A 270,614-nucleotide genomic window follows, 5' to 3' on the forward strand; every position below is an offset into this window, starting at 1 on the left:
TCTAAAGACTAATTTAGCTGAAATCACTTCCTCTTGATACAGACATACTAATCTGTGCTGACCTGCAGGAATACATTACTGCTCTTCCTCTCTGTCAGGATCTCCCTGCAGACTCCCCGACAGCGAGGCTGCTATTGTCAGGAACTGGCTTTTATCTTTTGCTGATCAGCGGCAAAACAAAGAAAGGAGGTGTGTGTGTGTGTGTGCGTGCGTGCATGTGTGCATGTGTGCATGTGCGTGTGTGTGTGTTTTCAGGAGGCTGGAGTGAAATCAGTCCATCCCTGCCAGTCAGGCCCCCTCTGCTGCCGATCTCTAACTTGGTTAGCTGCCTCTAATTTGGCCCCTGGAGGGCCCTAATGTGGCCCCCGTGGGGGTTTCTGAAAGGGGGCCTGGCAGCTTCTACCACCGCACACTGCACACACACACACACACACACACAAACACACACACACTGCCGCCTCTCCCATCAGCTTCTGTTTCCAATAATCCTGGTGAGTTTTCAGACAGGATGATCCAGGTAAATAGGCCAGTTGTCTGTTTAGAAAACACACATCCTCTCTCTCTCACACACACACATGCACACATGAACCAGATGGAAAATTGTCAACCAGGATGGCACACCGTTGACGCAGATGCTCAGTGACAGTAACACACACAAATGTACACACACGCGTCCCTCGTCACGTTTTGCTGACAGCACAAAGTCACGGAAACAGCTCGATTTGGCCCGCGCCGCACTGCGCCATACGGATAACAGTTATAAAGGCTCATTAAAAACATGTAGTGGGAGATGGATTAGTTATAGCCTGCTGTTGTGGTGGGCGTGCAGCGTTCAAGATCAGCGGATTTCTATGCGTTTTGTCAGCGTTTGCGCGGCAGTGAATAGATTTTGCGTGGGACAGAGAGATATTTCTGAGGGATATTTTTTCTCCATCCAACATGTCCTGGCACATGTTTTTAGATGCTGGCATCAGTGTGGTGCTCAAAACTATCTTGGTATGTTGGCAATTTTTTAAAGGGAGCAAATCAGTCAGGAGGGGGGAGTCAAAGATGTGAGAGAGGCAACTGTAAGAGTGAGAAGCAGGGTTCCCACAAATTCTCATGGACAAAATTTCAAAACTTTTCCATGACGGAGCCAAAACATAATTTTTTCCCCTTCCCCAATATATTTATTCTTGTTCCACTTGCTCAGCATTTTACAAATATATGATTCAAATTTCAGCATCCCGTGCGATGTGTTCAAGGATTTTCATAAATATATATATATATATATATATATATATGTTAGTGCGTTTTGAGGGCATGTTTTCTTTTAAAAATCTGTGGTAACAAAAGAAAGCCCAGCAATTTAAAGTTGTATGCCCCTCCCCTTGAGTCAAAAGTGCTTACAATCTTTTTTTGACATGCCTCGTTGGCAGACATGAAGGGAAAGACAGAACACAGGGAGAAAATGAAGAAACTTTCGTGATGACCCAATAAACATAAACAAGCCAAAACGCCACACGTCTACGCATATAAAGCTACAGTAATCTCTTCAGTTACAGAATATAAACTGACTGTTATGTTGCATTAACATCTTTAAATAATTACACACAACACATTTTCATGATTTTTCCAAAACTGCTGATGGTTTTTACTAGTTCCATGACTTTTCCAGGCATGGAAAGTGTGATTTTGAAGTTCCATGACTTTTCCAGGTTTTCCATGACTATGGGAACCCTGGAGAAGAGAAAGTAAGTAGGAACAAGTTGCAGTGAGAGGGGGAAGGGGAGAAAAAGTGAAAACAAAGGAGGGAAAGAAGAAAAATATGCTCGGGGTCAGTGAACCTCAGGGTGAGGGATAACAGACAGCAGCCCGGCTGGTGCTCAGCCCGTCCCGTTGGGAGCAACATGAAATAACAGCATGCTGGGCTCTGATTCACGGCCCATCAGTGGCCATTTCCAACACGTCTCCACACAAGGACATACGTCCTGTTTCCACACACATGGGAACATGCACAAACACACATGCCGAGATAGCAGCCCATATACAAAGGAGACGCACACGCAGAGAGCTAATGGGCTGTTATTGAAGACATGCATCACACCACAGCACCTACCGACCACACACACAGCCACACACGCACATCTGCACATTGCTCCCACACACTCCGATGGGATAATGATCTCCCAGCTCTGCAATAACAGCTGATGTATCATTTAGCGAAAAAGCCACAGTGACACGGCAAGGCCACACTGACACAAACACACTCTGGTGGAGAGTTTCAGCTGCTCTCTCCTCGCACTCCACACATGGCTGACCTCATTTTTATCACAACGTCCATGACATTTCTTATGAAGGGATCGCTGTCTCGCTCAATAGACTGCCAATGGCCTTTGTGGCGGTAGAAAGGTCTTTAGTGCGGGTTGATTGACAGGTGTCATTGCCCCACGTAGAGGTACAATGCAGTGGCAGGAGAGTCAGGAGCTGACCTTTAGCCTCCTGCCTCGACCTACATCACCGGCTCCAAAGTTTCTCTCAAGGGAGCAACTTTTCATTTTTCCTGTTATCTGATTCGTGTGGAAGAACTAATCTGATGATATTTAGCCATTTGTTAGCCTCGCTAACTTTTTTTTTTTGCTGTATTGTGTGATCTGCAGTGTCAGGTGTATAAAAAGCTTAAATCTCTTCGCTATATGGATTTTTTGAACTTTTAAGTTGGAAGATTAACTGCTATTGTGCTTTTTTTTTTTTTTTTACATTTTCCTTCATAGTACTACAAGTTGAAATACATTGGTGATCTTTTATACTAATGGGGCCCATACTACTACTACTAGCATTGTCACAGTATGCATTTAGAAACACATATAGCTATGTGCATTAATTCATGAAACAACTGGTGTATTATTTTTAATAAGCATTAAACAATAATATTCAACATGATGTAAATAAATAAAGAAGAGTGTTGCTATTGCCAGTTACAACTGCGATGTAATTTTGCATTTAAATTAAGTGAAATATGTTTATTTCCTAACAAAAATTTATGTCAGCACAGACAAGCAAGGCAATTTCATTGGACCACATGGCTCACCAGCCTGCTTTCAGTCCCAAGCCGTCAAATACTGCAGCTTTGACAGTGCTTTTGATGTAAGATCCTGACGCCAAAAGCCACCTTTCGCATCCACATGATATGCCATTGAATATATCTCGATAACAAATATCTAATTTATTCTCATACACCAGTTTGTTTGTATGATATCCAACTAATTGTAATGATTCATTGATTTGTATCAATAGATGGATTAAATAATAAATGTTTAACATTAAATATTGTGATTTGCATGCATTCCTGAATGGCTATTTTTTTAAGGCGCAATGGCTGCAACCTGAGATATATAGAGTTCAACTTTCGGAATGCAGCAGCGTGCACTGCAGCTAGCAGATATTTCTCCTTTCTTCCTTAAATATTCGGTGGCAAAGTTGATAATTTTACTGCAGAGACAACCTGAGCTTAACATCTGTCCCATGCACTGTGTTTCAGGCCCAGTACACAATGAAGAAACCCCTGGAAGAAGATCAACTCTGTACTCACGATTTCTGGTAAGACGGCTATGAAACGGTGCTGGTTATGGTTTCTTAGCAATCTCAGACGCTACCAAACCTAAAAAAGTGTTACATTTTCCAGGGGGTTAAAGACATGGCATGTGTACAACCCCTTAGGCAAGTTAAGTTAAAAAGGATAGGTTCAGGAAAAGAAACATGGTGATGACATACCTTAAAATAATTCTAATAAGTTCCCCTGGTTTCACTGCGGACACAAACATGTGTCTCCTGGGGGAAAGTTGTGTGTTTGGTGGTATTTCAGGCAATTCGAAACACCTTTGGCCTTTATAGGTCACATGATGCTGTGGCTATGTGCTTGTTTGTAGGAACTGACTTCCTCGGACATGATGCAGCCGCTGCTATTGCATCGCATAACTCTTCAAACCTGAGCGGATTATCCCGAAATTTTGAATCCACAATTCCTCTGTGAAATCATGGACTATCTCCTCCCATAAATCCCTCATACATGGCCGCATTTATTTTCATAGTAACACTTCAGAGTTACACTGAAACTTCCCAAACCACACCTTATCATTGTTTCACCAATGAATCGCTAAATATGCTCTAGTTTTGGAGCCGTTTGGAGAATTTACTGCTGTGAAGCTGACTAAATTTTATGACAGTGTGAGATCCACTCCACTGTATCGCTTGTTCAGAATATGAAATGATAAATGTTGCATAGTGGCCATATGCATCTTACATCTCTGCTGAGTGGAGAGCCCCAACTAAAACTGTGCTGTTATTTTCAAATGCCGGTTATAGAATAAGATTTATGCATCATGCCTCTGCAGGTTCCTAACTGTTAAATATAAGAGATGACAGGAGACAAATGATCGGAGCACATTAACATACCATATGGTTGACGCTTTTAACCAAAGTGCTGTACAGTGCCATCTAAACGTGGGTGGCCCCACTGGGAATCAAAACACTAACAGTGTTAGTGCTATGCTCGGCTCATGACCTCATTGACATTGTTTTATTCTTGTTTATATCCGCACATTTTTAAATCATAGCTGTGACTCTGGTATTGTTTAAAAAAAAAAAAAGAAAAAAAAAGGACATAAATGGTGTGTTTGTGCGAATGAGGATAAAATGTCTTCCTTACATGGTCACATACAGTCACACACATAAAAGTCTCACAGCCCCCGCTTCCCTCTAGTCGCTTGAATCTTTCTCAGTTATGCTGCAATTCAAGCCTTTTGTTTAATAAACAATTTGTCAGTGATGTATCGAACGCCAGCTCTAATTTGATTGTCTGTGTAATGTGTATGGAGGTGGCTGCCTGCTCTCTCTCTCTCTCTCCGTCGTTCCGTCTGCACAACCAGCGGTGATATTCAACCCTTTCTTTCCCCTGCAGGTGTGTGTTTGCCATGTGCAACGTGTATGTGCATTTGTGTGTATACGTGCGCAGGGATGAGAATGGCGGAGCAATCCTTAAGGGTTTGCAATTACATCTAAACGGCATAATCGGACATGATGGATGGCTATTGCCTTTCTACAATGTCTAGACCTCAGCTCCACCAGCGCAACGAGGTTACAGGAGAGTGGGAAATGATGAAGGATTTAATAGTTTTGTTCTGCTTTGCTCCGACCCGACTCTGTTTTTCTCCTGCGTAGCCCCCCTCTGGTGACCTCACCAACATTTTGACATTTTCATTGGAGACAAATCAGCTAGTTTTGTTGGTATAATGGGCTGAATGACTTAGGGATTGTACTTTATTTATCAGAGTAGGTTGGTGGCTGGGGTGTGACTTCATTTAAAAATATATATTTTTTCATATATAATATGTATGACCCTCCACAGAGCTACAAATACTTTTCCTTTAAGCTCCCTAAGTAACTGTGAGAAAATGCATGACCCTCCCTTCAACATAAATAATTGTATTTCAGTGTTTCTGCCTATGATAAATGTAATTTCTGAGATTCTTATAGAGAAAATATGCCTTTAAAAGCCAATTGTGCATTTTGGGGCTCTAAGGGTATAAAGTACCCAAGGAATGAGTACTAAAACCCATATTTAAATTAGAATTTCAGCACCCATTCCCTTGTCTTAAAGTCAATAAGGTTTTTTTTTAAAAAAAAGGTTTTTGGTTAGAAGCCTGAAATAGAGTCTGTGGTTAACACAAGTGTAACCCTTTCAAACCTTTTTAAGTTTTTTTTGTGATTCTCTTGTATGTATTTTTTTAAAAACTTTTTTATGCTATTTTCTAGGTAATTTTCTTGTTACTTTTTATTTTATTTTATTTATTTGTGTATTTATTAATATTTTTTTGCAAATTTACTGCTAATTTCAGTTTTATCAGGTTTCAAAGAGTTAAACATATGTTCCTGATTATACTTACTATTGTTAAGTACTGTTCTGGGGGATCTAAGTGCTTTTTCCACCACTGTAGATAATGAACAGTCCCTAAATCTCTCCATTTAACAGCAAATTGGGGCATTGTTATGAGGGAAATTGTTTCTTATTATTTTGTGCCCTTATCTTATTTTTTAATGTCTGATAGGAAATAGTGCAAGATTTAACTTTGTGTTGCAAGCACAGAAATATTAAACAGACTGATTTGGCCATCAAAAGCTTAAAAAAGACAATGCAGGGCTAAAATGACCCATTGCAAATTTAATTTATTTAAAGTGTTGCATTTGTTTCTGTCAATAGGTGGCACTGTGGGACCAGTAGTTGGCTGCACAGCACATGCCTGGGGAAGAACAAACCACCAGTACAGCCCAGTAAGTACAGGGTGGTAGTTAAGAATGAGGTGTGTTGTTCTGGTTCTTGAAGCTTCTTTATACCTGCTTAGTGCTCTTCAGCACAAAGCCAGAGGAGGCACGGTTTATTCCAGCCACAGCAGCGTTGCAAATGAATGCCTTTAAGTTGCCAAAAGGATCAATTTAGGATGTGAGGTAAGATGTTAAATGGACGGAATAATTGGGAGATTTCAGTCTGGCAATTTCTTGCAAGGTTCGTGGAATCTGTGGCAGACAATTGCATCCTTTGACTCACCAGGTGCTTTAATTGAAATGAGAGAAGTTACAGTACAAGGCTGTGATTATGGATGGGAATCAGTGTAGAAGAAAGTCAGGGATTCTCAGACAGAACTGTCAAATATGGAGGCCCAAATCTGTCATTGTAAAAAAAAAAAAAATAATTAAAATAATAAAGAAAGAAATTTAGAAATAAGATTATAAATTGTCTGATGAATATATGATTTTTTTGATAAATACATTTGACAAACAAACAATTTATTTCTATATTAATTTATTTTTGTATTTAATTATTTCCCAATTCATTATTGACTCTACATTTATTTCTTATTTTATTTATTACCCTATTTATTCATTTACCTATTTGTTTAATTCTATATTTCAGTCACTGTATTTTAATGAGGGGGCCATTGGTTAATCGCCATGAGAGTTGCAGTTCCATTGCACATCCCCTCACTAAATTCTTCCTATCTTATTTCAATTATTTTTTTGAATCATTTATCCATTTACTTTTCATTATGGCATATTTGATCCTCCGTGGTCAGCAAGCCGGGTTGTAAATAAAAAAGGGTATAGCTTTTTCAGCTGTACCTCATAATTACCCAGATGGCCCGCGTGTGTGTGGCAAAAGTGAAAAGCTGCAGCAGGAAAAGCAGCTGGCACACGTGACGCAAAGACAAGAGGTTGTCAGAGGCAGAAACATCTTCCTCACAGAGGCGACAACGAGCGAGGTCAGTGAGGAGCTGTCGCCACTTGGAAGAAGCAACACTCTTCCTTGCGTTCTGTCAAATGAATCTCTGAGTTTGCTTGTTCATCTTGTGACATCACCAAGCTGGCACCCAGCTTTACTCATGAGAGCCTCATTACCCACAACCCCAGCCTACGATGTTGTCATCACCTGAGACGCCACCATTCCTCTCTCTCTCTCTATCTCTCTTTCTTTTTCCATCTCCCTCCTTCTCCTCTCTGTGTTTCTGCTCGGCTGATCAGGCAGGCGAAGCTGTCGCTCGGGAGCATCACACAGATGTTCAGTGAGAGAAAAAAAAAACAAACAACTCAAAAATAGACATGATCCCTGGTAGAAACACACATTTCATGTCCTGGGTGAGGCTGTTGTCACTGCCGATGTGTTAAAACAGAGAGGAGAAAAGATGGAGGCATCTCACTCTCTGTTCAACAGGCCCCTCGTGCAGCTGAGCCCACCTCACATGACACAAAATGAGCCCGAACAAATACATCCTACCATGTTTATCACACTCCTTATTATTATGTCTGTATTTTTCCAGACACGACTTTTCATGCACTTGATTTAGCGGCAATTGCGATGCAATGGCAGTGTGTAGATGGTTAAGAAGGCGGCCTCATTGCCTCAACTGATTGTCGGTTCATTTCTGCCGCTCTGGCAGCTGAGCTCAACAAAAGATGAAGTTGTCCTCAGGCGACTGTGGTGGCCCCTAGCCATGTGCAAAAGCACAGTTGCACACATGCACTTCCATTTCACACTCTTCTCTACCGCCGCTGCTTTGATATTCCTTGTATTCATCTTAATGCAGGAATACTCAACTTGCTTTTGTTGGGGGCCGCTTCTGAAAAATGACAGGAGGCCAGTCGCAGCAACCCCACATATGTTTCTAGGATTTTAGGACGTTACTAGGATCTTAGGACATGTCTTGGATTTTAGCACATTTCTATGATTAAAGGACATTTCTTGTATTTTGGAACATTCCTGGGATTTTAACATGTTTCTAGGATTTTAGAGAATTTATAGAATTTTAGGACATTTCTATGATTTTAGGACATTAGGTGCTTAGCTAGAACCTCTGTTGGGGGTGCAAGCTCTGTTATGATGCTCTTTTATTCACTTTGGCATTTTATGTATACTAAAAGTAAAAAAAAAAACAATTCCCAGTGTGAATCAGTTTATTTTTATCGGGTGTTAGAAAGTGGTTGGGGGCCACCTGGAACCCTATCAGGGGCTGAATTTGGCCCGCGGGCAGTCACTGTAATATCACTGTCTTGAAGGTTCTGTTTGCATTAAAAATCCCTCTTCAGCCATTAAAATGCAAACACCCACGCCAATATGATCATTGAAAACACGGCAGAAACAAACGAGTCTGTGAAATAGCCGCTGGCAGAGAAATCATTCTTGCCCTAATGTCGGCAGCTCACACGTCTGACAGTGAAAAACAGAGAAGAAAAGTACCCTCGCTCCCCCCTCCTCAACTCTCCCTGTGACATTCGGAGAGATATTTACCTTGTAAAGATCTTGACATTTCGCTGCACGCTCTAATAACATCCTGAAATATGAATAAGAGTGCAGAGAGTGGAGAGGAGCCCCGCAGAGCTTTTGTTAACAGGTATTGATTGATACCAAGGGGGAAGGAAGGAAGAGCGGGGGGCCACAGGAGGGGCCACGGGGGAGCCACTCTTTACTGATCGTCTGTTAACCTTGTGAAAAGATCTCACCCACTACCTCAAACCGGCCGGGGGGTGTCCTCGATGGTCATCAGAGAGGCTGTAATTTCCTTATCAAAGCAGAAATCCGGCCTGAAGCGCAATTCACATATTATTCAGAGGATGTTAGACAGCTGGATCGATATTTGGATGGAGCAACTAGCAGCAGTGGTGACGATATTGCTGCGAGACAGGAGCTGAAATCTTGGGAAAAATGGCTGCCATGCTCAGGTCAAGCACTTTAAAGGCTGTTTGATTCTCTAAACAACAAGGGACTCATTACTGTGATACAGAATGGGATTTTTATGCTCATAGACGAACTTTATATTGACATGATGAGACTTGTTATGCAATTATGTGTGGTCTTATTGGCAGCTTTTTTTTTTACTTTGTAGTGATTTGACATACACTATCCTCAAAGCAAACGTAATGGTCATTTTACACAGCAACTGAGCTACATAGACCTGGTTGAGTTTATCTGAGAGCCTCTGAGCCAGGTACTGAAGGCAGCAAACCAGGAGCAGACAGACCTTTGTTTGACTGTAAATTATTTACCACTGCTCATTTGTCATTTTAACTTTGAAATAGACTTGCCATCTTAGTTTTGACAAACTTCTGTAGTTAAAGTTTCTACCTGCTCACTGTTTTTGAAGTTGGTGAGGTTTTTGCCTACAGGCTTACAAGTGAATATTTAGGTTTCCGACTGTAAACTTTGTTAATATTTTAAGCTACAAGGCAGAAAATCATGTCTGCATGCTCGCAGACATTTGACTTTTGAATTTTTTTATCTTCGTCAGAATTTTTGTCTAATATTTAATGTGATCAATCTTGTTTGATATATATATATATATATATATATATATATATATATATATATATATATAAAGAGAGAGAGAGAGAGAGAGAGAGAGATGGGGCTGTGCTGAGTTTGGGAATTTTGTGCTCCTCACTCGAGCTGATGTCGTGATTCAAAACTGCGGTTTGAATTAAGAACGCGTGCCTTCGCTGAAGGGACAAGAAGTTATCAGAAAGCAAACAAACTGTTCACAGCTGTTTCCATGTGTCTCATCCTGCTGATTTTGTGGAAACCAAATATTCAGATTAATAAATATATATAAATATTGGTCTGTTTGTGAAGATAGTAGTTGTAACAGCTAGCACCCCAATATCTTGCATACACTGTGAATCTGGCGTTCTGTGAAAGATGAGTGAAAAATGTAGTTAATTTTAGACCAAGGAAGTCAAACTTTTTTTGGCTTCAAGCACCACTTAGCAACTCTCATAGGACTGAACATTGCTCCACCTCCAAAACTATATCCAGTTCTCTTTATAGATCTATGATCTAGAAGACGCTGAGATTAACAATGCAGGAAATGCAAGGGCATAATGACAGATGATAAGAAGTGATCTTTTGGGAGAATCAACATTCTCCTCAGACATATTATAAACTTACAAAAAATAAGTCTAAAACTAAAATTACAATATAATAATTTGCCATTAACCAAAAATATACTTCAGAGGCCTCAGACATGTCTGAAAACATCACCAAACACGTTGCACGTTGCACACAGCCCTCTTGTAAATACCACAATAAAGTTGCATTCATAGGAACTTGTCTCGTGAGTAAACATGCGAAGGCAGTGAGACTCACTGCAGCCCAACTGTAAGAGCAGATCTTTATGATTGCTGTGATCAAGAGGAACCTCAGGGAATTCAAAATGAGCGTCAACATTACTGCACTTTATTCCAAACCTCCGGGAGCGCAAGATGAACGCATACATTAATGTATTTTATTTTAATGATATGTAATTTGTCGCACACAGTAGCTGCGGCTTATTTCTCCTGCCATGATTCTAAAAAGCAGTTTAAGGTAATTACAAGAGATTGTTTTTAATGGGAGATAAATGGCTTACTACAGGCTGCAGCTGAATCAATACTTTACAGTTTGAAACAGTGCTGCATCATTTGCTGAAATTACCACCATTGATTGGTTGCCATCAGTCATTGTAATTCAATTTTAAATGACTGTAAGGAAAAATGGAAAACTGTCTGGGACATTTCTTTGTTTGACAGTATATTGTTTTTCTTATGAAGGATATTGGCGTGGAGCTACAGGAAAACAAAGCAAATCTCCTCCCTTAAGCGATACAGAATAAACCCAAGTAATGAGCAAGCTTCAATTTTGCTTGATTCACTGTAATATAATGACAATAGTGTTTGTTTTTCCTGCTTTCTTTGATGTCTTGTCAAATTTGATTTGCTACAATGCAGTCGAATGTGTCAAAAACTGCCTTAATGAACAGTTGAGTTGGCTCAACTGAGCAACTTCTGCATAGCTTATTATCTGTCTGGAGCTCTACCATATAGGCAAAAAAACTGTGCGAGTGGGACGGTGGGGTATAAGGTCAAACATCCAAGTCAAACGCTGTGCTAATGAGCTTGAATCATGCCATTGACCACCCACGTGCTGTTGATTCTCAAGCACTTATTGATTTTTTTTGGCTCGGACAAGCTGTTCCTCCTCCGACCACTCCACGACCTTCCATCCTCATCTTTTTTCTTGTTCCTTCTCTTATCTTTTAATGTTTTCTCTGACCTTTTCTTTCTCTATTTCTTTCATCTCTAAACTTTCTCAGACATGACAGGTCTTTGATTTCTCGAGTTCTGCTCTCTCTCAGGGCGTGACTGCCGGAGTTAGAGAGGATATCAGATAACAGAAAAGCTGCTGAATCAGTCCTTTAGCACCAACAGTGTGTTCAATCTTGGATCACCTGGAGGGCAGCTGGACTTACAGCAGGACCGCTGAAGTAATCAGCAAGGACACTGACTGTTCCAGTGGAGCCTCTGGTGCACTCTGACCTCTGATCAAATGCATATTTGTCAAGGGACCATGTGTTCCTTGTTGTCATTGTCACCTTTGATGAGCTGGGTTCAATGAGTCGTGCTGAACTAATTATAGCAAAAGCATATCTAAAACAATGGGCTGAATTTTTGCAGCAGCCAAACCTTAATGCTCTGAAACCTGGAGCAACATCACCTTTCTGCGTGATTTCTTTGAAAAACATGGAAAATAAGGCAATGAGAAACTTGGTAAGAAATGTTCCACATATTGCAAGGAATTTGTAGATTTAAAATTAAAGAAAAAAAAGGTAGGAAATAAGTCTAGGGAAAAAAGAAAAAAATGATGGAGAAACATTTAGAAGTATCATAATTACAGATTTAAAATTATGCGACAGAATTATTGTAATTTCCCTGCTCTTTTTTTTTATTTGTATTTTTGTTTTTCGTTGTTTTTAAGAAAATTTTTGGATTATTTTCTTATAGTTTTTACTAATCTCTAATCTCTCTCTACTAATATCTTTCATTACTCATTGACTTCTTCCCATGTTTTTGAAAGAAATAAAGCCAATTTGCTCAGGTTTCAAAGGGTTAAAGTACCCAAACCTGACACCTAAATATACAGGCTGTTGCAGGTTATTCTCATTCTGAATTCTTAAAATAGCGCTGCTCTGTCAGTGCTTTTGGCAAAAGTGCAGGATGTCAAAAGGCACCTTTCATGTGTGCATCATGGATGTTTCAATAGGATCTGGATACAGCATGGAGGCGTGGCCCCCTTCATTCCTATGAGAGCTAAGTAGCGCATGACGTAAAAAACTGTTTCGGTCCAGAAGTACCCAGATCGTACTCATTATTGGGTCAATGAGGCATGTGGGCGAGAGACTTAAGGAAGCCGAGTGTGCTCGATTGGGTAACTTCCGCTGGCGAAGTGACTGACTCGTGGTTTAGCGCTTTGCTAGCTTGAATGGTCAAATAATTAAATAGTGTCCTTTCAGAGCATGTTGGTTTATGCTTGTTAATGTCATTTTGTTAGTTTTTCATTTAGTAGTGGGTTGTCTGTTACTTTTGATTTGGTCAGCTGTATTTGACAACTTAACCTTCCCTGAATTAGTATGAAAACAATGATTTCCTCAAGAGTGGTGATTCAGAAATGGTGGAGTACAATTCTACAATTCTACAATTTCATTTAGCAGACGCTTTTATCCAAAGCGACGTACAACACAAGCAAGAAGTACTCCCCTAAGTGATGAGGCAGGTATGTTGTTATGCATATTTGAACACGTTCTTAATATCTCGTGCACCAATCAGAGTGCTTGGTCAGAACTGCTTGTTGTATAATTTTAAGTACAGTTTATAATCGATTTATTTCACTTTTGTATGTCTTGTAGTTTAACATTACATGTATTATTTAAATACACTGTAAAAACTAATTCACTTGCTAGTACATAACTTTATAACTTTGTCAACTTACCTATATCATGACGTTACCTGACACTGGGGCTTGTGCATGTGTGTGTGTGTGTGTGTGTGTGTGTGTGTTTGTGTATGTGTGTGTGTGTGTGTGTGCGTGTGTGTGTGTGTGTGTGTGTGTTTGTGTATGTGTGTGTAGGATGAGTGTTTCTGTGACAGCCTGATTTACAGGCCATTGGTGTGTTTAATGGAGCCGATGAAGCAATGATCGCTCATCCAATCCTTTCTCGCCTTCCACCCTTTCTGCTTGGGCCCGATACTAGCAGCCATCTCTTAACATACACACACACACACACACACACACACAAGAACACACACTCGACATTTATGTGATGCAAGAAAGTGGTCACACATATACCCCAAAGTCTACCCACACACACACACACACACACACACACACACACACACAAATCCTGCTTTATAGGGGATAATCCAATGACAGCCAATTTGCTGGAGGGATATACTTTTTTTTATTCCATTCTTTATTTATCCATCGTTTCTGCTTTTACAAGGCAATTTGTTAGGTGGCCAGCTGGAGGAGGAAGTATTAACCTAGACTTCCATTACCATGCCCGTACCCCCCGCCACCCCCCACCCCCCAACCCTCCATCCTCCTCCTACTCTCCCCCATCCTCTGCTTCTTCCCCTCCTGCTCATCCTTTTAAGATTAAGCTGGCCCCCCAAAAAAGGGGGTCCAGTGTAATCATGAAAGTGTCACATTTCAGCTGAGAGAAGAGGAAGCGGTGGCTTCAGGGTCACTCGAAAATTCTCCACTCTTCACTCTGACTTTTATTCTTTCTCTCTTCCACCCACCCATGCTCGCTCCATCCCTGCACCTCCCCCACTTATTTATTTCAATCTGTATCACTCCTTTTGCTCTTGTTACCCCTCGTCTTTCCCTTGATTTTGTCCTCCCTTCCTTTCTACCTTCTTTCCCATCTCTCTCCAGTCTTGTTATGCCTTCACCTCCTCTCCCTCTCTCTCTCTCTCTGACAGTGGTTCAATAAGCAGTGCCTCCAGAGTGGTCTTGCTCAGTCAGTGGCCAATTACCCAGTCACACTGCCTGTCCTCTGGGACGGACAGGATTAGCAGGATCTGTCGTCTGACCAGACACACACACACACTAACACACACACACTCTTGGACACCTGTCACTTAGACATGGACAGACAACCTGTGGGTTCTTTTTTGTCCGTGGTTTAAAAAAAAAAGCTCAGGCTCCACCATCTTTCCCTCCAACAGGCAATTTGACAGGCCAGTGAAGAGAGGCGCAGAGAAGCTGTGGAGAGGAGGAAATGTATGCTGTATCAAATGCATAAAAGCTCAGTACAAGCTCCACCGGTGCAGGTGGTCAGTGTGCGGTGGTAACCAGCAGAGCAATACTGAGGGATCAGACCTCACCTGGAGCAGGTTTTTGCTCAGGGGCAGCTGGCTCAAGGCGAATTTGCAACTTGATGGCAGTGCAGCTGGTGAAAGCAGCAACAGGAACTTAATGTCACTCACTTCTGCTTCCCCCAAGGCTCTGCTTCTTCTTTGTTGTAAGCATTTCCCTTCTGCACAGCCCTTTCATTGTCAGCAATAAGTCTAACATTTTTGATGGGCCACTACAAGATGACAAATAAGCCAGTAATTGATCACTACACATCTAAAAGTGCTAAATCGTTAACCCAACTTGCAAAAAAGTATTATTTCTAACTTACTTTTACATTACGGTTTGGAGGTTGTAGTTCTGTACATTTTGGTGCAGGGAAAATAAAAACATCTACCTTTTATTTTGAAAGACCTACTCGTTAACTAGTGGCTGACTAATGCTGGCATATGTTCACTATGATGTGTTAGTAATGCTACATCATCATGACAAAAGACTCTAACCTGCGTTTTCTCAAATATAAGGTCCATTGAGACAAGTGCAACATATTTATAATAAACTTAATGGTCCATTAGAGCCAGCAGTGCAGTTAAAGCTTTACTTTTTTTTGGTGTAACTATTGTAACTAAAAACTCACATTGTCTTTAGACATGAGAGGGTGTCAAACTCAAAATGTGAATTATCCATAAACACCGAACTGTTTGCATTACTTGACATCATTAGGCAAGAAGGAAGTTGCTTCTGTTTTGGTGAACTGGTCCTTTACAAGTGCTTCATTTTTTCAAAAGAATGACGATCATAGGAGATTCCTGCATAGAAACTCTGTATTGATTTTATCAAAAAGAAGACTGCTTCTTTAAATAATAGCCCCATGCTTTTGTGTTTGATACAATAGCTGAGCTGTTTAGCACAAGGCCATTCTTCATCACAGATACGATCACGTTCCTGTCTCCAGCACAAAGCTTTAGCCAGGACGCATTATTCATACAGCCTCCCAAAAATAACACTTGTGTGATTATTGTAACATTTTGTTTCCAGTGGAGAAGAATTGCCGAGCTCGTCTGTGGCTTAACCTCTTCAACCCACACAGATCCACCTTTGGGTCCGCTAGTGAAGCATGCGGTGTGCGGCCAAGCTTAGTTCAAACCCACTGTACCTCATTTTGAATTCTAGTCAAGATCCTGACGTTTCCAAAGATACCAAACATGTCAGGCTGAATTACAGTGAAATGTGTGTACAATGACACACAAGACGCACACTGCAGAATTTTCCATTTCAGTAACCATGTGCAATGTCTCATGGGTTTTAATATTTCACTAACCTTTTTGTGATATGCAGCACTTACTGAATGTGTTTTTCTAACTTTGAGAGGAAACTGAAGGCTATTTTCTGCCCAGAAAAGCCTGTTAAGCTTGTCCAGACCTTGGCAAGACTGTTTGGCGCTGGAAACGTGGCTAGTGACTTCTCCCTGAGGTCAGAGTCAGATTTGTCCTCTTTGGGCCCGGTCACCTCCATCCTGTGATTACACTGCATTGGTTCCACCTATTCTTTGACTGTCAGCACTTTCTGCAGTGATTGAGGGAGTAAATGATGACAGCAGCATGATGTGGCTTACAGAAGGCAGATGGACATTATGGGATGGGGAGAAAGGCGAAAAGTCCATAAGAAAATGCCTGTTTTCTTGCTGTGCTAACAGTTGGTCATTACTTTGGTCCTGATTGAAATGTATAGCTTTGTCTTTATGAGCATGCTGATGAAAGCATTTAGCTCAAAGCACGGATGTCAAGCTGTTCTCATTCACTATTTGTACGTATTTCTATGAAAATTACTAAACAAAAAAAAGAAAGTACAGCTCCCAATATTTAATCGACTACAAAAGATACTTTTTTAAAATTTAAAAAAAAAAAAGCCTCATGAAGACCCTGTTGAGTTGAAATATTGTATCCAACAGGGTCCTCATTAGGCAAATTTTTATTTATTTATGTGTGTTTTGCCTTATGAAGGCCCTGTTGGGTTGAAACGTTGTATTTCTTGTAGTCAATTAAATATTGGGATCTGTACTCCTGTGTGTGGATATTTATTCTCTTTTAACGTTAATATGTAGTTTTATTCAGGACCTAGCCTCAAAACAGGTTGTATGTGCACACAACTACTCAGCTGAGCTAAGAAAAGTGCTGACCCAAAACCCATGTCTGCTTGAAGGCTGCTATCACATGACCAGTGCCCTGATGGGAGTGAAAAAGAGAGTAATATTGAGAGCAAAAGTACATGTGAGGAGGCATGTTAGGATGGTTGTTGCATCAAACAAAACCATGTAACTTAATGTTAAGTACTTAAAGTGACAACGCCATTTGTGGAGCGACAATATGTGAGATATTAAATGAACCATTGTCAGCTCCGTCTCATTCCAAAGTCATCAAATACTGCTGCCTTGCAGTGATTTCGGGGTAAGATCCTGATGCCAAAAGCCACCTTTTGCAGCTGTGTGATACACTGCTGGAGGGCGTCAGTTGAGAACACGGCCAGACAGAACCAGTTGCAACGTTATGATACGCAATTGGCCAGCCAGACAGCTGGACGGCTGGACAGCAATGCTGGTAATGACTATATGTAAGGAGCAATAGTGTCGTTTTGACAAAGCCCAGACTTTCACCCAGGAGGTTGGTGTTCGCTTCCTGTGTGAATTTGTTTTTTTTTCTGCACCTGACCATGTGCCCTTTTTGCCTAAAACTAGAAATCTGTGTGCCTGTGTTGCCAAATCCTAACCATGTGCCTTTAGTTAGTTAGTTGCCATGTCATTTTGTTTCCTAAACATAACCACAGTAGTGGAGCATCAACAACAGACATAGGAGGATACCTAGAGAGTAATATGAGGGCGCGGAAGTCCACTGACAAAGTGGCAATATGTGACGACTTGTGATGAGAATGTGTTAGCATCTTCATAGGATGTTGCCACTGTGCAGCCTCACTGAGCCACTCACATGGCTGCAGACTTGTTTAAAGTCCTGGCTTTGGCAGTTCTTTCTGTAGGATATCATTAAATTGTTATCACCCGTTTTCTTGTATGTTACAGGATGGACACTCTGCTCAACATGCGTGTAAAGCTGACAGAGCATACGGTAAAACATCATGTTTGTGACTTTGAACCCTAATTGTAAGTTTCTGTATCAAAGACAAAAATATGAAACTGTTCAAGATTTTGCCTCTGCCCTGTCCTCCCAGAATAAAGCAACCAAAATGTCTGAGTCACTCAGCCGCCTTCAAACCCTCAAATTTTTTCTCGTCCCCCTCTCAGAGCGTCCGCTGACACGGTGGGAAATGAGGCTGGAAATGATCTGAGGAAACGCTGGATTCCTCCTTCTGTTTCAAAATCCCTCCGTGGGCCCTTTTGAACTCGCCCCGCATCCAAGGCCGGCTTATCCAGCCACTTCAAAGACGCTTGAGACGGCGTGTTACATCACGGCTGCGGTGACCACTGACGGGCTCCCTGAGTGGGAACAGAAAGGAATGTCCTCTAATCTCGGCCCTGCAGAGACAGGCTTTCAAGGAAGGCCTGGCGGTTTCCCTCTCTGGTTAGGGGGGAAAAAATACTTCCAGCAGGTAAGTGGCACCCCACCTTTTTCGCCTCAAGGATGCTACAGAGAGGTCTTACAAATCCCGGAGGTTCACTTAACTCTGGTGGAGATGTTTGGGGGTTGTGTGTGTGTGTGTGAGGAGCAAGTTTGGGTGGAATTCACTTTTCTTTAGATTTCAAAAACTTGGTGTATTTTCTGTCAAATCATATGTCGCTAGTGTCTGAATTTTATATCCAATTTGACCTTTTGAGTCAAACTGATTTGAAGTTAATCGCACCCACCGCAGGTCTGCAATGGCTGAAAGATATTAAGCAGACAAAAAGATGGGATCAATATTAGCTCTCTCTGCTAATAGGGGATTTAAAGTGTACTTTTAGTGAAGTCCTCACTTTTAAATGACTGTCACCGAGTGAAAAAGGCACAACAGACATAGCTGACAACCTCTCATCTATAATCAGTTTATTGCTCACGAAGTTAAAAAAAAAAAAGCGGTGCTCATAACAGCAGCGAATGGAAGCCAAACAGCCTCAAAATTACTATCATTCGCTACCTCTCCTCCAGAAAGGCTCTTTTTTTGATATTGACTGAATCAAAGAGGCGTCTCTGGGTAATTAAGTAAATTATGGCTCGGCAGAATTGTAGACTTGGTTGAGAAACTACGCTGTATGGATTCCTCTCTAATTACAAAGGAGGGCTGGACAAAAATAGCTTTTCCTTTTCATCCTCAACCTTGGTGTAGTCTCGATGAAGCAGCTGTAAGCCTGGACTTAGCCCTCGCCATCGACCTAAGAACAGAGAGAGAGTCAAGAGTTTATTTCCATGTGTAGCTCCATCCATATTTATACTGGTCCTTGGGAAAGTGTAGTTTGGATTTAGCGAGATAAGAAAAAGAAGATACGAGACGGTATTGTTGAATTAATGGGGATACAGAGGCCTGGGATTACAGGAAACTGATAGTCTCAAGGTAACATCTGGCCTTGACTTTAAGAAGAAAAAACACAGCTGTATTTAGGACTTTAGGAAGTCCCCCCACCAAGCAGCCCCCATCCCTCCATCATGTTGTGAAAAGGAGAAGTGAGTTCTGACAAAAATAAATAAAGACATGTAATCTGGTGTTTATATACACATTTACGGTTGATTTCCTCTGCATGTTTTCTGAAATAAATAAATTGCATATATGCAACAATTAAAACAGTTTCATCCAAAGTACATATGTGATAAACCCTTTGAAACCTGGAGCAACTTCGCTTTTCTTGCGTTACTTTCAGATGCCTTTCACAAGTGTTTAAACCTTTGGATCCTGAGCCCGTTGGTGTGATTTCTTTCCAAAATATTGTAAAAATAAAGGCAATGAGCAACTTGGTAAGAAATGTGTAAAATGATATGAAAGATATAAAGATATTTTAAATTTATAAATAAAATAATTATAAATTTAGTATTTTGGAAAAATAAATCTATTCCCTTGCAATTTGCATAGCACTTCTTGCCAAGTTGCTAATCGCCTTTTTGTACCTTATGTTTTCAAAAGAAAGGAATCCAGTTTGCTCAGGTTTCAAAGGTTTAAGTACGTGTAAAAGTGTCTGAATGCAGTAAAAGAAAAATGTTGTCGCTCCAGGTTTCAAAGGGCAAAAAGTTATAGGCCTATATGATGCAACTGACATGTGACAAAATGAAATGTACCACTACCTTGAATTAAATCACAGTTTTCTATGAGTTTAAACATTGTTGGAAGAGCACAACTCAGCTAAATATATAATATATATAGCTCCTACTTTCTTTGGTTTTTAGACATTTTAATCTGGGAATGTTTTAAACATAACCACAAATTAATTAAGTCAGTACAAATTCACTTTTTAATTGAATCAATGTGTTCATTTGGATTCACTCCATTAGATAAGGTGCTCTGTCTATAAGCCTCTTTGGTATTAAATAATACTTTTACCCAGAAAATGCTGTATTTAGCCCCCCCAAAAAAAAAAAGCAGGGCGCCAATCAACTAGTGCCGTCGCCATAGCAACAGCTCTCCCAAATCAAATGGTGGAGCAGCTAGCAATGTCGCTGCTGCTGGGTGGTGTCTGTCAAAACCACACAGTCATTACCTGTACCCCTCGTCCCTTTGTATCGCAGGCAATCACAGCCTATTCACAATCTGCAGAAGGCAGGGCGCCTTTTCTCTCCCAGAAAGTCATCGAGCTCAGATTTTTGAAAGAAACACAGCATGAAGCTTTCCCCGTGACAAGTTGACTACTTTCTCCTTCTTCCACCTCCTCCTTGTCATTGATCGGGGCGCCTTTCACCGCACCGAGCGCCTCGCCGCTATAGAATCAGGTCCAGTCTGGTCAAGTGAATAACTGCCTGTGTCTCGCAATCATGCTCTGCAGAGAGTCTGCTCCGTAATAACGGCAGAGACACCTTCATCACTGAAATCTTCACTTATGGAGAAAGATTCAAATTGGGGGCATTTAGGTTAAAAAGAGCTTCATCACTCCATACTGAGCGTGCTGAACGGGTACAGGAGTAATTTCTCCACTCCCTGATTCTCCATCTTCCCCCAAAAGTAGCAGTGCAAAAGTTCCAATAATGCATATAACAGGGTGATGGAGCTCAATTTTTCGACTGAGACATTTTCTCTCCGTGTCATTTTTGCCTTGTTGAACTGCTCCTCTCTCTGACACTTATACCCATTTTCTGAGTCCCCGGCACAGCCTGAGCCTCACTAGGTATGATGGGAACATCTTGTGCGTGCTCAAAGCCAGGCTTTTCTCCGACCCAATTCTGCATGCAAATCAAAGTTGGATCAATCTGGGATCGTCTGATGAACTAATTATGCGGTAATTGTTCTGGTCTAGACCACTGAACCATTGTATGAGAGCGGCTCTTTGTGTCTTTCCAGCGCTGATTGAGAATGATAATTGGGTTTTTTGATTGGCAGAGGGGCAATTTTGATCTCTCTTTTCTTCTCTGCCCCTGCACATGTACGCACACACCCTCCTCCCTTCCCATCCAGCCCTCCCTCTTTTCATCCATTGAATGCCGGAGACAAATCTGTCTTGAAACTGTAAGCTTGTACGGAAACCTTTAAACAGGTTACAGAGGGTTAAGTGATGAGGCAGGACGGCTATGCATTTGCAATTAATGCATTTGCATAACTTAATTGAGTGTGTTTGGTTGATGGATTGCCATTAGTTCACCTTTCTCGTGCAATAAGAAGTTGTACACTCTGTCCACCATAGAGGACACGTTGACATGAACAGACACAACACTGCAGCTCACTTTTATTTCTTTTTCTCTATCCTCTTCCCAGCTTGGTCATAATTACCCAGAATCCCCACAACTTGACCGGGGTCACGAAACAGCAACAGCACCCGGCCCTGTCCCTTTGAAGCCAGGTCAGTCAAAACAAATGTCTGACCCTGTCAGAAAGGTAATGATCCCCCCATAATGAGGTGGTGTTATTACAGTAAAGCCAACTTTTTCACTCTTTGACCTTTGAGCTCTGAGGCCACAACCAACGGGACAGTCCCTCCTGCTTGTAATGAAAGCCAGGTTGTTTGCTCATTGCTTTGTTGGGGAACGGGCTAAAAGGCCAAGTTTAAAGGGTCAGTTAACCCAAAAAATAATCATTCCATTCACTGGATCTCTTGTGTTATGTGGGTGTTTCCGTTCTAATTGCAGATCTGCCACCAACCTCATGCAATTTTGTTTCTTGTGCTCAAACAGTGATTTTTCAGTGATTATTCACAGGGGTGGCCATTGGGTGGCACACCAAAACCAAAAGCCATACAACCCATTTTCATTCAGATCCGAGTTCAAGGGACCTCTTTGAAAATGGCCATGCAGGTTCATTAGCCCTGAACTAATTGGTTCAAAAAAGTAAAAAACATACAAACTCAATCAAGAAGTGACTAAAGATGATAATAATTCTGTAACATAATTTCAAATATGTAATTATGATAATTATAAATACAGTTTTCCCGGGCTTTTAAAAATAATTTTCTAAAACTACAGAATTCTTGCGATTTTTGAAATATTTCTTACCAAGTTGCTCATTGTTCATGTTATTGAAAGAAATCACACCAAGTTGCTCAGGGTTCAAAGGTTTAGATATTTGTCAAAGACGTCTGAAATTTGCACAAATAGCACAATGTTACTCCAAGTTGGGGGTGTCACTGTTCTCAAATATTTTGTTGTATAACATTTAGATTCAAACTCATTCACTTTTTACTAGTCAGCTAATTTGATGCCATTACTGTAAACTATTTGCCATTGATACCCAACTTAAGGCCCATGGACCAGATCTTGACCCCAGTAGAGTGTTGGCACCCTGCTGACCTTTTTCTAATTCACAATACAAACAATACAGAGAGCATAAAAAAACATCAAAATAGAGCTTTTGTTGAAGTTATTGCTTTGATGTACATGTTTACATGTATTCTGCTCATGTTCATGTGCTCACGCGTGCAAAAAAGAGAAAAGTAAAAAACAAGAAATTGACCTCAAGAAAGTGCAAAAATTAATAATTAATAAAGCAATTTTCTATAACATTATTTTATATATATAATATTTTATATATAAATATATAACTATAAGAAATATAAATACAGTTTTCTGGACACTTTTGCCTTTTTCAAATAATATCTTAAGAATCTCTCCGCTTCTCATTTTCAAGTTGTTTTTTTGTCATCTTTTACAGTTTTGTTTTGTTTGATATTTTTTGCATTTTTTGGGGGAACATTTCTTGCCAAATTACCATGTTTTCAAAATAAACCAATCAGATGTTCTCAGGTTCCATAGGTATAAATGCTTTTGAAAGGTGTCTTATCAATAGACTGTAAATAAAGATGGACGACGCTATGCTGAAGTGAGGTTAAAATATCCCAGGTACTAGTGTTGCCATCTTGCGAGGGTAATGTCATTGGGAGCCCTACATCTGCGCAGTAACGATATCCGCGGTTGGGGAGTTCCCGCCCAAACATTCGTCTGACCAATAGTGAGCAGCTCCATTGAATGTGAGCACATGGATTGACTGTCACAGCTGTCAATGTTGGCAGAAAAGGCCCCTTATTGTATAATTTAATAACTTATTTAAACAGAACGTATCATGAAAACAAACACTTGAACAAACATCAGGGTGATGAGAACAATCTTCAGAGACAGAAACCATCTTTGGGAAAAATTGAAGAGAGATTGAATAACCTCTGGGGGAGCTGTCATGTCGTTCATCTTTATATACAGTCTATGGTCTGAACGCAGCAAAACAAAACTGATGTTGATCCAGGTTCTAAAGGGTTAAAAGCAGAAACACATTCACTCCAGGATGCAACTCTGGTTATACAGTAGGGGACTGTTATGCCTTCTGTAAATAAAAAGGTTCTCTTGGTCAATTTAACAGGTTGAGCAAGCACAGAAGAAAAGTTCATGAGGCGGAGCCGTGTGGATGAGCCACAGGATGTCAGTCAGATTGAAAAGAATGACATCACTGGGACGTTTACGAGCTGCAGACGGAGAAAAAGGTGCCATTTTAAAGCCATTAAACTATCGAGATATGCACCACTCTGCCCCCTCTCTGCTCTCTCTTTTATTTTCCATGTAAGCACTTAAGTCACATTTGGCCCCCTCCCCACCTCACCTTTCCCAACCATTGCCTCTGCCTTGTTTGCTTTGTGGCAAATGTAGCCCCATAATTGTCCAAATCAATGTTTAGCAGTCTCTCTCGCTGTGATTAGGCGGAAAATGAGGTTATGCGCCAGTTGCCATGGTTTCAAGGCAGCGGATTTCTAAAAAAGATCTCCCGCGAAGCCAGAGACTGGCACGGTATAATGAACTTAAATTAAAGCAACTTTTGTCTCAATGTAGATTTTAATTACCCAGCCACTGTCTCTGACAGAGGGAACGAGGAAGAAAGAGAGTACAGAGAGAACAAGTGAGGGGGTGAAAGAACGGGTGGAAAACAGGGTTTATGTGCCAGAGCGCTAATTTGATCCATTAAGGGATGTGTGTGTGTGAGAGAGTGTGTGATGTGCTACCTACCTAGTGAATATAAAGTCTCATTCTCACCCATCAAGGAGCATGGCGCAAAGGGCGAGAATCGTGTCTTGTTAAACTCCAGGCTTCAGCTGAGAAAAATCTAATTAGTCTAATTAGGCGTGTGCAACAGTCAAAGCTGGAATGGCTTCTCCTTTGTGAGAGGAAGTGAGAAAATATGTTTCTTCCTTTGAAAGAGCGTGAAAATCTTTGCAGACGCATTGATGTTACTGACAAATCTGCATCCTTCCTCTGACTGCGATCACCTGTCGCCTGACCCTCTTAATCTGCTCTGTGATCTTTAATGCAGCTGATGATATAATAACTCCCTCTTGGTTTTTTGCCAATGGAGCTGATCCAAAAGTAGATGATAAAAACAAAACCGTACTCATCTGCATCCAGTTGGCCCTTTAGCTCTTCAACAGCAGCTTCCCTGGAGTGTTTGATAAAAAAAGGATACATGTCGTCAATAAATCCGTGACATTTAACAGAACTCGCACTTGTAGGCTAAAAAATCGCTTCTGCCCAAGAGCCATTACTGAACTCTTTATTGCACCCTCACTGCCACCACCTTCGCATCGTCGTAGCACTGCACATCAAACTACGCATCATGGACTATTATTTATTACTTAAAATGTGCCCCTTTTTATGCTGTTTTTAGTTATTTATTATGAACGTGTACGTGTGTGTGAGTGTGTGTATCGTTTTCGGTACTGCACGGCAGAAATCATTGTACAGTTCTGTTCAATGACTATAAAGCTATTTTATTCTATTCTGTCCTTGTTCTTTTCTATTCTGTTCTACTTGAGGTGACTAAAAATGTCACAAACACACATGTGAGAGCATGTTTAAAACTGGTATTAAAATGTGTTTTAGGGCGCGGGGTTCGAGTCAGGCATGACCCTTTGCTGCATGTCATCCCCTCTCTCTCTCCCCCTTTCACGCTATATCTGTCCGATCAAATAAAGGCATTGAAAACCCCCCAAAAAATATACATTAAAAAAAGCGTTTTTGCTGATCCAATTTCATTTTCACATGATGCATTTTAGAAATCTCAGAAATCTCCAGAGTCACTTGAATTACAAAAACAACAAATTGTGACCACGATGCACATTCTGTTTGTTTTCTGTCTTGCTGTGGACTTTCCAAACATTTTACTTACAATGTGACAACTGTAATCCACAAAATAAAGCCTGATGCATTTTTTTCATATTTATCTGCCTTATCTTACACAGGAAGTCCTTCTGCATAAAAGGTGGAAATCCTACAGTATGTTGGAGGGTTTTGTACGACATCGAGTTGGATGTTTTCAAGTCTACATCGATAAATCATGCAGGGTAAGGTCAGACTTATATTATGAACTCCAGTACATTGATTATAAATTCCAGAAGCAATCAAATAGAACATTTGCCATATATTTATTACATTATTATTATTATTATTATTATTTGTTTCACATTTTATTATTATTTTTAGTAGTAGTAGCAGTAGTAGTAGCAATATAGGTTTTTTTTTTTTTTTTTTTTTAATTATCATATCCCATAGTTTTTTAAATATTAGCCTCTACCAAATGGTTGAGATGGTAGTGGAGATGGTAGTGGTAAAACAAAAAGAGAAAAAAACCCCAATCAAAATAACTTTAATTATTATCAAATTATTGTTACTTTACCAAAAAAATATCAATTTGTTATAGTGGAATTAGTAGTATTACCAGTACTAGTATTATTTTTCACATGATTATCCTAGATATTTACCATGATAGTACTTCAAAAACATCTCAGAGATTATACAGATATATTTGTTTTACATCAAATATATAATGGAGTAACATTTTGAGGATAAAACATTTAATTTACTGCACTGTGGTGGATTTTTATGCAGGGTGTTAATGTCTCTAATTTTGTCGAAATGAAAGTCCTCTGCTACTTTCATATTGTATTGGGTTGTATTTGGATTGTATTTGTAATATTTAGGGAGGCAACATCTCCTGCTTCCCCTGCAAAAATATACACCTCTGATAATGTAGGACACACAGGCCAGGTGAAACTGTGTTAAAAACAGCCTGTAGCCTGTAAATGTGCCCTCTGTGGTTAACTCAGAACACAGTGTGGTACTTCAGACAGGTCAAACACTCAAGTGAACTGAGCTTTGCCCACCGCTGAGCCCTGATTGGTGCTTGGGGTTAACACTGAAGGCTGGGTGTTTCGTGGGTCACATGCTTGAAATGAAACTTCCAACTTCCACTTCACTTCCAAAAAGGCTCTGAAAAAAAAATCAATTGATAGTGATGACAGAAGTGGTTCTGTATCTAATACAATGTAAATTTCTGAGCAGGAAATATAGCACTGTATGTTCATCATGTTTGTTTATACAACTTCCTCTTACATTTACAATTCTGCACACTTATACCTTATACCTTACCTGTACCTTATACAGAAAAAAAGTCCATAAGGAAGTGGACTGCCAGCAGCGCTAGACAAAGATCCCCCCAAGTTGTAGAAGTGCAATAAGCTCCAAAGTACAATATGCATCTGTGTGCGTCCATAGATCGTAGCTGTTTTGCTTTGAATAACTGTGATTATTCCAGACAACAATTCTAGCAACTTTGACAACACTTGTAATTCACAGGCGAGCGCCTTTAGCTATTCGATTTGGAGCTTTTCAGCAGTCGCACACAAAAGAAATGCAATTTTGCAGCATGAATATTATACCTGAGGTCTGAAATGAAATCCTCATGCTGAATGAAAGTCGTATTTTGTGATTGCGAGCACTATCTCTCTTGCTCTACTTGCACTAACACACATAGTATATACACACACTAACACACACACACACACACACACAGTTGCACACTCACGGGTTTTTATGAGTAATCCTTGCTACTGATTCAGGGCCTGTAATTGTAAGCAGCGCAGCAGGAAGTGAAGCAAGTCTCAGCTATTGACCAGCCTCAGTCTCACACTGAGCTAAAACACAGGGGTGGTGGCACTGCCGCTGAGAACATGTCAATTTTGCTCTTTAGAAAAGGGGCACTGCTTGAAGACTGAAAGCAAATCAACACGGCTATCGACCCAGACAAGCCAACCCTGTAAATTGCACTCAAAGAGCTGAACAAAACAACAAAAACCATCACTGGGATTTTATTGATGGCCAACACTTTGGCTTGCATGCCTTACTTCCAGACAAGGGGAAGACTGAAAAGACTCAAAAGAAAGGCTTGATAGACCGTTCAGATGCATACTATATGCAACTTTATAGCAGCGTTTTGCTTAAAGATAACTGTAAACTTTTGTGATTCTGATCAACAACAAACTCTTTAAAGGTCCTGATCACGTATTGCTCAACACCCCGCCAGGTGAAGGCGTGGTAAATAGCATACCACTCTATTCATAGAGGAAGTGACATCATAGACAGCGGTAATGTTGTGCAAACACTGCAGCGACACATTGTTGTCAAACTTGTCTTCTCTCAGGTTGGACAGCAGCTCCTTTCTTCCTGACGTGGGAACAGATACAATCAAATTCGCACTGTGTTTTGTTACAACACGCCGCATTCTCACACTGACATCTTATCACTGTGTTCTTTCACATGCGGAAGACGTATTGAGGCCTTCGTCATGAAGTGCAAAATGCACTCTGTTGTTTTGCAGATACATAAATGGAAGCTGTGCAGAAAGGCAGGAGCCACCTTGAACAAACAGAGGAGCTTCTCTCTGCAGCCCTCCCAGTACATTAGTGTGTGTATTAAGTATGCATGCATGGGTGCTATTTTGTTCAGTGTGTAGGCTACTAGGTCTTTGCACCTGTGCTCTTTTCATTTTAGAACAAAATTAAACAATAGGTCAAAAATAAATAAATTTAACATTATTTTTTTATTGTCCTCTGCAGTTATATTGAAATAATGAAATTGGTTAGATGCATTTTGAAAATTTTGATGATGACAAAATGCATTATGGGATCATTCATGGGAGTTTTTGCTGTGCACAAGATTATTATTATATATAAGATAAGAGCAATTTAAAAAAAAAAATTAAAAGTGCATGGGCCATGATGTAACTGTGCTGTCTCCAGTTCAGTTTTGGCTGTGGACCCTGTCTAATTCCAGTCTGTATCTTTATCACAAAATTCTACAAAAATCACAATAAAAAAGTGCACAGGTGCAGTAAAAATGTGCAGTGTGTTTTTCAATCAGGACTCACCCACACTATCCAAAAATATTTTTTCCAGCCTCTCAACCTGCTGTTTCAAAGAATACATTTAGGCACTGTGGCCACTTCACATGATTTCTGTGTAAGGAAGTCCTCCAAACTTTCCAAATTTCAATCAGCAATCTCTCATCGCTGCTTCTGGAGTGCAAAGTTGCCAAGTGCAGCTATGATGAAGGGAATATTTGAACCACAGGGCGAGTGTTGAAAGTTAATGGTAGTCTATTTACCAACAACTGAGCAAGAGGCTTAACCATATACAGCTGTGGCAGAGTCTGTCATTAACCAACAGTTTGAATGTTTTGGCCCTTTGAAAACTGAGCAGATTCATTTGATTTATTTAAAAAAAAAAGGGAAAAGGCAATGAACAACTAAAAAAGTTATAACCTGGAAAAAATATACAAAAAAATAAATGAATAAATAAACAAAAATGTAAAAAGTACAAGAAAAATACCTAAAAATTAAGTTTTAATGAATAAATAATTATGATAATTATAAATATAGTTTTTGGAGACATTTTGTCCTTGCTTTAAATTTTTTTCAAATCTATCAATTTCTTGGAATTTGCAGAACAGTTCTTGCCAAGTTGATCATTTTCAACTTTTCCCTCCTCATGTTTTCAAAAGAAAGCAAAGGTTTGAATACTCGAAAAAAGTGATGTTGAAGAAAAGTGATGCTGGTCCAGGTTTCAAAGGGTTAAGAACAGGAGCTTAAAAACTTACATCACAGCGATATCTCTCTTTTTTTCCATCTCTCAGGGATTTTTTATAACATTGTATGGAAACACACATGTTCCACTGGTGCAGCCAAACGCTGGCAACAACAGAGTTGCACTGACTGCTGAGTCGGCAGTTGCCATAACCACGCTGAGGGAACATAACCAGCATCATAAACTCCCAGGGGCCCTGCAAACACAGTGTTAAACCAGGTATGAAATTATGTTCTCTCTTAAAAATCAGAGCTGAGGGATTATGAACAAAGTCACTGTAGAATTTACTAATTAGGGATCATCTCATTCTTTCTCCATCCCCATCTCTCAATTTGCTTTCTGTCCTCACACTTTGCTCTCCCACCCCCTCCGTACTCACCTTGCTTTTTGGAAATTAGAGGAGATGAAACAAGAGGCCTTATTGTTCTATCCTGCACATTTCAGGATGAATTACAGTGGCAGTGAAAATAATTGCTTGTCCCAATTATGAATCCATCTGCTGCCGTGGCTTTCTGATTTGATGGGGAGAAAATTCCCGAGAGCAAAAACCAAACAATGCGTGGGAATAAGTCATAGGAGCATGTCAGTGGCCATTAATATCCATAAAGGCAATTTCACAACACACCTAATGACATAAAATGACAGACAATAACTGTGTGGTAATTAGTATGTGTGATGTGAGTAGAGGTGTGATGGTGTGTGAGTGTCTTTAGGGGGATTGGAGTAGAGAAGGAGTTGGGCTGATATTTCTCTGCCAATACATGTGGACAATTTACCTCATCTGACCTATAAAATAATATGACTTCACAGGGGTATGCAGACACACAAAATAAGACATTAAATAATACATTTTAAAATGTATATATATTTACTGTATTAGATAAATTTGACATTCTTTGTAATCTAAAAAAAATGTTTTTCTTTTTTAAATCTTATTTCTAAAACTGAATATAGTTTTATTTACTAATCATTTAAATGTCATACAAGTAAGTACAAGCCCCATTCATAGAATACTGATTTCAGTTTAACTTTACTTTGTTGGTGCTTTCATCTTGTAGCTTCTACTGAAACCTTTAAATCTTCATAGTAACAATAATACTAATAATAGTAATAATACTTAAAAATATATACATTTATTCAGGCTACTATATGTAAGATAAAAAAATAGTTCTTGGTTACTTTAGACATATAATATTTAAGACATATTTGTTAAGTATCTTTCCAATTTGAATATTAAAGAAGTTCATTCCATTCTGTCTATTTATAATTTTTAAAAACCTTTTAAAATATATTTTTATGTCTTAAATTGATTAGAATTTGATTTACTAAGAATTTAATTTTTATGAAAGCAAGTACAAGCCCCATTCGTAGAAAATTGACTCCTATATAAGTCTATTTTGATGGCGTTGCTATCTTGCAGCTTATATTTAAATCTTCATAGTAACAACAATAAATCAAAACAATACATTTATTTCTTGTAAATAGATAATTAGCTTTTGGTTACTTTGTACATATATAATGTCTACAGCAGAGCCCTTTATTCTAGTGCACTAGTCTACAGCATTTAAGACATATTTCTTTCATATTTTCCAAAATAAATAATTAAAAAGGGTATTTTTTTTCTACTTTTACATTTTACATTTTTTATTACTTTTATAATGTCTTTTTTTCTTTCTTTCTTTCTTTTTACAGAGTATTTTTACTATATTTAATAAAATTAAAAATATCTCAACTGTGTTAGAATTAAAACTACATCAAACATACACAACCAAATAACTGTTTTACAGTTATCGAAACATTTTGGACATTGTGACACACACATGTTAATAAACCAATTATGTAGAATAAAGTTTTTCGGACTCGTAGTCGTGGAGTGTCAGTGGGGAATGTAGTTTCCTGGAGTGCCAGAGTCACTGTGATTTCTTCCGGGTTCCTCGCGGAGTTTGTTTTGTTTGGGTGTATCTGCGCACAGCTGACAGAAAGTCACTCTGCGTCTTTAAGCTACTGTTTTGTGACGGTTTTGCAGAAAATAAAATGTCCTTGGGGGTTTTATTTAAGTGTTTCACTCGGTGAAAGCGGACAAGTGACTCCACTGTGATTCCATCCCGACCTGAGACACCTGTTGCTCCAGTTTCGACGGACAGGTGCCACTTTCTCCGGCTCACACACGGAGCAGCTCCGGGTGAGACAGTACCGAAACTTGGACTAACTATTCAGTTATTTTTTAATAAACAATTTTATATTCAGCCGCTATGAAAGTTACGGTAACTTTCGGGGACACGGCGGTGGTGGTTCCCTGTAAAGCTGGATGGACCGTCCGGGATTTAGTCGACCAAGCCACGCGCAGATACCGCAGGATTCTGGAGCAGGTTAGCCCCCTTCATACTTTTACTTATTTATTCATTTTTTCCGGTATTTCCTTAAATAACATGTTAGTTGACGTTTTACACCCGTTTTACAATGGCTTTTCGTTCCACTTATTCTTCATATTTTACAAAATGTAGCCCCCATAACCTGTCCAAGGTGTGTGTCACGTGGCCAATTAGTGCTAAATGTTTAAAAGGTTTAAACTAGCAGATAGCTTAAAGGAGACAAAAGTCGTATTATTAGCAGTGGGGGGTTGTAACATAGTACATTTACTCAAGTACTGTACTTAGGTACATATTTTAGGTACGTTACTCGAGTATTTACTTTTCAGGTCACTTTTACTTCACTACATTTTAAAGGAAAATATTGTTCTTTTTACTCCACTACATTTAACTGACAGTTTTAGTTACTTTACAAATTAACATTTTTGGATACAGATTATGACTAGAGTTTATAAAATATGGTGTTTGTATTGTTATTTTTTCCCCAAAGTTTATACAAGCTCACCTGCAATGAGAAGTCAATCAGTCTATTGATATTTTATTAAAAAAAAACAAAAAAAACAAAAAAAAAAACAAAAAAAATATGGTGCATTAAATTGAATTTAAGCCATATAAACATATTTTTAGTTTGGTTACTTTTTTATTTTGTAAAAACAAAAAAACCCTTAGGAGCAGGATGGATGCAGACATTGTTTTTGTATTGCATTGCAGAGCTGTTAACTCATGTATATACACTGGATTTTTTTTAAATAACTTAATACATTAAGTGTGCCTTGTGCAGCTATATTATTCAGGTATATATTAGTATTGGATCTGGACTTGTTATTGGCAGGTACTCAATATCAAATGACTTGGATTTGGGGCAGAAAATCATGATTGGGACATCCCTGCATAAGACTGAAGGAGCCACTATTGCAAAGTGTTGTTTTCCTGTGACTTGTGTTTTTTCAGTTGTCTCACATAAACACAAAGATATGAAGCCCCAGCTTTTTGCTCCCTGATGTTGCAATCACTTGAACATTAATCATTCTGCTGAACTGACCTTTTATTAATCAGCTGCCGCTTATGTGCATGCTGTCCCGGCGTGATAGGGTGCTGATGTGCATTTCATCTCAGTGAGGATGTGAGTGGCGCTGGCTGTCTACCTGTACAATAGCTCCCTGTTTAAGCCCTGGTATCTCAGTGGGCAGGTGGAAGTTTACTGTTTGATGTCCTCAATGTGGCCGCAGTTGGTGATGTGTGCTGCGGACAGGCGGCTTTGTCCTGTGAGTGATTGGGGATTAGGTTTGGTGACAGGTCCCAGTCTTATCGGTTGGCTTGTCCCCCCCTCAGCCCGCCCACGCGCCCTCCCTCTCGGCAAGGCGAGAAGCTGGCTTGTGGAGATGCGAGGGGCCGCGGAAGCAGGGATGGAAGGGGGTGATTGGGTGGCTGTATGGCTCGATGAATTGCTTCCACTCTGTGAAGGAGCACACAAACACCTGGATAGCCACAAACACACACACACACAGCTCATCTTGCTCAGTGTCCCTGAGCTGTCACGTCTCTGCTCCACTGACAGCCACAGCCATGCCCACTCTGCCCAGCAGTCCCTGTTGATTCTCAGCGAGACACGCCACGGTGCACAAGCTGAAGTAGGCTAAATGCGAGCGTGTGATTAGAATGCACCCAGCCCTTGATTGCTTTACACAGAGCATGTTAATTAGCAGCTAGACGCTGACTCAGCAGTCTCTTAATAGAGGCGGATCATCACGAGGACAGTCCGGCTCCGTCCCTGCCAGATAGGGCCAAATAGATATGACCGGATGAGCTGGCTGCTCCTGCCAGCAGAATCCACTTAGCTCCCACATTAACCGCACATTTCTCCACTCGCCGCTCTCACTGCTGACAGCAGGGACAGTGTCAAAAACCTTGGTTTAATCACTGAGAATGTGTGTTTGTGTGAGCTGGTTTATGCATGGCAAACAGGATTCTGCACAGTCTCGCTGTGCATTGCAGTAATGGCACGTAAAGCTTCTTAATTAGCAGGTTATTTTAATGTGATCTCAGCTGTGACTCTGTACGTGTTCGGCTGCTTTTATATCTATTGTTGTGAAAACAGTTGAGTTAACTTATAAAGCCTCTAACGAACAGCAAACAGAAAATTACAGCTCATTATACAGTGTGATTTGTAAAATATGAGTGTACGTGTTCTCACAGCGGTGATAAAAGACTTTTTTTTACCATCCACACTTTATTCGATCACTGCTATTGTGGCATGTGATGAAGACTGTGGGAGTTGTGCAAAGATTTGCACCTGAGGTGTTAAGATTTATAAGTTAGAGATGATATAATATAGCTTTATTTTAAATTAAATATTAACTTCCATCTGCCATCCAGTTACTTAATAATAAAAAACTAGGCTTGATTTGTTAATTGTTGCCTACTTCTATATAAATCTGTCTCTTCTGGAGCTGAAATTATCAGTTAAAAACTGCATTTCCTGTGGAACATACAAGTGGATGCTGAAAGCTGAAATTAATCCAAAACCATGGCTGAAAATGGAGAAATATCAAAGAAATTGCTGGAAACATCTTAAAATCTTGCAGAAATGGAAGCTGCACTGCATTACCTGAAGAAGCTAAGAGCTGAAATACATTACTAGAAAAGCTGGAAGCTAAACTGTAGTAACATAAAAAGTCAAAAAAATTGAACAGAAGCATAAAAGTCCTTGAAGAGCATAACATTTTGACATTTGAATAGTTTCTGTTGCTGAAAGTAAGCGGAAGTACTAGTCGATTAAAAAATGTACAGAAGTCCTGTGGGTAGTAGTAGTTTGTTATTCGGTGTTTAGTTCATAAAATGCCAAAAAATAGTGAACCTGCTCATCATGACATGACGTGTTTTATCTGTCTGACAGTACAAAACCCATTTTTTTTTAATTAACAGTGTTTTTAAGCAGCAAATTCTTGCATTTTAGACACTGGAACAGAGATGTCAAATGCTAACTGTTTATTGGTTAACTGCAGAGAATATTTTTGACTGGTTATGTATGTCTATAGGTTAATTTTTCTACTCTTCAGTGGACTGTACTGTGTACCATCCGGGTCTGGTGGGAGCTAACCTTTCATAGCACACTGCTCAGGGCTTTACCCAACTCAGAATTTTGCCAGTCGAAACGGATTTGGCAGTTCAGTACGAATATTCGACAGTTCGTTTTGTTTTCCATACAAAGTTTTATAGTCTCAACAGGCTCCGCAGAATGTTCAATGTGACGTCTGCATTCATGTCATATGGTAAACAAGCTGTTGGATCACAAAAGCGCAACAACATTTTTTGCAAGGCACCTGTGGATCTTTAAAAACTCTTAAAAGGCCTAGAATCCATTAATTTTAAAAATAAAGCCTTGATTGGCATTAAAATGTCTTAAAACGATCTTTGAGAAGTCTTAAAAAATGCTTAGACATTGGAGATGGGATTTTTGTGAATCTTTTGTTTTCTTACATTGAATTGCAAAAGCTCAAAATAATGGGTAACTTAAAAAAATAATATTAATAATTCACGGAATGCCTTTTGCATTAACATTTGAAAAATGAAATTAATTTCCCCCTAACCTTACGTTATTGTGCATGTTTTTTCTCTTCAACATTGGCTTCTGTAAAATTGGCCTTAAGTTTCATTCCAAGTGGCATCAAAAAGTCTTTAAAAGCCTTATATAGCCTTAAGCTGTAGGAACCCTGATCCCACAAAAGTCAGACACTGTATCATATTATCTTGCACTGTAAATTCCATATGTTAATGTAAACGACTTGTTCTAAGGTAACAAAAACACAACAATTTTTTTTCAGGTGAATGTAAACTAATGAAAACATAATAAACATTGTTTTTGCCCATAGCTGTCCCAAAATCCTACACACTCCTACTAAATGTGAAAAAAGTTGCTGAGGATGAATTTTGACTCATTCCATCCTTCTCCCTATGAACTAAAATGAAGTAAGTCCACAGTTTCAGGTGTGAAGAGTCTTAATAACAGCTGACTACTCTGTGTTCCTGGATGACTTTATCGGTATTCGACTGTAGCCTGGGGGACCAGCATGTAGACTGTGAGGGTTGTGCGTTCTCAGGGGAAACAGCCAGGTACGGAGCTGTCTCTCTCTGTCTCCTGGTCTGTCTGCTGCAGGTTCAGTTCAGATTACAGCCCCTATACCAACTGTGTCCTGACACCTGACAGAGCACTAAACAACTGGAAACACTTTGCCCTCCGTCTCATGTATGTGGGAGTGAGAGGAGTTGTCCAATGTGGGTTGGTATGTGCGTCAGAGCTCAGCTATGCAAAAGGCATTTTTTAAGTTAAATGTAACTGTTCAAACCTGCTTTTCTCTTCCTCAGGCTGATTGTGTCATTGGATTTTTCGATCTGGCTCCTTGTCAAATGTGTTCAGGGAAAAATAGTTGGCTTTCATCAAACTGCTGAGTTGATATTGTGTTAACTCTATCATTCCCTGAAGGAAAGTACTCCACCCAGTTCAAATAACTGTATAGCTATATAGCAGCACCCTGAGGCTCAGTGCCGGCTCACTGTGTAAATGATGGGCACTGCAGCAGGGCAGGTGCCTGCTGGCAAGTGACTTTAAAGTTGGGCATCCCAGACATCACGACAATAAAAAAGTTTTCAGTTATAGAGACATGAGAGTGCACAAAAATGTTCTTGAAATTGAAAAGCCCACTCAGCCTGCTTTCAATGTGTGCTACTGTTCAGCTTATTCTGGAAAATAAAGTTACAATTTGTAATTATTTTTGTGATTAATCTTAAAAGGAAGAAAAAGCAGCCTTAATAAGCAGTATTTAAAGCAAAAATTAGTTAATAAACAATTATCATTTTGATAGTGCAAATTTTCTACTGTCTACTTTATTAATTCTTGTTATTATTATTATTATTAGTAGAAGTATTTATTTATTTATTTTATTTTTACTTTATTTTTATTTATTTATTTTTATTTGCTATGTCTATTTGTCTATTTTCAATTGTAGTCTATTGTAAAGACCTGACAAAAAACAGGCTTCTTATTTATTATTGCTACTGAAAGGAGATAAATAAACAGCCCTTTGTTTTTCCAAAACAGGACAGGTTAAAAATGTATTGGTTAACTGAAATTATTATTTATCAATCACCTTGTCATACTATTTAGTAGCCAAACACAAGAGTATCCTTTTAAAAAGTATATATTTTTTAAATTTTGTTAAAAAAAGGAAAAAATATAATACTGGCTGTTTATTTTTGCTGCAAAAATGTAGTAATGACCAGGCTTCACCACACATGCCTCACAATGAGTCTGAATTGTTTATAAGTGACGGATTAAAGTTTTAAGAAAAAGATATCAACTGCGTTATACAGTTTTATAGTGTGCAATAAAGCATACATTAAAGCTGCGGATGGGAGTTTCATTGCGACGTCATGCAAAAATCTCACAATAACCCTTGAGCATATAATTCAAGTGGATTTAGAGAGAACAAGATCTCTGTATAAAACACTTAGATTTAGAATACAATGAAATAAAACATTTTGCAAGAATACGGTGCAATTACCTAGTTAATTGCACTGATCAGTGACATTAAAACGCTGCAAAGAAACAACATGTTTATAGGCCAAAAAATACCAAGAACAGTGCAATAAAATAGCTGAACAGGAGGAAGCCCTCACCCAGAAATTCAAAATGTGTGTTTTTTACAAACTTGACATGTTCTGGATTCACTTGTGGGCCATTCAGAATGGACCTGCGACTCACTTTTGGACCGTGACCCACTAGCTGGAAACCCCTGCTCTACAATGTAGGATTTAGGGGGATTCATTGGCAGGAAGGGCATATTATATTCATAACTATATTAACACACAATGTCACTCGCCTATATGATTATTACAATGTTATATTGCGTTATCAAGCCCTGCTAAGGTCAAGTTGTCTCCCTCTCTGGCTTTCTTCGTCCTTCAGAGAGAAAGCTCTCCTCAGCTTTTCTTTCATTCGCACCGATGGATCCAACTTCACGTTCATTAAAGACATTTTGCTTTCGTCACGGCTAAATCCACACCGTGCTCCTGCAGCTGTTTAATTACACATTCTTCTAAGGATCAAAGTGTGAAATAGCACCCCCAACACCACCACAGCCAACCGCCGCAGCCCCGCTGAATTTAGCTTCACTAATCGCCCCAGCGCTTCACCATTCTCAAGTGGTGTCATGTTTGCTCACCAGAGAGGGGGAAGAGGGAGAGATATGGCTTTCAATGGTGGGGGACTTAATGGTGTAATTTGCAGGGAATTTACTCTTCTAACTGTCACGGTGATTCTGCTCCGCTGTTGACTGACTGACTCCCGACTCCTTTTGTTTTTTATGTCATGGGAAGAGTTCATGATACAAAGGGGAATTACAAGGGATTGACAATGAGGGACTTCAGAAGAGTTTTTTTTCCACTCGCCTCTTTCCTCTCTATAGATTACGTTCCCTCTGAAGTGTCATACATTCAGCCTTTTTCATCACGAGGTAGAAGGAGTGTTTTCTCAGGCCTTTGGAGCTCTGGCTGTGGAAACAGAAGCACTAGTATGCCAGGTGTGCTGATGCTCAGCCCGCAGAGGTGACGCTAATTAACACATAGGCATTGTTGTGCTCTAATCCACTGATGTGAATTAATCCTCCCCCTGAAAATCACACTAATACCTCTTATTTCATTAAGGTGTGTGTCTTAATGCTGGTGATGTGATGTCACTGCAAAAGAGCCAATTAACGTGCTTCCCTCCTTTGCTGTCACACACACACACACACTCTCACACACACACACTGTAAACAGTGTCGCTGAGAGGCAGAAGAATGCCGGCAGTGGTTCAGGTTGGACCAGTTTTTCTGGCGAGGTATAAATGCTTTGCGTTCATGTCTTGGCTCCATCTCTGCTCCACTGGTTTCAATGTCTCCGTCCCACATGTGCTGCCTTAGAGTTAACATTTAGCCTACAATATAACATATATTCTGGTTTGAACACTGTAAAATCTCATAACAATTATAATGAAATCCTTTTTAGCATTAACTTCAGGGTTTGCCTGGATTATTAAAAAGTCTAAACAAGGCTTTGAATTCATAAATCTAGAAATATGGCCTTAATTGGTATTAAAATGTAGTAAATCAACCTTTCAAAATTCTTATACATGGCAGGTAGAGCTTTTTTTGAGGTTGCATTTTAAAGTCTTAAAATAATGGATAAGATCTTTTTTTTAAAAAATTTTTAATAATTAACCAAATCCCTCTTCATAAACTCTTAATGATGGGATTTAAAGTAGTGGAATCCCACATACAGTAAGTAAGGAACACAAAATCAGCAATAAAATGTTGCCACTTAATGCCAGATCTAATCACATTTAACTTTCTCAATGGATCAAATATTTTATATTTTATGTTACAATAAACTGACTTTTATTCAGTTTTGGTTATTGTAAAATTGGTTTTAAATTGCAACTGGAGTGGCATAAAAAAGTCTTCAAAAGTATTACATTTAATTTGCTTTAAGCTGTAGGAACCCTTTAAATTGAATTTGTTAGTTTCAATTGAGGTCAGTTTATAGTGTATATATTGATTTTGAAAGGTCAGCCTCCTCCTGCCATCTGAAGCTGCCTTTTTAAGAAGTGACAGGTGGCCTCTTTCTTGAAAAAGAAAAAAAATATAGTGAAGCCCATAAGACAGCCTCCGTGGGGAGAATTAAAGCTACCAAAATCAGTCACCTGCCGACATCTTTGGCTTGTTATGTTGGTCACATGACCCTTGCCTTGCCTTTACCTGAAATTCATCATGTCCATCTATTCAATTCAGGGTCCAGGTTGAAAATACTGGAGTTCCTCTTTAAAGTTACTGTAGCTCACTGGTGTTTGGGTCCTAAATTCTAGAAGAAAGCTATCATGAAGCTGTCATGTGTCTTTTTATACTCTGTCTTTGTGAGGCCCTCAGACAGTTTTTACAGTGACAGGATGCTCTTGGCTCTGGATCATTGGCGTGTACGCCTGTTTGCATATCAACAGGCCGTCACATTGTGTGAAAACTGCAGTGTATTTGTATGCGAGTTGTAGTTGCAGATTACTTGCTGCTCTGTCTCTCCCTGCTCTGGCGCTGGCATTATGGGCACTTCTGAAGAAAGGGAGGTTCTGGCTTTATTCCTGTGATTGAAATCCCAGGCTCTCCCAACCATTTGTTTTTAGAAGAATGGACTTGGCCCATTGTGACAAGCAGACACCCTCTTTTTTTGTGGCCCGTAATTCACATTCGGATGCAGCGGAGCAAGAAGGAGCCCATTCACAGCGGGTCTCAACGATACAGCAGAAGCCGCTCACTGGGTCTCAGCCAAACTCATTCCAGCCTCCGAGGCTTATAGCCTATAGCTGTTAATTTAGCTGGTGATGCAGTCTTGTGTTGCTGTGGACAGATTGCTTATTGGTATGGGCAGTTCCTAATGGGCCATTTTCAACTGCACACATTGTTAGAAGCGATAAGACTTGTCAAAGATTTCTTTTCTTAGACTAGAAATGACTTTTAATAGAAATTATGGGGATAAAAAAGCAAATATTTATTTAAACAGACTAAATTTGACCCATCCAGGAGGATGGAAATACATTCTGTTTCACTTTGTATTCATATTTTACACAATTTATCATCAGCGTCATCTTAAATTGTCCACAGATGCACTTTCTCTCAGAGATCTGCATAGTGTTGCGACAATAGACTTCGACACAAAAAGGGGAAGATGCTATTGTTCATGTACTTCTCTGTTGATTTTGCTAACAGCACACAGATTTCAGCTTGCAGCTTAGTCCAAAGTTCCCTTTGACAATGCATGGAGCACCAGGCACGGGGTATTTCCTGCTCTGTGGGGTGTGCTCACTTTGACCTCTGTCTTCATGGAGACAGTGAAACTGGCCTGGAATGTGCCCACCACCGCTCCCCACAGAGCAGCAAAACTGGAAATGTTCCTCGCTCTCACATTCTTCCGTACAAGCTGTGCTCTGTAGACCGAGTGTTTTGCATGTACAGTGGCATGTAGGTCATTTGTTGCTGCTGTATCTGCCAAACACGCAGGGAAACCTGTGAAATGTGTGATTAGTATGACTGACTATCAGTGTTGAGCCATATTTTGTGTCTGTAAACAAAGCATTCATAGTGAAATGAAATGGTTATTTTAAGTAGCCATGGGCGTTTCTGCCAGGGTATTTAGAAATCCCGACAGTGTAATTTTAAATACCATCAAAAATACAGAACCTCATCTTTCGATTAACTTTATACTGGAGAAGCTGTATTGAGGATCTTTTGCACACAGTGCGCATCACGTGCCCTTAAGTTTACGCCTGGGACACACTGCATGCTTGAGCAGTGTGTGTTCACATTGACAGCGTTTATTGGTGCAATGCTGTCCCAGAACTGCCTACTGTTATAACCACTGCATTTCCACAATTAAAAGTACATACCCGACTTATTTATGAAGCCGTGTGAGCTACTGACTGTTATCAACATGGTCCTTCACAGTAAAATGCCTTATGTCAACAACTGAAGGGATTCTGTCGACAGAAATGTTGTCAAGGGCTTTTATTTTAAAACAGAAAGAGGAATTATTAAGTAAAACATATACATTTGTATTTCCTGATGTCTGTGACAAATAGAGACATTGAAATTGTAGTAAAAGGTGGTATGGAATCAATATAATTATCAATTTTCACTATCTATTTGCTTAAAAAAACATGCATATCATGCAGAAAAAAAACAGCACGACTGCGTTTCTCTAGATACGCTGCACCTGAGCAGCGCTGCTCACACTGTCAGTGTGGCTGTTCTAACCTGGTAGCATGGGCTCTGAATTAAAAACACAACAGATTCTGCGACACAGAGGTCTTGGTAAAAGGGAATTAGAAACATGGGTCTTTAATTATTACCACTTGTTGGTATCACATGAGTGTATTGTGTATTCAGTAAACAGAAAATAGCAAGAAAACCTGCAGAACATAACAAATTTGCCAGTCGGTGTTTGGGGTTAGCGCCGCACACTGATACCATCATATACCGTATACCCTCGAGGAATTCCAGGAAATTATGATGGTATGAATAAACAGATTTTGGATTCTGGATTCTGGATATCTGAACTTGACTTGAACCTGATTGGTTGGTTAAAATCTTATTCACATGTTGCTGGTTGTTTCAGTCATTTTCAGTTTAATTGTACAGGATTTTAATAATTTATATAAACAAGGGATTATATGTTTTTAAGATCTATGATGTTTGCAGTTCTATCTGTTTATTGTCTTGCTTTAATGTGAATTTCTTATTTATGTTAACTTTGTGTTCAGCATGGGGACAGTGCAGTGAAGACCCACCACTTGGAGTACTTTGAAGGAGGGATCCTGGACATGGACGACCTGCTGAGTGATCTGGTGGAAGACAGAGACAAGGTGAAGATGAATCCATGGAGGGTGTACCATTTTACTTTGATTCAAACCACAGTGAAATTTTAGTATGTTGTATTTATGCATTTCTAGGCTCACACAGTTTTGTCTCATTCACTGTTCAACACAAAGACATGTTGACGTGTGATAGACAGCAGTTTCTCATGGTTGGACACCTTAGCACAACAACAGGAGCTGTGATGCAGACGGCAAGCTGTTTCTTGATTGTTCTTACCTGGTATGAGGCACAGCAAATTACAGGAGAGGATCCGTCATTCTTAGCAGGGCTTAGAGGCTGGTAGCGGATTTATTTTGACTCCTTTCGTAAAGTCTCCAGCCTGGCAGGATGACAGGATGTCCAATAAATATGGTGTTTGTAAATCCAAACCTTGGTTAGCTTGTCACTGGTTATTAGGAGACTAAACCAGCTAAATACCAAACGTGACAACATGAGTTTTGCTTTGCTGCAAAGAACTGATTGGGTTTGATTGCATGTTATTTTGCTCGGTACAAGCCTGGTGAGAAAATGAACTTATTTTCTCCTCTGGTTCTTCCGAAAGCAGGAGTAGGAGTGCTGTGTGATGTCGCTGTCATGTTCATTTTTAGCGAGACAGATGAAAAGACACCATTTCAGATTGAAAACAAATCAAGGGACAGGAAGTTCTCCGAAATGGCAGTGATGTAACTTCACAGAAAAGGGCTGGGAGTTGAAGTTCATTTCATACACACACATACACACAAAGACGGTGACCCAATTTCTGTAAAGAGCAAATTTCATTCCTCTTGCTAATTTCCCATAATGCATTCCTAAGATGTGCTAATAAACCTCCAAAAATCCATATTCATAAGCCCGGGGCCCAGACGAATGATGAATTATCAACACTTAGTCAGCAAGAAGGCCAAATGAAATGGAAATGGAATATTCAGCCGACCCTGTACCACGCAATAACAATTGGTGTTTTAAGCTGCATGAACAATAGAGTGTGTGTGTGTGTCTGTGCGTGTAAGCTGTCATGTGCATGTAGGACTGCAAGTTTGGCAAAATACTCTTTGTGAAAAAAGGGGACACGACTAAATAATAGATGTGTAAACTCAGTGGGAATCTTCAGCTGCGGAAAAAATTTTGTTTTTGCAATCACAGAGAACAGAAGCTTCATTTTCCGGGATGATGGAATTATAATCATAAGATCTGCGTCTTATTTGTGCATAAGAGGGTGAGTCCTAGATTTTAATGAGTCATTTTCTCCCTACCTAAACCCGCTTCCTCGCCGCATCCTCAGAGCAATGATGAAGTGTCACAGATCAAATCCCCGCTCTGGCATTTGATCAAATTCCCCCGCTAACAAGTCACCCTGACGTCGGCTCTCTTTGTGGTGCTTTTTGTGATTATGGGTTCTGCTGAGCAAACGCTTCACTCGAACCTGCACCGCGCAGGAAGTGTCTAATTTACCTTTTGTTTCTTTACTCTCTCCACTTTCACCCAATTCTCCAAACGCCCTCCCTGCTTTCATCTCACTTCTCATTTTATCCTTTTGTTTTTCGCTGCTGATGAAAAGATAGCGGGCGGAATAGGACGAGCGCACGTGATCTCCCTAACGTGCCAGTCATCCCACTTATCTGCGGGCTTCCAAACACTGTCGGCTCTCATAGATTAATGAGCTGTGCCTGGCATTCTTGATTAGTCTGAGTTCCTTTTGTTTGTCTACGTTTTTATTACCTCTCCACAGCCGACAGATTCTATCTTCAGTGCTTTTCTCTTTTTTGTTCTGTTATTGTGGCCGATGCTGTTTCACCATCAATCATACAGGAGTGGCCCCATTGTGGGGGCTCTCCACCGCACAGCATGGGCTCTGTGTTAGCCGCGGATGCTAATGAGAGATAATGGTAAGCTATTTGTACGCCTAGTGGTTAGCTTAGCCACGAGTCCAGACCTCTTTATCTGGGCCAGCCCCCGACCATTATTCAACACTCACACACACGTCTGTTGTCGCCGCCGCCTGCTCCGAACCCCAGGCAGGCAAGTAGCGTAGCATGTTAGCATTACGGAAGGAGCGCCACTGGTGGTTGATGAGGGCGGAGATGAGGGGGCGGCTGTGATTTGATTACAGTTCTGCCCCCTGCATCTGCAACACGCGCACACACACATGCAAACACGCTCAGTTCATTAGCACCCCATTTCAAGATACCGGCCACCAGCCTCCTCATGAATATTAATAACAATCTGATGAATGTGAGGAAGGCCATGGGGTGTGGGCTTAGGTGTGACCACAGATACACAGCACACACACTCACACACACAAAGGAGCAGAGTATAAAAAGAGCAGGTCACGGTTCAGTCTATTATACTCTATAAAACTCTCCTCTACTTTGACCCTCTCCTGTGGGTGTGTCATGTGTGTATGTGTGTGCCCTGCAGATCTCTGTTGACAGTTGGAGGTAGGGGCGGTCAGAGTCATTGACCTGTCAGATAGCCCACTACTTTGTTAATGGTGAGAAGTGGGCAGACAGAGCGGCTTTTGGATCTATTTCTCTTTTGTCACGCTGTTTAGGTCAAATCACTGCAGTTTAGAGACGAGTTAACCTGCTCTATCCTCCATCAGTTTGCCTCTATGTGGGTTTTTTTCAGTCGCTTATTCACTTACTCACATGTCATTGACTTGTATGTGGTTGTTGGGTCGGTCGACATGATGATGTACTGCATCGTTAACTCTTATGGCTACCAGTTGAGAAAAGGCTTGCCCAGAGCACAGCCACATTCTTCAGTAATAGCATTTATGTTTTACACAGTCAAATTACCAAACTTAGCAAGTCATTTCACCAGAACTGCAAGTGATGGCCAAATCATGTTTCCTTGCCGAAGATCTAATGCTTTGTAAAGGTCACTTATTGTGCCATCAAGTACTGGAATAGCTGCCCCCTGTACATACGCCAATCCAATAGTAAATCCTATTTTAGACGTCATTTCCTGAAGCAGCTGATCAGTGGTCCAGCACTGGTCACAGCTTGTTCTCTGGTGATAGCCTTTGGGGCTAATTAATGGACTGATCACAAGACTAATTATGTAAATGTTATTGAATGTGTATCCCTATTGATGCTTCAGTGAATTTCTGTGACCACTTACTGTAACATAAACTGAGGAGCAGTTGTGATGCTGTATAGAGCATCTTTTGTGGTTAATCTAATGTACATCACACACACACTTGTGTACATGATATGAATATGATCTTCTGGATTTTGGAACCCTCTGCGGGATACCAAACTCTGTCGGCTCTAATAGATTAATGAGCTGTGCCTGTTCCTTTTGTTCCTTTTGTTTGTCTACGTTATTATTACCTCTCCGCAGCCGACAGATTCTATCCTCAGTGCTTTTCCCTTTTTTGTTCTGCTATTGTGGAAGAGGAAGATTAGTTGGTGTCATTGGCATCAGTTAACGGGGATCTTTTTAAATAAATAAAAAACATAAGCTCTCATAAGTTTTCAACCCTCACTGGGATACTGGAGGATCTATCTGATGAAGGTGCTTGATTTGTGAGGATATAAATTCTGCCCAAAAGTGACATTTCCATATGTTGTTCTACCTTTACATTCCTTTTTATTTTGCCATCTCTAGATCTGTCATGATATTTATGTTACTGACTTATCACACAGGTTTTGGATGTGGCCTTGATCATTTTGCTGACCTCAGTGTAGCTGTTTTTTGTTTTTTTGAGGCTTCATGCATGTGATGAAGTGGCTTGATATGTCAGGTATTAATTCTGCAAAAAACACATATTTCCACCTGTTGTTCTGTAGTCTTTCCTTTTTTCCCCCCTTTTGCCCTTGCTCCTCCATGTCTTCGCTTTCCCTCTTTTCAATAGCAGTTATTAACAGATGTGGTGCTTTACCTCGGCACATTCGCCCATTTACCGCAACCAGAGCTGTCATTCTCTCCTATTCACAGTCCTTTGGGATCTTGCATTAGCCGCGGCCATTACTCCCGTATGTCTCCACGGTACACAGGAGCTGTCAGCCGGGCTGTCCAATGCCAGCATGCCATTAACATACAAGCTATACACCGGGTTTTAACTGAGCCCTCCCATATATACACTGTATATAGCATATACATGACTGCAGTTTTCTGTGCTCAGTGGAAAGATGTTGTCTGGTACACAGAGCGACTGCTGGGTACAACTCAAATAAAACTCCATATAAATGCTGCTTGATTAGAAGGCCATCTCCCATTATTTGTCTCGTGATTGCAGCTGAAATTTGAATGTTCAACATGTGCAAGTGTCCTTTCTTGTCACGCCGATCTCCTCCAGAATGGGAATTAAACTCAGGGAGCATGACGTCTCCTCATAAGTGGACTGTCACTCCTCATTCCATGTGCACATTGCTCCACACGGACCTTGTTTTCGAGGGCGAAAAAAATAACGTAAAAAAGTCAACCTTCCATTTCATGCAGCCAAACGAGAAATCTAATTTCATGGGAAATTTAATAGAAAAAAAACTGGAATGATTTCCTCCATCACTCTTTAATTAGCCCTGTTTAATCACTGTGCCCCAAAAGGCGTCCATGAACCTCCTGTGCAGTCTCTGGATGCGGGAATGTAAATGGTGAGGCTGCATATCCCTGCTGATCTCCCTCTGAAATGTCAACTGCTTGATTACAGGACCATTTCCCATCATCCATCTCTTCTGCTTGCATGTCACAGTGGAGGATGCAATACTATAAAAATGAATCAGTGACATGGAAATATGTTATGATATTCATAGCAGGTCTGTGGTCGTGAGCATCTCAAATTGCTTTGAAAGAGGAAATGACAGCTCTTTGAATAATGACTTTATTTCAGCTTGTTTCTACCTTAATTTCTGCAGTTACAGTTTCTCAAGCTGAAGTACCAAAAGTGAAATTGAGGCAAGTTCTGAAGGATTTTAAACTTTTCCACCACTACTGGCTGATGCAAACAAATGTCTTAATACCATTGTGGGACTTTGACAAAATGTATCACAATATTACATCAGGGTTCCCGCGGATCCTTAAAAAGGTATTGAACTAATTAATCTAAAAATAAGACCTTCATTGGTATTCAAATGTCTTAAATAAATCTTTCAAAAGTCTTAAAAATGTTCATTATTATTATTACAAATATATATCTGTCAAATTCCCCTCGCATTATGTCACCACTTTTGGTTGTTGGTCTGAAATTTAATTTCAAGTAGCATTAAAAAAGTCTTTAAAAGACTATTATCTAACGTGCCATAAGCTGTAGGGACCCTGTTACATAATTGTAACCCTGTTGCATAGTTGTAGCTGTTATCTACTATCTTGCTTTGTCAAAAAATTTCAACTTTACATGAACGCTTTTCCCGGGCAAGTTAGCTCTGTTTTTGGGCAAGTGGAATGCAAGTGAAAAAATATGCTATGTCTAACGTAACTTACCTGAAAATGAACTGCGTACTTCTTTCCCCAGCTGCACTGCATGCACAAGTCTAGGCTACAAGCATTCAACAGGACTGATGAGAAAAATCTGACATGGTGGATTAGTATTTGTGTTCAAGAACTTTAAATAACAGACAAGCAAATACTTAAGAGTACACATCAGCTCCTGACAGCTGTTTACAGTGCGAGTTTGGACATACTGCCCTGAGAAGTTCAACTTCAATCTCAAAACTCCCAGTGAAATAATATAATACTGCAGTGGATTTTATTTCCAGCAGTTCCAGGAGAACTCTCTTCTAAGTACTACTGGGTGATTTGCCTGAAGTCATTTATTACATGTCAGATGTCAGCCCCTCTGACAGGCGACAATAAGGCATTACTTAAAACGTGCTAACCTGCTGGAGAAAAAGTTTAGTGAATGGGACGTGATTGCGAGGCGCAGACGTGCTGATTAGCCTTTGACGCTTCGTGACATCTCGCTCCCTCACCTCTATTTCCCTCATTCACCGCTGCGGTGAGCCGCACTTGATTGGCATCTGAATAGTCATATAACTCTGCACACTGTCTGAATGGCCAGTGATGAGCGGGAGCATGAGGTTCAAGTGCGCTGATTAGAAAATGTCAAGGCAAGGCAAGTTTATGTCTGTAGCACATTTTATACACAATGGCAATTCTAAGTGCTTTATGCAATGTGTTAAAATGTAAGAAGAAAGAAAAACAGCATAAAAACTGAACTTAAGAACAGAGACATAAGATGGTAGAAGAAGAACAAGTTTTTAGCCTGGCTTTATATCTGGTCAAAGTTGGTGCAAGTCGAATATCCTTTGAAAGTTTGCTCCATCTGTGTGGGTCCCAGTAATGACTTTAAATGCTGCTTCTCGATGTTAAGTTTGCACTCTGGAAGCAGTTTACAGCCCGATGACCTCAGAGGCTGGGAGGGTTCATGTAGTAAAAGAAAGCCAAATGTATTTTGCTCCTGAGCGATTTTTAAATATCTCTCAAAAATCACTCACATCCCTTATAATCTCTACCCTCTTCAAATTCAAAACATATTCCATATGACCTCACCTGTGTCTGTCCCACACATCTGAATATTCATTAGAAATCTCGCGGGGATTCAGATCATGCCCGGTGTATAAAATGAATCATCTGTAGTTCACCTGTAGCCAGTCATTATGTTCCCTCTGTTGTCTGCTTAATTGATTTTATTCTTGCAAAAAGAACATTTCTTTCTTAAGCTCGCCATCACGGCTGAAGCCCGGAGGCTCCAGACATGTCAGAGCATTCTAGATTTGATTGTCTGAAACTAAAGTGCATAATGGAAAGTGGGTATTTTTAAGTGTTTTTCAGTCTCGGCTCTGGTATTCTCATTACGTGACATCATATTTCTAGGTATTGTTTGTCCATTTTGCAGTGCTGCTGCCTGATATTGGCCTTTCATTATTTCAAAATTACAAAGCAAACTGTAGGTGTAATTTAGAGCTTTGCCAGGGCCCCAAAACATCAGGTGCGACCCGGCATGAACCTGCATGGCCTCTGTCTAAGCCCAACCTGAGCCTGAACCACAGCAGCAGTTTTGGATTTGAGCTTGATTTTAAAATCAAATTTCTACTGTAAATTTATCTTAAGTGTTCAGCTGGAAATGCCGTCCTGGTGACATAACACGTTGCTGTAGGAACATAGAGCCAACCCTCAGATTAAATTGGGCTTGGCCAGAGAATCAAAGTTGTAGTGTATTTGATTCTTGAATCTTTCGTGCACCTGCTGAGGGTTGAGGGAGAGAGAAATCGCCTAATAGTAAAAATGACAATGAATGGTCTTAATAGACATATTTTCAACAAAAAATCTAAAATAATGGATTTTTCAGGAATGATTAACTCATATCAATGAATCAAGTGATGCTTTAAAACAAGTTACATAAATATATATTTTTTTATTTTTTTCTGTCATTGAGACTTAAAATATCCTTAAATTCTGAAGTATTTACAGAAAACCCTCCAGAGATTTATATTCTGTGAACAGAATATAAATAATTAATAAGATGCATTAAAAGCTGATTGTATCATGGGAAAATCAAATCAGAACAGCATTTTCCCTTTAAAACTTTTTATCCCTGATTTATTTTCCAGTGACACTCGGGTCCACTCGGATATTTTTTAAATATCCTGAGTAAAAACTGTAAATCTTTTATAGGATTTTGACATATGTAAGTGTTAAAACATCTCATGTTTACTTTAAAAGCTGTTTAAACACAAATTATGTGTTTTAACTCCATGACAAATAGACTGAAATGTGCCTCGCTCTTCCTCTCATGGCTTTACTGCAGTCCACTTTCCATGATAAAGAACACTTTGTTTTAGACATCTCAACAAATACGTTTGCTCATGCAGTTAGATGTCAGCAATCACATAAAGACATTCTAGAAAAGTAATATAATCTAGCATAATGACTTGTTAACGACTTGACACATGATGTTTATTTTGTCTGTATTGTCTAAAAGTATTATAACCTTCATAAAGACAGGATTTGTTCCAGAGCTATTGAATTAGATGGTAGGAAGCGGTGTTCCTGTTGCTCTGTCCTCACCTTGTATTCATTATGCATTCTCTCGAACATCACTGATACATTAATATATTCAAATCTCCAGTAAACATACAGTATATTGAATAAAGTGAGATTATCTCCGTTGCCTGCAGATCAGATCAGATCAGACCGGGGCGGCTGAATGTTTTTGCCCGGCGGGATTGGGTCACTTGAGCTGATTTCATCATATCTCATCAGCCTCGACCTTGATTCAACCCCCCCCTCATGTGAGCACCACAACGGCTCTTCATCTGATTATATTCAATTAACAGTACCCCCCCTACACACACACACACACACACACAAACACACACACACAAAAAACCCAGTTTGATTGCGATTATGATGCGAGAACTCAAGGAAGGCTTAAGGAGAAAGAATATTCACCGTCTGCTTTCCATTTAACTGCAGTTTTCTCATAAAGGTGCACTTTGGAATTTTAATTCCTTTAAATGATCCATTGCTCTACCTTTTGACTTTGAATGATGGCACCTCTCCAAAGTCATTTGTCAGTTCAGTGAAGCAAAAGGCCAGGATTCAGTTTGGATAAGGCCCCGTTTCTGTTTTCTTTGTGTAGGTGTGTGACTTACAGAGGCTACACTAGGTCATCACAGCCTCAGATCTTGTCCTTTGGTGTTTCTCCTCCTGTTAATCACACAGACTCTATGTTGCCCTCCGTGTCACCATCACACCACCCATTAGCTCCTAATGGAGTGAGACGGTCAGGCTGTAACCTGACCTGCCTGCGCCTGCTGTGGTGTGGCAGGAGGCACCTTTGGGGGGAGGCCAGAGGTGCACTGCGCTCGGTGGACTCACTTTTTTCATGACACGTGCACATAATCAGGAGAAGATGAAGCATGAGGATGTGGGAGAGGCCGCTTGTGTCATGGTCTGTGTTTCAAATTATGTGTGTCATCCAGCGCTACAGATCTGACGTGAAATATGAGTTTTAGTCAGGAAAAACAGTCACTGATATTTAGGGCTTCCCCTTTAAAGTCAGAGATTTGAATCATCAGTTGACTGAGATAACTTCAAGTGAAGCAGTAGTTTTGTTTTGATTTTTGCCAGTCAGTGTGCTGTGCAGTGTACTTCTGTGCATGTTTTGGTCCCCAGGTTTTTCCGCAGAGTGAACGCTCTTTACTTGACTGACACACTTTGATACACAGAGCTGCATACACGCTGCAAAGAGTGAGAGTGACTCTGCACTGTAAGACTCTTTGATAGTATTATATTCTTCTCTTAAAAGTAAAGTTGGTCACAACAGCTTAAAACAACACAGTCTTTGCCTTTTGTTTGATATCTAGTGTCAGCGAAAAAATGATGCGCATTTGCGAGTCCTTGAGTATTCGTATTGAACAGCCGAATCTGAATTGACTGGCATAATTCTGAGTTGGTTACAGCACTGATATTTTCTGTTGCAGCTTGTGTTTGTTGTCAGTATTATCAGTCAGCAGTGATTTTGGCACAGCAGCCTGCAGAGGAGCTAATCACATCCAGCTAATGGTCTATTATAGATCAACTTGTTTACAGCAAATCTACTCTCTGACCTAACCAGCCTCACACCATCTGTTTTCCTCCATGACATTGCCCCAGACTAGTGTATAGTGTTGTGTGCGAAAGCGCGGTGTGTTTTCCCTCCGCTCACTCCAACTGCTAATAACTCAAATCAGTAGAAAGTCACACTCCTGGACGTGTGTGTGTGTATGAGTGTGTGTGTGTGTGTGTTCACTGCAACTGGAGGATAAATGCTTTTGATAGTGAATCCAACTCATTTAGGTTAAGTATTTAATGATTTCTGGTGCAATTACACAGCTGAAACCGCATCTGGGTCCATTGTGTTGCACACATGCAAACACACTTTGATGCACACACACACTATTGTTATTATTCATTTTTCCTGCCTCTCATCTTTATCACCAAACTGATTGTGCTAATGAATGGAGCCCTGTGGACGGTAATGTGTCTGAATAGGCCACTTGAATTATTAGCCAGCTGACATCTGACATGGGAGGGACATATGGAGAGGAGGAGCGGTTGCTTTACTAGTTTTCATATTATAGTTTTAATGATGAAATAACTGATAAATCAGAATTTGATCAGGCAGTTCTGATTCAGATACAGCCCTTAAGTATTGTGAAAATGTCCATCACATGTTTCAAATTGTTTGTTATGTCCACACCAGACCCCCAAATATTCCCTTTACAATATCAGAAAAAAGATGAGCAGCAAAACAGTTAACTTGGACAAACAACAATATTTAATATCTGGATGGATGAATATGGGATATAGTTAAAAATGTTATCCGAATAAAAATATACATTTCACTCAATATTGATCATTATTGTGCTAAAAACATTTTGTGTTATGTTGACATAATATTGTTTTACACCAAAAGTGTTCATTTATGCCATTTCTCGATCAAAACAAAAACAAAAGACGGACGATGATGATGTGAAGTAGCGTGGGGTCATTTTAGGTCTAGGGGATGTGGATTACATCAAGTATCATAATATTTTTTACCAAATATCTCAATATTGATATTGTGACAATATAGGGTCATGCTATTGGTGCTTTCATATAATATTTACACGGTGAGATTTTCAATGAATAATCATCAGTAATTTGGATAAAATGACTAAGTGGGTGACAATTATTACGATATCTGAAATCTAAAAAGATATCAAAATTCACATCATGATACTAATATGATATCAACTTATTGCCAAGCCCTAATATACACGTTATCTTGTATATTTTAATGTTATTTTAAAGTTGAGATTTGTATCTGCGCGATGATAGGGGTGAAAAAAAGGAAGGAAAATTGCTGATGATAAATTTTCTAATGAATTAATCAACTAATTGATTCAGCAGTATGTGTCTGCTGCATTGATTGTTAATTAGAAGCTATTATACACTGAGTTAATGAGCTCATTAAGTTGCTCTATAAGATTATCCTGGCAGAGAAGTTCCACTGTACTTAAATTATATACTTTTCCAGTTTAATGTTAGTAAAAAGGTAACAATGCCATTGGAGCTGCAGCCCCCTCACCTTCATATAGTCTGATGGATGGTGCTGTCAGCTGGCGTTTTGTACTTGTGAGGCTCGCAGACATGTAACGCAGCACAGATCCTACTTTTCCACTTCGGGCTTTCATGTCGAGTCAATAACTATCTAATACGTGTTGGAAAGAACACACATGTATGTTGATGGGTGTAGGAAAAATCTGCAGGTGGTGCTTTTGTTTTTTTTCTCTCACATACACCTTCAGGCTGTGAGGGATGTTGGCTCTCCATGGCAACGGCAGGTGCTGAATGTCAGTAATGTGTAGTTGATATATATATCAGCAACTGTGGAGGAGAGCAGAGTGTTTACCCCTAAAGAAGTAATCTGAGCTGAAAAATACCATAAAGAAACACACTTTTAGGTCATGCAGGCACTCTGACCCAGGAATGGAAACCAGAGGAGAGAATTTACATCATGGCCAAAGTCATGGAAATTCACCATCTCAATTTCCAGGCCTTGCATACGTAAAAAATCATTGAACATTTTGGAAAAATCATGGAATTTTGTGTGTAATAAATTTAATTGCTTCCGTAATCTTACGGATATAACTTCCCACAAAAGATAATATAACATAACAGCAAATTTATTTTTCTTTAAATTTATTTTCTTTAAGTTAGCTGTTGACATATTTGTGTTTATTGTTTGTTTTTTCTTTCTTTCTTTCTTTTTTTGTGAAATTGTTTTTTTCTTAGCTCTTTGCTGCTGTACATGGAGGCTGATGTTAAGACAGAGGAAAAATGTAAGGAATTATGAAATAGCAGGCAGATATTTAGATATGAAATGGGAGTGCATATATTTTTCTACAATTTCAAAATTTCAAAATACTGTAACTACTGTCATTTCTATCTTTATTTTTCATTATTATTTGTTATTGTGATGTACCACTGGGTGACACTGATTCCTATAATTTTTCATTGAAAAAGGAAATGTCATCATTACAATGTAATGAGTGAGATGCATGAAATGACATGATGACAATTAAAAAAGTAAAATATTTAATAGCTCGAATATGCATTGACTTTGAGCTACATGATATATTGTTTCATCAAAAGATGTGCAATGTCAAAAGGCAAATTAACTCAAAAAACCTATTTGCTGCTTGTCACAAATCAAGCAAGCATATTGTCTTTATATCTTTCAAAAATGTGGAAAGAAGGCAATCAGCAACTATGTGTGCATTTTGTAATATTCTTTGTTTTTTTGCACTCAAATCACTTTTTTGCATTTTCATCTGTTTTTAACTTTTGAGCTTGCTGTAACTTAACTGATTAAGTCTTATCTTCATCTTTATCTTGCAGGACATATCTTACCAAGTTGCTCATTGCCTTTTTTCCCATGTTTTTTTAGAGAAATCAAACCAATGTGCTCAGATGTCAAAAGTTTAAAAACTTGTGAAAGGCATATGGGTGCAGCATAAAAAAAGTTTCAAAAGGTTAAGACTTGTTTGGTGTATATGTGACATAGTGCGGTGGCATTTGTTATGGGCAGCAGAATCCTCTGCGTGTGTGGAAAGGACTGTAAATGGGCCTGGAAGTGTTGAAGAAACGTTCAAGCGCTTACTTTTCCAACATGGTAATTTTGTTATGGGTCCTAAAAAGTAATGAATAAGTTTTGAATTTTTTCCATAAACATGTGTGGGAACCCTGTTATTAATAATTGAATGAATAATAATGAAATGTACAGATTTCTCTTTAAACATCCTTAATTGTCACTTCAGAGCTTTGCTAGTGCAAAAAGAGAAGGCAGAAAGAAAGAGGTGACGTGTAGTATGAAGTGTCAGGGGAGGGCAGATGGAGAGAGGAGGAGGAGGAGGAGGAGGAGGAGGAGGGAGGGAGCAGAGAGCCACAGGTGAGAGGGCACAAGCCTCGCAGCTCTGAGTTAATCACTCCTTCTATTTCTCTGTCAGATCCCGGGAGGAAGAAGGGAGGGAGGATGGAGGAGGTTGGAGGGAGCAGCTGGCCCTGCGACGGCCACAGGGAAAAGAAAGCTGATTATTAGGCTCTGGCTCTGACTTTTGGGGAAGAGAGCTGTGTGATTTCACTCCGTGTTTGTGTGTATATGAGAATGTTTATGAGAAGGAGGTTTCTGCGCGCCGAGGGAGCTCAAGCTCCATGTGTCAATGTGTCACAGATGCGGAACAGGACCAGTGTAACCACCGCTGATGTGTTTGCACGGTGGGAATGACGAACGAGCCGGTTTGATATTTGTGTTGCCGGCCTGAGAAATACGAGGCCTGGAGCTCCCCTGTCACCCACATCCCTCACTCCTTCGCCCCCGTCTCTCCCCCCTCATCTCCCCTCCTCCTCACCCCTCCTCTCTCTCGGCCTCTCGGGCATGTGTGATTTATGAAGAGTTTACCCTCTCCCTTTATGAGTGTGCATAAATAATAATGTGGCCTTTCACAGTGCATAGCGGGCACTGCAGTACCTCAGCTGGTGGCTCGCGTTCTGTGTGTGTTTATGTGTTTGTGAACTCTGAGTTAGTGCACATGTGCTCCATCACTGGGGCTGATGCGACAGATGTGAGTGTGTGGAGACGCAGAGAGAGAGAACTTTTTGGCAGCGTGCCTGAACAATAAGCTGTGGGGTCGGTAGATCTTTCTTCTCTCCAAAGTTGTGCTTCGCTTTAAGGGATGTTTCGCAGATTTTCAACCAGCTTTAAATCAAAATAGTGTGGTTAGTTTGTTTAGATGAACTGTGGTAAACTTCCTCCATCTAACCAGTGATATCCCTTCTCCCCTCACAGCCAAACTCCTCTTAAGTGATTTATGTCACTTGGCGGAGTTTCACTGACTCTCAGGGCCGTTGCTCGAACTACAGGCTGTACTTCTGCATTTTGGGAAAATCTGGATTTGTACCCATAAATTAAGTTTGATTTAAAACTTAGATATATTAATAGTTCATCATAGATTACTGAATATTTGAGCTAGAAAAACCACAATGCCGTTTATTTAAAATGAACTGTGTTCTTATGTATGTAATTGATGCGCAACCTGTTAAATGTCATTCTGCACTGACTTGTGAACGCAGGTCTCATTTCTGTAGCCTACAGAAGAGGTGTGTATTTTTTTAAGCAGAGTGGGGAGCCATGTCTCGTACACTCCTGAAACAGCGTCATGAGCATTGTCTAGAATGTCTATGATTGGCAGCGTTGACGGATCTGACGTAATTTAGCCGTAGTCTACGTAATATTTTGCCACACAACTGGGTTGTGAGCTGCCATTTTACCATGAAAAGTAAGTAAGTAAGTAAGTAAGTAACTCCTGCTTATGATAATCTTCTGTGTATGAACATCGATAACATCAATAATATATTGAAAATTTTTAACCAACTAGCATCAGCCCACTAACAGGCAACTGCTTATATAGTTTCAGCTGGAACTGTGTTTAAGCAGTTATTTCAATATGTCCCTTCAGTTCATAAACTTTTTAAATTCAGTAAATAGATAAAATAATTCACAAAATATCGATAAAATAACTGTTCTTAAACCTGTTTTCCTTATCAGCCAAAAATATACAAATATACATATTTCTAATTTTCAACCCACGAAAAAGAAGCTAAATGGCCTTGTTAATTTACTGGGTTAGATTTGAAAATATGTGGTCTCTACTAACTGTATTTCCCTGTGTTCTCTCTCTACTAAGAAGCAGGTGTCTCATTTTTTGGAGGCAGAACACTAAATTGGCAAAATATAATGATAAAATTGACTAAAAATCATCACCAAAAAAAAACAGTCTATCAGCTAATGGCCAGTATATTTGCCCAATCACCCAACCCTAACATAAAAGCAATTTGGCTTTGCAAATACTGTACAGTCTCCATCCCAGCTTCTCCTAGATGATTTCCTGTTATATTGTGTCAGTATCATATTGTACTGTGTATTGTATCTATTGAGAGATGAGTTTTAGTGAGGATCTGTTGTGTCAGGAAGAAATGTGATTTCCTGTCTATGTGAAATATGTTAAATATGATGAACTTTATTTGATTCATTATGTGTTGAGTTGGAGACATTGGGACAGCCCTTGCTATTTTTACTGCATGGAAGCAGTGTGAGATCTGGGTCATCATTTGCTAAATTTGCATTAAAGCAAATGCTCTGACCGCTGCAGCAACAGTCTGAGGAATTTACTTTGGTGTGTTAGTGTTTAGGTTGGGCTGTCAGAAGCATCAAAGAGACGTTATGTTCAATGTGGAAGCACATTTGAAACTGCTGGCATCTCTTCAAACAGCGAGAAGGAAACATTTAGAGGTTCAAGTAGGGATGTCTCTGTATATGATTCATTATTTTGAAGGAGTCCCTCACCGCATGCTTGACAAGTTTGATTCTGCATCTGTGTGTGTGCTTCAGTTCATGAGTGGGAGACAGTGGGTCTTTGTGGTTGCTTCTCTAATCTTGTGTGCGTGTGTATGTGTGTGTGCAGGCCCGGAGCCAGCTGTGTGTGTTCCTCAAAGGTAATACCCCACATCTGGTAGTGTGTTGTATAGATGCAGGCAGGAATAGGAGCAGGATAAGCCCTGCTCTCACCGGTAATACAACCAATTTTCTACTTGTTTAAATAGCACAGGACAAGCATTCCTCTGATGGCCCCCGTGGTGCCCTGGAAACATGTGTATGTGTGTAAATGTGTGTGTTCGTTTACAATATGTGTCCTTGAACATGGATTAGTCTCTGAAACATGCTTGAGTGCGTGTCAGTGTATGTGTGTGTGGGATTTGCCTGCAGACTAATTTGTGCTGTACTGAGTAGGTGGGACCAAGTCATTGTTTTGCAAGGCACAAGTAAGTCTCAAGTGTTTGCAATCAAGTCCCAAGTCAAGACTGTATACAATGATAAATGTAGCTATCTTGCCACCCCCTGCTGGTTTGTGGACTCCCATTTTAAGCCTTTGTTTTGGCATTTTGGCAGAAGTGATCTTTGTTTTCTGGAGCCAGTGGTGCTTGGACAAGAGGGTGGAGTTGTAGAGGAGCGAGGGGTGGACCTGACTCACAGACTGAGAACAGTTTTTTTGTACCGGGCTGTAAACATGTGACTTACTGCTGTAAAACTGACTATTTTAACATTTTATCATTTGACTCACCAGCCTTAAGTAACCATTAGATAAACTGTTGGTTTTGACACTTCTGCAAATTCAATAAAAAGAGGTCAGACTGACAAGTCCTGAGAAAAAGCTCAAGTCCCTAAACTTTGAGTTTCAAGTGCTAAACAAGACATAATGCACTCTTTAGTAAAAGTACATGAAATTTACAAAAAACACAACTGCTTTTTAAAATATGTACTTATTAAAACAAGTTTGTTAAAAAGTTACTTATATTGAGCTAAAGTTAACTAGCGAATAGAGCAACGTTAAATTTCAGTTGTTCTCTTTTGCAACTTTATTGGACTGTGTGTGTGTGTGTATGTGTGTGTGTGTGTGTGTGTGTGTGTGTGTGTCTGTGTGTGTGTGTGTATGTGTGTGTGTGTGTGTGTGTGTGGTAGCTGATGATGACGATAGCAGCAAATGATGACGATAGCAGCAAACTTTCGTCGTTCTTTTATATGCATGTCCTTTTGTATCACTCTGTTTTCCCTCTCATTGTGAGGTTTTTGCGGGTCCATGAACAGGTGGAGCTCGCCATGACTTCTTTTTGTGACTTGCAGGATGGATAATTTTTCTGTGGATCTTTTCAGAGCTGATCAGATCACAGCTGCTGCAAGTTAATGCAAATTTTTAGATCCAGGAAAATGAATGGTTAAGTTTCACATCTGCCCAGAGTGCGCTCTGCGCTGCATGAGTGTGGTGCAGTGAATAACCAAACGGTATATAAATTTCAACAGCGCTCTTAATAAACTTTCCAGCTTCAAAAGTTGAAAAACTATTTGTGCAAACAAATGTTTTTATCGTGCAGCAAATAAATGAATGTTAGGGAAAGTCTACTGCCGGGTTGGTTCAATAAAAATGGATATGAGGGATTAAGTGTCGACTTGCTGGGAATGATTACCATTAATTTTAGCTGATTCACAAAATGAATTGATTCATGGCACACTTTGTAAATAGAATATTTTTTAATGTTTGGGCCTCAAGTATTTTCATGTCAGAGGGCTCAAGTCTAAATGAAGTCACGAGTCATTGATGCTTTTGTGTAAGTTGAGTTGCAGTTCTTTTTTGATTTTGTCAAGTGAAGTCTAAAGTCAAAAAATTTCTGACTTGAGTCCAAATCATGTGACTCATTATTGGAGGAGAAATCTACCCTAATTCACTTCAAACACGGAAAAAACAGCTGTGCGTTTGAATATCTAGCCAGCGGCTGCAACTTCAACATCACTTCATACTGAAGAGTATCACTAATTACAATTAACCACCAGTCGATTTAAAAACGGCAAATAACTGTTTACGCCTTGTTTCAAATTGATTGCTGTTTCTCACATGATGCCACGAATATCAAAAGCCACATTTTCGCTCAGTCAGGGTGAGACACTTCACCCCTCTGTACCTGCGCACTGTCAATATTCATCCCGCTTTACAAGCATGGAGAAAGCAATTCTATCCACATCTTATCTGCTCTTTGTTGAACATCTAATGCGTGCGTGGGGGGGATATTTCTGTCTGCTTGTCTTTCCAGCCTCTTCACACCTCAGCCGCTTGAAATTCAGAGAATGAAAAACAACAGCAGATGCACAAATGTTAGGAGCGGCACAGTATGGAGATAGTGTTTGTTTTTGTGCATACTTCCATCACTGCAGTTAAAAATCCTTTTAGCTATGATGCGTTCAGAAACGCCAAGTCAGATGGTAGGGTAGTGAAGGCTTTCATTTTCTGCAGTCAAGACACTGAGAGTGGGAGGTTTATTCTCTGTGATTCAGATTTTAGCGCTTGAAAAAGCACATGTCGAAAATAGTCTTTGTAAACCTGTACTTTAGTGAGGAAAGTGTGTGTGAGTCAGAAGTGTGTGTGTGTACTGTATATTTGAATGTGTGTGTGTGTATGAGAGATGATTGGGTTACCATACTACTGTCAGGACGCTGCGTACTCCTTCTGAATTATGCATCTCTCGTTCAAAGAAAGAATGAAGAATAGCGTTAGAGGGAGAAAACGGAGGGGGGGGGTGCGGTCGTAAGATAAATGACAACAGCACAAAAGCAGAGCATCTCAATAGACTGGTACCACACACACACACACACACACACACACACACAGAAATACACAGCAGTGCTAGACAGCGATGAGAGAGGAGAAGAAAAATGGGTTGATTAGTACCAGCGGATAAAATAGGGAAGTGTGTATGTTTGTTTGTGAGTATTGTGTGTGTGTTTTGCTGATGCTTATGTAAAGACCAGAGACTTGAGTGGTACCATCATGCAGTGACATTTGACTAAAGCAAGGGGGCACTGTTCCTCCTCTAACTGTGATAAAATGTGTGTGTGCGTCTCCACACTTGTCTAAATCATTTGTTTTTGTGGTGTGTATTTTTAAATAATGACATTATACAGTGCGTGAAGAGCCCTGATTGCATATATAAGTGTGTGTTTGTGTGTGTGTGTCCATGCTAAACATACCATTTCCTCCCCAGTGTATCCCATACAGGACATGCTGCATTTGGATAATTAATTCTTAGCAAGTGCATTAATTATTAAAGACACTCAACTGTTCCATCTGTGAGTTGCAACATGTAAACACCAGCTACTGTTTACAGCAGCTGGGATCATTTCATATACCAGCTATAAAAAATTCAAAAACTGTAACCGTGATGCATGTAGTCTCTGCATTTGATTGGCTCTAACTGTCTGTGTGAAAGCACTCGCACTAATTCTAAGAATATGTAAGTTTATTGATTGCAGTTCAGAAATCCTTTTTTCTCTTACCCTCTCGTGACGAGGAGGTCAGAGGTCACGTTTGGCTACAGCAGGGCAAACCTGGATGCTGATGGGAGTCAGTGCCCTGCACAAGGTCACTTCAGCAGGGTGGAAGGTTTCTCTGGCTTCACATCACCCTGCTGCCTGTAAAAAGCGTTTGTAATAATCACAATATCTTGCTTTACTATCAGGATAAAAATTGTTTTTGTTATGAGGATACTTGTTTCAACCACATCCCTGGTCTTCCTCAGAGGACTGAGTTTGCTCCGTTGTCATGGCGGTATTAAGGGATGTTCCCCTAAGAATTAATTAAACACCTGGAACAACATTATAGTATCAGCCAGGGACTACTTTATCTCAAACATAATAGTTTGGGATATGTCTCTTCGGTGTTTTGAAGCTATAGAGCCTCAGCTGTGGCATTCAGCAGGTCAACTGGGTCGTCCACTGTTGGACTTTTTCACACAAGACCCTTTAACTCATCACAGTAGGAGAAGCACAGGTGTAAATGACAAAAGTAATAATGGCTGAATTCCATTTAGCTGCTTTGAGCTAGCTGTCACTCTCACTAGCATGCTTGATCATAACAGAGCCATTGTTGTGTCTGGTCCAACCGTCATTATTTCCAGTCAGAGGCTTGTTATGTGAGCGATAAAGGAAAGGCAGGCCCCTTATACCTGGGAGTGGCCACGTTTGAGAGATTTCTGGGAAATTGTAGAGAAATTGGGGATTCAAAACTTCTGGATGATGCGCTCAACTATGCTATGTTATGCTATGCAATAACACCTCTTGTACCGTCTGCTGCATCATGAGGGACCCAGTTCCTACCAACAAGTGCAAAGCCATAGCATCACCTGTCCTATAAAAGTGAAAAAAAAAGTGTTTCCATTGCAGTTGTGCGGAATGTGACTTTTTTGAATCACCTGAAATACCACCTCATGCTAGTGTAAAAACTTGCAAAAAAAGTTTTAGAAATTGACGTTTCCATGAGGTGTATTTTATATTAGCAATTCGAAGGTTATTGGAAAGCTGTCTTATGATACTTCTCTCTGTTCTCTCAACCTAAGTATACTAACTGCATTATATTTACTCCCATTCTCAGAGGGTCTGCCAGTGTAGGTAAAACAGCATGAATATTGCACAGCTTCATTGTAAATAGGTTCTGAATAAGAGCTTCAGTTAATCAAGATAAAGCAAAAACAGTCATTTCTAGTCATGCTATAGGATAAGTGCGGGTGGGTGTATACTTACCTTTCTATGAAATTGAGTAAAATAAGTTCATTTGTCTCGGCCGTATACATTCCAGCATTTTGTAACTCTGTGCCCGAGGCGGTGCATTAGCACAAGAATCCACACAGACAGTGTTTATCTCTCTCCCTGCTTCATGCATGTTATTGTAAATGGCTTTCATGTATGTCATGATCGCTTTGGCACACACACACACACACACACACACACACACACACACACACACACACACACACACACACACACACACACACACACACACACAGTCTTCCCTTCTAGTCTGGTCACATTGGATACACACACTGCATTGCGATTTACAGACGATCATAACATGACAATATAAAGGGTTCAACCATTTGTATTTTGCACGGGTTTCGGTGTGTGTTTGCAAGCGTGTGTGTTTGTGTGTGTTATGGAAATGAGACAAAGGGGTCACATTATTCAGCAGTAGTTGACATGCAGGCTCCCCAGGTCCATATCAATATCCCCCCACAGACGCTGCAGGAAAAATAAGGCGATTTGTTTCCTAGAATACTAATCACAGTCAGGGGGGACAGAGAGAAACCTACGTGTTAAGTAAACACACTGTGAGCCATTCAAGGTGTTTTTCTTCATCCTGGGGCACAGGGTCCTCCAGAAGAGCATGTTGGTGCTGTGTTTGAAGGACTGAATTTCAACCACTGTAAAATAAGCTTTTCCCAAGTTTCCTCTCCGACTGTAGTATATCACAGTATTTATTATCGCAGTCTCGTCTGGCTGATAGCTTGAATATAATCTCTAATGAGGTTTCCAAAGCCAGCTTCTTTAGAAGTACATTAATCAAAACTGTTCTGTAACAGCAGAGAGCAAATCTTAGAATTATTAAAGGGTCAGTTCACTCAAACTACAGCAAAACAAAACAAAAATAGACGGCATTCTCTCTCTTAGCTTTAGTGATATCTGATCACAGACTTTTTTGATGCATTCGTGCCGGTGACCAGGTGGCTGGAGACATTATGTTTTCAGGTTGTCCATCCTTCTGTCCCATTGTCATGAATGTAATATATTGAGACTGCCTAAAGGAAATTCTCTCAAATTCGGCATAAACATCCACTTGGACTCAAGAATAAACTTATAGAATTTAGTCGTCATAGGTAATGATCAATGTGACCTCATGTCTGTCTCATTATCGTGAGCACTATATGTTGGGAATGCCTTAGGGAAATACACTAAAATTTGGAACAAACACCCACTTAGAAACAAGGTTGAACTGATTAGATTTTGGTGTTCAAAGGTCAGTGTGATATCACATCCATCCCATTGTTTGGATCTTGATACTTTATGAATGCCTTGAGGGTATGTCTTCAAATTTTGCACAGATGTCCACTAGGACTCAACAATGAACTGAGTTTGGTTGTCAAACAGCACTGTGACCTTGCATCTGTGTGATTCTTTGACTGTGATATCTCAGGAATTTTTAGAGACATTTTTTAAATTTGGCACAAAAGTCAATTCGGTCTCACAGGTGAACTGATCAGAATTTGGTGGTTAAAGGTCACTGCAGCCTCAGTTCCACCTCATTTTCTTATAGTGATATCTGAGGTACACCTCTAGGGACTGTCATCAAAAATTCAATGTCTGCTTGCACTGTAAGATGACCAAAATATGCTTTTGGCAATAACTAGAGAATTCATACACTATTAATGACAAAACTTCACACAAATGCATATCCAGAAGGTCAAACTTCAACTTCACTTCACTTCACTTCACAACTTCACTCTTATATCAAAGTATTTTCTGGCAGTTATTTAACGTCATAACTCAGTAACAGAAGGGAAGACATTCGGTCAGATAATGAATTGGTGATACTAATTTTGAAACTGTGCTGATTGTATAGCTCTTCTGTGCTTCTGGGTTAAAGATGTGTCTGAAGCATTTATGTTTAAAAATGTGTAGCTTCTTTACAGCGACATCCATATTTGAAGCAGTGTCTACTGTCATGGCTTCATATGAGTCTGGACAGACGTGTGTAAACTGCAATTTGACTGGATGGCAGAGGCATGAAGCGGTGAGGCTGTTCTTCTGTTTTTTCTTTGAACCACTTGTAAGCTTTCATTTTCTTCTTTTGTGGAGTTGTACTGGCTGCTTTTGATTCAAACTACAGCTTGTCAGAAAGTGACAGTTAGCTCAATCAGTGAAGATTTGCCATCAGCCTTTTATCACACTGACACACTTTTTCTCACCTCATTTTGACCCTCGTCAAAACCCATCAGCTGTCAGCTGTGTTGGCACTGTTATGCCACATGGGCATTGGTCAATTTAAAAATTACAACATTAAATATTGCATTTAATGAGTTACTAAATTGTATTTTTTATTTGTTAGATATTTGTCTTGAAAGATTTCAGATTGAATAGAATTTTCTGTGAGAATACTTCTCCAAGGTGTAAATGCAAAGTATATTGATCGGATGTCCACAAAACTGGATGGGGTCAAGTTAAACGTGATGAGTTTCAAAGAAGGTGATCAATGCAGTCCTCAAGTCCTCATCTCGACTAAAATACAGTGCCTCTAACAGTCCATTTTTCAATACTCCAGCTTGTTCCAAATGAAGCAATGCATGATTCATTTTGTTGATACTTTGTGTTTGATTGAGTGATGAGTGGAAGCAGCAGGGCGGCCTTCATCTGCATCACTCCCTGCCTGTGTCAGCCATAAAAAATAAACTCCCGGAAAGCAAATCATCATCACCCCTCCACACATTAAAAGAAGTTGTTGTTGTTGTTCGAAACGAATAAATGGTTTTTGAGGGGAGCTCATCACTGTGTCTCCATACGTGCTCACCGGCGCGTGCGTGGGCACATCACATTACGCTCCGAGACTTCTGCTTTGATTGATGCTGTCAGCGAGTTTGGAGAAAGAGACAGAGGCTCGGGAGGGAAGGAGATAAGGAGAGAAAGAGGAAAGCAGATAAAGGAGAGAGAAAGAGCTCAAGAAGCATCCATCAAGCAACCAATCAGATTGTTTTCCTGGCGTTTGGTCTTTTCTTTTCTCTCTTCTGTGCATCTGCCAGCCCCTCAATTCCTCATCTTTTCTTTCACTCACACTCTCTCTCTCTCTCTCACACACACACACACACACACACACACACACACACACACACACACACACACACACAGCAGCGAATCTCCTTTGCATGGCCAAGTGTCATGAGGATATTGAATCACGGGAGGTTGAGGTGAGAGGCGGCACCACAGCGTGATGGATGGTACATATTTCGCCGCCTCCTCCATGCTTATTGTTTACACACACACTTAAACGCACACACACACACAGCCTTGGTGCTCCTTTGTTGTTAATTGACGTCCTCCACTCATCTGTTGTTTTATTTCCATCCCTCGTTCCATCGCGGTTATTGCTTTTCATTAAGTGGTCATTTCCTCCGCCAGCACCGTCTAATGAGAGCGTCACGCCGCCACGCGCCCATTTATCAAACAACGTAGCGGCGATGGCACGGCCCTGCAACACACACACATTCCCCTTCGCTCTATCTGCCATCATGTCCCTGTCTCAATTAGGATTGTTTGTCGTCCCTCTGCCCTCCATCCCCTGTTCATTTGGCGCCCCCGTCTCTTCCCGCCATCTCATTGTGGCAGCCGTGTCATTGTGTTTGACAGCTTCTCATTCTCGTGTCAGATCTCATTTGAGTGCTAATTTCATACATACACACCTCGCCTCGCCTCGTGTGTTAACTCCTCTGAACTGGCTTCTGTTGGTCAGATTTTTTTTTTTTTTTTTTCGAAACAAAGAAAGTTATCGTCTCGCTGAAGTGCTGGCGAGCTCTGCACTGTAAGAGGTTTGAGAGTGAATGAGCTGTGAATCCAGTGCTGTTTGCTCGCCTCACACACACACACACACATCTGCACACTTGGCAGAACGGAGCAGGTTGCATTCCCTCTGTTGGCAAGATAAATCACATAAAAGCCTCTCTGTGATCATGGCACAGTGGAGACGCGATATAACCTGTCTGCCTGTTTCCAGTGCGTTCATGTGCCAGAAATCTCATTGTTTAGACTGTCATCTTGTGGAAAGCTTGTTCATTTATGCACATTATGTTTAATATCTTTGAATATTTAGGCACAGTTTGACTCTTTGTGTCTCTTCCAGCTGGTGGCTGTGTTTGAAACCCAGCGCGACAGGACAGACAGTCCGAGAGAGACCATGTCCAACGGCTATTCCAGTGCCGCCCCCAGCCCTGAACCCCTCCACTACTATTCCCACCTGCAGTACCATGAGCCAAGCCAAGGGGAGATTGAAGTCAACGAAGCCATTCTCAAAGGAAGTATGTCACATCTGCTCTACTGTTTTCTTGTGCATTTGCTTTTTTAAATTTTGTTTCAGTTTTTAATTGAAGATATTTCTGCAGAAATCTCAAACACCTGACGAACTAAAGCAATGCGCAATCAACACTTCACATTTTGTGCATGTGAGAAAGTGTATCGTGCTGAGACAGCCGGAGGTCTGTGTTTGTCTGTGTGCGTGTGTGCCGGCGTGTAAAGGAGAAAGTCACAAAGTACGTTATGGAACAGCTGTAAGCTGAACCTACTGTGTAAAGAGAGATTTTTGCCTGTAACTTGATTGCGTGTGAAAACAGATGCAGTGTTGACGCAGCGTTCTCTCCTGTCGTCCTCACTTAATGTTCGTTACTTAGTTTTTTTCTTGTTTTCACATGTCGCTCAGACTGAGAGTCACAAATGGAGTGCTTCAAGGTGTTTTTTAATATATCTTATAATAAGCACTGAAAAGTGTTTAACTAAAATGTGCATGACGAATGTTACACATCTGAGAGAGACTTACCTCAGTGCTCCTATTCACCTCTCTCCTGCCTCTGCTATATATTAAGCAGTGAAGTCACATTTCAGTAAGGTGAAGTCTGTTTCGGTCTTTGGCTGAACATGGTAAACATGATTTTAATAAGAGCCATGCTGCTCCTTCTTTTGTCTTTATCATGCATATATTGACAGATATGAGAGAATAGCAGAGTGAAGTCACGTTACTTCTGTGTGTGTCGTAATCTGCGCTTCTCCATGGTTTGTCATGGTAAACTGGTCCGCTGCACCTGCATGTTAGTGCATGTGTCTCCACTGGCTAGCTCATTACAGCTGCTTTGCCAAGTGCAATGGCCCGGACAGGTTGAGTTGTCGTTGAGTGTTTGTCACCATAGTTTTTGTGTCGCGTTCTGCACCTTTGGTACTAGTCAGCCTTTGTGGGCTGTTTTTTGTTTGGGTTGTTAAGGCTTGAAGAGGGTGGAGCTGGTCAGTGAGTGAAATCACTTTGATTGATTGTAAGTTCAACGCACAAGATGAGAAATGAAAGTGAGAAAAGCAAACAAAGGACTAAAGTCGAGGGCGTAAGATTGAAAGGATTGATTCTTATATTGGGTAAAATTATGTTTTTAACCATTAACCATTCATAATTGTTTGGGTTATTGTTCGCTAGGGCATGTTGTATATAATTTGTTCATTCAACGTTGAGTTGTGTTATTAATGTGCTAAGTGGCTAACTAGTGTCTTGAATCCATACTGTTAGTCCTCCAGTTTCCCCTTTTGAGTGACGAATACAGATGGCCGCTGTCTGCTGGTATCAGAGAGTTATTTTCTCTCACACAGGTGCATAATATATGTACTAGCTGGCATTGGCTGTAGTCTTCGTGGTGTGTTCAAGTACAACTTTTTAGCAGAGACGCAACACAAAAATCTGCCACTATTTTTTTTTGTAGTTGTCACTTTGGTTTGCCTGGGTCTTAAAGATTCAAAATATCATCACATGGATGTCACTCCCCTTGCTGGATGACAAAGAGAGACTCAAATAGCTGTGGGATTTATAAATTATGTCCAACCCTAAAAGCTGATTTACTGTGTAGACTCATACCATAATGACTAACTACTGTTCCCCTGTATGTAAAGTAATCAGAATTTATAGAGTTTTTAAAGAACTGCAGTGATTAATGATGTTACCTTCTTTGTCTACATAAGTTCTGCAGGCAAACTAAGTTAAAAAAAGAGATGTTAACAGTTAACCATCAGTTGTTTAAAAATGAGCTGGTTAGTGGTTTATGCAAGTTTTTTTTTTTTACACTAAAATCAGCTGAATTTGAAATCTTGAGGCAGATACAAAAAGATAAGTGAGAATGACACTTTGACAAACAGTGTATGTGCACATGATGTTATAAAACGAGCAAGGAATGACAGTTTTACTTTTTATTTTTTTGCAGTCAGGAGATAAAGTGAACAAGTTACTGGGTCATGGTGCATCTCCAGTGGGAAACATCATCACAAGACTAGTCAGTCAGGAGCCTAAGGGAGCCTCTGGGGAAATATCTACTCTGTCTGGGCGACAGTCTGTTCTGGCTATAGATACCACTTACTGTAAATAATGTAGAGCATAATTTTGTCTCTACATGTCAGTTTTTTCTATTTCAGTTTATTGCATTGATTAATTCTATAATGAAGAGACAAGATAAAGGACAAGTAAAAGGATTAAATGAGCCTGGGTGGGTCTGTCTAATCACTGGGCCACCCAGTCAGCCCTTTATTTTCCTCTCTCCATCTGTTGGCTGTAGAAAAACAGTATGACTCCACCGTACACACATACACACACCTGCCCTTTGCCATCTCTCTCCCTCTGCCCACAGTTGCCCTATGCCCCATTATCTGTCCCCTCTGCACTCCACCCAGTCATATCTTGCCTACTCTACTATTCAGCTTCAACCACCTGCCATCCAGCTCGCCACCCGGCCCTCTAGACCCTGACCCATCACCCCCACCCCCACACCACACCTCCCCGTCTCAGTATGGTTTCCAGCTCTAACTAGATTAGCACTGTAGCCTGTTAGCATGCCCAGGGTCCAGCCGAGCGTGAATGGACTAATTCCAGCCCTCCATCCTGTCTTTAACCCAGTGGGACCTCCTTCCTGCCTGCACCCCTCCCCAGCCCTGTTGAACCCTGACTAACTTAGTTATGATGTGACCCTGTGACGCCCCTCTATAGAGCCAGACTCATGCAATAAGGCAGCTTTTGTCATTCAGACATGCATGCACACACACACACGATTTGACAAAAGGACCCCGGCATGCAAGTTAAACAACCCAAAACGGGTCACCCATCCACTGCAGGGAAGGTCTCAGGGGAGTGTGTGCATATGTGTTTGCTGCAAGAGGAGTGATTGTTAACTAGCGGTTTTATCAAATGCATCGTAAATCAATTCAATAAAATCAGTTTTTGAGGCTGATAAAGGGATGAAAGTAGTCAGGTAGACGTCAATTATGAATGTCAGTTTTGCTTAATTTTGTTTTCAATAGCCATTTGGTGCGCATTTACTGGTAACAAACCAGTAAGCTTTGTAAGAAAAAAAAGTGAAATGATGTAAACCGCAAGTGGGGCTTCTCTTTTAGTCTGCCGCTCCATTGACCCATAGACCAACATGAGTAACCAGTCAAACATACTCTCTGCGGTTAACTCATTAAGGGTTAACCATTTACATTTCCAATTTAAATATTTTTTAATCTGCATATTTATATTTTAAAAACGTCCTTACTGTTTCTTGTGCTAGCAGGTTCTCCTCTGTCCATCGGGGAAAACTGCCTGTAAATTTCCTTTGAAATCAGATGTGTGCTCCTCATAGCTTCAAATCTTTTTTGACTAATAACAAATTAAGACCTGCTCCTGATGCTCCTTGACATTTTATACTTCCTGTTTACATCACTGAAATCATTATGTGACCTCCACACTCATTCCTCACAAATGAATTTTAGGGAAAAAAAGCAATAAGAATAACAAAATACATTAACTTTTTAAAGTTTTCTTTACCTGGCCTACCAATGATGATTTTTTGGGACATTTCTGAAACACAGAATGTACCCACAACAAAATATACTCTCCTCCATTCATATGCAGACATCTGTTCAGAAACAATATTACTATACAGTTTCTGTAAAATCTGTTCTTAAACATATATAGTAACACTGATATGCCTAACCAATCAAAATGATACGGCATATTAAGTTAAGACATGTAGGGACTATTCTATTAGCCTCAAAATTAAGGGAGGGCAAACCATTCAAAGAGTTAAACAAGTTAAGATAAAAGAAAAAAGAGGCTGTCACGAACAGCATGTAAACACTTTAAAGTGGCAGTCAAATTAAAGTCAACACTAGTGAGTGAACACACACTGATAGCTGCACTACTGCCAAAAAAATGTTAGTTAACGATATGCAGCTGTGGCTACAACAGCCGTGCAGATATAACCCATTTATCAACAAATCATGTAAACCGGGGTTGCCAAACCATGTGAACACTTTAATCACACTATCACCTTAATCTAATTACTCTCAATAATCTGGTTATAGTGTGCATGTAATCGTGCTGAGTGGTGGTGGACAGGACGAGACGTAATTCAGTAATCAGTCAGGCATCAAAGTGTTTGTGTGTCAGGTTGGACTGCTTGTTTGAACAGGGTGATTGGACTTCACACTGCCCCAGTGGGATGATTAGACCTGCATTGATCCGCTGCTACACGGACACACACACACACTTCTAGGAAGAGAGTCCTTATCGCATCATCCCATGAGCAGCCTGAGCTGGGCTGCTCTATCGATTGGGAGAGAAACAAGACCACCCTGGCCTGAGGCATGAAAACACATGCACACAAATTTAGTACACACAGAAGCACTACTGTTTGTGATAAATGTGCAAAAATACGCACACACAAAGGCACACACAGTGATTAATGTGTACCCTGACACACAGAGCCAGAAAGAAACATGATGCATCCTTGTTTTCATCCTGCCCCGGCAGTGAACTAGCACCGCAGAACTTTCACAGAACTGAAAACAAGAAGAAATTCTTAAAATAAACCTCAGTGTTCCCAGAATTGCATAAGCAGCCTAGTTAGGCAGGGAGTTGCAGATGGAGAGTCAGAGGAAGATGTAAACACAGAACTGGCAAAGTTCACAAGGCCTCTTTAGGGTCTCTCCAATTACACAAGTCTCAACGGAAAGATAAGGGAGGAACATAACTTGGGTGTGTTTCAGTGTGTTACTGTTTCTTTCCCCGGCCTTGAAGTGGTCACCGAGATGAGTTTGGTGTGTGACGTGTGTTTAAAGTTGCAGGGTACCTTGTGGTTGTGGCTGCACAGTTGGCATCAAATTAGCAAACCGAAAATACACACAGAGTTATAGTGCTTCCACCTCCTCTCCTCCTTTTTGGTAGGAGACTGCATGTTTAAGTCAGAAAATGTCTGTGATCTTAAAATAAATGAAAAATCTGCTAACAATGCACACAGGGCATAAAACGTGCTGCTCTGGAGGGCTGCACACGCCACACTGCTGATTAAAGACCATGTCTCTCTCTGTATTTTCCACAGAATTCATTTTTATCATCTGATCAAATGCAAGACCTGTTTTAGATCAGAAACAATTCAGTCAAATAGTGCTATTAGATTCAGTAATGCATCATTTAAAGCAAATGATTTATTCACTTTAGATGTCTAATATTTCATTTTAAGGATACTTCGTCTGTGATAGAAATGCTTCTAAAGCCTTGTTTTTTGACTTAAAAGATGCAAAACAAATACCCATCAAACACTAGAAGAATTTGCAATATCTTACAGTGTGTGACGAAAAACTCTAATTGTCTTTTGAAAGACTTGACTTCTTGCAGGGTCACGATTTCCAAGATAACTGGATTCCTTTTAACATTATTTTCTATCTTGCTCCTGGTGGAAGATATTACACCAAAGTCCGTTTAACAAATGGGACGTTGTTCAGTTCCTTACAGTTCCTTACGTGTCTGCAAAAACACATAACTCTAGAAACACAAGATAATAGGCACCATATGTTCAGGGTATTCTCGTCAATTCTGCGTCAATATAATCCAACAAGATAAACTGTATTTATGTACAAACTTTACATTTTGAATTTTGTGGCATGAAAACCATAAATAAAAAGTAAACATAAGAAAAATGTCTAAACCTTCTGTTGCTGCCCTTAGAGTTAAAGGTTAAAAGCAGCCCTTTACTCATTTAAATAGTTGAAATCAAAACTAGTCATGTTCACATGTTAGAGAGACAGCGGCAAGTGCTCAGTACGTTGAATGAATTCTGACATTGAAAATAGTACCCAAGTACTCAAGTACTCATGCTCATACCCAGTCCAAAATATGTCTTGTGAGATTGTGGTGCAGTGCATAACTGAATGGTAAATATATTCCAACAGCGCTTCAAATGAACAGTCCGGCTGCAAATATATAAAATCAGTAAATGGAGACAGATGTAGTAATTGTGGGCTGCCACAAATAAATGAATTCGCCTTGTTGTGTAAATATGAGAGTGCCAAACTCCACGTTAAATCTCATTACACCCCCCACCCACCCACCAAAAAACCATACATTTTATGAATCGAGCATTTTAAAATGCTGTGATTGTGGAGAAACTACTGCACATAAGTAGTTCAGTTAGTCGAGGGTTTATTTGGATACGTGAAACTATTTTCAGGCATGTAAAAACGGTGAATTCTGTGTATTAACCTGCCCAAAAAGCCTCTTTCCAGCAGCCCAGTCGCCTTTGATTAGTAATGGCTCTCAGCCAATCTTGTTTATAACGGACCAAACAGTGGCTGACCTAAGAGAGTTAAAACTGTCACTCTCATCAATATCTCTGACCCTCTGTGCCACTACTTGACCCCCCAGAGGTCAGCACAGGTCAGAGGTCAAATCCAGCAACCCACAGGTCCCCTCACATGACTGGACTCTGGGCTCTAAATGGTGGGAGGATTGATGGAGGCGGATTTGACTCCGCCGGATAAATGGAGGAGGATTTATGAGGCTGACCGCTGGGTAATGGACCCTGACTGTGACCATGGAGCGGCCTTGGTCACTTCACAAAGTTGCATCATTGACATTGTGGTGAAGTATGTGTGCTGTCATTACCTGAGGCCTATTTGTAGAGCTCATTCTGAAAATCCATTATGGCCACTTTGGAGATACGTTCATTAAAGTCCATCATTCAGTATCTTTAAAATCTACAGGCTCCAGTCTTAACAAGTGCTATTATTTAGTCCAGCTGGCCTTGCAGTAGTGAAGGGACTTTGTTACTTAATGTACTAAACCTGTTGTATCTGCAGTGTGATGTTATGTTGTGTAGCTCACTAAGGGTCAACCTCTTCACATATGATGGGTAAAAATCTTAACTTTTATCTGAAAAGACCTTGATTAATGTTAGTATTTATGGTCATGTGTATATTCTTATTTGCAGTCCCATGAAAGTACCATACAGGTGGGGACAAGAGGAAATTTAAAGAACCATCTATTAAGTTTTACCGCTTTCTATATATGGATACTCTGAACTTGTAAACATTTGCATGTGTTGGTGTGGAAAATTTAAAGAAGTAGAAGTAGCGCTTTCTGAGATTACTTGTTAAAATGAAGGCAGAGTGTTCAGACACAATGTTTAGCTTAAAATGCTTGAAAAGCTGGTAAAGTTGTCCCATAAACCCAACATGTCCTCATCACCTTGTCAGCTGTCATGGTTTCATGTGTCTGGACAGTCATGGATGTAAATTGCAACTTGACAGTTTGGCTGAAGGGAGACAGAAAAATCTAACCCTGATTAATTTACCCTAACCAAAGCCTAAACCTAACCAACGCAACTAATTAAGACAACAAGCACTGGCCAGTCAGGGGGAAAGTAAGGTTGGTCATGGCTTCATCGTCCTAGAAAAGGTTGCCGCTCACACTAAAGGTAAATATGTGTCCTAATAAGCTGCTCACGCAGTCAACCTATGCGGCCGTTGATCTGAGAGGACGGTCTGCATAAACCCAGTAGCATCCAAAGAGATGATTCAAACAAAAGACTCTTAATAACACTGAAAACTGTCTGCATGGTTTGACCTATTTTAGATACTCACAGGATAAAAAGATAATAAGATGATATGTTGGAGCACTGTCTGATGCATTTTCTGTATTTTTCTGATGCCTTTTGATGCCAGCTCTGAGTAGATACCTTTATTTACCAGATGTTTCTGTGTTAAATCAAAGCACATTTCATTATTGCAAATTGTATTGTTCCCTGTGTAGTTTCTGCCTAACATTTCTACATGAAGTCTAGTTTTCTAAATCATATCAGACCACATTCTGTTGATTTTCACAGTAAAAGCAAAAAATCAGGAAGTGGATGCTTGAGGAAGAACTGCAGAATGCTTGAGTCGTAATTAAAAGAAACCAGTATTTTGATGGTTTTTGTGCTTTTCAACACCTTTGAATTCCTCTGCGTTACTAATAGTGAGTTAGCATTGTGCCTTTAACTGTTTGTAGAAGTAGAAAGAAAAGTGTGAAATGCAGACAGATGGAGGGTGAGACAGGAACAATAACTGATCACTTACGCTCATTAATAAAGATCATTAGTTGGACAAACTTGCCCTCGACATGTGAAGATTGTTGGAGCCATAATGAGTATTTGTATGTGTGTCCAGTATGGTAGAATGGCCATTTTTCATCTGTCTACAATCATAAACCACACACACACTCAGAGACCCCTGCCCAATCCTTCTCTCCTACTTGTTCTCCTCCCCTGCTCTCTCTATTCTGACCACGTTAGACCAGGACCCTGTCAGTGACCCTCCAAAGAGAGATTGATTACAGGGAAGAAGAGAATTTTGTTTGCCTTCCCTTTCTGTGCGTCTCAGTTTTCGAGGTTTTCTTGGATGTCACTATCTCTCGCCTCTCCCCTTCCCTTTCTGTTTATCTCTGCCGTTTTCTCTCCCCTGTCTTTATTTTCTCCTCTGTCGAGTTAAATTCGAAAACACCCCGCTTCGGGTTTTACATCCACAAATAACAGCGTGCTCCCGTCGGGGTGGATATTAAAAGCAAGAGGCAGCACAAAGGTCCAAATTAGATTCTTTTGAATTGTTTTATTGTGGATTCAGACCTGCCCATGTTACCTCTCCCTCTCACAGCTACTGTGGGCTGCTGGGAGGGTTGTGGCAAGTGTGTGTGCCTGTGAAAGTGTGTGTGTTTAGGTGCAACAGCTGGTCATATGAAAATGTGCACTGTGGCTGCAGGGCCTGGGTGTATAGCTGAAAGGAGTGATTGTTGGTCCACTCTGAGGGTTTGTCAGTCATCTTGAAATTAATTACAGCCGTTAATTATACACTTTTGTTCCCCACAGTGGGATGGTTTTGTTTGTATTAGATGTTATTTTCTTGTTATTTCCTTTGTCCATTTTCCAGAATTTCCATTAGCTTTGCTTGAAGTTTCATCTATAAATGCCAACAGACGCCCTACATTTTTTTCAGTGCTTTGGTGTCAAATGCTGTTGGAGCGCTCAGAGAGCCTCAGGGGTCCGTCTAACCCTCTGAGCCTCGCCGATGCTCATTTCAACATGTTGCAGGCCAGCTGCTGGGTGGGGAAGTTGCCAAAAGAACACTCTCTTTTTCCTTCTTTTCTCACCTCCTTCTGCAACTATGCACCTCCTCTGAAGGTCCTTAGTGTGTTTAGAGTTTAAAAAAATCTCATATGTGATTTCTTTGCAACAGTTTCTCAAATAATGTCTATACAGTAGTGGAATGTAACTAAGTACATTTACTCAAGTACTTAAGAATGAATTTGAGGTACTTTCTACTTTTACTCCACTACACTTCAGAGTGAAATATTGTACTTTTTACTTCACTACATTTATCTGAACACTTTAGTTGTTTTACAAATTGAGATTCTTGCACAAAGAAGAGTATATAAATGTGGTGTTTTGGTGGAAATTAAATCACCAAACATTTTATACAACTACACCTATCAAGATTAGAATCAGCTGATTGACAAAAAATGAATTGCCAACTATTTTGATTGACAGTCATTTTCATTGCAGAACTTTTACTTGTAGCAGAGTATTTTCACGGTGTGTTAGTACTTTACCGAAGTAAAGGATCTGAATACTTCTTCCACCACTGTATATAACACAGTGTGATGCCAGCAAATGATGCAGGCAATTCAACAACTGATACCTCTAGAATTGACTCTTTCTGTGTGTCTCTAACTCTGTCTTTCTCCACCCAGACACACCTCTGTTGGTGAGGAGCAGCAGTGACCCCGCCCTGGCCCTGTCACATGACATGGGAGCCACGCCCCCACCTGATGACCACAGCAACACGTCTCCTGAGCCGGTAAGCATAGTGCCACAGTGGCACAAAGTAGTTTAAAAGAGAAGGAAAAACGCTGTTTTATAGTAATTTTGGCTGGCTTGTATAATGACGACGTGAATGTTGAGGTTTCTCCATCTTTGAAATTAATAGGCACTGACAGTCCGCATTATGTCCTTAGGGGGCCTTTTGTTTACAGCTGCTCTGTTTATGATCGCCATTCATTCGTTCAGATTTTTATGCATGCTAGGATATTGTGGATGACACACTACATTAGCGGTCGATGGCTGTGGAGCTTCCAGCTGTCACACAGGGACTGGCGTGCACCTACCCAGGATTGTAAACACACGCCACCACAATGCAGAAATTAGGGGACAAAAAAGCTCCAACAACATAGCATTTGAAGTCTTGTGTGTGTTTTATCGTGGCATCATATGAGTAGAAGAATAATACAGCTGTTTTGTCTTTGAACCTTGTAAGTTGAAAGGGAGATGCATTTGTGAGGTTACTTATATAGCTGTTATAAGAGACAGAGCGCATTCTCTCCCCCCACCAGTGGGCAAAACAGTTCATCACTCTCCACTGACTTTGTTTTGTGTAAATGTGCCTCCTTGTCATTATCGTCGACTAGCAAATACTAGAACAATGCCTAAAAGTTGCTGTGGGTCGCAATGCACTACGAACAGTGTGAAGAACCTAGAACTAAGTTTTTAAACGCAGACAAACCAGAAAACTGAGCTTTTGAGCAGTAAGACATGAGACATCAGCGATTTGCTAATCTAGGCAGCCAAACTATAGATGTTGAAGCTAACAAAGCTATGCAAAACCAGATTATGATTGCTGTTAATTTGATAAAATGATGATTTTATCTTTTGATCTGATGAAATATTTGTGAATATTTACCTGCTGGCCGTTTAGTGAGAGCATTTCTCCAAGACAAGCATGGTAAAATGAGCAGCTTCTACTCCAGCTATTACAATCCAAGAAGCATGGCGATGGATGTTCAAAATGTTATCAGGTTTATTTCTAATGCAGCCTTCGCACGAGCCGTCATTATTTCCAATCGAGGGCGACGTAGGCGTGTTTTGCGAGCGATGATGGAAAGGCAAGCCTCTTTTATATGGGAGTGGCCACATATGAGGGATTTTTGGGTGATATTACGTGATTTCACAGAGGAATTGTGGTTTCAAAACTTCAGACGATCCACTCAACTTCACCTCTTGTAGAACCTGCTGCGTCATGTCAGTTCCGACTGACAAGCTCATAGCCATAGCATCATGTGACCTATAAAGGCCTAAAAAGTTTTTCCATTGCAGTTTTGCGACATGTCTTTTTCAGTTTGCCTGAAATACCACCTCATGCGAGTGTAGAAACATTTTTGGGATAAGTGGGAGGTTTTATTTTATATTCACGTTTCCATTAGGACATTTTTACATTCGCACCTTCAGTTTACGCAGTTTGTGGGTTAATGGAAACCTGCCGGAGTTTGTCAATAGACATGTCAGATAATCTTTTGACATGTGACAATTTTTTTCCTCACAACTGTGCAGGCCAGTTCTGTAGACTGTGCATGGAGCCTGTACATCACTGGCCTGAGCTGAAGAGGGGAGGTTTGTGTTAAACCAAAGAAAAGAGAGCTTGATCGGTTGGTTCAGCTCAGAGAAAAAAGTTCCCCTCTGGTGTCTGAGTGTGTCTTAGTGTATTGTTCTTTATTTCAAGATGTATATACATTAATTTTTTGGCTGTACTGCAGCGGGGTCAAGTTTGTAACTGAGTGAATTCTGTCACTTCTACTTCTCAAATAACAAGCCATTGTTTCATACACAGTCCAGCAGCATACTTGGTTTTGACATAGTTTTGTTAAAAACTAAGATTTAGTTTGATTAGTTGCCAGCCAGCTCAAGATATTAATAACATAAACCAGTCTGGTGGATAAATTGTATTCCTATCTTTGTTATTTGGAGAGCACATTGATTTATTCCTGCCTTTAATAGCTTTTTTAAAAGAAGAAAAGAATAGAGAAAGAGGCATAGTGTTTCTGCAAAAAAAGGACAAAACGTTCAATTTCCAGCAGCTCAACTCCTGCTGTTCAAACTAGTTGTTCAAAAGCAGCAATGTGTTTTAACCAAAGAAAGAGACAATGGAAAAGATATAAAAAATGTAATAGGAAAGTAAATAAATAACAGATGAACATATTCCATTTCCCTTTATTTCTCTGGTGTGTGCTGCTCTCTCATTGAAGACAGAGAAGTCAGTGAATATTCCTCTTGTGGTTCAGCTCCACGCCCGGGGCTGCACTTTGAAAGGGTCGGCTCTCTAAACAGGCCGCCATTAAGAACGACTTTGTGTGCTGTCTTTTCTCATCCCTCTGTGGATAAATGTGTATGTGTGGTGGGCAGGACGGAGGCTGTGTTAGGTCACAATGTGTATGAGGGGAACTCAGGTAAAGAGGGTCCCGTTGTTTACCCCTGCCGCGTTCGCCACAGCTGTGACTAAGCAGCGCCCAGGCATCAGCGGGCGGCAAGCACACACAATGACAAAGCCCATATTTCAGGCCTCGTACCCTTCAAACAGACCAGAGTGAACAGGCTCATTATAGATGATTGAAGATGTCCTTAAAACAAAAATATGACAGATGAAGCCCTGCGTCAAACCTCAGCAGCCTTATTTAAACCCACACAGTTTCTCACTAGCAGATGTTGTCATTGTTTCTGTCTCTTTACAATGTTTTAAGACAGTATAATCCTCAAATGACACAAGCACACGGAGGAAAACAAAGAATATGTGTTGCCTCTGTGTGTGTTGGTGTGTTTATGTGTGTGTGAGGCTGGGAGGCCGTCACAGCTTTTGGGCGTATTGAGTCCCGGGCCTGATGGACTTCCATAGATCAATACGCTATCACTTCATCCTCACTGTACCCCTTATCTCCACACACTCACTCACTCACACACACTTTCTCACACACACACACACACACACACACACACACACACACACACACACACACACACACACACACACACACACACTTGTGCCTCTTTTTGTCTATGAGCAGGTATTGAAAGCTAGATAAAGTGTAATTAAGGCTGATACAGTGATAAATACGCGCCCTGCCCCTTTAATTGATTTTACTGCCTGCTATGGCGAGGGCCAAGGTTGGCTCACTTGTCTCCGTCTTTGACTCCCATGTATTCTAAACACATAGTGCACTTTCTCTCTCTACCAAAAGAGCTAATGAAACTGGATAAAGACTGAGCAGTGCTAAAGTGCTTTAGACTTCCTGCCATGTCCGGGCCAATAAATGAGCAGGGTTCCTACAGTCATGAAAAACCTGGAAGTCACAGAGTCTGCAAATAGCAATGATCAGGCTTGAAAAAGTCTTGAAAAACTTAATATACTTTAAAGGTTTTGGAAAAGTCATGGAAATCCATTTCACAAACCTGTATAATAACACATAATGTGTACAAGGACCATTGGAAATTTGAAAATCCAATGATAATTCTGGCTGTGATAAATGTTTGGAAGGCATGTTTTTAAGAAAAAAAATCTAAATATATTTCTTTCTTTTTTTTTAAAGACATGTTTTCGAACATGTTTCTTTTAAAAATAACTGGTATAATAAATACGAAATACAGACATTTAAGGTTATATGCCCCTCTCTGGAGCCAAAAAAAATATATAAGTCCCTCCCAGTACTTAAAAAATTAAATCAATAATTTAAATAAACGATTTACAGTCCTTAAGTTATATTTAAATATCCTATCTAATCCTGTTCTGAATTCATTATTTTTTAAATAATATTTGTTTTTAAAAAGCTGTTATATGAAAATAAAAAAGAACAGATGATGAGTATTGTTGATTGTTTTAAGGGACATATGGTCTTAAGTATTTGCCACGAAGTCATAGAATGGTCATGGAAATTCATTGGTAAAAATGTGTCTGAACCCTGAACAAGATGTTTAATGTCACCTATTAACAGCAGGAACGTCTGAATTCTTTTACTCTTCTCTCCTCCATCACTCTCCTTTTTCTGATCCGCTTTGTATTCCTTCTCTCTCTCTTCTTCTCTCTCTCACTCTGTCCCTCACATTTTGGCTGATTTTCAACACCTCGAGGTGCAGTGATGCAATACATGTTAACACAGCAGAAAGTCAGGCTTTTAGATGTTGCACACAATCCGGTGGTGAAGTTTCCTTCTGCAGTGATGTAAAAATCTGACACCTTAGCTAGCTAAACTAAATTCTGCTGTCTTTCTGTATCTGTGTGTCGTCTCTTGAGGGTTGTTTGTGTTTTCTTGAGTGAAAGAATGTGACCACGGCAGTCAGCTGACGTGATGGATACGACGAAGGTCAAGGAGCACTTGCTAGCACAGTGAAGCTGTGGTCATGCAGTGTATATTCATACAAACATTCTTTCTTACACACACACACACACACACACACACACACTATTTGTCAGCAGCCTGATACGTAGCAGATGTCGCAGTCTGACTCAAAGGGAAAACAAAGAAGAATGGACGGCACATGACTTTACATGAAAAATGTTTTTAACAAAATAAGTTAATGACATATTGACTTCATTAAGTATGTAAATCAGTTGGGGTAGGTGATATAGCAAATACACTCAGTTTACCGCGGCTTGTTCCACAAGGGACACATAAATATCTTAATATAATACTATAAATTGTTGCATCATTTCAACATGCAGCCACCAGCATGAGACTCGCTACGGCGTTTCGGCTCTCTCCCCCTCACAGCACTTTATTATGCTTTGTTATAAAAATACTTCATTTAACTTAATTATAAAAGTACTTTATTTAACTTTATCATGACAATACTTTAATTGTGTAATAGAAGCATTTTATTTAACTTTTTTTAATAAAAAACTAAATTTTACTTTATTATGTACAGTATTTTATTCAACTTTATCATAACAGTACTTTATTTAATTTTATTATAACAGTACTTTATTAAACTTGATTATGGCAGTACTTAAATAAACTTAATCATAAAAGTAGTTTATTTAACTGTATACAGAAGCTATTTTATCTATCTTTATTTTAAATGTAGTTGCTGTAATAATTTTGTATTTTAGAAGCCCACGGTGCTTTAGAGGACATTTCAAATTATTGAGATATAATGTTTATTCCGATTTAGCCTAAAAATACAGCAACAGTATTTTCAAGCCAAATCCCCCAGCCCTATAAATCAGTATCAGTAGTGTTTAGCATGTTGAATAAAAAAAAGAAAGTATAAATAAATAAAAAAGATAAAGACAAGGAAAAACCAAAACCTGACATCAAAATATTTAGCCTGGGAGAGAGTGAGAAAACCTGGCTGAATCCAGCAGGAGCAGCAGCACAGGTGATAAACAGTGATGCACTTCCTGTTTCCCCCTAAAACAGCAGACAGTCCACACAGGAAGTCGGGAGGGCTGTCACACCGACAACGAAAACACCCTGAGGAAATACACAAAAGAAGCTCACACCTCGTTACTCATCTGTCTGCCAACACACCCTAACACACTCGCACACAAACACCTCATCTCTCACATGTCTGATACAGCGCCCTGTCGCTCACACACACCTTCGACTACAAACGGCACCCAAAACACAAATACACATGGATGACAGTGTGCAACACAATAACAGAGCAGACAAGCTGTTAGTTGTGCTCAGACGGGTTTCCAGACAGGCTACACAAATTATTTGAGCGTTCACTGTGGGACCATAAAACCTGCCACATCGAAATCACTCCATGAAGAGATTATATAAAACAAAAATAACTACAATTTCTGTAGAAAATTGACTCCCTTTTACTAAAAAAATGCACTTGAAACATGTAAAACAGCTTAATTGTCGTGGAGCTTTTGAACTATATTCATAAAGTTATTGTTTAATTCAAAGTACTTGAACAAATTGATGCCATCGCTTAGTTAAGGCACTAAAATAAATTAAACTAGTGCTCAAAGTGCTGATAGGACTTGTAGTCTCAGCCTGCAAAAGTAAGCACTGGGCAGTGCTGAAAATGCATTTTTTTTATAGTGTAAGTGTTAAAAGGAGCTTTAAGTGTTAGCTGAAAGAATTTGTTGTATGTTCAAGTGTGAGTTCACGAAGTTGACGTGTTAGCTAATGTTTGAACACAGCTTGGGGTCAAAGGGTCAGTTAAAGCAGTAATAGTCGTCACACTGTTAGAGCTGAATGTTGTAATGTATTCTTTGACACTAGAGCCCATATAGCAGCTGAATTTCAGTATATCAGATTATGTTTTGAAATGTAGGTGAATGCATATAGAAGTCAGATGAATAAAAAGCGTCCTTTTAGTGAAAGTAGACAACTCACCAGTTAGCATGTAAGCTATGTGAGCTGGCAGCCAGAAACTAACATCTTTTCGGGTTCCTACAGCACAAAGAAAATTAGATTTAAGACTTTTCTAATGCCAAGCGGACTTAAATTCAAGACCAATTTCACAAATACCAAAATTGCAGGAAAAACTCTAAAAGTTTTTCGATGTGCATGCTCCCTGACTTGCTTGTTCTTCACAATATGGCACCGTGAGTCTTTTTAACCCCGTGGTGTAATCCTTGCTATCGTGACAGCTAGCAGACAGTGCATCCTCTACTTTATGCATCTCAAATACGACACCGTCTCTGTCTTTTGTTTGATACCTTTTGTTGGCATTAAGTGTTGTTGCATATCTATGACGCATCGTGAGCCCTGTTAGCTTGTTTACTAATGCAGCTAATGCAAACTTTGTATGGAAAACAAAACAAATCATTGAATATTCGTTTTGAACAAGCAAATATGATTGGGCATGCATGATTCTAAATTAGGTACAGCCCTCTTCCACTTTCACAATAATCATAAAGATATAAATAGAAATGTAAGAGTGTGTTTTGTGTCATAATCACATTTACACAGTGCTACAAATGTGATCTAATGTTTGTGATCATTCTAAGGTTTCAGACATAAAGGCAGTAATCTGACATACTCTGAGGGGCTGGGATCATGTCTTTGTGCATTGAGATACAAGCAGCGAGCGGGGCGAGCTGATTGGCTGAGCACCAGCAGGGTGCCTAAAGAGGAAGGCTGCTGTTTTTATGTCTAGATAAACTGGAGTGCTCTCAATCAGGGATTAGATTCACACTGGGCATTATGGCGTCATCCCTCAATTTCAAGGCATTAAGGAAAGGCAGATTTGTGTGTATGTGTGTGTGTATCCCAACATGCTTTATCTTATATAACACTGTGTGAAGCAGACATACAAGGATTTTATGTTATTGACCCACATGTGTGTTCAGCTACATGGTACTCTTCTTGTAAAACTGCATGTGTAAGTGTGTTTTTGAGTGCACACATGTTCACCTGCCAGCCGTGTGTTCCTAAAGGCTGTGTGCCAATGTGTAGAGGATGTGTGTGTGTGTGTGTGTGTAGTGAAGGAGCCTGTCTGTGTTAGCTAATGGCGTTGCGGGAAGATGCACAGCAACAATGGATCCTCCAGCTCCTGCCCCCGCACACAAATGCGCTCTATTGTGGGGTAATCTCACACTGCCCAGATAAGTGGGTCACTATTTGTACAGGCAGCATATATATGTGTTTGTGTGTGTGTATGTGTTCATGAAAACACCATTTTTGTGTTTGCAGTTCTGCAGAGTCGATATGTGAAGGTAATATTTGCAGGGAATGTACGCGGGGGGAGTGTATGTGAGGCGTATATTAACTCTGTGTGTGACAGAGGGTCCACCAGGGACTTGGGTGTGGTGGAGGGGGTTGCTAAGGAGCGGGACTGGTGGGCGGGAGCATTTTAGCCATTAGTGGTGACAACAATGAAAGTGACAAGGCAGAAGGACCTAATTGCACCCCTCTTGTCTTTAACGATTCAGGGCAATTTCTGTCTCCCACTCCTAGAGTGTATTTGAGTGTCTCGCAACAGTTTGACGCTGTCTTTCTTCCCCACATTTCTTCGTTTTTATTCGTTTGCCCCGGGGTTGTTGATTTCGCCGACTTAAAAATAGAGCCTTGCCTGACACAGGGCAGGGATGGAGGAAGGGGGAGGGAGAGGTAAGATAGAAATATACATAGAGTAAAGGAAGGACAGCAGCGTGTGGTAGGGAGCTCAGCGTCCGGCGGCCGTTCTCTCTTCGCTGTCTGCAAAGGTGATTGATGGCGGCATTAGATTGTTTTGCTAATTGGCGACGGGCCTTCTCGTATTTGCCTACTGTTTGTTTAGTGTGTAATTTGTCACTGTAGCTATTATCATGTTGAATAATGTGTCTGTTTTGTTTTTGAACAGGGAATCAACCATGTACTGAAAGGAGCTTTGGACCGCCTGCGCACAGACGATCCCCCCACCACAATGAGCCACGTGAACTTCAGGTAAGAGTGCGTGTGCTTGTGTGTGTCCCAGCGGCAGCAGACAGATCATAATGTAGCTGGATGCGGTGCAGTGTTGGAGTCTGGGATTAACGCTCCAGTCTTTGTTTGACAGCCTGATACAGACTTGATTAGTCAGTCCCACCGGTGTGTGTGTGATCGTCTGAGTGTGTATGTGGAGGACGACATGGTGGGTGGGATCTTATCCGTGTGTGCCGGAGCAAAGGTGAGATTTGAACAGGAGTTTGAGGGAAGTTCGCCCACTTCACTGAGTAGACACTCTGAGTTGAGTTTATTCTAATTACTGTGCAAGTTGTCAACATCATGACAAGGCAACTTACTCGTCATGCAGATTTCATACACCGCGGTGAATGTGCCTCAACGCAGGACGTAAAGACTGAAACAACAGAATCCAAAAAGAATCTCAAAGGGTTTCTGAAAGATGTAAATTCAAAAAGATATATATATATATATATATATAGTTTTAAGTACTTGTGATGACCTTTTTGTCAAGATGAGACAAGATCAGGGTCATGAATATGTTAAGTCGAAGGGCTGTGCGTGATGATTTTTATTATTGATTAATATGTTGGTCTGTCCTTTGATTAATCAAACTGGGTCCCACTGGGATGCCAGTGTTCTGCCCGCTGTTGTAGTGAGGCTTTAATGTGATTGGTAGGGGTGACCCCCCCTTAGATCCCTAAATCTGAATCATCAACTACTGCCTATTATTGCCTTACAATCAAATCATGCTTTTTTTTCAGCTCATTGATCTATATTCTCATTTGTGACATTAGTTTCCATTTTTTCAACATCAAACCGCTAAAACCAAAACCAAATTAACAGTTTTTCTTTTTGGGCATTTTCCCTTTATTGACAGGGTAGTTCAAGATAGACAGAAAGTTGGTAGAGAGAGGGAGAGAGAGGAATGACACGCAGCGAAAGGCCACAGGCTAAACTTGAACCTGGTCTCTGTAGAACCCTCAGCCATATGGGGTGTACAATCTAACTGGTGAGCTAGAGGTCACCCCAGCAAATTTTAGTCTTGACCTTGTATGACAACCTTTTTTATAATGGGACGTTTTCCATCCAGCACTGTTAGTGTGCAACAGGGGTACATCTGTAGGTGTGTGTATGTGTAGCAGCGGCGCTGTCCATAGTACTGAAAGGGCACGGGGGACATCAATAGATAGAAATACAGAAAACAAATCACTAAGTTTGGTTCTTGTTTGCTCACTGTGGTTGTAAACAGAAAGTTTGACTTTCTCTCAGAGAGAGACAGAGAGACAAGCGGCAAACAGCTGTTTCTACACTCCTCCCCCTGCTGATTTCACAGCTTTATGTACTTATGCGAGTGGTCTGATTATTACATTTATACCAAAATAGTCTACAGTGTTTCCACAGCATTAGAATGTGGAGCCCTTTTTACACAGAGCTAGTGCTATAAAGCCATTACGAAGTCCCTTTTTTATGCCTTCTTTGCATTTTTACACAGAACCAAACATCATGGGACTCCAGTGTGTGATTATTGAAAGCATGCCGGCATCACAGAATCAAAAGAGGCATAATGGAAGTGACGTTTACCATAACAGTGTTAGTCCCAGAAGCTCCTGGTTCTCATTGTTTTCCCCGTTTGTGGACATTTCTTTCCGCTGTTCTTCTTCTCTGAGTTAGCCGCTAACAGCTTCTAGCTGCATTTGAAATCTCTTGTGTTCGGTCACACACATAACATACGGTCACAACACCTGCGCTGCCCATGGTCCCATCCTGCTGGCTATTCTGTTTATACAGACACTGTTTCTGCGCTGTAACTACCTCAGCTGCCAGCTCAAAGGCAAGACAATCCTGTCCCCCATTCAGCAATCAAATGTTTTATACAGAGCAGTGAGGCGGCATAATGGCACGGTATTTTGTCCTTGGACAGGCTGTGTAAAAGGGGGAGTATATGTTTTCTTGACTTTCATAGCATAAGAACTTCTTTTATTATCTGACGTGCTTAGTCCAGCGTCGTTAGTTGTACTCTGCAGTACATGTGTAGGTTTGTGTATATGTGTGTATGCAGCGGATCTGTCCACAGTACTGAGGGGATTGGAAGACATCAATAGATAGAAAGACAGACAGACACTAATTGATTTGGTTACTTGCTTTCCGTAAACTTTTGACTTTGTCTTAGAGAGAGATGTGAGCCTCAAACAGCTGTTTCTACACTCCTCCTCCCACTGATTTTGACCGAGCTAGCTCTACCTTCTCCTGCGAGCAGCAGCTGTAGACGTGAAAGTTGCAAAAGCTGCAAAAGCTGCAAAGTTTCTCTTCCTGTAGTTGCACAAGCAAGACCCAGAGCTGAACGGATGAGTGCGTAGTTTCCATGGGAACACTGCAGTTTTCATTAAAAGTAGGTTGGGAAAACGATAGACAACACAGCAATGAGAGTGCTGGAAAAAAAGGAAAAGAGAGTTTTATTTATTTATGAATCAACTAATGGTTAAGTTTCACTTTCACGGCACCTGGCAAAGTTGGTAAATAGATCGTGAAGAATTCCCAATTGCTGTCCTATTTACCAGTTGAAAGATGGAGACCCTAAGTTGATTGAGATTACTTCAAGTCGAGCATTTGTTTTTTTCTGTGCAGTGTATGTCTGGGGATGTTTTGGTCCCCAGATTTTGCTACAGAGTGAGAGCTCTTGACTTTCATGCTACTCCTTGCAGCTGCTGACATGGGGTAGCGGCAGGCAAGGAAAGAGAGGCTGCACTATAAATGTGAAGAAGTAGTTAAATGTACAGCTCACAGCAACTTGACAAGATATAGTGTCCTAGTGTTGGCAAAAAATGCTGTTTTGCATTTGTTATCAGTTGCTAGTGCTGTTAGCTTGTTTACTACATATATGACGTTGTTGCCACTGTCAAACTAAACATCCTGCTAAGCCCCGTTTAGATTTAAAACTTTGCATGAAAAACATAATGAACTGTCCAATAATCACGTTGAGCAACCAAATCGGGTTTGACTGGCATAATTCTGAGTCATATACAGCCCTGATGATTTTAATACTGAGTTGGACTTCTGTTCTGTAATAAGTAATCATGTCTGACAACATAGAAATTCTAATAACTGCATTTTGTAACAGATTTTTTTCAGATAAACATACTATATATATGTATGTATATATATATATATATATATATATATATATATATATATATATATATATATATATATATATATATATATATATATATATATATATATATATATATATATATATATATATATATATATATATATATATATATATATATATATATATATATATATATATATATATATAGTATCATATTTATATATGATATATATATATCATATATATTATATGATATCATGCACATAGCATTATGCAGTGATTATGGCTAATGAATGAATAAATAATGCACATATATTTAATTGAAAGCTCATAATGCAACGGAAATGTTTCCACATTATGAAAAAGCCTTTGCTATTGTGAAAAAAAAGTAAATGGAATTTTTATTTGAAACTGAGGAGAAACTTTCAGAGTAGATCAATAGAAGATGTACAGGAATTCAAGTTTAGGCCTGGAGACATACATTTATTCAAAAACATGTCAGGAAATATTGTTAGATTTTCATTTAAATGTCTGTATTAAATGCATCCATTTAAACAAACAACTAACAAAAAAGCTTTTAATACTCAATTAGTTTGCTGTCAGTCAGCTCCTTAATAAAACGGATCATTTCAGCACTATTGAGGAGTTTTTTTGTACATCTCCTTGTCGTTATTTATTTCATAGGTGAGCTAACAAAAAAAACACACACAAAACTTCTCTGTGCATTAACAGCAGCACTACTGTCTGACCTGTTAAAGTTAGACTCACTTATCAAGGGTGTGTGTACGTGCACATTTGTGAACAGGTGAATGAGCATGTTGTACAGTACGTGGGCGAGAACAGCTGTCTCACCATGGCAACCTCCACCTTTGTTTTTGGGCACGTCATTCACACACCTCTGGCATGATGGGAGTTTTATCTTCACTTCTCTAGGCTGTCAGTCAGGCAGTAACCATAGCAATGCTTAACCCCTCCATCACAGCCTCTCACCCCGTCTGCTTGTGACAAAAGTAAAAGATAATTCTGCAGCATCCTCTGCAGCCGAACTATTTTCCGATTTAAGAGATTGTTCTTTTAAAAATAACTTTGTAAAAAGACTTGGCCGCAGTGGCAGATGGCGTTTTTTCAGCATTTTTACAGTGCAGTGGTGTCCTGACAGCACTGTGATACAATGGAGGCATGGCTCTCACAGATAGTTTGCCATGGTAACAGATGGTTGGCGGTTGAAGAAGCCGCGGTGAGTGAGCGAGGGCACATTTTCAGCGAGTCCCGGCCGCGAGTTTGTTAGGCACTCGGCCTCCGTTGATGTAGAGGAAGTCAACCAAGAGTGGGAGCTCCATCTGTCTCACTCCTCATTGCTCTTTTCATCCATCCCACTGTCCCTCGCCTCCCTCTCTCTCTCCCCCCAGTGGAATGACTGTGTTTGTGTTTGTGTCAGCGGGATGCTAAAATGGGTGAGCGGAGCTATTCTGCATATTAGAGTGCGGCGCTAACAAGCTACGGCTGCCTCTGATGAGCTTGTTTGTGCCGCCGTTTGTTTTTATATGAATGTAAATGGGCTGAAGCTCTGTGTGTGTATGTATGTGTGTGTGTGTGTGTGTGTGTGTATGTTTGTATTATATGTGAATACATATACATCATTCAGGACCAGCTTTGTACCTGTGTGTGTGTGCGTGTGTGTGTGTGTGTCCTGTCCTGTTCTGATTGTTTACCATCAAATTCAAACTGAGTGCGCGTGTGTGTGTGTGTGTGTGTGTGTGTGTCATGGCTCGTGCACATATGTAATTTAGATGTAACTGTGTTCTCTAATAGATGTAAATGTGATGCATGTGTGTATCTGTGAATTCAATTTAGAGGAATGTGACTGATGGTGTTTGTGAGCATGCAATAGATGTAGCAATAAGAATGCAAATTGGATGTGTGCGCGTGCGGGTGTGTGTAAGAGTACGCGTGTGACCGTGGCAGAGGTTAACGAAAGCGGGGTGACAGTGACAGAGGAGTGTGCTCTAATGATCCCAGCTAGTCCTTGGGCTTGTGTACTTAGAAGAAGCACATAAACCTTGAACTTTCCTGCTTTTCTTCTCAGACTTGCTGTCTGCAGACATTTCATCACTCTTTCTTTTTTTTTTATCTGGGGAAACTCTGGAAAAACCAACACCTTCATGTTCTTGGCCTTCACCTGAGATAGCTCCTTTTGGTCCATTTGTCATTGGCTTCTCACATGCAGTTCAGAGGCTGAAGGATGCCAAAAATGCTGTAAATGAGCTTTGAAAAACAAGAAGAAGTATTATTTTGAGGTGTAGAAACTCCAGCAACACTTGTAGTATTTACAACAACTTAATGAAAAGTCCATCATTTTGGCTTGTGGCCTTCGTCTGGGTCAACATGAAACACATTACAAACAGCCTTTAAATAAAGGAGGAATGAAAAAAAAATAATAATCATAATCATATACATTCAAGCACATATCAACAAATAGTGCATCAACAAAGGTAGACTGGGTATTTGATCATGTGGCTGCAAGCCAATTGTTTCCCAGTTTTGCAAGGAGGAAAGGGGAGTGTCCAATGAGGGACCTGGGTGACATTGTTCTGTTTCACAAATTGGAGAAATACACATTAAAGGTTGGCACTAAGCCTGCACAGAAGAGGCTGAAGCCCAAAATGTGCCCATTTGGCTTGGCACACTGTCCAAAAACACCTTAATTTTAAAAATAACAAAAAAAATTAAATTTCAAAAGCACCTTCAAAGGTTTCAGATTTAAGAGAAACCTTAAATAAAAAAATAAATTAAAAAAAAAAAAAACTTTAATTAAAAACCCCCTTCATTAAAAAACTTTAATTATTAGTTTGCATTATTATTATTATCTTTAGTAGTAGTAGTAGTAGTAATAGTAGTAGTAGTATTAATAATAATTATTATTATAATGGTTGTTGTTGTTATTATTTTAAAAAACACTTAAAATTAAAACAATATTAGCTTTTCTTGTTCCAGCAGGAATATGATCAGAAATTTGGTTGAAATGCACAACACTGGCAACCATGATTACATGTTTCCATTGAGTTAGCATGTAGCTAGATGTTGCAGTGTATATAATGTAAACACTTGCAGCAGCATCCATATGAAAAATTGGTCTGACATCATCTTTTTTCAAAACTAGAAAAAAACAATTGGAAACTGACTTTTCAGAAAAGTTTGAAACCTGAGCTTTTTGCTCACAAGAATTGCTTTTACATACATTTACCTCTTTACTTGAGACTTTGGCCATGTTTAATATGAGCATCTGACATTTTAACATTATATATGTATGGCTAGGAAAGACATATTTGGCCCCTTTAATGTTTAGCTCAATAGCTTTTGCATAAATCCTTTCATATAAGCCTTGCAGCCTGCAAACATGACTCGAAGAACATGACTTCTCTTGATGACAAACAAAGTCGGATGGTTTCCTTCATCTCCTGTGATCTTCTCCATGCTGCCATCATGCAGGTCCTCTCTTTTAGCCACCCGGTATCAAAAGCAGCTCTTCCATTTTATCTTTCGTAGTATTGTCCTTGTTTATCTGCTGTTAAAAGCCACAGTTCAGGGCTCCACAGAGATTATTAGAGACGCTCATTCTGTTTCATCTCTATCTGTTCCTCGATCTGCATTTCTCTTTTATCTCCTGCTCTTTTCTTTTGTCCAGCCGCTAGATTGGGTGGTTGAGAAGCAGGTAGATAAAGGCTGAAGTAGCCACCTGCGTCCCAAGCACCCACCAACACACACACACACACACACACACACACACACACACACACACTTTTCTGATGTTTGGCAGGACTACCTGTAAGCTAATTTGTATCCCTATCTGTGTAGCCCGGAGGAAAATGCTAATGTATTTTGAAGAGCTTGCACATCGATAGGTTTGGAGTGTGCGTGTGCAGCTGTGCAGTACTGGATCAGTGTTTCTATGATTGCATGCACTACATTATGCACCTCCCTTACTTTCAAAATGTCTTTCAAGATGTCCGTGTGTGTCCTTTCTTGACGGCAAGTGTCTATTTTGTTGGCAGCACCCTGACACGGACAGTGCAGTTTCCAGGTGACTGGGGACCCCTGGGAATCCATGTGATCCCCTACTGCTCCTCTCTCAGTGGACGGTAAGCACACACACACACAAACACACACACACGCACACACACACACACACACACACACACACACGCACACACAGAGATGCACTCATATTGTGCAAATACACACTCTGGTCCCACCACTTGTAAACATTCAGACATTCAGAGGAAAGGCAGATGTCAATGTTGACTCATAGAAATGCATAAGCGTTGGCATGTAATCATATATGTGTTTACCTCCATGAATTCATATTCACTCTTCACTGTGTGTGTTTGTGTGTGTGTGTGTGTGTGTGTGTTGCAAGGACCCTGGGCCTGCACATTAAAGGCATCGAGGAAAGCAGCCGCTCCAAGAAGGAGGATCTCTTCCGGCAGGACGAGTGTATTGTCAAAATCAACGACACAGCACTGCAGGACAAGACCTTTGCACAGTAAGTGTGCTGGGATGTCATCATCATCAACACAGAAATCTTAAGCATGAGATTCTGATGTCTGACCAGAAACGAGTAGTGTAGAGGTTTGATATATGAATCTGAATCCATGACCTTATTTGCAAAAATGAATTTGTAGCAATCTAGATATTTTGCCAACCTACATCAGCCCAAAAACGGAACTAGCAATGGAAACTAATCCTAAAAACAAGTGCCTGTATTATTTAAAAGGAATACTTTGCTTATTTTCAAACAGGCTTTGTGTCATAACAATGTTTGTAGTATATGAAAATTAAGTTAGTTAAACTTTTCTCCATCTTGCCAGTCTCCAGATCTCCCTGCTTGTTTGTGGATTTTTGCTGGCTCTTGGGTTGTTGCACTTACCACAGATTGTACCCGCTCATTTTTGTACGCCCGCAGCTACCACGGACACAAAGAGTATAGAAGTGGAGAAAAAGAGAGTGGCCGTCTCTTTCTGTCTCTCCCAAACTCAGACCAAAAGTAAACCTAGATAGTGCTGATCAAATATTAGCAAGGTTCCCATGGATCCTTCAAAGGGCATTGAATAAATTGATCTAAAAATAAGGATTTAATTGGTATTAAGTGGACTTGAATTAATCTTTAAAAAATCTTAAAAATACGCAGACATGGAAAATAGGATTTTTTTTTCTGATGTTGCATTATAAAATCTCAAACAATTCCTAACATCTATTTTTTAAATAATTAAACAAATTCCTTTTCTTAAACTCATCATGAAGGAAATCTCAGTAGTACATTGAGAAACACAAAACCATCCAGAATAACTGGATATTTTCCACTTCACCACTAGATACTAGAAACTAGATACTCTTTTTTAAAATATAATATGCTGTTTCACTCCAAAAAGGGTTGTTTTTCCATAATATGACCTATGACCTATGATCTAACTTTTTCACTTGATAAAAAAGTTTTATGTTACAATAAACATTTGGGCAAAGTAAAATTGTCCTTCAGTTTTGGATATTAAGAAATAGGTCTTAAACTTTATTTTAAGTGGCATTTAAAGTCTTAAAAAGTTTTAAATCTACTTTATCTTAAGCTGGAACACTGATAAACCAAGATTCTTTTACGGTCTTGCCCATTTGGCACCTAAAATGTTTCCAGAAATATATGTAATCAGTGGATGTATAAGGAGAACTTGATTTAGCATTAGAGGCGGCGTCCTGTTCATTCCTATGACAGTTGCTCAGTTGCGCATGACGCCAAAAAATTTTAACTGCGATGCGTAAAATTACCAACTTCAATAGGGATAAAATGATTCCATGATGCGACTCTTCTAGACTTTCAAATACGTGTCTGTTTGAAAAAGTTTTTTGGGCCAGGTGGCATCACATGACATATGCAATTCAACTGCAAAAATTGGTTTCAAAGTCCAGCATACTTCCTGGGGGGTTGATTTTAGAGATCTGTTTGGCTGTAATAGAATAGTTTGTGAACAGAAGGAGGGCACCATACTGTTTTTTCTGTTGCTGCATTACGTGCTGACTGTTATGTTGTTTAAGGACAAGCTGGCCAAAGCAATTCTTCTCTTTTCACCCACCAACGGGAATGTTTAGCGGTCTGTTCCAACGCTTTGCATTTTGGTAGTTGTAGGTTTTCTACCTCTTGAGCAAAAGCGAATGCCACAATCCTTTTTTTCCTGTTATCTCTGGTCATGTAGCACCAATCTTTATGTGACATTGACAGCAAGGGAGAAGCTGTAATCAGAATTTTGACTTTTTTTGTTTTGAAATTCATGACTCAAACCGCTTAATCCATGATCAGTTTAGTTGGCGCCTAATTTCTTTGCTGAAAACTAATTGTTGCAGCTTTATAGACAGCAGTTTTCTGAAAAGACAATCTGTCCTGTAATGAAATACTTCTTTAAGCGTCAAGGATGTGATTAGGAGCTAAAACAACAGCTTTAAAGAGCCAGAAGTAACATCTTCTTTGTTTATGTGTGTGTGTACTCCCACACACCCTGCCGCCATTGTAGCGAAACACCTCAGCCATCACTCAGATTGCTTCCTTTTATCAGCCAAAGACAAATCCCTCTCATTCTCTGCCTCCTATCTCACCACCACATCTACTCTCACAAAAGGGTGAATGTGTATGTCTCTCTTTCTTTTCCTTATTTTTTTCTTTTCCAGCTCACACAAACCTACAACCTCCCCGTCCCTATTCTTTCTCCATTTTCTCTGTCCTCTCTGCGGTGGAGCTGAATAGGTCCATTTAACTGCATCCCACTGTGTTGTCTGTGTTATGTGAATGTTGTGCTGATAGTGGTCTATTAAAGCTGCAATAAGAGCCTGCTGACGGGTCTCCCTCCGTCTGACGGGGGCCACAGTGTCCCAAACCAGCTGGAGGAGTCACTCTGTGCTTGATCCAAATTGAAATACAGCTCCATTAACGACGCACAAGCCTCATTCAGCCTCCTCGCTCTCTGCTCTCCAGTTGTCTGTGTTTTCCGTCTGTGTTCTGCTTGACTTTTGCTGTTTTGGAGTTTGGGAGTTTTTCACAAGGCTCAGAGTTAAATGTGGTATGTAAAATCACATTTTTAAAAGGCAAAAATGTAAATGTTTCCTTGATTTTTCTTACCAGGTCTCAAGATGTGTTCCGCCAGGCCATGACCTCTCCCACTGTGCGTCTTGAAGTCCTCCCAGTGGCCAACAAGCCGCGCTACGAGAAGGGCCTCATCGGTCAGCTCTTCACCAGTGAAACACCAAAAGTGAAGAGTCCCATGATCGTCCGTGCTAAAACTGACTCCCAAGCAGAACCCAAACAAGACACCAAACCGAAACTAGAACTGAGGCGACCAGACACACGTGCCAAGACTCCAGAGCCAGCTGTGGTAAACACACCACCAGCAGAGCTTCAGCATAGGCACGGCTCCTTGGAGAGAGTGTCTCCAACTCCTCCAGGCAGGGCGGCGAGCTCCTCCCCGACACCCAGGACCAACAGCCAGAGCCCCCTGGCAAATAAGAGCCCTGGTCCCAGCCTGGCTAACATTACAAGCAGGAGGGGAGGCAAGAAGATCAAAATTGACCTGAAGAAAGGTAAATGACACTAAACACTCATTTAATTTTCTGTTATCAGTTACTGATTAAAGAGACACATGTTACACTGAAAATTATTGTTTTTAGTCAAATCTAAAACTGCTGCCGTGGTTCGGCTCGGGTGGAGCTTGAACAGAAACTTTGTGAGTTCATGTAGGGTCAGCTTGATTTTTAGGGTTCTACTGTAAAGCCATGTTCATCATGATGATGTTCTGTAGTCTCAGTCAGCCACTTGTTAGCCTCTGTCTTCCCGAAGACACATAAAAGCTTCAAAATTCACAAGTTGGATATTTGCCGTCATATTTTATGTCGTAGAACAAAACGTGAAAGTCTCTTCTGCTTGTGTTGACTATACACCTTATTTCAGACTTCTAACCAAAAACCAATTCAAATAATCCATTGACTGTAACATGAGGGAACTGGAAGTGCTGAAACTAATTTCCAGGTTTTAGGACATACTCCTGCACCACTTTATAGTCACATATTAAGCTCTGGACTGTTGCAACAGGCTTCACTTAAGGTGCTTGAGATGCTGTTGCCCTGGTTCCCTCACCTTGTCTGAATGACCCTGTTGCAAGCAATTTTTTTTTGCCTATATCTAAAGTAAACTTCCATCATGACAACATGTTTCATTTTTACTCTTGTGGGAGAACCTTACACAGCGTCTGGTTGTTTTGCTTTTAGATTTGAACCCAGCCTGAATGAGTCTGGCTTCCCAGCTGTCTTATCTATTATCCCTCTAAAACACATCAGTGCTGGAGCGCTGATGTGTTGATAGCACTGGAATAGGTTTGCAGGACTGTGAATAGGCTCTGTTCAAGCAACCTGTAGTGTTATGGGGCATTGAAAGGAGAGCTGTAATTGGGCTGCATGCACACACTTGCTACAGGTACCCAGAGAAAAGGACAGAAGATATCTCGATGAAAGGAGAGAAGAAATTGGGCTCCACACTCTCTCAGCTCTGGCTCAAAGCTCCATTCACGGCTACTTTATTGTTACTTTCTTTCTTTTCCCAGCACGTTTTCATCCTTTCCATTCTCTCCTCCTTTTCCCTCCATCCTTCTTTTGTCTGTTTCTCCCTCGAACCTTTTCACCTGACGCAAGATCAGAGCAGAGGATATTATGGGGTTTCTAACACCCTCTCCCTTGGCAACAGGCTCTTTCTCTCTGTGATTGACAGGCTGTGAGGTTTAGGTGCGCTAATGTAGGGCAGGCAGAGGCTTAGCTTGGAGACCAGATAGCATCGCTCACCGCCTTTAGTATGCCACGCCGGCTTTGCTCTTCCTGCACACACTCACTCACACACACACACACACACACACACACACACACACACACACACACACACACACACAGACATAGAGCGTGGCACATTTCACTCATGGCTTGGGGCTTGTGAGGCCGTGAAAAAGGGAGAGGGTGGAGGCTCTGGGGGTTGATGGCTCATGCGTGTGTGGCCTCCGAAACACACACTTGTGAATGTATACACACAGATAAACGCAGGCTCACACCCACGAGGAAAATCTTTGTGGAAATCACGTTGCATCCCCAGGGAGGGAAGCTAGAGAAGGGAATAATATCTCTGCGGTTCTTCTCTCTCTCTCTCTCTCTCCTTCCTCCGCCCCCACCTTCCTTCCATCTTCTCCCTCTACCTCCCTTCATCAGCCACCGTTCGGCCTGCTCACACGTGAAATTAAAGGCAGAGTCTGTCTAATCCGGCTAGGAGAGAAGCCTTCTCCCAGCGGCTCGGAGGCTGAGCCAGGCAACAAACCCCCAGAGGAAAACAGGCACTTAAACAGTAGTTAGTGTGGAGGAAGATGCTTAAACCGCAGAGCGGGTTAGCAGGACAGGAGAGGAGAGGAGGAGAGAGAAAGAACTGTGGAGTAAGGAGACAAGAGGGAAAATTCAATTAAAAGCAAATTAAAAGTGATAAAATTCATAAATTCTTGTCTGCAGGGGGATTCATATCCCTGTTGCACACGTTGACACAGGCTGCTTTGTTCCCGTAGGCGCTGAGGGTCTGGGCTTCACCGTGGTAACCCGGGACTCCTCGGTCCACGGGCCAGGGCCAATCCTAGTGAAGAACATCCTGCCGCGCGGCGCAGCAGTCAAAGATGGCCGCCTGCAGCCTGGAGATCGCATCCTAGAGGTAAGGCAGAGATCAGCCTGTTGATCACCCACAGAGGAAAACACAAACAGTCACAACAGACTCTGTTAACACCAACAGGAACAACATCATCAGTACACTGTCAGATCTGACAAGATAATCTTACTTTCTATGAAAACCAGTAACAAATAAATATAATAATTCTTACATAATGTTTACTTTATATCTATTTGTTTGGTTATAATGTTAATGAGGTCAACTTACTGACATTATTTTGTTTTTTCCTAAACTACAGCAGCTTAATCAAACCAGATTCGTCCGACTTAATTGAACAGTTGTGTTAAGTCGTTAGTATTTAGGAAACTGATTGTGTTTGATAAATAAGCACAGAAAAGAATTATTGGTTCGCAGGATTATTTTCATTTAAACAAAATACCATTCTGACCTTTTTAAGACACAAACAAAGTTACAATTAAAACATCTGTTTTAAACCTATTAAAAAGATATTAAAAAATGTGAAATATTTAGACTAAATCTATTTCTTTAACGTAAGATTTCAACAAGATGTCATGTCATTTTATCACAACTATCAATCCTCAATCAAGCTTCGTCCAACTTGCAAAATACATAAAACTCTTAAGTGAAGTCCATCTAATTTGTTTAACTTAAAAACTTAACTTGCTATGACTTAAAAGGAACAAGTTCATTCACTTTTCATATTAGGATGCAACAACTACACAAAATTAAATAAATGCAACAAGAATTTAAGGAAACTTGACAGTTGTACATAAAATGTAATAAACAAATGTACATAAATTCATCTGAATAGTTATATTTACCCACCTTTATCAAGGCAGTCTGTTTCTGACAAACGTCAGATCTGCTTGTGAGTTTTCAGTGTAATAGTGTCAGGGGAGTGAGCTTTGTGGCACCCCTGCTGGTTGAACTGAGTAATTGCACTTTCTTAAGAAAATGTCCACATTTCAGGATGACCTTATCCAGCATTGATTAGCATGATAATCATTAATTCCTAGGCAGCTGATTGCAGATGCAATCAGTGCAATGATTGCAGCGATTGCAGCGGCTGAAACAGTACCATCTCAAAAGACTGTATTTACAAGAATATATCAACACAAAGACAAATAAAACTAAAACTATCATTAGAGGTATGTGAGAAAACATGTAATTTGAAAAGTCTATACACCAGCAGATTTTTGAACACTTTTAAAAGGCCTGAAGTCTGGGACCCTTTCACATCGAAAGACATTATAAGTTTTCAGTCACAAACTATAAGAGATAATTGCAAAGACTGGAAACTACAACTAGATTTCTTTTGAGATTACTCAGATCCTGCTGAAAATATTACACCAAACTCCCTTTTAGAAATCTGATATTTTAAAAATGCCTTACTTGTTTGCAAAAACATTTAACCCTAGAATCACTAGATATAAGGTGTCTGCAGGAAGGATGTGACGTTTTGACAGTGTGTTAAGTGTGCGACCCACTGCAGGAGATGTGCAAAGCCTTGAGGGAATTTCTTAAAATTTGGCACAAGCATTCAATTGGACTTAATGATGAACTGATCAGATTTTGGTGGTCAAGGGTCAAGGTCACTGTGACCTTATATTTGTCTCATTCTTTTGAACGGGATATATCTCAAGAAGACCTTGAAGGAATTTCTTTGAATTTTGACACAAACTAGGACTCAAAGGTGAACCAATTAGAATCTGTTGGTCGAAAGTTCAAGGTCACGGTGACCTCATAAAACATGTTTTTGGCCATAACCCAAGAAGCTTTGGTGTGGAACTGTGCTGGTGGTTTGGATCTTCTGTGCTGCCGGGCAAGAGATGTGTGTGAAGCATATATGTTTTCACAGACACGGATGTAAACTGTAATGTGTTATGATCATAGAAATGTGTAACAACACAGAAAACCTCTCATGATTTTATTCCAACATTGGAAATTTGTATTTTGATGTCAGTGGAGCATTGGCAGTGGTGAAACATTGTGCTTTAATATACTGTTCTGCGTGTTTTCTCTTTTGTGTGTGTGTGTAGGTGAACGGAGTCGACATGACAGGCCGTAGCCAGGAGGAACTCGTGGCCATGCTACGCAGCACCAGGCAGGGAGAGAGTGTGTGTGTGGTGGTGGCACGGCAGGACGACATCTTCCTGCCTCGGGAACTGGTAAGAGAGTGTTAATACACAAAATAAACACAGCATCCATGTCCTCACTGAATTGTCACACACACTGTCCCCTCTGTCTTCCTCTTTGGTCTGTCAGTCACTTCTCATTTGTCTTCATTTTTGCACTTTTTTCTGTCTCCACCTTTTCTTTTTTTTCTAACATTTCCTTCACATTGTGTCATCTTTTCCTTTTTCTGTCTCAACGGAGCCTCTTCATGTCGATGCCCTTTTGCCTGTAAACACCACACACACCCAGGGCACGCTCCGGCCTTCCTGTCCCATTCTGGTTTGTTGACACAGCGATGCCAGAGGAAGTCACACACACAAGCCACAGCGGCTCCTCAGGAAGCGTGCGAGCATGTCTGCACATATTGACACACCGCGGGTGTTAAGTGACCGTTTACCTGCAGCGGCTCATGGGGTCAAAGATCAGCGTCAGGGCTGTGAAGCTGACAAGGCTTGACTGTGCCTCACTGGGGACATTTTTTCAATAAACAGACTTTTAAACATATATACACACAGGCCAGGTGGCCCCTTGAAAGTCACCCGCTCTCTGTGAATAATATTTTTCACCCACGCGCTTCTATTCTCTCCCCTCTGTCCTCGGCGGTTATTCTGATTATTCCCTTTCCGTTACTTCAAAGAACTGAGAGAAAAACGCGCAGGGCTTTGTAGTGACTGATGCATATTCACACCTAGAGTGGCAGCGCACACACATGCACACAAACTCCTAAACACCTAGTCCTTGATGAAAACTTGAGTACTCTGTCTCTCACACACACAGATGTGCGCACAGACGAACACATCGCACAATCTTTAAACAGCCAAGTTACTGCTTCCGAAAATAGTTTGCCCTCATTAATGGCCCAGCAGTCTTGGCATAACAAGTGCACTTTGAAGAGCCTCTACAGTCTTCATCTAGCACTTGCTTGTATTTGGGCATTAGAGACTTAAAGAGAGGGTGTGTATATGTGTGTGTGTGTGTGTGGGTGTGTGTGTGTGGGGGGGGGGTTAGTGGAACAGCAGAATGAGAGAAAGCCTTCACTCCTGTCTCTGTCAAGGCTGTTGAAGTTGTTGGTGCCCCGTGAGATCTGGCCCTTATCTCCAGCAGTCCTCCACCTCAAAGACGGTTTGATGTCCCCTAAGCACACACACACATATTTACAGACACACACACAGAACACAACACAGAGGCACTCTAGAGATTCTGCGTCATTGAATTTTGACGTGCAGACCCTCAGAAAGCAAAGGATTACATAAATTTGCAGATGCAGAAACTACCACGGAGAATAGGGTCATAAATAGAGCTGTGAGCGAGGATTCCAGGGTCCAAGCCAGCACAGACTATTAAGACTTAAAAGCTGGGTAGGATCAAGAACTTTGATGGTTCATGACACCAGCATTTAAGATAAACAAGACATTTTATGTCAGTCAGACAGATGCTCATTCATTTACAATTGTAGCAACCTTTTGGGGGACATGCTTCAGTAGCTTAGTTAAAAATATCCACCGATTTGGAGATGTTTGTACATACGTTCAATGATTTATGGCCAAATTTTTGGAACTGGTGGGGCCCTCTATTGAGTGATTTCAAAATAATTTAAGTCACATCAGCACCATACATGTTTCTAGGATTTTTGTAAGTTTCTAGGATGCTAGGACATTTCTTGGATTTTATGACGTTTCTCGGATTTTTGGACATTGCTAGGTTGTTAGCACATTTCTTGGATTTTATAAGTTTCTAGGATTTTATGACATTTCAATAATTTTATGACATTTTTAGGATTTCAGTACATTTCTTGGATTTTAGGACATTTCTAGAATTTTAAGACATTAGGGGCTTAGCCAGAACATTTGCAGGGGGCTGCAGGGGCTCCTTCACTGGCACTTTTTGATAAAAAAAAAGCTCTATGTTGATGCTGTTTTTTTACTCTACTTTATGTATACTAAAAGTACAAAAACAAAGTGCTAATCACTGAGTTTTTATTTTAAATTAGAAAATGGTTGGGGGCCACCCGGCACCCTATAGGCAGACAGATTTTGCCCTTGGGTAGTAAGTTTATTATCTCTGCCCTAAACTAACCCCAAACCCTGGCCAAACAGAATCTACACCCTGCTGTAAAATCCAAACCAAAAAAGATATTTTTCCTTACCTCTCTCTCTCCCCCCTTGCAGGTTTTAATTGCTCGACTCTCTCCTGCTGCTCTCAAGTAGTAAATTGTAGTGGAAATTTATGTGAAGCACTAGCAAGGAGCGGCACACGACGATTCGCTCGCACAAAAGATGTAATGATGATGGAGATGCATTAAGTCGACGGTGCCATCTGCTTCTCCCGTCATACGAAAAAACAACACTCGTGTGTAGGTGTCTGTCTGCACGTCTGTCTGACTCAGTGTGGGTGCTCATGAATATTCATCAGTGTTTTAGAGGCTGTAATATCTTGTGAAAACTGCCTTTAAGCATCCAAATCACTGCGGTCATATTTGTTTAAAAAACAGGAAATAATCAGATGCAAATCAGCGGTTCATTATCGCAGTTTTACATTCAGTAGCTGCTGAGATTAATTGGCTGAAAAACAATTCCAAGTTTTCCTTGACTAACCTCACTGTTGCTGCTACAGATAATGAATCTCCAATATCAGTTTATTGCATATATCAAGGTTTAATTTTGTCTTCGATGGGAGGATTTTGTACAACTGAAGGCATTCATATGATATGAGATGTTTGGTTTATTTTAATTAAAAAACACTATCAGATTAGATATCTGGGACCATTTGTGACACACTGGGATGCTGTGATCACTAAGTAGAGCTTACTTACCTGCTGGAATACACTTTATTCCCGAGTGTGCCTGCAGGTGGTGTTGTCGTAAAGCCCCCTTTCTTCTGCTCTGTGGTTTCATCCTGAAAAGACACTCCTGCGTCTCACCTGTCCTACTTTTCTCGAGATGCTCATCAAGTTTAAAAGCTAAACAAATTGTGTATTTGTTGTCTATAAGCTGAACCCCCTAAACAAGTCACCTCGGCTGGATAAATCTTATACACGTTTACATGACAAAGACTTCAGTGCAGTATCAGTCACAGCAGTGCAGATGAATGGAGGTCATAACTAACAGCGCTGTATCCTTCTATTCAAAATAATTAAATCTAGGGTCCAGCAGAATTTGAAACTGACACTTGAATAAAAAGATAGCTCTTACAGCTGAGCAGCAGGCTAGCTGTAAAATTTAGACACATTTGGTCTGTAAAGAAAAAGTGTGTGCTCGTGTTACTGACCCTGCTGTCTCACAAAGCCTCTGCAGGCTGCAGCCTTTAATGCCATAATAAGATAATAAGACCAGAGATGTATATACTTGCGTTTAACTACACATGTGCATGATGGCTGCCTTGTGTATGCTGCGTCTGTTTGGAACGCTGGCCATGTCTTCAGAAACCAATGTTATTTGTCTGCAAAAGATAATATTATTATTAACAGGAGGGGCAGTATGACAAACATACTCGCCATTGTCATGACATTTTTGATTTCGAAGCCTTACAGACCGTACGTGATGGCATTGATTTGACTTTTTCTCCCTTTATCTTGTACCAGGGATGATGTTTTTCTGTAGGGCAGCCTGGAAACTAACGTCGTTTTCACTCGCCAAAAAGCCAATGGGATTTTTTTCCATTGGATGTTGGATCACTGAAGAAAATAAGCTCTGTGGTAAACAAACATTTATGGTACTTTTACGTTTTGTTCAGCAAGGTAATCTTAACAAATGAACACCACTTTCATGATTTTTGAATTATGAAAGTGTGTACCAAATTTCATGGCAATCTGTTTAAAATTAGTCTGGATATTTCAGTCGAGACCAAAGTGTCGAGGCAACCAGTCAGCCAACAGAGCATCCCCAGAGTTCTGTAGCTACTGTGTCTTAAAATAAGCACTGGATGAGGGAGTCTCCAGTCTCTGAGGCTTCATGTGCTGCTGTCAGTAGAAATCCACTCAGTTATGCTAAAACCAACTGTAGGATGCAGAAGGATTAGAGGTCAGCTCGGCCAAACAGCAGCAACCTGCAGCTGGTCAGAGGTCAGTGTTTTGCCAAAGTACACTTCAGCAGAACACACACTTGCTGAAGGAGCAGTTTGAGTCGGGTCATGTGGTTAAAATGCAATTTTTTCACTGCACCATACTCCTGCCAACCCACAAGATTTATATTCCCACGGTCATGGAAAACCTGGAAAAGTTATGGGATTTATTTAACGTTCACATTTTCCAGGCCTGGAAAAGTCATTCAATGTAGCTCTACTATGTGTCGACGCCCATATGTCTCTTATGTTTGAATGTCATATGTTGGAAAAATGCTTGGTAGGTGCGGCAAAAAAAAAAAAAAAAAAATCCTTTGGGTTCTTGAAAAGTCATGGAAAGGTTTTGACATTTTGTCCATGCCAATTTGTGGGAACCCTGTACATCGTCAGCTCCAGCAATCATATAGTCTTTTTTATCTCTCTTGTACAAGCAAAGTCGACTTTGAGAGGAACTTGCTGAAGTGCTGATTGATTAGTTTCAATAGAGGGTATTGATGTTTCATGAGCAGCTTCTGTTGAAGTACTTGGCAGCGCTGCGAGGCACACTGGTCTCTTTCAGTCAGAAGAATAACAGCAAAGCCGTGTGAATTAGCCTCGTCATTAGGATACAAAAGGACGACCATTTTCTAGCCCATCTCCCGTCCTCTCACACACCCTCCAAGTAATTAAAAAGTGATAACTTCTAATCACAGTTTCATTCCTGTCAGCATTTCTGCGTCACCATTATATCACAGGGCCTCGTTTTGTTTCAGGGCGGAGATTGGAGCGGGTTTTCGGCGGGAGCGTGATATGTGTGTGTTTGTGTGCCAAGGACAGGATGGAGGGGTCGCTCTGCACATGTTTGACCCTCAGTTGGAGTGAGCCTAGGCCATTTCACAGGAAAAGGGGTCATCAGACACATTGTTCTCTCTGTCTTTTTATTGTCTCCTCTCTACCTTCTTTCTTTCTGTCAGTCTTCTTGCCTTTTCATTCTCCGTCCTCCCCACATCTCCACCCCCCTTCCAGAATTATCCCTCAATCAGTCATTTTACTTTCCTTTCTCTTCATTGTGAGGTAAAGGTGTAAAGCGGCGAAGAGGCAGACATTAAGGCGATTAATTGGCAGCTCCATCGTCGCCGTCGAGCGCGGCGAGATCTCATCTTAATTGAATGTCGCTCTCACCGCTAATCCCGCCGCTTTGAAACCCCCATTTAGAAATCCTCTGCGACAAAAGGCTCTGTGTGTAATCGCTGTGTATCAGCCCCCCCTCGTCTCCTCGCCACCCACCCTGGGGTAAGAAAAAGCTCCTTTTTGTTTCCTCATTTGGGTGTTGAAGAGGGTGGTCTCTCTCCCGGCTAAAAGCTTGTTAAAGAGCCATTGCTTAGGGCTAACAGTGGAGGGAGGAGGGGGGTCGCGAGGGGTCTCAGCCACCCTGGGGACACAATCTGCCCCCAAGGAAAGAGCATTAGAGGGGATATTGGAGTGCGTGAGAGTGTGCTTGGACCACCGCTGAGATTCACTTGGTTGTCTAAATAGATTTAAATCCGATCCAAGAAATAAACACCTAATGTAACTTCACATTTTCATAAATTTCCAATATCTCCTCCCAGAGCCTGCTGTGCTCTGAGTTGACCACCTGCACCCCGTGTGTTACCGCAGCTTCATCACAGAGGTATTTAAAACCTCCCAGGTCGCCACCTGAGTCTTCTCAAGTGTCTCTCACGCAGGAAGTAGCGGATTGTCTTTGTAATTCCTCTGGTTTTGAGTAACAGCACTCTGAAATGTCTTGTTGATAAAAATAAGCCCTGACTCAAAGTCTCGCACTGAAATAGAATTCCAGGAGTCATTTTTCTTGATTTCACTCGTTATCATCGAATCAAAGAAGTGAATACGAGCAGCAGCTGAAAGGTGATTATGAGTCGAGTCAAAGGTCAATCTAAAACTTGCACAAGAGTGATGAAGCCTGCAGTGCACATTCACTGAGAATGACATTTTCTGTGAAGTACGAGACATCTTGTGTCCAACAGTTAAACTATTTGTATATTCAGAGATTCTGGATATTTCACAAGGGCAAAGGAGTACATGTCATTTTAATGAATTTGTACCCAGGTGGGTTTTTTTTAGGGGGCATTTTATGCCTTTATGAGAGCGTGACAGTAGATGGATGACAGGAGATGAAGAGACAGAGAGACGATAGGGTTAGCAGGGTGTCCCATAGCTTTTGTTTTGTGTTTTTAATTGCAGTCTGTATGCAGAATTATTGAAAATGGAACAACGCCTAATCTCAGGTTTTATACATAACATTTCTGTGGTCTTAGATAGTTCAAAAGTCTCTTATAATATAAACAACTCTCTCAAATCCATAAAATGGGGTTCCAAAACTCAAGTTTGTGAAGTCAAAGAATATAAAGTCTAGAGCTGCTCCACCGACAACGAATTGGAAACAATGTTCTTGATGACACTGAAAGCAATCTGGCCTCAATCAGAAAGAGCATGTTTTGCAGGTTTCAAAACGCGAGGCAACAGAGCGCTTTTGCAGCTGTCTTTTTTCTTTGTGCAAGGCCACCACCAAATCACTTGTCTTTAGCTTAACAGCTAAAGTAAACTCACAGATTTGTAGTGGAGATCCATGTCGGTATATGTGACCCTCAGAAAAAGGAGAAATCACCAGCTGGTCTTCATGGCTAGTTGTAGGATGAGTCTGGGACAGTTTGACAATATGTTTTAATTTTCAGGCCTAACTACATTTTGTAGAAAGTTAGAAAGTATTGAAGGCAACAATTTGTTCAGATATATCATACAGCTTGCAGAAGAGCGACAGTAAAAGTGACAGAAGGCCCCGCTTCTCAATTCAACTGATTGGACAGTTGGAAAATTGTCGATGATGTTGCACGCTTTTTTGCTCTGAGTTGAATTTTTTTTAACTCCAGGAGTTGAAGTAGCTCCTGCAAAAACATTAGGCACCTAGAGTGGAAAAAAAGCCACTCAGCAACGCAAAGCCGTAAGCAAAACACTTCACTCTCAGTGAATTAAAATAGAAAAATCCACCCAGGCTGCTAAAATGCACTGATAGAGACCTATATGGGTACATTTTGTGTTTCAGGACAATATGATGAAGCCCATTTGGGTGTAAAATAGAAAAGAAACATTCTGTGAGTCCACAAACTGTCATTGATTATCTTTAGAGCAGCTCCAGACAAATGATGAAGGTCTGACTGACAGCTTTGTTTAGATCAAAACTGTAATTAGTTGAAAAGGCTTTAATAGACAATATTTAAAGCCATTTATTTACTAATGCATTCGTCGAATGTATTGAATAACTATGAAATTGACACCCTTTCATCCTCATCATTTATTACCTTAAAAAATATCAATGATTAAAATTGAGTGTCCCTGTTTTAACTTTATAGAAAGTGTGCAAACTGTATGCTCATTTGTAGCTAACTGGTTAATTGGTAGCCTATTAATAGGCATGCAGGGAATAAGATTCAGATTGACCTCTGAGCAGATGTTCAGATGTTAACTGTAACCTTGCTGTAACAGACTGCAGCCTGTGACTTCACGTGAGAGTGCACCAGAGACCGACATGTTTTAACATGTTACAACGGCTGATCAGCTGTTTCCTGCTGCCCTTACATTCACAGACGCTCACTGACGTGAAAGAACTGTAATATGTACGCAGAAACAACTTCACAGCTTTCCCCAATATACACCTTTGCAAACGGATTTTCTTGTACAGAGAAATGGGGGCGCGGCCGAGTGCTTACTCTAGCATTTTAGAATGATTCTGATTCACTGACATATGCACGGTAGGAAACAAAATGAGCAGATGCACGTGTCATAAATTCGACGGTAGTTTTGCGGGAGCACTTATTTTATGCCAAGAATAAGAACGTTTTAACGCACATATTAGTAATTGAGGCCCATTGATTCCAAGGAAATAACATATTTGAATTCCTAATTTAGATGGTGTTCCGCTCTCTATTTCACTGATGTGCTCTGTTTAAAATTGAAGTTTTATTTGAAACATTCTTGTAAAGGCTGCTACAAGTGTTAGTAAGGTACTGACAAACTCCCTCACTTTGTATGAAGTATCTGCAGGGCTCTAATTAATAGTGACTGAGCTGTCATCTGTTTTAATTCCAAACTGAGAGCAGTGACTTGAATCAGTGTGTTACAGTACCTTCCTTCACCCTGACGGCGACGACCTTCCAGGTTTAGCTCCTTTACCTTTACTCAGCTGTGAGCTCTGACTCACACTTTGGAACCGAGTCTCCCTCCCGGCCTCCAGGCTTTAACAGGCTGTTGTTTTAATTAAGCACCTAGAAGAAGCAGCACCAAGTAGTGCTGACAGAAGAGATGTGAGGGCTGGAGGATCACAGTGAGCTCCTACGGTCATGAATTTAAAAAAAATAAAATAAACTGGAGGACAAATTTGACTCCCACATGCGTCAATGTTGTGGCACGATGGCGGAGGAAATGCGAACATGGATTTCTGATTCAGTCGCAGGCGAGGTGCCTGATGATGTAAGGCTCCTGCAATGCTGGTGTGGGGACTCAGATCTTTAAAGCTGTGACAACTGGTATGGCTGCTGGGATGTATATGCATATTCCTACACAATTCACGTCTTGCTTTTCAGTGTCTTTATATCCTGATCTGAATGACGCTCTGAGCTATTTTCAGTCTTAAAAGCAGGGAAATCAGATGTGTGAAGACATGCACACACCCTCTTAACCTTTCTTCCATGAAGAAAAAACCTCCCTTGGGTGACTGAACCTGGCATTTCTCTCCAGCTCTCCCTTTTTGCCATCCTCTGATGACAGACTGTTCTCTTTTGTTGCCTTTTGTCTCTTTCTCCACCATCGCATATTCCTGTGCAGCAGCTACGGTCATTCTCTCCACACTAAGCTACCTCTCAGTGAAAACATGTGGAGCAGGAATACTCTACTTGAGTTTGTTTTCGGGGACACTTTTGCAAAACGACCGGAGGCCAGGGGCCAGTCACAGCAGTCCCATATACAGTGTATTTCCAGGATTTAAGGACATTTCCAAGATTTTAGGACATTCGTAGGATTTTGGGCTGTTTCTATAATTTAAGGACAGTTCTAGGATTTTAGGACATATCTAGGATTTTGGACATTTTTTAAAATTTTAGGACATTACAAGGATTTCAGGGCATTTATAGGATTTTAGGAGATTTCTGGGATTTTAGCACGTTTGTAGGTTTTTAAGATGTTTGTAGTATTTTAGGATGTTAGCAGTATTTTAGGACATTTCTCATGTTTGAGGACATACCTTGGCTGTCAACGCATTTCTCTGATTTTAGGTCATTTCTGTGATTTTAGGAAATTTATAGGATTTCAGGACATCTCCAGGATTTTAGGTCGTTTCTAGGATTGCAAGACACTTTTAGGATGTTAGAACATTTCTAGGATTTCAGGACATTAGGAGCTTAGCATGGACCTCTGTCGTGGGCCATAAGGGATCCTCAACTGGCCTTTTTTGATAAACAAAGTCTATTTTGATGCTGTTCAAAGCATACATAAGGTGCACTCTGGCACCTTATGTATGCTATAAGTACAAAAATAATTCCAACTGTGAATCACTTTAATTTTTTATTGTGAATTAGAAAATGGTTGGGGCACCTGGCACGTTATTGGGTGTCAGATTTTGCATGAAGTCAGTTGAGTATCACTGCTGTAGAAGATGGAGTCTGGGGAGGAGAAATAGAGAGGAGAGATTTACAGTAAGATTGAGAGATTAGGATGAAATGTAAAGAGCAAGGAGGGGGAGTGAGAGAAGCGGGTATACCTCAGGGAAGGGTTATTACTTTTAAATGCTCCTCCGTGCCTCCATCCTCTTCCCTCTGCTTCTTTTGCTCCCCTCTTCCTCCCCCACTGCGCTCCAGGAGGAGGTATGAAAAGGTTATTATGTTTCCTTTAGAAATGGCTCGCTCTCCGTCTGCGCCTTTCATCTCCAAATGGAATAACCTCTCTACAGTAGCTTTCTTTTTTTCTCACTCCACCTTCATCTCTCTTTCCAGTACACAACACCTGCTCCTCTTTTCCTTTCTTTAACTTCTCTGTTTTCTTCCCCGAAGCCTTCTTCTATCTTTAATCCGTTTCCTTCTCACTCCTTTTTTTCTATTTTTGGTGTTGAGTATAATCAGCGTGGTGTAGGAGCATGCATTATCAGTCAGTGCATTAGATATGGTGCTCCTACCTCAATCGGCAGTGATCATACACAGCACTTATTATGTAAAGTAGGTGTTTGTGTGTATGAACAGGCTTTTCCTGTCTAGAAGAGTACCTTTTTTCAAGAAAAATCTTGTGCTGTCTTTCAGAAAGGTGAAGAGGATGGCAGTCTGGTGTTGGAGGATGGCAGGGAGCAGCTGATGTACGAGATCCCCCTCAATGAATCGGGTTCAGCTGGCCTGGGGGTCAGCCTGAAGGGCAACAAGTCCAGAGAGACTGGAGAGGACCTGGGCATCTTCATCAAGTCTATCATCCATGGAGGAGCTGCTTATAAGGTAGAGAGGGTCGTCATATGCCTGCACTTAGTGCCACAGGACCTCTATTTTTATTAACAAAAACAAAAAAAACCCATAACAAAACTGGATGTTGAATAGTTTTAACTTTGTAGGTTACATTGCAAAAAACAGGAATTAATAGCTATAAACACAGTTAACACATTCAAATAGAAATCATTCAGTTACATAGTATGCTTACGAAATATGGCAGGAGCACAAATATTTAGGAAAAATGAATAATTCTACAAAATCTGCAAGTCTATAAAATTGGGAAGGCAAAATGCTCCTGGTTTGGTATAAAAGTGTGCAGAGAGCAGAACAAATCACACACCGCGAGGAGCTGCAGCTGGCGTTATCTCCCCCAGCTCCCTTTTCAAACAAGATGGCGTCGAAGATAACAAAACATTTTTTCATCCTGTATCGTGCCTAATTTTAGTGGATCACAACATATCTGATATGGAATTCATCTGCAGATGCTTTGGTTCAAAATTAGACCAAAATTTTCTGGTTGATGTCAGTTTCTAAGCCGCGATGAAAACCAAAATGTGCAACAGATGGTGATGCGGCTATACGAGCTCTTTGAGCGTACAGTCATGAATGTGCAAACCCAATATTAGGCTGATTGGTCCAGTAGTATTTGAGATTAGCGGCAGATAGACAGAAATACACACACACACACTGGCGCACGTGTTCACAACCAAACACATGATCCCCCTCATTCTTACACCTGCCAGAGATAAAAACCAAAAATATATCACAATACCCACCTGTTTAAACGATAGCTGGTTTATTATAATATAAAACGTCCAAAATAAAACAACAATAAAACCTCCATTTAAAAGTGGACAGCAAAAATCTTGAAGGGACAGTTCACCCCCAAATAAAAAAAAGGTGTTTTTTCTCTTACCTGTAGTGCTTTATCTAGATTTTTTTGGTATGAGCTGCAGGGTGTTGGAGATGTCTCCTTCTCTCCAATATAATGAAACTAGACGGCACTGGGCTTGTGGTGCTCAAAGACGCCCAAAAATACATTTGGAAAACTCAGCAGCAATGTGTTTTTCCAGAAATCATGACCCGGTTACTCAAGATGATCCACAGACCTTGTTGTGAGGAGTTTCATGGCGGAACTATTTTCTTTCTGTCAAACTACTTTATCAACTTTATCCCTGCACAGACGGAAGCGTGCATCTGGGACTAGCTCACCAAGCACTACCGAGCTAGTCAACTTTACAGCTTAGCCGAGGAGGGATGTGATGCTTCCTTCTGTGTGGTGATACGGTTTGTGGATGTATTTTAGTACAGAGAGAAAAGTCCCTACATGAAACTGCTTCCTACAAGGTTTAAGTTTATATGGTTTGGTCCTTAATAAAAAAGAGACCATGACAGTGACTGATTGACACCAAAGATGGAGACAAAATAAAACCGAATCTCGCAGATTGATATTTTAAATTGTGGAAATTGTGTGTGAAATATTCCTGTATTTTTGATGTAAAGGTTTCCATACAGTACCAAAATGCCTCACTAAGTTTTCACCATCACAGAGTTATTTCAGAGCTCTAAAATGCTCCTTATAAATACATCAAACATGAGGAATGAGACACGCTGCAGGAACATTTGAGCAGCCATAGAATAGTTTGTCAAATCATGGTTTTATCCAGAACCACCTCTCCAACCAAGAACATTTTATGTGATTGTTTTGTTTTAGATCCTTTTTTCCCACCTTGTATTTTCCAAACTCTTTCCCCCCTTCTTCTTTATGCTGTATTTGTTTCCTCTCATCTCTTCTTCCTTTGCGCTTCTCGCCGCTCCATCTCATTTCCCGTCTTCCTCTGAGGCCACAACCGCCTGCCTTCCCTCGACCTTTGACACTCATTGACCTCAAGTGGCCTTGTCACATCAGCGCTGCAGCCGTCTTATCAGTATCACTCCACTTCAAGCTGTGAGTGCATCAGGAAAAAAAACATCCCGTTTCAGCACTTTGGAGATTCCTCCACTTGGCCTCAATATCTCGCCCCCTCTCAAAACTCCTTGTGCACCCTCTTTGCTGCTCCCAGATCTGCTCGGCACGATGAGGAGGCACAGAGACGAGTGTGGCGTTGTAGATAAACGGCTGGTCTGGGATCAGGGCGGCCAGACAACGGCTCCCCAAAGTGCCTTCAGAAGTAGTTTTTCCGACAGCTGCCGATGCGGATAGCGCTCTGACAGAACGGCCTAGTAAGATCTCCGGCTGGCTGCGAAACAGGTTTCTGGGACAAGATACCACATAAGAGGAAGAAAGAAACGCAGGAAGAGAGACAGACAGTGGCGAGGGAGGGAGGGAACCCATTGAAAGAAGACAGCGGGAGAATCTAAGAGGGAAGAAATGAGCAGTATCGAACAATAGAGAGATGGAAAGAGGCAGAATGAGAGGAGGAAAGAAAACTGAAAAGTGGAGACACTCAGCAGGAACAATACATGAGGGTGTGTGTGTGTCTGTCCCCTCTTCGATGTTGATGCATGCTAATGAAAAGCAGCTAAGGGGCCTGATGAGACTTGAGGCCGGTGCAGAGGAGGGAACCCGGGTTGTCCCCTGAGTCCCACACACACACACACACACACACACACACACACACACACACACACACACACACACACACACACACAATCACACAGCAGGCACAAAAAAGGAGGAGACGAGGAAGAGTCATGGAGAGATCTAACCTATTTCCATTAAAGAGTTTTGGCTGCTGTCTGGGCCCGCGGCCTCAATTATATCCCAAAAACGCTCTTTGACTTGATCCCTCATCCTGTCATACGATCATATCAAAGAGTACGCTAAAGAAAACAAATTAAAATTACATGGCACGCGCTGCCACTGCCTACTGAGAGTGAAGTTATTAATAGGGAATATCACAGCCGATTTTGGCACAAGCATCAATTTTTGATGACATCCTCGGATTCTGTGTGAGCGAGTGCCATCCCAGTTTGCATTTGAGGTCAGCCCTGATGTCAGAAGTGGAATATTACAAAGAATATTTACTCAATTACTGTACTCAAGTACACATTTAAGGTACTTCATTTGAGTGTTTTCTTTTCATGTCACTTGTGTGTTTTTTTCTAATAATTTTGAGTTTTTTGGATGTTTTTTAAATGTTGTAATAATTTGAGTTTTTTTAGTATATTTTCCTGATTATCCTGACTTACTCCTACCAAAGTAGCATTGTCAATACAGGACTTTAATTGTCACAGAGTATTTTCACAGGGTGGTATACTTTTGCTGAAGTAAAGGGTCTGAATACTTTGTATTAATGGTGCCGTGTTAATGAGATGGGGTCAAAGGGCAGTAGTGACCACAATGACCAATCAGGACTCCACACACTCAAAGAGAACCTTCAGTGTCAAAGTGTCCTCATCTTTATTGTCCTTTATTTAAAATGTTGCCCTCTGCATGGCTTTCCTCATTTGATCCCCCCCTTCTTCCACTCTTGCTCACTCGTCCGCTCTTCCCCCCTTCCTCCCTTTCTCCCTCCAGGGTACTATTCTGTGTTGCCTCTCTATGAGAGGCTGCTATTTAAAACACTTAGAAGTGATTTAGTGCCCACGGAGGCTATTCCATTAGCTGCTCTATGTATTTATCATGGCTCTCCCGCTCTCAGTAGATTGCTAACTCTACAATTTTCTTGCCTTTCACCTCCTTCCATTTTCTACTCCACTCTTGCTCCCTCTGTCTTTCTATCTCTCTCTCTCTCTCTCTCACACACACACACACACACACACACACACACACACACATGCACACACATACCTCTTCCAATTTTTCTTCTCTCTTAAAACTTCATTGGTGACCAGTGTTGTGTGTCTTATCTTATGTTAGACTTGCGCTCCATCCCACCCTAGCATTTTAGTATCATTTATTTTTTATGAGATATTAGCATAGGTGACATGAGCGAATAGTTCCAAATAAAAGTGCCTCTAATGCCTGTTATTGCTGCATTTCCTGTGTGACTAGTTTAGACAAAATGAAGAGTGAAATGCAGCCTTTGTTTCAAAGTCTTTGTCAGTTTGATACTTCACCCTGTAACATCAAGTGAATGTTTTCTGATAATTTACTTTATACTAATTAGGTAAGTAGAACTGAGATGCTGATAACCTGTTGGTCTCTGAACAGGATGGCTGGTAGCTGCTCATTGTATTTATTTGTTTGACTCTCTGCCGTCTACCATTTTTTTTCTTTCACCTTTTACAATTTTTTAATCTCACATATTTCACACTTCAGACCTCCTGTTTCTCTTCTCTCTTAAAACTTTTATCAGTGACCAGTCTTGTATGTCTTATTTTATGTAAGATTTGTGCTCTGTGCTCCTAATTCTTTCCCACTCTTACATTTTAGTATAATTTATGTCTTAGTAGACATTAGCATAAGTGTCATGAAAAAGTAAAAAGTACTGAAAACGCCTCTAATATTTCCTGTGCAACTAGTTTAGATAAAATGAAATAAAATGCAACCTTTATTTTGAAAATCTCTCATCACGTTAATAATAACAACAACATCAGCTGCATGTTTTACTGCTAATTCACCTCATACTAATTAGGTAAGCAGAACTGAAGTGCTGAAATGCCAAATCCTCTCCCAACAGGACGGCCGGTTGAACGTGAATGACCAGATGATCGCAGTAAATGGTGAGTCGCTGCTCGGACGCTCCAACCACGCTGCCATGGAGACGCTGAGACGCTCCATGTCGTCCGAGGGAAATGCCAGGGGCACCATCCAGCTCGTAGTGCTCCGAGCACCAAGACAGGTAAAGTTTTATCTCACTTTAATGGAATTTTGAGTGGTGTATTGCACGCAGGTAAAGCTTTGTGGGTGTAAAAGTGCGTTTTACAACATGTTTTACATTTCAGCATCGCTGGAGTAGAAATCAGACTGTTGCTGTTTGGAAGAGAATGACATTTTGAGGTCATGAAAGTGCTCAAGCTTGATGTTGGAAAGTCACACATGAGTGGGCGATAAGATCTAAATTCAGACCTATAAATGTTGTTATATTTCTGTATAACTACAATCTGTATTCCTGTCATTTACTTCCTGTCAGCTCAGTCCTTTTGAATCTTTGGTGGATGTGGGGCAACATGTTAGAATTTCAATACTCCCAGAGTTTGGTTAGATGAATTTGGTTACATGAAACATATAGGGATCCTTATGCATTATGCAATTCTCTGCACAGCCTGATATGTTCAAAGGTTATTCATCAGTAACTAACAGACTTTTGACAACAGAATCAATGACACACATCATTCACATGCGATTCATTTCTCTCTGTATTATGATCACTTGAGACTCAGTAAAGATGTGCTGCTGCAGTGATTCCCAACTGGTGGGTCATGGTTCCAAAGGTGGGTTGCAGGTCCATACTGAATGGACGACAAATGACTCGTGACCATGTCAAGTTTGTGGAAAACATCTTTTATTTTGAAATACAGTGAATTTGCATCCTAGAGCTTTTATTTTGAAGTGTGGTTACCTACTTAAGAGAGAGAGGTTGTTTTTTTTTTTTTTTCCAAGAATAGTAACAGGTCTGGGCTAAGCCCCCAATTTCCTCAAATCCCAGAAATTGCTCTTTATTCTTTCAATATGTTTTATTTAATGCCTTTTTAAGCCCGGTGTTATTTACAGTTTGTGAAGAAAATATTGAATATGTGGTAATTTCTCATGTCTACTGTGCAGACTGGAAGCAGCTAACCCACATGCGTGTCAGCAGTATGACAGAGACCTTAGCATCAGTTTCCTTTTCCTTCAAATTATTCTTTTCCTCTACAGATGAGCAGTGCCAACCCTGCACCAAACCCTACTACGAATGCCACCCATCAACCCAACAACCACATGGTCTCCAGCAATCAGGTACGAGCGAGTGACGCCTGCAGCCAGCAGCAGCCGCCTCCGCCTCAACGCTCCTCCTCCCTCCTCCCCACGCTGAGGAGGAGAGCGACAGAGCCGCTGCCTCATAGCCACAGGCAGCGTTACACACAGAGGCCAGGGGAGACGCACACTAGATACACCTATAGTTATAATCAAAGGGAGAGGCGTAGTGGTTACACATTCGGCTTCACACAAAGAGATACTGAGTACAGTGATGATGAAGGGGGGTACATGCAAAAAGATTTATACAGACCTGCTACAAGGTACCAGTTTGGGTTTGTGCCTCACAGTCAGACACTGAGCAGCTTCAACAGACCCACAGACAGGAACTTAAACAGGGAAAGCTATGGATATGCACACAGCCGAACGTTCGTGCCCGACAACATACACGATCACACGCTCATTGACGCTCAAGGCAACAGACAAAAATCCAGGCACACACGCAGCCGCACCCTGGACGCCATTCACACACAAGACAGCTCTCAGAGTAACACTTACACTGAGAACATCAGAGCAATGGCGGGTCAGATGTACGGAGACCCGCCGCCCACTCACAGCAGGATACCCACCCGAGGTACCAACAGAAACACATCTGCAGACAGATACATAGATGCACACTCGCACAACGACACGCACAACCGGGCTCTCACCAGACAGCACCACCTCCAGCTCTGATTGTGTGTGTGCATGTGTGTGTGTGACTGAGGTGCAAGTTATATTTAATGTTGAGCTCTTGCAGGTGGTTCAAAGAGCACATTTGTAATCAGGAAATTAAAAAACGGGGATAAACCAAAAGTAAAACCCTGAATTAAAGTTCCGGTGTGTAAGATTTAGGTGAGGATTACAGATTACAACCAGCAGACACTTTAAATTTCTCCATTGTTCATTGTTCAGGAGGTTTTTTACCAGGAGCCAAATTATCCACAGAGGTCATCTAGAGATGGGTGTTTAACCAGGTGTTAAACCAGCCCTGGAGCCCAATTATTGAAGACCATAGTACTGATGAGCTCTGAGGTTAACAATTCTGGTGTCTGTATTGAAGAAAGAAAATATATTTCTTGTTTATTGAGGTTACCTAAATCATGTGCAGTTTTTATCTTGGCAAATCCATTTCTAATTTGCAATTAGATAGAGATTTCCTCTAGTGCCCCATCCACCTCAGGTATGTTATTGTTTAAGATCGTGATTGTTTAAAACACTGCTATTGCAGAATGTTAGTTTACATACTGTACTTACATACATGGTAAAAAAAAAAGCAATATTAAGTCTGTTGGACAATTTTTCTTTAAACCCTTCCAAAATGACTGATAAGAGTACCTTTAAAGTACTGTATCAATAAGCTTTATTGGTAAGAGTAGTAGTACTGTTAAAATCTTAAACATACCGTCCTCTTCAAAACTAAAACCAAAACCCAGCACCTGCTACTGTGTGCTCAGCTTTTTTCTTTCAAACGTAAGATCTAGACTTTGAGGAGGTTTTTACCGGAAGCTTAATTATCCAGAGGTCTCTTCAACAAACAGACCAGGTGATTAAAACTGGTAAAAACACAGTATAATGCAGTTTCATAATAAAAAAAAACTGTAGACAGTAGACAAGGACTGACACCCTTTGTTGACATAAACATCTTGTTCTCAGGTAGCAGAACCACAATGATACTTATTTTCATGTGATTATACACTAAAGAGAACATGCATCTCACACACTGGATCTTTACAATAAATTTAAAAGTCATTTCTGCACTTAGTTTAAACAGTTTAAATATCTGTACAGTTATGAATAATTCCTATCATGTTATATTTTGATTAATATTATGAAAAAAAATCCCCCTCTTCTGCACCAAATCCTTAATGTGTAAAGTTGCACAGTTAATTTTTACCGATTGATGGTGTGGAACAAATTAATCTCACTGAAAGCTTTTCCTTTGGCCAACGCCACTAACTGTCACAACTTTTCAGCTTTAAAATATTACCCAATGCAATTCTAATTTCTTCACCGTGCACACTCTCCTTCCTGCCACATCAGGCTTAAACCACTAAATTTAGCTACTTTCTCACACTTTGTCTACACACTATAAAGTCTTAATCTGCTCCTTCCTGTTTTGTCTCTTTGTATAAAGTTTTCCTTTTTAATTTCCATATTTTTTTGAGGCAATGTACTCCTGCTTTTCTGTCTGACCTGCTTGTTTCTCCTCTGTTAAATAAAGCTAATCTGAAGCCTCCTGCATGCCTGTCTGTTTGTTTCACTGCTGGGTTTTCACTCTCCTTTGCGCCTCTGCCTGTTTATTAAATGACTTTCGGCTCCCTGTTTCCTCTGTTTTTGCCTCTTTTCTTTTCTGCCTTTTCTCCCTCCTTTGCCACTCACTCCAAGCAGAAATCAGATTTCACGAAAGTTAAAATTCCCACTAAAAAACTTTAAGCAACATCACATGATTCGTTCTTTGGAGCTACACACACCACAAATTGACCAAGAGTCACACATTCACAGCCATATATATAATGAGCATATTTCAGGAAAAGCTAATGAAAAGGGAGAATCAGTATTCATGATCGCTCCCGACTGTGAACACACTCCTTTCAAATGTGATAAATGTGTTAAAAATCAAACTGCATGCAGTGTGTTAACCTTTGATTATTTTTACCACTTTCTCTTGTGTGTGTTGAAGTGAGTAAAAAAAGGAACACTTTGTCTTAATCCCCCCCCCCCCAAAAAAAAAAAAAAAAAATGAGTCTTCACTTTGCGGTGGCAGTTTCTTTAATCCCTGGTGGGAAACGTGCGAGGAACATTAGAATCAATCAAGAGAAGTTGTGTTCAACTAATGCTTGAAAAGCAGCACAAATGGCAACTTGATGAAGGCATCAAGCTTGACAGACGGTGAAAAATAGCATTTTTTAGTTGAGTCAGTCTATTCAGCTCCACATTGACCCATGACGGATCATTTCAGAAGCTTATAAAGATGCTCCACAGTAGTCAAAGCAGATGATAATGTGTGTAAGAGAGGGAGGCTTGGCGGGTTGACTGCCATTGACCTGCTCTTTGTGGCGTTTCCATCTCATCTGCACCACACTGCTATCAGTGTGTGTGTTTTGGTTATCCAAGCCTGCAGATAAATGCTATCAAATCCAGTTCAAAGTTCAGTATATATCTGAATAGTCTCAGCACAGCCAGTCTGGTGGCACCGAGGGGCAACGTGATAAAACAAACGCTCCCTAAAGCAAATCTCCCTGAGCCCCTCAGTGTCCCTCCTGTCTCTCACTGTCTCTGTCTGCAGCCTGCTTTCCATTAAGACCGGCTGATATGACCTTTAATCCCAACCGCCGTTAAATAACCTTTTTTTAATCTCTATTAAAGAGGTTATTTTAAAAACATCAATGCATTACGTATTATTATACATTATTATTACAGATTATCTCTTGTCTCAGCGTTTCTCAGTTATTGACAATGACAGTATAAATATATTTAGGTCAATAAGAAATCATGTTGGCATGCTCACATTTGCATTAAAAGTGTCAAGGAAAATAATTGCTGCTCCCATGCATACTCTCTTGTAGGAGATGCGGACACAAGTCACTTGACTCGTGTCACAACTTTCATGACTTTAGACTTAAATTGACAAGATCAATAAAGACTAACCACATCTTAAACACCACAAATAGATTTTCAGAGCTGGACTGTTTATTAGGAGCAGAACGTCTGGCGCATTGAGGGCGAAACTTAACCACTTATTCTGCTGGGTTTAAACTTTGCTTTTACTCACAAACATCTGCAAACAGCCCCCCTCTCATCCGTTGATGTGATCTGATTAGCTGTGAATGGACCAAGGGATCAGTTATCAAACAACTGCTGCAGAGGAAAAAGCTCCGTCTGCTGCTCTGCAGAACACACGTGTGTGAAGAGTGCATTATGACTTGTTTAGGACCCAAAAAGTGTAGGCTGCAGGATTTGACATGGACTTGAATGGAGACTTGTCAGTCTTGATTTAAGACTTGAATTGGGACCTGAGTACAAAGGCTCGAGACTGGTAAGTTAGCAGTATATCAATACGATATTGATAACCTGATATGGGACGAGATATCATCTTAAATTTTGGATATCATGAAATCCTAAGTGTTGTCTTTTCCTGGTTTCAAAGGCTGCATTACAGTAAAGTGATTTCATTTTCTGAACTTATCAGACTGCTCTATTGTTAGTCATTATATACACATTACTACTAATTATTTAACAAAATTCTCATTGTGTAATTATTTTGTGAAAGCATCCACAGTCAACCCCACAATATCATTGCAACATAGATATAGAGGTATGTGTGAAAAACCCCCCCAATATATTTAAAATGGGAGAGCTTAACATTTGGCCACCATTAGCTCACACCGAACAGTATGAGCAGCTTACCTCATTATCAGCCAGCTCTTTAAAGAACATTTCCTTTATTTCTGATAGATTTGATTTTCTTTTCACATGCCAAAAGCCTTTTTATTTGCTTCCACGTGTGTGAAGGAAAGCCACAGGTTTTTATTTATTTTTTGGCAAAAATTTAAAACATTTTCACAGACTTTGCTGGGAAATTAGATGGTAACAGCTTGTGTGTTTTTGTCTTTTTCTTTTCCTCCTTTTCTCACTCCTGATTTTTGACTGCCGCGGTAACATCGCTTATGACACATAAATGACGTGCTAAACCAAACTATTACCACTTTGTGACTCAGTTTATCATGTAAACAACATTTATTTTGTATTATTTATTCTTTCAGTCAGGTTAGTGCAGTTTATTTATAAATAAATAAATAAAATATATAATAACTAAATAAATTATAAATAATAACACAGTTTTCTGTGTTCTCTCTTGCCCTCCATCTCCAGGCGTGTGATATGTGGATGGGGTGGGTGACACAGTGGGGTGAGGCAGAACTAAGCCTCTCAGAAGCCTATTGTATGCAGCTGTAGGTTGACGCTGGCTGGATAGATGGACCCCCCTCCTGTTTACTTATTGTTGTGGGATTAAGATATCTGACTGCCTGTCTGCCAGGCTGCTTCAAAAGCCTCAGGCGAGCCGTTAGTTTGTGGATGGACGGATGAATATGATTTATGTTCATTGGCACGTGCAGAAGAGCTGTCACGACTTTGTGTGCAAATGCATCGGCACACATATATGAGCTCAAAGTGATTGACAGCTATGATCTGGTAACATATTAACATGTATGGTAGGTACTAATGATACTCCAGGGACTCAGTGACATTGTGCACACACCCTAGCCAACGCTTTGATATGACAAAGATACTGGAACACCTTTCATTATTCTAAGAATTATTTTTTATGCTTAAATAAGTGTATAGGTGTGTGCTTGTGTGTGTGTGTGTGTGTGTGTGTGTGTGTGTGTGTGTGTGTGTGTGACAGCTGCAGCTCCCATGTCTTTGACCAGAAAAAGGCTTCTTTCATCCCTCACCAGCACCGATTCCCACCAGAACTTCAAGTCCCTATCTCCATCTGAGGGGTGGGGTGTGTGTGGGGGTCCTTTGTAGTTTTGGGCTGTTCGATAACATGCCTGTCAGTTCTCCGCGGATTGTCTTAATTACTGTGTTTCCATTTGTGCACATGAAGGGAGTCGCCATTCTTTGTGCAGTTACACATCGCTGAAGCTGCTGTTCAAAAGGACTGCCAAAGGCGATCAATATATAGATCTATATATACATATACATACATACATACACATATATACATATAAATGTATGCTTCTTGTGATGATTTTGTCCTTGTAATCCACATTCCATAACAAGATATTTTCCTCTTTTTTTTTGATTAAGGAGTAAAAACACTTGGCTGCTAAACGTTGAGTGAGGGGTCACATTCTTGCTGTATTTTACAGCGAAAAGGGAAACTTGTGTATTCTTCAACCTGGACTGTTTTATACCAAAGTTTTTAAAGTGACTAAATGAGTACAACAATTTTTGAAATTGTTGCAGTATTGAGCAAGAGTGCTGCACCCAGGCAGCTTCGAAATATGCTGCAATGTAGCCACTCGGGGCAATGGTAGAACAAAATAAAAAATAAAATGATATAAAAATATATTGAAAAAATAATAAAAATAAGTTATCGTTTCTCCCTCTGTATCTTGTTAGAAAAACTAATTTTCAGGTCATTTTCTTGTCAAGGTTTTCCTAATTTTTTGCAGTTTGTCGGACATCTCTGACTAAGTTGCTTTGAAACCATGTTTTCAAAAGAAATCAAAACAAATTTGTTCAGGTGTCAAAGGTTTAAATGTTTGTAAAAAAAGGTGTCCAACACAGCACAAGAAAATTGCCCTGAAATCGCCAAAGCAACTAGACTTTATTTAAATAAACAATGATTTTAACATGTATAGAGCCAGCGTATTTTCACATCTAACTGGGTGAATTAAGGGTTTATTCCAACCCAGCCAGAGTTGGTGATTGCTGGAAAAGTGGAAAGACAAATCAAGACAACTTTTGTGGGTTGTGTTTTGTTTCTGTCGACTGTGTCTGAAGTTTGTTTCACAATAATAAACATACGATCTCACTCTTTAACATAAGGTCTTTCTCTGTAGGGATCCTTTACCAATGTTGTAAGAGACTTAGAATACCAATCTGAGCCTGTTAGTGGCAAAAACAAACACTTTTATTAGACGTACATTTAGGCCAAATGTCCTTTGTGGTAACATATCAGCTGGCTGCAGCAATCTCTCTCAATACTGGACCAATTCAAAAAATGTTCATCCCATAAGTCACTTAAAGACAAAACAATGGGAAGATAGGATGCGAGTTGAAAAATACTGCAGGTACCCTTCTAGTCAGACACAGTACACTTCCTCCTGCCACTCCTAACAGAATAATTTTCAGGTACCGTGCTATATGTCTCACTTGTGAGAACACTCTCCAGCTAAATGTCTTGCTGCCATTAAGCAAATGGATTTTTTTTAATCTGAAAAGATGACAAATTTCTTTCCCAATTATGATCGACTTGACTACTCTGTGATATTTTGTTCATCACCCACGCTACACGTCTATGCGAAACCCTCAGAGGATTGTTCTAAATCTGCTCCTGTTTCCTCAAAGCTTTGTTCCGACATCACCATCTGAGGTGAATCATAATTGATTGGCTGTGAGATGTGACTACTATAAAATTAATGTAAAAATCCTCCTTTTTTACAGAGTGACTGTATGTTGGACTAAACTGCAATTGCTCTTTGCTTTCATCAGATGTTAATCTACTTGTAATATTAATGCCGAGTAGATCCAGGATAAAGAATGAAAGTCTTTGATCGTGACTTATATAGTTCTGTAGATTAGAGAGTTTTTATGCCGAGGCCAGAGGCATTATGTGTTTGGGTTGTCTGTCCGTCCATTCTTAAGAACATCTAGAGGGAATTACTTCAGATTTAGCACAAACATCCACTTGAACTTAATACTGAGTTGATTAGATTTTGGTGGTCAAACGTCACTGTGTCTCATTCTCATTAAAGTGATATCTCATGAACACCTTGCAGGAATTTCTTCAAATTTGGCACATACGTTTCTTTGGACTCAGTGATGAAATGTTTAGATTTTGGTGGTCAAATGTCAGGGTCATGGTGACCTTGCATTCATCTAATTCTTGTGAAAGCGATATCTCAAGAACACCTTTGTCATTTTTTTTCTTTCAAATTTGACACAGACATTCACTTTGACTCAGTGACAAGCTGATTAGAATTTCATGGTCAAAGGTCAAGGTCAGTGTGACCTTGCATCTGTCCCATTGTCATGAATGCAAATATCTGAAGAAGGCCTTCAGAGAGTGTCCTCAAATTTGGCACAAACATCCACTTGGACTCAAGAATGAACTGATTAAAATCTATCGGCCGAGGGTCAAAGGTCAACTGTGACATCATAAGGTTTTGCAAAAACACTTCTAAGGTTTTACTCAGTGTCTTAACTCAGGGACAGACGGGGAGACATTTGGTCAGATACTAAACTGGTGACACTAATCTCGGGTGCCCACATTGAAACTGTGCTGATTGTTTAGATCTTCTGTGTGGAAAGCATCCATGATTTCACAGACAACGATGTAAACTCTAAGTGCAATTTGACTTGTGCATGGAGGCATACAACTGCTTGATGGGAATTCTTGTTTGTAAAAAGCCAAGGACTAGAAACAAAGGTGTAACAGCAACCATATACGCACCAAATTTTAAGAACATGTCAAATGGAAATCAAACATTTGATAATAGGATTGGATTAACACAGATTTGATTCTCCAGCTGCTTCTAGCTGATATTTTGTGTGCCAAAACACAGTTTGTATTCTGCACACACCAGCAGTGGACAACATTGGCTGATATGCAATACACAAAAAGAATAAAACAAGACGTTAATCCTACCGGGTAACAAAAGACTTTAATCTTCTGATATGTGAGGCAACAACATCAATTTTTCATGAACGGCCACTTTGGCTTGAATTTGGTCCATATTTTGCATATGAGCCATTAATAACCATCATCTCTCTTCGTGTTTTTGTTGACAGGAGCCATGGGGCCATATTGCATATCAGGGGCCCTCAGGACCTTCCAGACCCCCGACAGAGCCCACCATGAACGGCGCAAGTCACACTCCAATGATGACCAACAATTATGGCAACTCTGCAAGTGGTGAGCACACAGCCAAACACTCAACGAATCACACTGCACACAGTATTTGTCCATTTGAAGTGTCAGATAGTCAACATTAGGCTTTGAGTGTTTGTGTGCTCCTGTTATCTGCAACTGTGTGTGTACACACAGTATGTTTGTCAGCCTATGTGTGTGTGCTTGCATCCATGTGTGTTTGCCATAGCAGCACAGCATGACACCCATCCCGGGTTCCTGACATTGCTGTGTGCAGCAGCCACCCTGAGCATCTTTATAGCAGCACTACGGAATTGTCACATCTTCTCTGAGCTCTTTCTTTATATCTCTGTTCACTCTCGCCCCTGCATATTTATAGCAGGAGAAAAGGAAGTCATTAACTATGTTTTTCCGAACGCTACGCTTGCTTTTCATGTGCTAAAGATCTGACCTTGGAATCATTACGCTGATGAAACGGCTTCTAAGTGGGCCGGATTTGCATACAGGGTATTGTGCAGCGTGCGTGCTGTGGTGTAAAAAAAAAAAAAAAAAGACTAACAAACTGTTTTAAATTCATTCTTTATCTCTCTCCCTCGTCTCCCCCTCCCTCACCCCCTGGGATGCAGGGAACCGGAGATGCTTTTCTCCATCAGCTCTCCATCAGACTGAAGCGGCAGTACAGTTACAGTCATTTTGTACGGGGGGGGGTGGAGGGGGTGCCAACACAAAGGCTTTACAGTGAGGGAATGATATGGGATGGAAGTGAGAATGAGGCATTTGCATGAAAATGATTATTTTGCTTGTTTGTGTTATAGTTTTGTTTGAATGTGCACTGTGTGTGTTTTTTATATACACTGTTATACCCCTTTCCCACCAAAATAAGTGCATGCAAGCATGCCTTTTAAATGCAAGTAAACCTGCTAAAAATAGGCTATAGACTCCTTTTTTATTGCCAGTGGAGCAGAGCTGTGTACATGCCATTGCAGCAGATGAGTATTCCTTTTGTGTGTGTGTGGGGTTTTGTTTTGGTGTGACTGTGCGACGCTATGATTGAACTGGAGAACAGGTTAATAGACAACAGGAGCATGTATCAACTGATTTACAAACCTCTCTTTCACAATGTTACTCCAAGGTAAAAAGTCCTTTTGGGCCCAACAGCATCACAATACAGATCTGGAAGTTTGAGCACACTGTTTGGCCATTATGAAAATTTGCCTCAAACCTGATGCACACACTGGGAGCCTTGGTATAACCCTTTATTTTAGGTAGAACCCTCTGAAGGGGTTCCATAGTAGGGACCAAAAAGGGTTCCACCCTGGGAAGAGGCTGATGAACCCCATAAGCTTCACGTTAGCACCTTTATTTCTAAGCGTGTAGAGCTTATGCTTTCTAAATGTCTGACCTTGCACAGCCTTTGTGCTGATAGTACAGATCCTCAAATGAAGGACACACTGTTTTTTTTTTTTGTTTGTTTTTTTAAATTTTTTTTTATATGTCTTATGTCCGCATTTAAATACCCCTCTGTGTGTAGCTGATTAACAAGTTTTTAAAAAGAGTACACACACTTTAATTATTTATTCAGCTTTTATTGCCTCAGGACTGATATTGGAGCTAGTCCAGTTTAGTTAAAAACTAAAACAGTAACCCAAAAAGTGAAATGCTGCTGAAAATGTATTAAAATCACCGAAAAAAATTAAATTAAACCTCTTGTCTGTTTTTCTTTGATTCCACACTGATAAACAAAACCAGTGGTGTTATTTTTTTTTTTTTACCTGTTGAATTGTTATTTTTTCTCCTCAGCTCTGTATCCTGCTGCAACCACCAACGGCAACTACGGTCACTACGGCAACAACGACGAGATGTTTGAGGAAGGCTTCCCCCCGCCACCCTCTCCTGGCGCTGTGGAGGAAATGAATAGAGACTTACCACTAACTCCCCCACACCAAAGGTACCCCCCCACCAACACAACACACACACACACACGCAGGCACGCACACACACACACACGCAGGCACGCACACACACACACACACACACACACACACACACACACACACACACACACACACACAAATAATCTCCAGTATATTGCAGCATTAGCACTCTATTAAACTCCACACAGGGCCACAGTTATTATATTCTAATGGCACACTTAATATGGGCCACAGTTATGAGATAAAGAAGAGCCATTACACTAAATATTACAAGGCTCATATGCATTATTTAGACTATACAGTCTAATTGCAATAGCCTATTTGCATTATGCATAAGTAATTATGTTGATAGCATAATAGAGTAAATTCTGTAGTAGTGTGAAGTCTTACAAAGAGCTATGATACTTGTGCTGCTTGTCTGCTGTACAGCCTGCTGCAACACTGACAGCAGCCGCACTCTGAAATCCACATAAAAGAAAGGGCGTCGCGTGTTTTACAACATTCTGCCAACAGTTGTCTGAATTAGTATGTTTGAAAATCTGTGTGTGTACAGTATCTCATGTGGTCAGAGTCAGAGTCTGGCATCAATAGACTTGTTTCGCTGTAAGTTTAATAAAGACAGTACGTGCTATTGTTTCACTGAAACGTGCCATCTGGAGTCGAGGAAATCGAATGATCTGCTGTGTCTGTGTGTGGATTGTTAATCTCAATTACGCCTTCTTGTTTGGGTGATGTAACCGACAAGTCACTGAAAGATTTTTGCTCTCCAGAGGGGCGTACCACGAAGAGTCCAGGCGTTAGTAACATTACAGCCCAGCAAGTTTTCACGAGGCGTTTTTTCTCATGAACAGTTTTCCTTCCACACGTCGCACACAATTGGAGATTGCGTCAGAAGCGTTCTCACCTACTGGAGATATTCTGTTAGGTTCAGGCGTGGGGTGGGACCTGGTTAGAGTGTGCAGGAAGCAGGAAATACATGGATTAAACCGTGAACACATAGCTGGTGCTTAATTCGGTCATAAACTACAGTCTCTTGCTGTTCCTTTAATTTGTCTGATGATTTAAGGCTGTGACACACCTGGCTGACATTGGAGAACTAGCTGCAACGAAAGCCCCATGCTGTGTTATCTCACATTGCCGTTTCTTGGCCAGAAAGTTGCACATAAATACACCAAACTAATGGCCAACCCGCATGTCTATTCTGTACCTCCCTGAGAGGAGATATCCCTCCATACCAGCAGAGCGCTGTCGTCTGAAATTGTCATTTAAAACAGGAAAGACCTCCAGTGAACACATTAACAACACAATCCAGTATTAAAAGAGGGAAGCATATTTATCACACACCAATCAGGAAACATTTCTGCTAAAGAGCTCAATGGCATTAAAGAAAAATGATTTACCCTCATAAAACAAGTTGTTTTCAACCTCACTCACAACATAGAAATTACATGCACCAAGTGCTTCACATGAAAAGACATAGAAGACATAATAACCTGCATGTAAAAATAAAATGAGATCAGGATAGAAAACATTGAATGTGTCTTCACATGGATAAAACCCACTTGATAATACTAGTAAAAGTAAGATGAAAGTATGGATACAAACTGAATGTACAGAATGCATAAGATGGAAAATAAAACCCATTGAGATAATATTATTAAAAATGAAGCTAAAAATCGAGTGTAAAATACAAAAAATTAAGGAAAATACAACATTTTAAAGAGTTGCAGCAGTGCGTTAGTGCAACGCAAAATGCAAAGCAGTTAAGACAGTGCTAGTTGAAGGCTAAAGTGAGGAGATACATTTTTAGTTTTCTTTTAAAATATTTAGTGAGGTGGCCTCTGTGATATTCCTCACTTCTGTTTCTCTTCTGGTGGGGCTCCACTGTCGCAAAGAACAGGTCAGCATGTAGAATCAGTGGAACAAAAGCTGACAGTGGCTGGCAGCCAGTGACTAGGATGACAGACACCCACAAATGGCCCAACATTGACCTACGGCCGACCGTCGCCTCTTTGTGTCAGAGCTTCAAGTGTCGTTCTTTACCGCCAAAGTTTCTCAAATCTTTATTTCTTCCCAGTTAGATATTGCCGTTGCTCTCTCCATATAAATGAGCCATTTTCTTCATCCTTTTTTCCTGTGCTTTCAGTTGATGTAAGATGGATAGATCGAAACGTCATCAACACAGCCACTCACTCGCTGTGATTTCTCACCTGCTCTCTTCACATATGGGCTCAATCGGACTTTACATGGACTTTGTACTTGGGAGCTGGCAGGGTGAAGTCTGTTTAATGTCCGATCCATCGGATTTGGGCTTTTGTGGTCTGACATACAACTCCTTAATGTCTAGATCAAGGATACTTGCTTTGCCACTTTTGCAAAATGACAAGAGGCCAGGGGCCAGTTAATAAACAAACATTATAATATTTGTCAGATAAAATGAATAAATGAGGAAAATCCAATCACAGCAGCAGCAGCAGCACACACTTCATTTATATGCAGGGATGTTTCTAGAATTTGAGTTTATTCTAGCTTAGCCCGTACCCAGGATCCCCCCAGCACTTTTTAAAAAATGTCACAAACAAGCCTTTTTGCACTTAAAGTACAGAAAATAGAGGTACATATAATGTATTCCCCTATCTGATAAGATGTATTGGCTAATAGATCAACTGTTTACTGAAGGTTAACACTTTTTCTTGAGGAGATGATTAATGAAAGGCACTTTTAGGATGATTTTAAGCCAAAAGTCAGAACATGAACTGGTTGCAGGTAAGCCATGCAGCATAAGTTACCATGGAGATCTACCCATGTTAAAAAAGAGCCACCTTCATGACACAACACAAACCCTGGCTTTAGACTTAACATACCTCTCTAACCCAATAATGTCACTTCTTGGTACATCCCTCCGGCTGCACTGCTTCAGATGTAAACATTGATCAATAAATTGATTAAAGTTTGATTTGATTTTTTTGCAGTGAGTTTGAGAGGCAGCCCCACATTGCCGCAGCCTTCAACGACAAGGATAACATCCCCCGCAACAGAGCGTCTAAGAGCATGGATATGGGTGAGTACAAACGCACACGCACACACACACGCACACACTCACAACCCTCATCAATGAAAGAAGCTGTTGTTTTAGTTCTCACCAGATTGGAGGCATTTCTAGGGGTAAAAACAGCACAAACGTAATGTTGTCTCAACCATCGCAACCCAGCCAAACATTCAAGTCTAATCATTGAGCCAGACTACACACACGAAAACGCACACACACACAACAGCTATCACATGCCTCTTATCACTACATTTCTTTGTTGTGATATGTAGCCCTCTCCTATTATCCGCGGCCCTGGGGGGATTTGACCTCCTGAACTCATAAACCCAGGGGCTTTCCAACACACTGGATGAACACGCTGTCTGCTGTGTGTGTGTGTGTGTGTGTGTGTGTGTGTGTGTGTGTGTGTGTGTGTGTGTGTGTGTGTGTGTGTCCTCTATTTGTGTGTGAATGAAAGGCGTGAGGTTTCCAATCTCGTGGCTTGCTGTGTGTGTGGAAGACGAGAACGAAGGGGCTTATTTCCTCGTATTAACCTGAGCTGACCTCCGTCTATCCCCTCCTCTTTTTCTATCTGTCTCCAATCTTTCTTTATCTCTTACTTTTCTCTTTCTGACACTTTCCTTCAAGTTTCTTCAGATAAGGATGAGGTCCCGCTCTGTTTTTTTTTTCTTCCCCCATCTCTCAGCAATCCCTCCATCTTTATTTATCTCTCTTTTTCCCTTTCTGGGCTCTCTTTCTCAACCGAAAGCCAATGAGTTCATGGCTCTCGCTCTCTTCTATCTTTCTCTCTTTATTCTCTGCCTCTCTCTGATTTCCAATCGCGGTTCATTAGGTTCAGTGGATTGGCTTTCTTCCTGCAGCACGCTCCTCTGCCACCCAAGCTGATTGGCTTTCATTACGGACAAGGGTGGTCTGCACACGCGCACACTCAAACACACTCTATCCCACTGAGGAGCCACTCCAATCCCCACCGCTTTCTGTCCTCCCCTTTCTGGCTTCTATCTCCATCTCTGGCCGTCCTCCATTTCAATCTGTTTTTTTGTGTTATCTCTCTGCTTCTATTCATCCCTTCCTTCTCTAAAGTGCCCAGGGCTGATACAAGGTAGTTAGCAGAGCTCCGTGTGTGTGTGTGTGTGTGTGTGTGTGTGTGTGTGTGTGAGTGTGTGAGTGTGTGAGTGGGTGTGTGTATAAAGATGGCAGGAGCACTGAGACCTCTGATACTGACCCTGTCTACACATTTTGTATTTAAAGAGCCAAGTGCTTTTTCTTTTTTCTTTTTTTTTTTCCTTCCTCTGGAGACTTTCCCACATGTGAGTCGTTGCGGTCACACGTATCTTAGCTTTCACCGCAGCGCAGAGCAGGTTAGCTTTTATTAAACACCACTTGACAGGAAGAGGTGAACTTCTTTTATTGACCCTGGATGCCTTAGCAAATAGTCTGTTGACTCAGAGCTTCCCCTCACATTTCAAGAATCCTCACGCACGCCGCCTGCACACGCCGAGCCGAACAGTCAAGTCACTGAAGCTATAGCTGCTCTAGTTCCTAAAAACACCAGAGAAGAGTTTTCTTTCTAATCTGCATTTCTTTACAACATCACTTCGACATACTCAACTACGGCCCATGGGCTAAATCCAGCCCCTGATAAGGTGCCAGGTGGCCCTCCAATCATTGTCTAATGTCTTAATTTACTAGAACTTTACCCTCTAACTCAGTTGATAACAAACAGCTGAGGTGGTAACGAGGTCTTCAAATGCATCATTTGTTGAGTTTTGCCAGTTCTGATCAACTTACTTGATCAAATTAATTTGTCTCCTTCATAAAAGCTCGTTTTTCACAAGTTGATTAGTTGATGGACTGCTTTAAATGTGAAACAGTAGTATTCAGTAATGATCCGTTTGCATTCGCAGTGACTTAATCTGGGTCTGACGTAGTGTAATTAGTGAGGTTGATGTCATCAATGAGATAAAATTGTGCTGGAGTACAGGCATGCATCATTTCCTTTGGTAAATGGATCTGCACTTGAATAGCACATTTCTAGTCCAACCACTTAAAACGATTTAACGCCGCAGGTCACATTCACCCACTCGCACACACATTCACACACTGGTGGCCACAGCTATCGGGTGAAACATTATTATTTAAATGTGAGTAATCAACGGGAAGATGGTCATATCTATGAATCACATTTTTTCCTTTGTTGACCTGTGGTGTCTTATTTTTTATCTAAAAGTGTATGAATTTTCTTTTTTTTTTTCAATACATATCGTTAAATGCCATTTTCTCAAAATCAGATCAATGTAATGGTAGCAGTACTTTGTGATTTATGGAGTTATATATACAGCTATCCAAACAATTTCCTCCGTAAAAACTGTTAACTGCAATATCAACAAAATGAAACAAGAATTTTGAATGTAACTTTATCCAATTTTCAGCTCTTTATCCTGGAAACTTAACTAATGCAAAGTAACACATATTTTAATTAGATAATGTACACAGTAATGCAAAACAGTAATTTTAGCTTGCTGAACACAGAGGCTGATGGTTTACTGCTGCCTCAATCAGTTATTTTGTTTGTGTTTTTGCATCACATTGGGGTTTAAAAGGGTTAATTTAGACTCACCAAAGTCACACAATAACACAAACAAGTTTACTGATTGAGGCAACAGTAGACGAGCACCTTCTGTGTTTAGTGCGCTTAAATGACTGTTTTACTCAATTGGGCGTGGTGGCTTTGACAAGAGCATAAATGAGGAACTCAAGCTGTAAACAGCTTTGTTACGGGCTGTCTGCAGCAAGATACAGTGGGAAAATACTCTCAGTATAAGCGCATGCTTTTGGTTTTAGGTGACTACAATATGTTTTGTTGCTGTCTTCGTTCACAGCTGTATATTGCTTATCTTCTATGTCAGTACTCCTGTCTGCTTCTCTAAACTGGGGATGCAACTTCCACTGTATGTGATACACTGGCTATGGATCAGTACCTCATTGAGGACCACTTTAATCGATCCAAGCTATCTCTTTAGTAGTTTCTGAAAAAACTAGTGTTGTATGAAGAAAGGAACAAACAAAATAATGAAAAAACAATCCACTCAGCAGCGTCAGAGGTATATTGTGTGAAACAGACTTGTGGATCCATAAAAGAGCAAATGGAGAGTCATCTTAATGGTCCATCAGCCTCCGACGCACATTCATACTTTCAGAGGCCAAGAGGTCAAATCTGTATTTGGAGGAAAACCCATGAAAACACATCCAGCAGCTCCATCACACACACACACACACGCACACACACACACACGCACAGCTCTCTATGTCTCATTAACTCTCTGCCTCTCTCTGCTGCGCACACTGTCTCAACGCATCCCTCAACCTCTCTTGATCCATCTCTCTTTTTTTCTCACCCTGTCTCTTGTCTTTCCTAACCTTTTCTTCTTTCCTCAACTTTTCTTTGTCCCTTGCCCTCTTTTCTATAACTCTTTGTCTTTGATGCTCCTCATCTTTCTGTCTCTTACCCTCTCTTTTAGTTACTCCCTTTTTTTTGTCAGTTTTTTTACTTTCTCAGTCTATCCATTTTTTTCCAACCTCATAATGGCATTCTGACACTATATAGGATTAGATTTGTGTGAATACTTTTACATTATGTGGTTATATTATCCAGTAATAGAGTATACAAATAAAAACAGTATATAAGGAAGCCAGCTGAAGGTTAAGCAACATTTTTAATCTTTCACTGTGGAAAAGGAAAGGAAGCTTGTCATTATCTGGCAGGGTCACATTGCCCAGAATAGTTTTTCCAAACTTTTAAAGTTCTGTATTTTATCTGCCACACGTGCACAAGAAAGGTATTTCTGTTTCTGTGTCTCGGTTGCTACAGATGTTTCTTTGCAGGATTTTATGAACTTTGTTTTTTTCTGACGACCCCTATCACTCTCCATCTGTCCCTCCTCTCCTTCACACTGCTGTACTCTCTCCCTTAGTCCCTTCAATATTCTCTCATTTTCTCTCTCCCTCACCCATCTGTCCACCGGGAAAATTGACCTCATAAAAAATGAAAAGGATTATTTAAGAGAAATAGCAACGTAATGAAAACCTATTATTGTATCTCATGGCGAACCAGCCTGTAACGGCTGCTGCTGGCCTACTGCAATCCTGTTTAGTTAGATTAGGCGGTGGTGGGTGGGGTGTTGGCGGGGGTTTCTTCTTGTTTTCCTTTTCCTCCCTTTATTATTTCTCTCATTGTCTTCACCTCTATCTGTTCTCATTTTCTCTCGCAAGCACAATATCACTCTTTCTTCTTATATTTCTGCTTCTTTTTCATTTCCTCTTTCAGTCTGTCTCATTTTGTCCCTCACTGGTCCTCCTCTGTCTGATACTTCTGCAGGGACTCATTTACAGCGTGTGCCAGCACCAGTAGATACCATTATTACCATTTGTAAAGCGGCACAAAGCTGCTCAGTATCCCAGTATGTGTGATAATTTTGTCTGTTTTTTTGTGTTACAGTGGCTGACGAGAGCAACATGGGATCACTGGTCGGGCAGAGGAACGGTAAGTGTTTGATCTAATCTAAACAAATGCATAAAAGCATAAAAATGTTCTCCTCTTTTGCTTTTGATCCTCCAAACTGCCACATCTCTTTTTCTCGAAAAGTGCAACAGTTTAATCCATCAACATGCAACTATAAATGAACCTTGTGTGTGATGATTCTCATTTTCTCATTTTTATGCCTCTGTGCCGGCCATTATTAGTCTTCATGGTTTTGGGATGTCCGTCCATTGGTCCATACATACTTGCGTCCCATATCGTGGTATCTCACAAAAGCCTTGCATCAAATTTGGCACAAACATCCACTTGGACTTAACGATGAACTGATTAGATTTTTCTAGTTGAAGGTCAAGGGCACTGTAACCTTATCTGTCTGATTCCCGTAAACAGGATATCTTAGGATCACCGTGAGGGATATTTTTTATAATTTGGCGAAAACATCCCCTTTGACTCAAGGATGGACCGACTCATGTTTTATGTCACAATACATTTTTTAAAAATATAATCAAAGTTCCCCTAGCCTGTAATATTGGCATTAAATTTCTTCCCAAGTGGCATTTAAAAGTCATTAAAAGGCTTAAATGCCACTTTCCTTAAGTTGAAGGGACCCTGTGACAGTATTTTGGAGTTCAAGGTCACTGTGACCTTGGGTCTGTCTCTTACTTGTTAATTTGATATCTCAAGAAGGCCTTGAGGAAATCTCCTCAAATTTGGGACAAACGTCCACTTTGACTCAACGATGAACCAGTGGGAATTTGATGACCAAAGGTCAAGGTCACTGTCACTTCTTCATCCATCTCATTCTTGTGAGGGTAATATCTCAAGAAGGCCTTGAGGGAATTACCTCAAATTTGGAGTTTGTTGGTCAAAGTTCAACTGTCACTAATATTTGGTCAGATATTGAATTGGTGAAAATAATATTGGGTTTCCTTGTTGAAACTGTGCTGATTGTATAGATTTTCTGTGCTGCGATGGGGAAATGTGTTCACAGACATGGATGTAATCTGTAAATGCAACTTGACTGGTTTTCAGAGTCATTCAAACACAAGGCGGTAATTCTAGTTTTCTATTCTATTATCTATTCTCAAACATTTCTTTAGTCCTCATTCTCCTTTGCCTCCCCCTCCTCTCCACTCCTTTGGCTGACAAAGTTGAGTTGTGAAGCACTTAGTGTCTGAGCTCTCGCTGCTTTATAGCCGTCCAGGTCAGCAGGCCCACAGTGCTCAATCCTCACACAGCTGACAGCAGCCGTATAGCATTACAATGACTTCTGCTTCACTTATTCCTCCGCACTCAGTTCCGCCTTGTTTTATTTGAGAAAAGTCTAGTTAAAGGTAAAATATAAAGTCAGTATTACTTTTTGCTTTACTGAGTGACATTACACAGTCGTGCTTCAAACCATATATAATTCACTCTGAAGAATTGAAGTACTTTCTGACTGCTGGAACCACTGTTAGTTTGGAATTAGCCTTGACTGAATCCCCTCTCAGACATGCACCTCGTTATGCAAATCTGATGGCAATTTAACATGTCAGTCTCATGTCCGGAGTCACTTTTACATAAAAGTCCTGACTGCAATCTGACTCGTAACATTTCTGTAAAACTTAGAGCACAGAACAAGACTGAGATGAAAGTTTATACACAGAAAGAGGGATTAAATTCACATCTTGTTTTATTCAAGAGTTCTAACATAACATATTGTCATTCCATGCTTGTTAGACCTTGTAAAAAAGGCAGCAGAATTTGCTATCTAATGACATTAAATGAAGATATTGATTACATTCATTTATTATGGGAGTCACTGTAGTCTGTGATCTATAATTAAGGCTTCAATGGCAAAACAAGTTTTAATATCCATCAGTGATGCAGCCCGCGAGAACGCTCTTCTTCTTTGACTTCCCTCTTGTGCACCAGGTGCAGAATATCACGCAAGAGTTGTGGCTTTTTCTGTAAAAGTCACGTTTGAATAAAGCTGTAAGGAATATTTCCATCATGGATGCCTGAATGAGAAAAAGCAAGAGTCAGATGTGACTGCTCCAGCATTGCGTCTCCAGTATGAATAAAAATCTGTTGCTTGCAGAGAGCATGGTTCAGTTGACCATCTTTAGTTGGGCTGCAGAAGATGACATAGACGGGGAGGTTTCCAGGCGCTTCTTTTTCAGCTTTGCTAAATTTGTGCTTAAATTGAGCTCTTAGGTTTTTTTTTGCAAGCGTTGATGGTGCTTTTTTGCGGTTGGCGTTGGATGGCAGTGCTTCTTGTGCTGTGTTCAGATGCCTCTCACAAGTATTTAAACCTTTGAAACCTGAGAAAATTGGTTTTATTTCTTTTGAGAATAAGGGGAAAAACACAATGAGCAACTCTGCAAAAAAGCTGGCCCACAAATTGCAAAAAAAAATCGTAAAAGGTGACAAGAAAATGACCTGAAAATTAGCTGTGGGGGATTATTTTATATATATATATATATATATATATATATATATATATATATATATATATATATATATATATATATATATATATATATATATATATATAAACTAGGGACAAATGTCCAGAAATGTCCAGAAAACTATTTTTTATTTACCTCTAGCTTTACAATTTATTTTCAACTCATAAATATATTTTTTTGCACATTTTAAAGGTTATTTTCTTTGTTTGTTTTACTGTATTTTAGTTGCTAATTTTTAGGTCCATTTTCTGTAACTTTTTACTTCTAAATATCTAGGTCATTTCTTGTTAAGATGCTTATTCACATGTTTTTAAAAGAAATCATGCAATTTTGCTCAGCTTTCAAAGGGTTTAACAACAATTACAACAACGATTTTTTTTTTCCCAGGAAACAAACAACAGTCTTTTGGTAGAAAGTTCAGAGTTTTATCCATCACCTCTCCTGCCCTCTCTGTGCAGTTTTTCTCGCTCTTCACACTTCAGCAGTTACTCTGACGAAAACAGGACACAATAACAATAGAGTTTTGTTGTATTGTTGCTTGTATAGTTTTATCTGACCAATCAGTGATTGGTTGATTGAAGTTATTGTTGTAATTGTGGTGTTCAGTAGTGTAGATACATCTCATTCAGAACACCTGCTGTATTTTAAAATGGCAACAAAGCTTATATAACAAAAGAGACATGACCAGCATTTTAGTTCTGATGTTGAGAGACAGGTCTGACTTCTTCTCTGCCTCTATGTCTCTGTAACACACACACACACACACACACACACACACACACACACACACACACACACGTACACCGATCTCTTAAATCCACCTGCAACAAGCCCACTAAGCCTGTTGCAGGTGGAATACAAATGTCCCGAGCTCTGTTGGTGACCTCAAATCCCCCACACTCAGCATTCACACAAGTGGCTTCGCCTCCACTCCCCCTCGTCCTCCTCCTCCTTCTCCCCCTCGAATAGTCCCCTGTCTCTCCCCCCTATGATTTTCCTGGCATTTCTGATCAGCACCCATAACCTATATGATATATAAAGCGATCCATTTCTCTGCTGCAACGTTCCTTTCTTGATTTTTCTTTTTTTCATCCCCCCTTCCCTTGACATCTTAGCTAATGTGTATTGACAGGGCTTTTTCGTGTTTTTCATTTTTGCTGACGCAGTGTATTTGCCTAGCTTCCTGCGCCCCCTCCTTCCTAAATGGCCTCAGTGTTTCTTTATGGGCTTTGACATATTTCATTAGGCGGATGGTCTTAAGAGGCCTGCCTGGCTTCTTTAATCTGGCTAAAACCCTTTTTCTCTCTGGCTAGAGCCGCTACGAGGAGTGCCTCACTCCTCTAACTCTCTCTCTCTCGCTTCATCTTTCTCTCTGTCACTTACTCACTGAGTCCCATTCTCCCTCTCTTTTTTCAGTCTAAGGAGTCTCCATCTTCAATAAAGCTTTTAGTTGTTTTTTCTTTTCTTTTTTTTCTGCTTTCATCTTTGCTACCACTCTCGTCACTTCTCTCTTGATTATTCTCCTGCTCTTTGTTGCCAGGCTCATTCCAGTTTTAGTATCCTCTCAATCCCAAGCCGTCATCCCTCTTTCTTTTTTTCTCTCCTACATCCTTCTCTCTCTCTGTATGATCACTTTCATTCTCTTTCTCTCAACAGGCTGATCCTCTTTTATTCACTCGCTCTCTGTTATCGTCAGCCTTCTCTTTCTTTCTCAACGTCCTCTGCAGCTGTATCTGTTCCAGCCTTATGTGATTATGGTGAACATGCTCCAGTCTCTGGAGTTTCCTCTCTCAATTCAGAACAGTGCAGCATCTCCTCGTGACTCTGTATGTTTAGTGAGAGTGTCTGCCTGTTAAGACCAAGCCCACATCCGAGAACTAGCGGTGATGAAAGCCCCCTGCTGTCGCCTAATGTCAATGTGTCTCAGCCAAAAAGCTGCACAGGAACACACCAAACTGACGGTCAACCAGCACATATGTTCTATGCCTGCATGAGAGGAGATTCCCCCAACAGTCATCTGTAATCGTCATTCAGAACAGTTTGTTTCGACCTGGCTCCCCCTTAACTTTAGCTGTTTGTTTACTTCCTCTCTTCCGTTTATCCTTTGTTACGCTGAGCTGAACGGCCAATCAGAGTGATTTCATTCATTGATGGGCTCCACGGCCGCCGGTTCAGCATACTGAATTTGCTTATTGACAAATTTGCCACTGATTCAGCAAACTGAATCTGAACTAGGCTGCTGCCATGGAGCTGGTCTGTGAATGTCATGATAGTGACATTTCTAACTTACATACAGTGCCTTGAAAAATATTGATATTAATGCCATTTTCATGGTTTCCCGCACAATAATTTACCTGTGGCGGCCTGTTATGATTAAAACATCTACTGCCACATTGCATTTTTTCCATTTTTGGAACTGGGGTGTATTGACTGCACCACATCCTCAATGTGCAGATCGTAATCTGGGCACAGACGGTGCAGTAGAACGTCAGGCGCAGATAAAGTGAAACATTCTTTGCACTGGGTCTTAAAATCTGCAGTGTCTGCGCCTCTCAGCTATCAATCTGATCAGCTCTGACTGGAAAGAGACACAGAGCAAAGCGTCATACTCTGAAAACCACGCCCACAGGCTTCAACCAAGGGGTGAAATGCTCACAAAATGTGTGCAGCTATCTAAAAACATTAGATACCAGCATGAAATGGATCATTGTAGCACCTTATGTCTCCCAGAGAGGAAATGTAATAGCTGGCTTCAACCTCGACAGTTCGGTCAAATTAGGAAATCACTTGCTGCTCATAGTTCACAAAATGTCAGGATCCCACAGTTTCCTTCCATTCTGTCTGCTGATCACACACATCTGTGTTCACTTTTGTCCTCTTAAAAGCTCAGTTTTTTGGTTCTGCATCTTAGAAAGTTAGTTTTGGGTTCTTTTCATTGTTGGCAGTACATCCCATCACACAGCAGCATTTAGACATTATTCTGTTGTTTGCTAGTTGATGGAAAAGACAAGGTGGTACCTTCAGGCAACACAAAGTTAATGTAGAGCGATGGATTGTATTCCCCCTGGAGGGGGCGGGACTTAAATGCGGCCTGTCTCTATTGACAGATCAATTATCTACCGCACGACTCAAACTGCTGCTGATGGTGTGTTCTGCCTATGCTTCGTTCATGAGCGAGAAAATACGTCTGAATTCAGCAAGGAGAAACAAGATTAAAAAAAACAAACGGGAAGTTTGCATTCATTGAAATGTACTGATAAATCAATATTCTTGACAACCCTCGTGCCTGTGTGTGTGTGTGTGTGTGTGTGTGTGTGTGTGTGTGTGTGTGTGTGTGTGTGTGTGCGCTTGTGTGTCAACACCCCACAGACAGCCAGAGTAATGGACAGATATCTCTCATTCATCCCCCCATTTTTCTCCCTTAGCGTCTAACATCTCCCCTGGTGTCAGGCTGCCCTCTTACAACACACCTGGGAGCTCTTCCAGCACACACACACACACACACACACACACACACACACACACACACACACACACACACACACATAGTACAGTATATGCCAATGCAGAGGCTTCTACTGCATCTTAGCCTCATGCACATTTCTCTGCATTTGTCGCAGATGTCGCTTCAGTTCCTATTTGTTTCCCTGATTCTTCAGCATTTTTCAGTGTGTATATCTGGAGTGTGTTTTCTGATGATCACTTGAAGAAATCCATTGTTGTCTGTTTAGTGTTGCCAAGCTAACAGCTAACCCTGCAGCACAGCCAGCGGTGCCGTCGCTCCGTGCACCCATTAGTCCACTGCTGTTTCTTCTCCACACAATAAGACTTTGAAACCAGCCAGCGTCCCGCCAGCACTGAAGCCTCTGCTTTGTTTTCAGTCTCTTTGTTTGGGTGCTGTGTAACTCTGCCGCTCACTGTCATTCGCTGCTTAGCTCGCTCCCTCTCTCTCCCTCCGTTCTTTGCATCCAGCGTGTCATTGTTGATTTAAGCTGAAAGTCACCATGTTGCGGCGATTTGGATTGATTTATCAGTCTGTGCCTGTAAGCACCATCTGTGAGTGTCTGTGTGCTTTTCTTGTATTTCTATTCTTGTAAGGGCCGATTCTTCTCCTTCTACACTGTCAACAGCTTGCACCTGACAATCACGTGTGATTTGTGAAGTACAGAGCTGGATCTGAATATTTGAAAATAGCATTTATGTAGGTCTATAATTTATCAATCATTATTAAAAAATACACACAAGCTGTTATTAGGTCACAAAAGTGAATAGATGATGATGTTGTTCAACCAAAGCCCTCAGGATTACAAATGTGCATGAATTACACCAGAAAATGTTTTTTTTTTATATGCTTTTATTCTGATAACATATTGTGCAGTTAATTGCAATTTGTTATCGTTTTGCAAGTGCAAACTAAGGAAAATCTTTGTGGACATCTTATAGGATAAAATTCCGTATTTGCAATGTTAATAATTTGTAAACGAAAAACATCAGTACCCCTCCACATCATACCTTGCACAGAAATATAATCCCAAAGATGTGCGTTGATGTAATGCATAAAAATGGATGGATGTAAAGACGTTAATGTATACCGCATTGTCTTCAGTCAGAAGGAAACTGTTCTCTTGGCATGAGGTTTTGGTCTTGATTGACTGTAGTCTTCTGCGGGGGGGGAGTGTTTCAAAGACTTTTGTCTCCGGGGTAGAGGAGGGTTCAGCCACAATCCCTCCTGCCCGTCTCAGGGTCCTGGAGGAGTGATTATTGCAGTGTAGAAGTGACTCATCATTGTTTTTGGAAGGTTGAACTTCTTCATCTGCTGGAGGAAGTACATCCTTCACTGTGCTAATGTTCAGCTCCCACTTGTGGTCTTGGATGATGATGGAACTGAGGACGTGAAAGGACTCCATAGTGTCGACTGCGGAGTCACAAACAATTATATGGGCTCATTGGGTTGTTCTTCCCAAAATCCACAGCCATTTCAGCCTTTAATCCTTAATGAGTGCATTTTAACTGGATCCATGAGGTTTAACAGCCAACTCACTAATGGTGTAAACTATAAACTATACAAAACAGCATATACCACCACAGTCGGAACAGACACGTTATAAACACTGACAGAAAATGATATTTGTGTTTTGGAACCTTGAACAGCAAACTTAACCGCAAACTAAAAACTATTCCAGCACGAGGCATGATGGCAGTGAGGGAGTCCCTACAATGATATGGCATCTGGCTGGAGAGAGCTGAATGTTTCTGTAAATATTGTAAAATATTGTGGGATGCTAGCAAGCGAGCTTGTTGTACAAAATGGATGTGGTTGTATGATGTGGTGTGGAAGCTACAACAATGATATCTATAAGTTACCACCAATAGTACTGTTTTGAATATGAACAATGAGGAAATAAGTACTCACACATCCTTTCAGTGGTTATGTCTCTGAGACCACAGCTGATATCAAAGTGTTTTTTTTACATGATGTGAAGCTCTATTTTTCACGGATGCAGTGTGGACAGAGCCGTGTATGCGATGTGGCGTAATAGTCTGACGCTTGCATCCACTTAGGTCATGGTGTGAGACTAAAAAGCAGAATTTATTGGTGGTGTAGTAGTAAATAAAGGGCTTCACCAGTTCAGCATTATGTAGATTTGTGTATGTGAATTTATGCTCTCTACAGTTCTCCCTAAGTGCACACATTCTCGTATCCACCACACGTTTACAAATGGCACATGTCCCGCTCCGCACAGTTTGCTCCAACCCTCATCCATACTCTGCCAGCCCCCCGTGCTGCTGTAATCCAGTAGAGGTAAGCAGTAATTATGAAATGGCCTTTTAAGTCCCCTCCAGTTATTAAAGCCATTCATCTAGACGGAGGCAGAATACATACGGGCCCATATGTCCCCATTCCCTCATACATCTAAACAGCTAAACCCAATTACTGCCAGAGCAGCGCCTCCGTCCAGCTTCATCCTCTGCCTCTGATATAGCTGAGTGCATTCAAATAGTGATGGAGGGATGCTTAATGATGGGACAGGTCTTTAATTGGAGTGGAGTTGTGATTGGCCATAACATGAATTGGATTTGCTTTTACTGGCTATACAGTTGTCTGAAGTGATTTGGTTTGAAGTTGAGTTTTCATATGATATGAAGACAGAGTATGAAGTCAGATCATTAGTGACGTTCTGCTCTTCCACTGCTGTGCCGAAACACTGTTCACTATTTAAAGGGTAAGGCTGGCAATAGTCTATATTTTTCTTATTGTCAACAAATCTCATGAAACGACCAAAACCAACAATGAAATGTTGGTTTTGGTATTATTGCTATTATTGTACAAAAACTGTTAAAAACATGTCAGTGCCTTTGTTGTGTGTGGGCACTGTAGTTTATTTTGAGTAAATCCCATTAGTTCAGTCAAATGTGTTATCCAGGTCAAGGTAATTCTAGGTGCTTTATCATAGAAAACTGGTCTTCCTCAAGTTTTTTGAAGATGTTTTGCATCTCATCAGTGTCTTTTTCAGTTCAGAACTAAAGACGTCTTCAAAAAACTCAAGCACGTTCGGTTGCCTTCAATATAGCACCTAGAAAGTCGAATGTGTAATACTTTGCAGGTGAAAAAAACGTGTTTTTTGGCTATAACTACACAATAACATACAAAAATAAACAAAGAAGATGTAAGGTAATTCTAGTTACCCTTTGGACCTGTTGTATGTCATCATTGGTTTCCTCCATTAAAGCTTTGGGGGCTTGTATTTAGTAAATTTAATCTAAGGTTAAGCAATGAAGATAAGTGTCATGAGACCTTTTTGTTTTCTCTCCATTTCTTTGTAGAATATAAAGAACTCAAATCCATTCATAAACATTTGTTGAGATGAGATTTGTTAATGTCTATTGTGATTTAAGATTTTATAGGCTCCTCTTGAATTAGATCACTTTTATTGAAACTGCGTAACACAAAAGGGGTCCATTCTATTGCTTTTAACACTGTATTTAATTCTTCTGTTGGATTAAATTGAATAACCTTTATTGAAAAGGTTGACACAGAGAGCAGGCTGTCTTTTACAGGTGTGTGTGTGTGTGTGTGTGTGTGTGTGTGTGTGTGTGTGTGTGTGTGTGTGTGTCATGTGTTTTTATAGCAGAGCGCAGGTCAGGGCCTGTTTTACAGGTCTCCAGAAAAAATGGCTGCTTGTTTTTATTGGTGAGTCTTGAGATTGGATAGTAGATGGAAAAGTGGATGTGTGACCTACATGTGTGTTTCTATAAGCACACATGTTGTGATTCTCGTGTGTGTGTGCATCCGTGTGGTCATGTGTGTGTTTAAAAAACTATGGCCAGAAGCAACAAGCCCCTTTTTTTCACTGTTGGCTAAAGTGTCTCCTTGGCAACTCACACACACACACGCACACACACATACACCTGCTCTGCCACCCCCAGCAGTTTTGATGGAGGGGGCACTTTCTTGTAACCGTGGCAACCTTTCAGCAAGTGTGCTGCAAAGGCGCTTGCTGTGGAGCACATTGTAGTCCAGTTGATAGGTAAGTGTTAAGACCCTGCTGAGACACTGTGGGCAGGTTCAGCATTGTGCCCGGGGTTTTATTGGGATGTGTGTAAGTGTGTGTGTGTGTGTATGTGTGTGGCTGTTTGTGTGTTTTGAGTGGAACAACAATGTCAGCTTCAATATAAATAAGACAATATCCTGTTTAATAGTTTGCTGGTTGATTGGATGGTGTAATAGGTAAGACACAGTGGCAGGGCATCGCAGTGTGTGCTTGTGTGTGTAAGTCCGTGTATTAAATTTGTACTGCACAATCTGCATGGCAAAGCCTGTAATTTGGACATTTCTGAGTTCATTTATTCTTGTGTTCATTGGGTGAAATAATTAGTGTGCAGACAACTTGTATTCAGAATTGATAGTTTGCGCCGGCGGTGGGAAAACAGACATTTTAGAGCCAGACTGCAATTATTATTTTTCAATTATTCCCACAAAATATCAGCATTGATAATGTTTTGACCCCCATGACATAAAACCAGAGAATAAGTTGTATGAGTGTGCCTCAGTCACAAGTTGCAGCTCTGTCACAGTCACTTTTAAGGCGTCGCTTTAAAAGTACAAAGCAGCATGATGGAGCGGTGTTAGTCCTTGCAGGGCCTGTCAGTGCGGCGGGACCCCAAGGCTACGTTTCAGGCAACGACTTCACTGCTGTCTGCTCAATACAGGCACGACAGCCTGTACTAAAGTCACTATATGCAGATCACATTTAGATGTGTGTTGGATAGGCATGCGTGCAGGTAGATGTTGGCATGGCAGGTGTGAGCTTTTGACAGGCAGGTCCATAAAATATCCTCAATTTGATAAATATTAGGCCTCCAAAGTAATTCAATAGTCTTAAATGTGAAATTTTGAGGTCTTAATTGCCATAACCATTTTATCTAATTTAATGTATTCATCTTTATTTTCTTTTTATCAAAATGAATCAAGCTCTTTGGTATGAAAGTTTTTTCATGATACAAATCTTTAAAATTTGCACAGAAACGAATACTTTCTTTTACTTTATACTTGCAATTATCATTTAGGAAAATGTAGATCAACCTAGCTCTATGTGATAACTGTATTCTCTTTATCTGCACAGGACCACATAATGTATCTTTATACTTTTCTACAAAGCAATGAATAAGAAAAATATGATTTGTTCAAAAATATGTATTAAATCTGGTCAAAAATCTTTGTGAAAAAGTCTAAAAAGCATTTAATTGAAGCGTCTCATACCTGAGGACACCCTGGTTATGTGGGTGTTGGTGTGTTTTGTGGATAATTGAGTGTTTCTCACCATTTCACAGTGGTAATTGGCAGGTTCTTTGTTTTCAGCAAAATTTTTGGCATTAAGGATGTTCTTGCACATCATTTCCAAGAAGTTGTTTGTCTGTCAGAAGAAGTGTTGGTTTATATGTATCTTTTTTTTTTCACTGTAAACTCCCAATTTCAAGTTTTCTTTTATTGATAATCTCAGTGTTCCTCAACACTGCAGTTTCATGGATAATGTAATTACACTGTATAAGACCTTTATCTTTCTAACATCGCCACTGTAAACCCACACCATGTGGATCAGGTCTGCCCCTCCTCAAACAACAGTGTCATAGTTCATTGGGATGTTTCACTTTGGACATCATCATATGCCAGTTCGGTAGACATTGGCCTGATGGAAAACGCGTTGTTTGGGAAGTATTCTGTCATGTGCCAATGTAGCGGCAATGGGAGAAAACAGCGGCCTAATTGGAGCTGGGAGGCAAATTATGAGCCGTCAGCTGCTGTTGCTGTGGAAAAGAAACCGGTCAGAGGCGTCAGTTAGAGCTGTGGGAAATTTGGAAAACAACTGGGACCAAAGACTAGGGACCAAACACCAAAATATATAGCAGCTTAATACATCAGACACCACCCCCATAATCCAACTTTAAAGTTCTTTGAATGCTGAATTTATTTCACTTCTACAAAGAGTAATCTTCAGCTTTGTTCAGTTGGGTGTTTCCTTCAGAAACGCACCTTGGGAGTTGTACTTGACTTCTCCTCTGAAGTTTATTTGTACTTTTTGAAAACTTTTTTGTCATACAGCAGCTATTTTCTAATGCAGTGAAACATCTTTTGCACTGATGATTCAACTTGGACTTTTATGGTCATCCAAGCCTTTAAATTGCCTAAGCTGCCAACGTTAAACATCGTCTTTGCACGAAAAGTAACTTCTGAGACCGTGACACCCAAAATTAGTCTTCCCACTTCTCCACTGGCTAAGAGTGAGATAAGGAGGAGCGAGACAGACAGTAAGGAGGTGACATTTTTGCTTGATCTGGGACGGAGGAGCGTTACAGCTGTGAAGGGCATCGCCATCGTCCTGGCCTGTTTGGCTGTTAGGCTGTTTGTCAAATCTGTGCACCAGCTTGAATCAGTGGCAATCAAGCAGACATGATGCGAATGGATCCGTGCGAGCATCTGCTGGCACAGCGGGCAGCGATATGTGATAAACGCTGATTTCACCCTCCATTGGATCGAGCTGGCGATGATAGCCACCTCTCCCCCACTCATCCATCCTATTAAACCCTCATTATTCATTTACCTCCAGCCTCAGCCGCCTGACATGCATGGAATGAGTCCACTCACACACAAACATACACTCGCAAAAGTAAATGTCTTCTCTTATTTCATCTGTGGCGGTCAAGGACACACACCACTATCTCATACAGGCATGACTTTTAATTTTTATTCTTCTTCGACCAAAATTCTCACATTTTGTCGTCCTCACACACACATGCCCACGCTTTCAGACACACAGTCTCTCTGTGTATAGTGCAGCAGTGTGCTGGCAAGAAGCTTAATTCTATCAGGCTGCGAGCTGGACAGCCGTAATTACATTTGTGACACAAATCCTGCCTCTCAAATTGAGCGTTTTATTCCTGAGCGCTCCCCCCTCTCTATTTATAACCCCTTATTCCCCATAAATCCCACTTCCTCTCAGAAAGTCAATTTAGGACTTAAAAGGCAGCCACGCTCCGCTTACTTTTCTCCCCCCTCCTTCGACTCTATCGCCGCTTCAGTTTCACTTCTCCTTTCCCCCCCTCCTGCTCTACTTCGGAGCTTTGAAGCCTCTGAAATGACGTCTTAAGCAGTGAGTGCCATGATGCGAGAAAGTCATCCCTACAGGAAAGTTTCCGACAGAAAAAACACCGCTTGCAACCTGTCTGTAACTTCTTTGAAGAGTCACTGTTTCATTGTGATACACAGCTGGGTTGGTGTGTCGTTTTCTTCACCACTCTTGGTCACCCTGTCCTTCAACTTCTCACAGGGCGGCTTCCCCCTTGGCATGACATTTACTCTCTTTTCTCCTTTTTTTCCCCCTCCGTTTTTCTTACAGCTCTGCATTTCCTCAAATCTTACATTTCCCCGGCGCCTCCTCCTCTCCTCTCCGCTCCCCTGCTGAATCAGCTGTGGCCTTCATCACTTCCCCGCTCCTCCGTCTCCCCTTTCTTCCTCCCTCGACTTGGAGGCCATACCTGAGTACAGTATGATGGCAGTTCATTTATTCCCGCTCTCTCTTGCTTATGCATGAGCCTGTCAGTTCCCATAGTGCCGCTCCTCACCTGTCCCTGTACCACTCCACCTCATTCATCGTTGCTTTTCCCCTCCTTTATGTTGCTCCTATAGGACTCTGACTTTCTCCTCATTTCTGTCAAGCCTGTTTTTCACCCCCTGATTTCCTCTACCCCTCTCTCTCTCTACATTTCATCTTCATAGCTTTATATTTCTGGGCTTTAACCTTTTTGAGGTTCATTCAAAAAAAAAAGCTATATCCATTAGGGAGAGGGTGTGTGAGCTGATTTCTCAGGTAAAAATCAGGTGATCTTTTGCTGAGTCGGTCTACATCTAAACCTTCAAAAAACTTAGGCCAAGACATCAATATCTGTAATATAGATTAAATAATAAAATAATATATTCTTCATAAATATAAATTAAAATATGATTATATAATGATGTATGATTTTATAGTTTTAAATGTGTATTGACTGAATCCAAGAAACCATGAAAAAGTCTATAATTCTTGTCCAGTCCAAACTCCTTTCGATCTATAATAATCTTTAATTCTGCTGAAGTAAACATAGCTTGATCTCATGCCTTAAAGTATACGTTTTTATGATTTATTTTTTCCTTACAATGTTTCTTTATAGTTTCAGATATTCTTCTTTGGTTTGTGCTGTTTTTTTCCCCTCAAATGTTTAGACAAGACAAAGAAATTCAATCGAAGACCAAACAAAACACTAGATATCAGAGATGGGGGACTCTTGAGAAACTTGAGAACTTGAGACTTGCTTGACTGCAAGACAAAAGACTTGATTTAACTTTGACTTGTTATTCATGACTTGAAAGGACCTTTTTTTTAAAGGAGATAATTGCATTTTTTAAGATATTGCTCAGTTTTGTTGTTGAAACACGATTTCATGATTTCTATTGCTGTGCGTGCAAACGTGGCAACGTGCTAGGACATGCAGACTTCCCACCATAGACTGTGTTAAAATAATGGATGCAGCTAGTGTGACATCCCCAATTGATTTGTGGATTGCTGCTTTGAAGCCTTGAATTCAACATTTTGGCTGTTTCCATCTTGGGTTTTTTTTGGAACCACAAGTGATCATTTTATGATAGCATGCATGACAGTTGTCATGAATGTGGAAATGAGCAAAAGAGACCAAAACCGTGTATGTACCAGGCTGTAAACACGTTTATTTTTATTTAACTTTGGCATTTTGACATGGGGGTCTTTGGGAATTGACTCTCACTTGGAGCAAGCGGACATTAGAGAAACTGCAGTTTTTTGCACTTCTGCGCTGGCTTCTTTTCTGGTTGCTGCTTGGGTGAAACACGAGGCAGCTATTATGGAGCAGGCTCATCCAAAAATTTAAAAACCAAAGGGATTCAAAGATTATGTTGTCTGAAAGTAAGAGGACAGGTCTGCAGATCAAAAATCATTGACATGACTATCACAGCATTAAACATATTAGCTATATGTTTATATCTAATCATCTGAGAAGTTCATATGACTTGACTCATAACTTGCTTGACTTCAGTAATGACTCCATTTGTCTTACTTGCTTCATATCAGGGACTCAACTTGATTCTCATCACAGTAACTTGAGACTTAACTGAGACTTGTAAGTGTGACTCCCATTGCTGCAATATACACAAAAAAGGGAGAAGAAGAAGAACAAAATATGTCAAGACTGAAAAGTGTGAAAGATTTCTCAGAGACTGATTATGCAAGGTTAGATAAATGCTTGCATAACTTTTGGACATCCTTGACTGGATTCAGTAGACGCAATGCACAACTTTATACTGGATTGGACCTAATCTGGCACAAATGGACCAAGTGTGGACTCATTCCAGTGCTCCCTCACATAACTCATTCAAAGTGCCTTGTCCCCACTCCTTGTTTCTATCCTGCAATGAACTGATCTCAGCTTCTGTTCAAGTTGAAAAATCCTTTAAATAAGGAAATATTAATGTAGAAGATGAGTATTGGTGTAATGTTTTATAAGCAGTAGGGAAATTTAGCTAAAAGCTTTTGATCTCAATACCCAGAGTCTTTTAAACACTTAAAACCATGCTGTCCCATTTGATCAGTGGCAGCATATCTTATTTTGGAGCAAACTTCCCTCCTCCTCCATCACTTTCTTTATTTCCCCCTGCACTCCCTCTTGTCCTCTGTTCAGCATCTGTCCACCTCATCGCTCATAGACCCTCCCGTCTTCTTCTCTTTTGTCTCTCAGATCCTTCGGCCGCTGGAGCGCTGGGCCCAACCCTGGGCCTCATGAAGTCCAGCTCCCTGGAGAGTCTCCAGACAGCCGTGTCGGAGGCCAAGCAGAGTCGCAGCCAAGCCCAGGTGCCCTTTCACCGCCCGCGGCCACATATGGTCAGAGGCCGGGGATGCAACCAGAGTTTCCGCATCGCCATCGACAAGTCCTACGATGGACCTTCTGAAGATGGTAAGACTTCTTAGGGGCATTTTATGAACAGAAATAGTGAAAGACACACAAGAACACTTTGGAAAATGTTTCTTTTAATGTCACTGTTGCTATAATATAGGAATCTCTTCTAGACATTGTATCCATTTTAAATTAGAGCCTTCACTGCCAACGCACATCCCTTAGGCTTTATAGCACACTGGCACTCAAGAAGAGCCAGAGGCCTGCCAAGGGACAGTGCTTAGCCTAAGTACCTTAATGAAATGCTACATGATTTTATCCACTCAGCAATTTAGGAAGAGCGACTTTATATCTTACAGCAGCATATTTTTAGTGCTCTACCTTATGAACCCACAGACATGTTGGATGTTGAGTGTGTGATTACTAGCGAAATTATCCTCCATGTTCCCTGAAATGAGTGACTTCATGCAGAATGTTGACTAATGATGTTTGGAAAAATCTGGAGTGTGAAGAATTACCCATCTGCGGTTGTATTAGATGAGAAGTCTGTCTTTGACTGCATTTGGCACAGAATGGCAATTATACAAGTTAAATTTGTGTAGAAATTTTCTTTTTTTTTTTGTCTTAAGCCGGTTGCCTGAATTTGAGTCCTTTTACTTTGAATGAAACATTAAACCATAATTGAGAATTGTCAAAAAGGGACAGTTCACCTCAAAATCAAAAATACATATTTTTTCCTCTCACCTGTAGTACTATAAATCAGTCCAAATTGTTTTGGTGTGTTTTTCGAGGGTTGGAGATATCATAGAGATGTCTGCCTGCATGTGTATTTATTTAAAGGACTAATTTTCTGGAGGTATTTTCATCACCTGATGCTGCTGTTTGCACACTTTGTCTTGCTTAATTGTCGATTTTTAGGATTTTTTTAACAGCAAACAAGAAAATTGACAGACAGTGGTTTTGCTACAGGACCGTGCCAGTTTTTGCACAGCTAGTTCAATTCAAATCTCATGTTTAATTTCCATTATTCGGCTTACGGCGCTTTACACCAAAACAACCTTGATTGGTGAATAGCACTACAGGTAAGAGGAAAAATATGTACTTTAATTGTATTGTAAACTGTCCTTTTAACTTGCCTTGCACAAGCATTTAAACCTCTGAAATGTGAGCAAATTGGTTTTACTACTGTTACACCCACTTAGGTTTTTCTTTGGATGGATTTTTCGTGTATGTTTAAATTCAGCATAGCACGTGGATATAGCTGCTGGCTGGACCCATCCAGGTGTGGAGACTTGCCTCTGGCGAGCCCCCTGCACTGGCAGCAAAGCTGCCTATTAGAGGACTAACTAGCTTACTGAGTAGATGTCTCAACAGCACAGTGAAGTGTACATGCATACTGAATTAAATAATAAATGTTATACATGCAGCTGCATTTATGAATCTGTATCCCAGCTGTATCCACGCATATATTGCAACCTCTGCCCCTCTCCCTCCTCAGACGACGACCTGTCGGAGCAGAGCTCCGGCCACGAAACACCCGTCAGCAGCTCCTCTCGCCAGGGCTTGGATGCAGAGGATGGAAAGAAGAAGAAGAAAACCAAAGGGAAGAAGAAAGAGAAAAAGACTAAAGGAAAGAAGAAGACAGACGATTCTGTGGAGGATCTGGAGAAGAAGACCAAAAAGAAAGGATTTGGCCTCTTAAGGTATGTAGGTTTATTTATTTAAACTATCTGGCAATAAGACGTCTCTTTGAGATTGGTTAACCGATGGTAATTTGATGGTAATAGCAAAGCAGCTACAAAGACGTCCATGACGGGACCTCGATTCTCTAAATCAGTGGTTCCCAGCTGGCGGGTTGCGAGTCCATTCTGACCATGTCAAGTTTGTGAAAATTTGACTGGCTTGGGTTTTTTTCACCCTCCCCAAAGCTAAAAATATTTTTCCTTGAGCCTCTTTGGATGCCTCGGGGAAAATGCATGAAGTGTTCATCCCACATGATGTGCACAAGGACCATCAGAAATTTGAAAATCCATGTATAATTTCTGTTTGTAAAGTGTCTGGCTGTGATAAATAGTGATTTTTATTTTGGCAGGCCTGCATTTTGGAAGGCATGTTTTCTTTGAAAATCACCAAAAATATTTTGAGAAAAAGAAATTGCAAAAAATGTTTTACAGAACATTGCCCAAAAAAACCCCCAAAACTATCAACTTTTATGTTTGTATCCAAATTGAACAACTTTTTCAGAGAAGAATTTGCACTATTGTTAACGTTACTATCCTATCTCGGAGTGGCACAGTTCAGATTGAGGTTGGCTCAGCTGGTTTAAGATCAGCAGTAAAAGGAAACAAAATACCGTTTGCGTCCTTCCTGTAGACGGTATCTACATAGAAATCGGTAGCAAACAGCTGTCCTACTTTCCCTTGGTTAAGTTTCAACAAATTACCCACTGAGCCCAGCAGGATTATGGGATATTGGATTATTGGATATGAGCACAACCTTCGCTGTAATGGAGGGTATCCATTATCTCTCAATCCAAGTAAAGTCCCAGCAACACAGTACCAACGCAAGCCGCTTGTCACCCCTTTATCAACCTGTCCCCATCGTGATTGTGGTGGTCCAATCCTCCAATCCTTATCTATTGGCAGTGACACGGTGTGGTCAGTGTATCACTGCACTTCCAACACTTGAGATTCAATTAGACTGTGGCAAGAGATAGCGCAGGCGGAGCGTTGGCCTACAGATGGCAGATAAGAATCCAATCGGCCACAGTGTCAAGGGCAGTAATGGAAGAGATGTTCACATGGTTAGGCCGGCGGTGGAGAGTAGGGCAGGGGAGAGAAGGGCGAGATGAAGGACACACACAGGGAGCCGGAGTTACAGACAGGAACACATGTCTGAAAGGTTGTAGTAGTGTTAAGCTGCCTAAAATCCAGTCCAGCTAGTGCTTCATTTCCCCAATAAAATGTTCCTATAGTTCCATTTATTACACACATCCAGCTTTGGCTGTTTCTCTGCAGCAGAATATGTAGGAGCTGACACTGCTAGCTGTGTGACAGATTGTGTTTATATGTTTGGGAGGTAATCTCTGCATCTATACACCACAGGCATACAGTACCGTTTCCATTTTTTTTTTTTCATTTCTCTGTTTAAATGGTGGTGCTGTGATGTTTGTTCCTTCTCTTTCTTTTTATATTCTCTTTCCATGTCTGTGTTTATGAATCTCTCTCTCTTTTCATCATGCCTGCTCTTATTTTGAAAGGGTTAGTTGCCATACATAAATGAATAAATAAATAACAGACCAGCCCTTTAAAACCTGCTTTTGGAACCAAATGCATAATGAATTTAATAACAGATAAGACAAAGAAACCCCCACTCAAAAGTCGACTTGGGAAACACATCCCTGGTCTGCTCTTTTCTTTGCACTTTTGACACAATTATGAATGGTGGCACACATATGCATGTAGTTACAAATAGACACACACACACTCATACAGGGACACACCCTCTCCTCTTCCTCAGTTGCAGACTCATCCTTTTTATTTGGCAACAATAGTCAGAAACACTCAGAACCAGCCCACTGTTGATCCAAACACAGAGGCTGAGTGCTTTTCTTCCTCAACAATAGCACTGAGTCTTATAAAAAGCTTCCAGATTGTTGCACCACACACTAGCCTTCCTCTCTCTGGCCTTTATCTGGCCGACTTGATCGTTATTGAACTTGAAATATGACTTAATTAGCCAGAGTATTGCGCGGTTCAATCTAATTGCAGCCCTCAAATGTTATTTTACTCCAATGGCAGCATTAGGAAAAGGGCAAATTATAAACATATGACCTCAATTTCCCTCTGCAGTGAACGTGTGCGCAACAGCAGCTAGCACAACAAATGTTGGAAGTCGGCCCTGTCCTTTCAGCGGCCACAAATATTTAGTTTAGCTGCGCCAGTGTTTGAAGAACAAGTTGATTTTGGCGGCAGTATATTGCAAACAGCTGGGTGTAAGGTGACCTCTGGAGATCCCATTTGTTGTGGCAACATTTGTTTTTTGCTAAATCCATATGTGATCCTCTTTATATGAAGAGCATCATTTCCTAACTCCACATACAGTGTGTCATTTCTCTCTACAGCTGCTCTGAGTCATTCATTGTTTTGCATTATTACACCTGCTGGCATAATGAGAGTGCTTCAATTAAAGGTCAAAGATCCATACGGCTTACACTGTTTAGTCCAGCTGATATCAAACTTATCCAGCTGTGATATTTAACCCTTTGAAGCCTGAGCAATTTGGCTTCATTTCTTTCAAAAGCATGGTGTGAAAGCAGGGAGCAACTTCAAGAAGAAATGACCCAGAAATTAGCAAGACATTGGTAAAAAGTACAAGAAAATTACCTAAACATGATTTTAATTCTATAATATAATTCTGAACATATAATTATGATAATCTTATATATAGTTCTCTTAAATGTTTTTCTAAACTGACTTATTTCTTGCTATGTGCAAAACATTTCTTGCCTCATTGCCCTTTTCCTCATGTTTTTCCAAGAAATCAGGTTCAAGCACCTGTGAAAGGTGTCTGAACGCAGCACGAGAAAATTGATGTCGATCCAGGTTTCAGTTGGTTAAATCACTCTGAACCACTTCCCCTCCCTCTCACCTTTGTTAGAGTTTCTCACTCTTTATACTATGTCAGGCGTTCTCTGCATCAAGTATTGCTGCTATTCAGCGCCGCCTCTACGGACTCGCGCACCACGCACCATGCGTAGGGCACCACGGTGCTGAGGGGGCACCAACTGCGCCGATCGTCATAATAATTACAGGCCTAAATGATGAATTATTTTGTTTAAGCTAAGCTGAAGCACACAGGTGAGTAGGGCACCCAAATGGCCAGCAGCGGCCCTGCTGCTAAAAGAGTGTAATAAGCATCAAATATTTTAAAAAAGATATGAAAAAAAAAATTAACATATAGAGTCCCATGACAATCCGTCACGCTATCTGCTGATGAAAATCATGTGATATGACTGAAATCCTCTGATTTTTTTTCAGTGTTTGTGAGCCACTCTCTCCCTCCACACATAGAGTGATGCCCTCGTCTCCTCTTTTTCATCAGCAGGCTCTCAAAGCCCCGTTCGCATCCTGTCTCCCTGATTGCTAAATAAGCCCAGACAAATGGCAGTGCCCTTCAGACCTTCCTCAGCAGAGGTTGACTGCTTGTCTTGTCTGTATTCAGCAGACAGCAGTGAAGTCTTTGCCTGTAACATCGCCTCGGGGGCTGCGCCACTGACAGACCGCAGAAAGACTAACACTGGAGCTCAGGCTGCTCGGCTGTTTTCTCTCAACACCGCTGCCACATCCGCATGTTCCTGCAGAACAAAGAGGACAGGCTGGTCAGGGGTTTCAGATGTCTTTATCAAACAAGGAGATTCACATTACACCCTCTCATTTTAATAAAACTTCTGCCAACAATATTATTGTTGGCATAAAACAAAAAAAAAATAAAAAATCTTTGTCATGATCAAGTTAAGTCAGACTAATCTGGTTCACTAAAGTTGCTAAAACTTATAAAGAACAAGGTAATTTCACTTGTCATTTTTGAGTCGCAACTACCTCACAAAATTCAGTACCATGTTTAAGAAAATACAAATTTGACAACTGGCAGATTACAGATATATAGTACTTGGTTAACTGAAGTTGCTAAAACTTACAAAACAACTTCACAAAATTAAGTAGAACTAGATTTTGAGTAAACTTAACAATACGATATAAAGTAAACATGAATTTAGATTAATAGTCTAATTTTCTTTACTTTTTTAAGGAAATCGGTTTCCTTGATTATTTTGAGTAAGATCAACTTTTGAGATTTTACAGTGCACATATTTTCATAAGTTTCTCATCCTTGGGAAACTGATCACAGCGTTAATTCCAGTGTGCACAGCTTATGCTTGAGCTCACACTTGGTCTTGTTTTTGTGTGGATTAGACACATTATCCAATCCTGTTTGATCCAACATGACTTAATCAGGAGGTCAGAGTTTGAAGGATATAGTTTGTGACTAACATCCTCTTGTGTCACCAAGCGAGTCTTGCTCAAGAGTGACATTCAGCTAAATGGTGTGTGTATCTTTACGTTGTTTATCCCGCGTGTTACTTCATCTGCATCTGCAGTGCATGTAACCGATCATCGGGTGTGTCATTGCTTAGCTGCCCCCATCAGCCCTGCTGGGCACTGACACATCCCGTCTGTCCCTGCGTCCTGTCACTCACTCAGTCAGTCAGGATCAATGTTTCGCTGTCGCTATCAGCACACGTCCCGCTGTGACAGCTCACCAACACCCTTCCGCCAATTTAGGGGACATGAAAGCCGGCGTTTTGAACCGCTGTTTACAAATCCACATACAACGTGATATATCCTCTCCCCCTCACACTTCTCTGTTTGCGGCCTTGAAATCCGACAGGGAAGCAAGCCAATTAGCGCCGTCCGTTCCGCTCTTATCCTATCGCAGAGCAGCAGGATGTGCAGGGTTGAAAGGTAGTCACTGGTGGGCTGTACGCCACAGAACCAAAGCCTTGTTGTCAAGCTGCAAGTTGATTTCAGATGGATTACTGCTGTCATTGTGTACTCCTTTTTCCTTTTCCTTGAGCCCTCGCTCCCCTCCTCTTTTAATTTCACGATGAGGCTCCTCTTCTCCTGTAGATCCTTTCCTCCCGACCTCATTTGTGCCCTTTCCTTTGTGTCATTCCCCCTTTTTCCCAGTTCGTCCCTCTATTTCCTTGAATGAAGTATTGATTTAACCAGGCTACATCAGACAAAATGAGCTCTCAGGTCCCGCTTCAACTCACACAAGTTTGTGATTATCTTTGATTAAGTGTGCTAATATGAGCTCCGTGAGGTCCCAGAGACCTCCTGCCAATTTATCAAGCAAGAAACATGTTGTTTCATGGATTCAGTCTCTGTGAAGTCTCAGTCGTTGGTTCTCTTTCCTTTAACTGCTCAGCCATGATGTCTGTTGCTGCTTGTGATGTATCAACTACCCAGTTATTGTTCCTTTGCCTCATTACAGAAACTTTCTAAGCCTAAAATCCCATTTAATCTCAGACTAGGATGACATTTTGGATTTTTACTATTACAGAAACATGTTTCCTAACTACCTTCACAAAATAATAACCTACATTATCTTAGAATGGGGATTTAGTTATTACAGAATCATCCTAACTTTTCAAAGTTGAGAATCATTAGTTAGGATGGCATAGACTCTGTCCTAAATTCAAAATAACTGCAAAAACAGCATAGAAAAGAACGGGCCTTCAAAGCTGTATCCAGGTGTCTTCATACATCCAGGTGTCTGGGGTCATTAGTGACGTTTGATTAATTATCATTTGCAAATCAGCCGAACATTGAAACATTTAGCTGATTAATATTTATTTCCACAATAAAGGTTCAAGTGCAAACATATGTATTGACATTAACATAACGTCTCATGTATCCTGACTGAAGTGAAGTGTTATTATAAACAGATGATAGCAACATTAACAGATGCAACGCTAGCAAAATGGTGTTTGCTCAGAAAGTATAGACAGTTCGCTAGCTAATGCAAGATATGAATGTTAGCTAGGCTACTGACAGGAATTTAGCATAACATTGCAAGAAGTTAACCATTCAAAAAGTATCATTTCTTTTGACACTTTGCATATCTCTCAGAGTCGACAGTGATATAGCTGTTTGTTATCAAGATATTTGGGTGACACTTTTTGCATATTTGAATATTGCAGGAGGATGTTCCATCCCCCCAAATAATAATAATAATAATAATAATAATAATAATACATTTTATTTCAAATCACTAAAAGACACCCTACAAGACAGTTTTAAATAAGCAGCAATACATCCATAGATCATTAAGGCAAACAATCATTCATATACAATGGTAAAAAGTCATAAAGTTAAATATAAAGTAAATATAATAACTTTTAAAAATCACAGTTTTAAAACTATCTATAAATTCATTATGATAAAATAATGATACGTTACTGCCTTGAGTTAAGATAAGACAGGAGGGCTGATATAGGCGAGGACACAGCTGTGAGTTTAGGATTTGTTTCTGTAATAGTACGATTTTCTTTTCCTTTTATTAATCCTATCCTCCTATGTTTTTGTCATGAGGATCTTTTTTATTATGAACAAAACAGAAAAGTTTCTCCTGTGCATCAGAAAATATTCCAGGTAAAAGATCCGCTTGGTCATGGGTGTTTATAACTGCAGAAGCTTTAGCTGGCTGTAGCACTTATCACTGTGTTTTTGGCAATATGGAGAACAGAAACACCTCCACAGTGTCACAGATTGTGACTTTAAACCCACTAAAAGAAGGTAAGGAAAGGAAGGAAGGATAGACGACTATACGAACGGGCCCTGGCTGTCAAAAGTGTTGCTACCAAAATCCCTGTGACATGTTTGTGTGGGTGTCTCAGCAGTGACTCTAAGCTGCGATGGGGGTAAATTGGAGGTGCATTACCTAATCCCACCGTTGGTTAATGCTCTGCAGGTGGATTTCTTTGATCCACCATCTCATCTGGCATTTAAGCGCTGTTTGCTACGCTGATATGGAATATGCAGCGGAGTCTTTAAGAGCATTAATGTTAGTATTCTCTTTTGTAAAATATGCATAAGGCCATACATTTTGCACACAGGACAAACCCATCTCCTGTGGTTATCGCTCGCTCTCACTTCATCTCTATTCATCTCTTTATCTTCCCATAAATAATATATGCCAAACCACAAATCACTTTCTTTGCAACACTTGACACACGGCCATGGCTTACTAATCAGGGCTGCCTTAAAAACATGTTCCCAGAGATATGTGAAGCCGTGCAGACCATATTTACGCATTTGTGCATGTAAAAGCTGTATATGTTGGCCAGAGGTTTGAGTGATTGAAACAGAGACAGCAATCATGCAAATCCTGCTGAGGGTTAATGTTGCCCCTCTTATCTGCTGTTGGCTTTAACCTGCAATTAGAGGAACCCAGAGTGTTGCACATGTGTGTGAAGATATACATTCAATACACAGCAGAAATCAAATGTTCTTTGTACATTTTCTCAAATTGTATTAGTCCTTTTTTCAGCCATTATGGCTCTCCTCCGCCATCACAATTCCTAATGCAGTTTTTGCACCAAATCTCTCAACCCCCGAAATGTGCCGTAACATTGAAATACTGTTAACAGCGAGCTGCGAATAACCCTTCATAGAGAAAAGGTAGTCTTAAAATGACAGCCATTTCTTTTTTCCTTTTCATAATTCAGATTTGTGCCCAATTTGCTCCCTGCAAGTCTCCCGCCGCCCTAAATATAAAAAGCTGCCAAGTATTTTTCCAGTCGTTGAAAATGAGCTTTCGCATAGCAGAAGCAGCCTCCTGTACCCTCTATTGAGGCATAATTCTAATTTACAACTTTGCCATGGAGGCAAACAGACACGGGCGCTATCACCGTTGGCAGCCGCCGGAAAACAAATTAACTTTTTTCCCTCCGTTTCTCCCCTCCATCCAGCGCGATGGGCAGCTTTTCCTGAAATGATGTGTGGGTTTATTGGCGTTGATGTGAGCTGTCAGTCAAATATCAGAGGGATGGGGAATTGACGGTGGAGATGATGAGGAAATCCTCATGCATATATATCAGCTGATAAAGGGGCCGTCACAACAGGCCTTCCCGCCCCTCCCTCTCTCTCTCTCCATCTCTCTCCATCACTCATGCCTTCCCCTTGAAATCTCCTCCCTTCTCTTCTCACACGAAGGCTTTTATGTTCCTTGTCTTTCATGCCCCAGCTACACCTGCCTCTTCTTCAGCCACACCATTTTGCTCTTTCTTATTTACAGCTTCGGTGTTCAGCAGGGAGGGGACGGGGGAGGCGGGGATGCCGACTCACTCCTCTGCAGTTTGACCGTGACGTGGCTCCACCGGAGCAGTTGAAGATTTAATTACTTTATTCATAGGCTTCAAACAACATGTTTACCTCCTTTTTCCGGAGTTTCCCAGAAAGTTTTGAAGTTCTATACTGTTTAATTACACACTCTGTTGTCTAACTTCTTTAGGCCGCCACATTATTCATTTTATATCAGGTTAATATGCTTCTGCACCGGCGAGAGTCGTGGTCAGAGGCATTATGTTTTTGTGTTGTTTATCTGTCACCCCATTCTTGTGAACGCAATATCCCAAGAACACTTTTAGGGACTTTGGAGGAACTTCAAATTTGGCACGAACGTCCACTTGGACTAGACAATGAACTGATTAGAGTTTGTTTTTTAAAGTTAACTCTGACCCTGTCCATCACATTCTTGTGATGGACAGGGTCACGCAATATTTCAAGAACCCAGTTAGGAATTTCTCTTAAAACAATCTTTCAAACAAACGTCCACTTGGACTCTGATTGAACTGATTAGATTTTGGTGGTTGAAGGTCAGAAGTCTCTGTGACCTCACAAAACATGTCTTTGGCCGAAACTCAGGAGTTCAAGCACTAATTATGTCAGAATATCACAAAAAATATAACAGGATAAAATGATGAGGTGATGATATATCCAAAAGGTCATGTGTCAACTTTACTTAGACATCAAAATATTCTGCAAAAAAAGTTTTTTGTGTGTTTTTTGTGTTGCAACGCCATGACTTGGGAGCAGAGGACGATATTTGGTCAGATACCGAATGACACTTTTCTGACTGTATTAATTTTCTGTGCTGCCGTGGGGAAGACGTGTGTGAGGCATCCATGTTTTCGCAGACGTGGATGTAAACTTAATGTGCAGCTTGACTGGTTCGTGGAGACATATGACCATGTGGAATTAATTCTAGATATTAACGTTCAATTCTGATTTCCATCCTCTGTTATGTAGGGAGCAATCTTCAGAAAGCTAATCATTTGGTAATGTCCTCTTGAGTTTTGCCAGTAGCTGTCACATTTTTCAAACGGCACAGATCTCATTTAGAAAATTTTTATTTCTACCGGTAACGTCTGTGACTCATCCTACTGAGGAACATGATACGCACATTTGTACAGTGAATTATTGCCCGTAAGGTAATTATCAAATGAGACAGTGAGCCGAGACTTCCATTTGTGTTGATCAGTTTCATGATCCATCAATTCCTATCGAGTTATGACATTTGAATTGACCCTGAGGGAGGGACGCTTTGAAGTGCAGACACATCCGTATCGGCCAGACAGCTCAGCGGCATTTCGGCAGCCGACTGCCCATCACTCACCGGCCAATTAAAGGTATTCATGTGGCCACAGGAAACAGTCATGACCAATTAGCATTTGATCTTACGTACTCGCGCACACACACGTACTCTCAAAGCATGAGGGCGCCAGGAAGCGATTACACCTCCAATGGCAGTTATGTCCCATTCAGTCATCTTCATGCCATGAGTGATGGATGGACTTCCTCTGCCATTTAATGTATAATGACACACACATGCAAGAACACACACACTTGTGCCTCTCCCTGCCTCCTTGTCTCCCACTAAAACACACACAGAGCGTGACCTCTGCTTTCCAGACGGAGAAGGTTAAGTGTTTCTTGTCTGAGGATGTGCACAGGGCCGGAGGAGCCAAGAGTCTAACCTTTCCCAGTCTGCCAATGGCTCTCATCTGGTGACCTAGCCTTTTCTCCAGCTTCCAGCTGGGAAAATGTGAAGAACTTTGAAAAAGCATCACCGACTTCACAGATTTTTCAGCAGTAAATATACCAACATTGTGCAATTTATGGTATCAAAATAAGTTTCCACTCAAATTAAAAACCTCCAAACTTGCTGGATCCTAAACTTTCCACATGCATTAAAATGCATGAAATGTTTCATGACATTTTAGTCAATTTTTAGTCATTATTTCAGTGGAGATGTGTTTTTCCATTTAAACTATTTACTTTAGGGTTAAAACAGATCAAGAAATTTAGAATCAAGATGACAGGTTTTATTGAATACATTTAGACTTTTCTTTTTTCATCTTGTGTCGTCAGTGAAAATAAAACATAGATTTCTTCATAGTATTTGTCTTTAAGATCTAGTTTTTAGCTTGTCAGCTCGTCTGACACTACCACTACCTGCCAAAGTGACTTACTTTAAAATTTTCTTTATTTGTTGTTGCTTCCAATAACTGCTGACCCAAACAGCTGATGTCCAGCATTACAGTTTGTGGAAACATTGCACTTGTGCTTAGGAATGCGGAAATTCTACGGTTGAGAAAATCTAGTGCCATAGAAAAGGGCTCTCTAAAGGCAAGGTAAAAATATTCTCAAAGTAGCATCCACTTAGGCTGATATTGATATTTTTAGGTGGCTAAAATATGTTACCCATCCTTGGCAGTAAAGTCCTTAATTTCCTTGGTATTGCTGCCTGTTTCTCCAAACTGGGGGTGTGCTGACTGACATCTATTGTTTGTAACACACAGACGATGGATAAACACCGCATTCAACCCCACTTCAAAAAATCTGAACTACTCCTGTAATCTATAGGACCTGGTAGGTACAGGAGTCACTGTAGTTACCATGCAGTTATGTTTTTTTCTACTATCTATGAACACAAACACAATCAGAGACAACATACCAACCACCCTCCACAGTGGCAGGGTGTGAGACTGAAGTGTGTAGCCCAGCGGTCTCGTTAAATATTAATGACTTCCCTGACAGAAGTGGGGAAGGGAAGAGGGAAGACAAGACAAATTGCCAGTGGCGACGGATTTTTTTTGTGTGTGGAATTGTTAAAATATGACACAAATCAGAGTGCAAACAATTAAAGGGAAGCCCATATTTCACCAGGCAGCTCCTGGACGGCGCAGCGCTCCTGCAACTCACACTCTCCCTCCACACTATCATCTCTCTCTCCCACGCTCTGTTTTCCTTACTTCTCATCTCATTTTTCTTACAGTTTCTTTTTTTCCCTTCTCTGTCTCTCTCTTTTCATGGCAGTTTCTTCTCTGTCTCTGTACCACCTTCTTTTCTTGATCTCAATCTTCATTCCCTTCTTCCCTTTCCTCCCTTACATCTCCTGTTGTCTATCATGCAGCCCCACATTCTCTTTATTCTCTTTCTCCTTCCTCCTTTATTGCCTTCTTCCCTTCTCTTCGGCTCTCCTCTCTCTCATAATGTCCTTTTTCTGTCCTTCTTCTCTTCTTCTTTCTTGCTTCCTTTCTCTCGGTCCTTCCTATTCTGCTCTTATTCAGACGAAGCCAAATTTTGCTGCTTTGTCACTGATTTCAGTGTAAGATACAGACGCCAAAAGCCACAGGACAGCGTCCTTTTGTGATGCGGCTGGGCAGGACCTTTCGCGGTGTTATGAGATGCCACTGTTTGGACCGATTGCACCGGGCATGGCAGTGTGACTTTCACATCGATGGCATCAGTTGTTAACGTGGCTGGACAGAACCTGTTGTTGCTATATGCTACGCTGCTGGAAGGCATCAAGTTTAAACATCGCCGGTAAAGACGTAGTATCAGGAGCCCGAGGGGCGGCGTCTGGGTCCAACAAACCCCACTTTCACCTGGAAGGCAGGTGTTCACTTCCTGCATGATTGTAGAGCTAAAACCATGATGGTTTTTCCTAAACTTAACCAGCCGTGCCTTCGTATCCTAACTATGCGCTTCAGTTGATATCCGGGTGTCAGTTTTGGCAACGTTTTGTGGCGATTTTGGATGAGGACACGTTGGTCCTCTATTCCTTCTCCTGGCACCTCCTCCCTTCTCCTCTTTTCCCTCATCACTCTGTCTTTTGTCTGACTGAAGGATCAGTACTCTGGGGACTGTCCAGGCGTTGATTAAGAGAAGCTTTCCGTATCTGCTTTGTGTTCCCGTGAGAACGACCTGCTCTCTATTCATACCTGCCTGTCTCCCAGCCTCCCCCTCGCTCCTCCATGTGTTAAATTTTTAAAAGGAAATTAACCCTTTAAAACCATAGTAAATTGGCTTGATTTCTTTCAAAAACTTCATAAAGTATAAGAATGCAATTTTAAATATGTTGTTGTTATTATATTTCCCCTGATTTTCTTTTTTTCCCTAGACATTTTTTAATAATAACTCTAAATGTGTTAATTTCTTGCAATTTGTTGAACATTTCTTACCATGTTGATCATTGCCTTTTGTCATTTTATTTTCCTTTCATTTCACTTATTTTATTCAAAAGGGAAATACACATTTATCAACATTTTTGTAAATATGCCAGCCTTAGCCATTTGGATCATTTTCAACTGTTGTCCTTTGGCAAGATGTTTTGAAACTTTTAAAATGATAAAACTCACATAACAATGACAGCAGGACACCATAAAGACAGCAGCAGCAAACAGAAATTTTAAGACAGAACACCACCAAGTCAAAGCAACAAAAAACAGCAGAACATCAAAAAAATGACACAGCAACAGCAAACAGCATCTAAGCAGCATGTTAGTGAAAGAAAGCGCACCAATTTGCTCAGGTTTCATAGGTTTAGATATCAAAATAAGAACTAACGGAAGAATCCTCCATTCCCATCTTCCTCCCTACATTATTAATGCATTCTAAGTGAGGCTGTTTTAACTGCGATTAGCATCGGGTGGATCTTCTTCAGCTGCAGTTTTATCTCTCACACTCTTTTTTTTAGTCCTGTGGCTGCTAATATCAGCCATTAATGGAAGCTGATTTGGGCCAAATTGCTGGTATGCGGCGCAGGGGCATATGGAGAGGAAGTCAGATAAAAAGATTTAATTATGCCCAGTGGGGAAAACTCGGGACCTGCTGGCTGTTTTCATTATCGAACAGAGACGGGGCTCTCTGCGAGGATTGGCTGACGGTACTGTCGATCACAGGAGGAGGTTTTTCAGTGACCTGGCTTGACCTTGTTGTTGGGTGACAGTCGACTTGTAGCCTGATCCCCAGTTCCACCAGGAAACCACACCAATTTTAAAGAGCGCTTGTTGTCTATTTTTTGCTGCCAGTGTCATCCTGTCTATTTCAAGCCGGGAATATTTTCCGACTAGTCTCACCGCGAAGCAGCGCCGCGTCGCCAGAACAGGAGAAGGAGGCTCCGTGTTACATCACCACTCTCTATAGTGTTAATCTCTCTCTGTGTCTCCCGTTTCTCTCTCTCCCTCTGGTTTGTTTCTTTCTCACCCTCCCTCTATCCCTCTTTTTCCCTTTACTGCAGACTCCGCTGAGATGTGCGCGCCCCTCTCCAAATACATACAGAGCAATCTAATTACTGCGATAACATTTCTGCTTGGCTGATTAACTGTTCTCCCTGTGCCTCTGAACACAGCTGCATTGCTTCTATATATTCCTAAGCTCCTTATTCCTCCCCAGCCGAGCTGCACTTTCACGGGAGCTTTGGCTCACCCATCCGTCTCTCCCCTTTTCTCTTACTTCTTTTTTCCTCCTCTCTTTCTTCTTATTCTTAGTGTTTCTCGTTTATTCTCCAAGGCAGATAGGCTATTTAGCAAGCTCTCACTTTTTCTGGCTCGCTCATTTAATTTCTTTTTTCTTACTTACTCATTCTTTTGGGCTTTTCTTTTGTTTTTTTTTTTATTTTCGCTCTGCTTTTCTTTTTCAGTCTGTATCTAGCTCGTATTCATTCTCCAAGACAAATAGGATGTTTGGCCAGTTTTCTCACTTGGTCTGAACTATTTTCTGCCCTCTTATTCCCCAGAACACATTGAGCCTGCTGCAAGAACTCACAGTGTTCTGTTCATCATCGATTTAAATTTCGAGCATCATATTCAAATGCTTTCAAATGCCAAAATTTAGACACCAAGACTAACTTGCATGTTTTTTCTCTGGGTCACTGCAGAGTTAATGTGAAGATCATGGAAGAAAAATTCACACTTTTACAGAAAAGCAGGACATATTGGGTCGCCATGATGCACCCATGAATGCGTACTTAGGAGCAAGTATACTCGAACTTTATCAGAGCTACAGTAAGAGGCATAACACACCTGTTTTTGCCTCTTCACACCAGCTTCATGAATAATTAAGAATCGCTTTTAAAGGGACAGTTCATCCCAAAATCATAAGTACACGTGTTCCCTCTTCCCTCTTGTGCTGGTATCAGTTTTAAATAGTTTTAGTCTGAGTTGCAGATTGTTGGAGATATCAGCTGTAGAGATGTCTGCCTTCTCTCCATTGTAATGGAACTAGATGCCACTCAGCTTCTGGTGCTCAAAGCGCCAAAAAATGTACAGAAACACATTCGACTTTATTCTTAGGTGGGGACAAAAAGTAAACAGGATGGTGCCGTCTTGAAGCAAAAGCATCTCGGACAGCTTTGTGTCCGTGCATAGCCAGCACACTCCTTGGATAAACCTATTTAGCCTTAGCCCATTGCTGCAGCACGCTCTACAGTGGAAGCCGTGCTTTGAGCGGGGGGAGCCTAAACTGAGGGGTGTCGTGTGTGGCAACCTGTTTGCCATGGGGTCATGGTCCGTGTATGCCTGTGGTGTGACCACTATATTGCGATGCACCAGCGCTCATTTTGCAAATCAAAGTATTTCTGTAGTCAATGACGGCAATTATGTCAATAAATCGCCATGACTCGAGTTGAGTCCCAAAGTTGTGAGTCTTTACCACGCAGGTGGGTATCAGCAGAATTATAGAATCCAGTATTTTTGGAGCCATACCCATACTGGGGACTTATTGAGATTGTGGGCAACAGGCCTGGATGGAAGCAAGATGTGCCTGTAAAAAAAATACATTTAAAAAAGTCAGCAGCAATGTTTCATGACCCGGTTACTCAAAATAATCCACAGAACTCGTTGTGAGCACTTAGGAACTGTTTTCTTTCTACTGGACTACATCTGCCAACTTTCACCTTGCAGAAGTAAGCGTGCACCTACAGCACACTTCCTTCTGCACGGTGATTCGGTTGGTGGGTGTAGTTTGGTAGAGAGAAAATAGTTCCTACATGAAACTGCTCACAACAAGGTCTGTGGATTATCCTGAGTCATCAGGTCATGATTTTTTGCAAAGAGACATTGCTGTTGAGTTTTTCAGATGTATTTTTTTAGCGCTTTGAGCACTACAAGCCCAGGGGGGCTGGACCAACATCTCCATCACTCTGTAACCTAAACCAAAACGATCTAGACTGATAAACAGCACTTTACGTAAGAGGAAAAATATGATTTTGAATGATGAATTTTTGATTTGAGGATGAACTCTCTCTTTAAGTTCTCACTTCTTATGTCCTTTTTTCCAATACGATATCAATACTTTACCAACTTTGTCACTATCTATTTTCTCAGCCCTTTGTAACCTTGTTTTTGGAAAGTTGTTTACCGCCACCTCTCCTCTCTTCTCTGTTCAACCAGCTTCTGTGCAGCAAGCTGTTAGTGCTCTGCAGTGTCATTGTGTGTTTCAGTTTGTGCAGAGCTGTAGTTTGTATGTGTGTTTGTGTGTGCCTCACCTCAGACACTGTATGGCAAGGTGTTCACGAGTTTCATCAAGTCTGCGAGCGTGTTAGCTCACACACATAATGCACGTACACACACGTCAATTAAGTCCCTGTCCTGAAAACGTGACTTCCTTCCCACACACACATACACACACGCATATCCACAGTGCCAAACAGCTTTCTCACGTCCCTCCTCACGCCTGGTGATAACCACCCACTGATTCCCTGCTGCAGCAGATAGGAAAGCTTATTAAGACAACGCACATTCAACTCACGCTGCACACCGTTGGAGTTGTTGTCACAATTGCAGGAAACAAAGCACTGCTAATGCCGGTAGTGGAAGTGAAGAGATGATTTCTTGCAAGAGTTGTGGAGAAAAGGCCACCGTCACGCTGTTAAGTCTGCGGAGATGAAAAGTTTAGTTTGTGGCCGTGGGAATAAAATGCAGTTTGTTAAGAGAATTGTGTAGAATAGTTAATTTTGTCTGATTGAGTGTGCACTCCCGCCCTCTCTGGAGGGCTAATTGCGCAGGTCAGGTTGGTGACATCAGCACACTGGCTAGCTGTGATCTCCATGTTACATATAGAGCCTCATTAGAGCACGGCTAACTGAGCGCATGCACCCCCCCCCCCTTACTCTCCTACAGTAATGAGAATGACAGTAGCTGTAGTAATTACAGTCAGTCCAGTTTCTTAGCAGCCGCTGGCTTTGCAGCGAGTTTGCTGTGCGACTGGCTAGCTGTCCAAATCAGGGTTTTGATTTTTTAAAGTGCAGTAGTCATCAGCTATGATGGCGGACTCTGGTTTTTGGATTCATTCAGACAAATGGAATGAGGAAGAAGAGGAAGAAGAGTAAAGGCCACTGGCTTTTCAAGAAGTAGATGAGAAGCTAGTTTTAAAACAACTTTTTCGAAAATTAATATAGGAATCATCTGTTTTTAGTTTGTTCTTGTGAATTTTAATTATTCTTAAAAAGGGAGCTACAAATGCTAAATCATCAGTAGGGCTGTGCATTGGCAAGAATCTGGCAGTACAGTATGTTTCACGATTCAGAGATGATGACTCATCATATTGAGATATAGTGCAATTTCTAAAGCCCATTCAGATACATCAACAGTTTGAATTGCAGTAACTTCACTAGGATGACTAGATCTATGATTACTGTTATCTGACTCCTTAAAAATACAATAACTTGTTTGACTGGATGTCTGTAAGACAATCACAGGGTTTTACAACATCTAAAGTGGACTGCAGTAGAGACACACCCCCTTTTTCAACAAGCATGGGCAATCGCGAGAAAAGGAGGACGTGCAAATCTATTGATCGTATTGTTAAAGTTCAAAATTTGGGTTTAAACTGTATCTAAAGTAAACATGAGATGTTATTTCTTGAAACATGTTAAAAACATGTAAAAGATTTATTGATTTGACTTATAATGCATCGTATTGATTATTTACTCGTAATATTAATCTCAGGACACACCGTTTTCTGGAGATACTTGAGAATTTGAGGTTATTTTGAGTATACAATACAATGCTGAACTGTTAAGACTATTTATTGAAATTCTCACTATTAGGTGGTTACATGCATTCAGATTTTTCATCCATTGCAGATTAGTATTTTAATGAAACAAATTTTTGCTTATGATTTATGAGTGCATTTAGAGGAGGAGTCCACCAATACAATATATTTTCTTGTGCTTGAAAAATATAAGAATTCTCAATGGGTTAAATCAAATTTTAGGAAAACTGTCATAGTACAAAGAACAAACGCAAATATGCATAAAAAAAGTTTGTATTCATATTCATCACAGTCTCAGTAACTGTAACCACTTTTATATATAAAATGGCTTGCTGGATTCTTTAGGTAAATAAATTCATAAAAATAATTGTAAACAGTTAAAGCAGTGGCAGAAAGTCTCATTCTCAGACGTCAACGCCAACCGAACAGTCCATCGCCGTCTCCTCTCAGGAAGCCGTGCTCACAGAGGTGACGCCGGGGTGACGCCGGGAGTCGGCGGGCTAATGATGACAGCGACACACTAATAATGGTTCCCAGTAGCTCCTGTGACAGTGGGGGAGTGTATTAAATGGGACACCAGAGCAGACTGACTCACCCGGACCCCCCATCTCCCCCTAATGAGAGTTTGATGGAGTGGTTGTGTAGCGAGATAATGCTAAGTTAATGAGATGTCCTATTGCATGAGACTGTTTGCAGTTCCCTACAGAGTGTGTGTCGCGCGTCTTGATGTATATAGCTGTCTGCCTGAGTGTGTGTGGCTGCTTACCTGCGTTTGAAAGCAATATATTGGTTTCTAGATTGCTCTGTGTGTCTGAGTCAGTATATAAAGCTGTTTTTGTAGATGTGTGTTTTCTCGCTGCTGCTTGTACTTACAGTATAGTTCTGTCATTTAGTTTTTACCCGGCAGCAGTCAACAGGAAATTAACTGTCAGATTTCTGAAAGAGTGACGGAGCAGAAAGTGTCCTAAGAAGAGACAGAATTAATAAACGAAACAAGTAGCAGAAGGCAAGTGATGGAAAAAAAAAATATAGAGAGAAGGCAAGCAATGAGACATCGTTAACAAACAGTTGGCTCTCCGCAGTGGGAAAAGATGGGAGTTTTGGCGATGAAAAAGGGATAAGATAATGGGAGAGCGGGGTATAAACACCTCCCTCATGGCAGGTACATGTCTCTAATTGGGAGTCCCGCACCCATTCTGCATCCCCCCCTTCCTTTTCCTTCCATCTTCTTCCCAGACAATGCAGTGAGAAAAAGAGGCTTTCCTAATTAATGCAGATATAATGATGGGTCCAACTGTGGACCTCTGCCCCCTTTGAATGTTGATTAAGGTGCTGTGTGTGTGTGTTTGTGTGTGTGTGGGAGGGGTGAATCAGGCAGCTCAGCCACATGAACCTGGGATTTTTGGATAATTATATATTTATGTGTAATATAATTATATTTCTGTCGATGCACACAAGGTTGAATAGTGCTGATATATTTCTTTTATACAATGTTGGATTCTATATGCTTATCAGTGAGGTAATTGGTAGTCTGCTTTTGGCTGCGGCATAATGTGGGAGTGCTTCGAAAATCCAAATAGTTCCAAGGGGGAAAAAAAGAACGTGTAGAGAAAAGAGGCTGCGGCAGCACCCACACTGTGTCTGTGGCAGTGATCTCTAGGAAGCAAAAGACATTACAGCAACAAGGGCTAAGTAGCAGTCAGCTGAAGACAAAATGAAAATAAAACAATGATGTTGCAGGTGAGGAATGTAAACTTACTAAAAGAGCCAGAGATCAGGAATCTGTAATAGGTGCTGGTTTTGCTCAAAGGGGCGCTCCACTGATTTTACACTTGAAGATCAGTTGAATGTTAATGGCTCGTACCTCTCAGCCTGGGATTTCTGACTTGTATAATGTCCTCTGTGGTGTAGAGGAGCTATGTCAAGTCTGAAAAATAACCCTGATGATGTCATCTAGGTCATCTTTATTTGGTCTTCGGGAAAAGGGTGCACTGAATCTCATTTAGTCACCTGACTCCTTGAACAAATACAAATAAAAGAGTGATTTGCCCAAACAGTCTGTATACACCATTACAGTCATGGAAGAAATCCAGTCAGCTGAAACTATTAAAATGGGTGCAGGTTTATTCTGGGTGAGAATGTCTTTTAACAGAAAACCAGTGTTACAAACTCAGGAGGTTGAGTCCTAAAAATGTGGGAATTTACTAGGCATTGGAGTCTATTTGATATACACTGTTGAGTTTTATTTTCAGAAGTGTAGGATCCAGTGTTTTTGGAGCTAGACCCATACTTGCAGCTAAAAATCTTGGGCTCTTTTTTATGCCTCCACGCCTGATACAGCTGTAGCCAAAGGCATTATGTGTGGGTTTTTGGTTTTTTTTTTGTCCCATCTTGGAACATAATTTATTAGGAACGTCTGTAGGACGTTCTTTCAGATTAGGCACAGGCGTTTTCTTCAAATTTGGGGCATAGTTAACTTGGACTTGATGATAAACTGATTAGATTTTGCAGGTCAAAGGCCACTGTGACCTAACAGAACATGTTTTTAGTCTTAACTCGACTTCTTTTGCTAATTATGACAAAAATTCACACAATTGTCCAATAGGAGAAAATAATGACATTTTCTATCTAAAAAGGTCAACTTAACTGTGACATCATAATCTTTTCTGGTCATTAATCAATTCATGTCTCAGGAATAGAGGGAGTCACATTTGATCAGATGCTGAATTGGTGACACTAATCTTGAAACTGTGCTGATCGTCTGTGCTGCTGGGTTGAAGATGTGTGTGGAATATCCACGTTTTAGAATTTGTTGCTTCTTTGCAGCTACATCCATTTCTGAAGCAGTGTCTACTTTCATGGCTACAACTTTGTGTTCTTTGTGTTGTTGGTGTTGCTGTTAATGAGCTTGCAGGTGATTGTTGTTACACAATGTGACAAAGCTCTTTATTCATGGTATTGTAATAGTTTTTTTTAGGGGTGTGAATGTGATCTGATTTTCTGGAGAGAAGCAAAATAAGACAGTGGCATGGGGAAGTAGGGTCACCCTAAAAGGTGCGACAAAACTGAGATGTCAATAAAGCACAATATTTACACGCGAAGAGATCTACTGTCAGATAAAGAAGCATCTGTCTGTTGACTATTAATGGTTCGAGCTTTAAGTGAATGCTGGAGTGTGTAGTATACTTACATCAGACCACAGAGACTCCTAAACACAGGTCATACAAACATTAAGTGACTGTGTAAAAAGATAAATTGATTTTTCACCTCTCTGTGCCTCCTTCGCGTGAGCAATGTGAATATCCACCTTGCTGTTGGCAATGTTAAAACACACAGGTGTAAGTGAGGTGAGCAGATTAGCTGAAAACAACACTAATTGGTTTGCAGGATGGTGGCAGGCCAACCTGGCATCCCTGCCTGGGTTTTCATGCCGGCTCTGACGCTGCGCGCCGCTTTCGGCCTGGCCAGCAGGTTACCATTCAGGCCACGTATCTGCCTGTAGCAGTGATGAGAAGTGCCTCGCTGTTAATGAGATAAACACAGACATTAGATTGGCTCAGCAGGAGCTCGGAGGAAAGGAGGGGGGCGAAGAAGAAGTAGGTTGGTGTGTGAGACGGAGGAGGCGAGAGAGGGTGAGAAAGACGATGTGGAAGAGAGATAGAATATGAAATATTTAGAGGAGAAGGCTCGCTTAATTTCTTGAAAGTGTGAAGTGGAGCTTCATTATAACTCGGAACAGAGGTGACAAGTATATTTTGCCTGTGAAATGAGAGAATAAGAGCTCCACAATGATAATGATGATGATGATGATGGTCATTATGGCAAAGTTGATAAGAAAAACAGAGCACACTGTGGTGTAACAGCGATTTTATTGGGCAAAATGTTAAAATATTCATGCTCCATATGCTGCGTGACAACTATACCCCTTTTTCATGTACCCACACACACAGATATACTCAGTGTGGATGTCATGCCTGCTGTGACGTTATAACCATATCTATCATTAAGCAGTCTTTTTCCAGGCAAAGCCACTAATGAACGCACAGGAGTGAGTTTGCCTAGCAGCGTGCATGTGTATGTGTCAACATTTGGAAATGTGATGCGAGGTGGTGTATGCGGTGTTTGCACGTTGTGCGAGTTATTGAAGAGCCTCTTTCATCAGCTCGTGTGAGCTCTGTTGCCTGCGAGTGGAGTTTTTTTGTTTCATCGTAAAAAGTCGCTAGAAATATTCCATTAATGGGCGTAAACCTTCAAAGTAAAAGCACATTTGGCAGCCTGTGGTAATTCAGTCTCAATATACAATCAATTCCCGTATCACAGAATAAATTATGTTGTCCATAACTCCCTGTGTTGCATCTGTGTTTCTCTCTGTGTTGTCCAGGTTTGGAAAGAAGAAAGACGACAAGAGCAAAGATGCTGCCAAAGCTTCCAGAGGCAAACTGGACGCCCTGAGTGAAGAGGAGCTGGAGAGGATTCCTGACCAAAGGGACAGGTACGAGTCCCTCATGGGTGGAGTACTTCTCTGTGCTGGTTTTTAACAGTTTTGGATGTCAACACTTACATTACGTCATTACAACATAACAAAGCAGTGGCAGATCTTCCTGTAGGTGAAAGCAGCCGCTGTCTACATTGCCACATTGAAACATTACATTTAAAAGATTTCTAAATATGATTTATATGATAATTTTATTTATTTATTTATTTATTTTACTTGCCCAGTGCCAGAAAACACCCCGAGACAACTGATAACATGAGTGTAAAAATCATCTTTGTTTTCAAATACATTTTTTATGAGGATGTTCGCTGTTTAAAGTTGTGTCTCAGACTTTTGTCAGCTCTGTCAGGTTTCTACAAAAACATAATTTAATTGGTTTTTAAAAAGGTGGTAATGCTGCTCAAGTAGTGGTCGTCTTTCTACTTTTTGATAAATTCAGTAAATAATACTGCAGTCAGGAATGTCTCAGCCAGAACAAGTCAACTCTGTAGCCCCTCTAAGTACGAGGGACAAGCTAGATTTCTTAAACATAGTTAAAAAATGAAATTAAAATTTGTCCTTTTAGTTTAGGAGTCAAAATTAAAACTGAATAAGAATTATGGTTTAAAAATGAGTATCTTCGCGCAGCTATGAACCAAAAAATGGCTACTCACTGTGATTGCTTTAAATTTAAAGTAAATCCCTGGGAGTTTGGCCCATTACAGGGTTTTATAGGTAAGACCTTGATATTTTAACAGCATGTTTTACCAGCCTAATTGAAGAGTCAAAAAAAAGGTTTTGTCTCGAAAGATAAAAGAAAAAGAAAAAAAAGAGAAGATGAAATTTACAAATTTGCATGTACCGTATTCTTTTAATGTTATTTATTGTAATGGCTGTGTTGTTTGTTTGTGTTCATTTGTCATTTTTTGTATTTATTTAATTTTTGGGCAGGAAAGGGGCTTGCCTAGGATGCCAAATGTGCTCTGTGTGGCACTGCAGGAAAGAGTCAGGGAGTTCAGTAGTACTATAGTGTTGTGACTGACACGGTACCGTGCAAGTTGTGAATCATCCCGATGCAGCAACATGCACCCACCTACTCTAAAAAACAACAGCTCAGTGTAACGTGCAGCATCCGAGAGTCATTCAAAGAGTGTATAATGCTTCTCTTTCTTTAGTCCTCATGTGTAACTGCCTCCTCCCCTCCTGTCTGACAGCTACTATCCACGCTACGCCGAGATCCAGTCCAGCCACTTCACCCCCGAACCAGGTTCCTTCCCCGATGTGGAAGACGACGACAGCGACCCCAACTACGCCCGCATCAACAACTTCCGCCAGCCACCCTCACCCCAGCCGTTTATCAGCCGCACGCCCTCTCCGGCAGCACTGACAGGTGGGCCTAACCCGCTTCTGGCCTCCTCTGAGGAGCTGGATGGGCTCTACGCCAAGGTCAACAAGTCCAGACCCCCGCCAGCTCTGCAGAGCCAGCATCAGACACAGGCAGAAAGGTAAGAGAGCGAAGGGAGGGGCTTGATCATTTTTCTAGACTTACGGTTAGCCAAATTCTGCGTGTGCACTCTCAACTTCACCTCACAAGTATTGTAATACATTTTATTTTGAATGTGTATGTCGCTTTGCATTCTGGGTTGTGTGGGTAGGTGTTTGTACACACAAGGTCACGGACTGTGGCTTGACCGGCATGACTGAGGGAGTATTTGCACATATCTACATTCATACGCTGCCAAGCTGGAAAATGCATAAAACATGAATGCATGCTTACACTGCAGTAACACCCTCATATATGCACGCACGCACGCGCACAAACACACATACACACACACACACACACACACACACACACACACACAGACACTTTCACAACAATGCCATGCATGATTTATGTAACTCTTTTGTTGTGTTTGCGATCATTTTGACCTCTGTTAATCTTTAAAATCTCTAAAAACATGATTTCTACTTGATGATTACATTTTTCCGTAATATGAATCTCCTGTAAACATGGTGGTATGTGGAACAGGTTTGTTTGGGGTCAGGTTTACTGCCAAGCATCAAGTAATAAAGAAATATTACACATGACAGTGTGCTTTTACATCGTATGTGGCACAACAGTAATGCACAAGCGCTGCAGTCCTGACCGCATCACTGTCGTACCACAAATGGCGTTAAAGGACACCCTCAGGTGTAATATTGCAATTATACAACTATTACCAACAAAACAAAATATATAATCAAAACATATTCATGTTGAGGGGGTTTTGCTCTCAAAATCAAAAGCTTTTTGCAACTGCTGTCTCCAGTTTCCATGGAAATACATGAAGTCTGACTAATAACTGGAAAAACAATCAGTCACGTCAGTCAAATCCTAAAGAAATGAAACCTGCTACTACTACTATTACTCCAGCATGTAGGTCAAAACTTAGTGACGACTTGCAGACACATTTTCTAGTCCCTGTTGAGTCCGCTAGCCAACTTGTGCTTATACTTTTAAAGGTTCTGGGGTGTCGCAAACTAAATAGATACACCAGATATAGACACAGACATGTTTAGCTATTTTAGTCTTGTTATGACTAAGATATCTGCAGAAACAAATATTATTATTATTAACATGTGCAGATTCAGTTAATTTATCTGCAAAATTTACCTGTAGTTTTAAGCTAGTAGCCGCTGTCTCACTGGCACAGCTAATGCAGGATGCCAAACATTTCCAATAATTCAAGAGCACTGTTAAGCCCAAAAGTCAAAATTAATGAAAAAATATCATTTCAAAATTCACATCATGTTGTTATCTTACAAAATTTTCTGCTTCAATCCATAATTGATGGGGTTTAGCCTTTCAAAAATAACTGCAGTCACAATCACTTAGCCTATATCAGCTCTATAACACCCTTTACTTCCCGTCCTGCCTAAATATGGACTGAGTAGTTTTTATGTTCCACAAGTGTTACTTTTTGTCCGTGTTGTAACATGTCTGTTCAGAACATGGTAGTTTTTGCTGGTTATTGTCGACTTTGTGTCAGTTTATAGTTCACACTAATAGTGAGTTGGCTGTTACTTTTCATGATATCAGCTGTATTTTCTTAATGCCAGTTCTCTCTTCTTGAACACTGTATAATTTAGATATATTGGTATTGCTTCGAAACGCTCCTTGTCCTCCGCCTGATAAACTTTGCCAGGGTTGTAGAGTTTCTGCAGAGGTTAAGAAATGGCAGAGTAATATTATTAGTGATGAGGATGTCATGCTGTCATGCTGATTTTAGCACGCTCTAAATGTCTTGTTGACCAGTCAGATTGCTTGGTCGGAACTACTTGTTGTATATTGTGAAATATTAGTATTTTGCATGTTTTTTCCTTTCTTTTGAGAGCAACTATATATCCTCTCTCCTCGTGTCTCATTCACTTACCCACACCCGTACTGATGTGCACACACACAAATATGCAGGGTCCAGGTGCAGCCGAACACATCCCTGAAAGCACAAGGTTGTCGTTGTGAATTTTTTTAGCTGCTGCTCCTCTCAGGTCACCAGCACTCAGCACTGTAATGTTTCTCTAGGCAGATGCAATCACTAGTGCCCTGCTCATGATACAGATATAAAAGCAGAATGAATATGACTGGAATTACTTGACGATCCCAGGTGTTCATGGATGCTGTGTGATGAATTATATATGAATGCATGAGGTGTGAAGTGACGGAGGTGTCGGACACTGACCAGTTTGAATTTCCTCGATGGGCTTTTACTTTTTGAAATACCCTTATGCGAGGTAGACCAAAAAACAAAGATCTTTTTACATAATTTTAATTCAATTTATGGTCCCTTCATTAAATGGATGGTCTTAACAAAAATATTTTATATGGCAAAATACAGCAAAAAGTGATGGAACTGATCACCCCATAGGCAAAAAAATTCAGAGTAAAATCACTTCTGGAGATGTTTTTTTTTTTTTTTTGGTACATGCAGTGATTTATTCTCCACTATGTACACACAGTCCCTGCTCCCTGTCTGTCACATGTTGGGGCAACTGCCTCTGCTAAATCACCAACAAGAAATCATGTCCACAATATAAAAACATGTTTATGAATGTCTTGAGTGATGAAGCTCAGTGGTGGACTGACTGTGCTTATTTGAAATAACCTGTAAAAACTAACAGCAATTCAATAATGCCATTTTCTATGGCTAACTAACTTGATGGCATTTACAAAGTGATATCAATAATCCAGTCTCACTCTGAAAATTTGTCATGTTATGTCAGCTAACTTAATATATATTGTGTCTGAAGACATCATTTACACTCTTTTTTTTGGGGGGGTTCCTATGTCTCCATTCACTTTCAGACTTTCAGACTGTAAAAAGTGATGCTGTCTTCTGAAGAAGTTCAGGCACATGTCCCCTGTGTCCCCCGATAAATGACACCCCCGACAGTGGCATATTTTTGAAGTGTCGGCTCTCTCTCTCACATCGGTTTTAAAAAGAAAATACTGAGGGCAAGAAGTGCAAACTCTTAGCTTTAATTTAAAGGATTTACATCAGATTAACAGTGAAGGAATTGCACTACTGTGCAAACATTAATTTTAGGAGACAAAACTCCATCATCTGTAATATTTAGTGCAAATCCTTCGTTGTCAGTAACATCTGAAGTCTCCAACAGACAGACGGCAGACGTGTCTTCACTGCTGGTGCGCTGCCAGGCCCTGTTCTGCCACACATGCTCAGTTGGACAGAGGTCAGGTGACTGCTTTGGCCAGTCAAGAACATTATGTTTGGCCGTGAAAACCTCCTTGGTTGCCGAGTCTGTATGTATGACATCATTGTCCTGCTGCATAATCCTGCACTGATGATTTAGGAAGTAATTTGCAAATAGTAATTTCCAGGCCTGGAAATGGTTTGGAAAACTAAATAAACCCTGACTTTTTGGAAAAATTATGGAATTTTGTCTCTCAAACCTGTACAATAAGACATAATGTGTTAAAGGACCACCAGAAATTGGAGAATCCAACAATAATTTTTGTTTTTACAGTTTCTGGCTTTGATAAATGGTGGACATTTTTTGGTGATTTTTAGAGAAAATATGCCTTCTGTGATTATCACAAAAAAGAGAAAAAGCCCTCAAATGTCCCCCCTAAAAATCAACTTTTCCTTTTAAATATCAAAAACATAAGGTCCCACCTTAGTACCTAAAAAATTATTTGACATGGCTTCCTCTTTTTGTACAACTCTCCTCTCTTATAAATAACAAATAGTTCAAATTCAGTTCTAACCCTGTTCTGAATTTATCAGTTTTTAAAAAATAATATTAAAGCGATTATATAGCAATGATAAAGAACCTATAAAGATGATCGATGGTCATTTCAGAGAATGCATGGTTTGTAAAATTTGTCTGACAGTCATAGAAATTCATGTAAGTCATGGATGTCCAAGTATTTTACAGGTAATTTAAGTTTATGTAATAAATGTGAGAAGGCTAGATTGATAGACAGTTTTCAGTGTAAGAAAAGGGTTAATTCTCGCAGGAAGACACTGCTTTACAGTGTTGTCATTCCGCCCATAATTTGTATTATTACTGCTGAAGTTTTTGAAACCTCCGAGTTTAACTTGCAGCCAGTTTTGTACGCGGGAGAGAAAAAAGGAGAAAATCTAGAGAGGATTATAATGCAAATGTATCATTTCCCGTATGAAATAATACAGGCCACATTAAAACTTCCCTCAACTTAAACTCTCTGACAGAAATTACTATTGACTTGCAAATCAAAAACTAAGCCCTAGACACCCAATCTCATCCAGAAAGAGAGGATACAGAGAGAGAGAGAGAGACGTTGGACATGGAAAGGAGACAGATGGGAATGGAAAGAAGTGACAGACGGGAGGGACGGAGAGAGAGAAGAGAAAGCCGGGGAAAGAGTGAAAAGAGGAAAGAGAAAAGAGGGAAGAAAGACAGAGCCAAAATGGAGAGAGAGAAAACACAACGTTAGATAGGCAGAGTAAATTCGAGAGGGAAGGAGTGACAGAGGAGAGGATGCAGACAAAAGAGGAGGAGGGATAATTAGCCACAGTCTAGCAGCCTGACAGATCTGTTAGACCACTTTAGCTCTCATCCACTAGTGGTGGGTACTTCATTAGCAGCCTGTTTTCTCTCTTTCTCCTTCACTTCCACTCTGTCGCTGTCTCCCTCTCTCTCTCTCGGTGTGTCACTTGTCCATTGTCCGTTCCCTGTTTTGCTTTTAATGTATATTAGATAGTCTTTAGCATTAGTATGTTGGATGAGGAGCCTGTGTATGAAGGAGACAAAAGACAGAAATATATGTCTCATAATCTTGCTGGCTCAGAGGTAGAGCGGGTCGTCCTCCAGTCGGAAGGTCAGTGGCTCCTCCAGTTAACATGTCAAAGTATCCTTGGGCAAGATACTGAACCCCGATTGCTCCCAAATTTGTGCCATTGGAGTGTGAGAGCGCATGTATGGTTACTGAGTAGCAGGTGGCATCTTGCACAGTAGCCTTGGCCACCAGTGTGTGAATGTGTGTGTGAAAGTGGTGAAAAGCAGTCCATTTTACCATTTGGCTGATGGCGGTCATAAGCACAAATGCAAATACACTATTACACATAATATTTTTGTTAACGTTTGCATACAGAACTTTGAAGTTGTCTATATATATCTACTTCTTAGCAATCAGTAATAAGACGATTTAAAGTATTTTGTGCTAAGGTGATACGATGGCGTAAACTCAAACTGGTATTGTTAATTTTAGGTGACTAAATTCCATTTTGCGCGACGGCCCTGTCCACAGCAGTACATTGCTTAGCTTCTGTGTGTGTAGATTTTGCTTATTAAAGATGCTAGCAAAACAGCACAGTACATAAACTATGCGCAGCAGAAAAGTGCAATCTGTTGGAGCACTGTGTTTAACTATATATCTTTCAGTTAAACAACTTTTCTGATTTCACATATCTTAGCAACTGAAATTATTTGACAGTTATCTACCAGGATGTTATTGTTAGTGCAATGTCACAATGATTCGGCCTATAGTAGCTATTTAATGTAAAAAAAACAAACATTTGGTACAGCCTGAGTAATAAACTAGTACCATGTTGGAGGACCTCACATGAATTCCACGGTCGCAGCCATCCACATCATGCGTCCACAGGCACCCACATCAACGGCTATTTCCATTCCCGTTCCGCCACCTGCGGCTTGGGCGAGGGCACTCATTCACAAAGTTGGTCCATCTGTTAAAACACAGCTCACTATGAGGTTAGAGCCCCCCCACACACCTTTCATTCACACATACACACATGTGCACACATGGTCAGAAATAGTTGCACACACAGCCACCCACATGTAATATTTCTGCTACAAAGCCTAGTGTAACCTAGCAACGATACTGCGTGCGGTCTGGGGCATTTTATACCACTGCACAAAAATCATAGGTGTACTTACTGGGTGTGTACATATGAATGGAAACAATAACATTTTTTATTGTTTCCAAGGGAACAACATAGCTGTTTCCTCCATCTTTGCATTACTGTGCTTTAATGATGCTGAGAAGTGTGCTCAGTACACACATGGGACAGCCTTAATGCTAATTTAGCTTTATTCTAATGTTTTCCAAGGTAAATGTGCATTCCTCTGTGTCCACCGTGTGTGTTTGCATAGTTTTTTCAACAGAGACATGCTTGCAACACCCCCCTCCCCTCCTGTCAAAGCCCTCAACACTGGACTCCAGCGCTGTCTCCCTAATTTACTGTTGGACATTTTCATTAGGCCTTCAATGGCAGGTGTGTGCCATGATGGGCGTCACATTTGATTAGAGCTATGCTAGAGGCTGACCTGTGGAGAAAAAAGGTTAGCTATGCTTGTCAAATTTTATTAGCCAGAAGGCAGTCTTTGTAGCTGGAGCAAGAAACAACGAGATGAGATGAAAGAGAAAGAGAGAGGCCAGAGCGAGAGAGGAAAAGTGTGAGGGAAAGGTATGTTGTAAAACGCACCATTGTGCCAAGAAAAGGAAGATGAAGGTGAGCTTGTAAGCTAAGACAAGTAAATGACACATCAGTGAGTATGCTCCCAGATCTCTAGCACGGTTCAAGCAGTAGCAGGAGGAATACTTGGCTTGAAGTTTACCTGAAACTGTGACAAAGTCTAATTCTCAAATCAGTCTAAACCAGTGATACGCTACAACTGCCTGCAGGCTAAATCTGGTCCCCGATAGGGTGCCAAGAGTTTAGCAAAAAAAAGTACCAGTGGATGATTCACTGCCGACCCCTAACAGAGGTCCTAGCTAAGTCTCTTTTTTTCCTGAAATGCATCCTAAAATCCTAAAAACATCCAAAAAAAAAAAAAAATCCCAGAAGCATCCTAAATTCCTGAAAACTTTTGAAATCTAAAAAGCGTCCTGAAATCCTAGAAATGTCCTAAATTCCTGGAAAGGTTTTGAAATCTGCGAAGCGTCCCATAATCCTCGATATGTCCGAAAAATCTGAGAAACGTGCTTAAATCCTAGAAATGTCCTAAAATTCTTGATAAGTTCTGAAATCTGTGAAACATCCTAAAATCGGTGATATGTAGATAGATAGATAGATAGATATACTGATATTGATCTCAAAACTGAGAAATTGGGGTCAAAACGGAGAAATTGTCCTAAAATCCTTGAAACATCATAAAATTCTAGAATTGTCCTAATATCTAAGAAATATCCCCAAATCTGTGAGACATCCTAAAATTCTATAATGCACTAAAATCCTAGGTATGTCTTGAAATCCTATAAACATCCTAAAATTATAGAAATGTCCTAAAATCTGTGAAACATCCTGCAATCATATTAATGCACTAAAATCTGAGATATGTCCTGAAATCCTAGAAATATCCTAAAACTCAATAAATGCCCTTAAATCTAAGAAGCATCCCAAAGTCCTAGAAACATGTATTTGCTGTGGCTGGCCCCTGGCCTCCTGTCATTTTGCAAAAGTGGCCCCCAGGCAAAGCAAGTTGAGTATCCCTGCTCATAAGCTTTACTAATTGTTGAAGCATTTTTGAAAGACGCTACATGGTCCTCTGGGTGTAGTTTTGTTCCTTCACAAACGCTGAATAGTGTTCTCTGTTTCCTTTTCCTCCTTACCATTTTGTGCGGCTGCACTGCAGACACAGTTTTATTCCCCTATAGAGAGAGAAAAGACAGGAAGCAAACAGCGTGCACAGCTTATATAAGGAGAATTCCCATTAAAGCAGATGCAGAAATTCATTATTTCTGTATTGCAAACAGAAGATACATTTTCTTGTTTTCTGCTGTGGATTTAGTTGTCAGGCAACACCTGCCTGAGGAAGAGCTCAAAGAGAAAGGAGATGTTGCTCCCTGGAAAACAGCACATCATTAGCACAGCCTGCATATTAAGTCATTGTCTTCTATGCCTTTAAAGCATCTTTTACTGATGCTCTATCTTAGCAATTAAAACGTTTCCTTTTTGCATTCAAGCCGCTTCCAGCTTTTGTTTTGTTCATAATCAGTAACACGGAGGACTGTTACTGGAAGCTAGTGTTAGATTGTGTGCTAATCAAGTTTCATTTTAATGGCTGGGCACTTAATAGGGCACAGATACATCATACATAATGTGTCTGTTGTATGAGAAAGTGAAAACAGTTGCAGCTGAGGAAGGGTCAAAGATATCTGGAGAAAGTGTGTTTCAAAGATGGGGTCATTATGCTGTGGAGGAGCATTGTAGGCAGTGTAGTATTCCATCCCAATCCCAAGAAAAATGTTGGTTATGTGGTTATGTTACCTAACCGTCAGTGTCACCGTGGTGGAAAATAGTCAATGAACAATTGAATTTTGCTCAACTTTAAGCCTCATTAACATTTTAAACAGTTAAAATACATAAAAGTTCACAGTACCTTAAGTGGTCATAAATGTTGAAATTAGCTTTAGAGACCAAAATTGTTTTTTTTAAACCAGGCTGTAAATGTTATTATTTTGACCTTATTGTTCAGCCCCGGAGGTTGCAGCTTGAACACCCACATTGGGGAACTGAAATTCACTCGGAAAGACAGCAGCGACTCACTCAAACACACCTTTTTTTTATTGTATTTTGGTCTCAAACTGTGGTCTGCAGTTTGGAAGATTTCTGGCCGAGGAGTCACGCCATTTACCATCCCCTCCACCTCCTGATGACAAAGTCAGCTCATACACTAAGTCATTTTAAAAACATTAATTTATGTAAGAAACATGCAAATGTGACATATTTGGGGTTTGCAGAAATTTACTCAATAGGCTGAGGAGCCAGTATTTTTTAGGGACTGAAATTCAGGGTGCCTCTGCGTCTGATGCATTGAGAGTTATAGACTTAAGTTTAACTTAGAATTTCTGATACCAGCCTGGAGTTCAGAGTATAAAACGGAACATTTCTTTATGTTGGGAGGACATTAAAAACTGCTTTGTTTTCCCATTGCTTCCAGTTTGGAGCTCAGCTGAGTGTCTGCCCGACTCTATTCTGAACACTACGGCAGGAAACCAAACATTGACCGTGCACTTTGATGTGTGCTTACCTCCAGCACGCAGGCAGCAATGAAAAAACTGCCTGCCTGAGCTTTTCTCCCCCCAGTGTGTTGTGTTTAAATCAGCTGGCCGCAGCGAGAAGAAGTCGCCAAACCAGCCGGCGGCGGCGCACACTTCCTAATTAGTCTGCCCCCACACTGGCTAACACCACAGGATAGTTGCTTTCCTCACTTTCTCTCTCTCCCTCTCTCTCTCTCTCCTCGCTTTCATATCGCAGACGGTTTTGTTCTCACTCCAGTTCCCCCTGCTCTTTCTTTCACTCGTTTCCAAGTTTCCATCTCCGTCTTTATGTTGCTGTTTGGTTTTGCTCTCATTCTGTCTTCTGATGCATCTTTCATTTCCTGCTCCGGTGTCTCATCGTCTCCCTCTCTTCCTCCGGTCTCCATCCTCCTCCAGTTTCTCTTCTTCTCTCAGCGTGCTCTCAGATCAACCTGTATAGTCAGATGCTCTAAATATGGATGAAATATGATACTTGAAGGAAAAAACGTGTCTGAATTAAATGGGAGCAACTGAGATCTTATTGAAAAACAAGATTTTATTGATTCATTGATTAGCTGTAGTCTGTTTAGATATCGGACACCCCAGCTGATGCCCTTCTGAACTTACTAGACTTCTATAGATGGGATCACTAAAGCTTAGATTTGTTGTGTTTATGCAACTGGCCTGAGGTCTGCAGACAGGCAGTCAATGCAGTACCAGCTGCTGCAACTCGCAATATTATTTTAAAGACATTTAAGAGAGGTTAGGACCAGCCAAAATGTCCTCCCTTTCTAAAAATGTTGTGTCATAGGCCAGTGATATAATTATTTAATAATAATTAAGTCACTATACAATAATATTGCAATTTATTGCAGCTTTTTTAATTTTTATTTTTACCTTTTTTCAAGTTCAAACTATGTCCTCAAAGGAAATCAGTTTAAGACGTATTGTGGTGCTCCCTTATAGAAAGTACAATAACACACATGCACACACACACTCACCCACACACATACACACACATACACATAGGATAGGACAAATATGTCTGCTTATACAGACACATACACACACTCATGTGTCCCTCTCTCCCTCCTCTGTCACAGTTTGAAAAGCAGCCCGCTGAATTGTCAAACCATCAAACTGCTACTCAACACCCCCCCCACCTCCCCCTACACCCCCTCCAATGTTTTATCCAGAATCAGCCTCTGTCTTCAGCTATTAATATGATAATATTTGGCGTTGTCAGTGATGGAGGCCGTGGCATAATGAGATAATTACAGTGTTGTTTCATTGGGAGAGCGACACGCACGCTCAATCAAAATGGCAGCCCTAATTACGGGCCCAGGGATTGGCTAATGGGCTCAGTAGAAGAGGGGTGGCGTGAAAAAAAAAACCCATCTCAACTTGGCTTCGTGCATCCATTCTCTGAGGGTCTGTTTGTTTGTTTGTTTGTTTGTTTGAGAGAGGCTGGTGGGCGGCAGAGGGTAAGTAAGAGTAATAAAAAGCAAGTAATAAGTGAATAAATGAATAATACAGGGGATTAAGTGTGAATATCTTAACAGCGAGGTTGTCTGCAGGACGCAGGGGGGAAACGGAGATTAGTATTGATTAGCTTTGTGTTGAAACCAACCATTAAAGGAATCTGAAGAAGCAACAATTAGCATGCCCTCAGATATCCATCTTTATAAAAGAGACTTGGCACGGAAACGTTTGGAAAGTTCCCTCCTCATGGCAGCAGGATTGAGTTTTGCATCCTGAGTGTCTGCAGTGAGGCTGTAGAGCAGTGATACTCAATTTATGGCACGCTGGCAAAAATCTGGCTCCCGATAGGGTGCTGGTCCCCCCAACCATTTTGTAATTCACAAATTAAAGTAAAGTGATTCATATGACAGTTGCTTTGTACTTTTAGTATACATTAGCTTGGCCCATAATGTCCTAAAATTCTTGAAACGTCTTAAAAGCCTAAAACATCCAAAGTCCTTGAAAAGTCTCAGAACTTTAGAAACGTCCTAAAATCCAAGAAACCTCCTTAAATCCTACAAATGTCCTAAAATCGTTGTAATGTCCTTACATCCTTGAAATGTCCTTACATCCTTGAAATGTCCTAAAATCCTACAAACATCCAAAATTCTCGAAATGTCCTAAAAACCTAGAAACATCCTAAAATCCTTCAGTTGTGCTAAAATCCTACAAATGTCCTACAATCCTAAAAATTCCCATAAATCCTACAAATGTCCTACAATCCTAAAAATTCCCATAAATCCTACAAATGTCCTACAATCCTAAAAATTCCCATAAATCCTACAAATGTCCTAAACTCCTAAACATGTATGGGACTGCTGCAACTGGCCCCTGGCCTCTGGTCATTTTGCAGAAGTGGCCCCCAAGCAAAGCAAGTTGAGTATCTTTGGAGTAGAATAATAGCAACACTTTGCATATAACTAGCAACACTGTGTATGACTCAGCCTTTGGTCCCCGCTGAGGGCTGCACTAAATCAGGAGCCACAAACACACTGTCAGTGTGTCCCACATACTAAATTACCAGGATAAACTACACAGAAACACACAATTTTATACATTCCTGAAGTTCACACACAAACACACAATCGGAGCCTCAGCCAGATTTTCTAATTAAAGGCAGGGTCACAGGAGAGACTTAAACATGTAAGCTATGTACTTCACTAATGAACCTCTCTGTCTGCTCTGTGTCTCTCACCCCGCTCTCTCTCTCCTTCGCTTCATTTCGGTCAATATCTGCCTCGGGGTCAGACCATTAGAATGTGTGGCACAACGGCTGTTTGATGAAAGCTGTGTGGGTGTTTATGTCGGACAAAGGACTTCCTCGTGTGGAGCTGTTAACGGTTTTTGAGTTTTACAGATGAAAGGTGGAAAGTTTGCTTTTTCATTCTTGTATTACATTTTCTATCCCCCTGTTTGGGTATTTTTTTACTGTATCTCCTGAGGATGAAAAAGCAGCATATCAGTGTCAATATGAGATATACGTGTATCCAATGCAGCCAGTAAACACAGATAAACGACAGCACTATGTCGTACTTTGGTGGCACATCCTGAAGGATTGTGCTCACTCAGGCGAGGCATTTTTGTCTGTCCATACCCTTGTTTGTATGTGCTCGGCTCTGTACTCTCAGGTGTGTGTAGCTTATCTAGCATTAAGGTCCAGTGAGCATGATGATGTTTTCCTTTAAGTTTTGTCCCCATTCTGTCCCCAGTTCTTATCTCTTCACTTGCACTTTTTTCCTTCCTTTTTTATTATTTTCGGCTTCGTTTCGGTCACTTTCTTTCGAAGGTCAGGGTCAGCAGGACCATTTTTGTGTTGACTTGTGAACGTGTCAGTCTGCACTTCATCTGTCTGCGTGACTTTCAAGTGAAAAGGCACATCCTTCAAATGTTTTTATGCAGTTTTTTGCTCCATTTTTTCCACCTTGGTTTTCTCTGTCAGCTGTAGAAAGTTCAGCTCTGGCACTGATGTCTTCTCGGAGGCAGTGCTTTGTGGATATTATCTGTCTGCCTGTCAGTCTTCTTGTGCTGTCAAGGGTTGTCAATGTGGAGCAAAAAATACAGGTGGATTTAAGAAAGGCTGAAGCGGAATGTACAATGTTCCACCTGGCTTTTTCTTTCTCTTTTTATCTCCCAACTGTGGTGACAATTAAACCATTTGGAGTTTGACTTGAGAGGGGTTTTTTACCAACCTAGACCCTATTCTCCCTTGAGCACAGAACAACTGATAAACTTTACATTTAACCCAAATGGAGACTCCAGTAACTACAGGAAGTTTGTGGAAAACAAGGATGAATTTTGAGCTGATCATTCTCGTGAACGTTGCATCCGAGATGAGTTCACCTGATATTTTAAGTAATATATTATTTTTTGTCTGTATAATTGGTCTTTATTTTTGGGGAGGGGGACAGGGCTGCTGACATCAATATTTACAACATGTGCATTTGTCCCCGTTTCCCGTTCCCTGTTACAAAAAAAATGCCAGCACACACTTATTTTGGTGAAAAAGGGGTATTGGTTTAACTCTCCCCTGTTCCCAAAACAACCAACTCTGGTTTGGTGGTAATAAACCCTTTAATTCTCCCAGTTTGATGTGGAAATATGTTGTTTCTGTACATGCTAAAATTTCTGTTTATTTAAATAGAGTCTGGTGTATTTGATCACGGCGATGGCAATTTGGTTGTTTCTGGTCATACAAAAAGGACCTTACCCTTTAACAAAAGGGTCTTTCTCTGTAGGGATCCTGTCCATAAACTGTCAGACACTCAAAATAACCGGAGCCTGTCAGTGGGAAAAACAAAAATTTTAGTGGATTTTAATTGTTGGTGCTCGATTGCCCACAGAGATTACGTTGCAGCCTCTTCCACCACTTTTGGCTGCAGCAGTTTCAAATGTTCCCGTTGGTCACTTAGATACAAAGACATGGGAAGATAGAGTCCAGGTTGACAAAATACTGAATTTATCCTTTAAGGCCATAATGGGAACCCTGTCTGTTTAATACCCTCTCTACAAACACCAGCTATCCTGGCATTATTGTCACCTTCCTCTTTGTCTCTTTGCAGTGATCAGCGTCTCCAGGGGCTGCGTAGGGAGTACCAGCAGGCCCGAGCTGCTCCAGGCTACGACGAGCTAGACGCTGCACGGCGCCGAGTCCTGGAGCACGACCCACAGCGGGTGAGTGTGCATGCCTCTTGGGTATGCAGCCCAGAAATGGAAGCAAGTTTTTAGCACCAGGAAATAAGTTTGCAGTGAGAGCTTTTTTTGCCTCGCGCTCTAAACATCCATCCAAACGCCATGAAATGACATGTTCTACAGCGAGACATCCACCCACACTGGACGCTAGTTTCAAAGATTGAAATGTTAAATGTAGGAATATGTGTGTGTGTGTGTGTATGTGTGTGTGTGTGTGTGTGTGTGTGTGTGTGTGTGTGTGTGTGTGTGTGTGTCTCCAGAGCACTCCAGCCTGTTTTCCCCTGTGCCTTTCTCGAGCTATTTTCAGCTCTCTTGTTAACATTTTGAGGTGCTGTGTGCCACAGAGGCGGCGCCCGCTCTCCTCCTCATTTAGTTTATGGAGAGATCTATTAGACCAGTGACATTTCCATCCACCCTTTCTTTGAACTCTTTCTTTCTCTCTTCTGTTATTGCTTTTCCACTTTTCCTTTCTGTTATTATTGTCCTTGTTCTCTCTTCTTTCTCTTTTTTATTTTGGCAAGGACAACAATGGCCTGAAATCTCTCTCACTGTAGTTACCTCTCCTCCTCAAGCTGCACGGCTAAATGTCCCTGAACCTGTATTGATCCAGCCTGAGGAATCATTTCATTTACCTCCGTACACTCCTGAACTCCAGCGTACTCGCCATGGAAATCAATAGCCATTTATCAGCCATTTTAAAATGGGATTTTTTTAATAGCGAGCCCAAGGATGCAGAAAATCACACTTTGATCCGAATCAGAATCGCAGAATCTGGCCACAGTGATTTGTGAAGGCATTTCCTCTGAGCTAGATTTCTTTTTCATTACATGACACAACTGAGCAAAGAGAGGAGCAAAGGCATCTGGGAAATATGGCATGCATTTACTGACAGTATCGCTGATACCCAATCACCTGACACAACCTGCATCTTGCTGCTCACTATTGGTGGTCTTTGTTTATTGAGTGATGAAGAGGAGACACAGACCACTGTTGCTTTCTTTGAGGCCCAAAGGACTTCGTCACTCATTACACATCCCCGTGCAGCATGTGCTTCTGCCATCAGTTCGCCGCGACTCGGCTGGTACCGAAACACTGGTGCAATTAAAGCTCAGCAAGCGTGAGGGGCAACCTCTGATCTGATTTGTTATTTTTCACCCAAAATAAGACAGCGGTGTCCATAGTGAGAGCCAGCGGTTGGTTCCTCCCCTGAGGAGCCCGATAATGAAACACCCCACTCACAATCACACACATAGTGAGAATAAAAAACAGTGAAGCATTCTGTAGGAATAAAAGAGAGAAGATGATAATGGAATGCTGTATTGAAACACAACATGATGGCTGAAATATTACTGTGAAAAATATTTTAATAGAACAAGGTTGAAGATATTCTAGGAGTTTCTGCAGCTCTGAGTCTGCAGTTTTCAAATACACACACACACACACACACACACACACACACACACACACACACACTCTAAAGAGATGACCCCAAATAGAAAAAGCACAGAGGTTTCACAAACAAGAAATAAAGAAAATAAACCTAAATTTATTCCAATTTCAGAAGAGTCACACATTTAAAACTGATCTTAATATTTCTGTTAGGTTCTTAATAGACAAAGAAACATGCAAAGGGCAATAAAGACCAAAAATGACCACAAAGCAACACAAAAAAAACCAAAATAAGAAACACAAGACAACCATAAAGAGTTACAAAAACACCTTAAGAAAGACACTAAATTACTTTTAAGAAATGCAAAACAACCACAAAGAGACACAAAACAGCTATTAAGAGCTATTAACAGCTATAAAGACACAAATCACTTCAAAGTGACACAAAAACAACTAAAAAAGACCCAAAATTAGCTCAGAAACACAAATTAAAGACCCAAATTTACACTTTAAGGAGACACAAAATCACTTCTAACCAACCCATAAAAAGATGCGATACAACTACAAAGAGATGCAAAACAACCACAAAGTTTGTGTGTCTGGCTCCTGTGTAGGAGAGGTGGTGGGGCCCTTTGCATTTCCGTGCCCAGGGGCCCGTTGTCTCAGAATCCTCCCATCAGTGTGTAGCTAATAATTCTTGTATGAGACATAATTGAGTGTTTATGTTGATGATTGTTCCCCTTTAGGTGCAGACAAAGCGTTGGAGTTAACAGCATCCACACCTTTCAATTCACAGGGACATTACTCCACACATTTACCTATTTTCTCTCTGTGTGGCATGACAATAGCGTAACAGCAGACCACTTGAGCGCGGCGCTCACTCGCTCAGTTTGTCCTTGTGCGATCAGCCTTTTAGCTGCCGCCGCTTCCTCCTCCTCCACCGCCGCCACCACCAGCGCTGCGCTTCTCTTTTATGCTCAGCCATTTCTGCAGCCATGAATGGTTAAAAAGGTTTTTCCAGACTCTCTACACAAGGCCAGGAGCACTATTCTTCCTCTCTGAGTGCTTTATGTGTGATTGAAAGAGAGGGCGAGTGCGTGTGTCTCCATTTTGCTCTCCTGAGCTCGAGGATCCTGGGTAACACACTAACCTAAGCTGGCATAAACAAAAGCTCGGATAAAAGACTGCGGTTACGGTATCTATTCATGTCTCTGTTTATTCCTTAAGCGGGCGTCTATCAACAAGATCTGGAGGTGGAATCGTCTGTGTGGGTGTGTGTGGCGAGCCACGTTGAAGTTTGTGTGTGTAGCTAAATCCGGTCTTCAAAAAACGACTAAATGTCCCTTCCTCATTTCTCTCCTCTGTGTCTCTGTCAATCTATCCGTCTCTAATTTGACCCTCTCCCATGTTCCCTGTCTGTGGATAGGTCACACTTGTAATTATGACAATCACCCTGTCCTCCTCTCTCTGTCTGTTTTCTCTATATGCTAATGATTGGCTCTCTGTAATGTCTTGATGGCCAATTAAGCCACAGAAGTGCACAAGCACTTTCTTTTTATAGACTTCTTTGTTCTATAAAATGAGACGGGAAGAACTCTTGATGTAGTTTTTTAACTCAGTAAGTGACTACATGAGTTGAATTATAATATGTGACATTATATAAAGGTATAATTGAGTGATTTAATTTTGGTCATGCATATAGTTCAAGGTCTCTTGTGTCTTGTGACTGAGACTAATAGAAAAAAAAAGGTTTTCTTCTAGTCTGAAGTATTGCTAAAGCTCCATGGTTTACACTGTTTGTGTAGTCCATATAGATTTTGTTCGGGATGACTGCGTTTTGATTCAGAGCTCATTATCTTTTGGTGTATGTGGACTGGGGTGAGTGTTCTGCTCCCTTTTGGATTGGGTCTCTTAGAAAAATTAGCAAATAATTATTAGTAATTTATGCACTTTGATTTTCTGTAGGCTTTTTTAAAATTTTGTTTTAATTTTAATTTTTGGGGTCAAGTGCAAGGATATTTACATAAAAATTGCAATTTTGGTTTTCCTTTTATTTCATATTGCTGTTTTTTCCCTTTTTATTGGTGAAATAATGTGACAAAAAGGAGTGGCGTATATACAAAACAGGTGAATAGGACAAAAGCAATAAACAAACCTACATACATACATTCATACTTACATACTTATGTGTTTATATATATATATATATATATATATATCATACGTACATACATGCATACAATATTATGAAGCAGTTATTATGTAGGATGTGTTTTTGCAGGAGTCCAGGAGTAAAGATTATATATTAGATTATATTAGGTAGAGTATGTTTGGGTGTTTTGATGTTTGTGTGTGAGGTTGAGGTATCTCCCTTTACTTAGACTTTTAGCTTTGACTAACAACTTGTGGATTGGTCTTGGTCAGTCTGTCCCAAAAACTTCCCCGACCATAGCGACCTCAGTTTTTGCCCTAGAGGGCTGGAGATTAGCATGGTGGTGAACGTGTAAATATATCCACTTATTTTGTTGCAGCTATTGCGAATCGTTGCCTATCCTGTTTTGTGTTTCTGAACACAATGGGCCTCATTGCAGCAATATTGTCCCATATTTCTCCCTTTTTCTTAATTTCTTATAAAGCAAAAAATATTAAAGTCAAGTGCACCAGGTGTTCTCCAAATCTGCTCTTACCAAGGAGTGCTGCATGTTTGTTTTTTTTTAATCATGGCCAAAGCACCGTTTAAAAAAAGGAGCCACTGCAGTAGTGAAATTGATGTACAGTTAAATTAACTAAAACAAATGTGATTTTTCAGAGCCTTTAGCCATTCTGTGTGATTTCTGTTGATAAAAGTGTTCTATGTCTAAGGTCTGGATGACCAAAGCATCTAAGAGGATGTGGTATGTACGCCATTCAGAAGTTGAACACATGCAATATCATCCACAGGTTTGATCCTCTTAACTGGGATCAGTGGAACAATAGTAGTTCTTAGCCCACCAATTTAATATTACAACCACTGTTGTTACTCTTACCTGAATTTGATTATATGGTATTCAATGCACTTTTTTTGTTTTTTTGCATTTAAAAAATGTGTTTTTAAAAAAGTTTTTCTTTCTTTCTTTCCTTCTTTCTTTCGTTCTGTCTTTCTTTCTTTTTTTACCACTCTGTCTTTATTTATCTCTGTCTTTCATTCTTTCTTTTGCGTTCTTTTTGTCTGTCTTCTTTCTTTCTCTCTGTCTTGTCTTTTCAGTCCTTCTTTTCCCTCTCTCTCACTGTCAGTCTGTCTGTCTATATTTCTATCTGTCTTTCTTTCTGCCTATTTGCCCCCTAGTGGTCACTATTGGACATCCCATAATGTCGAGAGCTGACGCTCTGACCATGATCACTGAATCATCTCCTCTCTCTGACACAGCTGAACATCTATGAAGCTTCTCATTATGTGTCTGCATATTCTACAGTCCTGATTTCATGTCTATGACATGTTTATTATACTGCTGATGTGCTTTTTGTGCACTTCAGCTGACCATGCATATATATCATGTGACTCCACAGTGAACTAGAATCTTATGAAGCCAGTGTAACAAAGACATACAGGTGCACAGAGACACACACACACACACACACACACACACACACACACACACACAGAAACTCATACATCTTATCTTCAACTCATTACCCTGTGAATCGTAAACAACAGTGGCAGCACATGTGACACCTTAATGAACACAGAAGTCACAGAGAGCCACACACACGCAACTACACACTCGGAGTCATTATAAAACACACACACAGAGACACTCACACAAGTCCAGATACGACTTGTCATCCGTTGCGCAGCTGTTTTTTGTACTTCTCTCTAATGTTGTGCGCGCGGACATCCATCACCTTGATGATATTTTAATGTCACATCCTCAGGCTGTCTCAATCTCTCCCCCTCTCTCACTTTCCTCTCTCCCTCCCACACGTTGGCCATCACTTCATAAATAAACCCCCACATCATTAAGTAAACACGCACCAGCCTGTCACGGTGATAGATGGCCTAAACACACTCGCGCGCACACACATGCAGGCACTGGGGATGTGTGCGGGATGCCTCATGCCCACAGGCAAAAGCCCCCCGATGGGTTTTGCGCCAACAGTCCTAATGAATGCACACGTATTCAACTGTGAACTTGAACTTAAAGCGCACTCTTGGTGTTTGAAATAAGGTTATTATCAACCAAATGTGGCTGTATCACACTTCAGAATCTGTCTGCAGGCCCTTTATGGTATATTGATATTTAGCTTAATTTACTGGTGAGATCCATTTTCCAACACTGCTTCCACCTGACAAGTGTTTCCTCTAACCACACAACTTCCACACACCTTCACCTTCTGTGAACAATCCACACTCCCTGTCTCACTCACCTGAACACACACACTCACACAGAGCGCAGTGTGGAATACTCACTTACGCAAAATGACAGGAGGCCAGGGGCCAGCCGCAGAAGCACCATACATGGATCTAGAATTTTAGGACATCTTTAGAATTTTAGGACATTTTTAAGATTCTAGGACATTTCTAGGGTTTTAGGATTTTTCTAGGTTTTTGAGATGTTTCTAGGATTTCAGGACGTCTCAAGGATTTCTGGACAGTTGTAGGAATTTAGGACATTAATAGGATTTTAGTATATTTCTAGGATTTAGGATGTTTCTACGATTTGAGGACGTTTGCAGGAATTAAGGATATTTCATGGATTCTAGGATGTTGGATTTTAGGATGTTACTAGGATTTGTGGACATTTCCAGGATTTGTGGACATTTGAACTTTAGGACATTATTTAGGAGGAATTTAGAACTTTTCTAGGATATCTGGATGTTTCTAGGATTTGAGGACATTTCTAAGATTTCTGGGAATTAAGGATGTTTCGTGGATTTTAGGATGTTTCTAGGATATCTGGAAAGATTTTAGGACATTTCTACAATTTTAGGAAGTTTGTCAAATTTTAGAACACTTTAGGACATTTTAGAACACTTTAGGACATTTCTTAGATTTGTGGACATTTCTCAGATTTTAACAAGTTTCTTTGATTTTAAGACCTTTGTGGGATTTTATGATTTTTCACAGATTTTAAAACCTTGCAGGCCCAAGGAACTTAGCTAGGAACTCTGTCAGAGGGCACTTTTTTTCAAGCTATATTTTGATACTGTTTTATGCACTCTGGCACCTCATGCATGCTAAAGGTACAAAATCAATCCCCATTGTTAATCACTTTATTTTTAATGTGAGTTAGAAAATGGTTAGGGCGCCACACAGCACCCTATCAGGGGCCAGATTTGGCCCGCTGGCTGTGAGTTGAGTATCACTTTTGTAATGGATGTGCTGGCAGACTTGCCCTGCTGCATGCCTACTGTTGGGGAAGCTGCCACAAAAAATGCTGTAGCCCAGCAGAAAGGTGCTTATAAAGACAAGAGGTGGCACCCAAGGGAGAGGAGTGGGAGAGAGAGAATACGAGGGGAATGGGGAGCAGGGAAGGGGAGTGGCAGCTAGGCAACTAGAGAAAAGTGAGAGGGAAAGGAGGGGAGAACATGACAAAGCAGAGTCGAATAAGTCTGAAAGAGGCGCCTTAGGGGGAAGATGGTTGGTTGGATGAGAAATGTCACATCTAGCAGGGGAAGCTGGATTGGCACGATAAGGAGACAGATGGGACAGAGGAACTGACAGACACATGGAGGCACTGACAGAGACGTCTGAAGGAATGTAGCGGGGGAAGAAGAGGAAGACGTGGTGGTTTCAGGTGGTAGAAAGGTTGCCGTCCTTGAACATTATATTAAGGCTACATGCAGATTCTATTCAGTGTAAAACTATTGACTGGCGTTCACACTACTCTGGTGTTTTGGAAGGCCTGAAAACGGAGACTTTTGAAAAAGGTGCTTACACAATTTTAGTTTTAAAGCTGAGGGGTTGCATTTTAGGACCGTTTTAGACCTGAAAGTGTTGTATACATTTGATACAGTTGGTTTTGGTTTCAAATTGCAATTATGTGAGCACACTGACACACAAACGTACATCCTGTTGTCATCACCTGTGTAAACTACTCTCCTGTCCTTTCATAGCCCGTCTGGACAGGAAACTGCCATTGTTGTTTTTTTTCTTTTAAATATGTGTGTGTCCATTTGTATCATTTTTTTGTCCTCTCTCTAAATTTCATTTTTTTTCCTTAGCAGCAGTTTGTGACCTGCAGGGTGGATAACTGATCTGTTGATCTGTTCTGAGCTGATCAGATCAGGTTGATGGATGAGAGGAGTCGTTGCTGCAAGTGAATGCAAACTTTTAGACACCCCTAAAGTTAAGTTTCACACTTCGTGCCTGACATTCTGCTTTTCTGTGGCAGACTTGTAGTGCCACTTCCGTGTCTGTATTTTGGCTATACTCACGTTCTTGTACGTAACAGTTCTACCCTTCATCGGTTCAACCGAAGAAATCTCTGGTCAACTTTTCATCATCTCCTTAGTATTTTCTGTAGCTAAAAAAAACAATGTCAGATTAGACAATGTGTTTGCCGTTTAGTGTACATCAGTACGTGCATGCCTCGTGTACGGGATTAGTCGTGTGATTTGCGGTTTTGGGTGTGTTGATATGGATAGAGATCATTTCTGAGTATGAGGTGTGTATGAAGATGATATTGCTTTAGTGTGGATGTGGCTAAAATCTCTACCTAAGGGTGCAAAAGAGGAATTTTCCTTTTGAGAGTTGCAAGTTTAACTGAAATACTGTAACATACATATTAATTTAGTAAATACACGTTCTGTGCTCCTTAAAGGAATCTCTCTTTTTTTTCCATCTCCTGTTCCCCCCTCTCTTTCCCTCCACTCTGTGCTTTCCAATTAATTAAAAACTTTTCCAAATAAACAGTTAAAAATGTTGATTTATAAAAGAAGATGAATTGGAGAAAGCGAGCGTGGGAGGGCCGAGATGCCTTGTGTGTGCATATGGAAGAAAGTGAGAGAGAGAGCAGCTGGTCCGGGGGTGTTTCTCTGAAGGAGGCTGCACTAATGTTAGCCTAATGTTAGTGTTAATCAGGTTAGCATATGCCCCGTGTGTGGATGTGTGTGTGTCGATTTGAGGATTTACTGATGCACCTGCCATATTTTAATGAGAGAGGAGAGAGGGATGACTGGCTGAAACACACCATCACGCAACCTTTATCTCTTTCTGTCTGTCCCACTTGCTCACTCACACACACACACACACACACACAGGTGCACATGCATACACAGCACATATAAACAGGGTTCCCACCATCATGCAAAATATGGAAAAGTAATAGAATTTCCAAATCACATTTACTAGGCCTGGAAAAGTCATTGAAGTATTAAAAATCACTGAAAGTTTTGGAAAAATCATGGAAATGTGCTGTGTGCACTAAATTTAATGAAATTAATGCAACATAACTGTGAATTTATTTCCTGTAGCTGACGACGTAACATAGCTTTGATATGTGTCGACACATGACCGTTGTTTTGTTTTTGTTTTTATTTTCTTCATCAAGAACGTTTCTTAATTTTCTACCTGAGTTCCATCTCTGCCTTAATGTCTGCCCACGAAGCATGTCAAATCATTTTTTAAGCACATGAAATAAATAAGAAGAAAACATGCCTTCCAAACCTGCAGGGGCATGTTTTTATTTATTTTTATTTTTTTTGGCCATTGTTATGGACTTAAAAAGGTGATTTTAACAGAAAGTGTAAAACACACCGGTGATTTAAAAAAAAAAATAATAACATTATTTATTTTTCCTAAGATTTTTTTGGCAATTTCTACAGAAAACTTAACAAAATTTGGGTGATTTGGGTTGAGTTTCTTTTTAAAAAAAGTGCAATTTTGGTAATTTGCTTAATTTGGCATTTTCTATAGAAAACTAAAAAAAAAAGTTTTATCTTTATTTGATTTTATTTTTTAAAGAAAGACATTTTTTAAAGAAAATTTTAAGAAAAATGGGAGGCATTTTTTTTCTTTAAATTTTGCCAAATTTATACTGCTTAAATAGTAAATGTACAGATTATTTTTCAATGTTCATATTTCTATCAGTCCTTGAGCAAATCATTGGGGATACTAAAATTATGTTTAAATCTTATATGTTTGAAAAGCGGTGGGTAAGTGGGGCAAGAGAAAAAATATTTTGGGCCCTTGAAAAGTCATGGAAAAGTTTTTAAAAACCTGTCAACAAAAATGTGTGGGAACCCTTTATAAATGAGCACAACCACAAATTGCCACACACAAGTATGAACGCCCCCTCACACATTTTATAACAGACTTTTAAGAGGTAACATACCACAAACACATAAAAACACACAATCCACAATCAGCCATGAAAAGGAAACACACACACATGCACACACGGGCGCACACACACACACACACACACACACACACACACTCACACACACTCACAAAGTCACCATCAAAGAGCTGCAAACCTCAGCTTTGGCCAAACTCACTCTGTTCTCAGAGTTCAGTTCTCTGTAGGAGACTCCAGCCAAATCCACGCTGGCAGCACACACACACACAAACTTTTTGAAGAAAATCTCGTAATTCGGTAATTACAAGAAATGCCGTCTCCTGATCTCAGTTTCCTCATGATCCTCTCGCCCAGTGCAGCAGTTGAAGCTCGTGCTGATCAAAGGCTGCCCATCGGTCCCGACTCTCTGGTCTGGGCTCGGTGCTATTCTGGCCCGTGTAATTACACGGGCCCCACCACAAGTTAGTGTTTGGATCATACACCCCAGAATAACTCTGAGCAAGCTACTGTGAGCGGCTACTGGAAAACAGGCTGGACAGGAGGAAAATGATAGAGAAGAAATAAAGCAGGAGGTAAAGCTTCCAGGAGACTGTTCTCTGGTAATGTCGGGGTTGAGGTGATAATTATAAAATGAAAGTAGAGAGCAAAGATAGTTCCTCTTTACAAGCCATTTAGTCCAATATTCAGTCTTGCAAGATAATTTTAGGTTAAGTATTTTCCAGCAGGATGAGAATAATCCGTGTTTTGCAAGGCAGATGGAATTGTTTCTTTTAAACTTTCTTACTTTTAAACGTTCTAGAATAAGGCACATTATCTTGAAGTGAGGCTGTATGAATATTCTGAAAACAAATCACCTTTGAGGCAAGTCAACTTGCCTGACACCGTGTGTATTGAGATAACGGAGTAGAGACAGATGGGCAAAGACAAATGATATATGTATAAAATAATGGAATTAGTCGCTGTGATGTCACCCATTGGCATGGGTGGATTATGACACAAAGGGGCCCTGGGCACAGATATGCAAAGGGCCCCACTAACTCTCCTACACAGGAGCAAGACACTTAGACTTTGTGGTTGTCTTGTGTCTCTTTGAGGTAGTCTTGTGGGGGATGTTTTGGCCTTTTGTGTCTCTTTATATTTCATTTTAGGCCTCATTGAGGTAAGTTGTGTCTTTTTGTGGTTCATTTGTTTCTTTGTGTTTGTTTTGACTTTGGCATTTCGGCAGTCACCTCCTGGGTTTTTGGAGCCAGATTTTGGACGAGAAGGTGGAGACAACCATAACGCTAGCTGCTGGCTTGTTTAGCATTGTGCATTTACAGCTATGATAAACTGTGATAAAGTTAATGCGGATTTTCCACAACAAAAAATGAGTTTAAAAGTATTCAAAGAAAATGTACAGAAAAACTGACTCCCTCGAGGGTCTTTTAGTTTATCAAAACACTACGGTAACACTTATGCCTTCTGAATATGAGGTCATACCATGGTTACGTTACCTGACCGGTGTCAATGGACCGCATCTAACTGTCACAACACGCCCTTTACTATGGATGAGATTAAGCCTTAACATTTAAACGTCTGAATTAATCCATACCGTTTTTATGAATGTTAATACTAGCTATAGAGACCAAAACCATTTTTCTTCCAGGCTGTGGACATGTTTATTTCTGCTGTAAAATTTGGCTTTTTAACATGTGGGTTTATGGAATTAACTTGCTCTTGGAGCCAGCCTCAGGTGGACATTAGAGGAACTGCAGTTTTTTGGCATTTTAGCATCGGCATCATTTTTCAGCCACTTGGTTCATGCGTTTCCATGATCCCTCCATAATTTCATACTTTCTGACCACCTTTGTTGTTTTACATCATCTGCTCTTTGCCGCAGGCCATCACCTCCATCGTTTGATTGACACACAGGAGCACTTCCTCATTCACTCTCTCAAACACACAAAAAAGCCGGAGACCCAGGCACAAGCTGAACTCTTGCTCTCACTCGTGGGAGACAAAGACAAGAGTGAACACCTCATTCCGGCATTATGTTTCTACCCACTGCTATCAAGAGTTTTCACACACACGTTTTGCACCTTTCTCCCTCTTTTCTTTGCAAAGTCACAATGAGAGATTCCGTCCACGGACTCCTCCTCTCTGTCCTTGTCTCTCCAGCTCATCCCCGAGGCCCAACACACCTCTCTCCTCTTTCTTTTGTTTTAAGTCACTTCATTCCAATGCTGCACAGCAACTGCGTGAGGATTTTTTTTTCCCTACCTCCTCTCCCTCCTCCCCATCTGGGCAGACAAAGGCCTACAGGGACTTATTTGGTGTCTGTCTTTATCCCCACAGCTTGTCTCTGGCCTACGGGCAAACTGCAGAGTGTGATCTGTCTGCAAGTTGATAGAAATCTCCCATTCTGCTCCTCACTTGCACTGTTCTCACTTCAAAGCTTGTCACCAGTCTGTGTTTGAGTTAAAGAAAGGGAGGTTCAGTGGGGTCGAGTGTGTGTGTCTGTGTCTGTGCGTGTGTGTGTGTGTGTGTGTGTGTGTGTCTTTGCTCAGGTCACACTCTAACATCTTACCCAAAGAAGTAAAGAAATGAATTCATGTTCTCAATTGTTTTACTCAGCTTAATATACATAGGGCGTTTTGTTTTAACATTGTCAAATTTTAATCAGTTTTACCGCACATCATCCTATTCTTGATACAAGAATCCTGTGAAAATTTCCTTCCATTTTTTACACGTTAAAACACTGATTTCACTTTTAAAAGTAAAATCATATATGGAACACATGTAGTAGTGTCCATGAAGTTTTGAACTTGGAGATCCCCCCCACACTGATTTCACTTTTAAAAGTAAAATCATATATGGAACACGTGTAGTAGTGTCCATGAAGTTTTGAACTTGGAGACCCCCCCCCATATAATATGACGATGATTTATAAATCACCAAAATGATACCAATAATAATAGACAAAAACTATAAAAACAGAAATTACTGTTGGATTTTCAGCGGCCCTGGAACACATCATTAGGGATGCTGAAATAATGTTTGAATAGAGTTTGAGTCTTACATTTTTGAAAAATGCTAGAGTAATGGGGCAAAAAAAAAAAAAAAAACATACAACATTATTTGGGGTCCTTGAAAAGTCATGGAAAATTTTTAAAATTTTGTCCATGACAGTGTGTGGGAACCCTGATTTTTGGGTTGAACATACCCTGTCACTCTGGAGGGTCTGCAGTTTGGCAAGAGTTGCATCAAAGTATCTGAAGGTCAGACGCATGAACCGCACGACATTTGCAGCAGGCCATTGGAGGGCGTGAGGAGCTGAAATCACTCATCAAAGCCTCGCTGGTGGAGGTGGTGTTGACCCCCACATCCACAAATCTGTGACTGTAAGGAGGGGACAAAGATAGACTGAATCACCTGCATCACGAAATGCAGACACATGACTCGACAGAACCAGAGGGGCGGCTGCTGGAAGACGAGTTTTGCAGCTTGTGCGTGTGTGCATCAGGGCTGTTGTAAAAAAAATAAAAAATAAACCAAACAAACTTACTCACACACCCTATGACATATATTTCGGGCTGTCATAACCCAGAGAGGGAAGCACACACACATACAGGTACACACACACACATGCACACACTCTCGGAGGGGTATTTGGATGTTATTTCAGTGAGCAGTGGGGAAGCAAACAAACCCGCAGAGGGGGGAGAGGAACGGGGACACGGCTCCAGTAAATAAACAACACCCCATGGCCACTGCCACGGCCACACACACACCGACACACACATGGAACAGGTTTAAGATGCGTGTTGATTGCAGCTTCATGTGGCAGCAAAACACACACACGTAGGTTTTGGATATTTAAAAAGTCCCTGATTTGGTTTGATAGTTTAACCCTTTGAAACCTAAAGCAGCATCACTTTTCTTGTGCTGCTTTCTTCTCGCAAGTATTTAAATCTTTGAACTCTTTACTCTTACTCATTTTAGTTTTTTTTTCTATTTTGTTGCTCATTGCCTTCTTCACATGTTTTCCAAAGAAATCCAGCCAATGTTCTTTAAATTTCAAAGAGTTAAATAACATGAAACCTAATATTCTGTTTACAGTCACAATAACCCAATAAGCCCACTCCATGTTTAGTCATCCTGAAGAATGATATAAATCGTCCAGTTACAAAATGTTTCTCACTAATAGCCACTTAAACAAATCAAATACTCTCTTGGGTTGCAAAACATTTTTTTCTTCTCCATGTCTGTTTGTCCACTCGGAGCCAGTGACATCTTTACATGTCCGGGAGAGTGTAAAACAGTGTTTTGAATGTGCACTGATGCATGCAGACCATTTATTGAGAGTTCATGCAAACAGTTTGAAAGGTTAAACCAGAGCAAATTTATTTGGACAGATAAAGCAGTCTGTGTGGAGCCGTAACAAATGATGGAAGTAAGCAAGAGCGTACAATTTATCTAATGCAGCTAATGAGCTAAACAGTCTTTTCCCACTACCTGTTACATCCTCACATGAGAAGATTAAACCACAAACACACACACATGCAGTCAAAGTCTGAAGCCAACTGTATGTAAATGTAAAAAGCCATTCTGAGGTCAAGAGTTGAGGCCTAAACAAACACTAACAATGCAGACAATTACCAGCAGATTGGCCTATTACCAAAATAGACTGCATTCCAGTCTGAGTGTGTGTAACCTTTGGTCCCCCGTGTGTGCGCGTGTGTGTGTGTGTGTACCATCTGCTGCTAACGAGCTCCGAGTGAGCAGGGTCCAGGTGTGGGAGTGTTTAGTGTACACCGGGGGGCAAGTGAGCCTCCTGTTTGAGATACACACACACACACACACACACACACACACACACACACACACACACACAGAGGCTCCTAATACAGCATAATCTCTGTGCCAACGGCTTAGCGTCAAAGAGGTGCTCTGACCTTTTTGAGATTTAGTTGGTTATTAGTTGGTAACTATGCCAACAAGCCATTTCACAAGAACAGTGCAAATGGAATGTTTTGTAAAGAAACTTTCTACAAGAGAGAAACACTCACACACACTAATGGCTACCTCAGGGTTTGGGCCAGTGTTTTGAAAGCCAGGCGGCCCACCAGGCCAAACATTAGACCGTAAAGCTGCGCTTCCACCAAGCAATGTGGTTTAGCTCAGTACGCAGTTTTTGAATTTCCACTGTGAAAAGTTGTGGATGATACCTTCAGTGCCCTTGGAACTGCTCCTGTTTTTGGTCACCCCTCTGCTTGGGGTACATGGCATGTATTTGTAAACTATAACCATAGAATGAAAGGATGTTTGCAGCCTCTAGCAGACAGAAAAAAAGTTATTAAATTCACTGGTTGGTCCTGAACAGTGGGTGAAGTTTCGCTCCCTCTGTGTGTGCTGGAATCTGAGCTTCTCTGTTGTTTGTTGTGGTAAGTCAGTCCGGCTGTGCATGCATGTTGTTGCATGCATGTATCCCACTGGCTAGCTCATCACCTCTGCTTTGCACTGCGCTCATGTGGCCGTTACTGCTGATATTAGGACACTGTTGTTGCAAAACGTAGTTAGCCGCATTAGCTGTTATCTGGCGGTTCTAGCACATTTGGGAACATCAAGATTCACCTTAGTCCTCTATTCATTTTTATTAAATAGAGCTTGAGACTTCGTGAGTTTAACGTTATGGCCACCAGCTGCTTAGAGCTAACATTAACAAGCTCTAGTCCTGACGATTTCAACACAGATTTGTTGTTTTTTCATTGTATTTCTCTCCACATACACTCCTCTCAGTGGTATAGTTGGAGTTAATGAGGTGGGTGACAGAGGAGGAAGTATGTAGGCTATACTCTTATATGTATTGCAATGGCTTTGTGGCTGATAGCTGGGTAACATTACACTGTTCATGGCCAGAAGAAAGTCCTCTGATCTGGTCCACTTGACCAGCGCATCACACATTGTTTGAATTGTGATGACTCACTTTAACTTTTTTCCCCCCTCTAAATAGCGTCCTAATGTTAATGTGTTCTGGTTTTCGCATCGAACCCCAGCGTGTTCTATTAGGTAAACATGCAGACTTATATTTGAGTAGGAATTGGCACACAAATCAGTGTGTTTTCTCTGTGTTTTGGCATTGCAAGTTCATACGCTGTCAACAAGTGGCAAGTTACACTTCTGTGTGCTCTGTTTTGTGTCAACCTACTCACACACCTTTCCAGTCTTTAACTTCAGTTTTCCATTTTTTGCCAGCTCCTATCTTTCCCTCTCTCTTATCTCTCCCCTCTCATCTCATGGGGGAGTCAGCAGAATCTCATCACAGTGATTTTTAGTGAATGGTTGCTTCCAAATCATCATCCTAGTCCTAGATGCAGGGCGTGGGGGCGAGGTTGCCAGGTTGCCAACAGGAGGTGGGCATGGGGCACCGAGCAGAGGCTCCACACTGAGACACATGCCTAATTAGCATCCACATTGGATGGAGGGAGGAAGAAAAGGATGGATGGGAGAGGAAAAGATGGCAGTACAGGAGGCTAATTATGCCGTTCTGAAAAGAGACGGCGCAGGAAAGCGGTTTGGAAAAGGCAAATCTGAGCATCTCAGTCACAGGATGAAAGCCGTGCGCAGGCATTGTGTCAAAGCACTTGGACTCTCATTTGAGGTTTATTGTATATACGAGCATCACAAATTTACAGCCGAGCCAAAAGTGCTCCAAGAAATTCATTTCCTGAGCTCCGGCAATACTTTGTGATGAATGCGACAGCTGTGCTGCTAGAGTTGATTGGTGCGTGTGTGTGTGTATGTGTGTTGCAGTGTGTATCATCTGGCACTGTCAAGGCACGGCTTTCTAATTTGGAAAAATGGAAAAGTGACTTTCTGCTCATTCACACTCACACACGCGCCAAGCATTCTGCCAGAGCGCTTGTCAGCTGGTGAATTGCAGCAATGACTCAACACAATGATGCACTTTATAAGAAAGATTGTTCCTGATAAGCTCATTTGCTTCCCCTAATGACAAAGTATTAAAAGGCAGTTTGAAGATGTGCTGATAGCAAGGTGTAGATATTACACATGCAAACAACCACAGTGAAGTCCAAGATTAACAAACTCTTTCAGCTTTGCAGTTTTCCCAAATGAGAAATAGGAAATTCCTGATCGTGTGTGCGTGTTGCGGTCTGGCATGGAGTCCAAAGAGAATCTGGCTTTCTGTCAGCTACTGTCTGCCCAAGACATTAACTTTTCCACTGATAACCACTTAAACATGCCACGTCCATATACTGCGGATACACAGCAGCACTGTATGATGTCATCAGGTTCGGGGTAAGGACTTGAACCTGTGTGAGAGCAACACTAAAGTGCTTGTCATCGCTCTCCACCTCCAGAGCTGTGAAGACGAGGCTTTTTGCTCGCTGGCCGCCTCCTCAAAAGTCCGACTGCTGCATTTTCACTCAAACCTGGATGACTTTCATATTGCTGTTTTACCAGTTGCCATGGTGAGATTGAGACTTGTTTTGTGTGTTTGTGTTTGTGTGTGTGTGTGTGTGTGTGTGTGTGTGTGTGTGTGTGTGTGTGTGTGTGTGTGTGTGTGTGTTTGTGTGTGCGCGCGCGCACGCACGCATGCGCCAAAGCAAGGCACATTACCTGGCACTAAAACTGGCTGCCTGATTTGGGGAAATGGGCTTTGTCATGAAGAGCATCCATAAGACATGTGTAGTATGCGTGTTTGTGTTTTAGTTAAAGGGATAGTTTGTATTTTTTGAAGTGGGGTTGTGTGGGGCACTTATCCATAGCCGGTGTAATACATACAGTAGATGTCAGTTGGCACGCCCCCTTTTTGGAGAAGCAGACTGGAGACACAGTAGCTTAACAGTGTACTGCTATAGATGGGGTCCAACAACAAATTGTATTTTTCGCTATAGTGAGAGTATTTGCAATGCTTTACCTTTCCGTCCAACAGTCCATTTTAACGGCGAAGCCACTAATGGTTTCAGTTCCCATCTGTGCTCTCATCAAAGCCACCAGACTCCATCAACAAAATCAGTAATTTTGCCTCACTGATCACAGGAGCTGCTGGTTACTGCTGCTTTGATTAGTTAGTGTTATTTTGTGACTTGGTGAAACCAAAATAACCCTTTCAAACACCAAAGTCACACAAAATCATGAACAAAATAACTGTTTGAGCCAGCAGCAGACTAGCAGCTCCTATGTTCAGCTATGTTAAATCACTGTATTTTTCAATGGAGTCTGGCTGTTAAGACAGCAATATATCGTTTCATTTTTCAGTTGGAAGTCACTGTCTGACCTTAAGGTAAAGCAGTTAAAATATTCTAAATAAATCAAACACTTAAACTGTTATTGATTCAACTTCCACATTGACTTCTCCAGCCTACCTCTCCAAACTGGGGACATGCTGACTGACACATAATGTTTGTAATATATTGTCTATAGATAAGTTCCCCATGCAACCCCACTTAAAAAAATCCAAACTATCCCTTTGATAAAGGGATAATCAAGATATGGCTGCAGGCTGTTATGTTAATCATTTGATGAAGATTTTAACTCATTTTATCTAAACACACATTTCCTCCCCTCATCATCATCATCCATCCTTCTCCCCTGCTTCATACCCAGAAGATGTATTACGCCTTGTTCACACCACATACACACGCACACACACACACGCACGCACGCACGCACACACACACACACACACACACACACACACACACACACACACACACAGAGAAGGTCTTCCACCTGAGTCCCAGCTTCTTGCTGAGACGAACGCAGCCTTTACCTCACATTATGCATCTCTTTGCATAATGTTCCCTTCCTTACACACATGCACTGCCATCCAAAGATGGAGCACTCACTCCCCGATATCATATTTAACCTGCGCACACACCTTCCCCAACAATAGTAACATACACACACACACACACACACACACACACACACACACACACACACACAAACACACACACACACACAGGCACAAAGCCACTTTAGTGAATAGAGGAGCAGCCTTTGCCCCAGCCTTGCCTCTGATGTGCTTTCACTTCCTGGCTCCCATACAGGGACATTAGAGCTGCCTGCATTACCAATACATGCTAATGATATCTGGTAATGTGAGGCTGCTGCATTGACATGCAGAATGAGTTTGAACTCCTACGTACATGCAAAACACAGTGATCGAGTGCTCCTGCATGGAGTCATTTATAGTCTTTATAGTGTGTGTGTTTGGGATATTAAATTCAGCGTACGTGTGTTGATAGTCTGAATCAAACGTATCTCTGTTTACCTCCTCAGATTTCCATGCGTGTGTCTGTCAAACCTGTGATTGCTTGTTTATGTACACATGTGCACATGTCAGTTATTGTATGTATGGCTGCTTTGGTGTGTTTGACCAGTGTGCTGGTGTGTACATGTTACGCTACAGTCGTGTGTGGTGTGTTTAACAGATGAAATGTCCGCTGAGTAAACAGCCCGTGTTTGGATGTGGAAACTCAGAGCCCTGGACCTAGATTACACATAATTGAAACTGTATGCTCACTCCTCTCTGTCTGCCCCTTGTTTAAAGCCCTTTGTGTTGTTGTAACCTCAAACTGTGTCTACACTTGCGCAACTAACTTTGACACCACATCTTTTTCTCTTCAAGTGAGCATTCAGTCCAGACTGAGTCAGTACGTTTCACACCAGAAAACGGATGAAAGCATTTCAACAGTCGAAACGGTTTTTCTCTGGAACAGCACTCCTCCAAAAAGATACTTGTTGTTCTCGTGATGGTGGTTAACAGGAGTAAGATGTCCCTACAAAATCAAACTGCTCAATTAGCTATCATGCCCTGAACTCCTCATGTTCCCCAATTATTTATCTAAATTTTTATGCCTCTGCTACAGATAACTGTAGCTGGAGACATTATGTTTTCCATCTCACAAACAGCTCGAGGGAATCCCTTTAAAATTTGACACAAACATCCCTGTGGACTCAACAATGAACTGTTTAGATTTTGGTGGTCAAAGATCAAGTTCAGTTTGACCTCAAAAAACATGTTTTTGGCCATAACTCAAGACTTCTTAAACTTATTATGACACAATTTAACACAAACCTGGAATAGGATATAATGATGAAGTAATGAGTCCACCTTGAAACTGTGCTGATTGTAAAGATCTTCTGTGCTGCCTGGGGAAGGTTTGTGTGAAGCATCCATGTTTTCACAGACATGGATGTAAACTGTAAGAGTAATTTTACTGTTACACAGAGGCATACAACCTCAGGGCAGTAATTCAAGTACCTTTAATTTCTCACTCATCTGTAAGTAATCATATAGAGCAGGAGGTCTGAGATCAAGCTGAGTAAACTGGCTGTGACTCCCCCACCACATGATGCCTTTAATCCACAGTTGTTTGCCAACAGACAGAGTGAAGGAGAAGAGATTTAGCTCCACTACCTTCCAGTGTGGACGTAAAATGACCTGAAACTGTGTACCAAAGTTGTTTCCAGATTAATTTCTCCGCCTGAGTGTGGACGTGGCTTTAATCAGTTACTCTCTGGTGTGCGTGGATGAAAGCTTGAACAACCCTCTGCCTAAATGTGATTTTTTTTTTTCATATGACTGGCAGGTTTGCATGAAGCCTACACACATATGTTCATCAGAGGGGCACGCTGCTTACATGTGGGTACATGTGTTTGTGTTACCACATGTGGGGCATTCATTGAGCTCTTTCTCTCTTGTCTGAAACCACAAGGCTGCCCACGAACACATACATGTTGCAAATACTTGATGTATGTCCACTGAGTTGAGGTAGAAATATTACTGAGGTTAAGCATATAGCCTGCAGATAGAGTTTGTGTTCTGCTTTTACAGGCTTTGAATCCACAAACTGCTCAAAGAGTAACTTTGACATTTTCCAACCTAGACCCTATGTTTTTGCTTCTATGTGGTTCAATGGTACAACAGTTTTTGAAATCAGGTGAGAATTGAACAAGACTGCAGCCAGCCAGCAATAGTGAAACTGACTGCAGTGTAATCCGTAGGGGCAAATGAGCATCTTCAGTTTTCGTGCACAAAAAGTGTTTGCTTTTGCCACTGACAGATTCAGATTCAAGTGTCTGATAACATTTTGGATAGACTCCCTACAGTGGTCGAAGTCTTTTTGAAAGCGTAAAATCCTTTTTGTTTAACCAGAAGCAACACCGAAATCGCTATTGTTTGATCGACCAAACTTCATTTAAATAAACAGTTACTCTTTCACAATAAAATACCCTTTATTCAAATTGACAGAAACAAATAAAACTCACAAAAGCAATCTTGGTTTTTCTTTCCACTGTTCCAACAACCAACAACTCTGATTTGGTTAAAATAAATCCTTACATTCACCTAGTTTTTTTGGCTTAAGTATTCTATCTTAAAACTGGACCAAATTAAAAAAAAATGTTGTTCCCATTAGTCACTCGGACACATAAACACGGGAAAATAGGGTCCAGAGTGAAAGATACACAAGTTACCTTTAACACATTGTTTTCATCAGATCTGTACCTGACTGACTTTAAATGAGGGAGGTATGAGTTTAATCCCTCACTCGAGGGTATTTTGACTGATGTTTGCCTAAACTTTGGACCTTTTTAGTCTGCATACTTACATTCTTGTCCTTTGTCTCCTCACAGTTGGCACCCAGAGGTGCAGAATCTCGACCCATTCCTCGCTACGAAGATGTGGACCGACAGTACCCCACACACCCCAGGTAAGACCACTGTGTGAGTGTGTGTGTGTTTTATTCCTCAATGCAGGAAATTAGGGGATAACTTCTTGCCACTCCCTCCCTTTGTGTCTCCATCACTCACACGAACGCACACACGCACACACACACGCACACACGCGCACACACACACACACACACACACACACACACACACACACACACACAACACAGACTAATCCTCTTTGGAGCTTATAATTAAATCTGGAGTGTTTGCCTTGGGAGTGTCTACTCATCCCAGGAATAGGAGTCTTCAGCTCTCCAGAGAGCAGGGCACAGGCAGGAGGATCACGCGCACACACACACACACACACACACACACACACACACACACGTACAGAGGATGGTTTGCTCTTATGAAGAATGAATAACCTCTAGTGTGGGTTTAATGGAACTGCACGTGTTCCTTTACATTTGTTTAAACGTTTTCATGTCAAACGGGGCACATGTGTATGCGCATACCTGCCCATATTTGCCAGCAGAGCTTCAGCACGCACAGATCAGTCCAACCAAGCCATACCTGACTCGTGCATGCGACTGTAAGAGGTGCACACGCTGAGCAAACGCCATCTTTGTGATGATCGCAGGCCCCGGCAGCTAAGTGGAGCGTGGAGTGGCGTGGTGCGAGGAAAGTGAGAGGAGGAGAATGAGGAAAAGAAGGAGACACCGGGATGGATAGGAGGAGAGTGAGAAAAAGAGAACAGTCATTTCACGGGTTATTGCCCCTCCTGATATGACAGGCACCAGGGAGCGCAGACATCAGCGCCGGCTCAGGGGGGACGAGACACACCGAGAGTCTGGGAGAGAGGAGGAGGGACATAAGATAGCATGAGGGACAGAGAGATTAGCCAACTGTAACTGTGGAGACAATCACAAATGGAGACAGACGCACCAGGGGGGGACTCGTGTGACCTTTGACAGCTCAAACTAGGTACAGTAACACAGAAAAGGGAAGAAGAGTTTATGCCACTACTTATCCAAACTTTCTTTGCAATAATACTGAAGCAAGTGCGGAAAATTGAAAACCTTCCCAGCCATTCAGAGTGGCCGGAATGAAAACTTTTTTTTATTGCTGAAATGTTTAATTGACAAAAAATTTGAAAGTCCAGTAACTGTTTGAATAATTTTTAAGCAAAAAGGTGAAACTCTCTGTTTTAGCTTGTCATATAATATGCTTCTTAATATGAATGCAATATTACACTCAAGGCTGTACTGAATATTAGGACAGTAGTGATTCAGTCCTAGGCATTAGGCCACAAGAAATGTTATAGCACTCATGGCGAGGGCTGTCCCCTGAAAGTCGGAGATTCAAATCATTATTCAGAGATGCCTCGGCTGACTGAGATTCTCTCAAATCCAGTAGTTATAGGGACTTATTGTCATTTGGTGTGTAGTGTACTTTTGGGAACATTTTGGTCCCCAGATTTAACTGCAGAGTGGGTGCTCCTCGCTTTCGCGCTACTCTTTAGTTCAGGAAGCTGCAGACGCAGAGTCAGCTGCCTGGAGGAAGAGAGGCTTTGCCTGGTCAGGCTCTGAGATAACGTTTTCTTCTGCCTTCTGCTTAGAGGTGGTGAATTTCCATCTCACAGCAACTTAATACGGTACAGTCTCTGGCTTTTGTGCAATATCTAGTGTTGGAAAATGTTGTTGCACATTTCTTATCCGTCATTGGTGTAGTTAAAGCTTGTTTGCGATATTATGTGAATGTAACTGTCACACTGAACGTCACGCTGAACTCTGTTTTCATATTTTTTACCTGGAGAACTAGGTTTTATTACTCTAGCATACCGGGGTTGGAAGAGTGCTAAGTCATTTCTGGGTTTTTCGACTTATTCCTACACCACTCTGAATCTCTCGTATGCTAGTCCTGTAGTGTTATCACAATATATTCATCTTAGTGCGGCAAAGTTTGTTAGGATTACCATTAATCTAGGCTAATTAATGTTTAAAGTACTTCACGGTTTAAAATACCTGTAAAACAGAGTGATACAAGCATAAAGTCCCAGTGATGTTGCTCTCTGTATCAGCTCTCACTTTAATGCCTCTTGTCAAATCAAATTACGCGGTTGGATCTGACTGTTACATAACATAAACTTGGAAAAATAATCTGCAGATCAATAGATAATGAAAAAAATCATTAGTTTTAGCCCTGCTGCATTTCCAGTCTGGTTCTACCGCTTGAACTGTGTCTTAAACTTTAAGTAACACTAGCACCTTTCCAGCTCTGCCAGAGGAGAGATTTAAACAATGGTTTCAATTAAGATAATTAATCTGCAAACTTCATTATATAACTGTCATTGTATATATATATATATATATATATATATATATATATATATATATATATATATATATATATATATAATGACAGTTAAGATGTTTGCTATTTAAGTAATGAACTTGTGGCAGCCATCATATTCTCTGGCTCATCTGATTAGACATGAATATCAGAAGTCAGGTTCAAATAATGTTCGTTACCTCAAGAAATGTTCTCATTGTTATTTAACTGTTGTTCATCTCGTCTTTGAAGTATTTTTAGACCCAGGACCCATAGGATAGCATCCGTTTGAAATGCATATGGTACAGTTAACATGCTTCTGGGGACATTTGCCTCAGCAGAAGAGCAAAAAGCAAGAGTAATAAAAGGCAGAGGAGAAAAGTGCCAGATAGAGTTTGAACACGATTCAAACTCACGTTTGTGTTCTTGTTTCTGATGTTCCTGCACAGATAAATCACGACTCCTCAGCCCCCAAAAACTCCTCCGACTTCCTCTATCATAAATACAGAGGCAAGAGGAGGAGGGGACGCAAATATATTCCGGGATTTTTTTTTTTTTTTTTTTCATCGAGGGGGGAAAAAACAGGAGGCAAAGAGAGAGCAGACACAGCAGTGAATTGAATGCATTTTTCAAAGTGGAGCTGAACTTTGTGCAAAATCCCCCCGGGGGCCGCCATTATTGAAAGCCATTTCCTCTCAAAATGAGTGCGGCTCCACCATTGGCCTGGCTCTCATTAGCATACATTTGGCCTGCCTTTGTGTGGAGCCGGCTGGGGCTGCAGCTGGAGGGGTGGGAGTGAAGGAGGTGAGTGTGTGTTTGTGTGTGTGTGCATGGATAGTACAGGAGATGTAGCAAAGCACCTCACAGATGGGAGCATATGGAGAGAGAGTCGAGCTAAGAATCAGAAGGACGGGGAGGAAAAATCGAGGCAAAAATAAAGGTGTTGAGGCAGACATTTAAATATTTCACTTTGAGTGTTGTGTTGCTAAGCATTCATTTGTCCACACACCTTATAGCTCTCCTAATGAAAGCACAACAGTATGGTCTATTAAATTTGTGGTTTTCAAAATCTATGAAAGTGCTATAAGAATTCCACCTTCTTTTTATCTAATGGATTCAAGTTATTTTGACTTTTTGTAGCTTTAAACCTTTGAAATTGGCTTTGTTTCTTTCAAAAACATGGAAGAAGGCAATGAGCAACGAAAGATAAAAATGCCAAAAAATAGCGAGAAATACAAGAAAATTACCTGAAAAATAGTTTTAAAAAGTAAAATAATGCAAAAACAACCCCACAACAGAATGATCTGGGGAAAGTGCTTTAAAAATTCTAATAATACTGTAAATAATTTGAATTATGTATTTATGGTCATTATCAGAGTAGTTTTTTCGCTAGCTTTAATCTTTTTTCCCCCTAGACAATTTTTCCCAAGCTTTTTAAAAATAATTTTCTAAATCTACTAATTTGTTGAAATTTATGGAACATTTCTTATCAAGTTGCTCATTGACTTTTTCTCATGTTTTTGGAAGTAATCACACCAGTTTGCTGAGGTTTTAAATATCTAAATATTTGTGATAGGTGCCTGAAAGCAGTACAATAGAAGTGATGTCACCGCAGGTTGTAGAGGGTTAAAAATGCAGTATATTCCACCGTTCTTACAGTCTGAGTTTGCCACTTTCCCTTTTTACTTTCTTGATTGTATCGGAAAACACTCCTCATCACAACCCTGCAGCCCAATTTTTATTATTCTTAGACCCGTCTGGCTATTCCCGCCTCTCAAATCAAGACTTTCTGTGGACCTGAAGGAGTGGATGCCAAAGTAGCAGGGAAAGAAAGTGGACCCCAGTCTGGGAGTTAGTGCCGAGAGCGACTGCACAGCAGCCAACAGGAGAAGCTGAAGTCTGGGAAAGAGGATTTGGAAAGAGGGGTGGAAGTGGCAGCGTCGAGAGGTTTGCCCCAGGGAGGGTGATAGTGCTACTTTGGCTCGTACCTCCCTCTCCGTTTGGCCATTAACGCTGGGGTGCAGCTCAAGCCTGCGGATAGGCTCTGTGCTTGGGGGACTCACACAAATGCATGCACACTTACACACGGCCATATGGAGAATATTAACATCATTACCAATTCAAAGCAGCAGGTCACGGGCGCAACGACCCAGCCCCGGGTTATCCAATCAGAGCACCCCCTGACCCACTCCCCCAAGGTGATTGGATTAGGGGGCCGGGTTGGCGCGGCAACATTGCTGGCCGAGGCTGATAATTGGCTGATTAATGTGCAGCCGATGGCCAGTGAGTCAGAGAGCACGGGGCTCGAACCAGAGGACCAGACTGGCCTCATGATGATCCTGTCACATCTGGACAGTTGAGATGAAACACTGAAAAGGACACAAACTGCGAGTCATAAATGTCTTCAAATGTCCATTTGATTCCTATTAACTAAAACCCAACACAGGATACAAGTCGGGTTAGTCTAGTTTATACGGTGTGCTCTAACAAACTCAGTCGGCTTTCACTACATTTCATTTCTAGATAAATGTGGATTTTTTTTAACATTTTGATTTTTGGTCATTTGGGGGTTTGTTTGATTTTCAATAAAGTTTCGGCTTTCAGAATATGAAAATGGTATTGCCAAATGTAGACGACAGATATAATTTTTAAGCTTGTAAGGAACAATGGCCGCACTCTGGTCTTACTCACTCTCCCTCTCTTTCTCTATGTCTCCTGGAAATTATCGATGAAATAGTCATCATGACAAAACCCACCCGCTCACCACTAGCGACCCTCTTGTGCTAGTTCTAATTGGCTCAGCATTGCGGATCAAAAATATATTGTTCATGTTTCAAATTTTGTCAATATGGACACAGTACACAGTATTGTTAGCTTGCAATGCAATTCAATCATATGATTCGTTTTGCTGAAACTCTGAGCACCAAAGGATAATTTATTCAGATTTACTGTGGCATGGTGAAGAAGAAAAATTAGATAGAGGTGGTGACTCCCTGCCCTAAGAGTATTGATAAAGTCCAAATGTACATTCCTTAATTATTTAAATTACTATTGTGAGAATCCAGTGATTAATCAAGGTCTTGAATATTGTTTTAAAGTACACTGGAACAGACTAAAGTTCTTTTGTCATAAACAATATTTTCTTGTCTTCTTGCACCATGCAGATAGGTATGCAAATTTGTGAATGCTAGGACAGTGAAGGAATGCCCCGCCTTACTCTGCATCACACTGCCTTACTCAGCCTCCGATTGGCTTACCCAGACATTCGTTCCCTAACCAATGCCACTCCTTTTCCTAAACCAAACAAATCCAACCAGTGAAGACAACTGATACGAACCAGTCAGAAGGAGAGTAAGGCGAGGCATTCCTTCGCTGTCCTAGGATTCACAAATTTGCATTGGGTATGCTTGTTTTCGTTAGCTTGCTAAAAGTGTACCTGAGCTTTTCTGTATATTATTTTTAACTCTAGGACAGCTCACAGGGTACAGCATGTGCTCCAAGTTTGGAAGGTCTATGTCACATATCTTTGCGACAAATGTACTGCAAACGTTGACAGCCTTTTTCTCCTAAGCATGACCTGGTTATGTAATGTGATGTATTTTGATAAATATTTGGAGTAAAAAATTAATAGTGATCTCATTAGAAAGCTAAGAATCCCCTCCTTAATATGTGTTTTAGGTTCAATGTGAGTGAAAATGATTGAGCATGTGTCTCATATTCAAGTGGAAGTGTGGAAGCACAGAAAAATGTCGCTGCTTTTTAATTAATTGCTGCTGCTGCCGCTTGTGTTGGCACCCTTCTCTGTTTGGTCCGTCTGGGTCTGACTATCTGGTGGTCCCTTTTGGATCTGGTGTCTTTTGGATAACAGTGTCTGTCAGTCCACTAATTTTGGACTCTTGCGGAGCGCGTACATCTCTCGTCATTCTAAAAAGACTGAAAGCTCGGCCCTCATATCAAGTGTTCTCTGCCCCTCCTTAAAAAAACAGAAGGCACCGTCTTGATTGTCCTCAGCATGTTGAGTATCCTCCGGTATGTGGGGAAAGTGTCCCTTAAGGACCCTCATCTGACCTTCCTGAAAAGTGCACACACTTCCACACACATCCCAGACTTACAGCCACTTGGTTTTCTGCACCATGTCTCAGCACGGGAACCTCTTCACCCCCAGGCTGTGTCTGTCCTAATGAGCCATGTCCACACTGGACACACCTAGCAACACAGAATAGAAAAGAATAAATGACTCAGCCCCCCTCTGAGTGAAAGCAATCTGTTGATTAGAATAAGATGAATAAATAAGAAAGGTGAGAGGAATATTAAAACTGAAAAAAAACTTCGAAAATGCTCATATTTACTCTCTTTTTTGTGGTCTGATTTTGTCAAGTGGAAATAAGCTCCCAACATTTCACTTTTACCTCACACGGTTGGATGGCTGTATTTATTGCAAAGGTCTGTTATTATTTTAGCACAGTAATATTGTTAGGGCCTGCAGTTCGGAGCTCTCGAAGTATCCCAGCTTTTTCAAGGTCAGGGGAGAAATCATATTTTCGCCGCACTCGTCCAACCTTTATTAAAACACAATCCTGCTTCTCACAGTTTCATAAGTGATCAAGTGTTTCCCCACCCGCTGCCGTCCAGCTGTTGAATGACTCACTTTAAGCTCACCCAACTTGGTTAGAGTTATTGTCTCCGTAGCTCATTTGATTTCTCGGGTGCTGGAGAGTCTTCACAACAGTTTTTCTACATTTGGGCCACGACAGCTGCTGATTGGTTTAAAAGGTGACATGACCCTGTCTTTTATTGTTAAATCAGAGCATCTGAAGCAATGTGTGGATTATTTTATTTGATTTCCCGAGAGGTGTCCTGACCCTTTTCTTATATGCGGGCCCTTTATGAAGGAACGGGCGCCTGCCGGTGTGCAGAGGCAGCAGTGTTTGTCCAGCTAACGGTGTTTGTGCTCAGACACAAGAAAATGTAATGGAATCAGCAGTAGGAAATGAAAGGCTTTAGCTGGCTCTGCCACATGCACAGCTGAGGCACCAGTGGCTCTACCTGTTTACAATAACTTCTCTTTTTCTGTTCTCTGCTTCCTCCCTCTGATTCCATCAATCCTTTTCGTCTGCATTCTTCTGTCGCTTCTGTTTATATCTCTCTTTGTATCTCCATCTTCCCTCCATCCCTCTCTCCCACAGTCTCTCAGGTCTGTGTATGGAGAAAACGAAATCACCGCTTTATAAATAAAACAAAAGATATACACTTTGAGGCGTCTGCGCTCTCCATGAGCTCAGTGAGAAATACAAAGACTGTCATGTACAAGTCTGCATGACATTCAGTCCGCAAATACAGATGGACGTGCGGCTCTGTGGAGGAGACGTAGGAGTCAGCATGAATTCAAATGTTCTCTTCTGTTCTCAGAGTAGAATAGAATTGGCATACAGTGAACTTAGTTTGAACTACCAAGAATATATGAAAATGAAAATGAGTTGTGGTGAGCCTGAAACTTTCTGCATCTCCCATCTGTTTCTGTCATTAACAGTTACTGCTTTTCCCCCGGCACGGATCTGTTACATGATTACTCTCCTTATCTGAGTACTGTCCAAGAAGTAAAACAGACCTTTCACCTCCTTAGTAATGGCCACATGTACTGTTCGAGGCCCAGGAGTGTGCATTTATTTCTACTCTGGGGGTCACTTTAATTTACTCTGGAGAGGACGTTCAGTTTAATGCCTGAAGCCTTTGAAACCTGAGCAAATTGGTTTGATTTCTTCCAAAAACAGGAGGAGAAGGCAATGAGCAATTTAACAACAGATGGCCCAAAAATAGCAAGTAGTAAAAAGTTACAGGAAAATTACCTGAAGTGAAAAACAAAAACAAACAAGAAAATTACCACCAACAAGTTTTAACCATGTGATTAAAACTGGTTAAAAAACACCAAATTAAGTAGTTTCATATGACAGATCACTGTTTCTCTTTCACTGTTTGGCACGGGCAGCTCCCAAGGCAGCTGCTAATGTGTACTCACCTTTTTTTCTCTGATGACTAAAGATCCAGACCTTCAGGAAGTTTTTACTGGGAGACACATTATCTGCAGAGATTTCCCCCCTCTCTAATACAAATCGACCAGCTGCTGTGGTGAGTGAGTGGTTAAAACACTCACTCACTAAAGCAGTTTCACCTTAAAGTTTTTTCGTTTTTTCTGATGCTGCTTGTCGCAGAGAGTCCTCTAACCACGGTGGCTGTCATGTAAACATGAATGGACCTATCTGAAGCCAGCATTTGATTTGTCTGTTATGGGCTACTGTAGAAACATAGCTACGCTTTCGGATGACTTACTTTTATTTATCTTCCATTATGTTATATATTTTATTTCTGCCAGTACATCCCCCTAAATCCCACACATTGGACCCTTAAATTACAATCAGATGAAATAGAGTATTGTAGAGTAAATGGTTATTGATAGTCTGCTGAAGTATGACATCACTCGCATCATGAGCGAGTTGTTAAATGTTCCTGTGAGCTTCATGAGAAAGCGCCTATTCTTAGTTTGCATACAGACTGTTTGCACTGGTGCCTCCCATCTCTCCTCACCTTTTCATTATGAACCCCAAACTCAAAAGTCTGCAGCCAGAGCGACCGCTACCTGCCACTGCTGCATTACACAATCCTTGTCATTGCTCAGTATATAGTAGCTGAGAGTGTAAACACGGGCCCATTTAGATGAGGCACGTGCATCTAGGTGAGAGCCAATTTCCACCGCTGTTGTTGACATAGCCCGGTTTGATTAGAAGAGCTGCCTCGGCGGCCAGAGCCAGAGCGGCTAATGGTTTCCTCTGTTGCAGAGCCAGCCGGGCCTGCTCTGTGTCTGTAGCACTCAGCTAGCACAGTGCCATTAACACAAGTGTGTGTATGTGTGTGTGGACAAGGATGAATTTAGAGAATCTGGAGAATGCATCATACACTAATGAATATGTCAACTTGCTAAACATACTATATTACATCTTTTAAATAAACAAATTTTACATTAATTGATGACTTGTTTTGGCTCTGGCTGCAACTCATCATCTAGAGACCACAGACAGTGCTTTCACCACACTGAATAAATGAAGGCATTTCCAGCCACTTTTTCCACGGGTACCTCTACAAATTATGACACATTAAACATTTTACCCGGTAAAGTGTGTGTGGACATGCATATGAATGTTGTGTGTGTGTGTGTGTGTGTGTGTGTGTGTGGGAGTGGGAGTGTTTGGCAGCGAGGTGCAGCAGCTGTTTTTCTGCAGAGCAATTAATGCATTTTGCATGCAGCGCGTGCCTGCTTCTCGTCAGTTGACTAACAGGTGAGCACATAACGGGCAGATGTGCTTACATATGCATCTGCATTGCATCTGTATGATCTTGCATTAATGAAATAAATGTGTAAATGTAATTGAGGTGAGTGCAGTTAAATGCTGAGGCATTTGCACTTATTTCTTATGCATGTGTGTGTGTGTGTGTGTGTGTGTGTGTGTGTGTGTGTGTGTGTGTGTGTGAACAAATGACGAGAAACATGCATACGTAAATCCTCAAACTTTGAACAGAAGGCAGAGCTGGTTAGTATTAGTATGTAAAGTATAATATATACAGCTGAATGCTAATGTTTTGATCCAAAGCTCATTATTTATTTACAAAAAAATATAGAAGAGTAACATGGACAGAGTTGGTCTGCCAACATAATGTTTTATGTTGTTTTTGTTGTTCATTTACTAGTACATTTGAGGTTAACTTCATCCATCTGTAGCTTGACTTTAAAACACTGGGTTTTCTTAATCCTCCCTATTTATAACTCTTCTTACTTGTTTATGTAATGCAGCATACCTCCTTACAGTAACTAAAATATAATAATCCAGTGCTGTATTATCAAACATATAGACCCTTTTACAGTCATCATCAGATATATGCCCGTGCATGGATGCAACGAATGAGTGAACACAACGCAGCTAACACAACACAGTTCAACAAACACAATACAATGAATGCAACATACACAATGCAACAGACGATCAGGCAAGTCGGCAAGCTTTTAACATTAAATTAAAACTGTTACCAGCATCAAAATTTCTGGTCGTTATGTAATCGGTTGTCAGAAGCAACATTATGACTCAGGTTTTGTGGAAATTTTACAAAATCTAGACCGTTTCAAGGCAACCGTATATCGATTTAACGCGACTCAATTGAATGCATTGTGATTGCTCGTAGCCGCCGCAGCAGCTGAAAGCACAAAAAAAAATGTAGGTTTCCCGTTAAGCCTTTAATTTTTACTTAAATCAATGTTAGATACATACACATTCATAGATCTTTTTTTTTTTTTGTTATGTACGCCAACCATTTGCATTTCGAGCAACTGAAAGTCACCAATTAACATGGTCACTCTTAACTGAAATACCAGCAACGTCTTTGGCTGCAAACTATGTGATGACTAACACTTGCATGATGCCGCCATTGTCTGGTTCTGTGTGAAAATGCAAAGGCGGCATAAAGAAGGGACTTGGTAGTGGCTCTATAGTGTCATCTCTATGTAAAAAGGAATATTGTGATCTTGGGTCTCTGGCTATGAAAGTTTTCTGATTTTAAGACACAACTCTAAGCATCTGGTGACTTTGATGTTGCCAAGTTCTCGCTGGTGTTCATGCTCATGCATCTGCGTATATATCTGGTCACTGAATACTGGGCCACTTGTTTATGTTTTCTACACACTCACCAATAGCACACACATCTGATAGTTGCTCATCATATGGCAAAGTTGGTTTACTTTGGTAGCATTTGCGATCTGCATTGGCATTAAAGCTATTACTCTCTGCCACACCTATGTTGCCATACTACGTGCACACCCATATGCACGTCTTCGTTGTACAAACTCAAAGCTCAAAATTGCAAAACTTTTGGACACTTTTGTCTTAATATAAATTAAGTAGAGCTTTCCTGCTACATGAGGTGTAGCGTTCTGTATTTCTAATGAGAATATTGATAAATTCCAGCAACAAAAATGTATTGACCCTTATAACTAAGCATACTTTAAAGATCTGAACATAAAATGTGTGAATACACAGGGGGATTGGTGTGTGTGTTTGTGTTCAAGTCTGACAGAGACACATGGTTGTTTTCCAGCTGTTTAGGGCCGGGGGTATTTGGGGGACCAGGATGCTTTAATAACGAGTTGGTAGTGTGTGTGTGTGTGTGTGTGTGTGTGTGTGTGGGGGGTCTAATTTCCTCCTTCCGTTTCCTAGGGGCAGGTGCAGGGTAACCCCCCACCCCCCATTCCCCATGCTATCCCCATACACACACATTCTTCACTGTCATAATGGCAACACACACTCATCGTCCCAGATGGACACACACTTACTCACTCACACACTCACACATTTCCCTTCTACCATTGAGTATGTAATCATATACACTCCCAACACACATTCACACATGTATAAATATGGATGTAAGATTCAGTTTGTCATTTTGCTCTCACCACACACACACACACACACACACACACTCAGAGGGTGGTTGGGAGTGTGGTATATGGTGCTGATGTTCTCGAAGTGTGAGTCAGATGTATTACACGGCGTGTCATTACAGCTTTCCACTCTAGTTGGTCCCTGTGGTTCACATCACACCCTGCTCTGCTGCTCTATATAGACCTCAGAGGGACAGGCAAGTGTCTCTCTGCTTGTCTCTCTGTGAGACATGGCTCGTCTGTTTTTTTTTTCCGGTTAGTTTGTTTTGCTTTGTTCCTCCCTTTGTCTTTCCATTTCTATTTTCTCATTTTATGCCTTTATGCGATAGCCTTGACCAGAAGCATTCTGTTTTTTAGGGTGTCTGTACGACCGTACGTTGCATTCTTGTGAATGCTCTTTCTGTTCCTCTCATTTTTAAAGCTTCCGCACTGGCGAGAGCCCTGGCCATCAATATGTTTTTGGCTTGTTTGTCTTTATGTCTGTACGTCTATCCCCCTACCTTGTGAGTGCAATATCTCAAAAAGGTCTCGAGGGAATTTCTATAAATTTGGCACAAATGTCCACTTGCACACAACAATTAACTGAACAGATTTTGGTGATCATGGGTCAAAGGTCAAGGTCAATTTGACCTTGCATCTGTTTGATTCTTGTGAACACAAAATGTCAAGAACAACTCGAGTTTTTCAAATTTGGCACAAACATTTACTTGGAGTCTGAAAGAATTGATTTGATTTTGGAGGTTTATTGTTAAAGATTAATGTTATTTTGCATCAATCTAATTCTGTTGAACACGATTTCTCAAGAACACCTGCAGGAAATTTCCTCAAATTTGACAAAAACGTATTTGGAGCAAGCAACTTATTACAATTTGGTGGTCAAAGGGTCATGGTCACTGTGACATCACAAAACAAGTTATTTTGCCATAAATCAAGAATTTATGCACTAATTATGACAACATTTCATACAAATGTTCAACAGACCAAAATGATAAAATAAAGTATAGTTGTATTTTGCAAATCAGGACTGCATCCACTTTAAAGAGTAAGTAGAAAAAGAAAAAAATTCAATGACTACATTCTCACCAAAAGGTTCTTATATTTTATCAAATAGAATGTCTGCAAAGAAATACCATTATTAATATGAGTGGAGTTGCATTTGCTGGGGAATAATAATGTGGACAAATAACTGGGTTTCATTGCTTTGTGCTTTATGGAATATTATCTGTAAATTGCCTCTTCCTATTGCTGTCACTCCCATGTCTGTTTCTGTGTGCAGTAAAAAGTAGCCTTTTTAATAATAGTTGTATTACAATATCACCACTACATTAAATAATAACAGAGAAAAATAACCTAGTATTAATATATTATTTAAAGTCTTTCAATTTCCCTTTTTTGACATTTATTCAAACCTATTTATTTCTTTCAACGTCGCTCGTGGAATCATCTAATTTGCATCTGATTTTTGCTTTTTTATTTTTATGTTGACATTTCAAAAGTGTGCGTGGAACTCACTTGACAGCTGAATGAAAACACACCTACTGTCTGCATGTCTCTTGTTGTCATAAGCTCTTTTCAAACCGGATTAGCAGTTCTGGCGGAGCTCCTTTAATTGTCATTACTGACGCCAACCACTGTTTTATTTCGGCAGGAATCTGCCATGTTTGGCATGTTTTTTTGTAAATCAAAAGCTCTGGAGGAAATTTTAAACCCTGTTCTCAAAAAACTGTTTCATGTTTTCAGTGGCAGACGGTAACCAATACACATCTTTTACGCGCAGGTTAATGTTTAAAGGAAACTGCAACGCATCTCTTTTACTTTCTCCTCTTTGGCCTCTCTTGTTTTTGGCGTGTTCCTTTTGTGTGTTTGTACTTCTTTTTCCTTCTCACGCTTCCCCTCTTTCGCACACTCTCAGCGCACAAACTTTCTGATGAAGTTACGCAAGTTAACACGTAAACAAGAGATCTCACTCTGACACTTTGAATATACAAACGCAAACATGCACTCTTCCTCTGGCTCGCTCATTTACTCAGTGAGGCACACACACACTTGAAATGTTTTATTTGGATCCGTTACATTAAATCCTAATTTATGTAGAATTCAGATATTGTGGGCTTTCGACATAGTGTGAGGCCATTTCAGGTTAGCGAAGGTACACACAAACACACACACACACACACACACACACACACACGCACACACACACACACACAGAGTAAAACCATTCATTCTGTGACCAGGCCGAAGCCAGCTGTGTGACTCTTGGTGGGTCACTGAGGCCCGTGGACCCCATAATCCCTCAGCTGCTTGGCTGGACACACACAGACACACAAAGTCTATAATTCACATGTCATGACTTGCTTTTATACCATGTTTTTACATTAATATCAGATATTAAACATTTTAAATTTGGAAGGAGAATGAGCTTAAATGAATGTTAAATGACAAAAAACAAAGTAAAGTAGAGTAGGCAGAAATCTGGAAAGGCACAAAATAAAAATCCAGCAGAAACTGAAAATACTAGCTGTAGCCAACTTAGAAAAATGCCAGTGGAATTGGATTTGGTTGTTTACGTATTTGATGTTTTTCTTGTCTTTTCTTTAAAAAATATGGGAAGAAGGCAATGAGCTATAAAAGAAGAAATTGCCAGAAAATTAGTTTAAAAAAAGAAGAAAAAAAGCTAAATTAAACAAAAGGAAAAATAATATGGAAATGTGGTTAAAAAAATTATAATATTTTTCTAACATAATTTTTAATATGTAATTATCATAATTATATCATTTTTCCTAGCTTTTTTCTTTATCCCCATAGGCATTTTACCCTAGCTTTTGTAAAGTAATTTTCTAAATGTACTAATTTCAGTTGCTCATTGCCTTTTTTCCCATGTTTTGGAAGAAATTCCACCAATTTGCTCAGGCTTCAAAGGTTAAAGTACTTATGAAAGGCATCTTAGAGCAGCACAGGTTTCAATTTGTTAATAATTCAGAATGCTTTTAAGGATCCTTTCACAAATACACTGGTGTTTTTCAAACAAACTCTGCTGTGGTAGTTTCTTTTTCCTGCATTTTGCATCCATAAGTCATATTTTTGCAAAGGATACTGTCAAAGGATTACTTCGCAGGTGAATTTATTGTTGCTCATATAATGCTTTGCCCTCTTCATTACCTTGGAGAAGCTAAAAATAGTGCTGTAAATGAGAAAGGAGTAGAAGAGGAGGTGAGGAGATGACAAAGGCATTTAAATAACAAAGGTGCATGAGGGGGTGATGAACAGATATTAAGGGGAGAGGTCACTGAGGTGATTGAGACGGAGAGGAAGATGAATATTCAAGTGGAAACGATGTGGAAATTGAAGATCTCAGAGGGGGAAATATAAGGAGAATGATGAGAGAAGAGCGGGGAAGCCAGCGGAGGTTCCTGTCTGTTTGGGTGGCCCTGAGTCGGGCTGTGGACCCAGGTGTTCCCCCTCCTCTACCCACTGCATCACTCCATCCTTTCTTTCCTTTTCTCTTTGCCTCCCCTGGTGGCCTTCACCATTTAATCTGGATTAATGAGGAGGCTGACCTTCGTCTCGCTTTCGCTCTCTAGTGTTTTCCACTCCTCGCTGAGCTTGAATATATTGTTTTTACCCAGACTCCCTTCACATCTGCTTCTGTCTCCTTACATCGTAATTTCAGATCAAATCTCTCCCTCTCAGATCTCTTTCTTTTTTGTCTTTTTATGCTTCCATACCTTATCTCAAGGTTTGGCAATGCATGCCTATCTGTGTGTGTGTGCGGCTCTGTCTTTCCTGCTCTGCTGACTGACAAGGCAGTGCTGTTCATTCTTGGGGCCACCTGTGTATCCTGTCCCACCACCCTGTTTGGGTGGTCAGGCCTCCCAGCCCACAGAAAACACACTCGACTGATATTTTGAGCACACACACACACACACACACACACACACACACATATAGAAATCCACGTCACCGCAGTTCGCGAATATCCTCAAGGGAAGATCGCTTATGCACAAGCACACACACACACAAACACAAGCTGTGTGCGAGCTAATCTGCGGTGAGTGAGTCATTCTAATTGGCCAGTCAACAGGTGCTGAGCCCGACTCGAGGGAGCGGACAGAGGAGACACACGGATATGATTGCAGAACAAGGGAGAGGCTAAGCTCAAGGCTTCTGTATAATAACTACAGTGGGAGCCATTGTTTCAGTCTGGGAAGTAAATGTCTAAATCTGTTCGCCGCTGTCTGTTGCTGATTGATATAGTTTAATAATTTGAACCGTATCAAGTTAGTGAGAGCTTTAACATTTACTGTTGAGACTGTGTTAAAGTCCCACAATATCTGCAGTGTCTCTGAATGCACTTAAATTGCCAGTTTATTGGAGATCGGTCAATTAAAAGAAAAGTGTTAGTGTCAGTTACAGCATGAAGTAAATTTAGTTATAAAACATAAAACATGTACATTAAGGGTACTTGTATTGGTAGTGATATCATAATTTTTAAACAAAACTCAGTCCTATTTGTGGGTTTCTTTTGTTGATAGTGCAGCCATCTTGCAGATGATTTCTCAGAACTCGTCTTGGAGTGTGCGTCTGAAAACCTGACTTTGAAAGGCCATGTTTCCCTTACACTTTGTCCTATCCCTTTATCCCAACATTAATCGCACACTCTATTCCTAAACATGAATGTGCAAACTGGCGGGGTAGGGGTAAGTGGTAGGTGCAAGGGGTATTTTGGGATTGAGCCTTTGGTATCCATAATCAGGGTATTAGATTGGAGCTACCTAAATGTCCTGGAGAAAATTGATTTTGTTGTCATCAAAACGCATAACCAGGCTTCTCACATCATATATATCATAATATCTAAAGATATCACATATTTAACACTATTTTATAACATGTAGCATCCTTATTTTCAGAAAAATCTAAAGTCCTCAAATGGACACGAAGTATATTCTGTCTCACTTTTACAGTGCAATGTCATTCAGGACTGCATTGCTGCAGTCAAACACCAGTTTTTGCACTCATGCAGGTAGAATAGCTTGTAGCGTGGTGCCAAATAAACTCAAAAACAGGAAAAAGAGAAGAAAGTGATTGCTGACTGAGTGCTGAGTGATGTGTATGATAAGCCTTCAAACTGGACTTCCTGTTTCATACCAGTGTTTCATCTTCTAAATGGTAACCCCTAGCAACATGCCTACGCTAACACAGACGCTTGAGGTGTGTGTGTGTGTTTGGCTTGAATGCGCCCTTAATGACTACCATACATGGCCCAAAAGAGTTATTAATGTGTTTTTTTTTATTAAATATTGTAATGTCATTCAGTGTGATGCCAAAAGTGATCATTTATGATGTTGACAGGGCTCATTGTAGATCACCACTTGTATAAATAGGAGACTTTCCCCTCGAGCAAGGCTGACCAAGACCTGACTTTTAGATTTGCTTACTTGCTTTAGCGAGACATGTGTGTCACTCAGCACTGGAAACAGCATATAAGATGGAAAACATTTGAATGGGCCTGTGAAAGGTGAGCAGCCCTCCCTTTTCTTTTCTCCTCTCTCTCTTTCTCCGTCTCTCTCTCTCCTTCCGTCTCCCCGAAGCCCGCGTGTCGCCTTACCCAGGGGTTTAGCCCCTAATCACCCAGAGCTAGTGGGAGGGAACCGGAGACTTCCAGCTGGCTGCCTCGTTACTGCAGACCCCTGGGACACACACATTCCAACACACTCCAGCTAAACACACACACAACCTCATATATGCTTACCAAGGCATTTGCTGTTATCTCTTGGCATCTCTCCATCCACGTCCCCCCCACAACTCGATCCTGCCAAGGCCACAGCCTCGCCACGTAAACTGAATAACAGGAGGAGGCTTACCGCAAGGGAGGGCCAAATCTCTGGCACGTCCTCGAACTCCAAACCAGTTTAAACCAGTTAAATATTGTCTTTAGCCATACTCTCAAGCACATATATATTTATATTTATGTGTGTGTGTGTGTGTGTCTTTATTAATGATGTCAGACACTCCTCGAGACCAGCTCCAGGCTAATTTCAGGTACAGTCACTGGAGTTGCAGTATCTCAAGAACACCTAGAGGGAATTTTTTCAAATTTGGCATTAACATCCACTTGGACTCAAGGATGAAGTGATTCGATTTTGATGGTCATAAATCAAAGGTCAAGGTCACTGTGACCTCACAAGGCATGTTTTTGGCCATAACTCAAGATACAATAAAAATTTCACACAAATGTCAAATACAGTATATGATAAAGTCCTGACATTTTATATTGAAAAAAGGTCAGCTTCACTGTGACATCATAATAATATGCAAAAACACTTCTGGCGTTACTCAACATCATATCTCAGGAACAGATGGGGACATTTGTTCAGATACTGAATTAATGACACTGTACTTGGGTGCCCAACAAACTGCACTGATTGCAGAGATCTTCTGTGTGAGAAGCATCCATGTTTTCACAGATGTGAAGTGCAATCTGAATTGTACGTGGAGTCATACAACAGTGTGGTGGTAATTCTGGTTTTTCATTTTCTGTTTCAGGAGGGATCCATATGATTACCCCACCTCCAGACCCGTGACAAGAGAACCAGTCCCCTACCCCGGCCACTACCACGACCCTCCCGCCTCCAGCCACCGTGTGCAGCCCCCCCAGGTGAGCACACAATCCCATCAGGCCCCCAACAACCAGCGCTACTACCCCTCATCTCCCCGTGCAGGACAGCAGCACCGTGCAGCAGCGAGACAGGACATTCCCCCTTCTCCCACTGCGGGCCGCAGAGGGCGGCACTACTACGAAGCTGCTGGAGGGCGACTAGACGGTTACCGGCAGGCCAGCCCTGGCCGCTATGCCAGCCCAGAGAGATACCCCGACACCAGGGAACGTTATGCCAGCCCCGAGCGCTACGGCTATGGAGACGAAAGACAGCCTGACCCCAGGCGGAAGAACCCTGTGATAGGTGCAGTGTAAAGGTACTCCTCAGTCACAGACCCCTCTCACATAAAAATCCCACAAAGAGTATAAATAAATTCATGTGTTTCCAGATTTGTGAAACATAATATCAGCTGTCAACAAGGATGCCAGTGAGGATAAGTGAGATTTTTGCTGTATTAATTTATCCGATCATGAACCCTGAAAGAAATAAGTGACAAGCTGAGAGGCTAAAATAAGGCTTATTTTCAGAACCATCTGGTCATAACTCTCTCTGCAGGCCAAGACACATTTAACAAGCGTTTAGGACTGTGCGTGTGTGTGTGTACATATATATATACATGCTGGCAACGGCTTGTGTATATTCACAAGTGTGCTGTTTATATCAACAGGATGTTATTTTGATATATTTTATATTGTTGAAATGAAATTAAGTTAAGGGCGATTAAATTATAGAACTACAGAGTTAACTTGTTGTATAGAATGAAATCTTTTCCAGCATTTTGCACAAGCTGATCAAACTGAAGGAAATAAAGAGAGATCACCTTGACGAGTCGGACCAAGAGACACAGGAAACTGAAGTCGACAAACAGGAAAAAGGAAGTTACTCCCCTTCAAAGCATCTTCTTGTCCTTGATATTTTGTCTCTTGGACTTCCTTTACATCCTGCTATCACACTTTTTGTATTTTTTCACCTTATTTGGATGTGGACGTGAATTACAGATTTATTTTACATTTGTTAATTGTATAATTGCAGTGAGTTTGCGATATTTTCCTGGTGCTTCTAATGAAATGAATAAAATTAACCTACACAAAGAAGAGAGAAAGAGCTAATAAAGAGTTTAATTACATATTTTATCATTTAACCTATCACTTCTTAAAGTCACTGCACTGAAGACTTACTAAATTTATCAATGGTGGTTTGATTTAAACACATGGTCAAATAAATGCATCATTTTTTTATACACATATTTTGCATTAAATATTTTGAAAATTTTTCTCCAAGCTGCACTAAATCATTTTATCCTATTTCTGTTGAATTTAAAGAGGACCTACTATGCTCATTTTCAGGATATACTTGATTTTAAGGTTTCCACCAGAACTTGTTTGTATGCTTTAATAATCCAAAAACCTAATTTTCCTAATACTGTCTGTGCTGGAACACCTGTATTCACCCTCTGTCTGAAATGCTCTGTTTTCTCTTTAATCCCCCCTCCCAAAAAGTCTACTCTGATTGGTCAGCAGTTTTGGGTCTCCTATAAATTTGCATCTCTTCACAGCCTTTGCAGCCAGGGGATGACTGTAATGGAGAATAGTGGCACTTTTTAATGTGTAAAATCACTATATGATATGAAATCAGATAAAAATTTACAACAGCGGCAACCAAGATTACACATTTACACTACATGTAAGAAATAATGTATGGAAAAGCATAGTAGGTCCCCTTTAACCAATTATCCAGATTAAGCATATTTAAAATATGCAGTCAAACTACGACAACACTGTGAGTCATCACTTTAAAAATTCATTAAAATATTCATCTTAATTTCTCCGAGCGCAATCTCCAGATAAATTTGCCCTGTGAGATGACTGATAAGAGTAGCCAGAGCTCTGATAATGACTAAATCATATTCAACAATTAGAGGCAGGGAAAACTCCACTAGAAAATGATTACTGCCCAATTTGCTCTCAGAAATAAAGATGGCACTGATTGGTGAAATTAGACTTGAAATGGGGAATAATTAGAGTGTGAAGAAGGCTTTTTCTATCAGTTAGTGTTTAATTAACGTCAAGGCCAACAAGGACCGGGCCCCTGCTGATCCGTCTAGTCTGTGCACCGCTTTGACCCTCTCCTGTCTGAGCTCAAATAGACTTTTTAGTCCAGCCGGCACGGGCTGCTCAATTTTATTTCAGCCAATATTAAGCAAATGAACTCTTTCCCAGATAAAGTGCACACATCAATGGACCTTACCTACCTTAGATGAGAAATGAGCTGTTTAGCTGACTAACAAAAGCTTATTACGTACATATTATTGTCCATATAGTACTTACACATCAGCATTGTAATGCATCACAAACAAGCTGAATAAACAATAAAGGAACAAAGCACAGCAGCTGTCTGCTCACCATCCTGTGATGACAAAATATTTCACCATCAACATACGTTGACTGCAGCTTTGTTCTTGTCAGCCTTTATTTCAGTCACGTTTCACACTTTCAAAGAGGCTTTCGCATGTTTTAGCTCATTTACAGTCACATGCACCGTAGCCTTACCATCACCAAAGGAATTAACCAAGCCATGATAATGGCGCAATTATGGCATTATGTGATGGTAATACAGTTGCAAGCATGAACCATTTTAAAAGAACCCTCTGGTGAGACCTTCAAAGACATTTCAGTGTCTAAAATTTAATTGTCAGCTGATGAAAACATTTCAAACAAACAAGTTTGTTTCCAAGTAACTGTTAAAATAACATTAGCTAAGCATTATCATGGTCACTATGTTATTATGAGCCTTGACTTTACTTTCTTTGTACAACTTCAGATGTCTAACAAAGTTGGAAGTTGTTGTGTCTGTAATTTTCAGGCCATGCGTTTCTCATACTATAATTAATTTGTTTATTTGTTGTTTTGTTTTGACAATTGCATTGTTTTTGTATATTAATGAAAATATCCTTAGTATCACTTTTTCCAACTGGCGCTCAGTAATGTAATGTTAGCTCTTCTTGGTTCTCTCCTGTAGGGCTGTCAAATGTACCATTTTCTGGACTCTGGAGCGTCAGCATTGATCAACAGCGTCAGGTGAAAGACAGAGAGATACCTTACATCGTGGAGCTTCAGCGTCAGGTCAGGGAGAGACACCTTGCGCCCCAGAGCTTCAGTGTTAGGTGAGGGAGAGCCACAGTTGTGACACTATAGTTTGTAATGTTAAAAATCTCTAGCAGTTATCAACAATCTGTGTCCAGTGTTAGAAATTAGTCTGTTTAGTTTCATTGCATTTCTGAAAAGATAAGTGTCCTCACTATTGAAGATGTTAAAATTCCACCTACTCTAAAATGGAAAAGGGCTTCACTTGGGGAGAGCTGCGTCGGGGCTCACGTCTTTGCATTTTTGTGCTGCTCACATTGACACCGAAATGGCTCAGCTCAGTCGATCAACCTGTTAATAACTGGGGGGTAAAATCATGTCAATGTATGTGTGACAGGCGTGGCAGCAGTATCATGACAAACAGAGAGAGAAAGAGAGGGGCTGAGTGGACCGATATGCTGTGCACATTTGTACAGTGAAATGAGTCAAAGCTGCAATAAAGTTGCGGTGATATGACAAAATTGCAAAGTCATGCAGAATTCATAGGGATTGCCAGATTTTGCGTGAATTGTTGCAATTGCACCATTGCACAATCCTGGAGAGAATTATTAAAGGCATCCCGAACTCTTGAGGTGTTGGGGTCAGTGACCTTTTAATGCACTTTTTGGGACATTAAACAGCTTATGACAATTTTATTATCAAAGACAAATTATAACAAACCTGAAAACTACTTATATTAATCCGACAAAGCTCTGTAAAACAGAAGCACAGCAGATGAACTCCAACAAACCTGTATGTGTTTATTTTTTCTCACAAACTCTGAAATGACATTTATCCTCTGCAAAAACAACAAAAACAAAACAAAAAAGAATATTTGAATCTAAATTGAAAACCAAATACCTACCCAATTAACATGTATGCAAATAGCCGGATATTCGGGTCCAGCCCTACTATTCTGCAATTTGGTTAGATGCTGTTGAGTGTTTCAAACAAAGTGGATCAGAGGAATTCAGTATAAATTTGCTGGGAACATTTACAAGCTTTTTCCAGTCACACAAGGACAAACTCCTTCAAAATAAAACTCCAGAGAAAGCTAGTAAGTGGGCCTTGAGTTAAATTTCATAAACTCTACAATAAGCTTGAATAAAAGTAAACTTTTTGTTCTTTGTGCAACTTCAAATGTTGAACATTTGGAAGTTGTGTATTTGTCTGCAATTTTCAATCCATAGGTTTATAATACAGTTTTTGTTGTTGTTGTTGTTTTTGTTTTGTACTCAATAACGTGACGTTAGTTTTTCATTGTTCTCTCCTTCACTTTGATTGGATGCTGCCAGATTGATTTAAACAAAATAGACCTGGGGAATTAAGTGTGGGCTTGCGGAGATTAAATAGGGATAACATCAGCTCATTCAGGAAATGAAGGCAAATGATTCATGGCAAACTTCTTAAAAAACATTATTTTCAATCTCTGTGCTTGGGGGGGAGGTATCACATGTTTTCAAGTCAAAATGCTCAAGTCAGTGGATTCATGATTCAGTTGTGTTAAAGTCTAAGTTGAGTTGCAAGTCTTTTTTTATTTAGTCACGTTGAGTCTAAAGTCATCAAGTTAGTGACTTGAGTCTGACTCGTACGATTTTTGTCACTAAAATCCGAACCTATAACAATAAAATAACCGATAGGAATGCCCTTGAACACACAGGAAGATACACATTTAATAACAAAAACATCTTCACTAGAGATCCACTCACCAGCTTTTTCCAGGGCTTTTTTTAACTGAAAGACTGACAATTGAGCAACTTCTTCAAAATAAAACTCCAGAAAAAAAGCAAATGTTAGGACTTTGAATACACACTCTCCAATCAGTTTGCTAAAAAGTAAAGATGATTACATATAAATCTGAAATTCTACCCATAGCTATACAGAGGTATTTCCTGTAGATCCACAGGGACCCCGCTGTCTCTCCTCTTCACCGAGGGGAAAACAACTCACAGCACTTAAGCTGCCTTCACTGGCCATTCACTGTACTTTAAAGAATAACTACGCAGTAAACAGCCTCCTTCAAGTGCTTGTGGTCAGTTCGCTGCCAAAGACAATAAACAACAGCAAACAGAACATCCTTGAATTAATTGCATTTAACGTCCATTAAACAAAAGCTTTGAAATTACTGTCAGGAGTGCTTGGCTCTAACACACGTCTTCTGTAGTCAGTTACTGTATTCCTCGTGAGTGTCTCCCCTTTGCTCATGGTCATTTAGGTTCTTTAGATCAGTCACATGACGCTCAGGCTGGACGCAGTCACGGCTGTTGATACACAGGCAGACATATTTTTTATGCCTCATATCAGCGAGTTTTCCTCTCCCACCAGGAAACTCTTCCTTTAGAGCTATTTGTCTATTCTCCACTGCCATCCGCCTTTCCTTGAAATTCTTGACGATTCTGCTCGCTTCTTTTTGAAAATTCACTTCTTGTGTTAAGAGCTTTTTTTGGCGTGAATTAATTTGACACCTCATAAGCCCACATTCTTGTCGCAATTTTCTGAAAAAAGAAGGAAAAATGCAGAAGAACGGGCCATTCCCCAGTCGATTGTCATGAACCGCGGGTTGTGGGAGAATTCCCTGGTTATGTTCTCTTAGCATTACCTATTCTGCCGGCGCCCCTGTCGAACACCTTAGCTTGTTAGCATGTGTCAATCAAAAGCCGTGCTCTGGGGAGGGCAAAGTGGAGAGCTGAAACAGTTATCTCTCCCACACAGCTCCCAAAAAAAGCGATAGAGAGAGATGGAGAGAGTGCATGTGGGGACTGTACACCCTCGCACCGCAGAATGAAGGTATGGGTGAGCACCCACAGTGACCTCGGTCTGCTCCACCACCCCGCCCCCCCTCCCCTTTCATCCTCTTCATTAAAGGCACATTCCACTGCATTAGCCTGCTGTCCTTCTGTCCTTCACCTGCTGCCATTCATTTCAATTCAGCTCTTGTTAAGGCATCATGGTCTAGGAATCGAGAAAGCGGCCCAAGCGGAGCTTCTCATTTAATTATACAGTTCATTAGAAAGCCCCCCCTCCCCCCCTCCCAGGTCCGCGACAGGCCATGGGAATAGCTGGTGGCTAATGTGCAGTTTAAACGGCCTGAATATGGAGATTGGCCAAGTTATGGATTACTGTTACCCGTTAGCCTGCCCTTCACCCACCTCATTCGCTTTTATGTCTGCTGTGTAGCCTTTTGATACAGTATCACTCAAGTTAGAGTGTGCTCTTTGAGCCAGCATGTTTGTTTGATATTGTTCATGAGCTGTGAAATTGAATTTCCACAGTTGGCCTGATATTGGAAATAATTTCATATCCTGTGCAATATTCTTGCTTGGTTTCACCTTGTGCTGTGTTTAAGACATCCATTTTTACTTAATGTCTTTTTTCCTTTCTTCTTGTGCCTAGTTGATACAGCAGCACTGTTAATTTAGACCATATTTACCCTAAAAGCAATGATGGCTTGCTGGCTGCCTCCCGTTTTGCCCACACACCACAGCCAAGCCACCAACCACCATCTTTTACACCAAGTGTCTCCATGGCAACGTGGCCGCTGCTCCTGGCACAGCAGCCCCTTTTCAGAGCTGATGACATCGTGATGGCAACAATGAAAGGTTCATATATCCCATTATAGAGGAAAGCAGGATTTTTTTTTTGGGGGGGGGGGGGTGCTAAGCCCCTGAAACCTCATGTTTTGTAAAATCCTTTATCAAAGAAAGTCTCTTTGTTCTTTGCATCAGCGCGGCTGCCAAGTAATATATGTTGAGCATGCAGCTGGAATGCCATCTGCATCAGCTCAGTGTGGTGAGCTTGTGGGTTCAGCAAGTTAAAAGGATACTTTGCTGATTTTTTAACCAGCTTTGCATCAAACAATGTGAATATTATGTGTCAGTAAACTGTGGTTAACTTCCCCCCATCTAACCAGTGCCAAGATGTCCCCCTGTATCCGCAAGCAGATGTTATTTATGCCATTTGGTGGCGTTTCTCTGGCTCTCGGGCTGTTGCTCAAACTACAGGCTGTACTTTTGCATTTTGGAATTGCCCACCAACCCTGCTACCACCACGAATACAAAAAGTAGAGAAATTAAGTAAGTTACTCATGGCATTTCTTCCTTTTCCTTTAAATCTAAACATTTTTTTAACCAGTGGATGCATGAGACCATTGAATAGTTTGTAGGCCTGTTCCCTGTGGGCCCCTACCTGAACAGCATTGTTTATTTGCTTCCTGTGCAGAGGAGTCTCAGAGCTGTTGGGCTGGTCTGATTCCTGCCACTGTACACTCTTACCCCCCTACCGGCATCTAAACCCTCCAAAAATTTCCCTTTATATATCTCACCAGACCCTCTCAGCTTTCCCATCACTCTGACAAAGAAAAACAAGAAAACTACTGTGCACTCTGGTACTAACCCAAACGCTAGCGGTGTGGTTCACTGGGTTGTGATGTGGCCAGCAACAGCTGAAGTCCGTGACCCCTGGACCCCATCCATCAGGCTTTCAGCACCAGCCCTGGCCTCTGACACACACAAAACTTCAGCCAAGGAATGGAAGCACGCAACAGGGAAATGCATCACTGTCAGAGAGACACTGGAACCATATAAAATTATATGTAGACACTTTGTCCAACACTTGACATGCATACAGAACAAATCTGCATGCAAGTTAACACACACCAGTGTGGTTGTGCATGTGACTGTAAAGTTATAAATGTTTCCAGAGGACTATCGCTGCCAAACTGCGGTTTTGTGTGAGTCCAGACTGAGCTGTCTGTCATGCACACACTCATATCCTCGTATATTAAAGCAACTACGAGGAACTTTCATTTTGCCTTGTTTTTAGTGGTCCCCTGAGGGACAAAAGCTATAGTATTTCTCGTAATGAAGACTACATTTCCCATAAGCACCACCTCCTCATGTGGTAAAGATCTTGATCTGGCTAGCATGTGTTGTTGTTTTGGAAGCGAGTGAATAAAAAGATGTAGCTTCTTTTTAATACTACTTTTCTTTTAAAACACAGTGTTTTGCATAATGCATAGAAGTAGATTTCAGGAGGAAGGGGCCAGGTGACATGTTCCCCTCAGTATCAGAAAGTTGTGCATGCCCCCCACCCCCAATAAAAAACATGAACGTAGCAGAGGACTTAATTTTTCTGAAATTTAAGACATTTCCATTATAGATTGTTCTAGAAAAGGAACAATCTATAAGAATCTCTAGGAACAAATTGGTGCAGAAAAATAATCAGATGGCAGGGAATTAAGTGTTTGATGCTCGAAATATCCTCGGACGACACCCCAAAATCACTAATGTCGTGTGTCCTCTGGCAGGATGCAAAGTGATGAGGTATTTGTTTATGGCTATGTGAGATTAATAACTATTATATGGCAATAGTGAAACAAAGTAAACTTAGTTTTAGCCACCAACGTAAATTCATATATTGATGTAAATCCACATCTCACAATGTATTTTATAAACCTCAATATTTTTTTTGCAATACAACAATAAGGGAATATATGTAGAATGCATTATAGTTAGATCGAATGAAAATTAAAACACTATCTGGGGCACAATGTTTTTTGTTTTTTTTTTAATTATTGCTTATTTGTTTATTAGTGATTATTTCACATTAGCTTGTATTTCTGTTCCTAATGAGTGAAAAAATAAATAAATAACATTAATAATACAACAAGGGAAGCTTGAATAGGGCTCTGAATGCCCTAGGTGCAGCACTGCTTTTTGCTGCCTTCACTGCCACACTTTGCCTATGAAAATGTAAACATAGGCTTCTCAAATCTCCCTGCCAAAAAGCCTTTTGTCTGATTTTGTGGGAAATTAAAGCTGAAGACAAGCATTAAGAAAAGCTATCTCGAAATTACCAATCTTCTTGCTGATGGTTTGATTCTCTTATGTAGCTCATACAGATGCAATAGTACTAAAATAAGACGATGTTTTATAACCCCTTTAAAACTCCTTGTAGCTGCTTCAAGTTGTACTTCTAACACATACTTATCCTATGCTTCCACTCTCTCACATACACACACCTGCTCTCCTCACACACACACACACAAGCGGTCTGTGCATACACACAGCACATCCACAGCCCTCACACACATGCTAGCAATATGTGTGTGGCAGGCAGAGGCTCAGCTGACCGCCTGGCAGTCACTGTGAAATTGGCGCCCTTCTCATACAGATGCCAGGTGTTTTGCTTGGCAGTCGAGGGGTGCTGGGGGTGAGCTTGTGTCAGGAGTGTTGGGTTGCTGTGAACGGCAGGGAAAGGATGGGGTAATATGTCGTGTGTCCCTGTTAGCCCGGCCACTGGGCCAAGATCGAGCCCTGTCAGGTCCAAGAGGAATTAGAGAGCGCTTAGTTTCCGTAAGAGCTTTGAAACTGCATGTGATATATTGTCCAGTCTGTAAGCTGGGGGTATCTCCTAAAAAACATAACCTTGAGTACAGTGAGACTTGGACTACTTTAACATTTCGACAGTGCTGTGGTGGTTTAAAAGATAGATCTGTTTTTCCTGATGGGTCGGAAGGTCAAAGGTCAAGATATTTGGGCTGTTTAGACCACATCATGTTTTACCTATTTGGTCCACGAGCATGTTAGACAACGAGCAGTAGACGAATTATGCAGATCCTTTACTTTAGTAAAAATACTAATATCACCATGTAAAAATACTCTGCTACAAGTCAGTGGAAGTGAGAATGTTACTTAAGTTAAGCTAAGTATAATCAGAAATAATGTACTAAAAGTATTTAACGGTACCCAATGCAAAAAAAAATCTCTTAAAAAAGGCCAATCCAAAAAACTAAAAAATGTATCATGCTGCCAGGACAGTGGCAGCATGATACATGTGTGGCATATCATACCGCCACAACAGGTGCTGTCTGGCCAACCGGCGGCGTATCATATTGCTGCAAAAAGGTGCTGCCCGGCCATATTGAAAGTGATGCCGTCAGCCAGCATATCATATCACTGCAAATTGTGGCTTTTGGCATCGATGTCTGATGCTGAAATCACTGACCAAGCAGCGGTATTTGATGATTTCGGAATGAGAGCAGGCTGCTCAAATAAGACAGAAATGCTAATGAACAGTATATAACTACAGTTTTCACCAGTTTGGATGTGTGGAGCAGCTGTTGTAGATTTTCAGGTTGAGGCTGGTGAGGTTCCTTTGACTTTCCAAGTTGGAAAACCAACCTCAAGTGGTGTTCTAGTTGAAATTTCCAACTGGAAACTTTGAAATTCAAATGGAGCACATCATGTGTCCTGATTATAATCCCACAATGCAACTTCATATCATCTCTCATTAGTGACTCTTTAATGCACTCCATGTCTACAAAAGTGCTGTGTGTGATGGAGACAGTCCTGTCTGCTCATGTCTTTCAGTGAGAACCTGCTGCTCGTATATCAATATTTAGATGACATTTAAAAGAATAATGCATTTGAAATGCATGCATCATTCATGGTCACAACATGCTTGCTTCTATAAAAAAATAATGTTTCATTAAAATATTTTTCCGCCAGTATGTGAAGCAAATCGCACTTTCTTGACTCCATTAATGTTCCAAGTGGAGTTTAATTTCTTAAATCACATGTCTGCCCGTGCAGCTGCAACAAACAGGCAGGTCATTTGATTTCCGGCCTCATTTTCATTTTGCAGAGATGATCATTCCGACGTGGATTAGATAAGGGTGAAGACAAAGTGGAGCCTCATTGGAAAGTGGCTGTAGCAGCCAGCAGTGTAATCCATCCACGCATTCCTTCCAGAGAATGCCAAACAGCTCGCTGAAAATGAGCTGCCGACCTGACTCCATTAGATCTCCGCTCTGTCTCTGGGCTTTCTATCTTTCAAAAACACACACCTCGCACTGTAGCTGGGAGCGACACACATACACACTGCGCCTGCCACCAGCTTCATTAGTGCTAAGAAATGTCCTGCTCATTAAGGCGAGGCAATTAGTGGCTAATTGAGAAGCTCTGCGGTGAAGACAAACTTGCTTCCTTCTCTCTCTTGTAAAAGTAGGTGCATTTCTGACCAGTTTGTGCATCTGGATTCCACCTCGAGCTCATTTTCTTGAGGCGATTGTTCGCTACAGAGCTGCAGCCTGAGGGAGATAAGGAGCAAAACACAGGCAGAAGTTTTTCTTTTTGATGCAAGACTCTTTTTATTGCAGGAAAGAGTTTGAGCAAAAACCCGTTTTTGTATAATTGCTTATTTATTGTAAGTGTTTTGCAGTTTGCTGAGACAGTTTAGAGCGTCTTTTGCAGAGTCGTGTCATGTGGTTTGCAAAGAAATCGCATAATAGGGAGTCATTTCAGCGTGCCTTCCCCTTCATTATGCCCCCTTTCTAGACATAACAGTGCAACTACACACGTTCTCACAAACACAAGGTACCAACTGCCTGCCCTTCTCACTCGGCGGCTTGACTTTCCATCCCTCCGTCTCTCTGTTTCTCTCCGCCACACTCCTCTGTCTCCTCTTTCCATTCTGTCACTCCTCTCGCCCAATTCTTTGCAGTCCACAGATAAGCTCTCTGATAGGGCGGAAATGAGAGCGACACACATACACACTGCCAATCTCTTACACAAGTTGCCTCAATGAAAACTATGCAGATAGGATAAAACATGCAAAAGAAAGACTTTTTATGTCAAATTTAACCCTTTTGAAGCCTGGAGCGATCTTACTTTTCTCGTGCTGCTTTCAGATGCCTTCCACAAGTATTTAAACCTTTGGACCCAAATTAACATAGGCGGACAGTGGTGAAGCAAATTGATGCTTTATTTTTACCAATTTCTTTATAATTTTGCAGTCATTTCTTCTCTCGTTGCTTGTTGTCTTCTTCACGTGTTTTTGGAAAAAAATCAAGCCCGTTTGCTCAGGTTTCAAAGCTCAAAACAGTCGATATGCTCGCCCTGTCTTTGTCCTACAGGGGGCAGGATCCAGATGCACTTGTGTGACCTCTTCCCTGATTTATATCCACATTCCCTGGCACGGCCTTGCACTCACAGTGTACTGCTGCCTTGCCACAATCTTTCCTTCCCTAACAAATAAAAACGAAGCAGCCAGAGTTCAGTAAATAAACCACGCACGCGCTTTTTCCGTCTCCGTGGACCCCCTCACATCATGGATTTCCCCCGTAAACATCAGAGATATGTGACCTGCTCGCTCTGACCACCCTCTGAGAGAGAGTGTTTTTATAACACGCCTTATCTCAGCCCACCCCACTTCAGAGGGAGAAGGACGAAGGGCTGGGGGGGGGGTTTGAGCTGAGCTGGGGATTCCCTGTGCTCAATTCTCTCTCACACACACACACACACACACACACACACACACACACACACACACACACACGCACAAAGCAGTTTTCGGACATTATAGCAGAATAATGTAGGTCTGGCATGAAAAGCCTGGGGCTGCCTTGACTCATGAAAGACACACAGACACACACACACACACACACGGACATATAGTGACACCCTGGAGGGGTGAGGCCTGGGAGCATCCATGAAGTCACATGCTGTCCCCGCTCTTGAGTGGACAGTAAAGTGAGCAACAGCCCTATAGATACCAAGTCTTCTCGTGTGTGTGTGTGTGTGTGTGTGTGTGTGTGTGTGTGTGTGTGTGTGTTTGTTTACATGTGTGTTGATTCATATCAGAATGACAGCAGATATGTGAGTCACTTAAGCACAGTTGACAGTAGGACGTGTGTGTACGGGTTGTTTTTTTTCTTGAGATGTGACAGATCTTATCTGCCACCGATGTTGCAGACCGGCAAGTTGAATTCATGCACATGAATCACGTGCAATTGTGGTAATTCTTTCCAGATTTTACAGAAACATAACATTTGAACTACATTACTTGTTGTTCAGTTCAAATGACCTTAACATGTGATCCCGCTAAGTCCACGAAGGCTCAGGGCTGTCCCACTGTGAAATAACTAACTGTCTGATGGCTCCTTGGTTGACTTTTTGAGCCCTTTATGCACAATATTCTTAAGTTAGCAACTCTCTCTCTTTCTCTCTACAGACTGAGCTCAGGGGGAATAACCCACAATGCATGGACTTCAGGTGTAAAAATAGTGATGAGAGTGGAATCTAAAGGTTCTGCGTGACACTCAACTGAAAGTTGATATTTTATGGCGGAAACAGATATGGGTTGGTCAGAAGTTGCTTTACCTACTATTTATCAGAAAACTGTTTATAGAACAGCCACATATGAAACATTTTAATTTGATTACAACCGCATTCGTAAAAAAATAAATAATTTTCACTGTAATACTAGTTACATCTGAGTATATGATTTAGCCCTAATTTATACGCTCTGAATTTTGCATAGACCCATTTAAAAGAGAAACAAGGAATGAGTCAGAAGAAGAAATTTTCCTCTTTAGTATAAACACATGTTGTTAAGCAGCTATGTCCTTTTTTTTGTCTTATGATGATGATTTGGTCCAACAGTACAGTTTTACTTAAAAACATAGCGTTAACACAATAATATCAGTGTCACACTTTTCTCGCCACAGATTTGTTCCTCTCAAAGTCATTTCACAAAGTGCCTTCCCGTTCATATCATAGCGATGATCAGTTGTGTTTAAAGATTCATCACAACAACTGTTAAGGCCATGGTTTCCCTCATGGCCTGCTCTCTACACACACACTCACGGAGGCAGGAACAACTCTGAAACACAATTAAGACACATACTCCCAAGCAGCTGTTAAGGGTCACTCTGATAATACTTTAGCTCACACTTCCTCTCTGCTTGCTCCTACTGGACTCATAATATTTCAGACGAGCCACTTGCCAAGCAAAACATTGATACTGGATGATTCTGCAAAACCCCAGATTAGGTCCAGTGTCAGTGTCACTGAACGTAATGTCAGTGCTAATGACAGCCACTTGGCCATTTTGGAAACAATGGAAGAATGGGATTTATTTTCATTGCTTAGAAAAACATCCACATTATATTTCTCGCTGTTGTACAGTTAATGGTATGACTATTAGACACTTAACATTTTACTCTGCCAATATCAGAGGAACTGATGCTATTAACTGTTTTCGCAGTTTGGTCGCTTCTAGTTACAGAGCCTCCATTAAATGCACCATCAATTTTGATTGGTCATCTTGCCAGTTAGCTACTGCTAGTTTAATTAGTAACAGGAAGCTAACACTGCGACAAAGTTGGTTAGGTAATGTGTACAGGTGTAGCCATAGGTGTCACTATTTCAGTGTGTTTTCAGTTCATGAAAGTTGTAATGTTTTGGTTGCCTAAAAAAAGTTTTGTTCAGCGTTTGTTTGTACTAAATGACCCTCTAAGGTGTCCGATATCTAGTTTTTCTGTTAAGTGCATTTTGTTTTATCGCAACAGCCAAAATGTAGAATTTGTCCACAGACCTAATGGGTGATGTCACCATAGCTACCTGCATTAATTTTTACAGCCCATGGCAATGCCACAGTATACACACATATCAGTCAGGATCCCTTGCAGTGTGACTATTTAGAGGACAGGTTTTAATTGCGTCTTGGCAGTGGCACAGTGTGTGTACATTCCCAGCATGTTGCAGCAACTGCATCAACTTTTACAGTGAAATAAGTGATGAAATTTCTACATTAAACTGGCAGCTATGTTGGCAAACGCCCTGGCTAAAATAAAATAAATAACACTTTCCTCTATTCCAAAGCTTGAAACTTCAAAAACACATGCATATTTGACCATATTGACGGGAATGCTCTGCATGCACGTGCTCTCAGTCTGCAGCAGCATCCCGACCCTCCTCCTCCTCCCCTCTCCAGTGAGGCATATTGATGCAGTGTGAGGAGGTTAAGCCGTCGGTTTAGTGTCCAGGCGGCCGTGACATTCAGCCTCGCCGGCCTGTAATTGACTCGTCGGTGTGTGTATCAGTTAAACCTCGGCTCACCTGCTCCGTGCGTGTCGAGGGGGTCGTGATTGACAAGCTACTCTAATGCCCCGGCTCTGCAATTTGGAGTACGCTGGGGTTTCTTCCGCTCTGTTTTCTCTGGCAGGTACTATTTTTCCCTGCGTTTGATTTTTCTTTTCTTTTTTTTGTTCTTGGCATTTCTCACACTTGTTTTGTTTTCATCTGTCTGCCGCTGTGTTTCTCTGTCTGTTTGCCTGTCAATCTGCCTTTCTTACAACCTCTATTTTCATCTTCCTCAGGTCGTACCCCGGCCTTCCTCCTCTTGGATCCAGAGTGTCAGCTCATGTTAGCAGAGCGTAGCGGTGTTAAAGTTACACTGCTCTGCAGAGACCAGCTGGGGGTCTCAGTTACTCCGGAAAGTTTGCTGCTCATGCTACAGGCATGCCGTTCTGCCTTTGGCTCAGTTTCAGCTGTCTACTCCTGTACGTGTACACACACATGCACCCACTCACTCTCTCTCTCTCTCTTTCACAAACACACACACACACACACACACACACACACACACACACACACACACACACACACACACACACACACACACACACGGACTACATGTTCAGTCTCCCCAGTGACTGCACCCCAGTACAGGAGCATTATCTATTTAAGGCCACTAACTCTGCGGATTAGATCAAGATTCAGCTCCATAATGGCCAGTCTGGCACAGCACCCTGCTTCAATTAAGGCCCGACATGTTTTACACACACACACACACACACATGCTCGTGTCAAAATAATGTGATCTCACTTTTGCCTAGATGTGATCACACGCATAGCACAAATGGAACATGCTTTTTTTTTTTAATTCTTGCTTTGAATTTAATTTTATTTTTTATAGATTTTTCCCTGCCAAAGCGACATTTACATCATTTGGAAAACATCTACTCCTACTCATATGAGATGACTGTTGGCAATAAAGTAAAGCAGATTAAAGTCATTAGCATTATGAGACATATTAACACCTTTCATTAAAAAAAAGTAATGGTTGAGAGCAGTGGTTCTTAACTTTTTGTGTGTCAAGGACCCTGAAATTGATAAGATTTCGCTTCAGGGACCTCCATCTGAAAATATTATGGTTGAGTAGAAAACTGCGTAGAAAGTGAAACTTTAAATCAGAATCTTGCAACTCTCATTAACATTGTGCTGACATGTATAGTGAATAGTGCTTTGTTTCCACCAAGCAGTTCAGTTCAGTTCTGTACACATCAAAACGTTTATATTTGAGTTTCCAGTGGATTAAGTTGTGGACTTGCTACCAATAAAACAGTTCCATACTGTCACCATTTTTCATCACCCCTCTGCTGAGGTACCTCGTACACTAATCTGATACTAAAGGGTGGAGCTAGAAACACTCAGACTTCCCACAGTCATGGAAAACCTGGAAAAGTTATGGAATAAAAGACTGACAAGTTGAATTGCTTTTCAGTCCATTAGGTACAGTTTGTTGCAATAAAAATGACTAAAGTGAGATAAACAGACAGAAAACAATCTTATTAACAACACGAATTACAGATTAAACATGTGGTAACAAAGTTTTCCTCTGAGGACATAATTAGCAGTTGAAAAAAAAGTAATCACGAGCAGTGTCTGCATTAGTTATGTAAATTCCCCAATTATCTGCATGCTGCATTTGTATATTTACCAATAATTTCTATGTTTTTGTATGTTTGTTAACATTATGTGCAAATTGACCCCGCTCTCAATAAAATGCTTTAAAAAAAACAAACAAAAATTGCAGTATACGCTTTCGTAATATGCAACATATTGCAACAAGTTTAAAACTGCTATAATACTGTATTGTGATAATATTGTATCGTCGGCCCAGCCCTAATGTTAATACGGGTTACATACAGTTCCAAAGGTACTATACCGAAAGATTTTGATGCCAATTGGAATTAAAAATAGTGAAATGAACTATTCTCAATTTCTCTGGGGGTTCCTTGGACCTCACACAAGGACCCCTATTAGTCCCCAGACCCCAGGTTGAGAACCACTGCTTTAGAGAATAGAGTTAACTGTGAGAACTCGACTGCAGATGCACAGCTTAATGCAAACATAGACTTAGACCTTTGACATGAACAGCCAAATCAGTCTCTCATGCACACACGCACGCACACACACACACACACACACACACACACACACACACACACACACACACACACACACAAAGGCACACTCTTTTTCAATTATGTTAAACCCGAACATTGTAACCGATTGCCTTCACATTCTGTCAAACTTGTAAAAAATAATGCAAACCCCACTCCCCACACATACACAACAGCATCTTCCCATAATGATGGAGTTTGCTATTCTTGGCTCTGGCTTGTATTTGTTTATATCATGGAAGCAGCTCTGTGGAGTACTTAGACTTGGGAATGTTAGAATAATGAGGCGAGCCTGTAAATAATGAAACAAAGGATGTAGTGCATCAATTAAGAGCCATTTACTGCCTCACATCCATCTCATCTCCATGTGTGTATCTGTGTGTGATTTCAGATGTGTTGTCGTGCGTTGTTTTTTTTTTTTTTTTGCAAACACATTCCCGCGCACAGCACACGTCCTCCTGAAAACACATTAATCAAATCGTGAAACATCGCGGTCTCCTCTGATATGAAAATGAGCCGTCCGGAACCACATTGAGGACATTGTCACCGTAATTGCTCTTTGACAGCTACATGTGCGCACACACACACACACACACACACACACACACACACACACATATAATCTTTAATTGCCTCCAAAATGTTTATGTCAAGATGGCGTTGCTAAGATAATGGCTGGGGACCGCCTGGCCCACACTAATGGCATCTCCGTATTTAGCACCTCACATCAGCAGAGAAATCGGCAGAGCCCATCAGATATTTAGTGGTGTGCAAAGGCTGCTATTGTTGGGGTAATATTGTGTCGCTGGATGCCGGCCAATTCATTAAAAAACTTATCGCACCAGAAGGAAATCTAGAGCACAGTGAGGCATAACAGGAAGATTTTTAATAAATATAGCTAATATGACACTTTCAATACTCTGCTTCTCCGCTTACATGCTGGAATTTTATTCTTGGTGTTGCTTTAGTGCTAAATTGTTTGGTACTGTGCAGCCATTTTCCCATTAAGCTCTCCTATATTTGTGACTTGATGATGAAAAATTAAACAGTGCTGTGTCTTATTCATGAAGTGGGCTACAGTAGAAAATGCACATGTCCGAGATTTGTTTACATATTAGATGGAAAGAAGGAAACCGCACCCAGCAATGGTGTTAGTTTGTCTTTACACACCCACACAGATGCCTATTTTCAGCAGGGTGTCATAGAAATACATGAAATGTACACAAACTTTGAACAAGACATTATGTGGAAGTGGGCACAAATAACATGTTGGCAACCAGTGGTGGACAGAGTATTCAGATCCTGTACATAAGTAAAAGTATTAATACCACCCTGTGAAAATACTGTGTTACAAATAAAAGTCCTGTATTGAAATTGTTACTTAATAATTACTTTTATTTTGGTTGTGTCCATTTTCCATATTTTTATGACTGTGTTGTTATTTGAATTTGGTCTCTTTTTAAGACTGCTTTGGCTTTTACTAACCATGCTTGATTTTTAACAAACACAACTTATACTTTGATCTTTCTTTTTAGCACATGAAAGTTGGTGAACTCACATAATTGCCTGCATAACTCCTCCCAAATTCACCCTGATCAGCGAGGATAAGTGAAAACACCTGTGCTTGTGTGCCTAGTCTTTAACTTGACAGTTCGTCTACTTTGAAAACCAAATGCAATAAGCTGTCTCAGTTTTCCTGCATTTCTTATTCACCCAACAGGGAACAAGGAGTTGAGTCGCAGGGGGTCAGAGTCTCCATCACTGAGGGAAAAACACCTGAATAACTGCAACTTCACTCTCCGTCAGAAGTCTCAGCTCACAGGTACAGTCTGTTCCTCTGTTTACGCACACATCTCTCTGTTTTCTCCCTTTCACACCCAGCTCGTGCACAAGCCACATTTCCAAGTATTTTTTCTGCACATCATTAAGTGTGACATTAGAAAAACTGGGAACAGAAAATATGACCCCATAAAAAAGATTTTATACCTTCCATCCTGTTTTGTTACTGAGGAGTTTATGCTTTAAATGGACAGCAGACAAGTAACATGACTGATGAGCTGTTTTGGCTGTAATCCCGGATATTCTCATAACAGACTCTCGACGACATGAAAAACAATATATCAACATGAAACATGAAAAGTAATTCAGCCACTTTGCCTTGGTCCCATTTTTCTCTGTCGTTGTTGTTTTTTTGTTTTTTTTTTGGTTTGTTTGTTTTTATCCGACACTTCTTCTTACTAGACAGCTAATCTAACTATGGATTAGTACCATCTACCAGGGGTGTTTCTAGGTTTTAAGGACATTGGAGGCTTAGCCCAAATCACTATTAGGGACTGTTCATTATTTATCAGAGGGAGAGGAGGTGGTGCAAAAAGGTGGAGGCACATCAAATATTTCTTTATTTTGGCTAGATAGATAGATAGATAGATAGATAGATAGATGAATCATTGGGGGTTAAAGCCTTGGACGCCCAGGCCTAATGAGGCCATTGCCATCAACCCAACCGTACATTTTGCTTAAGATATTTTATACACTCCAATAAAGTTGATGGAGATGCACTTAATTTGCATTTTATTTGGAAAGTTATGAAAATTCCCTTAAAAACCTTTCACAAATGGATGGAAATGTAGCTGCACTCAGACACACACAGACACACACTTGCCAACTCTCTCTCCCAGACTCTCCATCACACACACACACACACACACACACACACACACACACAGTCCTGATTGAGCGGCTGCAGTAGTGATGACCTTGCTATCGTTTACAGCAGCTGCCAGTCCATTGTGTACTGTGGATCAGCTCAGTTACCCTCCCCACCACTACCACCACCACATGCACTCACACACATGCACACGCTGCAAATGGTGTCCCAGTTTTAGTCTGCCTCTCCAACCTCTGCCTAATTATCATGGTACTGAAGCTGTCATAAAAAAACTATTGTGGCCTCGTGGAAGCAAGTCCCCTCACAAACCTCCGAGAGATTGACATTTGCTAAGTCGGAAACTTGCGCCGGGATTTTCTATCACAGTCGCAGTGAGCAGAAAAGACGGATATAATGTGGGATAGGAGGCTGTAGACTGCGATGCATTCGTCTCTTCCATATCTGGGTTGCAGAATAACAAGTGAATGATTTATGAACCAGAGCACTTTCCCACAGCGGCTGAGGATTTGAAGTGGAAGTGAAATGACAACAGGCTCAGGCAGATTGTTGTATTTACTCAGCAGGAATTCAGAGTGTAAACTGAAACTGGCCTGTTGTAATGACAGGTTTGCTGTTGTCATTTATTTCTTCATAGCATGGATATTAAAAACCCTGTAGTCACAATCAGTTACTAAGCACAATAATCATGCCGGGATTTGTCTTGGTGGCACAGCAGCAAAAAGCTTGGCAGCTTACTTAGTATAACAAGGCGCACTGATAGTCGAGATTACAAACTACAGCCCAGGATCAAAGCCATCTTTTGAAAGTAAAATAGTTAGAAAAGCTGATGACCATAGACCAAATTATAATGTTTGTGGGTAGAAAACCACTGTGTCATGTGCATATAATAAAACGGCGCTGAGCAAACTCTGTGTACGCTATATTAAGAATATTTTAACCGCTTTACCTCGCCGTAAGACAGCCCTTACTGATGGGGATTTGAAGCCGTTATATCAAAAACACCAGACTCAATTTTAAGGTAAAGCAGAGCAAATATTCAAATGTTCTGTGGTGTATATTGTGTATATAGTGGCTAACTCTATATCTTTATATGTTACAGTTACGACTGAAAATGATAAGTTTCCTCCGTTTATAGATCTGCAATTTAAAACTGTAGGCAGTTTTCTCCTCAGTATTGACTTTTGTTGCTGGGGCGACGTCACAGTGATTCGGTCTATACCAGTGGTTCCCAAATGATCCAGATCTCTCTTTTGTCATTAGTTCAAAGTCCACACATTATTAAGAACCACACATTTGATTTTATTTTGTAATTTGTAAACAACAAATTGGCTGACAACACAAAGAAATTAATCATTAAATTTTTTTAATTCAACATGTTCACCAGTCACTTGTGGTCCATTTAGAGTTCATTACTTATTTTACTTATTTTTTAATCATTTTTGTTTTTAAAAATTAATCAATATCTTGCACACTATAAAAAAAAAACCCTTTGAACTGCTGTTATGTATGACATGTGGTTTAAAAATAAACCCACTTTGCTTTGCCTATAAATACATGTTCATTATGGACCTGCCTATCGCAGATTAGTGGCTCAGCCTGTAGCCTTCTTAATACCCAGTGTCTGGTAGCTTTTTCCATGGGAAACCTTTCGTCACACAGCAAGTGATGCATTTTATGTCAAATAGAAGATCGGGGTTGTTGGTGTGAGCCATGATAGCAGCCAAAGTCTTAAAGCGGTGAACACAGACTACAAATTTTCAAAGTTTGGTCACCATAATATCCAACAAAAAAAGTCTTTTCTCACATTCTTCCATAGAATCTCTTACCATAATAGCAATATTTGCCACAATACTGCGGGATCTCCATCTAAACTTAATGTCCCTTTTCCACTGGACAAAAAAAACCTGCTAACATCTGGTTTTTGTCTTCAGTGGAAAAGGTAACAATCGGCATTTCTTCCCAGGACATATAACTCTTCAGTAATTATAGGTTTTTATTGGCTTCAGCTACGATTGGCAGTGATAGAAACATGAAACGCTAATTTCTGCCCCGTTTATGGTGCGACGCAATTCCATCCGCTGCTTGTTCTGTCCCACTTTTGTGACGCTGAACGTGACAACCAGTAAAATAAAAAACAGAAAGGCACACGTCTACTACAGACACAGCTCTGATATACTTGCAATAGAAAAGGGGTCTCTTGCCTATTTTAATGCGTTTTTCTGCATTTAAAAAATGATGGGAAAAAGATATTATAGCACTAAAATGGAAAGACAGATTTCTCCAACTTCCAGTTTATGGATTTGAGATCTCTTGCGGCTGTGGCTCAGGAGGTAAAGTGGATCGTTCTCTTTTTGGAGGTTAGCAGTTATAAGTGTCTTTTGGCAAGATACTGAATCCTGAATTGCTTCTGATGGCATGTTCATCTCTGTGTGAACATGTATGAATAGTTAAAAACGGAATAGCAGGTGGCCTTGTACAGTGGCCTCGGCGTCCAGAGTATGAATGTGTGTGTGAATGGGTGAATGTGTTTGAAAACTTCATTTGACCCCAGAAAAAATGTGTTTTGCTACATGGGGTTGTGCCCTAAACTTGTCCACCATTTAGCAACCAGTTCTGGATCAAGAAAATTTCATATGACCCATCTCCACCTTTTTTTTTATTTTTGACTTCCTTGTGTATAAATAGTTCATTATAATTTCCATTGAACTTTTTGATATGTCATATTGTAAATTTGTAATGGCATATAAGGTTAGGGTAACTTGTGGGATGTACATCTGAGATCTCTGAAAAATTGAGAACAAAGCCATAATATATGTCTGACAGACACAGAGCTAAATTTGGGATTCTCTTCTGGTGGGATTAAGTTTAGGGAGGATGCTTTGCACTGACCTTCAGCCGTATTACACTTTTTTCTCTCTTTTAATTTTATCTTCTACTTTATGTTTTTATGTATCTTTTCATTCTGTCTTTATCCTGCTTATTATCATTATCATTTTATTCTGTGTCTACTGCCTGTATTTTGTTAGTGTTTTCTGACATGTTTCGGCCTCTGTTCTCCTGTTTAATTCTGCCTTAACTCTTGTCTGGCCTTTGTTCGGCATTATTGACTAATTTCAATTGTTTTATTAACTATTGAGTTTACATTCTTGGCTTTGCTTTGTTTGTCAAAGCACTTTGCAAACTGTTTTTTAAAGGTGCTATATAAATGATTATGATTGATCCTCTTTTGAAAGATGATTATTGAAGGGTACACTGACTGCCCCTTTCTCTTACTGTCTGTAAAGCACTGCTGCTCACAGATTTCTAACCCAACATGCACAGACGTAGGAGAGCTTTCCATATTTCGCGTGTAAGAGAACTGAAGGAGGCGTCCCAAAATCAACAAAAGTTTCACGCAAGGCATGTCTTAGGCAGCGACAACATCTCGCCACTTTCTACATGTAGTTTCTTCATGTGCCTGTAGGCGTTCTTCTTTTTCTTCAACATTTAAGGAAAGACTAGAACACTGCAAGAATTGCAGCCTCTGCACCTACGGTACCTACGCAACTGCAGAGAAACAAATACAGTCGCATTTTCAGAAAGTTGGCAAAAACTTGGTACCAAAGTATCAGTTCTGGTAACATCACTAATACAAATGCAAGTCCATTTACCATAACTGCATTTCAAATAGTATTTTGTATCATCAAAAAACTAATTAAAAAAACTTCAGGGAGAGAAAAAGAGAAAATCCAACAAAAAAAGTGCTGCCCACATAGTTAACTGACTGTGGGCAGCACATAGCGGCAACACATCCATAAATCCAAAAAACTGAATGTCAAAGATTATTCCTATTAGAGCCACTGCAAATGTGCAGTCCAAGACATAGTCTGGCCAATTGACTCAACACATCCATCACTCTGTTAGTGTGTGGGCTTTAGCAGCACGGCATCCGGTTTGCTTCCAAACCATCTCCACTTTTGAAGTTTGACTCGCTCGAATTGAAAGCATATTGACCCAGAGCGGAGCGTGAGTCGCTGCGGCACTCTGGCCATTATTAATAATGAGCATGACACACGAGGTGCTGGCTTAGACGTTTTCGACAAACAGGTTTGTGACCCCCCGAAAACAATTAGAGGCTATTGTCATGACCTTTGGATAGTAACCACCCTGGAACCTGGGATTGAAAATAATGAGTCTGGCTGCAGTCATTACCTGGAGGGAAGGAGTGTCGCCGTGTGTGTGTGTGTGTGTGTGTGTGTGTGAGGATTACAAATACATCCAGTGTGGTTTTTGTGTTGCTGTCAAAAAGTTGCATTGACAGCCCACACAGGATTGTTACAGACAAGATTTCCTGTGTTTCCCTTTATCTGTATTTTTTTGTGTTTGGATGCCAGGGAGTCATTTTCTGTTACAGTAGCCCTCACATGCAAATTTGAGTCACAATTTCCTGCGTGTTAAGTTCTCCCAAACTTGGCTAATGTCAGCTCTGGCAGGAAGAAGCTTGCGTTCAAGCGGGCAACTGTGTCGCTGTGTGAAGATTTTGGACAAACATTTATTCTCAGTTGTGGACATCCAAGCCGTCTCTGTTTCTGGCTCTCGCCTCTCTCCGCTTCTCCTTGTCATCCCAAATTCAATCAGTTTGAAAGTGGAGGATGTTACCGGTGCATCAATGCAAAAGATCTCTGTATCACGCGCACACACACATACACACACACTCTCATCTGTCTCTCTGCTAGTTGTGTGTTTGCAGTGTGTTTGCCATCCACAGAGCAGGCGAGTAGTGCTTTGTTGTGCCTCTCTGGTCCCCTTCCTCATTTGCCTTTGACAACACTGATAATCCCCCAACAAGATCCCCCATTCAAACCCCCACCTCCACACCTACACACAAACACACACTTATACACACATATATACACACTAACAAACATTTCCAGATGCTCATATTCATACACACAAACCCCTGCACACACAAATACAATCATGCACAGATACACACATGCAGACACACACATACGCTAGGTGCCAACCATTGCCATGGCAACTCCAATCAGCAAAGGCTCCCTTTCCCCTATTACAGCAGAGATATGACAGTTTCTCTCTCCTTCTTCCTGCCCTCCTTGCATTATGATTTTTTTTCTTCCTCCTTCTTTCCCCGTGTCTTTTTTCTTTATTCTTATCATCCACCTCCCTTTTTTCTTATTCCAGGTCCCTTCTCATTCACACCCACTGATACAAATCATCACCATAAGTCAAAAAACAATATATATTCATTTCGGGTTTATTTTCTCTGAAAAGGCCTGGGTCAGCATGATGGTACTTGTACGGGAAGAGCTGCAGGGAATATAGTGACTTACTTTAGTTCAAGTCAAATGTTGCCAAGTGAAAGATTTTCACTGTCTGGCCTGATCTGAATTTCCGATTTTGAGTCTCAGCTTTTGCTCCAGATTCCATTTTAATCCCATATAATTTATTCCCAGAGCTTTTATCCAACATAAGGCTACCCATCCAGCCATTATTTATTCCCACTGCTGTTGTGTGCGGGTTTGTTCGGTGCCAACGCAGGAAGTTGTGCCTCATATGTAGCAGGGCCAGCAAGTCTGGGTGTGAAAGTCAGGTTGGTGGATGGTCATGAGGCACGTCTGACAGTCATGCAGCAGTTTGACCTTCTGCCGTAATGTTTTATGAACCTTAACCACAGTCTTTACTTGACCTTAGTGTTTAAAGAAGTTGACCAATTGCTAATGAAATCCAGTCTTTTAAAAAGGTATTTCACCAATATAAAGGAGGTCCACACATTAAAACTAGGCCGTCTATGCAGCATGAAGATGCAAATACTTTTGGTGCTTCATGACCAGAGGAAACAGAGAAAAAGTGTGCTTTTCCTCAAGACGTAGAAAACCTAAACTAATAGAATGCAGCGTGCCTGACGTAATGTGGACCGGTCCATGTGAAACAATGTTGTGACATATATTTACATTTTTTAAGACAATCGATTTCCTTGATTTTTAAGTAAAATCAACTTCTCAGATTTTACAATGTGCAACTTGCAGTTGATCTTTCTTCACTAAAAAGATTTGACTAACATAGGTTTTCTTCTCTGGCTGTTAAAGCTTCATGTTGTATGCCCAAACCTCTCAGTCCAACTGCCCATGACATCCAACGTAGTGTATTCCCAAACACTGTACACAGCATCACTGTATTTCAGATTACATGTCAATCTGCAATTTGTGTTTGAGGGGCTATGCAGCCAAATGATTGACATCTAATTCAGTTTTTATTGAGAGCTCTTTGCTTGTTGGCGGGTGACTTGGGGGCAAGTTTGACATGGTTTGATAAAATCCAGGAAATGGATCTGCACTGGGGAAATGATACTTAATGGGGAGAAAGGGTGGGGCCAGTGAGTTTGGGATGTTTACCATACATCAATCAAAATGATTGTCATAAGATCTTTTTGCAAGTGTGAAAGTATTGCAAAATCACATAGAGTTGGTTCTTTTCAACTTAAGTCAACCTCTGGTTTGGATACCATTCACAACAAGTACTTGACTCCCCTCTCTTCCCTCCCTATCCTCCCGTTGTCCCCTCCCCCCTCCCCCGACTGACTGTTGAAAGGACCATTTAGGGTCCATTCACATCAAAGACCCCCTCAGACACTTAATGGTGCCATTGTTGTTTGCTCTTCAAAAGAAACAGGCGGAGAAAGAGAAAGAAAGGGAAAGGCAGATAATGTTCTGTATTTTAACATAACAGCCCCTTTCACTATCACTGTCTTTCTCTTCCTCACACTGGAAGAGAAAAAAAGTTAATTCAGTCTAGTATTGACTCTTCAAATTGTAGTATTACCTCTTTGAAACCTGGACTGACATCAGTTTCATTGTGCTGCTCTCAGACACCTTTCACAAGTATTTAAACCTGTGAAACCTGAGCAAATTTGTTTGATTTCTTTCCAAAAAAGGGAAAAAGGCAAAGAGCAATGTGGTTATTAATGTTTCACAAATTGCAAGAAATTAGTGGATTTAGAAAATTATTTTAAAAGAGGAAAATTTCTGGGAAATAGAAATAGAAGCTAAGGAAAAACTATATTTCTAATTATCATTATTACACATACAAAATTATGTTACAAAATAATTTTAAATTTTAAACACATTTAATTTTCCAAGTCATCTCTGTGTTTTTCTTTTCGACTTTTTTTTCAGGTAATTTTCACATTCCTTTTACTAATTTCTAACTAGTTTTTGGGTCATTTCTACTTTCATTGCTCATTGCCTTCTTCCGATGTTTTTGAAAGGAATCAAGCCAGTTTGCTCAGACTTCAAAGAGTTAAAGTAGTGAAAATATTCGACTAATTAGGTGATATATCCTTTGTTTCCAAATATACTTTTAAGGACTTTCTTCACTCTATGGTGACATTATCTTTTTCAAAGATGGCCACTGGGTTAGTGGCTACTGAACCACATCTGACTGTCAACAAAGCTTGTCACTATAAAACCACACACTCACAGATGGTGCGCACACACACACGCACGCATGCACACACACACACACACACACACACACACACACACACACACACACACACACACAGACTGAAGCTCAGCCAAACCAGCAGCCATGCTTCCAACTCTGCAGAATTAATCTCAAGAGTATCTGAATTGAATACTGACACACATCAGACTCCTTTCACGGGACTTGATGTGTATATTTAGCAGCTTTTCACTAATGAGGCTGTTAATAGGAGACTGAACTGCATCTCAGTATGGCAGGAAGTTTTTTCAGGAAAAACATATGATTTACAGCTCTTTTTATAGCATAAACTATTCAAATTGAATGTGTTAACCCTCTGAAACCTGGATCAGGGCACTGTTCTTGTGCTGCATGTTCAGACCCCTTTCACAACTATTTAAACCTTTGAACCCTGAGTACCTTGATTTGAGGTTTTTCTAGGTTTTTAGGGTGTTTGGGAATCTTTTTGTACGTAGTTTTCTTTTTTTGTGAGGGGGGTAATTTTCAGGTAATTTTCTTGTACTTTTTACAAATTTCTTGCTAATTTTTGAGTCATTTCCTCTTAAGTTGTCAGTTGCCTTCTTCCCATGTTTTTCAAAGAAATTGTTTGTCAATTCATTCATAAAATAGTAATCGAGCTGCATAAGGTGATGAGCTGTTATTAAACTACTCTTTTTAGAGGGGAGTTGGTGGTAGTAAGTAGCAGTGATGGGACCTTCAAACATTCAACCTTGACTAACAGAAAATCAAACTCAACATTTCTCATTCTGAAAGTATCCCTCCAGAAATCTCCTTCAATAAGTCTGCTTTAAAGATCAGCAAACTGAATACTAGGTCAGCCTATCAGAGCGAGCTGCCCGAGGAGACTCAATATTTTACTAATTAATTGATAATTCATTAAGAAATAAATACTATTATTTCGCTAGACTTTTGACCTCAGGGTAGATTCCCATTATGTCAATTCTGCACCACAGGAGCTTTAGTTCAATGTTTCCCTGATCAGATTTAGCCCGGCTCAAAGTTCATTAAACTGGATAATAGGCCAAAGCAGAACACTCAAAAAGTTAATGTGATGTTCCACAAAGACAGTTTAAAGCTTGGGGAGCCAGTTTTATTTTGGCATCATTGCACACAAATTCCATAATAAACTTTGAGCATATTGTAATTTAAATGGACGGAAAGAAAACTTCTGTACCAGGCTCAGTTTTCAGGCTTTCAAAATCTAGCTTGTAACAGGAGACTTTAGCCAGTCGCAGGTCATTCCAAAGGCCATTGGCTGTTCTATAAATGCAAATGCACAATCTTTTGGTGAAAACCTAAATCAATGGCGGAGAATCCTGCAAAGAAGGTTGCTATTCCAGCATTTGCCAAAACTGCAGATACTTCAGATCAACCCAGAAATGAGGCAAAAGAAAGTCTAAAGCTGCATTTACACTGTCCATCATTAAGTGGACAGTAATTCTAACTATTTGGCAATAGGCTGATTCAGTATATCTGAAATACATAGAAAGTCTTTTCTTTCGACACTTTATGCCAGTTCAAGCAAATAAAAAAGGAATAAAGCTGATCCAATGGCTTTTAGTGTGTCCTGGTCTCCAGTACAGCCATCCTCTTGTTAACAGCATCTTCCCCTAAAAACAAATATGGCCTTCCAGCACTGTGCTATATATATATATATTAATATAAAATGCTTCAGATGGAAATTTAAAATACACAACACTAAGCTTATCTAGGTCAGAGCCAAACATGAGTCAATTCTGGTTTGGCAGTGACAGCAATCACATGTATCATTTATCATCATGGTGGTAAACCTCTGACAGTTTCCTCTCGCTGTAATTAATACAGTAAAAAACCTTAACCATGCAGCCAGAGTGAGCACGAGTCGCCTCAGTCAGTCCGAAGCGGCAGGTCAAGTTTTTCTGGAGAGTCTTTTATCCAGTCTGTCAGTTTCACGTTTTATAGATATTAGGACAGTGACACTCAACTTCTGGCCCCCAATAGGGTACTGGGTGGGCCCCCAACCATTTTCTAATTCACAGTAAAAATAAAGGGTTTCACAGACAATTTGTCTTTTTCAAAATGTTGCGAAAATAAAATACCCAACAGGACAGCAAATTCTTTTTTCGTCTTTAGTTTATAAGAAGCTAGGATTACAAAACTGGAAAAGTAAAGAAGCACCTGCACTGCAAAAATGGAAAACTTTGTTGGACAATGTTGGAAGACAGCAACAAAGCAAAACAATTTGACAAGATGTATAGATTTGAGTCGCAAATCACCCAGCAGCCATAAACGTGTGTCTGTGTTTGTGTGCGTTTGTGTATTTGTATGTGCATGTATGTGGGTAGGGATCAGGCTCGGGTGTGTGTTCGTGTGTCTTGTGTGATGACAAGTGTATATACTGTACTGTCACACTGGGAATTGTTTTTATTTACTTTTAGTATACATAAGGTGCCAGAGTGCATAAAACGGCACCAAAACAGAGCCTCTAATGTCCTAAAATCCCAGAAATGTTCTGAAATCCTAAAATCCTAGAAAGGTCCCTAAATACTAGAAATGTCCTGAAATCCTAGAAATGCCCTAAAATCCCAGAAACAGCTTAAAGTCATATAAATGTCCTAACATCCTGGAAACATGTATGGGGCTACTGGCCCCTGGTCTCCTGTGATTTTGCAAAAGTGGCCCCAAGCAAAGCAAGTTGAGTATCCCTGCATTTGGATATATCTTGGCATGTTATACAGTTTGTGTAATGGCTTTAATCCTAGTGTGGGAGGTGAACATGATCATGATTTGAAATATATAAAAATAGGGATGATAAATGTAGTTTCCTGAACTTTTTTCCTTTTTAAAGTAATACCTAGTTATGTTTTAAATAGTTTTAAATGTTTTTGAAAGGTGTCTGAACACAGAAAAACAAAACAAATGTCAATCCAGGTTCTAAAGGGTTAAGTCAGGTGGCTTGAACACACAGGTGTTATTGAACTGAGCTGCTAATTAGAGAGAGCATTCACTGTAAAGAAACACTTTTCAAGAATTTTTTGCTCTGAATTCTGACTCCCTCAGACCCAGACTTCCAGAGTGAAAGTATCTACAGCCCAAAACACAACATCTCGCCTCCACCTGGGACTTTTGGTTTGGATTTCTTCAGCAGTTCTGAAGGTTTTGGATCCAGATATGTGACCAGAAAAGCTCAGGTGCCATCTCCAACCACTGCTGTGAAGGTAGGAAGATTCATTAATCTAACTGGCTTGTTTCTGGCAAATATTCTGTTTGTTGCTGTGACTTAATTCAGCCCACTGTTTGCTAATTAGTGACAATGCAAATAAATACAGGCATGGCAACAGTGTCGTTTAGCACCTGGTTGTTAAGAGCACAGAACTGCACCACAGAAACAAAACAGCTAGTTATCAGAACCTTTCTGGTGACCTGAAATGTGAATTTTTCAGTGCTTTACTGCCATTTTATGTGGGGAGTGAGTGACTTAAAGTACACTTAGTAAGAATGTACCATTAACTATTAATTGATAAAACATGATGTAGACTTGAGTCTCATGACTTGGACTCAAATCAGACTTGAGTTACAATTCTGATGACTTTGAGACTCAAACTTTTACACAGCTCCCACCTATAAAACAAACAGACGCTGTGTTGATTTTGAGTTGCAACTTTCTTTTTTCCGTTTTCCTGAACCTGAGCTAAGATCCTGATCATCCTGATCCCAGTAAAGATCAGGCTGCAGAACCAGTACTCAACCAGTTTAAACAGAAATGTTAGAGGTCAGCGCTGAGAGAGACGTGTGTTTGCACGTGTGTGTCTTGCGATGTGTCATGAAGAGAGGCTCAGTGATTGAACATGCTGTTTGTATGTGCTGCGCTGGGAGCAGAGAAAAATATTGAGACTTTATAAGAGCTTCAACTCTGGAGGATGTAAGTGGTGAGACTTATGGAGGTGTGCGATGACCTCCTCCTCTCCTCCGCTGATAAACTTGTTTGTTGTGTTTGCTCTGTCAGCCATACATCATCATCCATCTTCAGTTGAGCTTGGCTTCACTTGAGGTCAGGGCGTGTTTGATAACACCTCGCAATCTCTCTCTTATCGCTATCTAAATTACAACCAGCATGGGCCACCTTTAGATAGCTGCATACCAAACATACCCCCGTGTGTGTCACCCCTCTCTCCGCCGTCGCAGCGTGAGCTGAGACTCGGCCGAGCTTGATAAACACTGACAGTTGAGGCGAGGTATTTCCATGACTGACGGTTATTGACTCGGCGATATGGTGATTTGTCTCTGCGCTGCGGCACAATTGATTAGCCATAAGGAAACTCAGGAGACGTTATTGGATTACTATTCAGAAAGATTGAGTGTCAGTCTCTATTGGGCTCCATATCTCATCCATCTCGCTTTCTCTCTCTTCAGAATATATTAGTCATTTTCAATAATAGCAGGCTGATATGGAGGCGTCTCCTGTCCTCCATTTGATATTCTATATCCATGGCTAAATAATGACGGATCCATGGACTTGTCTTGTTCACCTGTCGGCCGAGGCCGCCTGTCTTCTAATCTTTCTTTGTCTGTCCGCTGGCTGGTTTGAGTCTCTCATTCCAGATGCACTGAAATTAAAGAACCCCTTTGATTTGGCATTGTTTACTCTTAAAGAGTACTACTCCGCTTTTACTACTGCTAAGTTTTTTAGACCATGCACTGAAATGTTGATTCATGTGCTATGATTCTAATCATTTTGTCATAATGTGTCCCTCACAAGTCCCCAAACTTTATTGAAGTAAATTATGTGCAACTTTTAGCATACATAACATTTTAACAGTTGAGTTTTATAGAAATTCAGCCCCGTACTGTTGTCATTAGTGTTGAAATTAGCTATAGAGACCAAAACAGTGTTTGGTACCAGGCTGAAAACATGTTTATTTATGCTATAAAGCTGAGCGTTTTAACATGAGGTTCTGGGGACTGACTCGCTCTTGGAGCCAGCCTCAAATGGCCATTAGAGGAACTGCAGTTTTGTCACTGTCTTTGTCATTTTTCAGCCTTGGAGGTTGCTACTTGATACAAATATAAATATTTACTATATACTAAAACCTAGATGCATCCTTTGGGTATGAGTTTTCTCTGCCATTTTTCCCCAGTACTATCAATATCACTTCATACTTACCTGATCAGTAACTGTATTTTCAGTTTAAATGTATGAAAATGATATTGGTATCATAACTAAAGCAAATATGCAATGGAGTAACATTACATGTATTATATTGACATCAGTTTATATTCAAAAAGTGCATATTCCATGGCAATATTCAGCTTTTTGGTTTCTTTTATTCTTTATTGGACTGTTTGGCAAGGCATGTCATTTTCAGGTCACATGCCAAGATTGATTTATGTGCTGCTAACTTTTTGGAAGGAAGCCATCTGAAAAGGTTTTGTACTGAAAAATGCAGTGCACCCTGGGTGTTTTTCTAACTTTTTCAACACAATATATCACAGCCCAAAATGTGCTCTACCAAAGATCCTCCAGTTTCCAAATTACCAAATGTGTCAGATGAAAGAAGATGAATTTGGAGCAGAAATGAAAAATATTCCCATTTGAGTTTGACTATTTCACTTAGTGTAAACTGAGATGGAGCAAGTACACAATATAAATTTGATTCTGTCAGACAGTGTGAGGCCAGATGATTCTGGTTATAATCATAACTTTAAAAAACAGAATTTACAGCGTGCTTATATAGACTAAGTGAAAGCAGGATACACAGAAGACAGCACTGAAGAAAGCCAAACAATAAGGCCAAACAAAAGCAATAAAAAATTAAAGTAAAATTAAGATATGGGCAAATAAATACATTTTACAAAATGACAGATTAAGTAAAACAACAAGACAAAGGTGCAAAATATCAATATAAATAAATACTCAAAAAATAATAAAAGCACAAAAAACAAAAAAAAAAACACACACACAAACAACAGTGACAAACAAGTCTGTAAGAGTGTTTTTAAAGGAACATTTCACCCCAAAAATCTAAATGGCGTATTTTTCCTCTCACCTGTAATACTGAACTGGTGTGTTTAAAGGGGTCAACCCTTTGAAACCTGGATAGACATTAGTTATCTTGTGCTGTGCTCACACAACTTTGAACCCAGACCAAACTGATTTGATTTCTGTCAAAAACATGGGAAGAAAAGGCAATAACCACTTGCAAAGAAATGTCCCAAAAACTTTAAGAAATTAATAAATTGTAATAATACAAGGAAATTGCTTAAAAAGTTTTAAAAAAGAGGGGAGAGTGATGGGAAAATTATTCAAAAAATAGGGATATAAATTATATATATATGATGATAATAATAATAATAATAATAATAATAATAATAATTAATAATAATGGTAATAAAAATAATAATAACAACAATAATATATGGTAATAATTTTATATTTAAAAAGATGTTACAGAAAAAAAATGTATTTTTTATGTCTTTTTTTGTTTTGGTTCTTATTTTCAGATAATTTTCTTTTAACTGTTTGGGGGGATGGGGTTAACAGGTTTTTTTCTTATTTTTTTTGGGCCACTACATATTTGTTTTTTATTAATTTCAGTTCTTTTCATGGTAATTTTCTTGTTTATTTGTGTTTTTTTCTAACTCTTTTTTTTTGGTGCTTGTTTTCAGGTAATTTTCTTGTAATGTCATGTCTTATTCTCCATAATTTAATTTAAAAAAAAAGAAAAGACAATTACGTTATACACATGTTTTAGTTCAGACCTTTTCCAGCTCATTTTCATGTTTGTTTGTTTTTATTTTTTGGGTGCTCATTTTCAGGTATTTTTTCTTGTAACTTTTTTACTAGTATTTTGCTCATTTTTGGGCCATGTCTTGCTAACTTGCTCGTTGCCTTCTCCCCATGTTTTTGAAAGAAATCAAAGCAGTTTGCTCAGGTTTTAAAGGCCTAGACACCAGTCTCTGTGTCTCTCTTTGCCCCATTTCCCTCTCTGTCCCAATCTGAAGGAGACAAAGATGCAGTCCATATTGCATCTACTGGTGCATATCAAGGTCAATCAGTGGCAAAGGGATGCACAATGAAGCAAATGTCATTTAAACCCTTGTGTGTCTTTGTGTGTGTGTGGTGACACAGGGCATTCACTTACATGACTGACACAGATGTTACCTTTGTGGTCAGAAGGCTGTAAGTCAATTAGGTTTTGCTAATGGGGCCAAGTGCTTAGCTGTCTCCAACACGAACACACTCTCACACACACACACAATATTGATAAGATTACCATGGTAATGTGAATGCACCAGGGCTAAACCACATTACGGGAGCCGCCTTTCTCAAAGATCCCTGCTTTTTAAAATTGTCAGCCATCTTCTCCTAAGTGCCCTCCTCTGATGCTCTCGCTGCCTCTTTCTGTTAATGTGACTTTTCCTCTTTTGTGTGCCCTTCGCTAAATCTTCTTCCTCCCACAGCAGATGCACCGCAAATCTCCTCGTTACATCTTGAACTTCCTCAGCCCATCTGTCTCCCCGTTTCTCTTGTTCTCTCTCTATTTAAATGAATGACTCAGTGGCATGATTATTCTTCAGAAACACATACACATTTCTCTCTTTCCTCCTCCTCCCATCCCACTCTGTTTCATCAAATTCGACAGATGTCGTGAAAAACCAAAACCAACAATAAATCGACCCAACTAGCATTTCCTGTGTAGCTAAAGCCTGATATATCTTATTCATCTGTTGCATAGAGCTCCGAAAATGACACACTGTCACACTGTTGCACTGGGTGACACGTTCCTTCAGTAAAATTAACACAGACACTGTAGTTAAAGTCGATCCCAAACACACCATCCTGCTGCTGTAAATACTCAAGCAATAAAAGTGTATGAATGCACAGTGTAAAATAGTCCCTAACAAATGCATTATTCATTCCAATTTGTTACCTGGATCTTATTTTGAGATTATTTGGGGGTTTTTAAAGGTCCAATATGTAGGATTTAGAGGGATATATTGACAGCAGTGGAATATAATATAATAAATATGTTTTCTTCAGTGTAGAATCACCTGAATATAAGAATTGTCTTGTTTTCATTACCTTATACCTTGATATTTGACGAGTTGGGATGACAACAAGTCTGCAGTCCTCACTGCTAAATGATCCTGCACAGTGCCCCTTTCAATAAGTATTTATGACATTTTTTTAAAAAAAATTACACCTTCAGTAGGAGCCAGAAAGTTTTGGGGTGCCACTGACAAGGCGGAGAAATTGAATAGTACTGAGGAAACTTTGGTATGCTTTTTTTGGCCTGTTTGTTGACAATGAGTAAAACATAGATAATCCCAGTTTATTCTGTAATTGCAGAGAAGTTCAGTCTGTAAACTTAGTTTATGCAGAGTATAAATAAGTAAATGTATATGTAGAAATTAACCATGGATGATGTAATATTACAGTATGTCTTAGTCACAGTTACAGCATGCATATGTAATGTTTAAGTGCCTGACTTCATACAATAAAGACATGATTCCTCTTCTTCTGGTAGCAGCAGACAAAACCGTAGCTCCTAGCCGTGCACCACTTTTATCTCCCCCCAACAAAAACTCTCTCTCTCTCTCTCATTAGCATGCACTTGTCCTCCAGTGTTTTCTCTCCCCGGTTTGTCAAGCGCTGATCTTTTCCTTCAGAGGCCGAGCGATAAAGGCCCTGCAGAGTAAACAAGCCGTGGAGAATGGCCTCTTGTCTTTTTATTATTGCCTCCTAATGCCGCGCTCATTCCTGCCGTGATGGAGTGGGGTCGGAACCTACAAACACCACGTGAGGGGGGGTGGCGACACCGTATTGTACACGCAGGAAAGAGCGCATAGAAAAAGACACACTCAAAGATATTTATATGCGCAAATGCACACTCAAGTGCCTGATCTCAACAGCAGTTTTTTACATTGAGCAGCAGAGATAAGGCGTAAAAAAGATTAGCTGCAGTGAAGTTTTTATGCAATTGTATTTCCAGTGTTCATTGAAAAGTGCTCAACATGTCAGGTATTGTATTGCTGTCTGGAAAATATGTGTAGCAGGCCCCCCACTCTCTCTCTCTCTCTCTCTCTCTCTCTCTCTCTCTCTCTCTCTCTCTCTCTCTCTCTCCAGACTAAAAGGAGGGGTGGGGGTTTTGGGTGGCGAAGGTCACTTTGATGTGACTATAAAGACACACAGCAGGCCAGTGGAAAGAGATGAAAGAGCCGGAGCAGAAGTAAAATAGATCCTGGTGGAACGGCGAAGGCAGAGGAGATGCATTCTCTCTTCTCCTCCGCAGCACACACAGGATAATGATGCTGTATCATAAACAAGAGGTGGCCGGGGAATAGAGCAGGCATCTCGCAATTAAAGTGAGCAAACAACATTTTTGAAGCGAGCTGACAACAGCTATGGGGGAGATACAAAGTAGCCATCTTGCATGTGAAACAAGCACCAAAAACAGCAAGTTATTAAGCAGGTTAATAAATTAGCATTCATCAAATTAGGGCATTTGGCACATGCTGATCATCCACTGTGACTTATTTACTGAAAGATTAATAAATTCTGCCTGATTTTAAGCAAAGATGCTCTGGATATGCCACGATTACGCAAATTAGATCTGTCTAGATAGCTATCGTAAGAGCAGTTTGCCTGCATGTTGATCTTAATATCTTAATCGCTTTAATGTATGACATCCACTTTGTTCATATTTACAGCATGTTCCTAAAGATTGCCTGCAGTCTGGTTTTCTCATCACCTTATGCAGTTGTCTGCCCCCGTTAGGCTCAGCTGTGTACTGCACATGAATCATCATGTAGTTATTGACTCCAGACAATTTTGGGATGTGCCATGTATCCTGACAAAATGATCATAGCAGCCAGGGGTGTTTCTAGGATTTCAGGACACTGCGGGCTTAGCCCAGACCACTATTGGGGGATCCACAGGGGATTTCCCTTTTTAGCTCTATTTTGATTCTTTTTTATTTTTGCACTGTGGTGGCTTATTTACCCCCTTTTTTTAACTTTAATTATGAATTTAGAATTTAATAATATCAGTAGTTGTTGTAGTTTGGAAGGCATGTTTCCTAAAAAATAAAATAAAATAATAATAATAATAAAAATTCCTTAATAACTTTTGGTGATTTTTTTTGTCTTTAAAAGTTTTTCAGGGTTCCTTTCCCTTTAAAAACTTCAGGTTTTTTATGTTTAAATTGTTTGGTGATTTTTTGAAAACATGCCTTCCAACCTCTTGGGCCCACAGCTTTGTAAGGCATGTTTCCTTTTTAAAAAAAAAAAATCCAATTAATTTCTTTAAACAATGTTGGCATTTTTTTTCCTGTAAAATTTTTGGTGATTTTTTTTTAATTTATTTATTTATTTTTCTTTAAAAGCTGTGGGCTATTTTTTTTTTCTTTAAAAAATTGTTAGCGATTTTTTTCTTCATTTAAACCTTTTAGTGTCTTTTATAGAAAACATGCCTTTCAAATCCAAGGGCCCGCCAAAATAAAAATCACAGAGTCAGAGTCAGGCAACCTACACATTACACCCACAGGAGCTTTTATGAAATCCCATTCTAAATCCATAGGCATTGATATGGCTTTGGTCCCCTTTTGCAGCTGTAACAGCTCCCACTCTTCTTGGAAGGCTTTCAAGATTTTGGAGTGTCTGTAGGAACATTTGCCCATTCATCTTGATTTTTTACACCTAGGGCAATGGGACTGAATGAAATACCTGAATTCAATAATTAAAAGGTGTGGCCCAGTACTTTTGTCCATATAGTTTACATTAGAGCTCACTGATGGACACAAACCGATAGAGCAAGATCATGAAATCTCACGTTTCTCTTTAAATCACTATATTTCTGCACAGCTCTGCCTTGACGTTTCCTCTCCGTCTGCTTGCTTCTAACTGCAGCTGAAAGTGTTTTGATGATGGAGCTGTTTTTAGTATTGAAGGTAGCACATACAGAAGCACACAGAGGGAGGAGGAGGAGGAGGAGTAGAAAGAGGAGGAGTATAGAGACAGCAGCGAGACACCAGATGTTCCCATACATTCCAACCAAACCAGCACAGCAGAGGCAAGATTAGTGTATGCAGTACAGTAGGTTACAGTGTGTATGTGTGTGTGATTATTACCCTGGCCAGGGCATGCCCATAGCCTGGGTGGCCCATCAGGAATTCGATGGTGGCAGTAAGTCTAGAATTAGCTCAAGATGTGAGAGATCTGTCCCTCCTGAGGAAAAGATGGAGATCTCACTGGAGGAATTGGTGTTAGAGTATTTAGAAATATCACAGGGTAGACAAGTGTGTGTGAGTGTGTGTGTGTGTAGATGTGCTTATAAGATAAAGATCAGATGAAACTTTAATGATCCCAAGGGGAAATTGGGTCACTGCAGCAGTAAGGGAAAAAGTGTGAAGATAAAAAATACAACAAACAGAACAGTTTGAAGATTAAAGATGCAGCAGCTACATCATTTTAATACAGCGCTCCTACAGACTTTGAAAGAGCTCTGCCTTCATCCTATGCATCTGTATATGTGTGTGTGTGTGTGTGTGTGTGTGTGTGTGTGTGTGTGTGTGTGTGTTATCATTTCCTTATGCATTTACCTAAAAACAGCTCAGGTATTGCTAGCCAAGGTGTAACTCCAATGAATGCCAAAGAGGATCACAAAACTCCCTCTGTGACCTTTGATGGGCTCACAATGTCCTTAGCCCCTTAAGGTCCCTAAAAAGCATCCAGGTTTGATGGCTATAAAGCCTGTGGAATGAAAGCCATAGGCTCCTAAAAACACATCAATGGGTCCCTTAAAATCACCTTTGTTTGGGGCTAAAAAGCCACAGGAAGCACAGCACCAGGCTTTTTAAGAACTCCAATGTTTGAGGGATAAAGAGGAAAAAAACAGCAATGGGTCAATAAAAAATATCCACATTTGGGAGCTAAATGGCCACAGGAAAGACAGCAATGGATCCATAGAAAAACATCCACATTGGAGGGCAAAACAAGTTATAGGAAACAGCAATGACTCACTAAAAAAACAACAGCTCAGGTCCCTACAAAACACCCAAATCTGAGGGCTGAATATCTGCAGGAAATACAGTGACAGGTCCCTAAAAACTCTTATGTTTGGGGGATATAAAGCAGCCAGAGAAACTGATTGGAGTCCCTAAAAAATATCCACATTTTGGGGCTAAAAGCCACAAAAAAGATGCCATCCGGTCCCAAAAAAACTCAGAGCTCAGATCTCAGAAAAACATGTTTAAGGGTGAAAAATTTGCTGGAAATACAGCTATGAGTCACTAAAAAACAACCATGTCTGGGGGGTAAAAAGCCATAAGAAACACGACGTGTCCCAAAAAAACAGCGACACCTTCCTAAAAAAAACAAAACAAAAAGGGTCCCTAAAAAACAGCATGTTTGGGGGGCTGAAAACCACCATAAAAACACCTACATTTGAGGGCTAAAACGTTGCAGGAAAGACGGCAACCAATCCCTAAAAAACACCCCAATTGGGAGCAAAAAAGCCACAGTAAACACAGCAATCAGTTCGTTAACACCACCCACATTTGGGGGCTAAAAAGCTGCTATAAAAGCAGCCAGGGGTGCATGTGTTTTTTATTCACTTACCGGCCCTAAAAAATGGTTGGAAAGCTCAGATATTGTTAACAGAGTTGTCACTCAAATGGATACCAAAGGGGATCACAAAACTCCTTCTATGACCCCTGATGAGCTCAAAATGCCTGTAGCCCCTCCCACACAAACACCACACACACACTGGAGATGCTGATAGGGTCAAGTCGAGGCTATCTCTAGTTTATCTCTGCAGCCGTCAGATCTAAAGCCGTGTCTGTCGCTGATGAAGAGAAGAGAGCTGAAGGCCTCGACTGGGATCACTCAGCCTCTCTAAAACACTACTAGACTCTCTCACAGTTTCCTCCTTGAACCTACAACCGGCTGACTGAGGAAACACACAGATGGGAGAGAGGGGGGAGAGAGGTGTTGAGTGAATAGGTAGAGAGGTGTGTGTGTGTGTTTGTGTGTGACAGAGACGGGGGAGAGAAAGAGAAAGAGAGGGAGAGTTATCAGTCATGCTGTCAGTCTCCGGGGCAGGTTGTGATAAGAGAGGCAGCGGTTGGTATCTGTCTCCCCCCCACACACACATACACACACACACACAAAACGGGGGAGAAAGACCCTGTTGTGTTCCTCTCTACCACCCATGAGTGAACACAGCGCAGGTGTGCCGAGGTGAGGAGTTGGACTGTATGGCAGCCATTTGTCGACTGTATTTTGGGGCAGAGAGATGACAGAGGGAATACAGATGATAAGAGCTGGGGTAAAATACATTAGAGAGAAAGGGCGTTTACATATTGCAGCTGCACGCTGAGCATTTGATATCACTGCTGTGGTGCTTAAACAGCCTCTGACACTGAGACACACAGCAGCCTGTGGCTTTTTTTAGTGTGGCCTCACACTATAGCATGGTATATGTTTGGAATAAGACAGGCCGGTCAACAAAATTGGCCATTTTTTTTACAGAATCATCACTGTTTTTCCTGAATATTTTTAGCCCCCAAGCATGGGTCTTTTTTAAAGACCCATCGCTGTGATTCCTGCTGCTTTTTAACCCCAAATATTGCTGTTTTTAGGGACCTGTTATTGTGCTTCCAGCAGCTTTTCAGCCACCAGAGATGAGTGTTGTTAAGATATCCACTGCTGTTTCTTGCTGTTTTGTTTTTTGGGGGGTTTTTTGCCCCCAAACCTGGGTTTCGGGACCAGACGCTGTTTCCAGTAGCTTTTAGCCCCCAAACATAGATGTTTTTTAGGGGGCATGTCACTATTTTTTAGGGAACCGTAGATGTGTTACCATCAGCTTGTTAGCCACCAAACGGGTGTTTTCTAGGGATCCATTGCTGTTTATCCAGTGGTATTTTAGCCACCAAATGTGGACTTTTTTAAAAGTCCCATCACTGTGTAAGGTACCCATTCAACATAGTTGTCAGACACTACAGACAACATACAGGATAAAAAACATGACAAGAAAATTAAAAGATAATTTTTAATTGTTTTTCATATACAATGCCAACATTATTTCTGATGGTTGGGTTGAGTAGGATATTAGTTTCATTTTTATTATGACAAATGTCTTCTTTGCTCCTCTCTATTGGAGCTCCTTTTATTTAAATTAAAGTACAGGGTATTATGTAAGAGGGTTGATGGCCAACATGGCTGATTGTGCATCATCTACAGAAACTCATATTTCGTCCCTGGAAAATCCAAGAAAAAATATATCAGATTATCACCTAACTGTATGTATGAAAGCTCCAGAGTATGTATTCCCCTGTGGGATCAATACAAACATTTTCCACCCACAACATTCCCTCTCTATATCTCTCTCTTTCTCGGGTTCTCTTGTGGACTGTTGCCCTCCATTAGCCATGCATTGACCCAATATTTTGGGGGTTGAGAGCTGATGGTGGGGGCAGAGATGTTGACAAATGGGAGAGAGGAGTATCAAATGACCTCTGGGGACTGGGAGGGGGAACAGAGCAGAGCAAGAAGTGACCCACTGTTGCTTGAAGGTTTTATTGTGGCTGTTTTCGCTTTATCTCTCTATCTCTGTGAGAGGGTCATTGGAGGGGTTAAGCGAAGATCACGCCGCCGCTCGTCAAGAGAGTTTA

At 40.6% G+C, this 270,614-nt stretch overlaps 2 protein-coding genes and 1 long non-coding RNA gene across 5 annotated transcripts; all 3 read left to right on the forward strand.

Moving 5' to 3' along the window:
• The first annotated feature begins 6,151 nt into the window (after positions 1-6,151).
• LOC148185492 (uncharacterized) lies at positions 6,152-24,895 on the forward strand. The gene is made up of 5 exons (XR_015775903.1): positions 6,152-6,309; positions 17,769-17,814; positions 17,991-18,295; positions 21,575-21,659; positions 23,663-24,895. It is a non-coding gene; the product is annotated as an uncharacterized LOC148185492 (long non-coding RNA).
• Positions 24,896-29,284: 4,389 nt separating this feature from the next.
• Positions 29,285-229,914, forward strand: pard3ba (par-3 family cell polarity regulator beta a). 3 transcript variants are annotated; one of them, XM_088074335.1, is made up of 24 exons: positions 29,285-29,426; positions 41,919-42,020; positions 66,306-66,480; positions 76,242-76,348; positions 84,616-84,698; positions 91,863-91,949; positions 92,228-92,353; positions 94,973-95,427; positions 97,437-97,576; positions 99,592-99,720; positions 110,110-110,295; positions 114,912-115,073; positions 116,090-116,170; positions 124,694-124,817; positions 126,573-126,720; positions 129,679-129,767; positions 134,254-134,298; positions 150,048-150,263; positions 151,702-151,906; positions 173,487-173,597; positions 174,794-175,084; positions 188,688-188,799; positions 210,132-210,208; positions 228,529-229,914. In XM_088074335.1, the coding sequence occupies exons 2-24, from the start codon at positions 41,979-41,981 to the stop codon at positions 228,953-228,955; spliced, it is 3,618 nt and encodes a 1,205-aa protein (XP_087930461.1). In that variant the 5' UTR covers positions 29,285-29,426; positions 41,919-41,978; the 3' UTR covers positions 228,956-229,914. The 3 variants fall into 3 exon arrangements, with proteins under 3 accessions (XP_087930461.1, XP_042369027.2, XP_087930462.1); XM_042513093.2 differs by lacking the exon at positions 29,285-29,426 and adding an exon at positions 31,113-31,576; XM_088074336.1 differs by lacking the exons at positions 29,285-29,426; positions 41,919-42,020; positions 66,306-66,480; positions 76,242-76,348 and adding an exon at positions 84,336-84,478.
• Positions 229,915-243,638: 13,724 nt separating this feature from the next.
• On the forward strand, positions 243,639-259,725 carry LOC148185493 (uncharacterized). The gene is made up of 4 exons (XM_088074908.1): positions 243,639-244,106; positions 247,513-247,614; positions 259,003-259,160; positions 259,639-259,725. Exons 1-4 carry the CDS (start codon positions 243,968-243,970, stop codon positions 259,723-259,725), a joined length of 486 nt encoding a protein of 161 aa, XP_087931034.1. The 5' UTR covers positions 243,639-243,967.
• The last annotated feature ends 10,889 nt before the right edge of the window (positions 259,726-270,614 follow it).

This window comes from Plectropomus leopardus, chromosome 24 (genome assembly GCF_026936395.1).
Source record: "Plectropomus leopardus strain MGB_pleo_1.0 chromosome 24, ASM2693639v1, whole genome shotgun sequence".
Lineage (NCBI taxonomy): Eukaryota > Metazoa > Chordata > Actinopteri > Perciformes > Serranidae > Plectropomus > Plectropomus leopardus.

What these genes read in the sequence shown, in the direction of transcription:
- pard3ba (XM_042513093.2), top strand. Translation starts at nt 31,460, where the DNA reads ATGAAAGTTACGGTAACTTTCGGGGACACGGCGGTGGTGGTTCCCTGT. An exon ending in CTGGAGATCGCATCCTAGAG is followed by an intron (nt 97,577 to 99,591) that starts GTAAGGCAGAGA and finishes GTGTGTGTGTAG; the next exon opens with GTGAACGGAGTCGACATGAC. An exon ending in ACTGGTCGGGCAGAGGAACG is followed by an intron (nt 134,299 to 150,047) that starts GTAAGTGTTTGA and finishes TTTGTCTCTCAG; the next exon opens with ATCCTTCGGCCGCTGGAGCG.
- LOC148185493 (XM_088074908.1), top strand. Translation starts at nt 243,968, where the DNA reads ATGTTAGCAGAGCGTAGCGGTGTTAAAGTTACACTGCTCTGCAGAGAC. An exon ending in AGTTTCAGCTGTCTACTCCT is followed by an intron (nt 244,107 to 247,512) that starts GTACGTGTACAC and finishes TTCACCCAACAG; the next exon opens with GGAACAAGGAGTTGAGTCGC. An exon ending in TCAGAAGTCTCAGCTCACAG is followed by an intron (nt 247,615 to 259,002) that starts GTACAGTCTGTT and finishes TGACTCCCTCAG; the next exon opens with ACCCAGACTTCCAGAGTGAA.